Raw genomic sequence first — 288,358 nt, 5'->3', positions numbered from 1 at the left:
GCTTTCTTTCTCCAGAGCTTCGGGAACATCTTGATTCTAAACTCTGATTTACTGCTTGGATTTATAAGTTTCTGGATTGTCCCTGCTTATAATAATTTTTGGCTCTTGAGTACCTGACAGGTTCTCTTAAGTTCACTTTACTCTCAGTCCTGGCCAAGGATGAGAGTAATGGTCTTGTCTTTCCTATTTCTATCCTCACAACCTCCTAACATACCTGATTGTCACTTATCTTAATGCAGTTATCGAGCTATCCCCTATCGACCCCCTTATTGTTTCCTACAGAGCTTGCCATTGCTGGAAGATAAACAAGCTGTTTCTAAGTACCAAGCATAACCCTCCACGCCTCATCCAAAAAGGGATTACATTTTTCTTCATTATTCCATGTGTCCAAAGGAACAATTTTTCTGATCTTTTCTCTAATCATCTTCCTGTGCAAAACAACTACTGGATGGTCCTGCAAGGTCTTAACACGATTTCCCTGAACTATTCTGGGAATTGTATCATCCAACACAGTTCAATAGAAATAGCCTTTGACTCCTGGAAATCTGGGTCAATCATGGCCCAGTTATTTATCCTTGGGTAAGTGATCTAATTTCACTAAGCCTAAATTTTTAAATAGATACAAATAAAACTTTCGTGACTATCTAACAATGTCATTTATGCACTCAACAAATATTTAAATATTTGGTGAAGAGCTGTCCTAGATGCTATCCTAGGAGTTAAAAATAGAATGTAAACAAGATATTGCCCCTACCCTCATGGATCTTGCCCAGTGACAGAAGACATACACATAAACAAACAAAAAATCCATGACGTTTATATTAATAAGAGATTGTGATAAAAGCCATGAAGGGAATAGTCACTGTTCTGTAGCAATCTGTGGAGAGGAAGAGTTCTCTTTTAGATTGGTTGGGCGGAAATGCCTCTTGGGGGAAGTGTTTTTCAGGCTTACAGGTGAAGGAGAAGAGGTATCCAGGAATGTTGAGAGGGAAATAATATTTTAAGCAAAGGGTACAGAGGTCAAAAGTAGGAAGGAACTTGGAAAAAGACCAGCAAGGAGGCAGTGGCCAAGATGAAGTCTGATAGGTAGACAGGGGCCAAATCATATGGAAATTTGCAATAAGTTTTTAAATTAAAGCATTTAATCAAGGACGCAACATGATGAAATTAATATTTTAAAAATATTATACTGACAATTGCATATAAAATCAAGTGAACCAAAACATAGTAGGACCAACTGAGAAGCTGCAGGCAGTAGTCCAAGTGTAAAATCATGGTGGTTTTCTCTGGTATGGTGGCAGTAAAGGTAAGAGAGAAATATATTTTTAGATATAATTTGGTGAGTAGAATAAGGACCATCATGCGTGATTATGCAGGTTGTAAACTACACAAGGGTGCCACATCTCAAAGGACAACACTGATGTTGTAGATACAAAAGTGCTATATTTTTCCATCAATAAGAATTGCTGGTGAACTGGATAAAGAGGATACACTAACCAGTGGGATCAAAGAAGAATCACATGTTTCTGTTTGAAATCCTGTATGAAAGGTATTGCCTGTAATTATCACTGTGAACATCACAGAGAAATAATTTCAGGGGTGCGGCAGACATGAAGTAACATTTCTGATAAGTTTGGGATGCCTATTAGACATCCAAGGGAAAATATCAAGTTGGTAGTTAAATATTTGAGTCTGCAAGTCAGGTCAGAAACCAAGGTTTAAGATACAAATGTGAAAGGTATCAGTTTAGAAATTTGTATTCAAACTATGAAACTGGTTTAGTTCACTTAAGGAGAGCACAGGAAGAAAATTGGGCCCAAAAGTGGAGCGCCCAAACGTTTAGTGGTAGGGATAAGTGGAGGAGGACACAACTAAAGAGAAATGGAAAATGTTGCCAGTACGAAAAGAAGCCAAATTGGAGTGGGATGAAGAGTAAATAGGAGTAGAAGTCAGGTATACAGTTTTGCCTTGAAAAACAGCAGAGAGATAGGATGTCAGCTAAGAAAGGACCTGAGGTCAAAGGAGGGGGTTTGAAATTAAAGGAAATATTAGGGCATGAAAATACACGTGAAGGAAATGGACCTCGAATAGAGGTGAGGATATCTCTTCAATTACAAAAGGAGAAAATACAAAAGAGGATGGGTGAAGATGAAGATAAGTTTGTTGACTTGGTGATGGGAGAACAAAGCATTTGCAGTCTGCTTTTGTTTGTTTAATGAGGTATGAGGTAGGCTATCAGCTTAGAATGTGGGGAGTATATAACCTGCAGGAAGGTTAAGGGAAAAGGAAATATTTTAAAACAGTTCTTCCAAAGAATAGTAAAGCAAATTTACCAGGGAAACCTAAAGGTATTGCTAGGCATTACTAAGTGTGGTTCAGGTTTGTAGTAACGAAAGTAAAACCAGTTATTCAAGGTGGGTGATTTTTTTTCCCCAGAAGTTTCCATTGTTCTCTCATGGGCATGGAAAAGATAGATGATTGGAACAAATAAAGTTAGAGTTTTTACAAGGGCGTATGATAGGAAGAGAGAGGGGAAAAGTTGTTGTGAGTATCCATAAGGAGGTGATCATAAAAATGAAATACAGAAACTAAATTGAATATGGAAGGAAATGAGAGCAAGAGGGAGGTGATGATTCTGTGCAAATAGAATTTGCATGCAGCATCCTTTCAAGAGATGGTATTTTGAATTGGAAAAGGAATGTAGATTACACAAAGTTCAGACTGAAGGAGAAAAGAAGGAAAGTGGAGACAAAATCTTAAGCAGCAGAGCTGAAGTTCCTGGTGCTGACTTAGAAAGCAGTTTTCTGAGAGTGGGGGTAGCGACGTAGCAAGACTGCAGAGAGAAAGGGAAGCAGAGCTGACTGCAGATGGTAGGAAAGCAGTTGGGTAGCAACGAGGGCCCAACTGAGGCTGGAGGTCATCAGTCTAAGGTGGCAAAAATACTCAAAAGGGGGCATTTTCTCCAGAAGTGTTCAATGTGAGAGATATGGGAATAAATAGGTCAATTTGATAAAGTGTTGAAGATTTGTAGGGCGGGTGTGGTGAGAGAACAAACCCTAAGTAAGTATAAATGATTAGCACTATTCTTTCTCTCACTACTGTTTTTGATAACTTAATTCCTTGACAGAGCACAGGATAGTGTCTCTTGCTTCCAACTGTATGTCACAGGAAGGTATCAAGCCAAAGAGATTTTAATTAAATGTACATTCACTCAGGAAATCAAGAGGTTTTTTAATTTGTAAAATCTTGAATATATGCTGAGGCAGTGTTTCACTGCCTTTGGTATCCTACATCATTGTTCTACTTACTAGCTATATAGCCTCAGGAACATTACGTATCTTAAATAGTATATGCTTCATATGTCACATCATGTGAATTAAATCAGGTAAAACTTGTCAGGCACTTAGAACCATGCCTGACATGCGGTAAGTCCTAAATAAATATTAGGTGTAATAATTTGTGTTTATTATTACTTCCCATTATCCCATCAAAGAATCCTAGGTTATAGAAAAGTAATTTCTTCTGAGATAAATATTGTGAGTTTGAAATTATTTTCTGGCAAGACTTAAGGAAATAAAAACATGTAGTATTACTGCTAAAACATTTTATGGTAATGACACTAAGACACACACACTATATCAATTCCTTTTGTGTCACAAGTTGTACTGAAGTTACTTGCAAGACCTCACTTGAAGATCTATGAAGTTTTACCATCAGTAGCTTTACAATAAAGATACTGCTTCAGTCAGACACGCAGCATCAAATTCTCCCCGCACTAACTTGTAGTTGTGTGACATTAAACTGGGACCAGTAGGAGATGATATGTCAAGTTCCAGAAAACTGGGACAAGGGAAAGGTAATGCACAATGCATAATTCAGACCATGAGTAAACCACTGGAGAAACTGGAGTCACGGTGTGGGGGTGGGTAGGGAAGCAGAAGTGACAGGAGAAATGTTGAACATTCTTTAAACATAGCTCGCCCACTAATACATCATGCTACAAAGATCTGGAGCAAGATCAGGATTAGATTTTTACCTGCAGTCTGCATATGTGGGTGTGCATACATGCCTGTATATTAGCATTCAGTACCTACTCTTATTCCCTGCTTCTACTAACCTGAGTTTTGCATCACATACGAAAAGCATCTGTCCTGAACCTTCATCCCTAGTTTGAACTGATGGTTCTTAGTCCCTGCTGGGGTTTAGAACAACCTGGGAGGTTTTTCAGAAGTACCAAAGCCCAGGTCCCATCCAGACCTATTATATCAAAATCTCTGAATATGTGGCCCAAGCCTCAGTGTTTTTTCAAATGACTATAAATGACTGTAAGCAGGGTTTAAGAACCACTGCTTTTCTGGCTTTTCTTTCCTCCCCTATCATGTCTTACACAGGACTTGTCCCCAGATCTGCCCTAGTTTGTCCTCACAATACACATTTCCCTTGAGTGTGTCTAACATCCAATGCACTGGGCAAGGGTAAATTCTTCTAGAACCTCAAAGAGCAAGACCAACTTGCCCCATTTTAACCTTCCCAGATAACAAAGAGTATTAAAGAGAGAAAAAAAAAAACAAAAACGAAAACTAAGGAAATAAATAGCTCTAGTGGAGAGGGTTGAAGTCACACTTCACCTGACTTTACCACTCTCTGTACCATTGTTGTCTTTTGTCCCCTCCATTTGCCCATTTTTCAGCCAGATAGCTGATCTGCCCCCCATAACTGGTCTCTAAAATCACTTCATTCTGTGGTTCTGAGAGCAAATTATTTTTCTCCTTAGTTTCCACTAAGAATGGACTCATTTTTTTTCATCGTACCCTTATTAGAAAAGTGGGAGCAATGGAAAAAAGACAAAATATTAAAAATCAAAAATGTCAAAATGCAAAATATTAAAACACAAAAAGTTTAAGACTGCCTTGCAACGACAACTCTAGAATACACAGGATCCTGTTCCTTTCACCTGAACTACAACAAGAACTATAGCCACCATTCAGTGAATATCTTCTATGCGCCTGGAATCCTATCAGGAGGCCTAATCCTTATAGCATTACTGCATAGTTATCATCCCAGTTTCACAACTGAGAAAAGCGGGTCAGGGTCACATAGCTGAGAAGTGGCTGAGCCATGACAAAAACTCAGGTCTCTATTGCCAAGGCATATTCTTTTTCCAATGCAGCACTTAAATTACACTGAGCAAGCCAGCCTTGAATTTGGTTTGGATCTATTCCCAGGGTTATGAGACCCATCCAGGATATACTATCTAATCTTCTCTTGTAGAATCTCCACCCTCACTCCACCCTCCCCATCTCTACCTTTGTCTCTTCTGGTATTCTTCAGCTCTACAGCCATTCTAGTCTCTGGGGTCAGTTCTGGTCCCAAGCTTTTTCTGACTTTGAATTCTTAGTTACTGCTCTTTCTCCTCCCACAGGTCAACTGGAATTTATAATCATTACAGTTTTATAAGCTCAAAATAGCTTAACTATAATCTCACTTATCACATGATTGTAAGGGCACAGCTACTCTTACACACTACATTTGGTACATGTGAGAGTTCTCCTGTGTCACGACTCTTTTAAAATTGAGTTGCATTGGTGTGATTAGTTTTTTCAAAGTCCTTATTTTTTTCACCCAACTAGATGGAGAGCTTCCTTTTAGGCAAGAATTTGGGTCATATGCTTCAGTTCTTTAATGCTAGATGTGTATAATTAAAGGTACAATAAAATACGCCAAGTGAACTTAATCTACATTTCAGTAAATATTACAGCAAAGAGCAACCTAACTCAAAATAAAGAGACTTGAATTTACTTGCAAAAGCATAGTTTTTGAAGTCTCTTACTGAACACAAAACTACATAGCTACATGATAGGATGCAATTAGAAAACAACAACTCATCTGCCATTCAGAACTCAGTTGCCAAGAATAACACAGCTAAAATGCATGCTGTGACCACTCTTGAAAGAGAATAAAGGAAAATAAGTGTGAGGCCACCTCCTCTTTATAAGGTTGAAAATTCAATCTCAGAAATAAAACAAACCTTAACAAAAGAAGATGAAACATAAGAATAGCTACTGCAGACAAGGAAATACAGAGGGAATATGAATCAAGACTCCTTAATGTAGCACAACAACAGACACAAATTATGGGCGCTTTGAACAGAGCAAGGAAGGAAATTTAAATGTTTGGGACGTTGCAATGTTTGAATTCATTATTTTGTTTTCAAAGACAATGTCAGAACTCTAAAGAGGGTTGGCCTACCTATGGAAATTCAAGGGAGCCTTTCTCATTCCCTTTGCTTATTGATGGCCAATCAAAAAGACTCTGAAGAGAGACCAAGAAATGTGGAGTTTGGTAGCACAGTGTACTGAGTGATATATTATGATGACATGAAAATTGTCCACTTAGATGCCCAGGAAATGTGTGCCTTATATCTCTGCAGTTCCTTACTCCCATTTGGGGCTTTCAATTCCTTGAGCGTGAAAGGCAGTGCAGTATCTCCTCATTTTCTCCAGGAATTCTGACAAAGGTTAAGGCAATAGAATCCAAGTCAGCTGGAGAAGCTCGTAGGCTCTTTGCTCTGATTACAAGGCTTATATCCAACTCTAACTTCCTTTTGGCTCAGGAAGGAGCTGTTAACACAGAATTCCTTGACAGGCAAAAACTCACTATCTATAAAAATGCAGACATATAGGAATGCAAACACACACACACTGGGGCTGTTTTGTAAAGAGCAAGAGCTACCTTGTATAAACACAGGAAGAAGCCTTGAGAGACATCATGACCAAAAAAAGAAGGCAAAGAAAAATTAAAATATAGCTAGTAAAACATAAAAATATGTCAAAATAGTCCTAATGTTCATTTTTCAAAATGTAAAGTTACCAGAGATAACTTTCCAGTTGACCAGAAATGCTGTATGTGGAATCATGTAACCACAAGGACATTATGTTCTTACTTGGTGGTTGTTTCTTGTTGCATGTGAAAACATCTCACTTGAAAAAAATAAATAAATAAAAGTTGTTGAGAGCCTCAAAACAGAATTCAGGAAAGAAAAATGGTGAGATGGGGGGGAGGAAAACGTCTATCTCTAGATATGGCAGTTGCTATTAAAAGTGGGAAAATAATAGTATTTTGGCCCCTATTAGGAACTTGTATTATTATAAACAAATCAAGATTCTCTTTTTAGTAATGACTATATATGTTCGTTGATTGTCAGCATAGGAAATCCCATTAACGGGGGAAAATACTGTCCATGGTTCTCTATAAATGTACAAATTTGCAGGCTTAAATAACTATAATACCCATATACAGAATCTGCTCCTCATCTATACAGAACAAGCTCACCATGAAGACTCAGTTTACTTTCCAGAGGTAACAAATCAGTTTGATCCACATCAGGTCCTGGATGACCTATGAAACTGGACCTGGCCAAGATTTTGAGGCAAAACCTGTGCATTTATTAAACTCACAATATTTATTTTGTTCACATTTCCCAACTTATCCACCTAAGTTAACTCCCTACAGAAATAAATGCAAATATATAATGCCATAGACTACAGCTGTCTAGTTGTAAAATTGCTTAATGTGAAATAAAAAGCATGTTATCATTTATCAAAAATATAAGAGCAGAAGTAGGAAATAATTCCTATTGCTATGTGCAAAATCATAGAGCATATGTACTATCTTTAACATAAATAATGAGGAATACGTGCATATTTCTTATTACTTAGAAGTTCAAATGGTAAGATAATACAAAATAATCAATAGGCTGACACTAAGAGGTTACTATGGTGATATGAGCAAAGGCAAAACCCGCAATAATAAATTTAAATAATAAATCAATGCTTCAAATGGCTTTTTGTTCATTATACAAACTTACTATATTCAAATTAATAGAAAAGGTTAGAAATAATCACATTTAGCTCATGTCATTATGATACTAACCTGCAAATATACAAAATGGTAGAAAAAGGGACATTAGGTAATATGCCAATTTTTATTTCAATTTAAAACCATAGGCAAACTAGACCTCAAAATATTTAATGACTACTTCTGCCACATTATTACTTGATTAGGCTACATTTTCTATATTATAGATACATTGATGGAGGAATAAGTTTATGATGAATTTCCAATATACAATATACTTATAAAAACTTTTCTTAGAAGTCATGAAAAAAATCAAAGCTCCTATTTGCATTACCCTAACAGCTTCTGGAAAGTAATTAAAGGAATTTAGATTCAAATGAAATAATAAAAAATGAATTGATGTATGGAAACCTAAGAAAAATGTAATAATTCCTTATCAATCACTATATCATTTGTCTGGAGAAAAAAATATATTTTCAAAATCCTGAGAGTACTCTGAGACTTTTTTCCTAATTTGAGTTTCTTATTTATGGTAACCTAAAATAATTAAAATAAACATGTTTAAGTCATCTGGATTCTGCTGCTGGGTAATATGTGTGCCCTCATTAGTGCCTGTATTTACAATTCAAATGGCAACAAAATGCACAATTTGGGTTGAAGGACAAGAGAAAAGGATGAACTTAATAAAAAAGGAAGCATTTGAACCATGAGATGTCACAGCACAAAATGGGAGAGGCTGGTTACACGGAGTTTAACAAAACCTGCACCATGCCAGTCACTTCTACAACCACAACAGTGGTTTCAGCAGAGTGATAATTTCAGGCTTCATCATATTAAAATTATGTTGTTAATTTTTATTGGTTTGTTATTGGCATTGATACTGTTTGCATTTGGTTTTCAAAGTTCTTTTGTTTTATAGTTACGTTTAGGTTTAAGCATAATGTCATCTAGGTTTTCTCCTATCTTATCTTCTAGGAGTTTCATATTTTTGCATTTTACATTTAGGTCTATGAACCATTTTGAGTTAATTTTTTTGAAAGGTCTAAGGTCTGTGTCTTGATTCATTTATTTACATGTAGATATCCAGCTGTTCCAGCATCACCTGCTTAAATGACTATCTTTGCTCCATTAAAAAATGAATAAATGAATGCAACTCTATCTTACAAGTGATCAGGGCCAAGAAAAATTTGAGCAATTATACATTAACAAAATTAATGACACTCTCTCATCTTTACAATGATGCTCAGAGAACACAATATTTTCCCATATTATTTTGCCCTTTTGGGACAAAATTCACACTCACTTCTGGTGCTGGTAACATGGCCAACAATCTCAAAAACATTCAGCCAGTACATATAGTTAATCGAATCTTGAAAAATTTGACTCCAGTATTTGCCAAAGACTCAAAGATGACACTCTAGCTAAGGCTGGTGAAATTTCACACATAAACATGAAAAAGCTAGAATAAAGTGAAGTTTTCAACAATTTGGTAACTTGATGACAAAGCACAAAAATGGAAACAAAAAGTCTGAGAACTACACCAACAAAATTAATTATGGAAGGTATACCAGATACTACAAATGTTAATTTCAGAACATCATAGAGACAGGATATGAATAGGGAACCAGAAGTATAATTTTAATAATTTATATGTATATTCCCAATGTAAACAATGATCAAGTAGAATCATTAACAGTCGAGCTTGATCATAGGGAAAGAAAAAAATAGATGAATGATCAAGAAAATAAAGCTTTACCCACATGGAAGCAATACAGAATTCTAAACCCAATCTTGAAAGAGAAATCCACTTTTGTTTTGAGAGGTGTTATCAATATTAGTCATCATGTGATATAAAGTTAGCATTATAATAATGGTTGAGAAGAAAACATTTATTGGATGCATATTTTGTAGTAAGGTACTTTACTCACAAAACACTGTGTAGGAACTCCATAACACTAATGAGGAAACCAAGTTCAACTGGAATCATAAGAGCATGATCTAGTGCAAGCTCTTACAGTTATGAGCTCTGTGGCTCTGGGGGAAATCACAGCCTCTTAGAGCTTTAGTTTCTTCACCTGTAATATAAAGATAACACTTGCCCTGCTGGCCTTCCACAGCTGTTTTGTGATGGCAGTTAGATAACACACAGAGCCTCCGTGCTGTAGAAACCACCTCATAAATATAGGGGGTACAAAAATTTGTACATTACAGTTACAAAAATTACGCTGACAGAATTAACATGAACAACAGCAAAGTGGTTAAGAGCTCAGACCCTGGTGATATGCTAATTATACATTATGGCTATGTTATTTCCTACCTGTGTATCCTTAGGAAAGCTGCTTACTTTCTTTGGACCTTAGTTTCTATACTGGTATAATGGGAATAATGATAATGTCTATCTAATAAAACCATTGTTATTAAATGATACAACACATTAAAATTTCTTAGAACATACTGATCATATTAACTTCTATATGGAGAACCATTCTCTGGGCATCTTTGCCAAATTTCACCAATGACTAAATAATTTGTATATTTAATTCTAATTATGCCAACAAACATTTATTAAAAATCACCATTCTGAAAAATACCATGCTAGATATTTCTGGGGATGTAAAAATAAATAGGATAGAATCTCTGCACTCTGAGGACTCAGGCTGCTGAGAGACAAACACATAAATAATCATAATAAAAGTAGTGTGATATATGAAATATCAGAGAGAAATTCCTACTTTACTTCAGGTATGAAAAAATTTGTTCTTGCCTTCGTTCATTTAAGTCTGCCCAGCCCCTTAGTCCATGGTAACTGAAGGACAACATATAGGGAAGTATTTTCAAAATTAATGAGCACAATAAAAATTCATACTCATAATCTGTGTCTTGGGTTCCAATATGAGATGAAGATGTAGTTTTTATACTGAGAGTACTGGTCATTGGGCTGGGCTGTCCTCTGGAAATTGGCATAACTGGTCCATGGACTTGGAATTATTTTTCCCATAGTGCAGAAAGATATGTGCTGATCCTTTCATGTTCTCTTATTACTGTTGCAATCCACATTAAAGACAGGTGCCTATCCCCAGGAATCAGTCTTTAAGCATGGAACCAATCAAGGATAAAAAAACATGTAAAGAGACTGAAGCTGAAACCTCATTTCTCTAGGTTGCTACTATGCAATCAGTCTGTTGAATTCAGTATGCCCAGATACCAGACCAAAAACTTTGCTCTTTTTCCTTTTCCTGAGCAAGGTCAGCCAGTATTTACTCTGGATCCATGAGACTCAGATTGTATACTTCATCAGAAATTCAATTAAATCATCAATGACATCAATTCAATACAATCCCATTTACACTGCAAAGATAACATTTTCCTGGTTTTTTGTTAGAATTTTTCATTGAGAGAAACTTGAAACAAAATTTAAGCATCTCACCCAGACTTTTGCAATAACTAACCTCTTAATTGGTCCTAGTCCTACAGTTTCTCTTCTTTTGGGACAAATTTTTATAGTGCTCCTCAGCTGTCAAAGTATTTTATGTGATCATTCAATTACCCAGGGGCTGGATAGGCTCAAATGAGTGAAAATAAGAAAATGTTTGATTCATATCTGAAATATAGTGGGAATTTCTCTCTGATACTCCCAGATATCACACTGTCTTAAATTGTCATTTTGTCTGTTTTTATTTCCCTTACAAGACTATGAGTCTTTAGAGTATAGGAATTCTATCTTATTTACCTTTGAATCACCTAATGTGCAAGATTATCATAATGTGCAAGTATATTACAATCCAGATCAGGAAATTTCAGCAGTTACTTATTAATAGTTTATTGAAAAAATAGTTTATTGAAAAAAATTATTAATAGTTTATTGAGACAATACCATATGTCTCCCATCTACCTAAATTCCAATCTTATCTCCTGATATTCTCTCATATGTAACCTACACTCAAGTTGATTTCAAACCAGAAGAGTTGAAGGTGAGAGAGACTGTTTTGTTTCATCTTCAGACATTCTATATTAGTAAGTTGTAGGTAGAGTTCAGAAACATATATAAACATGTCATATCCCAACTCTAGAACAAGTAAACTATTTCTTATTCTCCAAGACCACTCTGCAATGTCCTACACCCAGGTCTTCTATTATTATCAGACTAGAATAGTAAGTTTCTTCTCAGATTACTGCTTCTCAATGCCCATTTTAAATAACACCCTCCTACATGAAGCTTTTCCTGATTCATTGCTTTTCTGAGAGATTCTATGACATTTTGCTTACATCTCTCTTTATACTTATTATAGTCTGCCTTGTAATATGGGCATCTGCTTATCTGATATTCCCATTAACAAATATAATCTCTTTAAAAGCAGGAATTGTCTTACACATTTTTAATTCTCTCTGATAGACTCTGTATAATGCTTTATATAGAAGCTCATTTTTAAAAAGTATGTGTTACATTATCTTATACTATTTAGTTCCTAGAGTTGGGCCTGTAATTTCCAAGTTGGAGTTACCCTCTACACAGTTAACACATCACGTAAGAACCTTAACAGTCAAACCTGTAAGCAAGCACCCAAACTCAATTTAAATGTCCCTTTCTTCTAAAACAAATGCATTACACCACTAAAGCCAGCAGGCTTACTTTGTTCCACTGGGCCACATAAAGTTGGAAGTTTCCAGTTATCAGCACAGCAGCATACAGCTTTTACATAATAACTCAGTGTTATGCAGCATCATTGCTCTGAACAAGGGAGAAATGTTAATAGGCAGAGTGAAATGAACTATGCAGACGGATATGACAGGAAGTGGGCCCTTTCAGCACTACAGTTGTTTGAGTTGTGCAGGGTCCTATGCACAAGGCCCAGAAATAAAGTTCCTGGGCCACCCCATGCAGTGATGCTTTAGTGCTAGAGGAAAGGGGCAGCTTGCTTAACTAAGTTCGATTTCGACACCCATTCCTCATTCAATGCAGCAGGAGAAATGAGGCTTAAGGCTAAAGGGAGGCTATCCATGAACCTCTACTCCAGTCCCTTTATAAACCAATCTCCCTGACACCCTGAACTCCTTATGGCAATGGCTTCATCCTTCCTCCGTATACCAACCTGCTCCCTTATACCATTATAGCCTTACACCATTTCTGAAATGTGAATCTTTTATATTCCTTTTTCTTTCTTTCCTTCTTCCTTTTTTTTTTTTAAATGGAATAATTCTAGCAATTCTGTAATTTGCATAAGGAATTGCACCAGAACTTCATCTACCTGGACCTGATCTGGAGGATGAGATTCTGGAATTTTGAGCTATTTCTTTAGTGAGATGAGAATTTGAGGGACCTTGGGAGGAGATGAGAGTACTTTGCCTATGAAAGTGTTATGAATTTTAGGTGTCAGAACGTGAATTGCAGCAAATAGCCGCTAATGTGTCCTCCAATTATTCTGCCTCTTGGTATTCATACTTTTGTGTAAACCCTTCCATTTAAGTGTGTACTGCATTTAATGACTAAGTTCTGAGGCATAAAATATGGCAGAGTGATGGGAGCCTTTTTGTGTTCCTTTTTCTTCATTCTTTATTCTTCAGCACCCCATTCCTTCATCTTCCTAAATGTGTCTCCTGTGACAAATGATTTTTGTACAGCTAATAGAGACCCCTCCAGTGTCACACAAGCTATCATGTAATATCACTGATGGCTTGAGGCATTCTGTAATCCTGGAAACATGCAATAAAATTTTCCAAACCTAGTTCCAAAAGGAATATATTTTTCCAAGGTTGATAAACACCTAAACGCCCCTTCCCCAAAACGTCTTTCTTAATGCCCCTGATGCTTTTCTCTCTGAGCTCCCACAGGTGGCAATTTATACCTTAAAATATGGTAATTACATAATTCTTATTTCCACTATAAGATTATAAGTTTCTTGAGAGGATGGTTTCCTACCTTATTCTTTTCATGCCTTTCGCTGGACCTAGAACTTTATCTTGGGTATATCAGGTGTTCAAGAAATGATTTGCCAATTACTAATTAATACATCCCCATAAATGCTTCTTAGCTAATAGGATAAAAGAGGTATTTATTTTCTGTTTCTTTCTGTCCCTATTGCCCTAAATCTCCTCTGATAATGCATGTTTACCAACCAACTTGACAACACATAAAAGTCCCAGTGTGTGCAGTTCCTTCTACATCTGCCTCCCTGGCCAGGGCAGCCGGGAAATGTGACAGAACCAGGCAGCTCAATCAGATCTCTGACAGGTGCTGCCCCACACTGCACAGCCTGAGACCCAAAAGGGAAACGTACATCAAGGACAGGGGGTGTCAGGGAAACTCCAGGGCGCCATGACAGAGCAACGGGAGCCACGTCTGACCAATGCTAATGGGAGACCAGTCCTCAGCGGTCAGCAAACCTCGCTTTCAAACATCAGGAAAAAGACAACAGAAAACCTGTTATTGAGAGCAGGGAGACAAATGGTAGTCAAACTCACTGAAATGGAATTAGAAATTAACTCAGGTGTTACCTTTAAATGTTTACAAACTCATCATTGATTTTTTTTTTTAACAGAATCAGTGAGGCATGTTTTTTTTTTTCCATCTCTTCCTCATCAACACAGGCAAAGAACTGCTTGCAATTTATCAACGAGAACACACAGGAAAGGCACAGAAGGAAGCCATACATAGTCATGGTGTGCTTGCTCACCCAAGCAAAGCTACTTGTTTTGCTGCCTGCTTTTTCCTCTTCGCTGTCACAAAAGCTTTAAATATCTAACAGCACCTCGTAAACATTCTTTCTCTTTATAACGCCTAAATTTCTGAAATGTAAAGAAAACATAACTATTTTTTTTCTGGGAAACAAAAAATACGTTTGGGTAAATGGACAGTCTGACAAATGATAATATATTGGAAAAAAACTTAGTGAGTGCATACTATGCGGCTCTTCACACACGTACACACACGGCTGTTTTCAAAACACTCTCCTATCTTCAAGATTTCACTCTAGTTGCGTCACAGGCAAAGTCCATTAACAATTCCCAGGAAATAAAAACAGAATCTCGGTAATAAAATAAAGTCTAACCTTTTTTCATTTTCCTTTGTTCCCAGTCCAGCTTCGCAGAGGGATTGGCCTGGCCCTTCAGACCTGAGCTCCTTGGGCGGAAACGCCGCGCTGACTCAGCTTGGCGAGCCGTGCGCAGAAGCGCTGCGCACACCACTATTCAAGATGGCGGCGGCGGGCCGTGTGCAGACGCTGCGCCCGGACCGCGATCTAGAGGCGTGAGCAGCACAGCTGCGCCAGATTTGTGAGAACGCCGCGGCCGCCCCCGTGCTGTTGAGAACCATATAAAGCAGCCCCGCCCACAGCCCTGCGGGAAGACGAAGCACTCTGAAGCGCCGGTTTGCACCGCTTCACACTCTGATGGAAGAAGACTAAAGCTTTCTTTTGCTTCTAAACTAAACTCGGTCTCGTTCTATTGGCTCAAATAACACCGGGCAGAAGGACCCTTGTTGGGAACTGACTAGGGAGGGGTGGTAGCAGCTGTAATGATCCTCCCTGAAATAAGGGGACTCATAGCTTGACATCTTTCATTTCCCCACTTCACCTTTCACACTCTCAAAACACATAATATTTAAAATCACAAATTAAAACAAAGTAGTAATTTTGTCCCTACATTTATAATGGATAGAGGGCCCTAAAGGTAGAATTCTCTTTTGCCTTGAAGATCATAAGGCAGGAAACCATCTGCCTCAAGATGGTCTCTCTCTGAACTTATTTTTCTAGTAACGTCCTTCTAGTACTTTTAAGGGAGATCTTAATTAATAGACATATACCCTGGATTGAATATAATTGATGTCAATGGAAAATCTGGTCAGCGTTTGCCCATGTAACACATTTCTAACTGAATGAATGTAAGCCCAATGCTATCTTTAAAAATGAAGGCTAATTTACTCTACTAAAGAAATTTGAAATACATTAAGAGGTCTTAGTGCAGACAGCCCTATGTTTTTCTAGGTCGCACTGAGGTAAATTAATCTTCACCAACTGTCTAGATTGGTTAAAAATTCACAGATACTTCTTTTAAATGCTAATCTTTGAATTTGTCCTTACAAATCCACAACATACTCAAGCAGCTTGCTTATGAACACAATTGCCTGTTGCTCCATAGAGAAAAGAGGCAAACAAAGGTCAGAAAGGTGTTTTTTGACTAGTAGAGATATCCTCCAAAAGTCACTACAATAAGGAAAGAAAATCAAATTATAGAATAGATTAAAGAAAATGAGATTTTTAAATATTCAAAACTTCTAAGAAAGAAAGAAAAAGAAAGGGAGGGAGGGAGGGGGAGAGAGAGAGAGGGAGGGAGGGAGGAAGGAAGGAAGAAAGAAAGAAAGAAAGAGAAAGAAAGAAAGAAAAAGAATTCCTATTTTCCTGTTTCTGGTTCCACATATAAGGAGCATAGAAGCTGCCATTCCATCCTAACAACAAGTGAAAAGCTGAACAGACTGAAAAGGCAACAAACTCTTGTTGGATCCGTAAGAAAGGAAAAGACACAGGAAAAATCACTACCCTCAAGTTTGGAGAGAGACAGGTGAATACAAGGAGTCGCAGATTACTAAAACAAAGACACATGAGTGGAAACTATTGCAGGAACAAGTGCCAGAGTGGAAATCCTAAATTGTAATTGATGAGTTGCTGGAGGTTCAGTGTGGACAGCTCTGAGAGTTAGAAACTCCGGGAGCCCAGTCATTGGGAAGTAGAGGGTTACAATTTTGTGAGATTTACCTGCAGGGACTCAAGGAGGTTCTCACAATAAATATGAAGAAAAATCTCCTTGTACTTCTAGCAGAAGGAAGGAAAAGGAACCATTTTGAAATAAACCAGATTGCTGTGATCTTCATAGCAAGGAATGCCTTCAGGAGAAACTAGTTAACTAGAGCCTAACCTGCTGGGGTATTATCAGAGTTTAACTGACCTGGGAGAAGGGAAATATCCAACTCCAGTCCACTCCAGCCTTACACATGGAAGAAGGGAAAACCCAACACCAGCCTATTCTGCTTATGATGTCTCACCTAATGGGGGAGAAAAACACTGAGAAACGTTTGTGAAGTTCACAGTCCAGAGGCATAGACTCATTAAAAGACTGAGACATAATCACAGGACAACAGAGCTCTTCCTCTTCCCCCATACCTTACCATCACATTACCAAGTGCTATTTATAGCAGTTCCTTTTACCTGGTCCATCATGCCTAGATATCAGGAAACATTGAAAGGCATACTAAAAGACAAAAACACAATCGGAAGAGACAGAGCAAGCATCAGACCCAGACGTGGGATGTTGGAATTAGCAGACCAGGAATTTAAAACAACTATGATTAATTTGTTAAGGGCTCTAATGGATGAAGTAGACAGCATGCAAGAACAGATGGGTGATGTAAACAGAGAGATGGAAGTTATAAGAAAGGACCAAAAAGAAATGCTAGAGATCAAAAAGACTGCAACATAAATGAAGAATACCTTTGATGGGCTTATTATTAGACTGGACACAGCTGAGGAAAGAATCTCTGACTTAAAGGATATACCAATGGAACCCTCCAAAACTGAAAAGCAAAGAGAACAAAGGCTAAAAAAAAGAGACAGAATATCCAAGGACTCTGGAACAACTACAAAAGCGTAACATAAATGTTATGAGAATTCTAGGAGAACAAAGAAAGGAATAAAAATATTTGAACCAATAGTGACTGAGAATTTCCCCCCAAACACCAAACCATAGATCCAGAAAGCTCATAAAACACCAAGCAGGATAAATACCAGAAAAACTAAACCATGGCATATCATTTCAAACTACAGAAAATCAAAGATAAAGAAAAAATCCTGAAGGAAGCCAGAGGAAATAAATACCTTACCTAGAGAAGAACAAAGATAAGAATAACATCCAATTTCTCTTCAACAACCATGCAGGCAAGAAGAAAGCAGAGTGCATATTTAAAGTGTTGGGGGAAAAAGCAGCAAGCTAGAATTCTGCACCCTGCAACATTATTCTTCAAAAGAGAAAGAGAAATAAAGACTTTCTCAGACTAACAAAATTGAGAGAACTTGTTGCCAGTAGACTTGCCTTGTACGAAATGTTAAAAGAAGTTCTTTAGAAAAAAAGAAAAATAACATACATCAGAAACTTGGATCTACATAAAGAAAAGAGCAGGGCTTCCCTGGTGGCGCAGTGGTTGAGAGTCCGCCTGCCGGTGCAGGGGACACGGGTTCGTGCCCCGGTCTAGGAAGATCCCACATGCCGCAGAGCGGCTGGGCCCGTGAGCCATGGCTGCTGAGCCTGCGCATCCGGAGCCTGTGCTCTGCAGCGGGAGAGGCCACGACAGTGAGAGGACCACGTACTGCAAAAAAAAAAAAAAAAAAAGAAAAGAGCACTGAGGAAGGAATAAGGAATACTGACAGTAAAATAAAGACTTTTATTTTTAATTTTCTTATTCTTAATTGATCCAACAGACACTAATTTGTTCAAAATGATAATAGAAACAATGTTTTTGATATATATAAACATACATAATTAGCACAAATTCATATGTTTATGTATGCTTATATATAAGTGAAATAAATGGTAAAAATAATATAAGGGATGGGAGGGAGGAATTAAGATTCTGTTATTATAAGTACTTACACTACCTATGAAGAGCTATACTGTTATTTAAAAGTAAATTTGGATTAGTTGTAACTGTATATTGAAAACTCTAGGGCAACCACTTAAAGAAGTAAAAAGAGAAGTATAACTTATATCCTAAGAAAGGAAAAAAACGTGTCAGTGTAGGTTCATCAGTTTTAACAAAGGTACCACTCTGATGGGTGATGTTGACAAGAGGGGGAGGCTATGCGTGTGTAGGTTTAGGGGGTTAAATGAGAAATCTGTGTACCTTCCTCTCAATTTTGCTGTGAACCTAAAACTGCTATAAAAAAAAAAAAGTCTTGGGCTTCCCTGGTGGCACAGTGGTTGCGAGTCCGCCTGCCGATGCAGGGGACACGGGTTCGTGCCCCAATCCGGGAAGATCCCACGTGCCGCGGAACGGCTGGGCCCGTGAGCCATGGCCGCTGAGCCTGCGCGTTTGGAGCCAGTGCTCCGCAACGGGAGAGGCCACAACAGTGAGAGGCCCACGTACCGCAAAATAAATAGTCTTTTTTTTTAAAGAGCGTTTTAGTCAAAACCTTAAAGTCTTTATTTGTCTCTATTGGTGTTCCTTGATACTATGCTGTGACACGAAGTTTCTATGACTTCCAGTGTTCCTTTAGCTGGAAATGGAGATGTCTGTCTCATCGCTCATCTGGTGCTCAGGTCATCCTGACAAGGATGTCCTCTTTGAAGCCGACTCCAAGACCCTTGAGTAAAAAGATGAAAATGCCAGAAAGGTGGGAGTGGACTTCTAAATTTAGGGGTAACACTGTAATTGGACACCTTCTTAATATGATAATGTAATGTAGCTTTGGAAAAAGAAAGGTCATGTCAGCAGTATGGGTAGGAGGGAGACGTGAGCGGGAGGGGATATGGAGATATATGTGTACTTGTAGCTGATTCACTTTGTTATACAGCAGAAACTAACAACAATGTAAAGCAATTATACTCCAATAAAGATGTTAAAAAAATTAACAGTCAAGTAATAAATTCTCAATAAAGGAATTCTATCAACACTGTTAAAAAAATAAATAAAAGAGTTGAATTCAAAATATCAATTCAAACTTACATTTATTTTTTTTAAAAAAGGTTATATTGTGGCCAGACAAAAATGAATCTAGTTGCTTCTGTGTCATCCTGTCCTATCTCACATGCTCCTGTAAAGAAATGCATCCAGTATTCAATTAGTCGCATCCAGATTCAATCCTATGGCTACTCTTCACTAAAAGGAGCCACGTCTTCTTGGAGGATAATTGATTCAATCTATGTAGACAGGTTGACTCCCAAGGCACCTTGTTGTCAAAGCAAGTACACTTTCAGAGTAATGGAGAGGCAGTGTTAGAGGGAAAAAGAGGTGAAGTCTGAAAAAGAGAGCTACTAGCATCCAAGTTGTATCAATAATCTCTTCAAGACAATATATTTTCCACTGTCCCCTTGGACAGTATCCTGAAGAATCTTAGAAGCCCTATTGTTTAATTAGGAGGATCTGTGCAGCATGCCCTCAAGCTACTTAGAGGTCATTGTGTCTGTCTGAAGGTTTCTAATGTAGCTCTATCTTAAATCAATTCTAAGGTCTTAACAGAAGTTTGTATAATTCCACCCTGGATTTGATCTTTGTGTCGAGGTCCTTTCTTACCTTGAACACACTTGGTTGTCTGAAAAACACCCACTGGAATCTACATTTCTTCTGAATTCCACTTTACAACTGAATAATTTTTTCTTCAGTCCATCTCTCACCTCTCTCATTTTATTATTGGTAGCTAGAAGAAGGCAGGTGGCACTTTCAGGACTATGCCTGGAAACACTCTTAGCTACGTCATAAAGTGGTAAATATATATACAATGGGATATTACCTAGCACTAAAAAAGAATGAAATCTTGCCATTTGCACTGTGTTTTTTTGATGTAGCCTCGGAAGTCATGCACTGTCATTTCTACTGCATTCCTTCGGTTGCAAGCAAATCGCAAATACACTTAGATTCCAGATTCCAGTCTTAGAATTAGACTCTAGTTATAGTGGAAAGGTTCTAGAAATCCATATGGAGTAATAGATACCTCTTGCAACCACCGTTGGAAGATAAAATCGGAGACAGTGTCTGACTGTGGAGACCTGTGACCCATTTGCTGGGCCAACAAGTTCAAAAACATTTTTGTTTAGACAAGTTCTAAATTTCAGTGTTCGGACTAGTTAAGAAATATGTTATAAGTAATTTATTCAAATAATAGTTTAAACTATCAAAACTGAAATACATTTTTTACAAAAATAAAATAGAGCTCGTATAAGGTTATCCCTTTATAATACCCCACTCATTCACTTAGATACTTAGGAGAAAGGAGTGGATTTACAGCTAACTAATAGGCAACTTTACAATTCTAAAGCCAGTTTTGTCTATGCCAAAGCCTAATAAGGTAATATTTAAGATGTGGATATTGCCCCTCCTATATTTCAGGTTAGGAAAATATTGAAGGCTGCTGTTGCAACCAGTGAGGATCCATTGAAAACATGAATGTCAATATCAATTCCTGTTTTTCCAACCTTGGCTGTGACCTCATGGAGGCTAAATATGATTCTTATTCATCCTTTTTGCTACCATTTCTTTTACTATTCCAAACCTTTGCCACTTTCCTCAACCCCTTAATTCACTCTAACCCACTTCATTTTCTAACATTTGGTTTCAGCTCAGTCATTTTTTCCTACCCAAGTTACCAGTATTAGCATTAACCAGTCACCCAAGCTAGGCACTTCAGAGTTTTCCTCATCATCTCCAACTCCTCAACCCCTAACAATCTGTTCTCAAGTCTTACACGTTCTAAATCTAAAATGCTTCTTCAATTCTCGTTGCCCTAGGTCAGTCCTTCAACATCCTTTACTTGAATTACTTCAGTGAACATCTAACTTGTCCTCTTAACTCAAGTCTCTGTTCCTCAATCAATTCTCCTTGCTTCCCTGCAAACAATTTACATCGGTACCTCGAATTTTTTTCTAATCATGGACTGGATAAAGAAGATTTCCCTTTACATGATACCAATAAGATTTAAAAACCACTCACTTCATCTCAGACTTCTCAAATTATAAAATTCAGCAGTCCAACTATTGAGTACAAATGAGTACAGGTTCTGTTCCAAGGACCAAAGACAGTTTGTTTGTTGTGGAGGAGGGGAATAGGAATCGAAATCATCACATTACATCTAAATCAAAAATATTCATCTTAAGTATGGCAGAAAGCACAGAGGGGCTAAATGTAACTATTTTATGAGGCTGTTGACATGTCTAAAATTTCCCCACTACCAGTAAACTCTACTACCAGTCTTTTTATAAATATATTTTTAAGAAATTTTATGTTCAAATGTATAGTGACTAGTTCTCCCATTTTAATACTCCATCATAATTTTGCTAATATTTGTGTTTATATATCAAAAACTCATCTTTGTTGGTTAGCACAGTTAATAAACAAAACAAAATATCATCATAATATTAAGCTTTCAAAATCAAAGCAAGCAGATATCTCCCAGATAATTTGTTTTCCCTCAACACAGAAGGAACGCTATGCGCTTATTGCAATGGACTTTTCACCATTTCCTACATCAAAAACTCCATAGAAAATTCTAGTCTCTGTATATTTGCTTATACTATTCTCTCTTCTTAGAATTTACTTTTACTCCAGCTGTGACTGACATAATCCTACATACCTAGTAAGGCTAGCTATAATTTGGAGCCCTTGCTGATGGACCAGACATAATTAATTTTATCTTCCTGGGGCTGCCAAGATATTTTAGTCATTCCACCAGTATGACATTTAGACCTAGAACACAAGATATTAATCCAGTGTTCAGAGACTGTCCTTGGGATATTTTAAATTTGAAGTGAAAACCTCCTAGGTCTGGGGAACCTACTGCTCCTGAGGATTGGTACACATAGCATGGATAAGTTCTCTAAGGCCAACTGGTAACTCAGGGTCAGTGACAATTCAAACAAGGGAGGGTTAAGGTCCTTGCCTATGTTTTGATAGCAAAAAAAAAGAATGATTCCCAAGACTAAAAAAGACAAAGGGGTGAATACACTGACTCATGTGGGATAAATCACATCAACTTTGAAATGAAACTAAGAGGAGAAACAAAATATATATAACAAAATAATATATCACACACAAAATATGTACAACACTTAATATGTATTGTGTAATATGTAATATCTAATTCATAACACGTAATTAAAATTATATTTATATATAATTGTATATAACTGTATATTATATATAACATACAACATATATGATATAAACATCCTTAAAATTATTGTTTTAATAAACTGCACTTTATCATTGAAGCTGCTGAAGCACAGAGAGGATCAGCAACATGCCCAATATCAAATGTCTAATAATTGGCAGAGCCACCACGGAAGTCAGACTTTCTGACACTAAAGTTTTAATGTTCCCTTCATCATACTACGCTGTCACCAACACACAGTTTATGCCCATGAATTAGGCACAGACAGATGTGGATATGTTTTCAAGAGTAATCAAAGTAAGATGATGGACAGTTGCAGCAACTCACTGCAAAGCAAGAAACAATTTGGGCATTACATGACACTAAGATTAAAGCACATGACTGATCCCTGATCAGGGAAATGTGCAAGACTGAGATAATTGGTTTTCCCAGCCCTTCATCCAAAACCAAGTAAAATTCACCAGTGGGCACTAAGTGGTAAAGAGGTAGATGCTTGTCAGAAGAAGTCACTGAAGTAAATAGCAGCCTATACGGCATGGAGGTTACCTCTAATATACAAAGCACTAGAGTTTTGAGGTAAAAAACAATTTACATTGACATCTATGCTACCAACTTGATCAAAAAAGAGGTTTGGAAGGCAGCTACTGTCAAAGAGAAAAATATGCTTTTTTTTTTGTTTCCTAAAGAAAACATTAGATGTTATTATGGCATAAAAAATAGTCAATTTAAAACAGCACAAAAGCTGAAATTGTTATGCAAGACATGGCTGATTTTGATCCTACTCTAGTTCTGCATCTATGCACAATTTGACACAGCAAACAAGATAACAAGAAGCTCAGAATGATAATAATAATAATAGTGAATATTATGACCTTTTGGGTTTAACCCAAACTTTAAGGCACACTAATCATAATTAAACTGTCAACACATCATACAACTAATTTGTAAACTACAATAGTAAAAATAAGAGAGGGAAGGCAAGATGCATGCAATTTAGGGAGATGCAATAGTTCAGAGTAAACATATAGCAAAATACATAAATCAGGTGAAAAAAATCAAAAGAAGAGAAGAATCTCCGTGAATGTCAAATCTGCTAGAGTATTCCTAGATTGTAAAATCAGAAATGTCATATAAGTTTGGGATACCTATTGAGGTATTCTAAAATAAAGAGCTAAATCCCTGCTTGACAATGGCTAGAAACAAATTAAAAATAAAGAATTCTGATATTTACTTTCCCAAACTATTCTGTGAGGAAGATGACATTATTCTATATTCATTTACATAGCAGCTCTAAATATTTTAGCCTACAAGAAATAGTTTTACCTATAAGAAATGATGAAAGATATATACACGCTGTCTGACAAACATAGTCCTTAGCTTCTGGAAGTCCTATAATCCCTCTGCTGAAGAAGAGTACATGAGAGAATAGCAGGATAGGTCAGTCACACAAATGGAAAATCTACTCCCTGCTCCAGGCAGACAACAGGGTGAGCTTCTGCGGCACCTTGAAATAAGCGCCATGAGAAACCATTTTTAGAATAGAATCTCCATGCTCTCTACTAGGCTGCTAAGAACTAGTCACACTCAGTTTTAGAAAGAGGAGAGAAAGTCTGTGAAAGAGAATGAGTCTAAGCATATAAATTTATACGTTTTAATATTGTGCATGTCACTTAGGTTATGGCTAAGTGGAATCATCTGCCCTCTCATACCACTTGTCACTTCTTAGTATACTCCATTCATTTCTGTGGTCAGAAAATGGCTTTTGAAAATGGCATGAAACATTTAGGAAGCAACTTACCTACTACATAGATATTTTGTTAGGGCACATTGCCAGCTACCAGACACAGACACAATTTTCAGGGTCATTTCCATGGTCAAAAGAGTTAGCAACTACATGGAGACCCAAGAGGAAGTTGGCTAATTAAACTGGTATCTAACAAGCCATCTTCTGTAAAATGAAGACATCCAGCTGTCACGGCAAAATGTCCAACCAATGTGTATTTTCTTTGATTGTCTTTCTTGAAGTCAGGCCTTTCCTTAAATTACCTTTTTGATGGCTATTACCACAACTTTGGAACATCATGTGGCAAGGCAGAAGAGCGCACTTGTTGGTTAAGAGTGAGCTCTGGAGTTAAGAATGCCTCGGTTCAAATCAGAGCTCAAGCATTCCAATTTAGAGCTGCAATATCATTCAATACCTCTAACTCTCAGCTTCTTTTTTTATTTTTATTTTTGCTTTAATCTCTGGAAGAGGGATAATAATATCTGTCTCTTAAGGTTGGTCTAACAATGAATTTTTAAAAATCTATGTGGAATGCTTAGCATCTTGCCTGAAATAAGTGCTTAATAAAGGTTCATTGGTTTTATTACTCTTGTTCACAAAAAGACTCCAGCTCTCAAAATATACTTGGCCTAAAATCCATCATCATTACCAAATATTAACTCAACTTCTATCATATGCTAAGCACTCTATCAGGCTCAGGGTCTTCTCATGCATTTCCACATGGAACAAATAAAAAACTGCCTTTAGAGATATTTAGAGTCTAGTGCACTACCTGTCCAGTGTCTCCTCAATGACCTTAGAAACAAAGCAGAACAAAACAGAGTTCCAAAAATATCAGCTGACCCATTTCTGTGCATGAATATCAACATTAATATATTCACCTGTTTTTTTTTTTAAAAAAGAAAACTGCTTAAAATAAAACATCAGTTGATTCAAACATACCACAAGTCTTCATTTCCCTTCTTGCTGATCTTCTGGTGACTGAAAGCTTGTACACAGTGCTCCCAGGATGTGAGATATGTCCTAAGCCATAGAATTTTTTTTAATTTTTATTTTATATTGGAGTACAGCTGATTAACAGTGTTGTGTTAGGTTCAAGTGTACAGCAAAGTGATTCAGTTGTACATATACAAAGCCATAGAATTTTGATGTTTGCTGCTCTTGCTGAGTTGACCATTGAGTTATCTGAAAAAATTATTTAGAAGATATTTAATATTTAACATGTCTTAACAAGTCTGCTAGTCTAAGGATTTCATGGGTTACTGAGCTACAAGTCTTTCACTGTCTTTCTCCTTTCACCATACATATCAAATACATGGCAACATCTGATAATTTTAAGTTATCATTACTAAACAGTCACTTGGTACTCTATGCATCCAACCACAATATAAAGTTTCATCATACAATTTTACCTTGGTGGAAATTAGTTGAAATAACTGGTCTCTCTCAGACTTTATTACGTAGATTATAACATTCATTTCTCTGACCAGAGAAAAATAGGTCTAGCAATTCAACCCCAGAGTCATCACTTAGTTTTTATTGTCTGATAATCATATGGAGAAAGAACACAAATATACAAGAAAGATTAGGATGAATGGAAATATAATGAAAATTCCAAATGAGAAGTAAGGCAATAAATCCTATAGAGATTTCAGGACAGCAAGATCTCAAGTAATGTTTGAAAAGGAAAAAAATCTTATGTTTGCTAGGAGGCAAACTCAATCTCTTCTTAGCTTGTTTGGTCAGCAAGTTTAATCAAGTATCATAGACACTCTATGAGTTAGTATGATTTAAGAAAACCCATAGAAATGTTATCTGGCATCTAAAGCTACAACAGATGGCACACCTAACTATATGAGCATTAATGTGAGCTGATATATGCTTGCAGGAAATCAGTGTTATAAAGTGGTTTACCCACAGGAGGCCTTCCAACATTGTAATGCTTCATGTAGGCTTATTTCTTTTGTAAGTAAAACATGATTTTTCTATACTTTCTATGAAGCAGCAACACCCTTTCCTTAAAAATTAAGGACTTAGTTTTTGACTATATATATATATATATATATATATACATATATACATATATACATATATATATATATATATTTACTGAGCAAAAAGTACAAATATTATATCTTGGATCTTTATTTTCCACCTCAAATATCCCCTTAAACCTAGCTCTTCATTCTACCACTCTTCAACTGACCGTTCACAAAAGGAAAAGTCTCCTTTCCCAAGCAGTTTGACATTTATGTTCATATCTTTTCATCTCCTTTAAGGACCCAGATCTGTTTACAGGCATCTCATTTAAGAAGCATTCTGATATGATGTGGAAGGAATTAAGAATGAAGGAAATTGATCCGATCTAATCTGATGCAACATAAGCCAAGTGGTTTATTATAGACAAATTCCCTCAACTGTGAGTTGTTGCCCACTAAAGGAAGTTTCATATAAATGATTACATGGATGGGGAGACATAAAAGTCTGGCAGACACAGCCACCACAACATTAATTTTCTTTTTCCATAAACAGTATTTCATACCCCTCCAACCACGTTCATCCAGAAGTCATTCAAACGCAAATTATAAAAATATCCTAATATGTATGTGATGAAGTTAACTACCCGCATTTGGAGATTTGTGGGAGGTTAAGAAGTCAGACTTTAAAGATATCAACCACAGGGACTCATCAATCTCCAACCCTTTACTCCTCAGATGGAAATAGCTTCAACCATAAATATTGAGCCATAGTCTCTAAAATGTCTCAGTTAAATGGTACAAGAGATGAAAAAAGTGAAGACATTTCCAGCCAAAGACATGGTTTCTCTAGTTTTTACCTATTTGAATATGGATTAATGAGTTGTCATTGTGAATTCTTTGCAAGTCACATTATATATTGATTTATTTCAATAGCAAATTATGGGAACATGGCAGTCAGGAGTCCTGAGTAAATGGGAGAGCTCCAGACATTAGGTTAGACCAGAACTACTTAAAGTGGGAGCTGTGGACCTGTGTGGTCCATGTAAAGAAAGTTTAGGAAGTGAGAGTTAATGCCTATAACTTTTTTTTTTTTTTGCGGTATGCGGGCCTCTCACTGTTGTGGCCTCTCCCTTTGCGGAGCACAGGCTCCGGACGCGCAGGCTCAGCGGCCATGGCTCACGGGCCCAGCCGCTCCGCGGCATGTGGGATCTTCCCGGACCGGGGCACGAACCCGTGTCCCCTGCATCGGCAGGAGGACTCTCAACCACTGTGCCACCAGGGAAGCCCAATGCCTATAACTTTTTATAGAAATTTGATATTGCTGGGACATTTTTACTGTATTTCACAAAAGTGTCCATCCTCAACATATTGTAACTTTAAAGTAATAATGATAATGATGATGATGAAAATTTGGTTAGACTACACAGATCCTACTAATGTCCTGACCAGGGTAGAAGACAAAATAAAAACGCAGTAAATGTGATTTGTACTTTCTCTAAAGTTTGATCTAACTCCAGCTTGTGAATGACATTCTTCTGTGTAAAGATCATGGGTGCAGGAGGCAGAAAGACTTGGATTATGCTAATCCTTACTGGGTAACTTTGGGCAATGTCACCCTTGAACCCAGGAAGCAGGAAACCTGCCCTGGGCCCATGTGTAGGAGGCCCTACATTTTGCAGTACTGCCCTTAAAATTGTCTAAGACCCCTGCAGAGTGCCTGGAACTAGAGTCTTCCAGAAAGGGTGCCTACATGGGTCCTATTCACTGGGACCTCCTACCTCAAAGTTCCCCACCACTCATGCACCTCTAACCTGTTTTTCTCCTTCAAGGAGCTTTCCAATTCTCTACCTACACCTGCATCCCATCTCCCCCATGCTGGGTGAACCAGAGGCCCTAAGAAGCTCCAGTACTCATGCCTATTGTTTCCTCCTGGGGCTGCATGGCCGGCCTGGTTGTAGAAGACCAGTGGGTTGATTCCAAGTGATTTGAGATATCTCGAATTGTTTATATAGACAGGGGCCCAGCAAATAATGTTTGCCCCTAGACACACACACATATACACTCTGTGAGGGTAGCCCTGACTTTGAGCACATCACTTCACCTTTCTAAACCTCCATTTCCCTGTTGGCTAAATGGGGAAAAATAATACTTACATCACTATGTTTTTTCTGAGAATTAAATTGAATAAAATATGTAAGGCACCCATTGCAGTGCCAGATCCAGTGTAAGTAACCAGTTAAAAATGCTGTGAATATTCTAATACTGTAATTCAGATGCACTGAACAGATTAGTTTTATATGTATTTTCTTTGCTCAAAGAGAAAGATGAAACAAAATTTTTACTTTACAGTATTTTGCACTCTGGTTACAACCTATAACTCTATAGTTTAAAATATGGACCAAATTAAGTGTTAATTTAATATTTATATTAGGCGCTATGTCAGTTTTCATCAACATATACATATTCATTCAGTCTTCAGCAAACATTTAATGATCATCTACCATGTGCCAGACATCGTGTCAAAGTCCTCATCCGTCAAGTTATTTTACAGTGTGAAATATTAACAATGAAAAAGGGCATTATGATTTATGTAGTAGTAGATTATTATTATTCCCATTTTGTAGATGAGGAAACTAATTCTTCAAGAGGACCGTGTGAGGTCACTCAGGTAGGAATTAGTGGAGTACGGATTAAAATCCAAGTCCTAACAGAAAACAAGCAGATCTCACAGTTTAGAAACTAGCCTGTGTGCAATTAAGCCTCCCCCACCCCCATAGAAGTGATATTCCTCAATACATGCTGGCTTTTCAAGTTAGAGAGAGCAGAATAAAACTTATTGTTGCAATATAAGGTTCAGGTGAGCATGGCTGCAAACTTCTCAGCACATAGTCTGCAGAGCAGCAACATGGACATTACCTGGGAGCTTGTTAGAAATGCAGAGTCTCAGGCTTCAACCCAGGTGCTCTGCATCGGTATTTGTTTTACCATGATCCCCAGGGGATTCAGAGGCATATTAAGTCTTAAGAGGCATTGGCCTGCAACCCTGACAGCACCTCATTTTCAATCTGTTTGGATTCTCAAGTCTCAGTTTACCAATTCTCTCATCTACTTTAGAGATTTGAAGTTAGAGTTGCATAGGCCTGAGTTCTCTATAAACCTGCACAAGGAGACTCAGTTTGTCCATGTATAAATGAGGACAGTAACTCTTACTTTCAAGGGTTATTATGAAAATTAACAAAAAGTGTGTATACATTTATACACATAGTAGGTGCCCAGTAAGTATGAATTCGCTCATGTCACCACCAGCCACAATCCTCACACCCTCCGTCATAACACACCTCAGCGCAGTCCTCATTTCCATCTTTGCTCTAGCCCTGGTTCGAGCTCTCCCTTGCTGATACTTCCTGCCTCCTTTCCCATCTTCAGTGGAGTTCCCTATGTGTCTTGGTGTGGTCCACCGTTCTTAATCCTCTTCAGGTGACATCCTAGGGTCACAGATTTGCAGCACGTGTGCAAAGGTGCTGCAAGATGATTAGCTAGCAAAGCTCACTTCGTTTATTTGATGAATTTTCCTGCCTCCTGGTGAAGCACTGGACGCTCAATTTGACCACAAACCTTTAAAACACCCTTTGTCTTAACACTGGTCACATTCTCAGAAGTATATTTCTTGTCATACCCCTGCATGCTTTTGAGTTTGTGAGTTTTTACACCCTAACTCCTTTAGCTTTTATCCTTATTTACTGCTGAGGAACAGAAGGGCAAACAGTTTAACCTATTAGCTAGTGACAGACAGAGGCCCCTTTACTTAGACAGACACATACCCTATTCCCCAACCCATGACTCTCTTGGTATGTGGTCCTCTGCTGCCCCCTAAGGGCCTCTGCTCACTTTACCCACTGGCCTTGATTCACAGCCAGTCAAAACCATGAAGAATACCTGTTGTGATTTTAGTACATGGAGTGCATTGTATGGAGTGTACACAAGTATAATTATAAAGTTTCACATTGTAAAGGATGTATTTGAAGTATAAAATATACTCAACTGAAAGTGCTCCTTTTATGAGATCCTTCCCATAGCACTAATCCTACTCTTGAAACATCATTACCTATCCATTTATGGTCCCCATTGAATGGACAACACAGTCAGAGTAACATAATTCAGCCTGGGAATGAGCTAAGGCCTCCAAGAAGAATGGTACCGCAATAAGATAACACTACATGCCCATTACAATGGTAAATTTTTAAAAGAAACTGACAATGCCAAGTCTTGGAGAGGGTAAAGAACAACTGGAAATCTCATATATTGCTAAAAGAAATAGTGCAGTTTCTTTGGGAAATAGTTTGGCACCTTCTAATAAAGCTAAATATGCAGTTATCATATTCCACTTCTAGGTGTTAACCCAAGAGAAATGAAAACATATGCCGACACAAAGATCTGTAAACAAATGTTCAAACAGCTTTATTCAGAACTTGCCAAACCAACTCGGTATCCTACAATAGGTAATTTGTGGCATATGCAGGCAATGAAATACTAGTCATCAAGAGAAAGGAGTGAACTATTGAAACAGATAAGTTAAATGCATGTGAAAAGCACTTAGCTAAGCCAAGGGAGCCAAAACAAAAGCGTACGTGCTGTTTGAGTCCATTTAATATGAGATCCTAAAAATGGCAAATCTAATATATAGGAAACAGATCAGTGGTTACGTGGTCCAAGGTGGAATGGATTGAGTGGGAAGGAACATAAGAGACTTTTGGAAGGTGATAGATAGGTCCTATATCCTGACTGTGATGGTGTTTACACAGGGGGTTAAATGTGTTAAAATTCCATTAATGTACACTTAAAAGAGGTGCATTTTATTAAGTCAATAAAATTGACTTAAAACAAGCAAACAGGGTCATGTAGACAGCGCGTCCCACTCTGCACCCCTAAGATCCCGCATGAGTATAATTTCCGTCCTTTGGTTCTCGGAGCAGCGCCATGGCGGTCGGAAAAAACAAGCGCCTTACGAAAGGAGGTAAAAAGGGAGCCAAGAAGAAAGTGGTTGACCCATTTTCTAAGAAAGATTGGTATGGTGTGAAAGCACCAGCTATGTTCAATATAAGAAATATTGGGAAAACACTAGTCACGAGAACTCAAGGAACCAAAATCGCATCTGATGGCCTCAAGGGTCGTGTGTTTGAAGTGAGCCTTGCTGATCTGCAGAATGATGAAGTTGCATTTAGAAAATTCAAGCTTATTACTGAGGACGTTCAGGGCAAAAACTGCCTGACTAATTTCCATGGCATGGATCTTACCTGTGACAAAATGTGCTCCATGGTCAAAAAATGGCAGACCATGATTGAAGCTCACGTTGATGTCAAGACTACCGATGGTTATTTGCTTCATCTCTTCTGTGTGGGTTTTACTAAAAAATGCAACAATCAGATTCGGAAGACCTCTTATGCCCAGCACCAGCAGGTCCGCCAGATCCGCAAGAGATGATGGAAATCATGACCCGAGAGGTGCAGACAAATGACTTGAAAGAGGTGGTCAATAAATTGATTCCAGACAGCATTGGAAAAGACATAGAAAAGGGCTGCCAGTCTATTTATCCACTCCATGATGTCTTTGTTAGAAAAGTAAAAATGCTGAAGAAGCCCAAGTTTGAATTGGGGAAACTCATGGAGCTACATGGTGAAGGTAGTAGTTCTGGAAAAGCTACTGGGGACGAGATAGGTGCTAAAGTTGAACGAGCTGATGGATATGAGCCACCAGACCAGGAATCTGTTTAAAAATCAGACTTTTTTTTTTTTTTTTTTTTTGCGGTATGTGGGCCTCGCGCTGTTGTGGCCTCTCCCGTTGCGGAGCACAGGCTCTGGACGCGCAGGCTCCACGGCCATGGCTCACGGGCCCAGCCGCTCCGCGGCATGTGGGATCTTCCCGGACCGGGGCACGAACCCGTGTCCCCTGCATTGGCAGGCGGGCTCTCAACCACTGCGCCACCAGGGAAGCCGTAAAAATCAGACTTTTAATGGTGACAAATAAAAGACCTCATTTGTGGAAAAAAAAAAGAAGCAAACAAATATGTAGCTAAGTACTTAGTGATTTAAAATGTCATAATCGACAATGCATGAGCTACATACACATGATGAAGTTTCTTTGGCTTGCTTACCTCTCTGGAGCCCCTTTTAATTGAATTCTAATAGCAAAACACATTGACATGTCCCAACAGCATTACGAAGGACTAAAAATCAATTTTCAAATTTTTTTCACTAATGTGTGATAGAGAGCATTAGTGTCCTATCTAAAAAATATTTATTTTAGTTCAGTCTAATTATTTCATAATATTTTCAGTGAACCTTTTTGCAGATATCACTCCATCTAATAAAGAGCCTAGTTGAGCCATCACAAAAGTGAAAACAATAACAAATTAATGTGACAGAATGAAAAAGAGGCTGTACTAATGATCAGTGTTAACACAACCACTAAACAGCTGCTCAGCTCTTCCCAGAATCAGCCTTACCCTTGACTACATCTTCTTGAGCCTTTCTCTTCTGGCTTTGGACCATCTGTCATTTGGCAGATAAGCCATATTCTGAGACATCTATATTGAACCACCATTCTCAAACTCTGTGAATACACACTAATTCTAGGCAAGACCATGCTGGTCTATTTTAACAGTTTTGTTTTCCTTAGTTTCATGTAAAACCCTGTCACACAAGGGAGAAACTTAGAAAATTTCAATGGCAAAATGCAGCATAATTGCCTCTGGGAAGTTCCCCTTACCTTCTGCAAGCTTTTGGTAGCAATTCAATAAATTGTCAAGCCTTGCAAAGAAGGAAAATACTCTACAATTTCCTCAAGGCAATAATGAAGATTCACTGGGGATTCAGCTAATTCTGAAGTCTCACAGATTTTGAGCATCTGTAGGATTTTTCTCCTTAGCTGCCTTTCAATCTCAGTCCTGAATATAATATTTTAATTAGTTCTGACCATATTCAGTTATCATTCTCTTACTTTCCAGACTTTATGTATCACTTATGAGAAATGAAAACAAAAATTGTCTTTCTTGGTCTTTGAAATAGCCCAGAGCACCTAGTTAATTTCTAAATCTATTTTCTCAGCTGAGTAGGGGGAGAAAACAAAATGGAACCAGCTTGCTGAGCTAAATAGAAAAAGTTCAGAACTGAGATGAAGAGCTAAATTATCATTTCCAGTACATCACATCAACGAGTTCATAGACAGCCCAGGAAATTCTACACTCTAAACCCTTCTGAACACCCACTGAATACATCATCTAAGGTGAGGTAAGAAATACGGAGGCAATGTTATCTTCATATCTTGACAAGCTATCTGGTTTGTACTTACATCAGTCAAAATACTTGATTTAAAATGTAAAATGAAAAGTGCTCTTATATGGCATAAAACCAGTTTAGTTTTAATTTAGAAATAAAAATAGACCCTAGTGCAACCCACTGTTTATTCTTCTACTTGAACATGTTTTTATATTTCAGGAGAGAAAGATTACTTTACTCTCTGTACAAAAGCAAACATTTGAAACGACCACAGGGTAGTATGTATGCAGGAGGTTCTCAAAACAGGAAAATTCCTTTCTTTCCTCTGCTGTTTCATCCCTTCCCGTTTTCAGTTTGGAGCATTGACTGGTGACTTATCCTTATGCCTAAGAATCAGTAGATATAACTAAACTAAGGGATAAGAGTTGTGCTGTAAAAATGAACACTTAGGCAGAGCGCTGGTGCTCCCATCACTGGAGATCAGTCACAGCTTTGATTTATTTGCAGCTCCTGGCACACTAACCACCTGCACAGCTAGTAAACAGGACAGCTAGCCAAAGATCAGGCAGTTCACGTGTTAGAATGCTTTGCTTACCAAGAAAGCACCTACTATATTTGCAAGAAACTTTACACGAAAACAAACACAGTGCAACCGAAGGCAGTGCATTGTTTTTGTTTTTTTGTTTTTTTTTGTTTTTTTTTTTTTGCTGTACGCGGGCCTCTCACTGTTGTGGCCTCTCCCGTTGCAGAGCACAGGCTCCAGACGCGCAGGCTCAGCGGCCATGGCTCACGGGCCCAGCCGCTCCGCGGCATGTGGGATCTTCCCGGACCGGGGCACGAACCCGTGTCCCCTGCATCGGCAGGCGGACTGCGCCACCAGGGAAGCCCGGCAGTGCATATTTTAACTACAGTTCCTCTGAAGAAGAACACTGTTTCCACTAAACATCCAAACAGATTCATATTGCTGCAGGCAAGCACTTGGCAGAACTGTAATGGTAGGCACTGGTGGCCTCACCATCAGAAAAATATAAAGGCTAACATAGCCTAACCCTGTTGCTTACTGCTAGTCCTCCTCTTGCTCCTTTCTTTTCTAAAGACCAAGTAAGGAAAAGTCAAAATAAGAGTAATATTTTTCTTTACTGATGGAAATAGAGGTTTATGAATACACAGCTTCACACCATGCTCCCCAAATCTGTATTTGGGATCCTCTTATAAATAAAACAAGTCTCCATTTCAGTTTTCAACATTGCCACAATTAAACACACACGTGCACACTCATAAACACACACACTGAAAATGTACACACAATTTTCAGGGAACCTTAGATATCCACAGCGTATACTTAGATCAATTCAAATCCACGTGCAACCATGTATTTGGCCTGTCAAGGTATGTTCACATTTGGAAACAGTTATGATAAGCAAAGATTATATTTACCTTTGAGCTTTTGACCCTGTGTCATCACAAACGTGACAGATGAGGCACAGAGGACTCCCCCCTTCCTTACTGCCTACAGTGAGTACTGAATATTTAGAATGAAACTAAAGAATCCCCAGCCCTAAGTTAGCAAGCAAACAAACCAATTAAAAACAAAAATCAAGAAACCTCAGCTGACTCTAATCCTACAGTTCAGAGATGACTTCTGGTGCCGTTTTCAACCCACAGGGGAGCAATATCACACTAAAGTGAGTGCTGCTAATTCTCTTTAGTAAAGCTATTTCCTTATTTCTTATGAGAATAAGTTTTAGGGATCAAAATTTGATAAAGAGCCCAAAACTAGTCAGAGTCAAATGATAAGTTTCACCTACAAAGTTACAGGGTATATCTTTCTGTGGTGGTATATATGTGTGTGTGTGTGTGTGTGTGTGTGTACATGCAGTTCTGTATGTTTTTCTAACCTATGACTAAAAGAACAATAACTAAATATGCTTTTCAAGGAGTAATTACAAATGATAACTCCATTTCCTTCACTGAGTAGAAATGGGACAAAATTCTGAAGCCATTGTTGATACTATAATTGTTCGATTTTGCTTCCTGTTAAGGTTTCCATTATTGTATAATGTTATTAAGTATGAAGAAAAGGATTAAGAAATGACAGAAGATGAAAATCTCAATCCCTCAGTCCGTGTGCAGTTACCGTTTGCAACAGAGTTATGTCCATGTGCCTGGATGCACCTGAACTGACATGGATTCAAAAGTGCCTTGGCAGTAGCATTGTTGCACAGAGACGACGATTATATGTCTATTCCCTCTCAGGCACACAAAGAGAGGAGACCACATGCCCCAAACCAGTGCCAGCAGCTAGCTGTCCCTCAGCTTCTTTTCAGACCGCACACAGCTGTTCCAGTGCTGAGAGGGAAAGCACAGCTGCCTCAGTTTGACCCACACCTACAGGCTTTTCTTCATTCCCGCTGTCATTTCCATGAGCCCCAACTGCTTGCATCTCTCCTCCGCTTCTATCTGTATTAGAGGAAGTACAAGGCTGTGGGCAGAGTCCCCATTGTCTTCCTGTTTAGATCAGACATGTAAATAAACACATCTGTTTGGCTAGGACACAAGCAAAGCCTTAAATAGTAGCATTGCCTAAAAGATATCACTATGTTCTGTGAAAGAATTATTACAATCATTCTCACGACAAGGCAGCTCTCATACAGCTAAACAAGACACCATTTCACAAACCCACTTGCCTCATTTTTTGCGTATATGAAAAATGCCGGTACTAGAGAACCACAGAAGGCAAGCAATTGCATATAACAGCCAAGTAAATCCATGTTCTCAAAATGGGGCACCATGGAGAAAATCACAGTCTTATGAAATAACAACTCTCTCTAAAGCAGATAAAATCCTTTTTAAACATCTGCCTTAGAAAATTCAAGTTGTTTTCATGAATCTCTCTCCTCCCAATCTACTCTGAATTTGTTCATAAAAATTGATGTCAATACTAGATGTATAATTTGTTTCTGAAAAAATATCTCTTGAGGATTGTCTACTATTTTTAGTAGACAGATTATTAACCATTTTCTTAACTACCTCCTTAAAGGGAAAATTAATGGCCCGTTTATTTCTCATGTTTAAAATAAACCCTAATCTACACTGATAAAATACCAGCATAATCTACATTTATGTAACAGAATTTGTTCATTTAGGTACTTCCCAAATATTGTGAAAAGGTTTTAGCTCTACTTCTCTGTTTTCATGTCCAGGACCAAGTGCTGTGCTGTCTAGAATAACAAAGTCCATTCTCTCTCCTGTAACTGTGCCCATTTTTCAGCCAGCAAGGCAAACAGGCAAGTGCTAATGGCTGGTCTGCAGCGATGGCACTTTGTCATGCCAGAAGTTAGCCACAGGCAGCTCTGGAGCCAGATCAGCCCAGAACATTGCCTTGTACCCTTTCTCAAGTATTAATCACCTTTCTAAAGGTCACGGTGCCTGATATGTGGACAGAAAGGCAGGACTCCACCAGCCAAGCTCCCTAGACCAGTTCACACTACTGGTGCACTTTGCTTGAGGCTTACATCACTTGCTTACTTTCTCGTATGATGTTACAATCTTCAAATGTTGTACAAGCTGAATCCTACCCCCTTATCCATGTGGAAAATCCACACTCCTGAAGCCCAAGTATCTCCTCCAGGGCAAGCCTTTATTGATGCCACAAGGCTCTGTTTATCTTCCCTTTTTCAATGCAACCAGCAGATTCTGTACTCACTTCCTTACTTCTGCTAAAGCCCTGACTGATTACACTGCCCTATGGTGATCTATATGCACATCTGGCCCTGCCTTTGCCCTTAGATGTCTTCTTGGGGTCTAATCTTAATGTGACTCCTCAGGCTGACCTTCCCTGAAGGCTCAAAGTTGGTTTTCTCTGTTATACGCTCCCATTCTGTTGTGTTCTCTTCCTTTATATAAAATCACATGTCAGCACTGTACTGTTTCTATTTCCCGGAACCTTAAATTCTGTGACTGTGGGGACCTTAACAATCCTGTTCACAACTGCATCCCTAATGCCTGGGACAGTGCCTGAAATCTATTAGTTCTCAACTGTCTGAAAATATCAGGTGAATAAATAAATGCATAGTAGCTTCTTGAAAGTTGGAACCATATCTTATTCAAATTACTATGCCCAGTCTATCCGAGTCAGTGAGCAGCAATTTTTTGACTCAATGATGAACTCAGTAAATTATGTGTTATTCATTTATAACTCTACAAATATAGTCAAGTTATAACAAACTTGATTGTCAAGGCAAGTGTATAACCTAATTTCCCAAAATTTATAAGGATCAGAGACATGGAAGAGTAGAAGAAAACATTGAGAATTTAGATTTTTTAATACAATTTATTTTTGACTAGTGGTATCTTGAAAATGTTGTACCATGCCATAAAAAAATTGCTTTGGGGCTTCCCTGGTGGCACAGTGGTTGAGAGTCCACCTGCCAATGCAGGGGACACGGGTCCATGCCTCGGTCCGGGAAGATCCCACATGCCGCGGAGCGGCTGGGGCCGTGAGCCACGGCCACTGAGCCTGCGCATCCAGGAAAGGCAACAACAGTGAGAGGCCTGCGTACAGGAAAAAAAAAAAAAAAAGCTTTGATGTATGTCCAGCAGCTAAACAAAAGTCAATACATATTTATCTATGCTTATTATCAAACATGGAAAAATTAAATCACAGGTAATTCAGAGTAATCCAAACCTTCACTTTAGTTTTGCCTTCTATATTACTTTCTACTCATATTTGCACATTTTAAAAAATAATCAATTAGTCATAGTCAACCTTTATGTGCAGAGACCATATTAGGCAATATGTAGAAATGCAAAAGTAACAGGAGGGAGACAGATGGCTCCATGTAATATACATAATAAAATGTCCTGCTTTGCTCTGCCTTACTTAGATATTATGCATTCAATCTGTAATGCTTTATATTCTTTTGCATAGGTGTGGGTTTTTTCCTCTGATTAGACCTGAATTTCCTTGGCTACAAACACCTTGACTTTTGGTTAACTCCTTTTTATCATCATTTGTCCTTCTTTCTTACTGTATCAACTCATACATTCACTCATCAAATATTTATTGAATGTCTGCTATGTGTCAGTTACTCTGCTAGACCCATGATATAGAGAACAAGATAAAGTCCCCACTCCCGTGAAGCTATATTGAATGTGTATGTGGGAGGTGGGGTGGAGCAAAGATGAAACAAGTAAACAAACAAATATGAAATACGTTAGCTAGAAAATGTGCCATAAAAACTTATATAACAGGATAAAGGGTTAGGAACTGCTAAGTATGAGGGTTATTTAAGATGAAATGGCCAAGGAACAATTACCTTAATGTATTGAGGAAAGCATTGAAAGATCTGGGTAGAAGAATGTTTCAGGCAGAGAGAACAAAAAGTACAAAAGCTCTGAGGCGGTAATGAGCCCTGTGTGTTCCAAGAACATCAGAAAGATGGTGTGGCTGGAGTTGAGTGAGAGAGGGGCAGAGGGGCGTAAGATAGGGGTAGAATGGGCCAGATCATGGAAGGCCAGCATAGGCTGTGGTGAGTAGTTTAGATTTTATATTCATGCAGTGAGAGGCTTATGGAAGGTTTTGAGCAAAGGACTGACATAATCTGATGTGTCTTTTAAGATTACTCTAGCTGCTCTGTGGCAAATAGGCTATCGGGCTGCAAAAATGGAAGCTAGACAAGTTGGGGGGTATTGCAAGGGGCCAGGCAAGATGTAGTAGTGCCTTGGATTGGCACTACCTGGAGGTAATAAGAAGTGATCACATTTTGAACATATTTTGAAAGTAGAGATGGAAGACAAGACTTTCTAACGGTTTTCATGTTAATTGTGAGGAAATAAGAGTTGAGGATGCCTTCTAGGTTATGAGTCTGAAAAGTGGTGAATAGTGTTGCAGTTATGAGATGTGGAAGACTAGGGGAGAAGCCTAGAATAGGGCTCTCAAGAGCAGATGCTCCACAAATGCTAATTCGGTAATTAAAAAACAAAAAAGTATAAATTAATACCACTGCAAACTGTTTATGTAAGTGATAATAAGTACATAACTTCAAATTCCAAATCTGTAGCATTTTTAAAAGTAGCAATAGTAATCAGAGCAGGAACAAGGAGAAAATAACATCCCAAGAAAAATCATCTTTAGAACGCATAATTGAAAATCATTTCAGACTACTGCAGGACTTTAGCTTCAAATTTCACAAATTCTAAGAGCTCTAACATTAATTAAAATTGGTTTAAAGTTATTTGTTGAATGATTAACAATGATTCAATTCATTTATCTCTCACTTATTTAGCAGAAGACATTACTGTTTAGCATAAAAGACTCTCCTACCTCTAGATACTCGTTTTCAAAGAAGTTAGAACAGACAAGCTACATCATCTTTATTCATTGTCACGACAGTAATCAGCTGAGAACTTTCAACTTGACCTCTATGTAGCACTCAGAATAAAGATTGGTTGCTATGATATCTTAATAACATAAATATCCATTCCATCAAGCCAGGCTCTTGAAATTCATCTTAGAGTTTAATAGTGAAGTACCCGCTCCTTAATTGGTAAGGTTTGATTAATATGTCCTTTCTTACATCCACATGGCCCATTTACAGTAGGTTAAATTTGTTTCATTTTTCAAGTTTAGGCATTTCTGCTTCCCTTTTATCTCTGATGTAAAGTATTGCACATAAGGAACATGCACTAAATCTGTTTTTACTAATATTCTAGCTGCTTAAATTCAAGGCTCTAGACATGTAATAAAGAGTTATTTCTTGATGGTTTTATAAAGATCCAAAGACTAGACACTAGGGAAAGAAGCATCATTCCATTTGTATAGAATTTTTGAGGAAGGGAAATAGGGGGAGTTTTCTTTTGTTATTTATCACCTAAAATTTGAAACTTTTGCCATTACGCCACTCAGTAAACCCTAAGGACAGCTTCCAGTTGGTCTGAGTTACAATAATCTTGTGAAGATTTACTGCTGAGTTTCATGTTATTATAAATGAAGGAAATTCTACTCACAGTCCAAATATCAAATGCAGCTTCACACAGGGTCAGGCAACATCAGTGTGCCGCGGGCTTTTATCATAAATCAGACACTCTGGAACAAATTCGGAGCTTTGACTTCCCAAGTTTCCATGTAATATTCTGCACTATTTTTTCATTTGAACACATGGAGGCCAGCTGTAAATCATACACTAACCTAAAAACTAGGAGACTATTTTTTTTTTCTCCCTGGAATAAAAACTAAGTAAATTGCTGATTCAAGAAAATACTACTATTGGCAGGAAGTGGGGCACCCTTAGAGGACAGGCAGAAGCACATTCAATCCCTGGCCATTTAACAAGATCTGCCAATTCTATGTCATATCTGTTCCCACAAGACTCCTGTCCCAAATTGCGCCATGTATTTGCTTTCGTTTTATTCCAAGTGGAGAGTTCGTTTTCTTTTCTATAACTACTGACTGGCCATTCCATATATAACTTGCATAATCATCTCCACAGGTCATGGAGAAACACTGTTCGTATCAGTAAGCATCCCTATTATTTTTTTTAGTCTTTCCGTATCAAACCAGCATTCCTCTTCTGCTGGGATTGTCTCACCCTTTATAGATAGTCCTATTTAATGGATTTCAAAATGTCTCTAACTTGGTTCTCTTCTGCAATGTCTCTTTAGCACTGATAAACCCTTGGCATGTTTGCCCAATGTAGCCACGGAACACCATGCACTGTGTTCCCCACACAGTGATGTACACAAAGGGGGGACCCTCATTCTTGACCTCAAACAGTGCATCCTGGAATGGGGTTGTGTGTGCCTGTAGCAAGGAGTGTTTTTTCCTTATTCCCACAACGGGCTAGCAACAGCTCTGTTTTGCCCCATAAAAGTCACGTGCCCTTGACTCTGCCACAGCAGGCAATTCTAACCAGCTTCTATCTACTCTGTAGACTCTTTCAGGCTAAAGTCTGGTACCTGCATCTGTGCCTCCAAAACCTCCAGGGTACACAGTCAAGTTCTCCCAATATCTTTGAAACCATATCCAACTCTGAAACCATGAAAAACTGGGTCCTACCTTAATGTGAATGGTGAATATAATGCATCAAAATCTTAAATAAAATATAGTATTAACCAATCAAATCCAGCTGTATATTTCAAATTAATATTCTTTGTGTTTGTTCCAGGAATATATAGGTTACATATAGATATGTATTAATAAAGTTCATAACATAAACAGATCAACTAAGAAAAAAACAACTCAATTTATAGTACATTGAAAAAAGGCATTTGATAAAATTTACCATCCACTCTTAAAGGAAAAATCTCTTAAAAACATGAATAGAAAGATGTATATTAAAATCAATCACAGTTTTTCCAGCCAGCCTCATACTTGAGCATTGCATGCTTGCCCATTAATGCCAGATAATAGTATTAGTATGCCCAAAATAATAATCATTCTCTCTACAAATAATGCACATATGATTACTCTGAATCAGCCAGTCAATGCAATCACATAAGAAAATGAAATATAAGTGAAAAGTACTGAAATAGATGAAAACACTTAAATATATTTGTCTACCTAGAAAAAAAAATAAATGAATCAACTAAGAAGCCATTGGAAATAGAAAGTAAATTCAGTAAAATGGACAACTAAGCTAAAAAATTAATGTTTCCAAAATTTAAAAATGCAAAGAAAAAATATTTCACATAAAATAGTAACAAGAAATGCAAAGGAACTACAGAGGAAATGAACTTCACAAGACATTAGATCACTTACTTGAATAAAATTATAAAATTTTAGTCAGAAGCATAGGAGCAAAATGAATATGTGGAAAACATACAGATTATGAGATAGAAAGAAGCTTTTATAGAAAAATAGAAATTCTTCTCCAAATTAAGCTATAGATTTACTTCAGTTTCAGTCAGAATACTGAACATTTTTTCAGTGAATTGATAAAAATTATCCTAAAGTTCGCTGGATATCCAGGAAAATTATGAAAAAGAAGAATGAGAGAGGACTTGCCCTTTCAGAATCTAAAATGTAGCCTAAATTTGTCATAATTGAGTAATTGTGGTGTTTTTGAAATAATCAATAATACAAATACATAAAAATTGGTAGATAAAGATGGCTTTTCAAGTTGACACAGGAAAGATAAATAATTTAATAAATGGAATTGGGACAATGGTTGAGTAATATGGGGAAAAAAAAACAGGTAGATTCCTGCTTCATCCTTACCCTAAAATTGGCTGGAAATAAAGATTAAATTTAAAAGCAAAATCATAAAGTGCTATAAGCATATAGAGATGATATTTATATGTCTGGTATAATGCATTATATAATTTTATATTATATTACATTGTAAATGCAAAAATATAAACATGACATAAAAATTAATAATCATAAAAAATATATTTGACCTCACATAAATTTAAAATGTTTGTTTTAGACACCTATTGAAAATTACAGTGTTGATATATACGCAAGCAAAGACGATGTGCATCTATAGCATGATCTCATTTTGGAAAAAAATCAATAATTATATGTTTGAATAACATGACTATATTATACACTCACAACGTTGGATGTTTTAAAACATAACGCTTTTTTGTCTTGAAGTGAATTTATTTTCTAAATCTGGATCGCCAACTCACCGGCCTTATATCAGGCAATTTAATTGAGTTCTTGCATTCTAGTTCTGCCCCATCCAGTGATTTAATAGTCCACTTAGACTGTGTAAACCAGTTACTGTGTGGGTCTCTAGTGCCTCCTAGACATTTCTTTCTCACCTCATTGAGCTGTCAGTGTTCCAGGGTATCAAGCACCTGCCTTCCACGGGCAGCAGCTGGCTGCCTCTCTGTAGTGGGGAGAGGGTGTGAAGAAGAGTGACAAAATCTACTTTCTGTGTGGTATTCCACTGCTTCTGTCAGCGTAGTCTCTTTCCTCTGAACCACATCAGGAGGGGTGCTGGTAGGGGTCACATTTGGTTGCTGGCAGCAAACGGGAAGGGTGACATCTCAGAGATGCAGCAGCTCTGCTCTTCTCTCCTCAGCCTGCACATGAGCTGCCCCTCCCAGGTTAAGTCACGAGGTCCATCCACGTTCAACTCACTGGTGAGAGCAACTCCCTGACACATCACTCTTGGACCACGTAATACCCTGGAGACTCAGCGGAGGGCAGGGGGTGGTTGGAGGCCCCTCTCATATATAAATGAACCATGTGTCCATCTCCCTTGCGTTACCAGTGCAGGATGGTGCGGTGCACATCTGCCTGGCTGCCACATTTAAACTGCAGCCAGAAGGCAGTGCATGCATCTCCTTTTCTCAAGTTTCTGCATACTCCCTGGGGGCTTCTAATATTTGTGTCCTGCTTTTCCGTTTGATATTCAGCACACAAGGAGTCAAGGAATAAAACAGCACCAGGCCAGTTTTTCCTCTCTCTTCTTCATCTAAAACTTGATTCCTCTCTACGCTCAATGTGGTTCAAAGTACTTTATTATGTAAAGGGGAGTAAAAAGAGCTGGGGTCCCTCAGCTCTTTACTTCAGCAGATGTGTTTGGTCTCCGCAGCCCTCCCTGCTCTATAAGAACTCATGATCTAAATTGGAGATGGTCATGAGGAACAGAAGAGAGAAGTAAATGTTCTTTGATACTGCAAGTAATTATAAGGCATTATTATTATTTCATGTTCCATTTTTTACATATATATCTGTATATATACACGTATTTATAAATATTGTTGATATAGATGTAGATGTGGAGATATAGATATACAAAGAGAAAGAGACTGATAGAAATTAGCCTGCAGATAATACATACCTAAATATTAATAGAGGTTTAGAAGTGTTTCACACTTGCCCAACATTTATTATATTTATAGATAAATACTAAAAACATTTTTACAATGTGATTTTCTAAATTCACAGCTGTTCAGGCAATATTCTAATTTACCTGGGTAAGTGTTGAGAAAGCCTGAGGTTGTTGAGAAAGTGTTGAGAAATCAAAGTGTTGAGAAATCATGTAGCCTCATTTATGGGTGTGGCTTAAGCCTTGACTTGAAACTCTCTTTCTAGAAGAAAAACAAACTACATCAGAATTTGTACAATTATGTATTTCATTAGGCAAAGGAGAAAGAATCCATACAGTAAAATCCTGCTTTACTTTTCAGATATTAAAGCCACTAGCCAGTTAAACAGGGTTACCAGGTATTATCTTTCTAATTCCTACCACGTGCTGCAATCAAAAACCTCTTCAGCATGATTTTGATATATGGTAACAGAAAGTATGTATACATTATTCAGTGTTAAACTAACATTTGTTTTTTTAAATAAGTGCTTATCGATTCAGAATAGTATTAGGACTATCTTTCCTTTAAAATTGATTGTGTCTGATCAGAGCAGTCCACTGATTATAAATCTTATCTTCCCCAAGGGTGAGGAAAAAGATTATGATTGACTCATCATACTAACCATCAATCCAAAGCCACAAATGCTAAAGGCAACTACATTAAGTGAATAGTAACACTGAGATAGCTAATCATAACTCAGAAATCTTGAGACCTAGAGTGCTGATTTAGCAGGTGTAACTTTCCTGGTATGTTTCAAGAATCATCATATTTTCTAACTGAATAATTTGATTTCTTGCAGGAAACTGCATCTTGGAATAGCCAGTGATGTTAGGAATTGGCTCAATCCTTTACAATTTTAAACCTTTACCCTTAAGTTTCCCAAGGAACATTACTTATAAGAAAAAGAGGAAAACAAGAAATAGTCCAGTACTCAGACTTTCAGGAGCTTCAAATTCACAAGTGCTGCAGAAAATTCTAGTCAAAGGCAGTGGAGATCAGGAATAGAGCATGGAAGCAAGTTAATCACTCGGGACCAAGTGCTCCTGCACTGCCAGACCCCAAGTTACTCAAGAAGCATTAGGCCACCCTCCTGCACCCTCAACCCACTCAGCCCTGACCCCACTACCAAGGCGTAATCAGAAAACTTAATGTAACTTGATTACACAGTTATTCCTTTCCCTATGTGAAGAGTTACCCACTTTGATCTAATTCCTTAAAGCCTCAGGGAGCATATCATAGGGTATGTTTAAGTTAAATTCCACTAGTCAAATAATGTGGCAAATCTTCTGTGTGTGTTAATTGTAATAATTTCTACGTCTATATTTAGCGTTTTAACAAAGCACCCTAAAATACATGATTAATTCCACATGATATTCACAAGACTTTAGGCCAAGTAACAGAGTTCAATATAATAAATAGAAACACTTTAGATGTTTTAAGAGAAATGGGTTTAATTCAAGAAATAAGATGCTTACAAAATAACTAGAAGTTTGGAAGGAATGGGCTCTAGACTGGGCCTCCAGGAATAACCCCCAAACACTGCATAACCAAAACACCAGGAGGGCTGCTGATTCTGCCACAGACAGAGGTAAAGATCAAGAGGCCACTACTGGAACTATTAAGTCAAGAACATTCTGTTATGGACTAAGATATAGAGGCCAAACTAGTGGTTACCAGCGGCGGGGGTAGCAGGGTTCAGGCAATGTAGGAGTTAGAGAGTGAGAGGTACAAACTACTGGGTATAAAATAGGCTCAAGGATGTACTGTACCACACGGGGAATATAACCAATATTTTGTAATAATTGTAAATGGAAAGTAACCTTAAAAAATTGTATACAATTTTTTTTTAATTTTTAAGTAAAATAAAACATAAAAAAAAGACATTATGCTATGGCTGTGACCTGGAAATGAGAAAGTAACTGCTATTGTCACCCTAGCTACTAGGTAAAGCTGGACACTGGAACACTGCTGAAGAAAAACTCCACATCTTTGCAACCTGTTTTCTGAAAAAAAAGAAAAAAAAAAAAGCTGCAGGAAGATGGCTCCCTTATTACTCCCACCTTATAAATCTTGAATCAATACTTCTAAATGATAGAATCAAATTTGCTTACAAATCTTAGCAGCAAGGGAGCCTGGGAAATATGGATATTTAGCTTTCCAGCTTCTACAGGCCAAGAAGGCTAAGCAGAAGGAGTTAGAAATGGATGCTGGGACTTCCCTGGTAGCGCGGTGATTAAGAATCCGCCTGCCAATTCAGGGGACACGGGTTCGTGCCCTGGTCCGGGAAGATCCCACATGTCGCGGAGCAACTAAGCCCATGCACCACAACTACTGAGCTTGCGTTCTAGAGCCCGCGAGCCACAAGTACTGAGCCTGTGTGCTGCAACTACTGAAGCCCACGTGCCTAGAGCCTGTGCTCCACAACAAGAGAAGCCACCACAATGAGAAGCCCACGCACTGCAACAAAGAGTAGCCCTCACTCACCAGAACTAGAGAAAGCCCGTGTGTGGCAACAAAGACCTGACACAGCCAAAAAATAAATACAATTTTAAAAAAAGAAATGGATGCTGAGAACAGACCAATCAGCCATACCACCACAGGGAGCTTGTTGGAACTTCCATTTCACAGATGAGGAAACTGAGATTCAAAAAATTTAAGTGACTTGCACAAGACTTCAGTGTTAAATAAATTGAATTACCAGGAATAAAACACAGGAATTTCTATGCCATGACCAGAATACTTTCCAATTTGCCATTCTGTATTAATTGATTATGAGGGATTATTAAACCAGAAGAAGAAACAATTTATTACACCTGTAAGAGGGCCTAACATTTCCTGACAAGTATTTGCTCATCTATCAGGCTATTATTATGTTTCAAAGAGATCAACTTAGAAAAACCTGTAGATATACAGCACTCCTTCTCAATGGATATTAAGCAGTTGATAGAGTTTAGGGTATAGATGAAGCAAACTTGTAAACTTCAAGCTCTTCTCTTCCTTCAAACATTGAAAAATTACTCAAAGCCTAAAGACAGAAAAAGGCAGCTGAACAGGCAAAATTCATGTTCTTGATTTTTATCCCCATTCCCTCCCCAAATTAAAAGATTATTTGCAAAAATTTATAAAAAGTCAAAGAGTAAAAGAAAAACTTACTTATGTTATCTGAATTAAATTCAGAAATGCTATTCGAGACAAATGTAATATATAAATGTAAGTTAACTAAATACTGGTGAAGTTATCTCTTAAAGAGATACCGGCCTTAAAGATGTAACTATAAAGCTATTGAATTTAATCTGGCTTGCTTATCAGCTTTCTAATACATATCTCTTTTTAGTAATTGGTTCATTTTTAAAAACTGAATTATTATCCATGTCTTCATATGTGGATCATAATTTAATCAAATGTGAAATTTTAGATTAATTTTTAGCATATTCAAACTCATCCCAAATCCACTAATAGACATTCAGAAAATGGTTTTGCTGTCGCTCTACAAATCTCCATGGCAATGTTCAGTGCTCATTTTTGTGACTACCTCTTTAAAGGGAAGCATTTTGGAAGAGGTCTCCTGAGGGCGTTTATAATAAATCTTTCCTGAGTTTCTTTTAGGCAGAAAAGAAAAATCCACTTAAGACAATGTTTTAAGGCAAAGTGTTACCTGACTTCAGATTCAGACATTTCATTTATTAGGGAAGAAGTTAAAATCTCCAGGGGGTGCTGAATCAGTCTATTCTGAGCGGTAGAAATGGAGAAGCTACTTCAGGTAAATGGTGTCTAACTCTGGTAACAGAGACAAGTCCCAGCCCTGCCAACATTCTCTCTCCTGGAAATACCACCACTCTACTCCACAGGGAACGTATATTAATTGCTTAATTGAGAAATGAGAAGACAACAATGAAGAATTACAGCAGCTTTTATTTACTGAATCCCCACTATATACCAGCCATGTTAGATGCTTCACAACATTACTATGAGCATTAATCCCACATTGCAGAAAAGAAAACTGAGGCTCATAGGAGCTAAAAATGTGCCTAATGTCACACAGCTAGTAAGCAGAAGAAGCAAGACTCAAACCGTGACCGACGGACCTCAAAGTTTGCATGCTCTCCCCTACAGCATAGTGATGAGAAACCCAATATCTCGAGTAACGGCCACTTTCTACTCAAATAGAGATGGTATGAGGCAAGCAATGTAAATTGACCCAATGAGGAAAAACCTACACCGTGTAAAACTGCATCGCCACAGAAGCTTCGCAATCTTACCTGAATGTCTCTAGCAATCAATGTAAAGGTTATTCAAGTTCAGCAAACCTGCCTCTAGCAAAATACAGCTAAATTTGTTCTACTTATGGGAATGGAAGGAGAGTATAAAGATTCCTGTTTCCTCATTTGCAGATCTATCCCCAGTGTGAATTTTCACCTTCACGAGTTAAAAGATGCATCATAGAAAGGGATGCATAGTTCTGAATAAACAAGGTATACTTGAAATGACAATCAACACCCCTGACACACTTCTATGTATGTCTGATTTTTTTTTCTCAAGAAAAGATTATGTTTCTGATACAGGAGTGATCATTTCTAGCCATGTCTCTCATGCCCAAGGTATATATTCCCTATAGTGTCTATGTAATATACCTTCAACATATTATACTTTTTATGGTTATTAAGGTAAAACTTCATTTTCCAGCTATAGAGTCAAGCCAATTAATCTATTTCACTTTGGGTTTTTGGTGGGGAGGAGGATATTTTTGACTAGTAAGGGTTTTTTCCTTTATTTAATTGTACATTTTCCCTTTCTACCACCATTTCTTCCACCAAATATCTGCAACTGATTGTAACTCCAACATTCCAAACCAGATGTGATGTCGGAAGCACTGTAACTGAATTGTGCAGGAAGAAACACTCAGGACTGTGGTTATTCTTCACATAGTTCTTCAAAACACATTCAGCTTTTCTGCTGCCACATCACCTTATAAACTAAGTTTGTTTCCAAGTAATGCTCACCTGAACTTTCTTTTACTTCACTACTCTAACAGGTTATCTTGGCTCAGGCTAAGATGAGCTACGCAACAATCCCTCTGGAGGCTTTCACGTGCCACGACTGCATAAAATCACCTTAAATGGGAATTCTTAAGGACACTTAAAGAGTTTCTAGCCATATTCCTGATTTTCCTGGGGACCATTAGGCCTGTAGGAGAGAATTTCTGACATACTGGGGGGGGGATGTGGTATGAAAAGTGATTGCTATGTTGGCACAATGAGCCTGAAAAAATATTATACATCTTCTACCAGGAGCAATACAAAAAAGGGAATAGTATTTCTGAAGACAGTAGGAGACGTTCCTTGAATTCACCACGACAGCGCAGACAGCTCCCACTGCCACCACCACGCAGTGATTATTCTCCATTCAGCCATTCTCCAGTCTCCTGCTACCCAGATCTATGTTCTGTAGTGTTCTGTGTATGGCAAAAAGGCTGATGCCTGCAAAACTGCATCACCTGGGCTAATGGTAGCCCAGCAGGAAATCAGAAGGTGGGAAAAGAAAGAGGGCAGGGTTCTTCTTGGCTTGCTCATGCCTGGATTCAATGCTAGGATTCTAACAGTGGAGGTGGCTCCCTCTGACCACAGCTCTGGACAGGCGGTCTCTCCTCAGGGCTCTGTCTCTCACAGGGCTTTAATGTGTGTTCCTCTCCTCGGGTTTAGGGATTGTAACACCTTCCAAATGTTGCTAGTCAGGGGTGCCTCAACTTCTCTTGTTTGTTATCTTCCCCAACCTCACACTTCTCTAACAAGTACTTTCATTAAATTCTCCTCACAGTTCCATCAGTGTGTATTCTGTCTGTCTCTCGCTGGACCCCTGGCTGATGCAGTAATTGGTTCCAGGAACAGACCCTCAGGTTGGGATTCCAGTATTGATTCCACACATATTATTTTATAACATACAGATGACTTACCTACTCAAGTGGGAGGAGGAGTGGAGGGTAAAGAGCAGAGGGCAAGATTTTGGGAGATTAAGTATCTGTTTCATTTGAGCTTTGTGGTGATAAAGAGTATAGGTGGCCTCTCACTGTGCTGGAGAGATTATAAGAATAAAAATATAAGCTTAGTGCCTGAACTTTCAACTCAAGGCATGGTGGAGAAGCGGAAAGTTTCTAGTTAGCTTTAAATGTATCTCTTATCTTGCGTATTGTACAACAAACATGGTTGATGATCAGAATCATGACATGATGATATGAGCTGCAGAGCTGCAACACCAACTAAATATATTCATTCAGTGGGCTTTGAAAGTCCAAGTTAAAATTAAGGTTAGCAGCCCTTCTCAAGTCTCAGGATCCCACTTCTTTGTAACCAGGGTTCTAACTGTAATCTAAGAGACTTGTTGTAATAAAGCACTGGTTGAAAAAAGGGGAACCCTGACACCTGAGATGAGGTCCTTAACTTGAATTCTCAAATCTCCCTGCATCGTCGTTGCTAGGTGATACAGTCTCTCCAGACTAAAAAAAAATACTTTCAGTGGCTTCATCTGGAACGCTTACCTAGCCAGGACGTTCCCATTATTCTCAAGGTTAACCCACACCATCATCCATAGCTTCCATGGCCACAAGGAGAATTGCAAAGTACCCTCAAATATAAGATAGGTTCAATATCAAAGGGGTGATAGGAAGTTGCCAATTTTTATAGTCAAGAAATGGAAGTAGGGAAGCATGTTTACAAATAGATTCTGACAGAATTAAATCAAGGAGCTAAAAATATGAGGTTGGTTCAAGAAGAATTTATCAATATGGGAAAGCTTATCTAAGATTCTAGATATATTATGTCAGCTGAAGCTCTAATTAGTTTGCTTGAAGCCTGAACTCCATGGTGACCTACAGTAATGAGGTTGAGATGCTGGGACTTCTCTGCAACAAAGAGGAAAGAAATTAAAGGCATAGAGAGGTGGGAATGCTGGAGTGGACCTATTATCTGTAACCTACTCAGCCACTCTTACCATACCTCTAGGAAGGACCAAAGGACATTTCATTCCCCAAGCAAAAAGAATACCTTGGTAGTGAGCACCAGTATCCACCAAAAGTTCTGTCATGGCTGCCCTCTGTAGGCTAGAGATGCTACTGAAGAATCAGGCTCCCTAATCTCAATGAGAATGATGGGGTCTTGGAGTGGTAGAGGCCAGGCGGCAGTGCCCAGTTTCAGGGGTGAGGGTGGCACAACTACTGCAATAGACCACAAAGACAGAACAGCAATACAAGTGTGTTGACCTACATGGATATATGATTGTGGTTAATTTTGTGTGTGTGAGAATTTTAGGAATGAAACAGATTATCAACCTTCTAAAATACTATTTATTCTACATTATCACACCAATTCTTCCCCTGGTAGGCAATATCCAAATAAAAATACTACAGTGGGAATTCATGACCTCTTACCCAGTTCACAAACCCAGAGCCTTTTCAGATAGAGGCTAGTTTTGTTTTGTTTTGTTTTTAAAGTAATCATTCTGAAAGGTAGACACAAAGATACACTGCAAATCTTCCTCCAAACCTTCCCTCACAAGATCCATGGCCGTTTGACAGAGTGACAGTGAATTGGGAAAGAGAAATAACCATACTACCTAGGAGTTATTACCTCAATTTAGCACTAATCAATGTAGGCACAAAGTCAGGAAATAAATGGAATCTTGGCCCAAATCTACCTTAGAGTGGTCAGTGGGCTATATCCCTTCTGATTGTTATTTCCCATGCTTCTTATTGTATACTTGGAATAATCATAAATTAACAACTGGAAACATCCTTACATTGGTTCTCTGACCTATGAAGTAAATGCTATTATGGTGGGAAGAGCCAAGTAGAGTTTCTGGAATTTCCCCTGTCAAGTAGTAAACAGAAAGCAATACCCTGAAAAAACTGCAGAAATTTGTACTACTATCAAAGATTAAAAGCAGCATGGGTGGTAATTCCGGTCCCTTCCTCATTTTATACTGGCCTTTTCAGTTTGGAGGTCACAAAAGCCAAATGGATGCTTAAGAATGACCCTGAGTTACTGTGATCAGCCACAGCTGCTGATCCAGATGTAGTACCCTAACTGGAGCAAATCAACACAGCTGCTGGCTCCTGGAATGTAGTTATTGATCTAAGAAGTGGTTTGTTTTCTTGTGGGTTTTTTTTCCCCTATTTGCATTAGTAAAGACAATCAGAAACTGTTCATCTTTATCTAAATAGTAGGAACATAATTATACCTTCAATGTCTCAACTCAGGACTATGTCAACTCTCCTGAAAAAATCTTGACCATTTTGAAATCCCAGAAAACATCACCCTGATCTAGTATATTGAAGACATTATGCTAACTGGACCTGATGACCAGGAGGTCACAAGTTCCAAGATGCCTTAACAAAACCATGTGTGCTAGTGAGTAGAAGACAAACCACACAAAGCTTTGGGATACTGTCAAACTGCAAAATTTCTAGTAATCCTTTACTGTAGAGCATGTGTGGATATTCCCTCTAAAGCAAGCTACAATTAATTGCACCTTGAATTTACTACTATGAAGAAAGAGGCAGCATGTTTAGCTTAAGTCTTTGGGTTTTGGAGGAAGACTACACTACATTTGGCAACACTGTTGTAACCCATTTCCTGAATAATCCACAATGTTACCAATTTTATTATTGCCCACAGCAAAAAAGGCTTAGCAATAGGACCAGGTTATGGTGCAAGCTTCCCCACCTTTTGGATTTCATAGACTAGAATATTTAAATGGTACTTGAACTCTCTGGTACAACCTGAAAGGCTCCCTTTGAGGCCTCTACTGTGCCACAATAGGAGAAACACAGTATAGACCCTAATATTATAGAGCAATCCAAACTCTCTCCTGCAAAAAACTATCCCATTTGTAAAACTATTTCTGGTTTGCTACTGGCCCTGGTACAACAAAACAACACCTGAGCACGACAACCAGGAGACCATATGACCTGAGCTGCTCATCATGAATTGGGTATTATTTGGTCTAAAAGTAGATGTGTGCATTGAATGATTAAATTTGGAATGGAATATATCCAACATGCCCAAGGAAGTCCAGAAAACTCAAATAACCCAACTGAGAAGAATCAGGCTTCAAAGTACATACTCCTAGGACCTAGAGATTGTCATACTGAGTGAAGTAAGTCAGACAGAGAAAGACAAACATCATATGATATCGCTTATATGTGGAATCTAAAACAATGGTACAAATGAACTTATCTACAAAACAGAAATAGAGTCACAGATGTAGAAAACAAACTTATGGTTACCAGAGGAGAAGGGGGGACGGATAAAGTGGGAGATTGGGATTGACATATATACACTACTATATATAAAATAGATTTAATAAGGACCTACTGTATAGCATAGGAAACTCTACTCAATACTCTGTAATGACCTATATGGGAAAAGAATCTTAAAAAGATTGGATATATGTATATGTATAACTGATTCACTTTGCTGTACACCTGAAACTAACACAACATTTTAAATTAACTATACTCCAGTAAAATTTAAAAAAAATTTTTTTTAATTTTTAAAAATAAATCAATTAAGAAGAAGGCAAAAGATTTCTTTCAGCTCAAATAAAATCAATTCCATAACAAAAAAAATTGCACAAAGCAAGATTGATTTTTCATATTCCTAGGTATTATGTGGACAGGATTCTTAGCTCAAAAACACCTCTTTCTGTCAGTACTGTGCAGTTTTAAAATGGATGTTGGTAGTGGGGTGGGAGAAGAAATAGGGGTTGGCACATCTCGTTTCTCTTTAGTTTCTATAAGATCCTTAATTTCCCCTCTGTATAAGTTTGCTCAGGCTGCCTTAACAAAGTACAGGCAGACCTCAGAGATATTGTGTGTTTAGTTCCAGACCACTGCAATAAAGCAAATATTGCAATAAATCAAGTCACACACACACACACACAAGTACATACTCCTATTGCTGTCATCAGTTCCTCAAACCACACTTGTGGCCTCCTGGGAAGTTAGCTATGACTGTTAGCCAAGAAGGAAAAATTACCTGTCTTTTTGATGGATGTTGACCACATCCAGAAATTGACAGCTGCTACACTCCAGCCCCATCTATGACAGTCTGAAGCTCCTAAAGGGAAATATTTCTAGTTGGCAGAATTTTGTGTTGTACATCTGTACACTTTGTGTGGAGGGAGAGATGGTCCACTGTATGGATCCACAATGACTCCTGGGAGGAGCTAATGGGATGCCTTTCCCACCAGGGATTTGAAAAACAAGATTAGAGTATTGGTGACAAGTTCTGGGGAAAAGTTATGTGAATAGATGTCTTGGTATAGTCATGGACTGTTAGGCTATTTATGTCCTATATAAAAGTCCACCAGAGGGTATCTATTGCTGAGGAATCTCTTAATGATCAGAAAGATTCCTATTACAGATGCCATTCAGCCTCTTTACCCAGCCAATCCAGCATGTGTGTTCAAAATGGCCATGGTGGCAAGGTGGAAGGATATACATGGAACTCAGCAACATGGACTTGCTCTTCTCAAGGCTAATCTATTACAATGCCTATGTACCCAGCCTTTCAGTCATAGAGACCAATGATGTGCTCTGATATGACATCATTCTCCAAAAGGACTAGCAAGCTCCCTGATGGAAAGTTGATTATCCTTTCTACTTGTGAGTGGGGTAGATATTTGTCCTCAGGAACCCAAATACCTGTCCCAGATATGCATTTGGCATCCCAGTCTACAGTGCTTCTTCTAACACCCTACTATAAGCTGAATTGTGTCCTTAGTTGAAGTCCTAACCCCCAGTACCTCAGAATGTAAACTTATTTGGAAATAGAGCCATTGAAGATGTAATTAGTTAAGATGAGGTCATACTGGAGCAAGGTGGGCCCTTATTCCAACATGACTGATGTCCTTATAAGAAGATGATGTGAAGACACAGGGGAAAAGCGTAACATGATGTTGGAGGCAGAGATTATAGTTATGGAACTCTAAGTCGAGGAACGTCAGCAACACCAGAAGCTCATAGCATGGAACTGATTCTCCCCTAGTCCCTTGAGAGATCACAGCTATACTGACACCTGGATTTCAGACTTCTAGCCTCCATCCAGAACTGTACAAGAATAAAATTCTGTTGTTTTAGGCCACTCCATTTGTAGTATTTTGTCATAGTAGTCCCAGGTATCTAATACACATCCTTATTCATATCTTATTCAGTTAAAAGTTATATCACAAAGCATCAACCTCAATCAAGCCACTCACTTTATAATGAAACAAAGACAGTGATGGGCTCACGCTTATGGAATTCATGGGTTTTACCACATGTCCCATCATCTAGAAGTGGACAGCTATGGTACCAGCTGAGGAGGGTGGGGTTAGGGTACTTTAAACCAGTGACCAATGTACAGTAATGTCCCCCTACTTACCCCATAGCCAAGTCCCAGAACAAACTGGTAGCGGTCCCTCAATATTAAACCTGAAATCTCTATGTTAAAAATTTTGCTTCTTGTTCCTGCACCCTTGGGTTCCACAAATTTGGAAATATGAGTTCCTAAGAGAATAACGCCTTCAAATGGGAGTGAAGTCACGATTTCAGTATATTGGAGACTAATTCTACCTCCTGTTAATTTAGGGCTCTTAAGCCACTGAATTGAAAGCAGACAAAGAGTGTGTAACATTGTTGGAGTCATCCATTCCATTTGTCAAGGGGTGATTTTACTGCTGCTACAGAAAGGGAATAAGGAGGGAGATGGGGGGAGTCTGTAGATTCACTGGAGTGCCTCATTATTCTCACAATAATTTTTAAGAGAATCTGTAGAAACGCAATAAAGGTAAAGCCACAAAGGGTTCAAATCCTCTGGTGATAGAGGTTAGGGCCACCGCACTGGGTAAAGAACCCAACCAGCTAAAGCACTGGCAGAGGTAAGAGAACTCAGAATGGGTGGTGGGGAAAGGAGTTTTCAAAGATCAAGGATTCATCAGCACCACTGGAAGGGCAGCCTGAGCAGATGGTCTAGAATTTCATTAAAGCACCAGATGTTTGAAGACAGCTGCAGTATGGAGGCTGAGAGTCACCGAGATGAGAAGAACAGCTTGGTACAGCAGTTCAACTAAATGTGAATCAGATCTTCCCCCTCTTGGGGATTCTGAGGACATTTTACAGGAGAAAAGCTGAGATCCTACCAGTCTGCATGTGTAAGATTCTGATCAGATTTGGAGACTATGATGGTCAGTTTTTTATGTCAACTTGGCTATGCCAAGGGATTCAGGTACCCAAACAAACACTAATTTAGGTGTTCCTGTAGAGGCACTTTTTAGATCTGGCTAAGATCTACTATCAGTTGACTTTAAGTAAAGAAGATTATCCCTGATTATGTGGGTGGACCTCATTCAATCAGTGGAAAGGACTTAAGAGCAAAACAAATTTCCCTGTAGGAGAAATTCTTCCTCAAGACTGCAGCATCAGATGTTGTGGCCTGCGATACAAATTTTAGACTTGCTGGTACACAGTCACATAGCCAGTTCCTTGAAATATATATATAGATAGATACATATCTTTATATATATAGATATATATATATCTGTATGATGATCTCTCATTTTATTTGTGCTACTTGCACCAGTTTTCTGTAAGTCACAGTGGCATGCTGAACTGCAGCTTTGGGTCCAATAATATGAGTTGTTTTACCTGTAGCTGAGATGGATTATTTGTACCTGGTGCTCCTATGAATCATAGTGCAACATGTCCAGGAGGGGGGGCCAGCTGCCGTGGGCAGCAAGTAACCACAAATGGAAACCACTTAGCTTCCTATCTTCACCCCATAAACTTGGCCTCACTGATACAGTGTCCAAACCAGAAGAACTGATCAACTGCCTCTTGGTTTTCAGACAAAAGATTGAAATTACTGAAGAAAATGCAGAGAGAGAGTGAGAAATTCCACATAACTGTTCAAAACAAACTTATGTGACCCTTAAGAAAGACCACTACAGGGTACGTACATATTGAGTGCACATGGATAAATTTAGGAATTTTACCTTAAAAAATTGAAAAAGTAAAGTGAATCAAGAAAAACTTTCATTTAGAAAACAACTACTTAATTCAAAATTTCTTAAATTTGAATAATGCATGGAACTTCTTTGAAGGGAAAAATATTAGACAACCCACTATTACATAAATTATTTTCCTAATATTATATGTATATGTACAAACATAAAAGTAGGTATAAAGTCCTTATGCTTATGCTCTTACAGAGCTAAAATAAAGAATTTTATGTTAAATGATAGCAAAATTACAAAGCCAATGAAATTGTAATTTAAAACATTAAATCAGTATGACAGGGCTTCCCTGGTGGCGCAGTGGTTGAGAGTCTGCGGGGCACGGGTTCATGCCCCAGTCCAGGAAGATCCCACATGCCATGGAGTGGGAGCGACTGGGCCCGTGAGCCATGGCGGCTGAGCTTGCGCGTCCGGGGCCTGTGCTCCGCAACGGGAGAGGCCACAACAGTGAGAGGCCCGCATACCACAAAAAAAATTAGTATGACAATATGACAAATAATTATTTGCTTACTTGGTTTAATTAAATTTAAAACAAATCACTGTTTAGTTTCATGGAAAAAGTACATGGTTTACATAGATGCTTTAGAACATGATGGACCACCATTTGGGTTTTTGTCATTGTTAATGTTACTTATTTTTAGATAATTCTTTTTAAACATTGATTAATTATTTTGATCAACCAATGAATTTAATAAAGAACACAAAATTACAAAAATTGGCAATAATGTTTCAATATCATTCAGCAAAAAAATCCTCATTGTGGATTTACTAGGATAATGACTGCTAATGAGCTTTAGCAACTTATTAAATACCAAGACAGAACTCATGAACCTTAATTCACAGCAGGAACACGCAACTGTTCCGACACAAGTTGTTCTGAGTTAGAGGTGTGTAGATTAAAGGAAGGCTCTATCTTGTGTTAGAATCTTTTGGATACATGGAATAGAACCAATTCAACCTGGCTTCAGCACAAGGGTTCTGCCTCTGTCCTCAGCAGGGAGGGGGAGTTGGGGGGGTGCTGTGGAATCAGGAACTGGTGAGTCGTTGGGATCTGAGGCTATTCCATGTGTGTGTCTCTCCTTCCCTCTAACCCTCCTTCTCTCTCTCTTTCCCTCCCTCCCTCCCTCTTTCTCTCTCCCCCTACTGGCTGACGGGTCTCCCTCTATCTCTGTATTTCTGTATATGTGTGTCTGTCCCTCACGCCATGAGGTCTTATCTCTACTTCTGTTTTTCATGTCTCTATTATCTTCCTTCTGTGTTGTCCAGATTTATCTACCCATTTACATGTGAGGCAAAGACTACTACTCCCAGTTCTGGCTTAACATCCTTTACAAATGTAAATGCTGATTAGGGAGAAGACCTGTGTCCCAACTCCATATTTCTAGGAGAGGGAACAGTTTAACAGACCACCGATGTTAAGCTGTGGCTAGTTTGGAGTGAGTGTCACATGGGTGGCTGTCCACTCAACAGTGGCTGTTAGAACATACTTTCTGAGAAGGACATGGGTATTATAGGAAACATGTCTATTTACATGTCTATTAAGGACCCAAAACATCAGTTTCTCCTAGCAACTATTCATTAAAGTACTTGAAATATCCAGTTGATTCTGACATTAAAGATAGTGTCCAAAAACCAATCCAGGAAATTATACCAGAGGACAAAAACAAAAGCCTTTTAAAAACATGAAAAGAGCCCCTGACATCACCTAGAAAGAGGTGAATGGCCCAAACCACAAGGGCTATTGGACTGTTCCACCAACAGACTGCTCCTGAAGGCACTCACTTGAAGCATGTGAAAGGACTTGACTTCAAGACTTTGGATGGAGACCCTGGCCAGCAAAGAATGTATTTTTTACCAGCACTTTTTCTGGTAAAGGAGCATGGGTAAGAATATTTAATCCTTAAAAATTAAACATAATATTATAAAATCCTACCAAGATAACTGCCTTCTATAAGTACTTTTACTTATACACATCAGTAGAAACACTAAGATTGCTTTAATCACAAAAAATTTTTAAGTGAAATTATATCCTCATCAAAAGTGAAATTATATCCTTTAATATTTATTAGATATAGGCAGGATGGGTGCAAAGTGTATGCACAGAGCTTACAATTTGAGAAAAAAGGGAAGATGGGATTAAAATTAATATGTAGGAAAAGCATAATGATAAGTTTTTAGAAGGGTGTTGAAGATTTGGGGATTATGGGTGGTGCTGCTTAAATGCAACAAATCCTCCTAAAAAAAGTTGGCCTGAGGGCTTCCCTGGTGGCGCAGTGGTTGAGAGTCCACCTGCCGATGCAGGGGACACGGGTTCGTGCCCTGGTCCTGGAAGATCCCACATGCCGCGGAGCGGCTGGGCCCGTGAGCCATGGCCGCTGAGCCTGCGCGTCCGGAGCCTGTGCTCCGCAACGGGAGAGGCCACAACAGTGAGACGCCCGCGTACCGCAAAAAAAAAAAAAAAAAAAGTTGGCCTGAGTCTCTCAAAAAATGAGAAGGACACTTTGAGAGATAAGGTCAAATAAATATATGCAAAGAGCATAAGTGAAAGAAGGAAGAAAATTTGGTGTGGGGAGTGCAGAGGGAAGACACGGCTTCCATGTGGTGTGGTGGCATGAAAGGTGCTAAAGAGTAGAGGCTTGCACAAAGCAGTAACTGGAGTTTCTGAACCAGGATCAAGAGAGGGGAGATTAAAGCAGCAAAATTGGTGAATTCTTTTGGGAATGATATGTGGCATAAATTGAATGATGGAGCAGACAGGGATTATCACTTTTGCTGTTACAGTCAGCATGATGCCCTTCAGCACTGAAACACACCTAGTCAGCCCAGGACCTGCAGATCTGTAGGGTGCAATAGCTGTCGCCTCACCTACCACAGCTGGCCTCACACATCACCCTGGTCCCTGCAACCAAAATTCACTTTTCCAGAACACTGACTGATTCCTGATACTGGCAAGAAGCCAGATCTCAGCTAAGCCAGACACTAGAGACACTCACTGCACCTCATGTCCCCTGCTCTAAATAAAACTCTCTTCTGCTGCTAATACCAGACAAATCTGAATGAGCCTTGTCTCAGTGTACACACGGATGAAAGTGTCAAATTGGCTCCATGGGGATCAAAAGAAAGAGAGGTGATGGAACAGAAAAGAAACAATAATGTGTGGTGGGGGACTACTAGGCACTGCTGTGAGAAGATGATGAGAAAACAGGACCTGGAGGGTGATGTCGGGAAAAAAGAATCACGGTGCTAAAGAGAAATGAGGAAGTAAGAAAGGACACAAGAGAAACACTTGAGAAAATAAAAAGAAAAGGAGTGGAGGGGTCTAAGGAGAACAAAATTAATCAAAGACAGAGGGGGATAAAAGGAGATAGAAAGAAAGCAACAGAAAAGCAAAGCCAGTGAGCTAAGGAAGAGAACAAGAGGAGAATCTGTATGGACTGTGCATCCTTTTGGTCATCTCTGACCAGGGTTACTGGTGCAAATCCACATTCCATCTGGCTAATCAGCAAAAAACAAACAAAAATAAAAAGAGAATGTGAGGGATAGAAATGTCTGCATAAAGTCAAGCCTAAGACAAGGTTTTAAATCATATTGGATTTTTAGTTCCCCTTTGATAATCAATAAAAAGCCATCAAAGTATCTGGTTTTTAAAATTATGTATTCATATAATTTGTTTGCATATGGAAACTACCTACCTTTTGGAATATGTGGCTTTAAGTGTACAGACTGTCCTTTCACTTATGACCAGTAATTAGCCTACTAGCCCTAAGGCTTCATACCAGTGTAGCATAAAAAATTCATTAATTTCCTAAGTGCAACAAATCACAAAAACCTTAAATGAATTAACAATCTGACAGTGATATAAACCCAAGAGCCTTCCTCTACCTCCTCATCATTAAATAGAAACACAATGACCAACAGCAGGGTGCTCTGTAGGAGTTACAGGAAAGTAACTTTTAGCCTATGGTTTTGTTCTCTCTGACAAAGGAGAGCTTGAATAAAGGAGAATGATCGAAGTTTCTTAAGAACTATATACATTACTGGTTATGTCATTTCTCTCTTACCTGGAGTTAAGTGCTATCTCAGATGAGTTATATTCATGGGTTATGCTCTCAGGACTGTCTTACTCAGGTGATATTTGATGAGTCCTTCTTGGTAACTTTCAAGATATATCTGTAAGAGATGGTATGTTGAGAAATTTTTATATCTCTATTATGTCACTGAGAGCACCATATCAATACCTACTGAATAATCATTAAAAGTTTAGAGCCACATTTGCCTGAAGAGCTCAGTGGAAAGACAGTCTACAAAACTGTTTACAGTTTTCACAATGTCCTTTCTTCCTCGCTCTCTATTTTTTTTAATTTATTTTGCCCAACTGTTTAATATAGGAGCTGGAAACTTCTTGAAGTGTCCTATGGGGATGTTAAGATTAAGAGGTTTCAGAGTTCTGTTGATGTATATGTTTTCTTCTCGTAGAAAATTCATTCAGGTAAGAACTTGATTGATTGGAGGTGTAACAGCCTATCATCTCCGCTGAGACTGTAAGCAGGTAGGCACTCAGGGAGGCAGGTAGGCAGAGGGCCAGAGAGACACAGAGGTGACTAAAGGACATATCCTCGCACTCCTGAGTGACTATCATGTAAAGGCTACCATTTGTTCTGCTCAATTCTTTTGGTCAGTACTATGGTCTGAATATTTGTGTCCCCCCCAAATTCACGTGTTGAAATCCTAACGCCTAATGTGATGATATGAGGAGGGGGGTCCTTTCGCAGGTGAGTAGGTCATGAGGGAGGAGCCCTCCTTAATGAGATTAGCATTCTTACGAAACAGACCCTGCAGAGATCCTCCCCCCCTTCCACCTTGTGAGGACACAGCAAGAAGGCACTGTCTAAGAACCAGAAAGTGGGCCCTCAAAGATTCCAAATCTGCTAGTACCTTGACCTTGGTCTCCCTGGCCTCTAGAACTGCGAGAAATACATTTCTCTTGTTTATATGCTACCTATTCTCTGGTATACTGTTATAGCAATCCAAATGGACTAAGATAAAATATCAGAGTGAATATTTTATTTTTGGTTATGTTGGTATGAAATATTCCACATTGGTATGAATTATAGAAAAATTGGAACATAAAGATAAGCAAATACAATAAAATAAAAACTCACCATAAACTCACTACCCAGACACTAATTTTTCGGCCAATTTTTTTTCTACCAGATTTATATTCTTTGCATACATATTTTTAAACAAATATATTTTTACATTATTTGATAGCCTGATTTTTATACACTCAATATCACAAAAATATTTCATATGAATATGATTCCTATACTTTCACTGTTAATTTTATACACGTTATATATTGTATTATATATTGTACTATATATGTATATATATAAAATTTACATAAACAATCAGACATGTTTGACAGCAATTTTTTTAAAAAACATCCATCTAGGATTTTCAGGGAAAGAGTAGCTCCAAACAAATAATTACCAGTCAACTAATACTGAAAAAAAATTTTAAGCAGAAATTTAGAGATCTCAGTATGTCCTGACCTCAGAACAAGAACCAGATGTTCAAATATGGATAACAGAGATCCTCATCTAAAGGAGCTACATTATGGTATTTTTCCTAAAATATTATACCCTACCTTTTTTAATTGGAGGACTCCTATCATCATTTAACCATTTCTTGATGAACTGTAAAAACTGGCTATTACGCCATGTATCCATATAGTCAGTCTGCTTTTCAGTTTGGGGATTGCTGGTCTTATTGCCACTGCTCCATAACAGCCTCAGTAGCTTTCTAGTAAATTTTCCTAATTCTAATTTATCATGGGCTAAGACACTGGAGACCTAAGTTCATTAAATGTGCATAAGGCCCAATGTGTGTTAAATAAGGCCCCCAAAAATCTATAAGGGAAGTATTTGAGTCAGTAAATATCATCCATTGGTTTTACATATTATTTTCACTTACATTGTTACATAATATTTACAAAAACCTGTACATAAGTATTAGGTATTTTATGCTTTTAAAGAAAAGGAAACTGAGATTTGGAGAAATGAAATAACTTACTCAATGTTACCTAGCTGTAAAATTACAGCATAAAGTCTCAAACCCAATTCTTCTCATTCCAAATCAACTCTAAGGACTTTGTTAAAAGCAATTTCAGGTTTTTTCGTGCTTATGGCTGAGGAATTGTAATCCAGAGTAAAGCTTCCTAAAACATGTTTCATCAAACAAATAATACAAGGTATATGTATTATGCAATAAAAGAGGCAAACACTGGCTCAAACAACTTGCTTTACTGGACTTCTCAGAGATTTTAATGTGCTGACATGCTTCATAAATCTCCAAAAGCAGTATTTCCATAACTACTTGGACCTCCAAGGTGACCCTCTGTAATAGCATACTCCCAGACTTCCAAGGAGCAACCTGCAGAAAATAATGTCCCAGTGGGGCAGGAAGTGGGGGAGAGTGTTCAGCAGACCAGGTAAGTGAGGTCTGATAATCTTAGTGTTTGCATTCACTTCCCAATTACAATCTGTTAATATAACTAAGATTAAGCAATAAATTCTGGAAAAGCTTTACATTTATGTGACCTTTTATCTCTTGATAATATAGAAAATCACTTCTAGTAAAAGGAAGAGATAACTCTTTCAAGAATAGCTACAGAATGCACCATGATAAAACATAACATAATATTAATAATATTTAATCAGATTTAAAAAGTTTAAGTTCCCGGAACACATGGATACAAAATGGAAACTCTTTGGCTGAATTTGGAGTTAAACCACGCACCATGACAGACCACAGCATTTTGTACCATAACCTTCCCCTGAGATGTGATGCACTGTCCTCAGATCTTCATGATCTCTGTAACAGAAAGAGAATTCTCAACGAAATTCAATAATTTCCACCTTCACAAATTGCACATAATAAAAAGTTTTGAGCAATTCTTCAAAACTCAACAAATAACCTTTGAAGTGGCTAAATCTATTTGCAGTTAATTTAAATATTTTCATGGAATAACACCATTTTAGTATAATACAGAAGGTCGTTGTAAGGCCCATGAAATAAAAGATTCTCTGAAGGGAAACAGTTCCCCAACTTGTCTCCTCGATAAGGTTTTGCATCATGGAAACCCTCTTGGCAACATGTTGTCATCAATATCTGTGAGTGGAAATTTTGCTATGCACTCTGTATTTATTATCTTATTTAATAATTAAAACAATCCAATAAAGTAGCTACATTGTAAATAATCTCCAATTTTACAAATAATAAAATTGAGGTTAAGAGAAACTAAGTTTACTGAGGAGGCAGAGCTAGGATTGGCAATCACGCTGCTGATTGCAAAGCACTTTACTTAACCCACCTCTCTCTGCAATGCTCATATTCAGTTACCTGTTTCATGTATTAAAAATATGTAACACCCTGATTTCCCTATTTAAATCTTACAGGAGCCATGGAAGTTTTAAAAGTAAAAGTGTATTCTCAGTAAGAGTCCCCTATTTTACCTTAGCAAGCTTCTGAAGACCACAAAATAACCCTTCATTTACTTTGACCTATAACTAACCTCCACTCTTCAACTGGAAATCAAAAGACCATGGCATCTCATGATTTCCTCTTCTCTTTCGACATGTCTGCTGTCTCATCAGGGCCTTTACAAATGGAACTTAAGTATGATTAACTGCAGTACGAGCTAAACCCCATATAGGAATGGCAAAGCAAGCTAGTTCTAAAACCAAAGATAGCTTTATGAGAAAACTAGTAGATGTTCAACCTGTAATTTTGGATTTTATATAAATTAATTTGAAATCAAAAGTCAATAAAAAGGAGAAGAAGGGATCATAAGACTAATTTGCCTGTCAGTGCAGGAGAAGTTGGAATTGGTATGATTGAAAGAGGCTAGAAGGGAACCCTATCAATCAGTCCACAATTACTTATTGAATATCCACCACCACTAGCTACCATTATGCCACAGTTCTTAGAATCCCAGCCCTTTAACCCCATTGGGGTTAAAGAATTCCAAGAGAATGAGCATGTGTTAATGTAAATATGTATTACTGGAAGATGGGATAGCAGTAACTCCTTGGCCACTATTACTGCAGTAGCGTAATATAATGCAGAGCTCCAAGGGGACAGAATAAAAGACAGATAAGTTATGACTGATTCTGGAGAAGTCACATCAATGGAGTAAAGGACCAAAAATGCACCAGAGCTTTGGGCTTTATTTCCAGAAGGTAGAATCATTGTACTAGGTACTGGGTACTAGGAAAGTGAAATAAAGGACAGAGCTGAGATAGAATATTGGGGCCAACACCAGAAGTTTCCCTACAACTAACGATAGCTTTTTGGTCCTCCATTTGTCTGTGTAAGTTGGTTACTTTTTATGATGTAAAATGCATTCTGGAATTTGAAGTTGAGATGCTACAAATAGAAAAGAGGCCCTCCCCATACAATACAGGAAAAGGTCACAGAGGTCTATTACATAAAACTGGGATCATTATTTAGACTTAGAGCTCGTGTTGAAGGAAAACTACAAAGGGACAAGAATGGATTTCTCTTGCATTCTCGTCTGCAAAGAGCACTCATCTTTCCAACAAACCATGCCCTCTATCCATGGTGTGCCGACAAGGATTCAACAACTGACTCTCCAACAAGAAAAATTATTATAAATTTCACTGCTTTAAAAACATATAGCAACATGATTTACAAATAATGATAAAATATATAATAATCATCGTAAATTCCATTCCAATGACTTCAGTGTGGCTTGCTGTTTCCTATAAAATCCACCATCGGTTTCATTTTCATTCTGTTCCCAACAATAAGGCCACAAAATTGGGCTATGGATAAATGTTTGATTACAATCTGATTCAAAAAAGAAGCCCTCATGTCAATGTCCACTCATTGACAAATGAGTGTAGTTCTGACATAGATGTTGGTTGATATATATATTTTTTATATTATAGGGTGAGTCTGAAGTAAAACAACAGGGATGTCTGTCAGACTTCATTCAGTTTTCAATGACATGAGTAATTTCTTGCTAAATCGGATAGCAGTTTTCAAACACTAAAAGAATATTTTCTCAATTTTATGTGCTATTTACAATGTAACAGCTGCAGATACAAAACAATTTAAAATTTAATCTGCATTGCTAATATGAAAAATATTAATATTTTTAAGTCTAGACAATGAACAAATCAATAATTTTATAGCACTTGTGATTGTCATGGTATAAATATTTCCACCATAGTTGATTCCAAACTACCAGTGCAGGACTGGGAAGAGCAGATGGCATTACACAGCATTTCCACCATATAGATACCAGACATGTAAATAACATCAACAACATAGGGCTTCCCTGGTGGCGCAGTGGTTGAGAGTCCGCCTGCCGATGCAGGGGACACGGGTTAGTGCCCCGGTCCAGGAAGATCCCCCATGCCGCGGAGCGGCTGGGCCCGTGAGCCATGGCCGCTGAGCCTGTGCGTCCGGAGCCTGTGCTCTGCAACGGGAGAGGCCACGACAGTGAGAGGCCCACGTACCGCCAAAAACAACCCCCAAAAAACATAGATAATAGTAAAATAATTAAGAAGTGACAAGTCTTTCATATTTACTATATTTGTTTCTAACATAATGTTCAGTTATAAGTTTCTGCAATTTCATTTTTAATAAAGGCTATTTAACAAACAGCAAAATCACTGTAAATTTAACAATTGGCTCTTGAGAGCCAGTAGGAGGTGGCTGGAGCATGCCAGCTGCCGCTACCCATCCCAACGTCCAGCAGAACAGCATGCTGCCCTTCTAACTAGTCTTTCTAGGTGTATTTCCTCAGCTGTAACATTACTTTGGAAATTCCCTACTACAACCTCTTTGGTTTTAAAAAATGCTCATTATTATTTCCTGAACTGGAATGAAATTTGAGAGATAATGAATGCAGGTGAAGAAGAGTGGGTCTATTATCCACTGAGGAACAAACTAGGAGGTAGTGACAAGAGCGCTGGGATTTGCTGCCAGAAGACCTGGACCTACTACCCAATCCTGCTGTCTCAGATGTACCTCTTCAATTTTGAGCTTCAGGATTCTTATCTGCAAAATGCAGTTAATAGTCAATCACCTCACAGGTTTTTTTAACAAAGGATACATAAAACATCTGTGAAAGTGTTTTATAATTAAAATTTATGATATATAATAAATCCTTGTATAACATGCTATTCTTTCAAATGAGTTTAACCTTTTAGAACTTCTTTTTTGATCGAGGAAATTAGTCATATTTTAGATTTTTTTGCTACTTTATTACAATGACAATTTACGATTAAAGACATTTTTCTGGTTTGGAAAAAATCTTGTATTTCAAAATAGGTAGATTTGGTTATGACTACTTATATTACAGGAGATACCAAGCATATTTAAGAGAGCTCCAGAAATGACATTCAAGAGACCAGGATTTCACAGCTAGCTCATTCAACAATATTTACGACACATTTTTAATTTCTCTGAGCCTCATTTTGTTTATCTTTCAACTGCCATGATGGAATGAAATAATCTGATGTTCTTTCTAAATTTCTTTCTAAATTCCAAATTTGCCTATAATTTCCTTATAATTTTCCTAAAGTGTCCCCTTAAATATTGATTCAGTTAAGTGGTTATTTACAAAATATTAGCTACTATTTCTGGCTTTTAGATTCCTAAATTCACAATTAGACCTTACATAGGAACATACTTTGAAATAGGTCATCTTCTTATAGAGGAACAGTCCACAGTCCCTCTATAGCTACGAAATGGTGAGGATTCTGCTTTTTAGTCACTGGGGTGTATAGCAAAGGGACAGAAAAATTTAAAACCAAAATATAAGAAGCTACCTTCTCAGGATAAAAAAAAGAAACATCTCTGAAAATATAAGGCAAATGAAACACAAAATCTGATTTATTCTGTTTGGTGTTTTACCCTTAAGAACACATCAATTCCATGAAGATGTACAGAATGTTTAGAAACACTTCCCTTTTTTTTTCTTTTTTAATACCTAACTTCAAGTCTTTCTATTTTGAAGGGATGATTCCTCACCCTGAACTGGTCCTCCAACCTGCCTCTTCCTCCTTAGAGGTCTGTCCCCTGGCCACAGAGCTCCCAAACACACTCCTTAGCCCATCTTAGAACATGTGCTTCCAATTCAAGCAAAAAGAAAACTAAAGCAAAACAACAACAACCTCCAATACAAGTAAGAATCATTCTACACATAAGAGAATGTGGTAACTGACTGACTCATACAGGCTTAGGTACAGAAGTGAAAATGCCACCTGAGTGATTCTTTAGATAATATGAATCTTTCCTGGAACTTTTTTATTACACAATGAAGAAGAAAAGGATGTTCTTTATGAAATATTTTTCTTGGGAACTAAAAATGTAAGCTTCTACCACTGACAAGGTGGCATTTTTAGATTAAGGCGTGGGAAATCTAGCATGATTTACAAGTACAACAGTCCAAGAATAACAGCCTTCCTGCCAATCGTGATTGGCATCATTATTACAGACTCTATTATAATCTTATCTCACTGTCCAACAAAGCAATTCATTCGGCAACTAAGCTCACGTCAAAGGCAAGGCAGAGACTACTTATTTGCAGAAAAATGCTTTTGAAAAACATAAGTCTCGTTGTTCAGACAGAACCATGACATGGTGCAAGGTGCTTATGATAGAAGGTGGCAGGAAATGAAGTCGAAACAGAAATACCAGCTGAGAAGGTGTTTAATCTTCAAGGTGTGAGGTATTACATTCTAGCACCCTCTGACTGATATTAGGCATGAAGGGAAAAACTATCTAAAACATATGGGGAAAAGTACACTTAGGACCCTTTGATGTCTGTGTTGGCAAAGCACTTCAGCTTTTACACCCAGTCTTTAATAAAACAGCTGAAGCTTTTGGTTTGAAAGTAAAAGGAAGCTAAGAGATTGCTGAGTAGGGTCTGTCGCACACACAAAAATGCAGCTTCACTTCAATGGATGCCTGAAACTATTCATCTCAATATTCACAGACACACAGACACACACAGACACATACACACACACCTTAGAGCTTTCTTATAAGCTACTCCATATCTGCTTTTAACAAGGCTTATAATCTTCAAATAATTTTTCCCATGGAAAACTAACGAATTTCTACAACTGCATATAATCAAAATGTGGAGGGAAGTTGGATAGTCCCTCTTTTCCCAAAAGGCAGAAGCTGAAGACCATAAACACAGTGGGGATGAGGCCAATATAGGTCTCTCTGCACAAGGAATGATCAATGAAACACAGAACTGACTTTTTCTTTTCAGCTGGAGTGAGGGGTAAACACAATAGCAGCAAACAAAAAAAGGGAGATTTTGTCAATGATTCAGGTATTACCCAAACTGTCCTTGGCCTCCAAATCCACAAAAACAGCAGGGTCCTGCCAGAGACCATATGTGAGGCAGATAAATCTTAACCCCAGAGAATCTAGGCCCTGCCTCCCATTGGTTTTCCCTGTAGATCCCGCTGATGATCCACACAGCCCAGGTTAGTAGAGAGCAGTTCCTTCTCCATCCCTACCCTCACCAGTGATGCACATGTGTTCTTCCACACTCCTCTGGAACTACTAACTCACACCATCTCTTGCTAAATGCTAATGGAGAAACCTAGAAAGCATTCAAAGAAATGTGTGCTTTTTAAGTGGGTCTATTCCATTCACCCAAGACAGATGAATAGAATTCTAAGGAACTAACAATTGGAGCCAAAATCTGAGATCACCTAAATCCAATCCCACCCCAAAAGAATCCCCTCAATTGCCCTTCTGACTATGATGATGACCTTGCTTCAGTCTGTCCACTGCAGGCATTGAGAGCATGACTGTGATGTTGGTTCAGGTCTGGACCACTGTAAATTTTAGGGAAATTTTTCTTACTTTGATTTGACATCTGTTTCCCTTTGTTTTTTACCTGGAGATTCTGACTAGTCCTAGAGAGAGAGAGAAACAGAGAGGGAGAGAGAGAGAAGAGCATTTTTCTAAGAGATCTTTAGTAAACTATTTATAATAGTTTTTAGTTCTAGACAGTTTTTAGCATTGACATTAAGTATATCAACACCCATTTTTTAAGACTTTTTTTTTTTTTCGGTACGCGGGCCTCTCACTGTTGTGACCTCTCCCGTTGCGGAGCACAGGCTCCGGACGCGCAGGCTCAGCGGCCATGGCTCACGGGCCCAGCTGCTTCGCGGCACGTGGGATCTTCCCGGACTGGGGCACGAACCCGCGTCCCCTGCATCGGCAGGCGGACTCCCAACCACTGCGCCACCAGGGAAGCCCTTTTAAGACTTTCTGATATACTTTTTTAGAAAAGCATCAGTCTCTTCATGTGTTGTCTCCCAATTAATCATGACTGTTAAATATTGCTGATAGATATTCTGCAACTATGTTTACAAGTCCTTTCAATAGACTATAAGGTCATTTGTTGGAATTAAGATGATTTTTGTATAAAGGTGACCAGTGTCATTTATTGTTTCATCATATATTTCAGACTTTAATTCTACTTTTCCAGTTGGAAAACTGATTTTCAAGAGCAATATTGAAAATGTTGAGTAGAGAAGTATCTACCATCTTGAGTAACACACCACCTAGGAAAACAGTGGGCTGCCTCATCTTTGTGCGTCTTGCTCCCTGCCCTCTGTAGCAGTCTTTTATAATTCTCTACTATTCTAGCCTTTTGCCTGCTTTCATATTTTTTCAGACTTCTGCCACTCTTTAACATGCATGTGGCATTCCATCTTCGGGGTCCCTTAGAATCTGAATCATCACAGCATTTTCTGTGAAGTGTCATTGATTTCTTTGGTTGTCTCCCCTTTATTTTTCTTCTAAGGATAATTGGCAATTTTACTATCAGATTTTCACATTGTTCTTTTCCAGAGGAACTCATCTCCCTTTAAGAGTATCTGGTTTTGTGATGTGCCTATCTCTTTTTTTTTCTCCCAACTCTTGGAGCCAGGCTTCCATAAATTCTAGAGGTATGCTTGTCTGGGACCAGTCATTTTTTTTTTTTTTACTTTTTTATGCATTTTTTTCCATCCAAGCAATAAAGTCTTGATAGGGCTCACTGCTATGACTATCTCTCTCAGAACAGAATTCAGATGTGAGAGGATTTCATAAAGACATGTATTAACACATGTAATTGAACTGAGAAGTGAAGTCAGACTTTTTCTGACAGTAAATCTGATTTGGCTGATTGATTTGATTTCAGGACTGGCTTTGCCAAATAAGCAACTTAAATATTTCCCATAAATTAGTTAATTCTGTAGTTCTGAGATTTTAACAATAGTATATTTAAGGTGCATGAAAAGAAAGTGTTTTATCAAAACTGTTTATTGGTAAATGTGCATCAGAATTAATAATAATAGTGATTGAATACATCTCAGTAAAGCCTTTTTGGTGTACTGCCTATAAATTGAGAAAGAAAATGACTCTAATGACAGGGTGACAAATCCTTTTGAAAGTCAGGATCAAAACGGAAGAGAACATAATTAAATTGTCAGCTGGTAGATTAATAAAAATATTTTTGATGATAGATCACTATATGAATTTTTGGCACAGAACTCAGAAAGAACTCAAAGAATTGAGTGACATTACTATACTAAAACTTCCATTTTTATCTTCTTATTTATAATGTTTTCTCAGTGCTTACATATATATATAAAATATAAAAATATAAATATAATTGATGTTGAACTTTGCCTCAATTACATTAAAACTAATATTCATCCAGAAAAAAATAAGCTATTCTTATTAAGAGATTAATTTTCAGTAATATTTTGCTTTTTGCATTTAATAAGTATTAAAATTTATAGTATGATTTTTTTGATCAATTGGGTAGTAATAATAATTTTCATGAAATTCAATCTGAAGAATTTTTTTAACACTTAGAGCCTTATGGCCAGAAAAATTAAAAATAATTAAATTTTAATTTATACAGACAAATTTGCTTGTTGCAGAGAAATATGATAGGTGACAAATAAAAGATTTTCAGAAGTATAAAAGTACATTATATTAGAGTAAAAATTTATTGGAGAAATATAATGGAAATATGAGATCAAAGAAAAAAATATACATTTTTAAACTGTTAAGAATTTGTTGGGCTTCCCTGGTGGCGCAGTGGTTGAGAATCTGCCTGCCAGTGCAGGGGACACGGGTTCGAGCCCTGGTCTGGGAAGATCCCACATGCCGCGGAGCAACTAGGCCCGTGAGCCACAATTACTGAGCCTGCGCGTCTGGAGCCTGTGCTCCGCAACAAGAGAGGCCACGATAGTGAGAGGCCGCGCACCGCGATGAGGCGTGGCCCCCACTTGCCGCAACTAGAGAAAGCCCTCGCACAGAAACGAAGACCCAACACAGCCATAAATAAATAAACAAACAAATAAATAAATAAATAAAAAGAGTTTGTTTATGTATTCTTAAATAAATGTGCCTTGAATCACAGAATTTAAAAATTGGAAGAGAAATTAAAGGTTAACTATTGAACTGATCTTCACACATTTGCCTGTGTTACCCCACATAATACTGAATAATTTCATATTCCCTCAAACATAAAACTGACTTCTAATTTTTTCTATCTGAATTTTAAATGGTTACCAAAGATGTAATTTGTCACAGTATAAATATTTACATTAAAAAAATTTTAAAAAACAGTTACTTAACTTTTTTAAACATAGCCAGAGAGAATCTGAATGTAAACACTATGGTAATTTGATCCTACTGTCATCCCTTATCTGTCATCTCATTGGTATGCTTCTGTAGTATCACTTCTCTTCTCTGCTCCTATAATCCTCCTGAATATTTCCTATTGTGTTTATGCTGTCAAGGAAAGGGTTTTCCACAAAGTCAATATTTTTCCAGCTTATTTTTTAAATTCATTTTCTTCTGAATCATAAACACGTTGCATAAACCATACACCACTTCTTTACTAGTGTTCACTTCCATCCTTTCAAATTCTGGTGATAACTATGAACGTGCATTTATTCTGTGTTATATATATTATTTACTTACAACGTACCTAGCACCCAGATGCTCAATGAATGTTAGCTTCTATGGTTATAATACTGTCTTCTTTGATAAATACTTCAAGTACACTTTGTTATCAGTCTCATACACACTGTTTTATATATATATATGTAACATTTTAAGTATTTTTCCAGTATTTTTAGGAGTACTAGTCAGTTTGCTAGCTTTAAATTTTTATTTAGAGATTTTTCTTTTTCACCTCAGATTGCTATTTAAAAGTATATGTCTAAAATTGAGATATTATTTCAATGACCATGGGTATTATATACTCCAAAATCTTTACTTTATGCTTGAAATGTTATCACAGAGTGATTTTTACCTGATCTGAATTTTGAAGTGGTTAATGACCAAGCTAGCCCCTGAACTGAGATAGAACTTAAGACAGACTCATTTAGCTCTCTACTCTACACAATGAAGAAATTATCACTGCTACATCACTCTCTAGTTGTCCCTCCCATGCTCCAACCGGCCAGCTTTTGTCATCATGTACCATTGCTTTTCCACTATCAAAGTTTGTAACATTTATATTCTTTTATACGACTATAATTAAATCTCATGGTTTTATAACTAAAATTAAGTTTCAATGCTAAAAATTGAAAACCATTAATATTATCATTATGTGAATATTATTCACTACAGAACCCAGTATAGTGACTGGGCAAATTATAAAAAGACAAGTAATTTTATTCAGGAAGCCACTGCCTCTGGAAGGAAAATACTAAAGGCTCGTGGTCAAATGAGTTATTTATTTTAAACTCTTAGTTACTCAATTTGCTTTCTATATCTAGGGTGAATTTTTTGTTAGCCCTTTGCTTGATTTCCTTTGAAAGTCTAATGTTTTTCCCCACCCACTCATTTATTTTCTTGTTTACCAAATAAATGCCTCCCTCCTTGGCCAAACAACTAAGTCATCCAGCTTCTTAATCAATTAAATATGTTGAATGAAATTTTTTTTTCTTGAAAACAACATTCTTAGAATCCTACTGCTATCTTTTCTTTTTTCACTCATGTGATGAGGCCACATGGTATTGTCCTGTGTGGTATCACTGCAGCCTCACTTCACACAGAGACCAGATTAAAAATGTTTCAGAAGGCTTACAGTAATGAAAATTCTTTATTTCTTTTCCCCATTGGGTACAGAGCCTGTTTCTCCTTATGTATTTATACATGGAAATTAAAGATATGATCAACTTTAATCCTGACAGAACCTCATCTGTCTTTTTTTTATTTTTAGACCCCCTGTACCCACTTTTCCCACCCTCACCCCCTGCCTCTGGCAATTGCCCATCTGTTCTCCATATCTATAAGCTTGGGTTTTATTTGTTTGTTTGTTTTTAGATTCCGCATGCTTGCAAGAGAGATCATATGGTATTTGTCTTTTTCTGTCTGACTTATTTTGCTTAACATAATGAATGCCCTTGAGGTCCATTCATATATTGCAAGTGGAAATTTTCATTTTTTTTCCATTTTTTATATAGACAATATACTGTATATGTATGCAATATATATATATATATAATATATATATGACACATATATAATTTCTTATCCATTCATCCATTGATGGACTCTAGGTTGTTTCCATATCTTGGCTATTGTAAATAATGCTGCAATGAACATTGGGGTGCATGTATCTTTTCAAGTTAGTCTTTTTGTTTTCTTCAGATAAATACTTAGCAGTGGAATTGCTGGATCATATAGTGGTTCTATTTTTGCAGAAACTTCACACTATTTTCCATAGTGATGGTACCAATTAACGTTCCCACCAACAGTGCACAAGAATTCCCTTTTCTCCATATCCTTGCCAGCACTGGTTATTTCTTGTCTTTTTGATAATAGCCATGCTAACAGGTGTGAGGTGATATCATTGTGGTTTTGATTTGCATTTCCCCAATGATTAATAATTTTGAGCATCTTTTCATGTACCTGTTGGCTATCTGTGTATCTTCTATGGAAAAATATCTATTCAGATCTTCTGCCCATTTTTAATTGAATTGTTTGTTTGCTAATGAGTTGTATGAGTTTTTAATATATTTTGGATATTAGCCACTTATCAGACACATGATTTGCAAATATTTTCTCTCATTCAGTAGGTCATCTTTTCATTTTGTTGATGGTTTCCTTTGTTGTGCAGAAGCTTTTTAGTATGATGTAGTCTCACTTCTTTCTTTTTACTCTGTTGCTTATTCTTTTGATATCAGATTCAAAAACTCACCACCAAGACCTATGTCAAGGAGCTTACTACCTATGTTTTCTTCTAAGAGTCTTAAATTTTCAGGTTTAAGTCTTTAATTCATTTTGAGTTAATTTTTGTGTATGGTGTAAGATAATGGTCAAGTTTCATTCTTTTGCTTGTGGCTGTCCAGTTTTCCCAGCACTATTTATTAAAGAGACTGTCCTTTCCCCATAATATATTCTTGGCTTCTTTGTTGTAAATTAATTGGCCATATACAAATGGGTTCATTTCTGGGCTCTCTATTCTGTTCCATTGGCCTACGTGTCTGTTTTTATGCAACACCATAGTGTTTTAATTACTATAGCTTTAAAATACAGTTTGAAATAATTAAGGAGTGTGATTCCTCCAGCTTTATTCTTCTTCTAAAGACTGCTTTGGCTATTCAAGTTCTTACATGGTTCCATACAAATCTGAGGATTATTTTTTCTATCTCTGTGAAAAATGTCACTGGAATTTTGATACAGATTGCATTGACTCTGTAGATTGTTTGGGTAGTATGGACATTTTAACAGTAGTATTGATTCTTCCAGCCCATGAACATGAAATATCTTTCCATTTATTTGTTCCTTTTTCAATTTCTTTCATTAATGTCTTATAGTTTTAATGTACAGGTCATTCACCTCCTTAGCTAAATTTATTCCTAGGTATTTTATTCTTTTTGATGAAATTGTTTTCTTCATTTCTCTTTCTGATAGTTTGTTATTAGTGTATCGAAATGCAACAAATTTTTAAGTATAGATTTTGTATCCTACAACCTTACTGAATTCACTTATTATTTCCAAAAGCTTTTTTTTTTTTTTTTTTTTTTTTTCTTTTTGCGGTATGCGGGCCTCTCACTGTTGTGGCCTCTCCCGTTGTGGAGCACAGGCTCCGGATGCGCAGGCCCAGCGGCCATGGCTCACGGGCCCAGCCGCTCCGCGGCATATGGGATCCTCCCAGACCGGGGCACGAACCCGTATCCCCTGCATCGGCAGGCGGACTCTCAACCACTGCGCCACCAGGGAGGCCCCCAAAAGCTTTTTGATTGAGTCATCAGTGACCATTTTACTTCTCCTTTTCCAATTTAGATTCCCTTTATTTCTTATTCTTGTCTGATTGTAGTGGCTAAGACTTCCAATACTCTGTTGAATGAAAGTGAGAAGAGTGGGTATCCTTGTCTTGTTTCTGATCTTATAGGAAAAGTTTTCAGCTTTTTGCCATTAAGTGTGATATTATCTGAGGGCTTGTCATATATGGACTTTATTATGTTGAGATATGTTCCCTCTATACCTGCTTTGTTGAGAGTTTTTATTATAAATGGATATTGGATTTTGTTAAGTGCTTTTCCTGCAACTATTGAGATGATCATAAGATTTTTATCTTTCATTCCGTTAATGTGATGTATCATACTGACTGATCTGCAGATGGTGAACCATTCTTGCATCCCTGGAATAAATCACATTTTTTCATGATGTATGATCCTTTTGCTGTATTGTTGAATTCAGTAAAATTTGCTTATAACTTGTTGAGGATTTTTTCATCTATATTCATCAGTGATATTGGCCTGTAATTCTGTTTTCTGGTGGTGTCCTTGACTGGTTTTGGTATCAGGATAACGTTGACCTGATAAAATGAGTTCAGAAGCATTTTTTCCTTTTTTATTTTTTGGAAATGTTTAAGAAGGATTGGTATTAATTTTTCTTTAATGATTGGTAAAATTCAGCAGTGAAGCTGCCTGGTCCTGAACTTTTGTTTGTTCAGAGGTTTTTGATTATTGGTTCAATCTCCTTACTAGTAATTAGTCTCTTAAGACTTTTTTATTTCATCAAGATTCAGTCTTGTTGATTCTATGTTTTCAGGTTGTCATTTCTTCTAGGTTGTCAATTTGTTGGCATATAATTGTTCAAAGAAGTCTCTTATCACTCTTTGTATTTCTGTGGTATCAACTGTAATATCTCCTCTTCCATTTCTGATTTGACTTGAGTCCTTTCTCTATTATTCTTGGTGAGTCTAGCTAAAGGCTTTTCAACTTGTTTATTTTTTCTGATAAACTAGTTATTAGTTTTCTTGATCTTCTCTATAGTCTTTTCAGTCTCTATGTCATTTATTTCTGCTCTAACCTTTGTTATTTCCTTCCTTCTTCTAAGTTTGGGCTTCGTTTGTTCTTCTTTTTCTAGTTCCTTGTAAATTGTAAGTTTAGGTTGTTTATTTGAGGCTTTTCTTGTTTCTTAAGGTAGGTATTTATCACTATCAACTTCCCTCTTGGAACTTAAAATGTAGCTTTTCCTGCATTCCACAATTTTGGTATGTTATACAGATTTCTCCTGCTATTCAAAACTAGGGCATTCCTATGAAAGCTTTCATATGCTAAAACAGTATAAAGCAAAGAAACAATTATTATTTTTTTTTGGTAAGAGCAAAAATCCTCTTCAGATTTCTTTCTGTTAGCAAAACAAAAACTAATGTAGGTCTTTCATAAAAGTGAAGTGGAATAAAGTAAACTTTTGAAAACTGGAGGAAACCTGTATTTCCATTTTCATTTGTCTCAAGGTATTTTTTAATTTCTCTTTTGGTTTCTTCTTTGACTCATTGGTTGTTCAATAGTATGCTGCTTAATCTCCACATATTTATGAATTTTCCAATTTGCTTTGTGTAATTAAGAACATGATAAATACAATACAGTAATAGCAGGGGATTTAACACCCCAATTACATCAATGGATATATTATTCTGACAGGGAATCAATAAGGAAATATTGGTCTTAAATGACATGTTAGACCAGATGAACTTAACAGATATATGCAGAACATTCCATCCAAAAGCAGCAGAGTACACATGCTTCTCAAGTGCATGTGGAACATTTTCCAGGAGAGATCATAGGTTAGGTTACAAAACAAGTCTTAATAAATTTAAGATGATTAAAATCATATCAAGTATATTTTCCAACCACAATTGTATGAACTTAGAAATTAATTACACAAAGAAGACTGTTGCTATATTTTCTAAAGTTGATGCACATTTTTCATTCTGACATTTCTTTTTATAGTATTCCAAGTTCAATCCCATTTTTTTTTATTTCCCTGCTGTCTGCTTGCTTCATTTCTGTTTATGTTTTGTTGGCATATGTTCTTAACTCTATTTTTAAAGTTGATAGTAAGTAATATACTTTCATGTTTTAATATGTTTTCCTTTTGCCCTCACACTCAACTGACAGACTAGCTGGGGTAAGATTTCTAGGTTCAAAATAACTTTGTTCAGAATTTCAAAATTTTACTTCTTGGCCTCTAATATATATTGCTGGTGAGAAGTCTGACAACAATCAGATTCACATCCCTCTGTTTGTAAATTGTTTCATATTCCCTGGAAGCTTTGAACGTCTTCTTTATATGCTAAATTGTAAGCCTTCATTAAGTTAGGTCTAGAATGTATATAGCTTCATTCATTCCATTTGGTCATTAATCACCTCTTTTAAGAGTTCTTCATCTCTGACAACTTCCTGCAGTCTTTCTGTATTATTCCCTCCCACCCATTGTCTCTGTTCTCGTCTTAATGTAAATCCTATTAGATAAATATTAGACCACCAAGATTGCCCTCTATACCTCTCCCTTTTTCTCTTTGCCTTTATTCTTCTACCTTTTCAACAATTTACCAACTTTATCCTTTAACCCTTCTATTTGATTTTTATTTTACTGATCATACATTTAATTTAGAATAAATACTTGTCCTCTGGTTGATTATTTTACATACCAGCCACTTTTAATTCTATGAAGGGGCTATTTTATGGAATACTTCAAATGTACAAATTAAAACTTTTTTAAGTTCTCTTTTTTCACTTGAAAAAGATTAAGCATTAGTTTTTTCTCTGTATTGATCCATGTCTTTTTCTTTTGTGCTTTTTATTTTACTCAAATATATGTGCATTCTTGATTTCCCACTTGTATTTATAAATCAAATATTATGCTTACAGGCATTAAACATTGGCTCCCCTAACTTTTTCATTGTTCTGCCATTCCAAGAGGCTTCTCTGTGAACTTAAAGACTGGCTTCTTTTAAATTCTCAGACATGAAAACCCTGAATAATTATGCAATGGGCATTAATCTTGATAGTCCTAACATTCAAAGGGTAATAATGCTGGAACTAGATTAGATGCCCTTACACAATGGCCTGTAAGTGGAAATGTAAACAAGCCAATCTCTGGGTGTAGAGCTAGAAATAAAGATAGCCACATATAGGATGGAACCAATAAGATAATTTAAGTTACTGTCTTAGTGACTGTAGTAAAGTAACAACATTAGATTGGAAATCTCAATGCCTGTGCTCTAGGCCTACTTCTGCCACTAACAACTAGCTATAAACCTGTAAGAGAGCCATATACTCCTTGGATTGTAACATGATAATGCTTGAGGCCCTACCTATCCTAAAATTCTATAATAGTAGGAATTTAAGTGTTCATAAATGGTCTTTCTGCTCCTAGGATGTATAACAAAATCAAACATTAAGACCATAGAAACGACATATCAACATATGTAACATATCTATATACACATTTATTAAACAGGCACTGTATTTAGTGCTAACACCAATTTTTTCCTCTCCAGGATACTCTGATTGGTCTGCAAAGAAACTTTTTTTATCCCACACAACCTACTGATGGTCTTTAATCACACAGAACTCAGGGGAATACTTGAATTACAGTGTATAATATATTTAATCAACAATATGAAACAAAAATAGGGTTTTCAACTGAAACATCCATTTTCATATACAGCTTTTGTTTTTTCTTCCTAACTAAATCTCACATTATCCAACTCAGCAAACTCACCTTGAACATCTTATTGGTTCAGCTACAGTTGTGATCTTAGAGATCTCTGCCAGCATTCATTGTTTTGCTACTTTTAGCCATGGTGTCACATAGGTCATCTTTCTTACTTTAGATCCAATCACTTCTCTTCTTCATAAAATTGCAAAATGTCTTTCACATTTTCATCAATCAAGAAAACAGATTTAATCTTTATAACTGACAAATATTACATACACAAATGGGAAAAGTCATCATTCTTCCTATTTTCCACACAATCTAGTTTTATATCCTATAAATAACCAAGAATATAGAGTATATATTTCCTGATTATTTAATAAGAACGCTTTTTAATTTAATAACTCTGATATATGGTTTACAAGCCTTCTTTAAATACATTACCTCATTTGAGTCTTTGAATTTGTCTGGGACGTAAAAAGGCGAATATAATTCTCACTTTACAGATTGAGAAGGTGAGGCAAGAAGGTGCAGAAGGACGGACTATAATTATATCCCAGGATTCCAGGAGCCAATTCCGATAATATTTGCTGCATACGCCCACTACCAAATTTTGCATTCCATTTTTCATCTTTTTCTAATGTCCGCTCAACTTCAGTACCTATTTTCTACAAATCTTTTTATTCCAAACTTCTTTCATTCACTAAGTAAACATTAATCAGCTCCTACCATGTGTCAGACTGTGCTAGATACTAAAGCAGAGCTTGGACTAGTGAAGAAAAAGCATTAATCAAATAATGGCAAAAGAAAAATGAATATTGCAACTGTGACAAATGCTGTAAAGTAGAAGCACCCTGTGTCATCAGACCCTGTACTTAGGAGATTTGATATAGTCAGAAGGGTCAGGAACGTCCATCCTGAAAGAGTTTAACATTTGAGCTTTGGTTAAACAATGAGGCAGAATTTACTAGATAAGAAGAGAAAGAGAAAACAACACATGCAAAAACCATTAGCAGTAGGAAGCAAGCATGGTAAGTGGAGAGTAAAGAAAGAAGCCCAATGTGATGGATTCAAGAGATGGAGGAGAACACAGTTTGAGATGAGACATAAGAAGAAATGGAGATCAGGCTCTGCAGGGTTTTAAAGCCAAGGTTTATGAGTTTTGTCTTTATCCAAAAAGCAATGGGATTGTATAATTTAATTTAATGAAATATACAAAGTAGGCAAATCTGTAGAGACAGAAGGTAGATTAGTAGTTGTCAGGGGCTGAGGGAAGAGGAGAATGGAGTGTGGCTGCCAATAAATACAAGTTTCCTTTTTGAGAAGAAAAAGATATTTTAAAATTAGATAGTGACGATAATTGCACAACTCTGTGAATATACTAAAACCTACCGAATTACATACTTTAAAAAGGGTGAATGTTATGGTATGTAAATTATATCATGATAAGGTTATTATTAAAAAAATAACAGTGGAAAGTATTAAAGATTTTAAAAGGGAATTCTCTGATAAGATTAGAGTTTTAAAAGGATCACTCTGGCTTTAGTGTGAAAAAATAGATCTGCGAGTAGAGAAAGGAGGCTATTATAATCATACAAGTGAGAGAAATTTAGAAAGGAAAACCAATAGAGCTTAATTATAGATTTAGTATTGGAGACAAATAAAAAGAGATATCAAAGCATAGTCCCTAGTTTTCTAGGTTGAACAAGGAAATGGATGTTGGTACCATTCACTGAAATTGTGATACTGGAGGGTGATCAGATTTTGAGGGGGAGAGGATTGGATGTTGAGTTCAGTCTTTTATTATATTGAGTTTGAGGTTCCCTGGAGAGGTGTCAAATACAAAAATTAAGATATATCGGTCTGAAACTCAGAGTAGAGTTTTTAGTAAAGGGAAAAATTATGAGTCTTATGCATATAAATTAAAATAAAAGACTTGGATACAGAGAAACAACTTGGGAAGACAATACATAGGGTAAGAAGAGAAGAGGGCTACGACCAACCTTAGAGGTACTCCAAATTGTTGGTCATAGAGTACAAGTTTTCAGCGGAAAAAATAAAAATAAACAGAAGCCAGAGAAATAGGGAGAAAACCAAGAGAGTGTTCTGTCAAAGAGGACAAGGAGAGCATTCAATCACCTCTATGATAGCCCTCACACTATTTGATTCTTTCCTAGCTTCTCTGCTAGATTATGAGTTTTTTGAAGGCAGACATATTTTCTTCTTGCATTTTACTTAGTATTGGGCTCATAGCAAGCAGTCAATGAATATGTGTGGTTTGCAATTAAATGTTTGAATTTGCTGTTTGGTGAAAAATGTGTTACACTGATAGCTCATCATTTTATGCCAGAAAAATTTTAGTGGAACAGACAGAAGTTCCCATTTTTCCTGACTAAACAAAGATATCTCTAACTCCATAGTATAACACAAGTAAATGGCATAAACAGAGCTCAGCCAACTCAGTGAGCAGAAACAAAATGCACGGAGGCTGAGGAAGACATAAATTTGTGAACCATGGCTGCAATTTGGCTCCAACCCACCCAGGATTCTGAAAGATGTGACCAGTCTCTACTGAGAGAATTGTTAATAAACAAGCTTACCTGTATAAAAAGTACATAAAAATCAGCAGTATATTCATAATTACATATATATATACACATACCAAGGTTAACTACTTAGTTACTTTATAAGCTATTTACATTGTTCTTTTAATTTGATTCCTTTGTTTCCTAATATCCAGGAGCTTGTGGAAAGCCTACTGACCATAACCTTGATGCCCAAGCAGGGATTTCCCCAGAATGGATGAATTCATCTTCTTCACAGCTGCCATGAGGAACTTTGGGCATGCCAGCTAATACTACTTGGAGAATAATACTGAATGCTAGGGAGATCTTCAGGGGATTGCTGTGGCAGAGATTACTGCTGTACATTTGCATAACACAATGAATATTTTGGGGGGACAGATGCTACTCTACAAAAGTTTGTCCTGATTTATACTTCTACTGATGTATATGGGAATTCTACACACCTATTTATAGCTGGACTGAAAATCTTATGCTACCCAAACTTTGTTGGGCAGCCCTTATCAGTTGGGACTTGGCAAGTTAAAAACAAAAATCTATGATCTCCATTTAGAAAATCCATCATGTTCTTTTCCCTCATTCTAACCTTGTCTCAAAGTTTCACAAATCACAACAAGGAGTTTGAAATCGCCCATAAGCCTAATCTTGTTATCTTCTCTTGCTCTTATTTCACATATTTCTTTGCTTTATCTCTTGTCCTAGAGGTCTGTAGTATACCTACTTCTAGTAGCTTTTTTTAAAACCTTTTAGAGAAGCACTAACTTATTCTCTTAATCTAATTCTTCTTATATGAAAATTAGTCAATAATGCTCCCATTTATACCCCATCATTAACCTTTCCATTTGCAAGCACATTGCATAATAACATGTTCTAGACTTTTCTGCTATCCTGCAGCAGTAAGACTGCTTTTTTTAAAATATAAAATCTTTGTATCTCTTAATTTCCTTCTGTCACCCATACTGTGAATGTTTTATTTCTAATACTACTCGCCTACAGGCACAGACACTCAATAATTTTCATTTCCTTTTCTTGTCTGACTTTGTCCAAATTTATCTGGATAATCATTACTTCTCCTATTTTTCCCAAAACAGAAATATAAAAGTAAATAAAGGTACAGCATTTTCAGTTTACTTTCCATTTATGTGGAAAGCCTAGAAGCTTAACCCACAAAAGCAAGCATTCTTAAGTTTTTGTTCAGATCAGTTCTCTTGGCTATCAGCACCATCACTGTAACTTGAAAACTAGTTTTGTGGCAGAACTGTGGTGATCAGTCTTTCCTTCACTTGCCAGAGGGCTGAGTGCTAGTCAGATGTGGGAACCATTAATTTTGGTCACGATGGGTCAGACAGAGCAGCTACTGGGCTGCTCCCCTCTACTGCCTCCGGTGGAAGAGTCAGCAGGAGAGGGGCTATGAATTAGTACTTCCGCAGCAGTAAAGGGCTCCACAAAAACAGGTCAATCAGCAAGCAGTCTGGGGAAGTTATGCATGTTATTTACTCCATAGAAATCCAAATAAGGAAATCTAAGACTCTGAGAAGTACTGCAATAAAGAATGTTATTCCCCTTGGTTTAACTTTGAATTTCCTACTCTTCTTATTTTGAGATCATTTTTTGCGTTGTGCACATGTGTAAAAACTATTAACGTTTAGTGAATCAAGCTTCAAGAGACAATCCTCTGGAAATCTTTAGATTAAGAACCAAGGCCAATTCTTATGCATCTAAGATTAATAGCCTTTAGACCAGGGGACAAATCTTTCCAGGACAAGATTTTCTCATGTTGCTTTTCTCCTCAGACTTCTACAAGAAATTTCATTTATTACATAAACCTACATTTTTCAAGGTGCTCCCACTATAAACTGCCTCCACTCTACCCAAAATTTGATATTCTAAAGTCAGCAGATCAGTGTTCAAATCCCAGCTCTGTTATTTACCAGCCATTGGGCAATTAATTTAATCCCTTTTAGCCTCAGTTTGCTCCTCTGTAGAAGTGAGAACAGGTCTTCCCTAATATTAGCACAGCCTAAGGCAAAAGGACAAATGAGGGCCAACACAGCATATGTCTAAATACCTAAAAGTTACCAGATAGACTATGCCCCCTACCTGCCTGTTTTCCACTCAGCCTCCCCCTCCCCCTCCTCCTCAAGTCTGCTGCTCTAGAATGTGTTCACCATCCAGAGGCTAGAGAGGCACTTTGCTCTCCCTGAGCCTGGCCCTGCCTCCCTGAAAGCCTGGGTGGGACTACAGATCTGCTGGGGCCAGAAAGGTAGAAACTTCCCAGGCCTAGCGGATGATTGGAGTGCCAGAGGGATATCCTTCTGACTCAGGATTTACAGAAGACTATAAGCATCTACCAAAACTAGACCATCCAAGGAGAGGGGGTGAAATAGGGAGGAAGAGAATGCAGCTATGTGGGGATCTTAGTCTGCCTAGACACCCACTTTGGTGTCTGGATAGCTGGATGTAAGCAAGAGCACTAATTCTTTCTCTAGTTTCCCAGGGCAGAAAATGTGACAACGCACGCACACACACACACACACACACACTCAGCCTAGCATCCTCTGGCCTGGGACAGCCATTTTGGCTAATGCATTTATTTCCCATAATTCTTGTGTAGTCAAATTAATTTCAAACATAAAAGAGAAAAAAAATAAAAGAAAATCTTAGCTTGAAACGGAAAAACTTTCTTTGTGTTTAAATATCTGTGATTTGCAGCGTTTGCTAAGGCTCAGAGCATTGACTGGGTACACCTCTTACTCATATCTAAGGGCAGGAATGATTGTGATAATTGTAACTATCTCGTAGAATTACGTGGGAATTAAATATGATAATGCATATGAACTATGATTTATACCATTATCAAAATCAGGAGTAACTCTTCTCTAAGCTTGGCTTCTAATTCTTCTTGGAAAAAAAGGCAATGAAGGGGGCTTCCCTGGTGGCGCAGGGGTTGAGAGCGCACCTGCCAATGCAGGGGACACAGGTTCGGGAAGATCCCACATGCCGCGGAGCGGCTGGGCCCGTGAGCCATGGCCGCTGAGCCTGCGCGTCCAGAGCCTGTGCTCCACAATGGGAGAGGCCACAACAGTGAGAGGCCCGCATACCGAAAAAAAAAAAAAGCCAATGAAGCTGTATCTTTAGAAAATGAAAATGAACAAACCTGGAGGCCAGTCAGTGTTATTCCATTGTTCAACCATTTCAAGACATTTAGGGATTATAGCACTGTATTCATCTCTGCGCTTTAAAGATGATCAATCTTCTCATACTACTGAATAATAACTAGATACTCCAACTCTTTGAGAGTAAGCACTAGGCTTGCCTTCAATTGACTGTCTGCTTTATTGGAGTGGGGGAAACAAACTCCTTATAATCTCTCTTAGAAATGATAAGCAGAGATGACATTCAAGCAAACATGATGATCTCATCTGGAATATTTTTAAGCAGCAGTTCCCTCCTTGATCTTTCACATTAATTAAACAAGTAGGTTGGTTCAATTTTTCGACACAGAGTTTGCATGAAACTTTATAAATATTATACATCCCAGTTGTGACAATGATACAAAATTTACCTTTCTAAAAAACAAGCACACAGATGGGACTGACTTGAGGTACAACTTGCTAATCTCATACCAGGGAAGAAAAACTTATTAACTATATTGTGAGTACTGCAGGGCTTCAGGCCTCTGAAACGGAATTTGACCAAGGATATTCTGAGCAAATGGATAATACTTTATATGATATATATGCTATATGTTCACCTTACCTATAAGATTCTTACACACAGCCTTCAATCAGGCCAGCTATCCACCGAAGACCCCATGTCCACTGCCACCACTAAATAAACCCTCTCAATTTTTATCCATGCTTCATGATGTCCTCCCGCCCAAACGTCTTTTAGGAAAACTTTGCTCTGATAGTCTCCTCTGGACCTCTTTCTCACACCTTTGCTCTCTAAATTTTTTAATGTCACATGTGTATATTTTGCCTTGCTATTGACGTTTTAAATTACTTAAGAAGGGCTTCCCTGGTGGCGCAGTGGTTGAGAGTCCGCCTGCCAATGCAGGGGACACGGGTTCGAGCCCTGATCCTGGAGGATCCCACATGCCGCGGAGCAGCTGAGCCCGTGTGCCACAACTACTGAGCCTGCGCTCTAGAGCCCGCGAGCCACAACTACTGAAGCCCACGCACCTAGAGCCTGTGCTCTGCAACAAGAGAAGCCACCACAATGAGAAGCCTGCGCCCCGCAACAAAGAGTATCCCCCGCTCACTGCAACTAGAGAAAGCCTGCATGCAGCAGCGAAGACCCAATGCGGCCAAAAATTAAATAAATGAATAAATTTATAAAAAAAAAAAAAATAAAAAATAAAAATAAATTACTTAAGAATAGAGAACAGGGGGGGTTCCATGGTGGCAAAGTGGTTGGGAATCCACCTGACAATGCAGGGAACATGGGTTCGAACCCTGGTCCGGAAAGATCCCACATGCCGCAGAGCAACTAAGCCCGAGTGCCACAACTACTGAGCCCACGTGACAAAACTACTGAGACCAACGCACCTAGAGTCTGCGCTCCGCAACAAGAGAAGCCACCGCAATGAGAAGCCCGTGCACCACAACGAAGAGTAGCCCCTGCTCGCCACAACTAGAGAAAGCCCGCACGCAGCAACGAAGACCCAATGCAGACATAAATAAATAAATAAATAAATAAATAAATATTCAACTCAAGGGCTACTTTAAAAAAAAAAAAGAATAGAGAACAGAAATCAAATGACTTTGTACCCTCCCAGAGTGCCTAGCATAGTGCTAATGGCTTCACTCCAACACAAAAGAACTAGTTAGTACACCTCAAAGGTCTGCATAATTAATTGGTGCCTAACCTTTTTTTTTTTAATTTCCAGAAGTAAGGTTAGACAACGTAGCAGGCTATTGGAGCTCTGCTTTGTCCAACATGCTGTCAGACACCTGACAAATAACAGAGATATGAACTAGGTACCATGAACCCTCAAATAATTAAGGGGTTTAGTGTGTATGTGTTCCTATAATGAATAATTAACAGAAGCAATTTGAGAGACTCACCACACTAATGCAGTAGGAGATGCAGTTGGATTTGATTTCCCTTTATGTTTCCTTTAAAGCATTCACACACCAGCCACCATCTTTTATACCACGTTTATAGGTATGTCATGTCTGGAGCCTCTGAGGTAGAAATTATGACAGTTGTTCTAGAAGCAGTGATAGAAAGATAATTAAAAAATAATTAACAAGAATAATTAATTAGCATGGGGCCAAAGGAGGAGAGTTTTTATTTTATCAGCTAGATTGATGTGATTAAAGGTATACAGAACACAGCTAGAAAAGTAACTTTACATGGCAATATGGAAGAAACAACAATTTTTCATTTTTATTTTATTTTCTTGCTATTCCTTCCCCACCGAAAGTCAGCAAGAAGTAGTTGCTGTGATCCTCACTGCCTTTAGAAAAATTCCATTCAGCATTTCTCACAACATATCTCCATTTGACTGAACAGCTCAAATGAAAACACAGAAATGGAACATCAGGATCTGTGAACATAATGCTTCTGGGGGTTGTGTATTAGGTGATTACTTTGGCACTAGCTAAGCAGAAAAGAAGGAAGAAGGCAAAGGCAGTAAGCAGCAATAGAATTTTTACTTGTTTTTGTTTATCATGTTTTACTTTCCTGAGACCAAGACTAAACTATGACAGTAAAAGAACAGAGGCATTAACACTCACTTTTAGCCAGTAAGGTGTTCCCAGCACTGATTGTCTTATAATTGGACAAGACAGCGTACAATTTTATCAGTAATTTCCTGTTAGAGGGAAGAAGCTGTATCTGCTCACGAATGGTCCCCTGTTGAGAGAAAAGCCCTGAGTTAAACAAGCCAGTCAGCCAGGAGAACACGCTATGCAGTCAGACAGACCAAGCTGAAACACTAGCTTCTGTCACACACTAGTACAGTTGAGTGGCCTTAGGCAAAGTACTTTCTCTCCCTGAATTTAAACTGTCTTTAAAATGGTGATGACAATACCTACCTGGCCTAGAGTCTGCATTATCATATATTTGAATGTTACTCTTTTGTCACAATACTTGTTTTTATTATCAAGTTCCTTAACCTCTCAGAACCTGCTCTCCCACCTGCAAAATGTAGGTAATAATAATCTCATAGGTTTAGGATGAAAATTAAATAAGGTCTCTAAGAAAATTACCTCCCCAAGCTATATCATTTATCAAAACCCACTGAGTAAAAAACTATAGAATGTTAGAAGGTAACTTCTTTTTTTTTTAAGAGTTTTCCCATTGGTACCAGTAGATTTTAATTTTGTAGATTTAATTTCAGTAGATTCAAATTTTGTAGCATTTCGATAAATGCTCCCTATCCTTAATAACACCTTTCTATGGATATTTTATTTTATTTTTTTGTCCGCACCACCTAGCATGGGGGATCTTAGTTCCCCAACCAGGGATTGAACCCGTGCCTCCTCCACTGGGAGCGCAAGTCTTAACCACTGGACCACCAGGAAAGTCCCAGCAGGTAACAATTCTTGACTTACATTTATTGAGAGGAAAAATAAAAAAGAAAGGTACGATATAGCTATAGACATAGACAGCAGAACAATGGCTTTTGTGTATTCCAAAGATCTGAATATAGTAGCGCTTGGTAATTTTTATTTGTTTACTTGCTTTTTGTTTTGTTCATTTGCTTATTTTTAACATATGCAGGAAACCAAGCTGTGTCCTAAGCACTAGATATTTAAGGCATAAAAATATAATTAACACATCATCACACAATTCTGTTTCCCCCAGAACTTGATAGCACTGGGGAATGAGGAAACAGAGTAAAAGAAGTAGGCAAAGCCTTTAACAGTGATTGTAATGGTAGGCAGGAAATAAGTTGTAATGATATGGATTCTTCAGATGACTTTCTCAGATGCAATTTACCTAGAGGACATTTGAGATGGAAAGTGGAGAAAGAACAGGGAGCCAATCATATTAGAGGGTGTGAGAATGGCTGACCTGTCTGAAGTTACACCACAGAGAGTTTCTGGTAATTTGTGTTAATCATCTCAGGAACCTCACTCCCCAGGAGCCGTGGTTCCCCCGGGTGTGTGGGGTGGGGGGTGGTCACTGGATTTCAACAGAACCCAGTCTTGGCTTGCAGAGCCTTAGAACACTTTACTAGACTCATGATATCTGTTAGCATGATTCATCAATTCATTTAACAAGTATTTTTGAGCAGGACCCTGTGCCACTCATTGTCCTCCTGGACTTGTAGTCTGGAGGGAGAAGAGGCGGGAAGGGGCTCCCTCAAGTCTAGCTCAGATAAATAAACATTAAGAAAGTTTTATATAGATTAAAACCCCCATCACCACAGCCACCAAATCTAATAATACACAGTAGAGAGATTATGAGAGAGGAAGAGATTAAAAGTGCATATGAGTCTTTTCCCTCCAAGTAGGAGATGTGCGCCCTTAGTGGTGTCATATAGTTATCTTACTTCTCCTTGTGAGTGTTTGACACCTTGTTATACTGCATGACCCATTAGCTCTGAAAAAGCCCCAGGTATAACTGGTTGCTCCCAACGTGTTAGAACCAAGAATAATTCTCAAATTCTTCCACGTCCCAAAATACTAAGACTAAACATTACAGCTCAGGTGATTGAACTTTAATGACTGTGCCTGGAACACATCACTCAAATATTCATTGACTAGGTAAATGAACAACAAAAGGTTCTGAGGTAGAAGAGAAAGGAGGAAGTTTGTGGACGATAAGGAAATATTTTCAGAAGAAAAAAAGAAGGAACACAGTGTTAGGCAGGCTGGCTGCCTCCATAAACTATGGTGTTCCTCATAGTTCATTCCAATTCTGCCTGAGAGGCTCCCTTCCAAAACATCCACAACTGTTAGACAAAAGAGAGCTAACAGTTGGAGGACATTAAAGCTGATTACCAATAGATTGTATTAACATGCAAAGCAATTAGGAACCACTGAAGAGTATTAACATGATGGGCTGATGCTTTGTGTACCAATCATAATTCTGAATCTGTGAAGGTTAACTCCATCTGCAGCCAGCCTTAGGAACTGTGATTCAGGGCTTCAAAAATGATACTTGTTGGAGGAGCTTCAAGATGGCGGAAGAGTAAGACATGGAGATCACCTTCCTCCCTACATATACATCAGAAATACATCTACATGGGGAACAACTCGTACAGAACACCTATGAATGCCGGCAGAAGAACTCAGACTTCCCAAAAGGCAAGAAACTCCCCACATACCTGGGTAGGGCAAAAGAAAAAAGAAAAAACAGAGACAAAAGAATAGGGACGAGACCTGCACCTCTGCGAGGGAGCTGTGAAGGAGGAAAAGTTTCCACACACTAGGAAGCCCCTTCACTAGTGGAGACAGGGGGTGGCAGGGGGGAGCTTCGGAGCCACAGAGGAGAGTGCAGCAACAGGGGTGTGGAGGGCAAAGTGCAGAGATTCCTGCACAGAGGATCAGTGCCAACCAGCACTCACCAGCCCAAGAGGATTGTCTGCTCACCCGCCAGGGTGGGTGGGGGCTGGGAGCTGAGGCTCAGACTTCAGAGGTCGGATCCCAGGGAGAGGACTGGGGTTGGCTGTGTGAACACAGCCTGAAGGGGACTAGTGCACCACAGCTAGCTGGGAGGGAGTGCAGGAAAAAGTCTGCAGCTGCTGAAGAGGGAAGAGACCATTGTTTTGGGGTGCGTGAGGAGAGGGGATTCAGAGCACTGCCTAAACGAACTCCAGAGACAGGCGTGAGTCGCGGCTATCAGCGCGGACCCCAGAGACGGACATGAGACACTAAGGCTGCTGCTGCTGCCACCAAGAAGCCTGTGTGCGAGCACAGGTCACTATCCACACCCCGCTTCCGGGGAGGCTGTGCAGCCCACCACTGCCAGGGTCCCATGATCCAGGGGCAGCTACCCCGGGAGAACACATGGCATGCCTCAAGCTGGTGCAACGTCACACAGGCCTCGGCGGCCACAGGCTCACCCCACACCCGTGCCCCTCCCTCTCCCCAGCCTGAGTGAGCCAGAGCCCCCGAATCAGCTGCTCCTTTAACACCGTCCTGTCTGAGCGAAGAACAGACGCCCTCAGGTGACCTACACGCAGAGGCGGGGCCAAATCCAAAGCTGAACACCAGGACCTGTGCGAACAAAGAAGAGAAAGGGAAATCTCTCCCAGCAGCCTCAGGAGCAGCGGATTAAATCTCCACAATCAGCTTGATGTACCCTGCATCTGTGGAATACCTGAATAGAAAACAAATCATGCCAAAATTGAGGCGGTGGACTTTGGGAGCAACTGTAGACTTGGGGTTTGCTGTATGCAACCGACTGGTTTCTGCTTTTATGTTTAACTTAGTTTAGTATTTAGAGTTTATTATCATTGGTAGATTTGTTTATTGATTTGGTTGCTCTCTTACTTTTTTTTTAATATACAGATTTTTTTTCCTTTTTCTTTTTGTGAGTGTGTATGTGTATGCTTCTATGTATGATTTTGTCTGTATAACTTTGCTTTTACCATTTCTTCTATGGTTCCATCTGTCCGCTTTTTTGTTTTTTTGGGGTTTTGTTTTGTTTTGTTTTTTTTCACTATAGTTTTTAGTGCTTGTTATCATTGGTGTATTTGTTTTTTGGTTTGGTTGCTCTCTTCTTTATTTCTTTCTTTTTATTTTATTTTATTTTTAATAATTATTTTTTATTTTAATTACTTTATTTTATTTTATTTTTTCTTTCTTTCTTTCCTCCCTTTTATTCTTAGCCCTGTGAATGACAGGGTCTTTGTGCTCCAGCGGGGCGTCAGGCCTGTGCCTCTGAGGTGGGACAGCGAAGTTCAGGACATTGGTCCACCAAGGACCTCCCAGCTCCACGTAATAACAAACAGCAAAAATCTCCCAGAGATCTCCATCTCAACGCCAAGACCCAGCTCCACTCAACAACCAGTGAGCTACAGTGCTGGACACCCTATGTCAAACAACTAGCAAGACAGGAACACAACCCCACCCATTAGCAGAGAGGCTGCCTAAAATCATAATAAGGCCACAAACACCCCAGAACACACCACCAGATGTGGACTTGCCCACCAGAAAACAAGATCCAGCCTCATCCACCAGAATACAGGCACTAGTCCCCTCCACCAGGAAGCCTATACCAAACAATGAACCAACCTTAGCCACTGGGGGCAGACACCAAAAACAATGGGAACTATGAACCTGCAGGCTGTGAAAAGGAGATCCCAAACACAGTAAGTTAAGCAAAATGAGAAGACAGAGAAACACATAGCAGATGAAGGAGCAAGGTAAAAACCCATCAGACCAAACAAATGAAGAGGAAATAGGCAGTCTACCTGAAAAAGAATTCAGAATAATGATAGTAAAGATGATCCAAAATTTTGGAAACAGAATGGAGAAAATAAAAGAAACGTTTAACAAGGACCTAGAAGAACTAAAGAGCAAACAAACAATGATGAACAACACAATAAATGAAATTTAAAATTCGCTAGAAGGAATCAATAGCAGAATAACTGAGGCAGAAGAACAGATAAGTGACCTGGAAGATAAAATAGTGTAAATAACTACCACAGAGCAGAAAAAAGAATGAAAAGAATTGAGGACAGTCTCAGAGACCTCTGGGACAACATTAAATGCTGTTTGAATTATAGGGGTCCCAGAAGAAGAAGAGAAAACGAAAGGGACTGATAAAATAGTTGCAGACATTATAGTTGAAAACTTCCCTAATATGGGAAAGGAAAGAGTCAGTCAAGTCCAGGAAGCGCAGAGAGTCCCATACAGGATGAATCCAAAGAGAAACATGCCAAGACATATTAATCAAACTATCGAAAATTAAACACAAATAAAAAATATTAAAAGCAGCAAGGGAAAAACAACAAATAACATAAAAGGGAATCCCCATAAGGTTAACAGCTGATCTTTCAGCAGAAACTCTGAAAGCCAGAAGGGAGTGGCAGGACATATGTAAATTGATGAAAGGGAATAACCTACAACCCAGATTACTCTACCAGCAAGGATCTCATTCAGATTCAACAGAGAAATTAAAACCTTTACAGACAAGCAAAAGCTAAGAGAATTCAGCACCACCAAACCAGCATTACAATAAATGCTAAAGGAACTTCTCTAGGCAGGAAACACAAGAGAAGGAAAAGACCTACAATAACAAACCCAAAACAATTAAGAAAATGGTAATAGGAACATACATATCGATAATTACTTTAAATGTAAACGGATTAAATCCTCCAACCAAAAGACGCAGACTGGCTGAATGTATACAAAAACAAGACCTGTATATATGCTGTCTACAAAAAACCCACTTCAGACCTAGGGACACATACAGACTGAAAGTGAGGGGATGGAAAAAGATATTCCATGCAAATGGAAATCAAAAGAAAGCTGGAGTGGCAATTCTCATATCAGACAACATCATTTTTAAATTAAATACTATTACAAGAGACAAAGAAGGACACTACATAATGATCAAGGGATCAATCCAAGAAGAAGATATAGCAATTGTAAATATCTATGCACCCAACACAGGAGCACCTCAATACATAAGGCAAATATTAACAGCCATAAAACAGGAAATCGACAGTAACACAATCATAATGGTGATCTTTAACACCCCGCTTTCACCAATGGACACATCATCCAAAATGAAAATAAATAAGGAAACACAAGCTTTAAGTGATACATTAAACAAAATGGACTTAATTGACATGTATAGGACAGTCCATCCAAAAACAACAGAATACACTTTCTTCTCAAGTGCTCATGTAACATTCTCCAGGATAGATCATATCTTCGGTCACAAATCAAGCCTTGGTAAATTTAAGAAAATTAAAATCGTATCAAGTATCTTTTTTGACCACAAATCATATCAAGTATCTTCTCTGATTTCTTCTTTTAGATAAAGAAGAATTTAAAAACCCCAAACTTGGGGCTTCCCTGGTGGCGCAGTGGTTGGGAGTCGCCTACCGATGTGGGCGGTGTGGGTTCGTGCCCCAGTCCAGGAGGATCCCACATGCCATGGAGTGGCTGGGCCCGTGGGCCATGGCCGCTGGGCCTGCGTGTCCGGAGCCTGTGCTCCATGATGGGAGAGGCCACGGCAGTGAGAGGCCCGTGTACCACAAAAAAACAAAAAACAAAAAACAAAAAAACCCAAAGTTAGCAGAAGAAAAGAAATCATAAAGATCAGAGCAGAAATAAATGAAAAAGAAATGAAGGAAACAATAACAAAGATCAAAAAAACTAAAAGCTGGTTATTTGAGAAGATAAATAAAAATGATAAACTGTTAGCCAGACTCATCAAGAAAAAAAGGGAGAAGACTCAAATCAATAGAATTAGAAATGAAAAAGGAGAAGTAACAACTGACACTGCAGAAATACAAAGGATCATGAGAGATTACTACAAGCAACTCTATGCCAATAAAATGGACAACCTGGAAGAAATGGACAAATTCTTAGAAAAGCACAACCTTCTGAGACTGAACCAGGAAGAAATAGAAAATATAAACAGACCAATCTCAAGCACTGAAATTGAAACTTTGATTAAAAATCTTCCAACAAACAAAAGCCCAGGACCAGATGGCTTCACAGGTGAATTCTATCAAACATTTAGAGAAGAGCGAATGCCCATCCTTCTCACACTCTTCCAAAATATAGCAGAGGGAGGAACACTCCCAAACTCATTCTACGAGGCCACCATCACCTTGATACCAAAACCAGACAAAGATGTCACACACAAAGAAAGAAAACTACAGGCCAATATCACTGATGAACATAGATGCAAGAATCCTCAACGAAATACTAGCAAACAGAATCCAACAGCACATTAAAAGGATCATACACCATGATCAAGTGGGATTTATCCCAGGAATACAAGGATTCTTCAATATTCGCAAATCAATCAATGTGATACACCATATTAACAAGTTGAAGAATAAAAACCTTATGATCATCTCAATAGATGAAGAAAAAGCTTTCAATAAAATTCAACACCCATTTATGATAAAAACCCTATAGAAAGCAGACATAGAGGGAACCTACCTCAACATAATTAAGGCCATATATGACAAACCCACAGCCAACATCATCCTCAATGGTGAAAAACTGAAACCATTTCCACTAAGATCAGGAACAAGGCAAGGTTGCCCACTCTCACCACTATTATTCAACATTGTTTTGGAAGTTTTAGTCACAGCAATCAGAGAAGAAAAAGAAATAAAAGGAATCCAAATAGGAAAAGAAGAAGTAAAGCTGTCACTGTTTGCAGATGACATGACACTATACATAGAGAATCCTAAAGATGCTACCAGAAAACTACTAGAGCTAATCAGTGAATTTGGTAAAGTAGCAGGATACAAAATTAATCCACAGAAATCTCTTGCATTCCTATACACCTAAGATGAAAAATCTGAAAGAGAAATTAAGGAAACACTCCCACTTACCACTGCAACAAAAAGAATAAAATACCTAGGAATAAACCTACCTAAGGAGACAAAAGACCTGTATGCAGAAAACTGTAAGACACTGATGAAAGAAGTTAAAGATGATACAAATAGATGGAGAGATATACCATGTTCTTGGATTGGAAGAATCAACATTGTGAAAATGACTATACTATCCAAAGCAATCTATAGATTCAATGCAATCCCTATCAAACTACCACTGGCATTTTTCACAGAACTAGAACAAAAAATTTCACAATTTGTATGGAAACACAAAAGACCTTGAATAGCAAAAGCAATCTTGAGAACGAAAAATGGAGCTGGAGGAATCAGGCTCCCTGACTTCAGTCTATACTATAAAGCTACAGTAATCAAGACAGTATGGGGGCCTCCCTGGTGGCGCAGTGGTTGAGAGTCCGCCTGCCAATGCAGGGGATACGGGTTCGTGCCCTGGTCCGGGAGGATCCCACATGCCGCGGAGCGGCTGGGCCCGTGAGCCATGGCCGCTGAGCCTGCGTGTCCAGAGCCTGTGCTCCGCAACAGGAGAGGCCACAACAGTGAGAGGCCCGTGTACCACAAAAAAAAAAAAAAAAAAAGACAGTATGGTACTGGCACAAAAACAGAAATATAGGTTAATGGAACAGGATAGAAAGCCCAGAGATAAACTGACACACATATGGTCACCTTATTTTTGATAAGGGAGGCAGGAGTGTACAGCTACACGTGGAAGAATGGAATTAGAGCACTCCCTGGCTCCATACACGTAAATGAACTCGGGATGGATTGGGGGCCTAGATGTAGGGCCAGATACTGTGGAACTGTTGGAGGAAAACTTAGGCAGAACACTCTATGACATAAATCACAGCAAGATCTTTTTTGGCCCATCTCCTGAAGAAATGGAAATAGGGACAAGGATGGGCAAGTGGGACCTGATGAAACTTGGGAGCTTTTGCACGGCAAGGGAAACCATAGACAGGGCGGGAGGACAACCCTCAGAATGGGAGAGAATATTTGCGGGTGAAGCAACTGACAAAGGATGAATCTCCAGAGTTTACAGGCAGCTCATGCAGCTCAGTGTCAAGAAAGCAGACGACCCGGTCCAGGGATAGGCAGAGGACCTAAACAGACATTTCTCCAGGGAGGATATGCAGATTGCCAACAAACACATGAAAGAGTGCTCAACATCATTACTTACCGGAGAAATGCAAATCAAAGCTGCGATGAGGTGTCATCTCACACCGGTCAGGGTGGCCATCATCAAAAAGTCTACAGACAGTGAATGCTGGAGAGGGTGTGGAGGGCGGGGGGCCCTCTTGCACTGTTGGTGGGAATGTAAATTGATGCAGCCACTATGGAGAACAGTATGGAGGTTCCTTAAGGGACTGGAAATGGAACTGCCATACGACCCAGTGGTCCCGCTACTGGGCATATGCCCTGAGAAGACCATAGTTCAAAGGGAGTCATGTACCACAATGTTCACTGCAGCTCTGTTTGCAGTGGCAAGGACATGGAAGCAACCTGGTTGTCCATTGACAGATGGAGGGATGGAGAAGATGTGGCACATACATACAATGGAATATTACTTGGCCATAAAAAGAAGCGAAATTGAGTTATTTGTAGTGAGGTGGATGGAACTGGAGTCTGTCATACAGAGTGAAGTAAGTAGGAAAGAGAGGGACCAATATCGTATGCTAACACATGTATATGGAATAAAAAAAAATGTTCATGAAGAACCTAGGGGCAGGGCAGGAATAGACATGTAGACCTACTAGAGAATGGACTTGAGGACACGGGGAGGGGGAAGGGTAAGCTGGGACAAAGTGAGAGATTGCCATGGACATATATACACTACCAAATGTAAAACCGATGGCTAGTGGGAAGCAGCCGCATAGCACAGGGAGATCAGCTCAGTGCTTTGTGCCCCCCTAGAGGGGTGGGATAGGGAGGGTGGGAGGGAGGGAGACGCAAGAGGGAAGAGATATGGGGATATATGTATATGTATAGCTGATTCACTTTGTTGTAAGGCGGAAACTGGCACACCATTGTAAAGCAATTATACTCCAATAAAGATGTTAAAAAAAAAAAGATACTTGTCAATACCCTTTACCTGTGGCCTCTTCACATGATGAAATTCCAGGCCTGTACCAACCAAATGGCCACCTCCCACTTTCCTTAGTCTGAGTGTCATCAGCAGAAGAGTTTTCTATTGAAGTCACTAGAAATTGACGACATACCATCTCAGGTGATCTTTAACACTGCCAAATAATCCTTCTGTTTCTGTCTTTCCACATTTATCTCTAGCTCCCATTTTCCTCAGCTGTTACTCCAAAATCTCATTTAAGCACCATCTGCCATTACTTCCCTCATCATTCTCAGATGACCATATTGCTTCCTAGTTCACAAGTAAAGCCCATGAGAATTCCTTCAACTTCCTTTGCCCATCTTGATATCACAGACATTCCCACTATTCTCCCTTCCTTTCTTCCTGCCTAGTATTGAGGTGCTCCTTGTTCTACATATACTAATCCTTTAACTGGCATCCTATCCCCCTGGTAAGTCATTCCATCAATTATCCCATCTCTCTCCTGTAATTCAGCCTTTTCATGTTTAGTAGTTTACATAAGTATGTTCAAATCTCTCCTACTTAAAGTAACAAGGGCTCAGCCCTGTAATTCCTTAATTATCTTAATACATATTATAAAATTTGTTTTCCAGATATATTATGCAATTTTAAGAATGGATTTTCTTTACTTTAAAACTGACAATACTCTTTGACTTAAAATTAGTGGCTCCTACTGAATAAAACATAAGTTCTCTAACATAGCACACCAGGTTCCTCATTGCCTCTCCCTACTCAGCTTCCCTCCTCATCTCCTACCCATCTTCCTTAGGAACCCTGTGAAATACTGAACTACTGCACCCAACATTCTCTATCACCACTCTATGTTTACAATGTGTTTTGCTCTTACTGGGATATAACCCAGGTTATAAAACAGTGGTCTTGGGCAATTCTCAGACGGAAACATTGGGTAAGGCAGCAATTTGACTTGTTCGTTGTAGCTGTAGGCAATGGGAATTTCTAAGGTTTTGTAAACAGGCAAGTGGTGATACTGGGTTTCAATATGGATCACTCTATATGAGAAAAGATTTAAAGAGGACAGTGATGCAGAAGGGTAAAACCAGTTAGAAGTTTGCTGAGGTTGTCCAAGTGACAGCTAATGGGGGCCTGAAATAGAGTCATAGCATTTAACATGTAGCCTCAAAGAGGCCCAAGGAGCAATACCACAGAGGTCTGAGTTAAAAAAGGAGACTATATCATCACAGAAACCTAGAGTGTAGAGAGTCCAGCATGAGGACCACTGACCCCAGAATCAACTGTCATAGAAAAGGACCCAAAATGTGGCCATTTGATTCAGTAATTAAGGAAACTTTTTTAGTCTAAACAGCAGCAACTGCAATAGAGTAGGAGCAGAAACAAGAATGCAGAATTGAGGAGTGAATGGGAAATAGGGAGTGTCTGGCTAGTCCTGTGAGTGGCTAGTATTTTCCAAGAAGTATGAATAGAAGGGAAGTGAAATCAACTAGAAAGGTCTAGAAGCTCTATAGAGTCAAAGCGCTAGTGAGGTAGAAAGAGATTTGCATGTTCTTGGCTGAAAAAGAGCTTGGAAATTTTTTTCTTAAAAGATCAGATAGCAAATATTTTCAGCTCAGAAGTCACAAGGTCTCTGTTGCAACTATGCAACTCTGTTATGGGAGCACAAAGCAGCCAGAAACAGTACATAAGCTAATGGATATAGCTGTGTTTCTATAAAACTTTATTTACCAAAAAGAGTGGAAGCAGGCCTTCTGGCCATAGTTTGCTGGTCCCTAAGTGACCTCAGGCAGACAGAAGGGGTGGGATCCATAGCAAATCTTGGCCTTAAACAAGAAGAAAAAGGACAGGAATTCCATGGCTGTCCAGTGGTTTGGACTCTGTGCTCCCACTGCCAAGGGCCTGGGTTCAATCCCCGGTCGGGGAACTAAGATACTACAAGCAATGCGGCACTGCCAAAAGAAAAAAAAAAAAGAAGAAGAAGAAGAAAAAGGCGTAGTGATATACACCTGTCAGTAGAGGCTAGATTAGCATTAACTAAAACCTTGAACACTTAGTTAAAATAAAAATTAAATTTTTAAAATTATATAGAAATATCTCTTAAAAGTGAACCCAGGTGTTTCTAAAATGGCTCTTTGTAAGACCCTAACGAAAGAAATATTTAGTTGTATTGAAGTAATTTGGATATTTGACATTCTCTACCATGATTCATCTAGTATCATCTCTCAGAAATTGTGAAATAGCATTAATGATAGCAGCAAGGACCTCCCCCTTACATCCTGAACTTGGTGCAACAAAAATTCATCACCGCCTGCTCTAAAAGGAAGGTCTGATTTAAAAGGAAGGATGGCATTATTCTCTTTCAACCCCTGATCTACAGATATCTTATTTGTAAAGCTGATTGTTGAATCCTGGCTTATTTCCATAACTAAAGCAATGTGATTAAGTTCCTATAGGCTTTGGATAATCACCAAAGCTTTTTGATTCTTAGAATCAGGTCAGAGCTTCAATCAGTGAAGCTCTGTTAACACTATTAACTGTTTTAAGAATCTGGACAGGATAGCACCTAAAAACTGCTGTCGTGCTGAGCAAAAGCTTTTTAATACAGTTTCCTTGGTAGAGCGTATACAGTATGACAACGAAGGGCTAGTATACCGTGGATGTTCACAGCCTAAAGCATCACGGGCAGGGGCATATTTGTAGGGCCAAGTGGCGGTGATTCTATATGTTATTGGTTTTCTAATAATTGCAATGGTCTTTCACTGAGACAGATACACTAATCACCCTTGTCATAATTAAGCTGGCTGGGCTTCAGTAGCTTTTCCGACCCAGCCAAAATTTGCCAGGTGAGTTATTTTGCCAAATTAAATCATGTGAATAGTATTATTAATTCCTCCTAAAAACGTGTCTAGCAAGGCAACTTTCTCCTCTGTAAAAACATGAAAACTGTCTGGCTAATACTGCTCTTTGCCATCCACATACCATCAGTAAGAATGTCTTATTTTAGGCAGAGGAGCAGGCTATTTGGTGTCAAAAATCAGTGATGCTAGAGTTAAAGAAAAAATGTTCTAGTGCCTGTCAGGGGAGACACTGAAGACTTTAACTCCTAAGACTGTTCTGCTGAATTGCTCTGGGGAAAAGCTTCAGGCAGCCCTTCTGCTGTGGATGGAAGAAAAATAGAAATGGAAGGAAACGTATTAGGAAGCGAAGTGGTGGGCCTGTGGGGAAGAACAGCAATCAACAAATAAACCTCTTGATAGAGTTTTGGATTGATAGATAGCACTTCATCCTGAAGCATTTCTCAAAATCCCACACATGCATTTTCACAAAAGAAATGTAAACCCTTCAGGAATAGAAGAAAATCAGAAGAAAAAAAAAAAAAGCAAAGAGCCTAATGGTGAAAAAGGAAAGGGAATATTTTGGACCAATTTCATTTGGTCAAAACACATTACAGAAAAGACCATGAGCTCTTAAATCCCCACAAGGTCCAGGTAAAGCCTCATTTTCTATGGTCTCATCCTTCTGGTATTCCATTTGATTGGCTGAAAGGTTGAGTCACAGCCCTGCTGGGAATAGACTCTGTCCCAGAAAACCAGGCATTAACAAATGTTATGGCCAGTCCACTAAATCACACCCTAAGAAAACCTTGACTTACTCTAAAGCTGTATTTCCTCATTTCTCAGAATCTGAAACATCATTTTGATAGTGAGTTATCTCCCTAAAATCCTCTGCAGAAGCAGGAAGTCCTAAAGCCCTTGGAGCATTTTAAAAGTTCAAATTCCACTGGGATAAGATACCAAAATCACAGCTCAGAACTAAAATCTCCACTGCAACCAAAATAACTTGTTCACGCCCACCTAAAAAACTTCATATGGTATCTCTGGATGCCACTCCATAATTTTTGTATAACTAATAGCTTGCATTTTTAAGCCATTTATATTCTACCTGTGTGCTTTTACACATTATCACAGGCATACACTTTATCTCTCTCAAGAGTTGCTATACTTATGTGTGATCTATATTTTGCAGGCTATTCAAGCACATAAACACAAAACAAAAATGTTTCTAATCCTCTCCTACTTGTTCTTTGAGAACTCAAGCATCATACAAATTCCTGGGAAAATGTCTAGGAATCAACATAGGATTTTTTCTGATGTAAACAAAGAATTAGTTAATTCTCTTGGCCACCACCATCTTCCTGTCCTCCTGCTTTAGGTCTTTATTGCTTATGTGTTGTATAGCCAACATCAAAAGTGGTAGCTACATGGCTTCAGCTTTTCAAAGGCATGACCACCATCATTGTTGAACATGACCACCACAGCTGCAGATGTCAGTCACAGGCATTGCTCTTTCGGTTGCTCTTCTCAGCATCAGAAATGATGCTGAAGTCCATGCCATGTATGATGACTAATATTAGAGCCCCATCCACGAACTCCATTGCTATAACCCTATACTAATCACTACTGCCCCCAGTGCTACAGATGCCCATGTGAACTGCCATAAAGGCAGCAAGCATTGCAGCCATTACTGCTGCCAATGCTGGGATTACAACAACCACTCTTCTGAGGTCCAGTGTTGATTTTATCATGGCTCTGATGATGGCTCCTATGAGTCTTTTACTGTATCCATCTTATGGTAGAACCAAGACAAGTCTCCTCAGTGGTGGACTGACAGATGGCTGAAACACCAACCTAGTTGCTCCAGTAAATATTCTAGGACACATCCTTGAGAAGGCTTTCCCTTATCCCACATCCAGAACATCACTAAGGTAACTACTTTCAAAACATATCCAGAATCCAACTACTTCTTTCCATATGTATCCCTACGACTCTTATTCAAGTCATAATCATATTTAGCCTAAACTTTGAAACCATCTCTGAATTGGTCTTCCTTCTTCAATTCTTGCCCTCCTACAACCTATTCTTCATATGTCAGCTAGAGAGATAATTTTATAAATATAACTCAGACAATGTCACTCCCTTGCTTGGAGCCCTCCAATCTTTCCCTGCCTTACTCTAGCTTAAAAAGCTCCATGTGATGTGCCCCAGCTAACCCCTCCAACTTCACACCACTCTCGACTTCAAGAATTTATCTTCTGCCACTTTGGCCTTCTCTCTGTTCCCCAAGTACACCAGCTCATTCCATCCTGAAAGTCTTTGCACTAGCTATTTCTTTTGCTTGAAATGCAAAAATGCCACACAGTATTTGTGTGGCTCCTTTCCCTCAGAGAACTGTTTCTAATCCAAAAAAGCTTCCAAGTCATTGTATTTCAGTTCAGTGAAAAGCACTTACTCTGTTTTTCTTGTTTATCTGATTATTTGATTGATGTTTACATAAATTGATGCCACAGAAATATACTGATATGAAATAAAATCTTCAACTACAAAGTCTATAGGATTACATAAACAATCTGCTTCAGAGAAGAATTGTACCCTGATTCCCCCAAAAGTCACAAATCAGTAACTGACACATCCAGTCCCAGAGAATATAAAAACTCAGAAATTCAACTGACATTAGAATATCTCTGCCCAGTTAGGCCTGCTGCAGGCAGGAATTCTACAGTAGGAAAGGAAGGCATGGGCAGGTTCTTTCTATGTTCATTAGTTCCCCATCCTCCACTGACCATTCCACTCTCTCCTCCTTGCTGCAGCTTCCAGCCCTTTCCATTGTTGAGGAGGAGAGAAGAGAAAAAAATGAGGAAAAACCTTCCAATATCGGTGCCAGTATTGTCAAGATTTGGTTTCCTCTGGTCCTGGCAGTTATTTTAAATTCTCTCTTCTCCTTTCTTTCCTGGGCACACCTATGGATTCTTCAAAACCACAATCTCCCCGGCAGTTCCCTGACGTAAATATTCACCCTCCCTCTGAACACCAAGGAGTCCCCCTTGGCCCCCAGTCTAGGCAGTAGGCCTCCAATCAGATTCTTGCTATTGGAGTGTCCCAATTCCCCAGAGGTCCCTTAACACTCCCGTAGATGGGTCAGGCTCCAGGTGGCTATCTTAGTTGTTAAGTAGTTCTATACCACTGCGTTCTCTCTCCTTTTCACACTGGATGAGGGTAGTTATGGCTCTTACTGTCTTCTTTACAATCCTACTTAGGGGGTCTAGCGCCTCTCTTTGAAACTTCTTATCATGGGCTCAGCCAAAAGTAATTTTACATATTTTTGCATTCTTATCAAAATATACAGATTTTATTAGTCAGCCCCTCTTCTATGAAACATTTTCCACACAGGATGTCACTGTTTATAGTATCAGCTTAGGCAGTGAGAAGAATAAATATATATTAAGTCTAATATATGCAGTTCAGAATATGTAGTCCAGCCTTATGAATAGTTACCCACATGACAAGTCTAAATTACTGAACTTGCAGAAAAAAAAACATTGATTTGGTTCATTTGGCAATGAATATTTGTCCACGAGTCCATGAAGAAGAGTACATTTTTATAAACAGTTCAACACTCTTGTTTTTAAGGTTTATTATACACCCAATGGAGCGGAGTTGATCTCAGCATCTAGATAATAATAAAGAATGAACTGTTAAAGACACTCAACCCCCCATGACCACAGGCCCTGACTTGCTGGTTGTTGATGCCATTTGTATTAATACACAGACCTCATAAAGCTCACTTGTAGGAGGACTCTCCAAATTCCCAAATACTTACCTCCAGAGGAACTCAGTGTCCCCCAGTTAAAATCCCTTATTAACCCCCAATACTTCTGAGGGTTGGCCAGGGAAGCATTAAAATTTTAGTGCCAGAATTAATACCAGATTACAGTCACACGGGTATTATCCTTGCTGAGTTATGATGCCATGTAGCACAGTAAATGAGCTGTTCCTTCCCCTTGGGCCAGTTGAAAACTTCTAATTCTTTGTTTCTCATGACACATCTTTCTGGGATGGGGCAAGCAGTGAAAGCAAAGAGGAAAAAAAAGTATCTGACAATGTCTGATATAAATCCCAGGTATTCTCTTTCTTCCCCAAAGCAGCCTAGATTACCATTATGAAGAAAAGTCAGAATTGAACATAAAACAAAAATCATAACAAAGAGAAACATCTCATATCCTCTGACAAACTAGAACAAAGTCATGAAGGTCACTCACCCAAAACAAGGAAGAGAAAATCTGAAAGGAATTGTGTCTAGTATTTTAAAAACACCCTGATAGAACTCAATAAATGTTTAAAAACAATCATTCATTATAGATAGAATGGCTTCCTTACTCACTAGCTATGTGGTCTTGAACCTATGTCTCCTCAAATGTGAAGTAGGATAGCACTGTTTACTATTTATGGTTGATTTAAAATTGGAGTGATTCAAGATATAATGATTTGAGATTAGATTTTAAAATGCACATAGATTTAATAGGCCAGAAAAATGTATTCTTTTGGTCAGAAGATTTTTTTAAACTTGTTTCCAAAGCAAGGTTTATTCATCCTTCTAGTCCAGAGACCCTACATGAACGTGTCTTATTTAGAATAGTGACACAAAAGAGGTTCTATAGCCTCACTTCACAATTCCTGTAGTTATTTTATGTCAGAGACTTGACCTCTTTGTGAACAACTATATAGACATCTATGTAATAGATATTAGAGGTTGTAAGATCCTATTTACTTGGTTGATTCAGTCTCACAACTAAGGAAAATGTCCCAAGAATACTAACACGCTTAGTTCTTCTTGCTTCCGGCAACAAAAATGACCACCTTATTTATATGATTATTTTTATATAAAACACCAGTATTGTCCCACATGGGTAAAATGAAAAACATTTGTTTTTTTGTGTCTAATACCTTTTTTAGAATAGGGGAAAAAAGAAAATCAATACTTCACATTACTTTGCAGAATAACATTCAGCTGTCTAAGAGAAACATCCTGGGGGGCGGGGTGCCAACCTCTTCACCGGGCATGTTCACAATCTCATTGCAAACTACTGTACCTGTGAGTCAGAATTTGGCTGCCAAGCATGTCCCAGGCTGCAGGCTGTGGAGTTCTAAAGAGACTGGCCACAGGCATTGATTAGGAAGAAGCTCCTGGAGGACAGTGAAGCTTTCACCTTGTTGTTAATAAGGATTTTCGTATGGAGTGACCGGAGAGCATGCAACAGTGACTGCAAGCCCCAGGAAGTTGTCAAACACTGAGCCCGCATGGGTGAATTCACCCTGTTTACCTTGCTTGATATAAAACCAGAGGAGGGCCAGGCAACAGCCATAAATTCAAATAAGTTTGTAAAGCCTTCTCAATTGATCACTACATAAAAAGACAGAGCAATTGTATAATCACCTCACACACAGGTAACTAAATATGTCACCCTTTCGAAATTCACTGATGTAAAACAGGGAGCTTTTTCTCCCCAGCTAATGCTTGAGAGCAGCTTTATATTGCTTTCTTGTGAACTTAATACCCAACAAATAAATGACTGTCCTGGAAGGAGTTCTTTGGGTCAGACAGTAACATACATACAATGATATCTGCTTGTGGTAAAATAACTATTACAAGTGAAGCAGGATTAAAGGCTTGGTTACACTTGTTTCTTACAAATATATTAAATTTTTATCTGAAGGTCAAAGAAAACAAAATTTTCTCCTAAATTGCTTGTCCTCTTATGTCATATTAAAATATATAAGCTTGACTCATGAGATGATGCAAACTGGAGCAATAAATGACACATAGAATATTTGTGAATTCACAAACCATTAATTAACTCCTGAATCTACATTCAAACAAGGGGCAATGTGGCAATGGGAAACAGAAATCATAATCATACCTAAATGGGAAAGTAAGTAGATGGTAAGTACCGACAACAATTTCCTAGTGTAAACATTTTATGTGATAACCTGGGCCAGTATAAAGTTGAAGTCAGAATTTAAACTCTGGATTTTACCCTTGACTCCTCAGTCCATGAGCACAACTTCTATAACCACAAGAACAATATTATTATTCTGTCTTTCACTGAGGTAATTTAAAAGGAGAAAAAAAAATGATTCCCGTCTCAATGACATTTCCAAATGATTACATTTCCTCATATGACTATCAACACAGAAATAGGCATCCTCAGAAATCTCATAACCTTTTACAGGTTTCTTTTGTTTCAGGGTCTCCATCTTTTCAGTGAGTGTGGGCTTCACCATCAAACAAGATGCTAAAAGCTTTTTGAAACATAGAAAACCTGTGTGTATGTGCACATGTATATATAAAATGGTATCATTGCTAATACATGCAATCTAAATGAGATCTAAAGCTCTACTTAACCATACTCCACAATTTATCTATAGGACTGCTTATCACAGTGTCTGACATATAGCAGAACAGCAGGCTCTCAGTAATCTTTATTGTATGATTTTGATTATGATTATGATTGTTAACATTGAAGGCTGAACTCAGAGACTTCCACTAAAGAGATTCATTTTCATGTTTGCTGTGAATTTTTCTTGAACCAAGATGTTAACTCCTGGCCACGAAAATATCAAAGGTTTTGTTGTTTCTTCACATCAAAATTAATTGTGATAAACATAAAACTGCGGGCTCACCAGAAAGATTAATACCAGATTCAAGAAAGAGCTGGCAGCCAAATTTGTCCATATGTGGGGAGTAATGCACAATTGAAATTCTCCCCCAAGGAGAAATCAGATACAGCTTGTAAGCCATTAAAGAAAATTGCTGCCATAGCTTCTCCAATTACAGATTAAGTATCAATCATACCAAGCCAGAAATGACGCCAAACTTATACTAATATCATATCAAATGATGTAAATTCTAATTTAGGTATATTTAGACATTTTAGCTTGATTCTCTAATCCTTGTCCAAGAAAAAGAATATTCCACCTTCCAAAATTAATATAAATAAATCCATTCCCAATACATACATATACTATCTCCATTAACCATTATTTGGATGCGATTACATTCTCATGGTCTACAACCCTAAGGAACAAAGTCAAATTGCAAGAAAACAAGTTGATATCATGCAGTTTGAGAAAATCATTTCCGCAGAGTCCAAAAGTCAGAAGAAATTTAGTTTGGTTTCCTAAACAACACAGGAAACTCTGATGTTCTGAATGATCACCATGAATCATTTATTGTTAAGTGTCATAATCAAAAAAAGGAAATTCAATTATGTTCAGTATATTCTACTAAGTCAGTCAAGTGGATGCAATTTTTTTTATTCCCATCAACATAAAAAGATTATAAGCTTGAGCAGAAATTAATCAGAAAATTCAGTGAACCCCAAACACCTGTCCTCTAAGAATTTTATTAAGCTTTTATAAAAAGTCAGAAATAACACAAAAAAGAAAATTAAAATAGCTCAATAACTTTGCAATAATTACACTATACCATACTAGTAAAGGTTTTTTTTTAACTAAATTATCAAAATCTATTTTAAGAACTTAGCTTTCAGTGCCCAAAATCAGAATGATTTTGACCTTCCAAAAATCAATCTGCATATTCTGAAGGACACTGAGTCACTTCTGCTTTACTTTGATATATTAAAGGGAGAATGCTGAGATATTTCTAGATAAAGTTGCACATGTTTACAAATAGTCTAATGTGGTTGGTTTCCAAAGTTGATTAGGATTGAGTTCCTCATACAATTTTTAGCTCACAATCTCATTTCTTCAAGATGTTTTTGCTACCCCATATTCCAACTGTTTTTCTGTGAAAGCTGTGGTAAGATTTCAAAACTTAAGTGAGGAAAACACATTCTCTTTACTAATTAAAATGAAATACACTTGGCCCTTGACATTTATATCAGGTAGTTCCTGGAACTTACACAATCCTGAAATTTTAAAATATCACCGTAGAGAATCAAAACTGCATAGAGAGCAGTATAGCTGAGTGCCGGATTGTCAGTAGGGCTCAATCACTGGCTAACAGCTGATTTTCCCAATCACCACACCAGCCTCGAAGAGTTCATAAGTCAAGATCTTGCCTCAGCAAAATCACAAATTAGTTTCTGTCATCAATCTTCAGTTTAATTATGAAGAAATGAAACCAAAAATTTTAAGTGCAAATGTCAAAGTTATAGTATAAACAGGATGCTCTCCAAAAATAATACAATAATGGTAAGCTCAGGGACCAACGAGTCTCTCCAGAACCACTGGGTAGGCATTAAAAGGATGTCAACAAATCTGTCTCAAGTTTTTAATATAATACCCTAAAAAAAGGAGTCCAAAACTACAGCTGTAGGTAGCTTAAAAGTACTATTATCAGGGTAAACAGTGAAGTTTATTTCAGATTTGGGCAGCAAAAGCAATTATCACCTCAAGGAGAATGTTTTTCTAGGGAAAAGCAATTCAAAAACTTTCACTCAAGAGGGGACTAATGTGATACTCAATTCAAAAAGATCTATCAACAGAAATACACTCTTCTGTTCATATAAAGTTTTTGTCATGAGCACTCATTTTAATAAGGTAGAAACTGTAAAGTAAGGATTGTGAAGACATCTATTTCTGGTAATGGTAGGTAATTTAAGCCAACTCTCCAGTTGAGGACAGCTAAAAAAGCTGGACAGAATATACATTTTTAAAGCTGCCTAAAGGTATTAAAAGCAAATTTCTAAAACACCATCGAAAGAAACAGAGAGACCTAGGAAGATGAGTTCACTTTGAGGGCTAATTTTTCCCTCAGAGCATTGACTGATTGTGGAGGGAGTGGTTGAGAGACTAAAAGATTGAGCAGAGCTTTGGATGGTCTCATGAAGATAGGGGGACAGTGACTGAAGTTCCAGATTCACCGTGTAGGAGGTTCTTGGTGAATCCACCTCACTGTGGATTGGGACTTAAAAGGGCTAGAACCTACAAATAAAGGTGAACTGGAAATGGAAATGGATCTCACAGAAACTGTAATCCAACTTTGAATCTTGTCAATCCCTGAAATTGTATTAAGGTGATCTGAGAGCAAGTGGCTCTAGCATCCAGAGTGGTAGATCTCCAGGGAGAAATAAATATAAGTTCTCTCAAAAGGAAGATGACATCACTCTAAGCATTGAATTATTTCTTCACACAATATTAAAAATATAATGTCAGGCTCAAAATAAAAAGTTGTCTTGTACATATGTGAACAAGAGGATATGATTTAAAAGCAACAGCAATAAAAGACAAGAGAAACACAGTTTTAGGGTATACAAATTAAGGCTATTGTCCACAGGCTTTAGAGTGGGTGTTCTTACTTTATATAAAGAGATAAAAGAAAAGACTGGAAATTTCAGCAGAGAACTGGAAACCATAAAAATTAACCAAGTGGAAGTTCTAGACAATAAAGTAATATAATAAAATAGCCAAAATTAAGAACTCAGTGGATCATTGTACCAGTAGATTAAACACAGCTAAAGAAAGAATCATTGAACTACAATATTGAAATAAGCCAAAAAATAATATATCCTAAATGATGCACAAAGAAAAAAAACAGAAAAATACAAAAAAGGGGATAAAAGACATAAAAGATGATGAAAGGATCTACAGTGCAATTAGTTTTCTATTGCTGCATAACTAATTACCACAAACTTGCAGCATTAAACAACACAACTGTATTAGCTCACAGCTCTTTTCATCAGAAGTCTGGCATGGCACGCTAGGTTCTCTGCTTTGGGCTCACAAGATTGCAATCAAGGTGTCAGTTGGGCTGAGTATTTGTCTGGAGGTTGTGAGGGAAATTCTATTGCTTTCTCATTGGCAGAACTTAATTCCAAGTCTTTTGTGTGACTGAGCTCCCCATTTCCTTGCTGGCTATTAGTGGCGGCCACCTTCAGCTGCTAGAGGCTGCCCACATTTCTTGTCATGTAGCCTCTTCCATCTTCAAATCAGTAATGGAGCATCAAATCCTTCTCATGCTTTGAATCTCAGACTTCCCCTTCTGCCAATAGCCAGGAAAACTCTCAGCTTTTAAATGGCTCATGTGTTAGGTTGGGTCATTAGATAAATCTTATTTTAAGATCAACTGCGCCATATAACAACATAACCATGGGAGAAAATCCATCAAATTTACCATCCCAAGGATTATGCAAGGCCTGAGCACTAGAGGAGCAGGAAATCTTGGGGACCATATTAGGATCTTGCCTACCACAGGTGTTCTCATCCATGAGCAGGTCACACTAACTAAAGAAGCCATGGAAGACAGAGTAATCTGAATACAAATCCTGGTGTGTTTATGTGTTTGTACAAAAAAAGAAAAGGTACTGATTTTCTCTACATCCATTGGAAAAGGGTCATGGTGGTCAACGTCTAGCTTCAATCTTTAGTTGAAGATTCAACTAAAACCTTAAAACTAAGCATAATGTACTACTACAGTCAATAAGTTGAAACCCATTTAACACTGGGTCAGCACCATAACTGGAATTACAATACAGATTTGTCCAACCCTAATTTATTCCACTCACTGAATCAGGGCCACAAGTTAGGGTTTTGCTACACAGTAAGTCAAAGAAAAATAAAAGACTGCTAGGAGAGTTTTCTTCCCCACAGAGCAGTTTGCCTAACGTGTTCACACATCCACCCATTGAAATTTAATCATTAATATAGCACATTGCCAGAGAGATGAAAGGTAGCAAAGTGACATAGGTTAGTTAGATCTCAGGAGAAAAACCAACATATCAAAGTCCTGACAGAATAAGAGATAGGGACCCAAAGGACAATAAGAATTTTGTTTTGCACAGAAGAAACATTTCTATTTATCAACTTCTACTTATTTGTTAAATATATCATCTTTTTCCACCACCATCCACCCCATCAATATGACTGATGCAGTAAATTTTTAAAAATAAAGGATGGTCAAAATAGCAAAGTCTAACAAAATTGCTGGTAAGGATGATAAGGATTGATTTTCCAAGGCTGTTCTAATATTTTGGTTTTTAAATATTTAGGAAAATAATGTTATTGGCAAGGTAAGTTAAAAGGCCTGAAGGAGACAATTTGAAGAAGGATCAGGCTAGACTATCAAAATCCAAGTCACAAATTCAAAAACTTACAAGGCCACTCGGGTAAAGTAAGTAACGAGGCTGGTCTAACATAAAATCATAGGGAGTGGTGCCATATCAGAAAACACCTGCTCTGCTTGGATATGCAGTACTATTCTACTCTATTAAGGCAATGCCATGAGGGAAGTGGAAAAAGGGGTCCCAGATCTTTTAATTTCTCTTCAAGAGAATCTGAAGATCTGGATGCTTGTGTTAATGTTCTCAATTTTTATCAAACTGAAAGCAAACAAAAATTATGTATAAGCCATTTTGAACTCCAATTCTGCTATATGTGGCCTCTATTCTAGAAAGAAATAACTACATGATATAAGGAAAGGTTTGCTCTGTAATTCAGCTAATATTAACAAAAATATAACAAAACTTTGGAAACTATTTTTTATCATTACCTCTGGGATAGGATTCAATTTACCTTATACTTTTGGTTAATGTTGGGAAAAAGATACACAAAATCACCCTAAGAGGACACTGTCTGTAATCAGAGAGGACCTGAAAGTTATCAGGACCTGGGGTCAACTTGGATATTGGTCTCAATGCCCAACAAGCCACTGGAGCAAAACCAGGCATTATAAATTAGAAACTCCTTAGAAAAGGCCAGTTGTTTAATTCCCTAACCTTGGTGCATAGCCTTAAGAGTGGGGGAAATATGATTTTAATATTTTTCTCCAATATAAATGTCACTCAAATGCATCAGCATATTTGAAGGGTATATTTGTTTTCCTTCCAGTCCCTTATGGCCTGAAATGTCAACACGCAGTCAATACCTCATTTCCTGTTGATCTTTCGGAACTAATTTTTTTTTAATGAAACCAAAGATTTATTTTTAAAACTCTCGGTTCCCCATTAGGATTAACACTGCTTTGGGTTCTGCATGCACCTCCCAATCAATTGGATGTCTTTCCTGATCACCCTCTCATCTTCACATCAGTGTGATCTGAGTTGTTTCTCAGTCTTCAAAGGTGCTGCTAGCTGGGACTGAGCTCTCCTTAGCAGAGATCCTCCCTTACACAGAGTCCCCCCTCTTCAGTCCATCACAGAACAATTTACTCAACATCCTCCCAACACAGCTGATTTTCAGTGAACCCTGCCTCGGGCTTTTTCTTTTTTTTTTTTTTTTTTTTTTTTTTTTTTTTTTTTTTTTGCGGTATGCGGGCCTCTCACTGTTGTGGCCTCTCCCGCTGCGGAGCACAGGCTCCGGATGCGCAGGCTCAGCGGCCATGGCTCACGGGCCCAGCCGCTCCGCGGCATATGGGATCCTCCCGGACCGGGGCACGAACCCGTATCCCCTGCATCGGCAGGCGGACTCTCAACCACTGCGCCACCAGGGAGGCCCCCGGGCTTTTTCTTTTAATTAATTAATTATTCAATTTATTTTTGGCTGCTTTCAGTCTTCGTTTTTTTTTTTTTTTTTTTTTTTTTCTTTTTGCGGTATGCGGGCCTCTCACTGTTGTGGCCTCTCCCGTTGCGGAGCACAGGCTCCGGACGCGCAGGCCCAGAGGCCATGGCTCACGGGCCCAGCCGCTCCGCGGCATATGGGATCCTCCCAGACCGGGGCACGAACCCGTATCCCCTGCATCGGCAGGCGGACTCTCAACCACTGCGCCACCAGGGAGGCCCCAGTCTTCGTTTTTCACACCAGCTTTCTCCAGTTGCGGTGAGCAGGAGCTACTCTTCGTTGTGGTTCATGGCCTCCTCATTGCGGTGGCTCCCCTTGTTGCGGAGCACTTGGGCTCTAGGGCACGCAGGCTTCAGTAGTTGTGGCGCCTGGGCTCAGTAGTTGTGGCTCGAGGGCTCTAGAGCGCAGGCTCAGTAGTTGTGGCGCATGGGCTTAGTTGCTCCGTGGCATGTGGGATCTTCCCGGACCAGGGCTCGAACCCCTGTCCCCTGCACTGGCAGGCGGATTCTTAACCACTGCGGCACAAGGGAAGTACCCTGCCTCAGTCTTTAAGTAACTTTAGCCTTCATCCATGAATCCATGTAATTCTAGTGTCATAGATAAAACTTGCTAAGTAGTTTAATTTGGCTTCAATAGCTGACCTGAATTTCAAGCCCTTATGGATAAGATTCTTGCAACACTAGTTAAATGTGGCCTAGCCTTGGCATCTTGGAAAAATTTCCTAAGTTCATATTACTCCATACCGTTTTGTCAAATGAGGCACTGATCATTTTCTAATATTTTAAAAATCACTCCTTGGGCTTCCCTGGTGGCGCAGTGGTTGAGAGTCCGCCTGCCGATGCAGGGGACATGGCTTCGTGCCCCGGTCCGGGAAGATCCCACATGCCGCGGAGCGGCTAGGCCCGTGAGCCATGGCCGCTGGGCCTGCGCGTCCGGAGCCTGTGCTCCGCAACGGGAGAGGCCACAACAGTGAGAGGCCCGCGTACCGCGAAAAAAAAAAAAAATCGCTCCTCTTCTAACAATATGGCTCCAAAAAAAGGAAATTTCAATTGTTTCTTTTCACTGTGTTCCAAGTGAAGATTTGTAGGATATGAAATATTGAAAGTTGTAATCAGAACAAAGAAAGTGCAATAGATTTTTTTAAATGACTCTTCACTGAAGCTCCCTTAATACTCAGTAGCACATATTTCCTTCTCAAGAAAATCAAATTTGCAAATGCACCTCAATATCAATCACTGTATCTAGCTCAGCAGATTGCAGTGGTCACTCGATATACATATTGACTTCCTTCTTCAAGGAAGAAGGAACCCCCTTCTTCGAGGGTTGTAAGTGAAGTCAGGTAGATTTTTCTCACACTGTCAGTTCCAGTAACTCCTCTTTGGTGAGTTTGGAGAGCAATATCAGATATATAGATACCATAAGTGGCAAAGTAGAGGAGAATTAGTCACTAAACATCAATCTTCATTTTTCTACAGTACAAAATGTAAGGATTACATACAGTATACAGAAATATATATATGTAAGTTACATGTGCGTGTGGGGGACTGAGGGGAAGGAATATTGCAGGAATTATGTGAAAAAGAGAGACTCCAAGGAGTACGGAATTTTAGGGGAAGAAGAGAAAACATGGACATAAAAATAAATAAAAATTGAAATATGAGCTTCTTTTCAGAGGGAGGCTTACAGGTGTGAGATAGCCAGGATTCCATGGAATACTGGATGTGCAAAGTTGATGGATTGCTGAGAGAGAGAAAGCAAGAGAGAGAAAGCCCAGTACCAACAACCAGAAGGTGGGAAGAGGAGGATCTCATTGTACAAAACCAAGAAGGAGAAATCCCTTGTTTAAAACTGGCCTGGGGGGGGCTTCCCTGGTGGCGCAGTGGTTGAGAGTCCGCCTGCCGATGCAGGGGACACGGGTTCATGCCCCGGTCCGGGAAGATCCCACATGCCACGGAGCGGCTGGGCCTATGAGCCATGGCCGCTGAGCCTGAGGGTCCATAGCCTGTGCTCTGCAACAGGAGAGGCCACAACAGTGAGAGGCCCGCGTACCGCAAAAAAAAATAATAAATAAAAAATAACTTTAGGAAATTACATCTACCTTGGGACAATTAAATTTCTTAATTATCACTAATTCTTCCAGAAACCATGAATTTTAGAATTCAGTTCAAGGAGAATCATCATTTTACGGTTTGGGTCATAACAGCAAACAATGCCCATCTGATCTGGTAAAAAAAAAAACACAAAAAACCAACACACTGATAGGAGAATTGTGCCCTGACTTTTCCCTAATAAATTCACCAAGTTGTGATTTTTAAGACCATAAGGAGTCAACTTTGAGCCAGAGAAAGAGCAGTGATTGGTCACAAAGTCCTTTATTCAAGCCTTAAAACTGTCACTCTCTTGCACTATGGCACTGGATATACCTGGATAATTTTTTTCGTCTCTAAAGCATGGGAGCTGAACAAAGTAATTTTCTGAGGGCTCTTTCAGTTCTAAAGTTTCATACTCTACTTCTAATGTTGTTAAATTACTTCTAGCGTTATTAAATATTCTCAATATTTGAACCAAGTTGAGACCATGTAGAAATATCTTCATATTTGCTTCTCTATTTCTCAGTATTTTCCCAGACTGCTACACGAGATCCCATACTAGATATATATATCTAGCACTAGACACTATATCCTGTAGGCGAATAGCAACACAGATGAGCAATTTCTTGGGTAATGTCTCTTAACAGGTGTTTCCCAATGGTGAGTACTTAACCTTTCTTGAACATATACTTATGAAAAACCATACTCTTCTTTAACAATGGTCCTATTTACACAGCAGGGAATGTCAATGCTGAATACGTGCATCAAAATAAATATAGGCCTCAGTCAAGCCATTGTATAAGAAAGCACTCAAGTGAGTGATCAATAGAAATCTGTTGCCATCACAAAAGCTGACTGTTAAAACTAAATAAGCACTTAGAACTAGGTATTGAATAAATATGAACAAGAACATTAAATTATCCTTGTTACAGTGCAGGAAGTTTTGACAATAAGGATTTACCTTCTCCAAATATTTGGAAAGCATAAACTGATTAAAATGAAAATAAAGTGAATGTTAAATAAACAGCAAAACAAGAAAGTAAGTAAGCAATACATAATATTAGAAGTTTGGGAACCACAACATTTGGAAAATTCCATGAGCTTTATTAGCATTTCTATTGCCATTATCCAGAAAACATAGACACAGACTTCTCAAATAACATACTGTTGATGCTAGAACTAGTTTTTCTCTTTTCCTAAAGGAAGTCACCTCTTTTCAGATATTCTCATTGCAGGACTTCGTAGCCTGACCCCAGAATACTTAGCTTTCTCTCTACCAAGATTTCTCCAACTTGGGCTATTATCAGTGATCACATTATACTCAATAGTCCTGTTGAATCATGCTGTTTTGATTTTCTTTTATCCACATGATATGATCTTAAGGAAATATTCATACTTCACATCTATAAAATTAAGATTTTCTACTAGGACAGTATTTTATATTCACTTAATAAAAACTTAACAGAGCGTTTATAGGATAAAAAAAATAGTCTTGTTAATTAGCCTGGGCTCTCATGACCACAAATTATTATGGGTCTTAATGTAGGCAGACAGAACATCCTCACAATTACAGCACATCCTATTAGTATCCCACTTGGCTAAGCTGCTGCTGTTCACTGACTTCAGACAGCTCCATGTAGAGATGCTGGTAAGTATGAGAAGAGCTGATCAAGTATTCGCTGCCTGGAAGATCAATTGACTCTATCTGCAGTGCTGAGTAAGCCTATTTTATCTCCCTCCTTCAACACTATGCTCAGCACCAGAAACTGGATGGAGAAGCTTACTAATGAGGGCCCAGTCCCTTCAAGTGATTGAAAGCAAGGTGGTGACTAAAGGAGTTTTAGTTGGTACAACTTTGAAAAGAATACTGATGATCATGGAACACTTGGGTGACCCTTTCCCTTATAACATAAAAATTCTCTCTTTACTCTTAGTGCTACTCAGAATGTGGACTCTATAGTAAGTGAAATGATATAAATACAAAGAACAGTTATTCTAATCAGCTAATTAGTACACTTCAGCAATTAATACTGTATGCAATGGTGTAAATTTCCAAAAATGTAATACTTTTTAAAATAGTTTAATAGGCCTTTAATGAAGACCAGATAAGCTAGAGATCTCACACTGGAGCATCAACTGAATTTAAATTAGGAAAAAGCAGAATTGGCCTCTTAATAGGTTTGGCCAGTTCATAGAAAATGTTGCTGAAATCATCCTAAATTTATTATAATGAAATGGGACTGGATGAGTCAGCAAGTTTGTCATCCTGGAAATAGAAATAGTGCACTATACCCCTATCATGATATGGAAAAGGAGCTAGAGTCATGGAACACTCCTTAGGAGATTTTCCAGAATCTCTACTCTTCATTTTGAGACTCACCAAGCTTGTGTTAAGAACAGCTTAGTGGATCTTATAATACTAACAATGAAGTAAAATAAATGATTCAATTCTTCTTTGGGCTGCTTTTCAATATGAAAATGTGCCCTTCTATAGTTCGGCCTTAACCTCAAGATTCTAGCAAATTAAATAAAATAGCATGTTTAATCCTTTGGTCAATTTGGAGAAACTTGGAACTTACATACTAAGTGTAACATTAATTCCCCATATATACGTAGGATGCTATCAGTTAGCTTAGGCTGGGTTATATGTGATAACAAACAATCTCAAACGCTCAATGGCTCATAGCAACAAAAGTTTTGTTTTATTGTACTTTTCCTCTTATTCATACCACATGGTTCTGCTCAATGTTACCTTCTCAACAGTGTTTAGACTGATAAAGTAGCTTTCATCTAAGGTGTTGTCCACCTCATAGCGAGCACACTCTGTCTTAACATTTCCACTAAAAGTGACAAACATTATTTTTGTTCACATTTTCTTGGCCAAACAAAACAAGTCATATTGCCAAGTCTAACATCAGTGGGATTCAAATATATAATCCTTCCACAGGGAGATACATGACAAGAAGGGGCATTGCAAGGAGGGCAGGAAAAAAAAAGTTAAACCATAGTATAAAGTATAACAGTCTGCTCTCTTATTCACAAATATTTAATATCCTCTTTTCCATATTTAAAATATAATTCCCATACTATCTCCAAAAGGAAGCAATCTGAAAGTCCCATCATCTCATCAAGGCACGAGGTTCACACTCACATGAGGGTTTCAACACTAGGTTCATATGTGGATCCTCTTGATCCAAAGACCCAGACAGAACTAAAAAAACAATTTATCAGCCCTCCCTACCCCACCCCGCTTCATAATAATCACACCCATTCAGAAACAGGAAGAATGATAGACACAAGTGGCCACTGATCCATAGTAATTCAAAATCCTGCTAACAGGCATCGTAAGGACCTCACCGTGAAGGTAGGTATTAACAGACTTAATGTTTGTGTACTGTCAAAATTCATATGTTGAAGCTCTAACCTTCCAGTGTGGCTGTATTTGGAGATAGGACCTCTAAGGAAGTGAATAAGGCTAAATGATGCATTAGGTTAGGACCCTGATCTGATATGATTAGCATCCTTACAAGAAGAGACACCAGTGAGCTTAGTCTCTCTTTCCAAACCAAAGAAAGACCATGGGATTACGTGGTAAAAAGGCAGTTGTCTGCAAGTCCTCACCCAAAACTGACCATGCTGACACCCTGATCTCAGACTTCCAGCCTCCAGACTGTGAGAAAAGAAATTTCTATTGTTTAAACCATCAGTCTGCAGTATTTTGTTGCAGCAGCCCTTGCAGAGCAATACAGTAGAGCATGTTTCTTGATTAAGCCATGTTTCTGCCTGGAGGAAGAGCTTTCTATTCCATTGTTATCAATAGCCTTTGGCTTAACCCTCTGGAAAGTCTTTTTCCATCATCTCCCTCGACTTCTTTAGGAAGACATTAGAGCAAATGATCTTTTTGGAATCTGAGAAAATTTCACATCCTGTTTTCTACCCGTAAAAGATTGGAAGCCTAAGGTTCATATTAAGTTTGAAAATTGAGCCTAGTGGATTTTTGGGTCACACTAGTCTATAAAAACATAGTTTCTCATCTGTTTGACTGAAACCAGAACCATGTGTCCAGAACGACAATATAGCAATTCTTTTTGGAACATGCCTCCACTCTAGTTTAAGCTTGTCAGGCTTCTATAAGAGAACCATGATCTTGGTCTCATCTTCCTGGGAAATTTTAACCAGTTGAAGGAATTTGGCTATCACCTTAGTCAATCTGAAGATCTTAAGCAATGGGATTTATAGCCACACTCTTGCTTTTATTCAAGCCATTTTTTCAGTTTTAATTAGCCTAAGTTGCTACCAGATGTTCACAGTTTTATCTTCTAACAGTTGGAACCTGTTTAATACTATGTTTGGGCTACTCTTGGTTATGTTCAACAACTTATTATAAAAAAAGAGATGAACTCTAAAAAAAAAGTGGCTTGTTTGCAAGCACAGATGAAAGAGAATAGAGTCAGGGAAAAGAAATAAAAAACTTCCACTTAAAACATATCAGTTCTGCTCATATTTCATTGACCAAAGCAAAACACATGCCCAATCTGATATCAGCAGGAAAAGGAGTATAAATCCTTCCATAGGGAGGGACAGTGAAAATTTTGAACAGTAATAGAGTTTATCACAAAGCTTTACAGTATCTACATAAATTTTTCATTATGCACATATATCATTCTTGTGAAGAGGGGAGGAAGAAGTAGATGGTATTACTAGCCTCATTCTCCAGGGTATGAAACGGAAGTTCAGGGGACATTTAAATTATAACTCAAGACCAGAGAGCTAATGAGTTGAAAAAGTCGATCTAGAACCCCAGATTACAGACTTTTAATAGCAACATTCTTTCTACTACTCAGCTGGTACTCATGAAATACAAATTTACACAATATTGGTATACAAAGACAAGTGCTCCCTGAGACAAGGAACACTGAGGTTAGGAACAATGTTTAGGTACCAAAGAACTCTGGGTTCCAGGCCCAGCTCACTTACTTACTAACTGTATGAGCTCCAGCAAGTCACTTAACTTCTCTGTGAATCTGTTTCCTCATCTGTAAAATGGAAACTGTTTTTATTTAAAAGTGTCTAATGCAGAGTCTCAGATACTAGTTAATATATATGTTTGACACTGCATTAAAAATCAGATCCAGAATATGGAAAAGAAGAATGCAAAGTGAAATGAAAGTACAATGGAGGCATATTTGCCTCGATTTTCTCCCCTCAATTATGTCCCTATTTCTCTCTATAGAAAGTGATCCTTTTTTTTAAGATGAGCCCATAAACTATGCACTTGAATAATTTATGCAATTAATATGAAGCGTCTAAAACAGCCATTTAAAATTCCTGACCTTTTACACTAGCAGCAAAAACGTAGGATTTAGGTAATAATAAAGATTAGAAAAAGACAACACTAGATGCATATTTGATTTCATTTCAAATACAGATCTGTTTTATTATAAATACATTGTTTTATATGTGGGACAGGAATAATATTATTATCCTAATTTTCCAGATTAAGTAACCTTTGTTCCAAGAGGTTAAACTGCTTACAGGTTAAGATCTTGGACTTAGAAACCAATGTGTGACAATAACTCAAAAATTCTTATTCTAGGTAATCATATTCTCATGGTCTTAGGCATAACTGATATGAAAAATTTTACTCACAGTTCCTTTTCTCATCAATTCTTCCCATGCACATATATACTGTAGTATCAATCTCACACAAAGCCAGAGCAAGTGCCTTTTTTACCACCTCAATACATACTATTATATCATTGAAATATTAATACACTAGGTTCTAAATCTCAAGCACATTCCTTTTACAAGATTCATAAAGTTCAATGTATTTCTTAAATAAAACAAGCAAAAACGTATTCTATAATTACTGTGAAATCCAAGTTTGAACATACAGAGAAATAATGTGTCTGGTGGAAATTTAAATAGCTATCAATATCTAATGACTACTGAGTTTGGACATTTATGCTTTGATCCATACTAAAATTCTGATCCATTGCTATAATATATACAACCAGAAATCATATACACTGTTATACACAGGAAATTGTTCAAGAAAAAATAAACCCCTAAGTAACAGGCAAATCTTAAATAGAAGCTATTTTCAAAGCTGCGAAAATCACCATTAAGTTAGAAAGAAACAGGATCCACTTAGTGAGTCGTGTCAGGATCAGCATCAATCTCATCAAAGAACAGAGAACCTTCCCTCTCAGTTAATACTGCAGAGAGAAATGCACTCTTCCAGAAAGAGAGGAGTCCACACAAATTATAATAAGGATCAGTAACTCCAGTCACAACATTACAGGAAGAGCACTGGCAAACACAAAGGCTTCCTAAAGCTTCCATAATGAGGAAAATGAGTGTATTCTGGGAAAAAAAATTACCCTTTTTTTTTTTTTGGTTAGTTGGATTTTAAACTTTTCTTTTTTTTTTTTTTTTTGAGCTGCTGCACAAGGCTGAAGCAAAGGGTCAATGACCCCAAAGCCTTATTTATTTATTTATTTATTTAAATTGGTTTTTAACATAATTTTTGTGTACAACATTATATTTCAACTTCTGCATACACTACAGAATGCTCACCATCAAAGGTTTAATTTCCAGCTGTCATCATACAGTTGACTCCTTTTACCTATTTTGCAGTCTCCCCACACCCCTTCCTCTCTGTGTTTGTTTTTGTTTGATTTGATTTGTTCACTTATTTTGTTTTATATGCTTGTTTGTTTTGTTTTTTTAGATTCCAAGTATGAGTGAAATCATATAGAATTTGTCTTTCTCTGTCTGACTTCTCTCACTTGTATAATACCCTCAAGATTCATCCATGCTGTTACAAAAGGCATTAAACTTCTAAAAATTTTACTCAACCTTTCAACTAGTAGAAATGTAACAATTGAAACAATAAAATACCACTTTCTACCTATCATTCCTGCAAAAATTAAAAAGTGCTAGAGATTCCAATGCAGAATGTGCGAGGAAATAGAGTTTTTACACTCAGAATATAAACTGCGCAAGCTTCTGGATGGCAATGTTGCAATGCACCCACCCCAGCAATCTAACTGTTTATTGTCACAACAATTCCACATTTTGGATTTATCCTACAGGAACAAGAAAAGCAAAAATGCAAAGATACATGTTACTGTGAAGTTCACTGGGGGATTGGGAGCATTTGTTTCATTAGTAAAATTTGAAATAATGTAAACGTTGTCTAATAAAGTTTTTAAAATAGAGTATATCCATAAGCCGAATACTATGCAGCCATTAGGAAGGATCAGGTAGTTGCTAGGTATTGGCTTACCATACATTAAATGCAAATCACAATTCAGTATGCATAATATAGAAAATATACACATTTAAATGTGCACTGCAGAAGGCTGGAAAGATAAACATTTTACTAATAACAGAGTTTATCTCTGGAGAGTGGGATTAATGGGCCACTGAGAATCTCTCACAAGTATGCAGATCTGAGGATTGGACCAAAAACAGCCAAAAGAACATGCTGGACAAGGAAAGATGCCCATGCAGGCACACACATGCTCTTGCTCATTTTATTAGTGCACTTTGCATAAGATATCTTTAGATGCTTTTTGCACTTTCATGATATAATAACTTCGTTTGCAGGGAAATAACATAAAAGCTCAAGATTACCTCACATCTTATACTAGCACCAGAGGGTTAGCATTTGGGGCAAATCAGGGGGAAATTACCCAAATTTGAGTTATACTCTATGTTAACAAATTTATCAGTCATAAATTTGATATCTGGCAACACTATCTCCCCTAAGCATTACTTTCCTCAATGTGAGAAGGCCACTCAGCCAGACTTGGAAATACTCTTTAATACACAAGAAAGTAAAAGGGTAAAACAGGCAAATACACACTGTACCTGGCTAATTAAAAGTGCTTTTGAAGTTTTAGGTCACAACTTATACTAATAAATCTTCTCCCTAAGTCTCTCTGTCTCTCCTTCTCTCTCTCTCTCTCTCTCTCTAAGCAATAATTTTACTGCTGAAATTGGTGCTTAGGCTAAACTGTAGTTTATCTTTATTATTAAAGGTTAAAAATGGATTAGGAACCAAGATGGCAGAGTGCTCTCACTCCCTCTTGTGAGAACACCAGAAGCACAACTAGCTGGTGGACAATCATCAACAGGAAGACACTGGAACTCACCAAGAAAGATACCCCACATCCAAAGACAAAGGAGAAGCCACAGTGAGATGGTAGGAGGGGTGCAATCACAGTAAGATCAAATCCCATAACTAGTGGATGGGTGACTCACAGACTGGAGAACACTTATACCACAGAAGTCCACCCACTGGAGTGAAGGTTCGGAGCCCCACATGAGGCTTCCCAACCTCGGGGTCCGGCAACAGGAGGAGGAATTCCTAGAGAATCAGACTTTGAAGGCTAGTGAGATTTGATTTCAGGACTTCGACAGGACTGGGGGAAACAGAGACTCCACTCTTGGAGGGCACACACAAAGTAATGTGCACACCGGGACCCAGAGGAAGGAGCAGTGACCCCAGCAGAGACTGAACCAGACTTACCTGCTAGTGTTGAAGGGTCTCCTGCAGAGGCAGGGAGTGGCTGTGGCTCACCGTGGGGACAAGGACACTGGCAGCAGAAGTTCTGGGAAATACTCCTTGGCATGAGCCCTCCCAGAGTCAGCCATTAGCCCCACAAAAGAGCCCAGGTACGCTTCAGTGTTGGGTTGCCTCAGGCCAAACAACCAACAGGGAGGGAACCCAGCCCCACCCATCAGCAGTCAAGCGGATTAAAGTTTTACTGAGCTCTGCCCACCAGACCAACAGTCAGCTATACCCAACACAAATCCCTCCCATCAGGAAACTTGCCCAAGCCTCTTAGATAGCCTCATCCACCAGAGGGCAGACAGCTGAAGCAAGAACTACAATCCTGCAGCCTGTGGAACAAAAACCACATTCACAGAAAGACAGACAAGATGAAAAAGCAGAGGGCTATGTACCAGGTGAAGAACAAGATAAAACCACAGAAAAACAACTAAATGAAGTGGAGATAGGCTACCTTCCAGAAAAACAATTCAGAATAATGATAGTGAGGATGATCCAGGACCTTGGAAAAACAATGGAGGAAAAGATCAAGAAGATGCAAGAAATGTTTAACAAAGACCTAGAAGAATTAAAGAACAAACAGAGATGAACAATACAATAACTGAAATGAAAACTAAACTAGAAGGAATCAGTAGCAGAATAACTGAGACAGAAGAACGGATAAGTGACCTGGAAGACAGAATGGTGGAATTCACTGCTGTGGAACAGAATAAAGACAAAAGAATGAAAAGAAATGAACACAGCCTAAGAGACCCCTGGGACAACATTAAACGCAACAACATTCACATTATAGGGGTCCCAGAAGGAGAAGAGAGAGAGAAAGGACCCCAGAAATTATTTGAAGAGATTATAGTCAAAAACTTCCCTAACATGGGAAAGGAAATAGCCACCAAAGTCCAGGAAGTGCAGCGAGTCCCATACAGGATAAACCCAAGGAGAAACACGCCAAGACACATAGTAATCAAATTGGCAAAAATTAAAGACAAAGAAACATTATTGAAAGCAGCAAGGGAAAAATGACAAAATAACATACAAGGGAACTCCCATAAGGTTAACAGCTGATTTCTCAGCAGAAACTCTACAAGCCAGAAGGGAGTGGCATGATATACTTAAAGTGGTGAAAGGTAAAAACCTACAACCAAGATTACTCTATCTGGCAAGGATCTCATTCAGTTTTGATGGAGAAATCAAAACCTTTACAGACAAGCAAAAGCTAAGAGAATTCAGCACCACCAAACCAGCTCTACAACAAATGCTAAAGGAACTTCTCTAAGTGGGAAACACAAGAGAAGAAAAGGACCTACAAAAACAAACCCAAAACAATTAAGAAAATGGTAATAGGAACATACATATCGATAATTACCTTAAACGTGAATGGATTAAATGCTCCAACCAAAAGACACAGGCTTGATGAATGGATACAAAAACAAGACCCATCTATATGCTGTCTACAAGAGACCCACTTCAGATCTAGGGACACATACAGACTGAAAATGAGGGGATGGAAAAAGATATTCCACGCAGATGGAAATCAAAAGAAAGCTGGAGTAGCAATAATATTCATATCAGATAAAACAGACTTTAAAATAAAGAATGTTACAAGAGACAAGGAAGGACACTACATAATGATCAAGGGATCAATCCAAGAAGAAGATATAACAATTATAAATATATATGCACCCAACATAGGAGCACCTCAATACATAAGGCAACTGCTAACAGCTATAAAAGAGGAAATCGACAGTGACACAATAATAGTGGGGGACTTTAACACCTCACTTATACCAATGGACAGATCATCCAAAATGAAAATAAATAAGGAAACAGAAGCTTTAAATGACACAATAGACCAGATAGATCTAACTGATATTTATAGGACATTCCATCCAAAAACAGCAGATTACTCTTTCTTCTCAAGTGCGCATGGAACATTCTCTAGGGTAGACCACATCTTCGGTCACAAATCAAGCCACAGTAAATTTAAGGAAATTGAAATCATATCAAGCATCTTTTCTGACCACAATACTATGAGATTAGAAATGAATTACAGGGAAAAAAACATAAAACACACAAACACATGGAGGCTAAACAATACATTACTAAATAACCAAGAGATCACTGAAGAAATCAAAGAGGAAATCAAAAAATACCTGGAGACAAATGACAATGAAAGCATGACGATCCAAAACCTATGGGATGCAGCAAAAGCAGTTCTAAGAGGGAAGTTAATAGCTATACACAAGCCTACCTCCAGAAACAAGAAAAATCTCAAATAAACAATCTAATGTTACACCTAAAGGAACTAGAGAAAGAAAAACAAACAAAACCCAAAGTTAGCAGAAGGAAAGAAATCATAAAGATCAGAGCAGAAATAAATGAAATAGAAACAAAGAAAACCATAGCAATGATCAGTAAAACTGAAATCTGGTTCTTTGAGAAGATAAACAGAATTGATAAACCATTAGCCAGACTCATCAAGAAAAACAGGGAGAGGACTCAAATCAATAAAATTAGACATGAAAACGGAGAAGTTACAACAGACACTGAATAAATACAAAGCATCCTAAGAGACTACTACAAGCAACACTATGCCAATAAAATAGACAAGCTGGAAGAAATGAACAAATTCTTAGAAAGGTATAACCTTCCAAGACTGAACCAGGAAGAAATAGAAAATATGAACAGACCAATCACAAGTAATGAAATTGAAACTGTGATTAAAAATCTTCCAACAAACAAAAGGCCAGGATCAGATGGCTTCACAGGCGAATTCTACCAAACATTTAGAGAAAAGCTAACACCCATCCTTCTCAAACTCTTCCAAAAAATTGCGGAGGAAGGAATCACTCCCAAACGCATTCTATGAGGCCACCATCACCCTGATACCAAAACCAGACAGAGATACTACAAAAAAAGAAAATTACAGACCAATATCACTGATGAATATAGATTCAAAAATCCTCAACGAAATACTAGCAAACAGAATCCAACAACACATTAAAAGGATCACTCACCATGATCAAGTAGGATTTATCCCAGGGATGCAAGGATTCTTCAATATACACAAATCAATCAATGTGATACACCATATTAACAAACTGAAGAATAAAAACCATATGATCATCTCAATAGATGCAGAAAAAGCTTTTGATAAAATTCAATACCTATTTATGATAAAAACTCTCCAGAAAGTGGGTATAGAGGGAACCTACCTCAACATAATAAAGGCCACATACGACAAACCCACAGCAAAACATCATTCTCAATGGTGAAAAACTGAAACCATTTCCATTAAGATCAGGAACAAGACAAGGATGTCCACTCTTGCCACTATTATTCAACATAGTTTTGGAAGTCCTAGCCACAGCAATCAGAGAAGAAAAAGAAATAAAAGGAATACAAATTGGAAAAGAAGAAGTAAAACTGTCACTGTTTGCAGATGACAAGATACTATACATAGAGAATCCTAAATATGCCACCAGAAAACTATTAGAGCTAATCAATGAATTTGGTTGAAGGATACAAGATTAATGCAGGATAATAATAATGCAAGATTAATGCACAGAAATTTCTTGCATTCCTATACACTAATGATGAAAAATCTGAAAGAGAAATTAAGGAACCACGCCCATTTACCATTGCAACAAAAAGGATAAAATACCTAGGAATAAACCTACCTAGGGAGACAAAAGACCTGCATGCAGAAAACTGTAAGACACTGATGAAAGAAATTAAAGATGATACCAACAGATGGAGAGATATACCATGTTCCTGGATTGGAAGAATCAATATTGTGAAAATGACTCTACTACCCAAAGCAATCTACAGATTCAATGCAATCCCTATCAAATTGCCAATGGTATTTTTTATGGAACCAGAACAAAAAATCTTAAAATTTGTATGGAGACACAAAAGACCCCGAATAGTCAACACAGTCTTGAGGCAGAAAAACGGAGCTAGAGGAATCAGACTCCCTGACTTCAGACTTTACTACAAAGCTACAGTCATCAAGACAATATGGTACTGGCACAAAAACAGAAACATAGATCAATGGAACAAGATAGAAAGCCCAGAGGTAAACTCACGCACTTATGGTCAACTAATCTATGACAAAGGAGGCAAGGATATACAATGGAGAAAAGACAGTCTCTTCAATAAGTAGTGTTGGGAAAACTGGACAGCTACATGTAAAAGACTGAAATTAGGACACTCCCTAACACCATACACAAAAATAAACTCAAAATGGATTAGAGACCTAAATGTAAGACCGGACACTATAAAACTCTCAGAGGAAAACATAGGCAGAACACTCTCTGACATAAATCACAGCAATACCTTTTTTCATCCACCTTCTGGAGTAATGGAAATAAAAACAAAAATAAACAAATGGGACCTAATGAAACTTCAAAGCTTTTGCACAGCAAAGGAAACCATAAACAAGACGAAAAGACAATCCTCAGAATGGGAGAAAATATTTGCAAACGAATCAACGGACAAAGGATTAATCTCCAAAATATATAAACAGCTCATGCAGCTCAATATTAAAAAAACAAACAACCCAGTCCAAAAATGGGCAGAAGACCTAAATAGACATTTCTCCAAAGAAGACATACAGATGGCCAAGAAGCACATGAAGTATTAAAGTATTAAAGAGGAAATGCAAATCAAATCTACAATGAGGTATCACCTCACACCAGTTAGAATGGGCATCATTAGAAAATCTACAAACAACAAATGCTGGAGAGGGTGTGGAGAAAAGGGAACGAACCCTCTTGCACTGTTGGTGGGAATGTAAATTGATACAGCCACTATGGAGAACAGTATGGAGGTTCCTTAAAAAACTAAAAATAGAATTACCATATGATCCAGCAATCCCACTACTGGGCATATACCCATAGAAAACCATAATTCAAAAAGACACATGCACCCCAATGTTCATAGCAGCACTGTTTACAATATCCAGGTCATGGAAGTAACATAGATGACCACTGACAGACGAACGGATAAAGAAGATGTGGTAGATACATACAATGGAATATTACTCAGCCATAAAAAGGAACGAAATTGGGTCCTTTGTTGAGATGTGAATGGATCTAGAGACTGTCATACAGAGTGAAGTAAGTCAGAAAGAGAAAAACAAATATCGTATATTAAGGCATATATGTGGAACCTAGAACAATGGTACAGATGAACTGGTTTGCAGGGCAGAAATAGAGACACAGATGTAGAGAACAAACGTATGGACACCAAGCGGGGAAAGAAGCAGGGGGGTGTGGGGGGGTGATAATTGGGCGATTGGGATTGACATGTATACAATGATGTGTATCAAATTGATGACTAATAAGGACCTGCTGTATAAAAAAATAAATAAAATTAAATTTTAAAAAAAGTTATAAATGACACAATATCCGTTCCAAGTTTTCTTCATCTAGCTCTAAATAGAAGGGAAGAACAGTGAACACATTTCAAGCACACAAGGGATAGGATCAGGCAAAAGAAGAGCAACAGACACAAGGTAGAGTTGCAACAGATGCCTTCATTTTTGACAAATATGCTTTTGCAGAGGGTCTCTCTTCTCCACCTCTGTTAACTTAACAAATGTCTTAATTATGGCATCCACATAACGACACTGGAAGAAAGGTTCTGGCAGACCCACTCTGAAATGTTAATAGTGTACCTCAGAAAATAAATATTATTTTGGCTTATCTCATTCATCTTGGCCATTCCTTCCTTCCCTTCAGGCAACCTGCTTCGGAAAGGCAAGTACTTTATCCATGTGACAGAGCTATAGGAAAATTGCCACTCAGACTTAGAAAATGAGTCTTTCCCATTTTCTGACAACCATTTATCTCTCTGCCATCAGGCAATATCTAAAATTTTTATGTGGGCTGTATCTTAAAGATGAATTCCTATTGAGTCTCAGGGTCTGTCAATATATTTTTAACCTTTGAAGGAAATGCTATCTTTCCAAAACAGCCATATGTTATTTTCCAAGGTTAATACTACCACTTAAAACAATTATCCAAAAACTCTGGCAGGCTACCATATTCTGAATTTTATAACATGACCTCACTCCTAAGTAATTCACAAAAATGTGTTTCAAACGAATTAAACATCATTGAAAATGCAACACTCAATAAAGCAGACAGGAAAATTGCAAAATTATTCAGTTTAGCTTTAAATAAGCACTAATAACAAAACTGTAATTTTTAACTTCAAATCCCATTTTCAAACTTTCACTTTTATACTTTTTTCCGCAAAGAAATATACCAAAATGTATGCAATGTATATAAACCTCTCCTACATTCCAATTTTTTTAATTATCATCATTTTCTTCTCATTAGTTTCTGTATTCTCTTTACTCTAATTTGTCCCAGCCTTCTTAGCTCTTTCCCTGATCCCCACTCACATACTTGTGAACTATAGCATTTTCCTATTCCAGGGGATTTTTATCCCTAAATTGATGATTCTTTGTTGTTCAGCTTTTATTTTAATGAGACTCCATATACTGCTTTTTTGTTTCTATAGGTTATTTTCTTTCTCCTATAATATTAGCTGTGTCCAAAAATCCTTTTGCTACTTGTGACATGGCCAAACCTTGATCAACCAGGTGTCTCCTTCATTTGGAAGATTTTGTATCAAACAATCCTCCAATTTATATTGACTTGAACCAACAATTCATTATGTAAAGAATTTCTTATGAGATCTGACAAGCTCTGGGTTGTTTTTTATTTTCTGGAGGATTTTTTTCCAATAGCATCTGTGCTGTATTTTCTATTTATCCTCCAGATCCAGTCTCCTCCTTACACCTTGCTCTGTGCAGTGAGAAGCTGTTCTTCATCAACAGGCTCCCTTGCTCTCTGGCTTCTAGTTGAGAGGTTACCCAAGGGGGAGCATAGGCCGGAGCTTGGAGGACAAGAGGGCAGTAAAGCTGAAGTCATTGTCTCCCCGATCTATATCCTGATGTCCCTGTATTGGCGGCCTCTGCCAGAGACCCTTTTCCATATGGCTACCATTTCCCAGGGCTGGAAACCACTGTCTTGTTTCCACTTCAGATCTAGAGGTAGAAACAGCTCCTCATTTTGCTAACCCTGGGATTCTGAACTATCTTTTGTTAGTTTCGTTTAGCACTTTGTACAATCTAGTAAGTGATCCCTTTATCAGACTTCCCTCAAACTACCCAATTGAATGTGCTTCTAAATGCTATAGCTTCTTAAAGACCTTTAAAAACATTCTGATGTTCAAATTCATGAATTTATTTTGTATGTGTATGTGCTTTATCATCTTACTTTTCCAGTTTTTCATTCAAGTTATCAGTCTTTTTAAAATCTGTGATTTTGCTTATGATTTTCTGTTTGGAAATCTGTGCATGATTATTGTAGAAATTCTGAAAATTACAAAGAAAAAACTCATTTATAATGCTAGCACCAGGAATAAGTACAGTAAACCTTTCGACAAATTTTTCTCTATATAAAATTTTACACAGGTATGTATCATATGCTTTTGTTCAACATCATATAAGCAATTCCTCACATCATTTAAAACTCTATAAAAATTTTTAGTAGCTGCATAATATTTTTCACTAAATATATTATATTTTACTGAACCATTCCCCTCATGCTAGATATCTAAGTTGTTTCTAATTTTCACCATTTTTAGTGACATTTCTACAAACATCATTGTGCCTAAAACTTTGTCTATATTATACACCATTTCTTTTGGATTGATTTCTAGCAGTGGAATTAATGAGCTAAGAGTGATAAATATTTTAGTCTTTTGATACATATTATTAAATTGACTTCTAGAAAGTTTCCACTCCCGTAAGTATAAATGCATGACTCACTGACCTACATTACACTCAGTATTATCGATTGTTAAATCTTTAATATTATCTGATAGGTCAAAAATTGTATCTCATTGTTTTTTGAACTTGCATTTCTTTAACTGCTAATGAGATTGAACATTTTATTTTCCCTTTTATCAGTTTTCAGTTCAGGTACTACTGTAGTCTTATTGTCCATCTAAGTTATGTAAGCTCTATATTTAGAGGATGTAAATTCTGTTTTTGTCATATTTCTTGCAAATATTTCCCCCAAATTAATGCTTGTCTTTATGTTTATACTGCTTTGAAGAATCAAAGTTGTTTGAACTTGTTTTTCAAGTCAATTACATTTGTCAAAAATTTCTTCCAGTGCTTTTAAGGTTATCTTGTTCCAAATCTAGACACAAGATAAATATTAATCTTTTCCAGTGTTTTATGGCTTGATTTTTTTTAATGTTTAGCTCTGCCTTTTTTTTTTTTTTTTTTGCAGTACACGGGCCTCTCACTGTTGTGGCCTCTCCCGTTGCGGAACACAGGCTCCGGATGCACAGGCTCAGTGGCGTGGCCGTGGCTCACGGGCCTAGCCGCTCCGTGGCATGTGGGATCTTCCTGGACCGAGGCATGAACCCGTGTCCCCTGAATCGGCAGGCGGACTCTCAACCACTGTGCCACCAGGGAAGCCCCATTTATTTTGATAGAGTATAAGGTAAGCTCTAAACCACTCTAAACCAACATTGTTTTTTTACAAATAGCAAACTGAGTGTCCTAGCATCATTGATTTATGAAAATTTGTTACTTATATCACCTGTATTTACTAAGAACTGTTTGGCTACCAAAATTTCCCTTCCTCCCACTTTCCCATTCCTTATAATACTACTCTGCTAATTTAATTATCACTTTTAATATGTTTTACGATCTAATAATGGCAAAAAGACGTATTCTTTTCATTCTTCAGTTCTCTTCAATTTAATTGAACATCTATTTATTTATCTTTCTATCAATTTATCTGTTCATTCATTTATCCCATTCTAAGACCAGAGATTTTGATTTGTCCTAGGAGGTGTACAAAAAGTAAATTTGACAAGATCTCAGGAAGTTTACAAATAGTGGGAGAGAACAGACAGGAACACAAACAACTACAGTACAAGTAGAAAGAAAGTGGCATCAAAGTTATTAGGTTCTATGAAAGAACTGAGAGAGAATCTGATACACAAGAGTCATCTGGAAATCCTTTATGTGAAGATGGCATTTGATGTAGGCCTTCAAAAAGAGCTAGAATTCAGCAGGCAAAAAAGTGGCCAAGAAGATCGTGTTCACCAGAGGGAGCGAGATAAGTAAAGGCATTAAAGTGAGAGAATGGAAGATTAATTTGGGAGACAATAAATAATTCAGCATGCATGGTGTTCAAGGCAGGAGACAGAGGGAGCCCTGCAGTTTTAGGCAGGAGTCGGGGCAGATCAGCTCTTTACGTGAGGTAAATTACCACATCAGGCTTCCACACCACAGATATCTACCCTTTAATACATTAACTCCTATTTGCAACAACAATTTCTCTTCAGGAAAACTTTCCCTTGTCACTAGTTTTTAAACATTAGGAAGGAGAATTTGATCCTACACTCAACCAGCACTAACAGCGTCAGCAATTCCCATTGTATTCTGCCTCAGTGTTGACATCTCCAAAACGTACATGTCATATCTGACTTTCCCTCTTTTCCTCTAGCCTTACAAGGCTTGCTTGAATTCATCTGGGCAGGATCATTCACTGAGCGCTTTGTTGTTGTTCCTTGTTTAGAATTCTGTACCCTTGAAATGATTCCAGCAATATCTGCTGTCCTTTTAATCTGCTTTTCAACAGACGGCATTTCTGTATGCCACTCTAATGACATTGGCTAACCAAACTTAACATTCAGATGTTTTCCTGAGCCCTACCTGCAGCAAGCCATTGACTGTGGCTTGGTACTTGTGGAATCTCTACTGATCAGTATAAGCCACACTCTGGTAAAATAACAAATAAACCACCAAATATCATCGGGTTAGCTCAATTACAGTTTACTTCTCACCAGGCATAGCATTGTAGCTATTCCCACTGCAGCATTTTGTAGCTATTCCCACTGTAGCATTTGGCCTCCAAGGTCACTGCCACAAAAGAAAAAGCTGGAAGGTCAAGAGAAATGTTTTATGGTCCAGGCCTGAAAGTGGCTTGTATGATTTCTGCCTTCATCTCACTGGCTGAAACCTAACTGCAAGGTGTGCCCAGAAAAAGGGAATGGTGTGATGAAACACAGCACATATTGGCCCCAGATAGTTAATCCCATCTAGACCCTTGCTTTAGTTCCATCCAATATTTACATTTTCTAATCTAAAACCACACCAGAATGTTCCTTTTACTATGACATTTAATGCAGAACAATTAGTCCTACATCCCAAACCATATATTTTCCTAGAGGGAATGAACAAAACTTGTACAACTGTTCTGTTAAGTGGTCTAAAACATTTTCTTCTAATAGAGTCATTGAAATAACAGCAATTCTCTGCATTCTCATCAAACTCCAGAAATCCAAATGAGTAAGAATGTTTTCCTTGGGTTCATCTTAAGTGATTCTAATCAGGGTTCCATGACACAGTTCTCTTCCTGGAGAGTTACCTTTATGCAATGTAAAACATAATTTCTGGACAACTACTTCTTTCAATCGAATTTTAGGTTACCTGCTCCACTCCCATAGGCTGCCTTTTTTTCCCTTTTCCATTCCATCTTTTCTTAACCATTTTATCATGCGGAATAGAAAAGATTACGTAACAATTTCTGCTTTCTTTCCATGTTCTTGCCCTTCTTCTCACTGTCTTTTTTACTTTCTTTCTCCATCTATGCTTAGCCTCTAGCGTTCTTCTTTCATTTTTTTTCTTCAAGGTTCTCGTGCACAGCTGGCTTACAGAAGTTATGTAAGGAAGGGTTTCTGATGCTACCACTTTTACTGTTCTTGTACTTTTCTCTTTATCAGTCTAATTGCCTGAGACGTATATATATTCACTGGCATTCACCTCCACTTCTTAAATTTCTACCACATCTCAGAATACTGCTCCCTCAGACCCCCAAATCATTTTGAAATTATTTAATGTCACTGCTAAAGCTAACAAACATCCCTGTGAGCTTGGTGGGCAGAAATTAGCCACTTTCTTACAGATAATAAAATAGAAACACGCAGCAAATAAGAATACACCTCTGAAATTAGATCTTTTATATCCTAGAGCAGGAGGAATAGACAAACTAGGGCCAATTTTTTTTACAACTTGCAAGTTAAATATGGTTTTTACATTTTTTAAAGGTTGCAAGAAAAAGCAAAGAATTGTGTGGCAGAGGCTATATGCAGCCCACTGACTCTAAAATATTTACAATTTGACCCTTTACAGAAAGTTTACTGACCTCTATTCTGGACTATAGTTCTATTATTAGACTTCAATCATCATAAAGATGTTTGTAAGTTTGGGACTTCCAGGAAATGGATATCAAGAAAAAATTCAAGGGCAAGAGATTTATTTGGGGGGGGGGTGGATAGGGAGGATTCATTAGGAAGAGTCTCAGACAGCAGGGCAAGCTTGAGAAAGTCTTGGCCAGCCCACCAGGCACTTCAATGCAAAGATCAATCATAGAGGAGTCCCGCATTGGGCAGAAGTCTCCAGTCCCTGTCACCTCCCCACCAATGCTTGGGCATCAGCAGGAAGCATCTCATGGCCTCAGTGTGTTGCATCCCAAGAGCGTGGCTGATGGAGACTATCAGCTCTCTACTCTCCTCGTAACAGATCCCCCACCTAAGTCAGTTTCATCTCTCTGCTCCCTCCTACTCCACTACTTTCATATGCCAGAATTCAAATGTCTTTACCACTAGCAATTGATTTAGATTTTCATACAAGTATACTAGAGACCACTCTAATGAATACTTATGGAAAAGCAATGTAGGTTGACGCAGACTTCTTCAGCATTTGTAAAATTTTGCACGTAACAGAATATTGTTGTTTGTGTTAAAAAAAAAACTTTAAATATACACCACTTGTATATTTATATAGTCTGCTGTGGACTATTTTTGCTCTTCATATTTAAAGATGAAGCTGCTAACAAGATTATTCTCAGCCAGGGGCACTCGCATGACTGATGCATGAGCTGCATTCACTCAGGGCTATATAACAACCTTCTCCAGGGTCTGTCATTATTCAGTAGTCTACAGGAGATGGCACTGGGTCCCTCACTTCTGACTGGTACATGCCATCTCACTGCCTGATGGCATCTCTTGTCTGCCACAATTATTCTTTAACCACCACATGAACACACACACACGTACTATTGTATACCTCCTCACTAAGCCGTAAACACCCTTGTGCATTCCCATGTGGCTGTGCCTGGGACCCTCCCCTTACCTGCACTGCCTCTTCTCTCCCCAGAAGCCCTGCCCATCTTTCAAGGTCCTATTCAGGCTCTGCTCCATCCAGGCACCTTCCCTGATTATTCTAGCTCTCAGATATTTCTCTAATTCTGACCTCCTACAACTCTTAAACACTTCACTGTTCACTTCGCATGTATGTGTCTAGCACCTTCAGGTAGCATTTCAGTTCCTTGTGATGAGAGACTATTCTCTGAACTGCCTCTGTACCTCTCACAGAACCTAGCTGGCTCTCATATACACTGACCTCGATGGAATACCCTGCCTTCAAATCCCCTACCCTTCCTTCAAGGCTAATTTCAAACTCCACATTCTCTAAGTATTCTTTCCAACTCCAACTTAAGACTGTATCTTACTCTGCACTATCATATACTTTGCTTGTACTTTTAGTATATAATTGTTTCTGCTTTCAAACATAATCAGATGCATATGTATTTTTCTTCTCTACCCTCATGAGGTTATAAGATCTCAGAACACATATTCATCTTTGTATCCTTCACTGTACTTTTGCTCTGTTTAAGCTTGATCTTCAGTTTTGCACTGAATGAAATAATGTCTGAAGAAAAGAATGGTAATAGTTAAAACCTTGTATAAAAAGGAAACTGACATGAAAGAAAATGTAACCAGTAATGGGAAGAAGGCTCAACAAAAAGCCTCAACTCTGTCACTGACAAGCTGTAGGGTCTGGAAAGCCAGGTAGTTTCTCTAAACAAGAATTCATCATTTGTAGAAATCTGTGGATATAATAAACATTACTAAATAACTGAACATTTAAGAACATGAATTCTGCACACAGTATTTGAATCTCAACTTTGCCAATTACCACCTGGGCAAGTTACCAAACTATAACAAGTTTATTTTCTCACTTGTAAAATATCATAGTACAAAATGATAGCCTATCTCATAGTGTAATTCTGAGGTTTAATGAAATAACATATATAATGATCTTAGTAAAAGATCTAGGATATAGAAAGCTTGGTGCACCTGGTAGTTGTTAGTTTATTACTAATATTATTGTTATCTAAGATCGCTTTTAGTTTTAAAAATCAATATTCTATGACAGCATATTCAATAGCTCCATCAATCTCTGAACACATACTCTTGCTTCAAGACTCAGCACTGAACTGATCATTTATCTGCCTGCCTGTTAACATAAGTAGGGTTCCTGAGGATGATTTCTAACTTTTAAACTGTTGGTTCACTACAATGAGAAATCTACAGGGAAATTACAATGTACTTAAATATCAATATCTAATGTTGACTATTCTATCAAAGCCTTATAAAAGAGATTGCCCAAAGTGGACACCATCATAATACTCTTAGAATTAGTGCTGATGGCAGCATAGCACACTACATTGAATCAAATTGATGAGTTCAAATCTCAGCTCTATATTTACTGCTATGAGAACTGGGACCTTGTACAAATTGCTAAGCTCTTTGTATTTCAGTTTCCTCATCTGCAAAATGCCATAATAATTATCACAATTTCAAAAATTATGGGGCATTAAATAAGTACATGCAATGAGTGTCTGGCATATAGCAAACACTCAATATATACTGACTATTATCATTATCCATGCAAGTACATGCCTGAGAAGCCTTACAAATAAAGTATTGCCACCAACACAACCCACGTGAAACTTATGTGGAAATATTCATCAGAGAAGGAAATATATATTAGTGCAAGAAGGAGAGAGCATCAAGTTAGATTACAGAAATAGAAGCTAAATTAGCAAATTCAGGGAAAGTTTTGAAAATTATGTAATCTTTGAGGTGGACTGGGAAAGGAAAAGAGAGATCTCCAGACAGGCCTTGAGGAGGTATTGAGACTGAACAAGGGGAGGAAAAGGAGAGAACAGTGAAATGACTTAAATATTTTAAATCACAGATTGAGGGAAGAAAACATCATGATGAGAATAGGATCTAGAAGAGATAAAGGCTCAGGACAAAAACTGCTCTCTGCATGTGCCATTGCTGGTCCTGCTATAGCACCCACACCTATGATACCCACACTAGAATAATAAAATATAAATGCATGTGAAGTGTAATCATGGGTGGTGTCTTCAAAGACCATCTGAGAAGAGCTCTTGAAAGAATTTGTATCTCTGACAAAGAATGGTGTCATGAAAAAGAAGAGTATGACATTATAAAAGGTTAGTTAACTTCAGCCTATTGCTAGCATCCTGAGACTACTCATCTCTAGCTCCTTCCAATTACTTTGGTTGGCTTCCTGGCATCAGCATTAAGCAATAAATCCCAGAGATATATTTCCGTGCTTTCTCAGCTGGCCCTCTTGCCAAGGCTGATGCCGGGAGGGAAACCACAGAAGTCACGGATCCACGGCTGGAGGAAGGTGCATGTTCACTCTCTGTTGCTTGCCTGCCTTCTTATCACCCTTACCATGACCCACCACCATCACCTGTCCAGGGTTGGGTGTACCAGGGAATAGTAGAAAGAGGAACAACATAAGACTACTTATATCTGGTCCTCTGAAAGGAAAAAGGAAAGCTTAACAAAAAGATCAAGACCATTGATAATGTACTCATCCAATTTCCCAAGCTAGGTCACAGAAAAAATTCACATGATAAATTGTGGGTAAATAACTTCAACTGAGAAAAATCAAAAGCATTATAAAAAGTGGGTGCTATTTACATTTTTTTTTAAAGATCAAACAAGATTTCAAGAAACTTTCCCACTTGCATAGGACCATTATAGTCTATACCCTCTGCCTCTGCCAAGCCTCCTCTCTCCCTCTATTTTCTCACCTCTAATTCCCAGGTAAACTTGTGATTTCATCCACTATTAAGGCACTTTGGTAGAACAGTTTAAGAATCACAGGATTTTGTTTCCTTCAAATCACAAAGACAAATACCGTTAGATGAATGTGTTGGTGCAGAATGAAAAGTTTCTCACTTCCCACACAGTATTTTAATAAGCAACAGCTAAAAAGCCTTCCTCTACCCTGTGGTTCTTCAGTCTTCCTCTACCCTGTGGTTCTTCAGTTCTGCATCTGTCACTACCTTTGTGTTACTACATTTGTAAATCTCCCTCTTTTGAAAGTCACAGTCTGTCCTTCACCAAACACACCACCCAACAGCTTCCCTGATGAGAATATATGTTTTACTATTTTGGTTTCCTGATTAGACACAGGAGAATGTAATACCCTGTTCCTCCCCTCAATGAGAGGGAAAATTGCTAGTTTCCTCTGTGTATCAGGAACCATTAGTGTGGAGATGGGTGCCCTGCTTCTATCCTGCTGCTTGGCTGTAATCTTTAACAAGCGTATCTCCATTTTCCTTAACAATTTCCTAGGATTTGGCTTGCAGAAAAATCAGCCCATCAAGCTGCAGTCCATTTCATAAACATATAGTCTTTTTGGATTTTCCTACAAATATAGTGTTAAGGACAGTTTTCCCTTTTTACTAAATATTTAGATTATATGAATTTGGTGTTAACTGGCATTAAAGAGCATGAACTAAATCATTATTATTAATAAACAATACAAATACATACTCAATATTTCCATAGATATTCATATGACTTTCATCCCACCATTGAAAGCCACTGCTTCTCTGTTCAACACATATTAGGTGATGTAAGAATGTATTCTTCCTCATTAAAAGCAGAATAGGTAAGGCACAGCAAGATGAAGTGATTTGGACAGGAATAAGTGGGCACTTGATTGAGATAGCTCTTTAAAATAAGAAGTTTGGCGTTAGTTGGGATTGGACCAATATTGAAAACAAGTTTTATCTGATTGGCTCTCAGTAGATTTTAGAGTGGCCGTGAATGAAGTAAAGCTGGAAAAAGAAATGGCATTACACGATAGAGGCTGAAGTGAGGAGACAGGTGTGGACAGATAGTCAGATGGACAAGCTCCCACAATGCCTACCTCGTAACGTTGTGATGATTAAACTACACAATACATATAAAGCCCTTAGCACAGTACTAAGTGTGGTCTCTAAACATGAGACAGGACTACAGATGGAAATGAGGATTGGATAGACAAAGAAACAAATGTAGGTCTAGAGCTTGTTCTAGACACATACAAGAAACTAGCAATTTTTAAAAATTTATATATAGTAAAATACACTGGATTTTCAGTGTACAAAATACTAGTTTTGATAAACGTATACAGCTATTTAACCACCACCCAAATCAGGAATATAAAGCATTTCCTTCACATCATAAAATTCACATGTGCCTTCCAGTCAATCCCCTCCTCCATAATTTCTATTACTGCATCTCAGTTTTGCTACTTCTTGAAATGCATATAAATGAAATTACACCCTATGTACCCTTTGCAATCATATTGACTTTTTCACTTAACATAATGCTTTTTGAAATGCTGTTTGCATGTATAATTGTTTATTATTTTTTATTGCTGTGTGGTATTCCATTATATACAGGATAATTTGTTTATTCACACTCAAATGGACATTTGGGTTGTTTCTGGTGGGCTATTATGAATAAATCTGCTGTAAATTTTCTTGTACAATTCTTTTTGTGAACTTACGGTTTTATTTATCTTGGGCAAATACCTAGGATTGGAATTGCTGGATTAGATGATTTAATGACAGTTTCCCAAAGGGGCTGTACTATTTTAAACTCCCACCAGCAAAGTATGAGTGCTCAAGTTGTTTTATATCCTTAACAACATTTAAATCATCACTCCTTTTTATTGTAACTATTCTAGTGAGCGTGAAATCATACCTCATGTTGGATTAATTTGCATCTCTCTGTCACCTAATATTGTTGAGTATCTTTACATAGATTCATTTTATTCGTACATCTTCGTTTGTTAATTGCCCAATTTTCTTACCCATTTTTCTTCTCTCTATATTATTGATTTGTGAGAGTTCTTTACATATTCTGGATACAGTCCTTTGGTGGATATGTGTTGAGAATATTTCTCCAAATTGATGGCTTGACTTTTCACTTTCTTAGTGTATTTTGATGAGCAAACATATTAAAATTTGATGAAATTTAATTTGTCAATTTTAGTTTCATGGTTAGTACTTTTTTTTTTTTGCGGTACACGGGCCTCTCACTATCGTGGCCTCTCCCGTTGCGGAGCACAGGCTCCGGACGTGCAGGCTCAGCGGTCATGGCTCACGGGCCCAGCCGCTCCACAGCACGTGGGATCTTCCCAGACCGGGGCACGAACCCGTGTCCCCTGCATCGGCAGGCGGACTCTCAACCACTGCACCACCAGGGAAGCCCCATGGTTAGTACTTTTTATTTTGTGTCTATAAAACCTTTGTTTAGCCCCAGGTCTTAAAGATATTTGCCAATGTATTTTCTAGAATCATTATACCTTTAGTTTTACATTTAAATCCCACTCCAATTTGAATCAATTATTATGTGGGATGTGAGGTAGAAATCAGTGTTCATTTGTTTTCATACATACACCCAGCTGTTCTAGTTCTATTGGAAGAAAGACTTTTCCTTCCTCATTCAACTGTATTGGTACATTTTTTTGAAAATCACTTTACTGCATAATTGTGGATCTCTTTCTAGACTCTCTATTCTATTACACTGATCTATTTGCCTATCTTTATTCCAGTACCACATTGTCTTAAATACAATAGCTTACAGTAAGAGTTAATATCAGGTATTCTTAAGTTTTCCAACTTTGTTCTTTCTCACTATTGTTTTGGCTATTGTCAGTTTTTCGTTTCCATATAAATTTTAAATCAGCTTGTCCATTTCTATAAAAAATTGGATGAGATTTTGATAGGGATTACATTGAATCTAGTGTTCCAATCCATGAATATAGTTAAGTCTTTCCATTTATTTAGAATGTCTTTAATTTCACTCAGCAAAGTTTCACGGTTTTCAGTGTAGAAAGGTCTTGCATGTATTTGTTACATTTTCCTAAGATGTTTTATATTTATTGATTCTATATTAAATAAACCTTTTTAAATTTAATTTTAAAATTGTTTGCAGTTAGTGTGTAGAAATGTAGCTCATTATCTTTATTGACCTAATATCCTGAGAAATCGCTAAATCCATTTATAACTTAGTTAGTTTTTTGTTGTTTTTGTTTGTTTGGGTGTTTTTGGTAGATGACTTGATAGGATTTTCTGTGGACAATCAGTGAATAGATTTGGTTTTACATCTTCCTTTCAAATCTATATACCATTTCTTTCTTTTTTCTTTACTTATTGCACTGGCTATACCTATCTAGTACAATGTTGGACAGAAGTGGTAAAAGCAGAAAAACTGTATTTATTCCCACTCTTAAGGATAAATATTTCAGGTTTTTCCCATTAAGTATGTAGTTAGCTGTAATGTTTTGTAGATGTCCTTTACCAAATTAAGGAAGCTTCCTTCTACTCCTCGTTCACGAATGGATGTTGAATTTAGTCAGATGTAACTTTCTACTTGAGGTCTAGCCTCCCTGCAGGCCATACTAAATAGTATGCTCTCAGGAGAAGGAGCCCCATAAATATAGACTTCAAAGTACTTACCTTTTTTGGCCAAAACCTCTCGTTTACGCCTGTTTATGATTGCTCTACATGACTTTAAATAATTGTGCACATACGTGTGTGTAATTTTGTTCATAACTTATAATTATTATCTGCAAGACAGTTATCCCAACAATCTACTCCTACTCCTTCACTGTTGACCATCAATTTTCTTTTAATATTTTTCATTTTATGACAGCAAATTGATGAAACAAATAAATAGTATTGCATTCTCTTGTATCTAACATATAGTAACGTTTATATTCTCATAAAAGCTTGGAGTGAGATCAAGAGGTACTAGTGAAGAACATATTTTGACTTTCAAAGTAAGGAGATATACAGATGTGGTAACACAAGTGGGGTATAGTTTGTTCTTCTGGCTTGTTTTTCAAACAAGAATATTTAAACATTAACATGTTCAAATATCTTCTCCTGCCAAGTTAATATAATCAAACAAATAGATTAAGAAGGTGAAAGAGCACTCGGGGGTATCCTAAGGCAAACTGAATAACAGTCCTATGCATGAAGACTGTGAAAGAAATGAAAATTATCTCTCAGGGAAATAGTGCTGTTCCCCAACATCTATCTAGCCTCCTCTGCCTGAAAATAAGGTTATTTCCTTCTCTTTAAGGTATTCAAATTCTTGTTCCCACTGCTCCTTTGGTAATATTTTCTTCTTGTCAGAGCTGGGGCTGAGGCAGCAATGGGACAGGAGAAATAAAGAAAGACATGGGTTTAAATTTAAAAGCAAGGTCTCAGGTTAATTACTCAATTGAAAGGAGTTGTAGAACGTTGAGTCATATGTACAACCATCATCAATGAGCCATCATCCCATGGTACAGGTAGGGTCGAAGACAGAAACATGGTGACAAAATGTGCACTCTGTTCAAGATTAAGAGATGGTTTCAAACACAAAGAGCTAATGAAGATTTTTTGGTGGTGGCAAAGGGCATGAACAAAAGTGTTATCAGAGGGGGAATCTGATATCAAAAATAGAGATTGTATAATGTGGACACAAATCACAAAGGTATTTTCAATAGTAAAAGTAATATTGTTTTAGAACTCCTGTTTTTCAGTCCCAGATCCATCATCTTCTAGCCATATGATCTCAGGAATTTTGCTTAATCTCCTTGTGTTTCATTGTGACATCTGGGAACAGGGGTGTAGTGACTGAGGACTAGACTGCAGTCTCCAGATGTCTCAATTCACCGATGGATGCCTGAGTCTCCCCACAATTTGGTCTTTTCAGTTCCAGTCTGGCCATTTCAAACTCTCCTTTCTATACTCCTATTTCCTATTATTTCAATCTCTCCAACTTCAGCTCTTATTCTCTCCAGAATTAAACTTAAATATTTCCAATTCCTTAAAAAATTTATCTTAGATCAACTTTCAAGCCAGCTTATATACTTTCACTTCAAAGGCTGCTCTTGGGAAACCATTGGTCCAGTTGAAACTTCCTATACCCCAACAGATGTTTCATATCTATTTATGTAAGTAACCACATACTACTGCTATACGCACTTTAACAGCACTCTATCTAAGCATTCCATATTCCTCCTTTGCTAAAGGCGATATCAAAAAATGGCACTAAAAACACAAATAAAGGGAAATAAACACAAAAGTATCCTTTAAAAGCTTACAAAACCTGTTCAGAAGAGCAGGCACTTTTAATTAGAAATGCTGCAAGACTGCAAGGAGCAGCAAAATGTGATTCCTTGAAACATACATAATAGGATGTGCTGATTCACAGGCAGGAGGGATAAAACCCAGAAGCTTCCTGTCTGCTACAGCAATTCTGGCCCTTCCAACTCCATTTCTGAAAGATCAGCCTTAATGGGAACCTTTACACACAAGCTTGGACTCTTCCAGAGGAAAAATAGGCATAGCATTTCAGTAGGCAAGATAACTGTGTGATTCTCATTTAGCAGCAAAAAAACATAGTGTCCCCTATCCCTGAAAGCTCTTCTTTTCCTTTTAGGATCATGGAGATTTGTGTAGGTTGTACCTTTGCTTAAAATCCCTCAGGCCTGAAACAAATAATTTGAAATGCTTAAAACCGTCATGGAAAATATATGGTTGGGTTTATTTTTCACACGAGAAAATGAAAGGGGAGTGACTATCATCAAATAAAGTCAAGGAAAATGCCTTTTCCCACTTGCTTAAGTTTAAATTGTTTGAGTGTTCTATGCCTTACATGAGGTTTTTTCTGAGAAATACCATCCAGCACAGATACATAGAGTCACTGCCTGTGTGATGTCAGGTGTAGAACCCACAGTACAGCTTTCCCAAGGCAAGTCATCCGTAAGTGGAAGTGGCATAAACAGGCATCTTAAATTTTAATGTTACATTGCACAGTTTTCATCTGAGCCACCACATGAAAAATGTGAAGGGCTACTCTGCACCTATGACCTAAAACACTATAAATAGTGAAATGTATCATTTGAATGTTTCCCCCCAAAAAACAAAAGCAATTTCCTACGAGGCAAACCTTTGCTGCTGCCTCTGAGACCTGCCTCTATGGATCCCAGGAGAAATATCGGACTTTACAACATACTTCAATTTTAGTAGTTTCTAAGAGTAGTTTAAGAGTATTCCTGGATACAATCAAAACAACAAGCAAAATGTCTTATCCTAAATGACTCCTCTTCCTCTGCCATATAAACCCATTATGATGGTGAATTTTATGTGTCAGCTTGACTGAACTAAGGGATACCCAAATAACTGGTTACATATTATTTCTGGGTATGTCCGTGAGGGTGTTTGTAGGTAAGACTAGCATTTGAATTAGTGGACTAAGTAAATCAGATGGCCCTTTTCAATGTGGCTGGGCATCACCCCATCCAATGAGGACCTGAATGAAAATAAAAGGTGGAGGAAGTTGAATTCATTCTCTGTCTGAATGCTGAGCTGAGACACCCACCTTCACCTGTCTTTGGTGCTCCTGGTTCTCAAGCCTTCAGAACCAGATTGGGTCTCCAGCTTGCAGACAACTCAGCCTCCATAATCACCTGAGCCAATATCTTATAATAAATAAATATTTCTATATATCCTATTGCTTCTGATTCTCTGGAAAACCCTAACTAATACACCTATTAAAAGTAAGAATTTCACAAAATTCTCACTTACATTTATTATGGTAAAAAAATAATAAATCAAATTTTAAAAAAATTATTTATTGACTGTCCATTAAGTAAAAGATACTAGGATAGGCACCGTGAGATATAAAATAAGGAAAATAAACAGTTTTCTCTTAAGAGGTTTACTGACATTTTACCAATTCCAAAATATCCATCTTCAAAAGATGAGAATTCATTCAAGGCTGACACATTTGAAAAAAAAAATGTGTTACTGGATTTAGATATAATTTTCTAACATTATTCTAATCATCAATGAAGCAAGTAATCCTAATTCAACAGAGGCAATAATATCTATTTGGATGCCCAAACTATATAAATGTTGATTTGAAATTAAACATTTATTTTACACTTATCTCATTATATTGTGTCTTTGATTCATATTGAACCCACCTCCCTATTTTCTGCAATTCCTAGTCTTCAGAGCAAATTCATGAGAATTTCTAGATATTTCTGGTCTGCCTTTAGTTTATAGAATGAGTGGGATCAGTATTTCCCATTTCAAAATCCCAAATTCAACAGAGTCCTTGGGATATACCCACTGATGTAGTGGAAACACATAAACTCTGTAGTCAGAGAGTCCTGGGTTCTTATCCCAATCTGATACTGCAACTCTGATAATGTGACCACAGGCCAGTTACCTAACTTCTCCAAGCCATTGTTTTCTCTGAAAGTAGGTATGCAATTTCCCTAGTTCACAATACACTACAACTATTGTGAACAACAATAGCAACAACAAAATAGCTCATTTTAGTTGAAGATCTGGCAGTGCCTCAGGACAATCATTCTAATGATTCAGTGATTACCAGATTAAAAATAATTTTAGTGCTTGAAGGGGACAGATCCAACCTCCTCATTCCACACATGAAGACACTGAGATATAAAGGACAGAAGGTACTTGTCCAGGGCCACACACTTAGATAGTGGCAGACCTTGGATCAGGTCTTGACACCTAATCTAGTCCCCTTTTTGCAGTACAGTAGGTATGTCTATGAAAACTACAGAAAAGTAGACTGACTTTATAATGATCTTTGATATCTGCAAATTAGGGGGTTTCCTATTCTCAACACATCTCTTTTAAAAGATGGTTGTTAGAGCTCCAAATTTAGGCAGAAAAATAGGCACTAATCTTTAGGCCATGGGCCGCATTTTCCTCAATATAATAAAAAAAGGTTTTGACCCACCTCCTAGAGTAATGGAAATAAAAACAAAAATAAACAAATGGGACCTAATGAAACTTCAAAGCTTTTGCACAGCAAAGGAAACCATAAACAACATGAAAAACAACCCTCAGAATGGGAGAAAATATTTGCAAATGAATCAACGGACAAAGAACTAATCTCCAAAATATATAAACAGCTCATGCAGCTCAATATTAAAAAGACAAACAACCCAATCCAAAAATGGGCAGAAGACCTAAATAAACATTTCTCCAAAGAAGACATACAGATAGCCAAGAAGCACATGAAAAGCTGCTCAACATCACTAATTATTAGAGAAATACAAATCAAAACTACAGTGAGGTATCACCTCACACCAGTTAGAATGGGCATCATAAGAAAATCTACAAACAACAAATGCTGGAGAGGATGTGGAGAAAAGGGAACTCTCTTGCACTGTTGGTGGGAATGTAAATTGATACAGCCACTATAGAGAACATTATGGAGGTTCCTTAAAAAACTAAAAATAAAATTACCATATGACCCAGCAATCCCACTACTGGGCATATACCCAGAGAAAACCATAATTCAAAAAGACATATACACCCCAATGTTCATTGCAGCACTATTTACAATAGCCAGGTCATGGAAGCAACCTAAATGTCCATCAACAGACGAATGGTTAAAGATGTGGTACACATATACAATGGAAAGGAACGAAACTGAGTCATTTGTTGAGACGTGGATGGATCTAGAAACTGTCACACAGAGTGAAGTAAGTCAGAAAGAGAAAAACAAATATCATATATTAAAACATATGTGGAATCTAGAAAAATGGTACAGATGAACCGGTTTGCAAGGCAGAAATAGAGACACAGATGTAGAGAAAAAATGTATGGACACCAAGGGGGGAAAGCGGTGGGGGGTGGGGGGTGGGGGGTGATGAACTCGGAGATTGGGATTGACATGTATACACTGATGTGTATAAAATAGATAACTAATAAAAAATTAATTAATTAAAAATAAAAAAGGGATGTTTAACCTCAAAAGTTTTATCGTCATTTAGCTATTCTTCTAAAAGAGAAAATGGGACTAAAATATGGATAATTGAAAGTTCCAGTTAACTAGGTCCTAATTAATCTAGGTTTTATTATTTCTAAACCATTGCATTACAAACTCTTATTGGTATAATTACTTTGGAGGCCATTCCACATGGTGCCTTCTGTTCTCTAAGCTAAGCTGACCCCAAAATGAAGAACCCCTAGAATTCAATCTGAAAGTTATACTCAGTTCTTAGAATTAAGATGCATTTTAGTCTCCTGTTTTTGAGCTAGTGCCTTTTCCTATATTTTTACATTTAAAAATCCAATTCGAGCTTTTTGCCTCATGTCCTCCTCTCAGACACCTTAAAAAAAAAAGTGAGTAAAATAAATCTTTACCCATAGAAAACCTCACACATAATGTTGCCAACAGGCCTTTCATTTTATTGGATTCCTGGCTGGCTAGTGTATTAGAAATAAGTGAAGATGTGAAAATAACAAGGAACTAGTTTCTGCTGAGAGGAACAAGTTCTTCAAGTTATGAAGTTGTAAGGAAAAGCACAATGAAAAATAATCTTAGTATCCCAGAAGCAAGCAATTCTCAGCTGTAAAGCAGTAACAAAGAACTGAAAATCTTAGGAAACACTCAAAATAGGCAATAGGGCTTCCCTGGTGGCGCAGTGGTTGAGAGTCCGCCTGCCCATGCAGGGGACATGGGTTCGTGCCCCGGTCTGGGAGGATCCCACGTGCTGCGGAGCGGCTGGGCCCGTGAGCCATGGCCGCTGGACCTGCGAGTCCGGAGCCTGTGCTCCGCAGCGGGAGAGGCCACAACAGTGAGAGGCCCACATAACGCAAAGAAAAAAAAAATAGGCAATAATAGCACAAAGGCATTTCAATGTTTTAAACTGTAAGGTGAGTTGAATAATGGAGGAACTGTCTTGACAACTGTCAAGTGTAGTCCTCAGATGTGTTTTATTTGCTTTCCCTTTTTTTATCTGAGTGATTACCTCACCTGTTTAGGCCTTCTTTATACTACAGCAATAGGAAAAGACACTTAAGATGTTCATTAATTTAGACTCCTTTTGTAGTTCTACTGTGAAGGATAATCACTTGTTAGCTTAAGATGGGAACTTATGACTTAACATATTTATATGGCAGGCTCTCTGCTGTGAAGTTAGACTTCAAAATTCAAATTGAGGACAGGAACCAGCTAGAGCTCTTAAATGAAGCAAATATGTTCCAAATTTCAGCAGAAGAGCAAGAAAAATCCTTAATTAATTAATGGAATGGAACAAGTAGCAATTCTGCCTGACTTTATGTATTCCACATCAGTTGTTCTGTACAAAACAAAGAGAATATTGTTGTTTATGTGTGTTTCAAAGAACTATAAAGTATAGGCAACATGAATTTTTCCCATACGTACAAAAAGTCAACAGCAATGACCTCACAGTAATAGAGACTTTTAGTTAGATACAATCTGCTTTTAAGATACCAAAAATTCTCTTTCATACCACGTTAACCAAAGGTACTTTAATAACATCTTACGAGCTGAGTAGGTGTCAAGGATCATCTTTCTATTACCGATGAGACGGTTCTGTGATTTAGCCAAGATCAAATGTCAGTAAAACAAACAATCTCAAAATCAGAGTCTTTTGGGCCTCCCTGGTGGCGCAGTGGTTGAGAGTCCGCCTGCTGATGCAGGGGACGCGGGTTCGTGCCCCGGTCTGGGAGGATCCCACATGCCACGGAGCGGCTGGGCCTGTGAGCCATGGCCGCTGAGCCTGCGCGTCCGGAGCCTGTGCTCCGCAACGGGAGAGGCCACAACAGTGAGAGGCCCGTGTAATGCAAAAAAAAAAAAAATCAGAGTCTTTCAAGTCTCAATTGACAGTCCCAGCCCAGAGGGTCAATTCACTGAGTATTATGTGAGAAAATCACCTGAGAGCATCAAAGCTCAAGGTCTGTGGGCTCTGGGTTTAGTTCTATCCATTTTTTTGTCACAAAAATTTTTATTCTTCTATGCAAAAATTAGAATATTTGTATTACAATATCATCTGAAAGTCCTAATTAAAAGTTGGTTATTTCAGGGGGAAAAAACCCAAATTGTATGACTCAGTTATACTTCATGTTAGTTTTACAATTGATTTCTTATTCCACCACTAGTACATACTTGTATGTTTTAGGCAGATGTAAGGAAGGCATTTTAAAGTAAGCCTATAAAAGGAATTGCATACCGCCTGGAAAGCAACCCACATGCATCAACTCTTTCCTCTTTTGCAGATTCCACGCTCTAAAGTCCCATTCAAAGGCATCATTTGTGCTTCTGACATTAATGGTAAGACAGGCTCAAGCCTTTATAAAGGAATAAAATAGCTATGAGGATTTTGCTGTATAGTATTGTAGCTATTACAGATTTTCAATTAACCTTTGTGCCTGCTTGGCAAATACCATAATGGTCAGACTCCAGTGCCACAGACTATGTCACAGTGCACAACATACAGCTAAAGATATAACTAAGACTTGAAGGCAGTTCTGCAAAGAAAAGATATAGAAATCATTCTAATTATATACTTGTATAGAAATATTGATCAAAAAAGGAAAAGTTCTCTGCTTTTGACCAATAAATATGTATTATACTCTATTCAATATTCAATATCATTAATTTATCTAAGCATAATATCATCGTTATATTTTTTTGTTTTGGGGGGGTTTTTTTTTGCAGTATGCGGGCCTCTCACTGTTGTGGCCTCTCCCGTTGTAGAGCACAGGTTCTGGACACGCAGGCTCAGCAGCCATGGCTCATGGGCCCAGCCGCTCTGCGGCATGTGGGATCTTCCCGGACCGGGGTATGAACCCGTGTCCCCTGCATGGGCAGGCGGACTCTCAACAACTGCGCCACCAGGGAAGCCCTAAGTTATATTTTAATCCAAGTGTAAGTGGAATATTGGGTTTAGATATTGTACAAATCACATGGAAAAGACATAATCCTTTCCTTTCCAGAGCTCAAAGGAAAACACTGTTATATGCACTGGAAGACACAAATGTACAATATACAAATAAATGACACCAGGAAAGACATAAAATATTATTTGCATTATTTTCAGAGCCAGTTACCTGTGTTCTGAATATATTTATCACTAAATTTGTACATAAGAAGGGGAGAAAAGGATTTATTCTTATGTAAAATGTTAGCTCTTAAATTTACTATTTTCCAATGTCAAAAAGGTCAAAATGAAGCACAGAGGAAATACAAAGGACTGCAAGGTAAGGAATGCCTTTGGCATTTACCAGTTTTGCCTTATCAGTCAGCCAGTGAAGGATGGTCTGTTCTCTGGAAGTCATCTTCTCACAAGCCTCAGAATCTATATGATTACATTTACGGCTTATGATGCATCCACTTGAATCACTGCGCCCAAGAGCTCTTTTATTCAGGTACTCTTCCTTAATACACTAGAAAATGGCATGCCTTCTACTCCTAATTTACTTCCTAAATAACCTATCTCATCTAAATGATTGTTCAATTCAGATACTAAATCAATAGATTTGATAATAATCTCTTAACATGAGCAATTTATATATAGAATTCAAGCATTCCTAAATAGGAAGTTACAATAAGGAAAAAAGAATGAGAAACATTATCTGTCTTAACTAAACCAAGTTCATTCCAGAAGCAGAAAATCCATCAAGAATGGGTTACACTTCTCTGAAATCTGTTTAGAAAACTTCATGACAAGAAACAGTTCAAGAGCTGCAAAAATTTCCAGAAATGGTGGAATGAGACAATTACCAAACAGAAAGATTGAGGTATTCATGTTTTGGACCTGAATTCCGAGAAACCCTCTGCTAATCCACAGAAAATTGTACCCGTGACTCATGGAGAGGTCAGGCAGGAAACAAAAAGTTGGATCTGTCAAGAGCAGATGCTGAAACAAAGCTGAGGGTATTGTAAAATACAATCATCCCACAAAGCCCCATATCTTCATGGGAAATCAAGAGGCATGGAGAGTGGGGTAAGGAAGAAGGAGGGTCCTATCAATATTTTTCCATTTTTCTTCTTCCTCCCATTCTAAAGAATGGCCTCCTTTCAAGTAGATTTCACCAGAACACAAATGTGTTAGGGTGTGGGGTTGTTGAGTTGCTGTGCATTTAGAAGGACTCCTGGTCTTCCTTTTACCTCACTGATTGCTCCCCAATCCTACTTATCCTTTTCTTCAACATACATCAAAACTTTAAACTCCCAAAGCATTTGTTCCTTGGACCTCCTCTCTCCTCTACCTACACTCACTCCCTTGGTGATCTTATCCAGTCCCATCATCTATACAGCAATAACTCCCAAAGTCACATCTCTAATCCCCACCTCACTACCTGCCTATTTAACTACTCTCTTTGGATGCCTAATTGCCATCTCATATTTACCTTGCCTAAAATTAAATCATTGATCTTCACACTCACCGCTCTCCAAAATATCTGCTCTGCCTGCAGTTTCTTATCACAGATAACAGTAGTTCTTCCCTATTGCTCAAGTCAAAAACTTGAGGCCACTTTGACTCTTTTATAACATTCATCCAATCTTTCTACAAACTCTGTTTTCTCTTACTTCAAAAATATATTCAGTACCTGATCCTTTCCCACCACCTCCATTGCTTTCATACTGTTCAAGCCACTGTCATCTTGTTATATCTCATCTCTCAGGTCTTTGTTCAACACAGGGAGATACAATGTCCCCTCACAGAGACTCAACAGAACCTAAATTGTCTTGTGGTTGTACAGAGTTTTCGCTCCTTTGCCTCTAGTTTGGGAAAAAATGTGTCCACCTTGAGTTAGTGGAAACAGATTCGTATTAATAAAATATATATTCTTCCAAATCTGTTGTTAGCCAGTTCCCTTATGATCATTTCTTTTGATATTCAACAGCCTAGATTTTCAAAACCCAAAATCCCTTTCTCTGCTTTGGTATTACAATAACTCTGACCTGTGACAATGGATGCTTCACAAATTCTACCTTAAATGGAGGAAGAACAGCAAGTTGAAAAATAATTCCTGGTAATGAAAAAAAAAATTACAATAGACGCATCTCCCATATATGTAGGCAGACTGAAGGGTAGGCTGGTTTAGTTGATGTTGCTGAAAGGACTCTTCCTTGGCCAGGAAGAAGTTTAGCTATTTTAGAAATTCAGAGTCCCTAATAGCTTCAAAAATCACCTTCCATTTTTCTCCCTTTCTTCCTTTGCCAGTTCTCCTTTATCTAAGATTTCTTTTAACAGGGAAATTTAAGATATCATATAGTTCTCTTTCACACTAAAACGTTCACTGAAATCTTTAGTAACCTCTGAGTCCCTCTCACTTCTATACACCAGATCCCTCACAGGATAATGCCCATTGCCTCTAGATGATTTTGGACCAGGGTTTATAATCAATATGGTGCAGAGATGGGTGATCATGAGGATTCTTGAAAATTCTGGACAGTCCCAACTCGGAACAAGTATAAATAATCTTAGGTCAACCAACTTAGGTGTTTAAGAAAAGTAATTTTCTATTTTATGGTTGAATTTAATTTCCATTTTGAGTGCTGGATTTGCTAGGTGATAAAAAAAAATCTTAAGTCAATTCAGGTCCTCTCTCACCTTCTTTCCCCCAGATTCTACTGCACATTCTGGTCAAAGGGTACAAAGAAATTACTTGGAGAAACAACATCAACAAAATTGGGCAAATATCAATGGAGAAGTAGATTTTCCAGGTCACTGAAACCAGAGTCGGGGGTGTGTCTAGGGTTACCTGGGTACTGACAAGGATGGCCAGTTGCTGATGCCTCAATTGGTTCAAGAACTGAAAAACTCTGTTTGTAGACATTCCTTTAAATGGAAGTACCAATATTGTTCACGTAATTCTTCTAAAACAGTGCTACAAGTGCCAGTAAAAAGAGCTGTGCCTGACAAAAAACCCATCTTCATTCTTATTCTGGCAAGATCTTAGCTGAGAAGAAACTGTCACAGGCTACAGTTTGCCCCACATGGAACAAGGAGAAGGGAAAAGCTATGCAAAGATACTTGGCTTCTGCTCCTGCTGCATAAAGTAACCTCACTCTCGTTACATACTGTAGCATGGCTAAACAAACTGGGAATTTTAGCAGGCGTGTGTGTAGTTTCTTCTTGCCCATTCAAAAACCCTACCTGTAATGCTGCAGTATCAAAATATCTCTTCTGGTGACCTTGGATAACTCACCTCTAACACAAAGGCTAGAAGGCATAGTATGGTTCTTCGTTAGATAGGTAGGTAGATGACTCACTAGACAGACAGATAGATAGATAGATAGGTAGATAGGTAGATAGATAGAGAGACAGATGAATGGCGCAATTATTTGGTTATTTTGGTTTCTTACCAGCTGCAGATGTTTCCCTGGACCTGACAGAAGGCTGATTGGGCAGCAAAGGTTAACAAGACTGAGCCTCTGAGCCTTCTGGGGTGAGAGGCAAACCCCTTTTCACTGTTACATTGCTGCCACTGCCTCACCCCACCCTTAACTCTGAACTCTGGGGTTCTGACCCAAGCCCAGCACCTAACCTAGATTTTGCTTTGTTGTTGCTGACTATGAGCTGTGACTCTGATTAGCCTAGAAATAGCAAATCTGGAACAAGTGACTGCATCTATGTTTCTGCCAAAATTAGCATAGAATTTTTAGTCTTGAGGACAAGATCACTATAAAAATTGCTCTGTTTACACAACTTTACATAAATTATATTAGTTTGTCAAGTCATCATCAGTAACATGAGGCTAACCTCATTTGTATGTATTTAATAAGATTTCATTTTTCAAATCTAACTCTGGCTTAGAGCTGTACTGTCCAATACAGCAGCCTCTAGCCACATGAGGCTGCTGAACACTTGAAATATAACTAGTGTGATTTGGATTTTCTATAATTTTAATTTATTTAGATGTAAATTTTAAAACATATTCATTTCAGTTATTAGAAAATTTTGGAACAACTTAGATATGATCTTTTTCTCTTGTATGTTCTATGAATTCTAAATGCATATAAAATATTTCCATATTAGTTTGCCAATTAAGGTGTGCTGTAAGTATAAAATTTATACTGGATTCTGAAGACTCAGTATCAAAAAGAAGTAAAAACTCAATTTTTTTTCTTTATATCCTGAAACGATAATATTTTGGATAAATTGGGTAAAATAAAAAACAGCATAAAAGTTACTTTCACCTGTTTGGTTTTATCTTTTTAATGTGACTATTAGATAATTTAAAATTACGTATCTGTTTTTTTTGTTTTTGGTTTTTGGGTTTTTTTGTGGTACGCGGGCCTCTCACTGCTGTGGCCTCTCCCATTGCGGAGCACAGGCTCCGGACGCGCAGGCTCAGCGGCCATGGCTCACAGGCCCAGCCGCTCCGTGGCATGTGGGATCTTCCCGGACCGGGGCACGAACCCGTGTCCCCTGCATCGGCAGGCAGACTCTCAACCACTGCACCACCAGGGAAGCCCTACATATCTGTTTTGAAATGTATTTCTACTGGAGAGTGCTGGCTTACATAAACTGCTCATTAAATTGCCCTGGTGTACTTTGAGTTATATCATTCCCTGTAAAAGTTTACCCCAAACACTCTTCTAAGTTAACACTTTAACCTGAATCTCCCACTGCAAAAAATAAAACTCCCGGGTTCTTTTTCCCCCTACAGAAAATATTATAGGAAAACCTCTCTCTCTTTCTGATAGGAACATAGGCTCATTTATGCAAAGCAAAACAGGAAGAATTACTTAGGCTCCTCACTCTTCTCCAAAATTTGCATCCAATAATGCATTCCCAACATTATTTCTGCAGCTTCCACCATCACTGAAGCTCTTTCTGTTGAAAATCCTCCCAAATGAAATAAAGAGAGCAGATGAATGAATGAAACAGATTAGGATGTTATTTCCTTCTCCTTTTGTTAGTTGCAAAATGTACCATATGGACATATCACAATGTGCCTTGCAGAAATTTGAATCTCTGATAAAGTTTTTTTTTTAAGAATGACATAAAGTACTCATGATGAATGAACTTTGAGCATTAAGTAATGAATGAGTTTTTGAATAACCATCCTTTCAGAAGTTATATCAAGTTTCTAGTAACATAAGCATTTAAGTTCTAAGTGGCTCATACTTCAGGTTTTCGAACAAATCTAATGCCTCTATAAAATCTTACACTGAAGTAAAACTTACTCTTTCCAGTGTTTATATAGGAACAGATTTTAGAGATTTTCAAATTAAGATTTAAATCAACACTTTCAGTTTCTTGAGTGAGGAAATTAAATCAACTCTACTTTGGTCTTTAAAAATGTATCGCTAACTTATTTGAGTAAATGCTATCATTGCTTAGGAATACTGCTAAACAATACTATTAAAACCTTATGGAAGACACTACTTGGCCAAATACATATTAAATCAAAGATTCATTGGACACTTTATTTTTACTAAATAAAATGAATTAAAAAGGCAAACTAACTGCCCTGACTCTTCAGGTATTACAACGTATCCCCAGAGGTCAGAAATACACATGTAGAACATTTATGCATTAGAATTTGCAGTCTTTGAATAGACAAAGGAGAATAAAAAGAAAAATAATGGAAGGGATCACCATAAGCTAAGACACAAGACAATAAAGAAAATATTGACCAATTAAAAGAAAAATATACATGTGCTCCAAATAGGGCCAATATAATTACTATAGCTCAGATTCAAATATGGTTTTACTTCTGGTTCTAGTAACATGGCAGGCTAAGTAATTGGAACAATTTTTTACTGAAAATAACTAATAATCTTGAATATAATAAATATGTTTAAATATCCTTAACAGAAACAATAAGCTGGCAAGAATAAAACAAATTCTCAAGTGAAAAAAGTCTGAGAACTAGAATCCATAGAAGTAAGTAGAACACTGAAGCCAACTTTCACCCTGAGATCATTTGCTTAACTAGGTAAAATTAAGCTTCAATTTTCATACACTCATGAGGCTTTTTGGGGGGTTTTTTGCGGTACGCGGGCCTCTCACTGTTGGGGCCTCTCCTGTTGCGGAGCACAGGCTCCGGACGCGCAGGCTCAGCAGCCAGGGCTCACGGGCCTAGCCGCTCCGTGGCACGTGGGATCCTCCAGGACTGGGGCATGAACCCGTGTCCCCTGCATCGGCAGGCAGACTCTCAACCACTGCGCCACCAGGGAAGCCCCCACTCATGAGATTTTGGAGCCTGTAACACCAAAGAGATAAACCCTCAGTGAACAGTCAACCAAATATACTGGAGAAAACGGAACCCTCCTACACTGTTGGTGGGAATGTAAACTGGTGCAGCCACTATGGAAAAAAGTCTGCAGGTTCCTAAAAAACTAAACATAGAGCTACCATATGATCCAGCAATCCCACTCCTGGCCATATATCTGGAAGAGACAAAATCTCTCATTTGAAAAGATACAGGCCCACCAGTGTTCATAGCAGCACAATTTACAATAGCCAAGACATGGAAGCAACATAAATGTCCATCAACAGATGAATGGATAAAGAAGATATGGTACATATGTACAATGGAATATTACTCAGCCATAAAAAAGAATGAAATAATGCCATCTGCAGCAACATGGATAGACCTAGAGATTATCATACTAAGTGAAGTCAGACAGAGAAAGACAAATATTATATGATATCACTTATATGTGGAAACTAAAAAATAATAATACAAATCAACTTATTTACAAAACAAAAACAGACTCACAGACATAAAAAACAAACGTATGTTTACCAAAGGGGACAGGGAAGGGGGAAGAGATAAATTAGTGGTATGGGATTAATAGATACACACCACTATATATAAAATAGAAAAACACCAAGGATTTACTGTACAGCACACAGAACTATATTCAATATCTTTTAATAACCTATAATGGAAAAGAATCTGATGCTGTACACCTGAAACTAACACAATATTGTAAATCAACTAGAGTTAAATTTAAAAAAAGAAAAAAAAACAAATATAACCCTCTGCCCTTCACCCATAGAGACCTAAAAATAAATTTATGTATCTCAAAACTTAGGGCTGAACGAAGGGAAAAAATCATCACTGAGAATTTGGAACCACAAGCCAATCCTCACCAGTGTCCACAGGACAATATACATTGCCTCAGTCTTTGGAAAGCATTAAGGATGAAAATTAGATTATTTTGGAATGAATTTTCCCTGGTTGCCAGACAAAAGCAAATAAAAATCCTCACAAAAGGAACTCCTCTCATTTCAAAGAACATCATCAGCTCACAAACAGAAACTAAAAACAGAAAGAAAGAGGAACCATGATTGAGAATCAGCAGAAAGAAAACAGAATCTAAAAGGACTTCAGATAAGGAAGAGCATGTTCAGACAAAAACACTGAAATAATTATGTTTAATGTTTTGTTTTGTTTTTTCTTTTTTTTAAATAGATCTTTATCGGCGTATAATTGCTTCACAATACCATGTTAGTTTCTGTTGCACAACGAAGCGAATCAGCCATATGCATACACATGTCCGCATATCCCCTCCCTCTTGAGCCTCCCTCCCATCCTCCCTATCCCACCTCTCTAGGTCATCGCAAAGCACCGAGCCGATCTCCCTGTGCTATGCTGCTGCTTCCCACCAGCCAACTCTTTTACATTCGGTAGGTGTACATATGTCGACGCTACTCTCACTTCACCCCAGCTTCCCCCTCTCACCCCATGTCATCAAGTCCATTCTCTATGTCTACCTCTTTATTCCTGCCCTGCAACTAGTTCAATCAGTACCATTTTTTTTTAGATTCCATATATATGCATTAGCATATGGTATTTATTTTTCTCTTTCTGACTTACTTCACTCTGTATGACAGACTCTAGGTCCATCTACCTCACTACAAATAACTCAATTTCATTTCTTTTTATGGCTGAGTAATATTCCACTGTATATATGTGCCACATCTTCTTTATCCATTCATCTGGTGATGGACATTTAGGTTGGTTCCATGTCCTGGCTACTGTAAATAGTGTTGCAATGAACATTGTGGCACATGTCTCTTTTTGAATTATGGTTTCCTCAGGGTATATGCCCAGTAGTGGGATTGATGGGTCATATGGTAGTTCTAGTTTTAGTTTTTAAGGAACATCCATACTGTTTTCCATAGTGGTTGTATCAACTTATATTCCCACCAACAGTGTATGAGGGTACCCTTTTCAGCATTTATTGTTTCTAGCTTTTTTGATAATGGCCATTCTGACCAGCATGAAGTGATACCTCACTGTAGTTTTGATTTGCATTTCTCTAATAATTAGTGATGTTGAGCATCTTTTCATGTGCCTCCTGGCCATCTGTATGTATTCCTTGGTGAAATGTCTATTTAGGGCTTCCACCCATTTTTTAACTGGATTGTTTATTTTTTTGATATTGAGCTCCATGAGCTGCTTGTATATTTTGGAGATTAGTCCTTTGTCTGTTGTTTCATTTGCAAATATTTTCTCCCATTCTGAGAGTTGTCTTTTTGTCTTGTTTATTGTTTTCTTTGTTGTAGAAAACCTTTTAAGTTTAATTAAGTCCCATCTGTTTATTTTTGTTTTTATTTCTGTTACTCTAGAAGGTGGGTCAAAAAAGATCTTGCTGTGGTTTATGTCAAAGGGTGTTTTTCCTATGTTTTCCTCTAAGAGTTTTATAGTGTCTAGTCTTAAATTTAACTCTTTAATCCATTTGGAGTTTATTTTTGTGTATGGTGTTAGGCAGTGTTCTAATATCATTCTTTTACATGTACCTGTCCAGTTTTCCCAGCACCACTTATTGAAGAGGTAGTCTTTTCTCCATTGTATGTTCTTGCCTCCTTTGTTGTAAATTAGGTGCCCATATGTGGGTGGCTTCATCTCTGGGCATTCTATCCTGTACCATTGATCTATATTTCTGTTTTAGTGCCAGTACCATACTGTCTTAATTACTGTAGCTTTGTGGTATAGTTGAAGCCAGGGAGCCTGATTCCTCCAACTCCATTTTTCTTTCTCAAGATTGCTTTGGATATTCGGGATCTTTTGTGTTTCCCTATGAATTGTAAGATTTTTTTCTAATTCTGTGAAAAATGCCATTGGTAGTTTGACAGGGATTGCACTGAATCTGTAGATTGCTATGGGTAGTATAGTCATTTTCACAATGTTGATTCTTCCCAGCCAAGAACATGGTATAGCTCTCCATCCATTTATGTCATCTTTATTTCATCAGTGTTTTATAGTTTTCTGAGTACAAGTCTCTCGCCTCCTTAGGCAGATTTCTTCCTAGGTATTTTATTCTTTTTCTTGCAATGGTAAATGCGAGTGTTTCCTTAATTTCTCTTTGAGATTCTTCATCATTAGTGTATAGGAATGCAAGAGATTTCTGTGCATTAATTTTGTATCCTGCGACCTTACCAAATTCATTGATTAGTTCTAGTAGTTTTCTGGTGGCATCTTTAGGATAGTCCATATATAGTATCATGTCATTAGCAAATAGTGACAGTTTTACTTCTTCTTTTCCAATTTGTATTCTTTTCCTTCTCTGATTGCTGTGGCTAGGACTTCCAAAACTACGTTGAATGAGAGTGGCAAGAGTGGACATCCTTGTCTTCTTCCTGATCTTAGTGGAAATGCTTTCATTTTTTCACCATTGAGTATGATGCTTGATGTGGGTTTGTCATACAATGCCCTTTATTATGTTGAAGTAGGTTCCCTCTATGCCCATTTTCTGGAGAGTTTTTATCATAAATGGGTGTTGAATTTTGTCAAAAGCTTTTTCTGCATCTATTGAGATGATCATACGGTTTTTATTCCTTAATTTGTTAATGTGGTGTATCACACTGATTGATTTGTGTATACTGAAGAATCCTTGCATCCCTGGGATAAATCCCACTTGATCATGGTGTATGATCCTTTTAATGTGCTGTTGGATTCTGTTTGCTAGTATTTTGTTGAGGATTTTTGCATCTACGTTCATCAGTGATATTGGTCTATAATTTTCTTTTTTTGTGATATCTTTGTCTGGTTTTAGTAACAGGGTGATGGTGGCTTTGTAGAATGAATTTGGGAGTTTTTCTCCCTCTGCAATTTTTTGGAAGAGTTTGAGAAAGATCAGTGTTAGCTCTTCTCTAAATGTTTGACAGAATTCGCCTGTGAAGCCATCTGGTCCAGGACTTTTGTCTGTTAAAAGATTTTTAATTACGGTTTCAATTTCATTACTTCTGATAGATCTGTTTATATTTTCTAATTCTTCCTGGTTCAGTCTTGGAAAATTGTGCTTTTCCAAGAATTTGTCCATTTCTTCGTGGCTGTCCATTTTATTGGCATATACCTGTTTGTAGTAGTCTCTTATAATCCTTTGTATTTCTGCAGTGTCAGTTGTGATTTCTCCTTTTTCTTTTCTAATTTTATTGATTTGCCTCCTCTCCCTTTTTTTCTTGATGAGTCTGGCTAATGGTTTATCAATTATGTTTATTTTCTCAGAGAACCAGCTTTTCATTTTATTGATCATTGCTATTGTTTTCTTCATTTCTATTTCATTTATTTCTGCTCTGAACTTTATGATTTTTTTCTTCTACTGACATTGGGTTTCCTTTGTTCTTTCTCTAGTTGTTTTAAGTGCAGGGTTAGTTTGTTTATTTGAGATTTTTCTTGTTTCTTGAGGTGAGATTGAATTGCTATAAACTTCCCTCTTAGAACTGCTTTTGCTGTCGGTTTTGGGTTGTTGTGTTTTCATTGTCATTTGTTTCTATGTATTGTTCTATTTCTTCTTTGATTTCTTCAGTGATCTCTTGGTTATTTAGAGTGGACTGTTTAGCCTCCATGAATTTGTGTTTTTTACAGTATCTTACCTGTAGTTGATTTCCAATCTCATAGTGTTTTGGTCAGAAAAGATGCTTGATACGATTTCAATTTTCTTAAATTTTCCGAGGCTTGATTTGTGACCCAGAAGTGATCTATTCCTGGAGAATGTTCCGTGTGCCCTTGAGAAAAAAATGTAAACTGCCAATTTTGGGTGGAGTGTTCTATAATATCAATTAGACCTATTTGGTCTACTGTATCACTTAAAGTTTGTGTTTCCTTATCTATTTTCTGTTTGGATGATCTGTCCACTGGTGTAAGTGGGGTGTTAAAGTCCCCTACTATGATTGTGTTAATGTCGATTTCCCCTTTTATGGCTGTTAGCCTTTGCCTTATGTATTGAGGTGCTCCTATGTTGGGTGCATAAACATTTACAATTGTTATATCATCTTCTTGGATTTATCCCTTGATCATTATGCAGTGTCTTTCTTTATCTCTTGTAATAGTCTTTACTTTAAAGTCCATTTTGTCTGATATGAGAATTGCTACTCCAGCTTTCTTTTGATTTCCATTTGCATGCAGTATCTTTTTCCATTCCTCATTTTCAGTCTGTATGTAACCCTAGGTCTGAAGAGGGTTTCTTGTAGACAGCATATATATGGGTCTTTGTTTTGGATCCATTCAGCCAGTCTATGTCTTTTGGTTGCAGTATAAATCCATTTACACTTAAGGTAATTATCAATATGTATGTTCCTATTACCATTTTCTTAATTGTTTGTGGTTTCTTATTGTGGGTCTTTTCCTTCTCTTGTGTTTCCCGCCTAGAGAAGTTCCTTTAGCATTTGTTGTAAAGCTGTTTTGATGGTGATGAATTTTCTTAGCTTTGTCTTGTCGGGTAAAGGTTTTAATTTCTGCATTGAATCTGAATGAGATCCCTGCTGGGTAGAGTAATCTTGGTTGTAGGTTTTTCCCTTTCATCACTTTAAATATGTCCGGCCACACACTTCTAGCTTGCAGAGTTTCTGCTGAGAGAGCAGCTGTTAACCATATGGGGATTACCTTGTATGTTATTTGTTGCTTTTCCCTTGCTGCTTTTAATTTTTTTCCTTGTATTTAATTTTTGACAGTTTGATTAACATGTGTCTTAGCATGTTTCTCCTTGGATTTATCTTGTATGGGACTCTCTGTGCTTCCTGGACTTGACTATTTCCTTTCCCATATTAGGGAAGTTTTCAAATATAATCTCTTCAATAGCAAAGATCAATAAAACTAAAAACTGGTTCTTTCAGAAGATAAACAAAATTGATAAACCATTAGCCAGACTAATCAAGAAGAAAAGGGAGAAGACTCAAATCAATAGAATTAGAAATGAAAAAGGAGAAGTAACAACTGACATTGCAGAAATACAAAGAATCATGATACATCATTACAAGCAACTATATGCCAATAAAATGGACAACATGGAAGAAATGGACAAATTCTCAGAAAAGCACAACCTTCTGAGACTGAACAAGGAAGAAATAGAAAATATAAACAGACCAATCACAAGCACTGAAATTGAAACTGTGATTAAAAATCTTCCAAGAGGGGCCTCCCTGGTGGCGCAGTGGTTGAGAGTCCGCCTGCCGATGCAGGGGACACGGGTTCGTGCCCCGGTCCGGGAGGATCCCACGTGCCGCGGAGCAGCTGGGCCCGTGAGCTATGGCCGCTGAGCCTGCATGTCCGGAGCCTGTGCTCTGCAACGGGAGAGGCCACAACAGTGAGAGGCCCGTGTACCGAAAAAAAAAAAAAAAAAAATCTTCCAAGAAACAAAAGTCCAGGACCAGATGGCTTCACAGGCAAATTCTATCAAACATTTAGGAAAGAGCTAACACCTATCCTTCTCAAACTCTTCCAAAATATAGCAGAGGGAGGAACACTCCCAAACTCATTCTACGAGGCCACCATTTCCCTGAAAACAAAACCAGATAAAGATGTCACAAAAAATTAAAACTACAGGCCAACATCACTGATCAATACAGATGCAAAAATCCTCAACAAAATACTAGCAAACAGAATCCAACAGCACATTAAAAGGATCATAAACCATGATCAAGTGGGATTTATCCCAGGAATGTAAGGATTCTTCAATATACACAAATCAATGTGATAAACCATATTAACAAATTGAAGGAGGAAAACCATATGGTCTTCTCAATAGATGCAGAAAAAGCATTTGACAAAATTCAACACCCAATTATGATAAAAACCGTCTAGAAAGCAGGCTTAGAGGGAACTTTCCTCAACATAATAAAGGCCATATATGATAAACTCACAGCCAACATCATTCTCAGTGGTGAAAAACTGAAACCATTTCCACTAAGATCAGGAACAAGACAAGGTTGCCCACTCTCACTGCTATTATTCAACACTGTTTTGGAAGTTTTAGCCACAGCAATCAGAGAAGAAAAAGAAATAAAAGGAATCCAAACTGGAAAAGAAGAAGTAAAACTGTTTGCAGATGACATGATACTATACATAGAGAATCGCAAAGATCCTACCAGAAAACTACTAGAGGTAATCAATGAATTTGGTAAACTAGCAGGATACAAAATTAATGCACAGATATCTCTTGCATTCCTATACACTAATGATGAAAAATCTGAAAGAGAAATTAAGGAAACGCTCCAATTTACTATTGCAAGAAAAAGAATAAAATACCTATGAATAAACCTATCTAAGGAGACAAATGACCTGTATGTAGAAAACTATATGACACTGATGAAAGATATTAAAGATGATACAAACAGATGGAGAGATATACCATGTTCTTGGATTAGAAGAATCAACATTGTGAAAATGACTATACTACTCAAAACAATCTACAGTTTCAGTGCAATCCCTATCAAACTACTAATGGCATTTTTCACAGAACTGGAACAGAAAATTTCACAGTTTGTATGGAAACACAAAAGACCCCAAACAGCCAAAGCAATCTTGAGAAAGAAAAACAGAGCTGGGGAATCAGGCTCCCTGACTTTAGATGATACTAAAAAGCTACAGTAATCAAGACAGTATGGTACTGGCGTAAGAACAGAACTATAGATCAATGGAACCGGATAGAAAGCCCAGAGATAAACCCACCCACATATGGTCACCTTATCTTTGATAAAGAAGGCAAGAATATACAGTGGGGAAAAGACAGCCTCTTCAATAAGTGGTGCTGGGAAAACTGGACAGCTACGTGTAAAAGAATGAAATTAGAACACTCCCTAACACCATACACAAAAATAAACTCAAAATGGGCTAAAGACCTAAATATAAGGCCAGACACTATTAAACTCTTAGAGGAAAACATAGGCAGAACACTCTATGACATAAGTCACAGCAAGATCCTTTTTGACCCACCTCCTAGAGAAATGGAAATAACAAAAATAAACAAATGGTACCTAATGAAACTTAAAAGCTCTTGCACAGCAAAGGAAACCATAAGCAAGACAAAAAAGACAACCCTCAGAATGGGTGAAAATATTTGTGAACAAAGCAACTGACAAAGGCTTAATCTCCAAAATATACAAGCAGCTCATGCAACTCAGTATCAAAAAAACAAACAACCCAATCCAAAAATGGGCAGAAGACCTAAACAGACATTTCTCAAAAGAAGATATACAGATTGCCAACAAACACATGAAAGGATGCTCAACATCACGAATTATTAGAGAAATGCAAATCAAAACTACAATGTGTGGGGCTTCCCTGGTGGCGCAGTGGTTGAGAGTCCGCCTGCCAATGCAGGGGCACGGGTTCGTGCCCCAGTCCGGGAAGATCCCACATGCCGTGGAGCAGCTGGGCCCGTGAGCCATGGCCGCTGAGCCTGTGCGTCCGGAGCCTGGGCTCTGCAACAGGAGAGGCCACAACAGTGAGAGGCCCGCGTACCACAAAAAAAATAGATAAATAAAAATAAAAACTACAATGTGGTATCACCTCACAGCGGTCAGAATGGCCATCATCAAAAAATCTACAAACAATATATGCTGGAAAGTGTGTGGAGAAAAGGGAATCCTCTTGCACTGCTGGTGGCAATGCAAATTGATGCAGCCACTATGGAGAACAGTATGGAGGTTCCTTAAAAAAGTAAAAATAGAACTACCACATGACCCAGCAATCCCACTACTGGGCATATACCCTGAGAAAACCATAATTCAAAAAGGGTCATGTACCAAAATGTTCACTGCAGCACTATTTACAATAGCCAGGACATAGAACAAACCTAATTGTCTATCAACAGATGAATGGATAAAGAAGATGTGGCACATATATACAATGGAATATTACTCAGCCATAAAAAGAAACGAAATTGGGTCATTTGTAGAGACGTGGTTGGACCTAGAGTCTGTCATACAGAGTGAAGTAAGTCAGAAAGAGAAAAAAAAAAAATACCGTATGCTAACACATATATATGGAATCTAAAAAAAGGAAAAAAAATGGTTCTGAAGAACCTAGGGGCAGGACAGGAATAAAGATACAGACATAGAGAATGGACTTGCGGACCCGGGGAGGGGGATGGGTAAGCTGGGACGAAGTGAGAGAGTGGCATGGACATATATACACTACCAAATGTAAAATAGCTAGCGGGAAGCAGATGCATAGCACAGGGAGATCAGCTCGGTACTCTGTGGCCACTTATAAGGGTGGGTTAGGAGGGTGGGAGGTAGATGCAAGAGGGAGGGGATATGGGGATGTATGTATACATATAGCTGATTCACTTTGTTATACAGCAGAACCTAACACACCATTGTAAAGCAATTATACTCCAATAAAGATGTTTAAAAAAAAAGCCTATTTTATCTGATACGAGTATTGCTACTCCAGCTTTCTTTTGATTTCCATTTTCATGGAATATCTTTTTCCATCCCTTCACATTCAGTCTGTATGTGTCCCTAGGTCTGAAGTGAGTCTCCTGTAGACAGCATATAGATGGGTCTTGTTTTTGTATCCATTCAGCCAGTCTGTGTCTTTTGGTGGGGGCATTTAGTACATTTACATTCAAGGTTATTATCGATATGTATGTTCCTATTACCATTTTCTTAATTGTTTTGGCTTTGTTTTTGTGGGTCTTTTTCTTCTCTTGTTTCCCACTTAGAGAAGCTCCTTTAGCGTTTGTTGTAAAACTGGTTTGGTGGTGCTGAATTCTCTTAGCTTTTGCTTGTCTGAAAAGCTTTTGACTTCTCCATCGAATCTGAATGAGATCCTTGCTGGGTACAGTAATATTGGTTGTAGTTTTCTTCTTTCATCACTTTAATTAATATCCTGCTACTGCCTTCTGCCCTGCAGAGTTTCCACTGAAAAATCAGCTGATAGCCTTATGGGGATTCCTTTGTATGTTATTTTTTTTTCCCTTACCTCTTCTAATATTTTTTCTTTGAATTTAATTTTTGCTAGTTTGATTAATATGTGTCTTGGTGTGTTTTTCCTAGGGTTTATCTTGTATGGACTCTCTGTGCTTCCTGGACTTGGGTGAATATTTCCTTTCCCATGCTAGGGAAGGTTTCAACTATAATCTCTTCAAATATTTTCTCAGACCCTTTTTCTCTTCTTCTTCTGGGACCCCCTATAATTCGAATGTAGGTGCATTTAGTGTTGTCCCAGAGGTCTCTGATATTGTCTTCAATGTTTTTCATTCTTTTTTCTTTATTCTGCTCCTCAGTATTTATTTCCACCATTTTGTCTTCTAGATCACTTATTTGTTCTTCTGTCTTGGTTATTCAGCTACTGATTCCTTCCAGTGTATTTTTCATTTCAATTATTGTGTTGTTCAACTGTTTGTTTGTTCTGTAGTTCTTCTAGATCGTTTGTTAAACATTTCTTGTATTTTCTCAGTCCATGCCTCCATTCTATTTCTGAGATTCTGGATCATCTTTACTAACATTACTCTGAATTCTTTTTCAGGTAGACTGCCTATTTCCTCTTCATTTATTTGGTCTTGTAGGTTTTTATCTTGCTCCTTCATCTGTGACATTTTTTTTTTTTTTTTTATGAGTGGGATTGTGTTTCTGTTTTACTGGTAGTTTGGTGTGAGGCTTCCAACACTGGAGTTTGTAGGCTATTGGGTAGAGATGGGTCTTGGTACTGAGATGAGGACATCTGTGAGACCTTACTCTGATGAATATTCCCTGGGGTCTGAGGTTCTCTGTTAGTCCAGTGGTTCAGACTCGGAGCTCCCACTGCAGGATCTTCCACCCAACCCCGGGATCATGAAGCAAGATCCCACAAGCCATGTGGGGTGGAAAAAAAAAAAAAGAGAGAACAGTAACAAAATAAAAAATAAAATTAGACTAGGAAACTAAAAGATATGTTACAAAGAATGTAAAAATAAAAATATAGATGAATCAACAACTGGAAGGTACATCAGTACCACAGTATTAAAAAAGAGGAGGCCGGAGAAGAAAAAAAAGAAGTGGGGGGAAGGTCTTGATTGTGGAGGGCAGGGCCTAAGCAAGGGTGAGGTCTGGGTTGTGGGCGGGGCCAATGCTCAGGACCCACAGGGCTGGAAAAGGTCCTGGAGCCTGTGGGGAGTGGGGCTTAGGCTCAAGGAACAGAAGGGGCTCAGGCGTGCCCCCCACCCCTGGTCTCAGAGGGCAGGGGACCTCACCTGGGAGCCCAGCAGGCTTCCTGGGCTCCAGTCGGGGGGACAAATGCCCTCCTCCCCTCTCCTGCTCCTCCTGTCTGGAGTCTGGGAGGGCCCCTCCTGCCTGCCTCTCCTGATCTCCCCTGCCTCCCTCCTATGCCCCCAAGGACCCATGTGGCCATATGGCCTGGCGGGGTGTTTGGAGGGCAGTGGATCGGCTTGGGAGCTCAGCAGGCTCCCCGCCCCGAATGGGCAGGGCAATCTCCCTCTGCTCTTCTCCCGCTCCGCCTGGATGGCCCCGCCCCCCTGCCACTCCTGATCTCCCCAGCCTCCCTCCTATGCCCCCAGGACCCATGCGGCCTGGATGGGGCTTTGGAGTGGGGGGGGGGGGCAACTGGCTTGGGAGTTCAGCAGGCTCCCCGGCCATAGTGAGCCAGGCGATCGCCCCCTGCTCCTCTCCCTCTCTTCCCAGAGTCCCTCCCACCCGCCTCTCCTCATCTCCCCAGCCTCAGGGGCACAGATCCTGTGTGGTTTCCACTTCTCCTCCCCTCGCAGTCCCCCTACATCCTACCAGTTCACTCTGGGGTTCCTCCTGTCTCCCTGGGTGTCAGAGTCCCCCACCAACGGCCAGCAGGTGCCCTAGTTGTGGGGAGACTGTACCGTCTTCCCACACTGCCATCTTGACTCCACCTCCCGTTTAATGTTTTTAAAGAAACTTTTTAAAGCTAGGAAATATATGCGAGACAGACAAAGCATATTTAAAACAAACATTACTTCTAGATGTGAAATTTTAAAACAAAGTGGGGAGGTTTAAAAACAAATAAATGAGGAGAGAATTTGTGAAGTGGAAAATAGATATAGGAAAATGAAGAAATGATCTAGATTGTAGACAGCATAGACAAAAAGATGAAAAATAAGAAAGAAGGTTAAGAGATATAAACAAAGTGAAAAAATTACATAAGCAAAGAAATTAGACTGATTATTTAATATGTTGAAATAAAATCATCCAATTATGTACCTAGCAAAAATATCTATCAAGAACAGAGACAAAAGAGGACATTTTCAGAAAAACAGGATCTAAGAGTATTTATTTCACTAAAAGAAAGTTGGTAGGATGCATTTCAGGAAGAAGGCAAGTGATCCCAGAAGGACGGCCTGAGCTCTAAGAAGAAAAGAATAGCACATAAATTGATTAGCACAGTTAAATAAATATTAACTATTCAAACCTATAATAACAATGTATTATAAAACAAATAAGACAATTAAAATATACAACCACCAAAAAAAAAAATAAACTGAAAGAAAGGGTGAATATAGTTAAGGAGTCTAAGACCATTTATGTTATCTGAGAGAGCAAAAGGTATTTATTAGATGTAGCCTTTGATACATTAAATATGCATATTACCACTATAAAAAAATAGAAGTGGAGTATAATTTCTAAAAAGGTAGATGAAAAAACAAATGAGAAAATCTAAGAAAAAAGAAGAACGAGAAACATAAAAGGAGTAACAAGCTGAAAGCCCATAACAAGACAGTTCAGTACCTATAGTTGTATCAAGAATTATATTAAATGTAAAAGGACTGAATGCTCCATTTAGAAGACAGATATTTTTAGAATGGATTTTTGAAAAACAAAAGCTAAATGCTTTTCAGAAACACATTTAAGTGTGTTAAGAAAATTACACATTGGAGAAGGACACACTGGAGACTTCCTCTTCCAGGAATATGGAGGAAATTAACTTTTCCCTACTCCTCCCTCTAAGTACAACTAATAATTGGAACTTCATATATAAAGCAAACATAAGACGACCCTGAAAAGTAGAGGGAAGAAGGCAGACCAGCTAGGAACATTGAAACCTAAGAAACAACACAGTGGTGTGTCTCCAGGTTTTCTTTTTGTTTTACAGACCTCAGAGTTGTTGCTGAAGAAGCCGGCAACCTAGAAACACCAACAGGGAAAAACAAAAAAGCCCCAGAAAAACCCTGCTCTTTCTAGCCAAAGGACCAAAAATAAGATCGAGCAAGAAAAAAAAACTTTCAGACAAATGCCACGGAAAAAACTGGGGCCCAACCCATGGCAGCAAAATCAGAATGGGGAGCCTGGACTTGCACTCTTACCATTGTAAAATACCTAATAATACAGCCTCAAAACTTACAAACAAGCATCATTAGAACTACCAGGAGAAATGGAAAACGGGGGTTTATTTGTTACCACAGCCTACTACTCTAACTGAAATCCCTGCACAGCAGATTTCATTCAGCAAGAAGCCTTGTTTAATTCTGGAGAAAATGAGGTATTGAGTATAGAAGAAGATTTTCCGGAAAGAAATATAGTATATTGTCACACCAGCCACATGTACCTCTCATCTACTCCGTTGGCCTTCCTAGGAGGTGTTTTGAGGTCTCAAACTGATGGCAACATTTCTCCTATGGATGCAGGTGTGGGCGGATTGTGAATGAGGAGAAGTAGCATGGAAGTCAGCTGTGCCCGATGCTTACTGCAGATTTCACTGCTATGAAGTATGAGGCTTTAGTGAAAGTCAAAAAAAGCATTAGACATTTCCACAAATATGAATAACATCTGTTAAGATAATGGCATTTTCTACAGCAAACACAACAGTAATGATTATGGAATGCCCCCATTATAATACCCCATGAGTCCCTCACTCAGAAGCAAACAAACACCCAAGATTAATCTAAAGTATGATTACTGCTTCTTGGCATTATGCTTTCCTAGGGCTACCTAGACTCTCCTGTGAGCACTAACGAAAGTATCCTAGTGGGCATCATAACTTTTTCTTTCCCTGGGCGAAGTTCAAATGACAGTGTTAGAGAAAGGAAGGAAAGGTTCTCCTGACCAACCCCCAGTTACTAAGCAAAGTGCAGGGCGAACAAACAGTCTCCCATCAGCTGTTCTTAAATACTCTCAGAGGCCAAAGCTGAGCGGAACAGTCCTTTAACTAGCCAGTAGTGTAATAAGAGTATCTCTAGGAAGGAAATCAGAAAAATCCACAGATTTTTCTCTCTGCTCCCACAGCCCTCCTTGAGAATGTACCTTTCATAGGAAAGTATGAATGGACGGAACTGCATGCTGCAGCTCTCAAATGTACCACCAACAGGGGGCACCAAAGGAAAAGTCAGGACCCTAAATAAGACTCTCAGGGCTAAATTGATCTCTCAAGGGCAGTCTTCCACAATCTACCTTTTCCCAACCACCAAGACTGCAATTCATAAAGGAAACCCCAGATTATAAATGAAGAAAAAAGGGGGTCTACCCTTGGCAGGCAAAGTTGAAACCAAGCCTGCTAGATATGTTTCTCTCTCCCAGCATCAGTACCAGGAAACCACAGGAGAAACAGCTATATTGTTAAAGGATCTTAAGTCTAAATGTATCGATCGCATGGATTGTACATAGTCTTCCTTACTGGAAGAACTTTTATCCCAGCCTATAATCTAAAAGACCTGAAACTTCACTGCTGGCACTGCTGAAAGCTTTTCCATTGAACCACATGCTTTAAAAAAAACCTCTGCATTTTGGTTTTCATCTCCTCAGCAGAGCAAATTATCCCATCAGCCTGTGGTGAAGTGGGAGGTTATTGTTCATGAAACTATGAAAGAACATAATACCACAATGCAAATGAGAAGCTTGAAGTCTCTTTCACCCATTAAAGCTATTCTGGAAAATACTCATTCTCAGAGAAAAGAGGAGAAAAAAAAATACACTGTAGCCTTTATACAGAAAGTTTTGAGAAGAATATTAGGACTGCATTTAAGGGAAGCAAGAAATAGCTATTCAACTCCACGCCTCCCTCCATCATTCCAAGGCCACCTTTTAAGGAGGTTTTGTTCTTATTAAACAGAATGAATGCTTTCTGCCTGTCTGACCTAGAGAAGCATGTTAATCCACAGTTCTGTAGCTTCTGCCTAGAATGCACTGACTGAATGCTATCAAAATGGCAGAAGGACATTAGCTCTCCACTGTGCAGGCAGACACATCTCCTCCCCCAGCTTGCTCCCACACAGCATTTACTTGAGGCAGCAGAGGCCTCCCTCCTCTTAAGACGCTGGGGAGCCAGCTAGAAGCAAAGTGCCAGGAAGAGAGTGGAGGAAAATCCATTCCAGTTTCCAGGGTAACCCTTGGGTAGTCTCCCTGTTTTTCAAAAACAATGAGCAATTTATTTGGTTTTAGACCATCCACATCCTGGGGCAGGTCTTACCTGTTCTATTTCATGCTTTCTGGAGAATAATCAGTGCAAGTCACAAGATATGAGTACATGAAGGAAGAGTTTTCACCTTTTAAGACCAACTGTACTTAGAAGAGGTTTGTGTGTTTTGTCTGATTAAGGAACAGCCAGAAACCAGAAGCCCACTTGGAATGACTCTGTTGTTGCAGGACAGAAGAAAAAGTCATATAAGACACACAAAGCTACAGCAGAGCCAGAAATAATGGAGTCTTAGAATGCTTTCAAGGCTTACTTTAAATAAGCACCTGTTTGAGATCTTTCCCTACTTCCCAGATAGCTTCCTCCACTGCAGTGTTGTTCATCATATTTCTTAAATCCCAATAATATAATTTCTGCTTTTAGATGCCTCCATTGGCAGTGTACTCACAAAAGGCAGACCCTTGACTTATTCGTGCACATGCCCCAGCAGTTAGCACAGGTTCTGGTACTCAATAAATGTCTAATGAATGGATTGGGGGTATTTCCTTGTGGATCCTTAACCTGAAGGAGCTAAAACATCTGTTCTTGCTCCCAGGTCACTTGGTAAGGCAGATGAATAATCATACACATATGCTAATTAGATCTATTCTAAACACAGTTTTCAACCTCAGGGGCTTATGGTGATACCCAGCAATTCTATCACTTTTTCCACTCCCTGGCCTATCTCTATCTCTTATGCAGCTATTTCAAATTTTTAATCTTTTAATCTTCTCCTAATCCCCCTAAAACCAATTCCAGGATCTGACTGCCATCACACGTCATAATACCCCACTGAAAATAGAGACCATCATGTACAAATTTCTTCCATGTCTTTCTTCTTTACCTCCTTGTTACTTCTTTAACTCGATACTCATCCTTTTCTCTTTCCTTCCTTCCTTTCTCAGAGGAAAATGTCATATTCCATTTGATGTGAACCACGTATGAATGGATTTTCTCCTTTTCAATACACTCCAGGATTTCTTTCCATCAGTTAAGCACCTCATTCTTGTACCTTCATTTTATGTCTCAGCTGAGAGGTTTGAAGACAACAGATCTGTGTCATCAGTTTCAAGCTATGTAACCATGGACCAGCTCTCTAACCTCAGTTTTCTCATCTACAAAATGGAAGTAATAATCCACGTCTCAAAAGAGCTTGGAGGAGGATTAAATGAGATACTGCACATAAAGCACTCAGCCCAATGCTTGGTACATATGCTCACTCAGTAAATATACTTCCTTTCCTTTATTTCTTCCCCATCCGAAACAGAATCAGTTCTAAGGACTCTGTTTCCCAGTCTTAATTACAACATCTTTTCTTTCCTTCCCTTCCTTCCAGACCCTGAATTCTGTGCCCACAGTTCCTCTCCTCTCATTTACTCCTCAGCCCACTGCAATCTGGCTTCTCCCCCATCACTTCACTGAAACATCTCTCACACATGAAACCAAGATTCCTAAATGCTCTGAGTTTCAGAGATTTAAATATTTTCTGAAAAAGCCAAGGAATGAATCATGGAATAAAAGACAGGATGAATGCATGAATAGATAATATTCTCCCTAATTGATCTTATCTACTTTCATGGCTTTAACCTTTACTCATATTTCACAATTTCCAAAAGTATCTCCTGAACGCTCTCTCTCCTAAACTCAACCACTTATTTTCCCAAGTGCTTTCGAACACTTTCTACCTAGATACACCTTGAGACCACAATAAAGAATTAGGCAAGAATCCACCCAGCTACCCAAGCTGGGAATTCCAGCACAGTCAGGCCCCAGGGAAGCATCTCTTTTCCTACATGTCAGAGATAGTCAGTCACGAAATCTAGTCAATCCTACGTTCAAAATATCTCTCAATATTTTTCAAATTTCTGGAGAGTGGAAAGTTTTCTAAACGTTAACTATATATTCTAAGACTCAAGCACCTGTAGGTATAATCACACTTACTTAAATAATCCAAGTTCCTTTTCCCTTTACAACCTGTAAATGTGGGCCTCTGATATCCCCCGTCTGCAAAGCAAGAGCCTTACATGTGCTCACAAACCACCTGCAGTTTTTGTTCTCTCTGCATTAGCTTCCCTAAATAAGTACAAGGCCTGCCCAGAATGCCACCCTTAGGTGCTTCATAATTGCCACAAATGGTGCCCAAAGTTACAAAATAAATGAGGCCGCCTAGAAGGTTCTCCCACAAGTTTCCCTTTGGGACATCAGGGAGCGTCATATTTTATGTACAAATGAAAACATGGCCCTTCGCCCCACTCAGGCTGCATATTGTCTCCTGGTCTGGGAGCAGAATTACTGCTCTTACAGCATCTCTCAGAAATCCACCCCATCATTTTTCTCATGCTTCATTTCCTAGAACTACCACCCAGTTCAAAGAGTCAAGGAGGAAACCTGTGGTGTTCAGTTCTCTCTGCCAGACTAGTCAGTGAGCCAGCATCTCTGGCAAAAACGACCTTCTTATTTTTTGCCTAGCCATTTCCTTGAATTATAATAAATATCATCTCTAATAATTACATTCTCTGTAAATGAGGTGGCTCCACCCACAAGTTCCACGAACAGGCAAACTCAGAATCTTAGCTTAGGTTACCTAGGAGACCCTACTGCATTTACTTAAGACATGGATACATTAAAAAGAAGAAATAGAAAAATGAAAAAAAATTCTGAAAATCATTAGCTCCTTTGCATTTAAAAACAGAATTAAAGGAAATTATGTATGTGAGCATTAATATTTTAAATTTATAATAAATTCAAAGTGATAAGAAAAACACTAAAAACCCAATGCATAAATAGGTAAAGAATGTGAACAAATTATTTAAAAAGATGAAATATGAATGTCTAAATAAGATACGGGGAAATATTCAGACTCACTATCAATGAAAGAATTGTAATTTAAAACAGCAATGATATAATGGGGTTTTTTCCTATCAAATTACTAAGACTTTTTAAATGAAAGCCTCCAAGTGATCTTAGATGAGATAACCTCCTTCATATACTGCTTGTAGGAGTACAAATTGGTGCAACTATCCCAGAAAGCAATAAGTAGCAATACGTATCAAGAGTCTTATAATTGCTCATTTCCTTCTCACCCAGTAATTGTTCTTCTGTGAAAATATCCCAAGGAGATCATCAGAAATGCAGACACATTCTGAAAGCAAAAGAGTATTTATTTCAGTGTGTTTTTACTAATAACAACAACAACAAAAACCAACACGAAGGTCCACCATTAAGGAACTGATTAAATATGTCATGGTACATCTGCTGATAGGATACTACAATGTATTATGGAATATCAAGTTTCTGAGGTTTCCAATGACATGAGAAAGTAAATATATTGTAATATTTCCTTTCAATAGTAGAACTCAAAAACTTTTATACAATATGAACTAAACTGGAAAAAATTTGTAGGAAACTGAAAGGAAATCTTTTAAAATATTGAGAGTGACACAAAAGTGTGGGATTATGAGTGACTGGCATAGGAAAGGGGATCTTTATCTCCTGTAATACTTCAACATCTTCTACACAAGGGGCTCAATGGGAAAAGGACACAAATTATTTTTACCTATAAAATTAGCAAAGTAATGATGATCAATGCTAGACAGAATGTGGTGAGTCAGGCCCTGTCATTTACTCCTGGGAGAAGCTTTAAAAAGATTTGAAGAAAATGTACCAAAATGCTAATAGCAATTACTTCAAGGAGTTGGTATTAAGTTTCTTCTTTCCCAAAGTCTTCACAGTATTCTAGGACTGCCGTAACAAAGTACCAAAAACTGGGTGGCTTAAAACAACTGAAATTTGTCTCCATTCGGGAAAATAGAAGTCTAAGATCAAGGTGTCTGTCCTCCTTCTTTAATCGTACCTGTCATGACTTCCTGTACATAACTCTGTTTTCCCCAACCCAAGCGGCCTATAAATTAGCCTTGCTGTACTGCACGGTTTCATAAATGTGCCAATTTCACATATTGGTTTTTAGACCCCCACTCCTTTGACCTCATTTATTAATTTATCCAAGAAATACATATTAGGTACTCACCACATGGCAGGCATTGTATTGATAGTAGGAATTTGCCATTTAAAATTAAATCACACCCCCCAACTTTCAGGAGCTCAATTTAGTAGAACTCATCAGACATATGTAAATAGTATGTTCTAAAATATGGTATAAGTACTGTTATAAAATCTTACAAAGGGTACAAATGGGGCAGAAAAGTGGAAGGAGTCAATTTTACTAAAAGTAGGGAAAGATTTTGTAGCAGAGGCATCCCGGAGCCTTAAAAACATAAGTGCCTGTTCCACTGTGCTGCCCCTTCTTGCCTCCTTTAGCTGCCTGATAAAATTCTATTTATTCTATTTATTCTTCAAGGACCACTATTCCCAGACCTCAGCAAACCATTCACCTGTTATTCCATGATCAGTGAATCATTCAAAGCATGTTGCTGTTTGCGCCTCTTTACCTTTGCTCTAACCCTAACAGAGATGTCTGTTCTCCTACTGCCCCACCCCATCCTAGAGTGTCACGTGCAAGGTAACTTTCATGCTACTGTCTTACTCAAGGGTCCCTGTTGTTTATAAAAGGTTTTATAAACTTTTCAAAAGCTTTTCCTCATGTTATCTTATTTGTATTGCATACACAAGTTGAGTATATGTGATTATTCCCATTCTACAGATGGGTGAATCAACACAAATGGTGGAATGACCTGCCCCAAGTTCCACCACGGGAGAGTGAATTGCAGTGCATGGGCAAGAACAAAGATGGATATGCTCCTCTTGGAGGATACATTCTCCTGTGGCATTGCTCTTCCCAACAGCATGTGTGGTATGTCATCATTTTGCCATCTTTCTCAGGCTATGCTTCAGCTTCTAAATTCTCTTTTATTCACAGTACCTGCAGTGCAGATTCCTGTACAGGATGTAAATAAATGTCTTCACACCTCTGTGTGAAAACACTACATTTGTGTAAAAGATGTCATACAATAAGGAAGGTTCAACAGAAAAGATGAAGATGATCCCAAACCTCCACAGTGCCCCATCTGGGGTCACTATTAGCTCTTCACCTGATTGTCTTGTATGGGCTGCTGTTGATGTTTGGAGATAATCACTAATTTATTATTATAGTATCCTTAAGCTATAATGACCTTTCCAATACAAGTTTTTTGTCCCCATCAATATTTATTGCATTTTACTGCAGCTATTTTCCATTAGGAAACACAAACAGAAATCAGTGTTAAGATCATTCTCCAGGAGTACTATGTCCTCTGCACTGTCACTCCTTATAAGTGATTTTTAGTAAATCCAATATAATCTGCTATTTCCTAGGACCTCGGTGATAAACTCAGCCCTTGAAAAATGCTTAAATTTTAAAAGTAAGCCAATGTACTTCTCAGGACTGTGTTTATAGTGTGAAACCTCACTTCATGCATCCCAACCATGCCTATCGAACTTGCTAAAAAAAAAGATAGTCACCTCTCCCTTTCTGAGAGAGGCAGACGCACTGAATTATTTTCCCATGAGTTGTTTCCCTAGTGAGACCGAGGCCAAGAAAGCTGTCTGGGACAAACACAAGGCACATCTTTTCCATAGCACCTGTAATTCAGGACATATTATACCTTAAAATCTACCAAACTGTGTCAAATCTGAATATCTCACCAGGATCCCCATTTGGAAGTGACAGAGTGCACCTGTGCAGAAAGCTCTGCCCCCAGACATCCACAGAAGGTTCGGGACAGCTCCTGCGAGGCGGACCTGCGTACAGCACACGGCAGGGCTGAGTGCAGAGCGTCTGATAACACACCAGGCGAGCCCGTGCAGCTGTTACCATATCCATAGCAATAAGGTGGGGTCTGTAGTGTATTTCATAAAGCCGTGAAAACAATGAGATGGAGCCACCAGTTGTCAAAGCTTATTAACCTGCCTGGGATCTTTCAGACTCGTGACTAAGCAGCCATCAGTAGGGTGTAAAGTCCCCACAGGGTTGCTGCTTCCAGGGATTTCTCCTGGTTTAGTGTGTGGCTTCTCTCCCTTGTTCTCTGTCTTTCCATTCTCTTTTCTACCCCCTCCCCACCACCATTTTATTTTTCTTCAGTTTCAAACTAGTGTGAAATCTCTGCATTGTGGAAAGGTTTCTGTGCAAACAAACAAGGAAAATCTGTGCTCCGAGTCTTAGCTCGCCTGCGAGAAGTAAGGCTCAGAACCTGGAGGGTTGGGAAGAAGAGGGGAACAGCCTGGGTGAGAAGAGTGGAGCCGGGGCACGAGCAGGAGAGTAGCACCCAGCAGGCACAAATATTGAGACAGGTTTTCCCTCCGCACTAATTTAGGGTCACCTGCCACCCAAACATTCCCCCTGGGATCCAGTTGGCCACACAGTGTTAGCAATGGGGCAGAATGGAGCCGTCACGGTCGTCCCTCTTCCTGCTGGGCTGGAATCCACCCCATCCCTGAACATACAGTGTTAGGCTGTTGGAACTGGGCTTTCAGGCTGGAGAAAGCTTCCAGCTGACCTCACCCTACTGGCCAATGAAGCCCACATTACACAAATGTACCCACTAGCTCCCCAAACAGAGGCTGAAATGGATGCTGACGAGATGTTCCCTGACTCCTTCCCCAGGCACCCAGGCAGGCCCCTCCTGCAACAATCACAGGCATGGCATCGACTTCCCAGCTGCCGCCCTCCACCAGCCTGTTACAGGATCAGAATCTAGTCATACTGCACGAAACCATCCTATTCCTCTGACAGGAAATCAGTACATTTTAATTTTTTTTCCTGTTTTTAAATCTGTGCAATAGAATCAGAGCAAGCCTGAGGAATAATGATTCATAACCTTCCCAAGTGCCTGTCCGGAATGCAAAGCCACTCCCAAAACCCCGAAAAGCAATTTGGGATCGGAAAAAGAAAAGGATAGCCTAGAGAAATGACTATGTTGTTATTATGCTGCCTGACTTCCTGACTGAAATAGAAGCCATGCCTAATGCAGTGCTGGCAGGTGAGGTAGACGCTTCACATCCTTTGCATCTGAGAACCTGAATTTAAGCAGACTTTGGAGTCATAGTAAAAGCTATTTCCCAAACACAATTGATGCACATGGCAAGCTCCTCGCCCTCCTGAGGTCATTGTGGCTCCATGTTTATTGATGAGTGTGCTTTATCCTAATCAGTATTCAAATCAGAGTGTTTGGCTGATTTTAACCCAATTTTACATATACTGTGGTTTTAGAAGTTGTTTCAAAAATGAAACCTTTCCTAACAGCACAAAAATAACAAACATGAAGCAACAGAAGGTTTTGTAAAGACTATAGCAAAAGGAGGGGAATACCAGTGATTACTCAGGAAAAATCCTTGAAAAACATTCTGTGCAGAAACAATTTCTGCTGATGTGTCACATCTTGCAGGTTTTCCGTGAGGTATCAGTGTCTCTTTAAAGAAACATTTGTCAGGAAGGGTGAGCTCGAAATGTGTCATCTTAATTATTACATGAGTAACCTTCAGACTCAAAATGATTTTTTGATTCACCTACCGAGTAAAATACTTGAAAGCTAACCAAACTTTTTTTTAACATTACCAACAAGTTCTTTTCCTGTGACTTCCAATCCAAATAGCCTAGCAACACTAGAACAGAGATAAGTCTAATAGTTAAACTCTATTCTCTGAACCATGAAAGAAATCAATAAAAAATTGTTGCTGGTATGATGAGAGTAAGGATAAGACTGTCACTTGTGTGGGTGTCACAGATGGGCAGGTTAAGTCTCTTGCAGGTATCTGTAATCATGAAAGAGTTCTAATGCCCTTCAAGTCCTCTCTAAGCTGAGCAATCTACAGAGAGGGAAACATCCGGAGAAATACTGCAGCTTCTTCTATTGGTTTCTCCTCTGCTGTGACCCTAACTTTCCAAGTTGATCTTTAGCGTCCATGAAACAAGGATTAGGAAACAATGTGAATTGGGGGCCTGTGTTTACATTAGTTTATTTGAATTACAGAAATTAATAGGGCTGGAGGACACCAGCCATGCAGGAAATGTCTGCCTTCAGGACCTCGTAGAGCCAAAAGCGGTATGCGGACAAGCTTCAGGTGGGGAATCAGCACCACTGTGAAGAGGTCTGACAGGTGAATTTTTTTTTTTTTTTTTTTTTTGCGATATGCGGGCCTCTCACTGTTGTGGCCTCTCCCGCTGCGGAGCACAGGCTCCGGACGCCCAGGCTCAGCGGACATGGCTCACGGGCCCAGCCGCTCCGCGGCATGTGGGATCCTCCCGGATCGGGGCACAAACCCGCGTCCCCTGCATTGGCAGGCGGACTCTCAACCCCTGTGCCACCAGGAAAGCCCCTGACAGGCGAATTTTAAGGATGCTCTGTGGCTGCAGGGATTAAGTCTATACATGCCTGAGTGTCATCTGGGGAGGGCAGGCCAAGTATAAGAAAAAGGAATCCAACTGCAAACTACATTTCACCGTATCATCCTAGAAAGCAGAAATCAAGTCTCTAACCCAGTACTTTTCTAAAACTTCCATAAAACAAAACCCTAAGTGGCAGAAAAGAATGACAATGTGAACCGACCATAGTCTAGGTGGGGCTATGGAGACAGGGAGTTATGAAAGAGCCCTAAATCTATTAGCAACAAGTTCAAAATATCTTTGAACTCTCCTGGTTTAACCTAAAAATCAATACAAATAAGTAACATACCCTGGAATGAATCGTTACTGGTTGTAATATGAAGTCATTCGAAAATTGTTTTCCACAAAATAAACTTTACATGTTTATTCTGTGTGCACTAAGGGTAACCCACTGCCAATCTGAGAAGCAGGGTTCTAACCTCTGGACTCGGTCTTTAAGAAAAAGTGTGAGGTAGGTGACGTATCAGTGGTTTCATTTTCTCCTTAGTAACATGCTTTGGGGAAAAAAAAATTGACATAATGTAGAAAAAGTCTGCTCAAGTGATCTAGAGAGCACTTTTCCTTGAGTGTCAGGCTGAGATGCATGGGAACTAAATAAAATATGATCAGTCTTAGAGAAATACAACACACAGTGCAACCTCAGTTTAGAATCTAAAATACTTATAAGAAAAAGGTACTAGCCTAACTGAAGCCTGTAAAATATGATTAACTTTCAAGGAGTCCTGGCCTACAAAGAAGGCAAAACACGGTAAACTTTATATTTGCAAAATTGGATCTAGAGAGTGCTGGATAAATTAGTCAATAGCACTAATAATCTCCATAAGCTCTTCCTCCCCAAAACCACCCTAAATAAGCAAACAATCTAGGAAAAACTGTAGTGTTCTCTCAATCAGCACTAGATTTTACCTGCAGCTGTTAATAACCAGAAGCAAGCTCTACTTCATTACAATAAAGGTATCTGTTATGATGTAAGTTATCTGTTGTAATGGCTCTTTGGTATCTATGTGCCCTATGAACTGGCATTTAAGTTTATCCCAATTTTTGTCCTATTAAAACACAACTCCATTGAGTTCACGTTTGTATATAAATATCTCTTTAAAGTGAAAAAATTTTAATAAGATGGAATTGTTTAATCTAAAATCATGAATATTTTGCATTTTGAAACCCTCTGGAAGAGTTTTTCCAATTTACTCTCCCACTAATGGTCCATAAATCTGAAGTTTTTCACGTACCTTTATTGACTTAAAGTTTTGATATTATTTTTATCTTCATTAATCTGACAGAAGAAATTTTATCTCTATTTTTTCATGCAATTCAACTTTTTTTCATAAATTCGTTGGTTATTCATATTTCTACTTTTTTGAATTGCCTGTTCAGGTCTTCTATCCATTTTCTTTTGGGGTGATGGCACGTTCTGATTGATTTCTTTCTAAATCAGCAATATCAACCCTTTATCACATGAAATATAATATTTTCCCAGTTAATCATTTTTTAAATTGAAGGTACATTTAACGTATTTATGCTATAAAATGCATTGTTCTTTTCTTGCTTAGAAAAGCTGCATGTTCTCCAACATTTGGAGTAGTCATGTTTTCTTTTAAAGACTTTACATTTAAATCTTCAATCTACTTAAATTTATTTTGGTGTTAGAAGGATACAACTTTATCTTCTTACAAATGGATAATAGTTACCAAAGTCCTTCATTAAAGCCACAGTCCAAAATCAAGGTTTCTCAACATAATCATAGGAGTCAACTGAGGGATTAGTTAAAAATAAAGATGTCCAGGTCCCAACCCAGACCTGCAGAATTCGAGTCTCCAGGAAAGCAGTCTGGGCATCTATATCTCTTAAGAAACATTGCAAATGATACTTACAATCAGGAAAGTTTGGGAAATCATTAGAAGAAACATGTGCAAGTTATTTGTATCTATAAGAGACCAAATGGAGTTTTATTTTTAAATTATTATTTTTCTGCTTTTTTGCAAAACCCAGGTTATGGAAACTTCTAGACATAGGTATTTCAGGTTACCGCAATGTAGCAACTAACAGGAACCTTAAATACTATCTGGAATTTAAGGTGAACTGTGATGAGCTAGAACTGACTCCTACTGGCTCATGAGAGTTGATTGTTAAATATTTAGGAATTTTTGCAAGCTGAGTGTTAAGATAGCCATTATTAAAAATTATATTATATAAATTACAAGTAAATAAATTATCTTAGAACTAAGGTAATAATATTCAAAAGTCATCAATTCCCAGTTATTTTACAACACTTTACCATCATGTGTTTTTAAGGTTATAAATTGCATCTATTGTGTCTGTGATGGAAATCTATTATTGCACATTCCTTCCCAGCTCTGTGTTCAGTGATGTCACATTGGCATCTCGAAATCAGCCATGGTGTGAACATTTACACCAAGGAAGTCAGCAAATGTCACAAGTCTTGACCTATTGTTTGTAGATTGGCTACACCAGGGTTGGCAAATGTTTTCCGTAAAGCACCACATAAGAAATATTTTAGGCTTTGTAGGTCATGTGATCTGTCACAGCTACTCAGTTCTACCATTGTTGCCTGCAAGTAGTCATAGACAACATGTAAATGAATAGACATGGCCAGATTTCACCCACGGCCAACCAGGTTTGGCCTGAGGGTCATAATTTGCTGAACCTTGAACTAGACTTAAAGTGTATTAGTCTGGCATAAAAAAGTACCATAGCCTGGGTGACTTAAACAACAGAAATTTATTTTCCAACAATTCTGGAGGCTGGAAGGTCCAATATCAAGTCTGTCAGTGCTTAGTTTCCAGTGGGAGCTTTCCTCCTTTGCAGATAACCACCTTCTTTCCATGTCCTCACACAGTGGAAAGAGAGAACAAGCACCCTAGTGTCTCTTATTATAAGACTCTAATCCTATAAGTGTTGGGGCCCCACCCTTATGACCTCATTTAACTTTAGTTACCTCCTTATAGATACTATATCCAAATACAATCATACTGGGGACTAGGGCTTCAACGTACCAACTTTCCAGGGACACAATTCAGTCCATAGCAAAACATGATAGAGAAAACATTACTAAAGCAGATTAAACTTAAAAGTGTGTCATGTCTGTAGCCAGTATGTTGTGAGAAAATATTCTTCTACTATTTGAAAGCTATTACCTAGTTCAGCAAAGAACTCATTCATGTCACTGAAGGACAAGTGAAGTTCCAGCATATATTTTCATTGTTTCTCTTTCATCCTAGTTATTAACATAAACATTCCTGTTGGAACTATGCTTATCCAGCAATTGCAATCATAGGGTGGCTACAGATATAAAAGTGTGACAAAAATCAATGAAAACATTTTATGATGATCAACTGGCTATATGAGATTCCCAACAAAGAGTACTGTAAGTTATACTATTCGTAGAAACGTTTGTGCTACTTATTCTTTATATTATAAAATTATAGCTACTTGTGTGCGTGTATGTATGTGTATTTAGGAGGAGGGGAAGGGGAGCCAGTTATTAAACATTTGCCAGCACTCCACTCCCATAACTCTCTTACGTTATAAATGAGGAAAATGTATCAAAGAGATGTGTACTGTCAACTCCGTGATGGACATCTCTTGGTTTTGTCTGCTCAGCATCTTTCCACAATTCTACTGGTAAGACACCTTAATCTTCCTTTGGGAACTGTCCTCTTTTACATTGCAAATGGTGCTGGTGAACAAGCGTGTACTGCATTACACACTTTTAACTTTAAGACCATCACCATGACTAAAATGCAAAGATGCCAGTACCCTCTTTGGACAGACAAGGAAATTGTGGCTTATAACACACAAGTGACTTACTAGATTCCACATGGAAAGTGAATGGTGGAGCTGAGCCTTGGACTCAGGTCATCTGACCCTTTCCTTCTTACCTGCCTTAGTTGCTGTGTCCTCTTAGGTCTACTGTGACGCATCTGATTGTCCTGCCTGCCTTTGACGCACCTCTTTGTGCTTTCTGTGTCTATGCAAAATTCTCACCTTGCTCCTGCCCAACTCCCAGCTGTAGCCTTGGCCCTCTTAGCCTGCCCACTCATCTCTTTCTCCCCACTCTCCTGCTGCTCCACATGGAGAACCAAGCTGCCATATCACTTTTCCCAGGCCCTAAGCTGAGATTGGACTTCTTTTCAATGCATACACAGCAGCAGCAGCAGCAGCAGCAGCAGCAAGCCTCTCTCTTCCTGGCTCCACAGCACAGTGAAGCACATAGCAGAGTGAAGCAAATGGTCAAATAAAAAATGACCAATTTCTGATAGTATAGATCTTGCTCTAATTTTCATGTCTCCTTACAACCAAAATATGAAAAAGCCTCAGTTCTAAATTAGAGGCTTTGTTTGTGAAAGCTGTCTTTGAGTAAATAACTCATTAAGGACAAAGTAAATGGGATCCTTGCTAGACGGTGACTAGACCTGTATTAATAGAGAGGGAAGGCCAGAAACTCTTTCAGATACTCACACAATTACTTCTCTTGGGCTGGCAAACCCTCAACTTGCCCAGATTTCTCTACTGCTCTAATTCGTTGATTTACTCATTCATTCACTATGCATTCCCTCAACTAATATTTGTAGTTTAAGGGTTATACGTATGTTTCACACATACCTTTACCGAACAAGTTATTATTAAAATTTATTTATGATATTAATGATATTTCATATTTATGTGATTTATTTCCATGAGGAGAAATTGGTGAGTTGACAGATTCAAAGAAGAAAGGGAACAATGAGTGAGGGCAGGTGGGCAGAGAGCAAGTGAAGAAATGAGAAAGAAAATCAATATTTATCTAGCTAACCATGTCCCAAGAATTGCAGGAAGCAGTGACACGGGTTCAAGCCCTCGCTTAGCAGTTTAATAGCCAGATGACTTGAGACTTGCTCCAATCCTCTCTAAAACTTAGTGTCTTTAGCTGTAAAACAGATATAATGAAAATGCCTACTTTTTAGAAATGTGGTGAAAATTAAATGAGATAATGCATGTAAAAAGTGTTTTGCAAACTGTGACACAGTAAACAAAAGTTAATTGTGGTTTTTATTATCTACACTTCCTTTCTCTCCCATTAGCTGAAATTAAAAGATATGAGTCATTGCCATAATCTCCTTTGTATACACGGGACATTTGAATGTGGTTGACTGACTGATTGATCAAGGAAGAGAGAATCTCAGACTTAGCTCAATCTGAAAAAAGATAACATTAGCTAAAGAGACAGGACCAGCTTTGCATACAGACAAATACTGCTGTATCTAGAGAGTTTACAAAGTTCCCAGGAGCTTAAATAACTACCTCTATTTCCTGGTTCCTGCCTAAAATTTTGTTATGTATTTATCTCCTCAGGTAAAATCTCTGATACCTCTAAAATGGAAATATGTATGGAAGGGTATCCATTTCAATCATTTGCAAGTCAGATCTAATGAAAGATCAGGAAGACAGTCTTGGTGGATATGGGACCCTAGTACACTTGATATCCTAGGACAAAAAGGAGAGATGATCATTGGGAAGGCTGGTAACTGAGAGCACAACTTGTCTTCTTTACAATTTTGCTTGCAGTCAATTTCTATCCCTAATTTCACTGCATTTTAGTGATGTTCTCCATTATATGAGTTTGTGTATTTCTGGAAATTTCTTGAATTAAGATATATTTCTCATTTGTAAAGCTGTAACTAAAGTTTTTGAATAAAAATGGGTATTTGCAAGTCCCCCAATCAGGAGATACCCACTTAAAAAAAAAAATTTATTCAATACCAACTGAAGTGAGAAAAATGCCTGAGGTTTTTAATAGAGCTGTGGTTATAAGTTGAAAACTTCAGACATGTTACTGTTAAAAGGTTCTTAGTTGAATGCACATTTTAGAACTCCTTTCTGCCCAAACTCTATAAAAGTTAAAACTTGAATCTATGTTCTTAAGACAGACCCTACCTGTTTGTCATGTGTATATTCATTTGCTACTATTTTCAGCTACCAGAGGTTTTGCTTAAGCAAATCAATGATTCTTTAAAATTACACACTTAGCAAGAAACACAAGAAACAAAGTCCAACATGAAGTTCTCTGATTTCCAGTCTTGACAATGTTCCTTTTGAAGTTTTATATATATATTACATATATATAATTATTACATATACATATATATTTAAGGAAGAATATAAAGGGTCTTCTGATGTAGTAAAGTGATTACCTCAGACAGACTGGTTTCAAATCCCAGCTCTGTTTGTTTAAGCCAGTTAGCATTAAACAAGTTTCCTAAACTTTCAATGCCTCAGTTTACTCATTTGCAAAATGGATATAACAACACTGATTCATAGACTTATTGTGAAGTATAAGTGGGATAATTCATATAAAGCAATTTATATAGTGTCAGCACATACCTGTATTTCAACAATTGTTAGGTATTAAATTGTTAGCTATTATAATTGCTGTTATTATTATTATTATTATTTTACTACTATTATTACTAAAGGAATGGAAAAGAAATGAATGTCCTGGGTGGAATGCCTCACAAAATGGGAACAAAAATATCTTCCAAAATAGCTACTTAATTCCTTCAGTCATACGAAAAGAAGAGTAAAAGAAAAATCTCTACAATATCTTGAAATCTAAAAAACCATATTTCAAATTGACAGGCTCAATCATGCACTCCTCCAACTATTCAGAATGGAACAAAAGTAGAATGTTAAATACAAGTTAAAAACAGGAGTCTGCCAACTACAACATTTCCTCAAAAAAAAAACTTTTAAAACTGCCAAAAATTTTGTATGTTGATAATTATGGGAATCTAATAGCTCTAACTATGTCAGATCAGAATATCTAAAAATTAACCAATATATACCTCCAACCCAGAGGTAACATACACCTTTATAGTACACTGTAAAGACCATGGTGATGCCTGATAGTGATTGCTTTGATGAATCAGGCATTTTAAAAAGCGGTTTATACACTTATGAATAAGACGACCTCAACCTAGCTTAAGAGCACTAGGTAGAAGCTACCTGCGTGAGGGTCAAAACTTGTTTTTAAAAACAAGTCATCTCTGAGAAGTCTACTAGGAATATAGACCTACAAAGTATTCCAGAGATTCTCTGAAAGAAAATCTCTCATTCAAAAATTAAAATCTCACACAGGCAGGAATTTAGCAGAGGTCTAACTCTATGATTTGATGGTAGGCCCCAAAATGGAGCTTTTTCAACTAAAACTGATAGACTTTTCTGACCAATAGATTACCGGAGAGCATATAAAATAGCAAAGTTCAATGTCTATCATAGACACAGAAAACAAACTTATGGTTACCAAAGGGGAAAGTGGTGGTGGGGGAGGGATAAATTGGGAATTTGGGATTAACAGATGCACACTACTATATATAAAGTAGGTAAAAAACAAGGACCTACTATATAGCACAGGGAACTATGTTTAACATCTTGAAATAACCTATAATGAAAAAGAATCCGAAAAAGAATATATATATGTATATATAAGTATAATTTAATTGCTTTGATATACAACTGAAACATTGTAAATCAACTATACTTCAATAAAAAATAATAATAATAAAAGTTCAGTGTGTAAAATGTTACAATTCAAATGAGAAATATACAAGGAGTGCAGTAAGAGCTAGAAGACTATAGAGTCTGTCTCCCTTCCTTATCCAATCACTAGGTTAATTTTATCTCCTATGTAATTCTTTAATTTTCCCTTGCTTTCCACTGTCATTGCCACTACCCTTTTTCAGTTTCTCAGCATCGCTCACCTGGAGTGAGATATAAAGACATGTAAGGACACAAGGAGGAAGGCCACCTTTCCTTTCTGGTTCCCTTCCTCCAGTCTTGCCTTGCATCCATCTAAAATGCAAGTTAGAGCTTGTCATTCTCTGCTCAAAATCCTCCAATGGCTCTCAGAGCCTTTGGGATAAAGGACAAACTGCCTGGTATGGCAGCCAAGATCATCGTCTCCCATCATCCTATCCCCAACTCCTCCTACATACTTGTCTTGTAGGCAATATCAAATGTCTCTAATGCTCTGAACATGTCCTGTTGACTCACACCTCTCTTCTGTCTTGGCATATATAATTCCCTCTGACTGAATTGTCTGTACAAAAACTCCTACTTACTCATCCTTCAAATTTTGACTCAGATGTTATCCCTTTTTCTTACCTGCTCTTTTCTTTCTACTCTCATTTTGCTTTGAATATATTCATGAGAGCTGCTGTTCTTGCTTTGTAAAATGGCTTCTTTGGCAATCTGTGTCACTACCATAAAGTCGTCTAATCTTTGTTATCATGGGTTGTATGTATTTCCCTTATATACAATGCCTGGCCTAAAGTAGGATCTCAAGGAAGGAAAGATGGAATGAAAGAGGGAAGAGAGACAAGGAAAGAGGGAACATGGGAGAGAAGGAGGGAAAATACGCTTGTGAAATTAGAGGACTGTTTGTTTATCAAAGGCAGATTCTTGGACTAAAAAAGAAGGTAGATAAATGGATGGATGGATAGATGAGAGATAAAATAAATGATAGGTAAATAGAAAAAAAGATAATAAATAGATAATAAGCAAGTGAAAAGCCCTGATACAATCTTGATTATCAGGATCTCTGGGCAAAATGTCACTTTACTGACCTTTCAGAATTTATCAGTGAAAATCTCTAAAACATCATACTTTGATCTTTATGGAGAGACAGAAAAAGGATATAACTCAAAAAGGCAAATAGTAGGAAAAATGGCTTTGTAGCTCCAAAGGGCTTTGGAACAGCAATATAACTGATCATCTCTAGTGAATCAAATAAATAACATTTAGAATTTTAACAACAGATACAACCTGATAAAGCCATTATCTCTCTTTGATTGAAATGTATTATTTATCCTATATATCTTTAACCTCTTAGGGACAGAATTTGGGACAGAAATGAAAACTGAATCTTTCCACAAACCTACAACAGTCCTAGGAGCACTGTCCTCTGTTGAGAAACTAGCCTGGCTTTATGAAGAGAGACTATCTGTCAATAGAAAAAGGATTATGCCTTTTCTTTCTATTTCACAGAATTTCTCCTACTGTTAGGATCTGACTTGGCCAAATGGTAAGGCCATGTTATGTACCTTGATAATCCTCTTTCCTAACATTTTCTTTTCTACAAAGAAATAATCCTAAGCATTCTAATCAACTTTGAATTCTGAATTAAAGTCATTATTGTGAACTTTAGATTTTAACTTTAGATGTTTCATAGATATATGGTAGGAGAATATCGGAAAGATTTAAGTTATGTTTCTAAGCATTTAAATATTCAGTTTGAGTCTATAAATATGGTCTATGGCCTTAAGAAGTTTACAGTCTAGGAGGAGAGATAAGGCACAAACATAAATCACAGTAATGCAAGAAAAAAGTAGGATCCATATTATAATAGAGATATAAATAAATGTGGTCTAGGACCACAGAAGAGACAACAATTAATTCTACCTGGAAAGCTCACAATTATGCCTTAAAATTTATGTGGAAGAAGACTGTGATGCATTCCCTAAAATTTTACAACCTGATTTATAGGTCAGGACAACAAGCTCCTATTGTTGCTCTTTCTGTCTAGGACTCAACTGAGATGTTTCCTCCATAAATTTGGTTTGGGTGTAAGATGGCATGTTGTCTGGCTGAAATGGATGCAGACAGCTCCATACATCATTCTCCATTCCCCATCTGGGTCTGTATACTTAGATAGGCATGGGGGCTTGAGTTTGCTAACTACAGCAAGAGGGAATGTGTTTGTCTTAGGGGAGAGGGACAGAGGAGAGGAAGATGTCAATCATAGTGTATGTACAGCCTGCCTGGCCTGAGGATTGATTTTAAATTATGTTTAACAAAAAGAGTCAGAACCCTCAGAATTGTCTTCCCTAAGAGACTTACTGAGATTCTGAGCAACTATTACATAAAACCCAACAGAATCTTTCAAGAGTAGCTATGGCACAGAGATGCTTTACGCCTGAAGTTTGAAAAAAAAAAATAGCGTGGAGTCTGTAAGAATGCCATTCTGCACCTCTCAGTATATTAGGTTGGCCAAAAAGTGCCTTTGGTTTTTAAGTAAAAATAAAAGACACATTTCTCATTTTCACCAAGAACTTTATTGAACAATGTATTCATCCTTTTGTTGCACTACCTCCTGCCATTTTTCAGGTAACTTCATAATTCCAACTTCCCAAAACTTTTTAATCTTTTTGAGAAAAGAGCTGTTCCAGATGCATTTTACAGTCTTCCAGGAAATTGAAATTGTTTCTATTAAGAGAATTTTGTAAAGACCTAAATAAATGGAAATCCAAAGGTACAATGTCTGGTGAATATGGCAGATGAATCAGATCTCCCCAGACAAGCTGTAACAGTTTTTACCTGGTCATCAAAGAAACATGCCGTCTTGTGTTATCCTCATGGAAGATTATGCGTTTTCTATTGACTAATTCTGGATACTTTTCGTTGAGTGCTGCTTTCAGTTGGTCTAACTCGGAGCAGTACTTGTTGGAATAAATCGTTTGGTTTTCCAGAAGGAGCTCATAATAGAGGACTCTCTTCCAATCCCACAATATACACAACATCACCTTCTTTGGATGAAGACCGGCCTTTGGTGTGGTTGGTGGTGGTTCATTTCGCTTGCCCCACGATCTCTTCCGTTCCACATTATTGTACTGTATCCATTTTTCATCGCCTGTCACAATTTGTTTTAAAAATGGAACGTTTGCATTACGCTTAAGTATGTCACACGTGGACATACGGTCAAGAAGGTTTTTTTTTTGCTTAGTTTATGTGGAACCCAAATATCGAAGTGATTCACATAACCAAGCTGGTGCAAATGATTTTCAACGCTTGATTTGGATATTTGGAGTATGCCAGCTATCTCCCAAGTGGTATAACATTGATCGTTCTCAATTAATGTCTTGATTTGATCACTATCAACTTCAACTGGTCTACCCAATCATGGAGCATCGTCCAGCGAGAAATTTCCAGCACGAAACTTCCAAAACCACTTTTGACACGTTCGATGAGTCACAGCACCTTCTCCATACATTGCACAAGTCTTTTTTTGCGTTTCAGTTGCAATAATAAAGCATAATATGCTGAAAATGTTGTTTTTCTTCCATTTTCAATATTAAAATGGCTACAAAAATTTCACCAGTTTTGATGTCTTTTTTTAAATGCTCTCAGATAGGACAACTGTCACATACAATCTAACAAAATTGTTTCAAATGAAGTTAAAGACAACTAAGTGCTACTAGAGCCATCTTACGGAAAAAACAGAACGAACCTTTTGGCCAACCCAACAGGACCCATCCGTTGGTTCCACCCTACACAGAACAAGCTGCAGGTTCACCTTGAATATGGATAGCGGTGTTTCTAGTGAGAGAAGGAAACAGCAGCAATTCTTCACCTAGTGAATGTTACAAAGCTAGTGAAAAAGATTAGCTGCAATGGCACACTGGGATGCTAGCTGACTGAATGATGACAGCTCACTGTCAAGCCTTGCTCTGGGGATGCTGGAAATTGCTGTGATACCTTCTGGGAGTTGCTGGTTCTGATACTCAGGCCAGGGGGCTCAAGCCTTCTTTTGTAGACATATTTCCTGACACCATCCTGACCTCAGAGTCAGGTAGACCTGGGTTTAGATCTCATTTCTAGCACCAATTAGCTGCAAGCTTGAGGTCTCAGCTAATTTAAACTTTCTGAGTCTCAGTTTCCTCACCTATAAAATGGGGATAATAATACCCACCTTAAAGGATTATTGTCAAAATTAAATAAGACATAGTTAGATAATATACAGATAATTCCTGACATAGAGAAAAAGATTCATTAAGGGACAGCTAGTCTTATTGTTGGCATTATTGTTTATAAATGTATTAATAGTCATTAGTAATAAAATAATTCCATTTGCTCATGCTGACATTTTAGCTAATAAAACACAGATTTTCAGAGGCAAAAGCTAACCTTTCAATTACCTCACCTGGCCCTTTATTTTGCAAATTAAGAAAATGTGGCCCAGAACAGTTAAAAATTCCCCCAAATCCTCCAGGTAGTTGGTGGAAGAGCAGAGTAAGAACTCAAGGACTCTATTGTTCTTTCTATGCCTGGTTTTGTGCCTCCTATTCTAAAAGTTAAATCAGCTTTTAATGTACCTTTTCACACTTAGAAACCATGGAATTTTGTGAACAGAATAAATCTGGGACCCCATGTGGCTCAGGCTCAACTCAAAGTCACATTCAAAGCAGCACAACTGAGCAACTAAGAGGAATTTAAAAGGAATTACAGTCTTTACTTGCATATAATACAATTTTAGTGATTTAATTTATAAACACCAGCAATATTATAAAAGTCATTTTTTTCTTCTCTTCCATTCTTTGGCATTACAACTATTCTCTATAGTCTCACCCGTCAATCCAGAAAAACTTTTAATGCTATTACTAAAATTCTCCAGGCACTCTGCTTTTCTGTTTTACCTCTCTATTTCACTTTCTGATTTCCCCTATCTCACTTTACATTACTTCCAGAACTGGAAGAGACCAAAAGGACTTCAGCTCCCACCCATACCTGCCCACTAGCAGCTTAGGGGTGGTCAGAATTGCCCCTTATGCTGGGCTCTCCTGGTACATCCTCACTACTCGCTTCCCTTCAATATGACTGTCTTTCTCATAAGATATTCCTTATAAGGACTTTCTGGTGAATGGTTCACCTCATCACAATTTCAAATTTTAACTGTTATATAAAACTAGAAATTTCACCTTATGATCCTAAAATAAAATGCTTCAAATTTAGTAACTAGAAAACTAAACATTTTGTGCTCGTTGAGCCTCTAGCAATAGAGTGCAATTACCACAAACCACTGATGAAAGAAAAGCTCTGAAAGGGTAGTCGTCTTCATTTGAATTTACTTCTTTGGAAGGAATCCAGGGGAACTAGTGAGGGAGGAAGGCAGCCACTTAGGTAAATCGATCAAATTGTCAGTGGGTTTACCACCGCTGCAGCTATTATCATCCTTGTATCTTGGTCTTTATGTCACTTACAATAATTTAAAAATAATGCCTATAAATCATATGTATGTATGTATATATATAAATCAATAAAAAAGAGTAATACAAACTAATAGAGAAATTGAAAGAAATAGAATATTATACTCATAAGAATAAAATGATCTGAGGAAACTCTTTCTCTTTCAATTAAAATCTAACTTAAGCTTGTCCATTGCCAGGCAACTAGAGAATAAGATACAGAGAGCCAGGTGGAGGATCTAGCTAGCCTCTTTGGTGGTGCTCTTTTTATTTGGTTGCATAGATGCTCATACCACTTATTGGGTCTATAATTTTAGTTTTTGATAAGACTTTTATCTTCTGCTTACACTCTCAAAACTCATAGCTTAAAGCTCTCAGCCAGGTCCATGTGACTAGTATGCGCAATAACATCTAGCCTTCTTTTAGATCGACAAAGTTTTCAAGGTCCTATTTACATTTGTTGAAAATAGGAAATATTAGAACACTTAGTATGGAGACTGATAAAGGATTTGCTTTATAACATTTACAAACAATTAAATGCAATTAGGGACATTTCAATATTCTTCAGTTTTCAAGTGGATAAAAATACTGCCTTTGAGTATTGAACTTCATAAGTTTCAATGCACAGTCTTACATTCCTTAACTTTTCACAAGCCTAATGAAAATTACAGCAACCCTGATGGATGGGCAGTTGCTTGAAAATTTGCATTTCTTCCACCTAAAATATTTACATTTATATTATATTAGTAAATTACTTAGAAAATCCATATGTTAGTTATTAACAATGTTCCTTATACTTTATAAACATCCATTCCGCTAAATAACCATGTCTTTACTAAGTACCATACGCACGTAATGACCAATGGAGAAAAAAAAATTTATTACTTACATATTTTTATAGCTTCTAAAAGGAGAAGGAAAAATAGAGTCTAAGCAGCGGGTGGGGGGAAGCTATGAGAGGAAAAAGAATAGAGGAGAATGAAACTGATGCTAAGCCCTCTGACCTACTAATGGATTCTTAAAGAAAGACTTTGAGGAGATTAATTCAAAAGGAAAATGAAGTGGAACCCTGAGCTGTTATTTGCTGAACACTCTCACTGGAGAGTAACGGGAGTTATTTTCTCAGTAAATGTGTTGCCAAAAGTCAAGATCACTAATATATATTCAACCATTCCCCATGAACAATTTGTAATTATTCAAGTATAGACTTTCTCCTCCTCCTCCATGGCCTCTTCATTTACCTCCTCATTTGTCCACCATTGTTCTGCTTCTTTATGAACACAGCTCACTGAAGCTTGAAGACAAAAATATCCTAACCAGGAGTAGTCATGGGATTATGAAGCCAAAGCAAGAAGGAAAACAAAGTGAAAACCCCATTTCAACTATCATGCTGACATCTTCAAGTCCAGTGCTGCTTAACCACAGTGCTCAAAGAATGCATAGTGATAACTGTAAGATGTTATGTAAGTACTGCTATTGATAATCATCAAGTTACTGATATGCATTCATAGACATAGGAATTAAATGCCTGTGAGTTCTGAGACTTCTGTTTTCGATGGTTTCTTTTTAAACTCACCCATGGATAAACTTTTGGTAATAAAAAAATGGATGGATAAACTATCCATAATACATTTACACCCATTTTGCCCACAAGTAAGAATGATGCCAAAACACTTCTAGTAATAAAAGCACAATTACATTTACTAAATCAAAGCCAAAGTGATCATGAAGGAGAGGTACAGGTGAAATTGGTAATAATAAATGTTCATAATAATAATAAGATAAAAACATGCAAATTCTCTGTAGTATAATATTAACAATAAAAATGAGGTTTATTGTGTTCCAAGGGTAATGGTGGAGTAACTTGTTATCAGTGTCATTCTCCTGCCCAAACAATTACAAACTGTAAATGAAGTATAAAATGCAACTGTGGAAAGGCACTGGAGAGCCACCAAAAGCAGATTGAAACTGGAGGGGATTCAACTCTTGAGAGAAAGGAACCAAACTAGGTGAGATCACATTTTTTTGGCTTTTCCCTAAGGCCTTCCCCAACCCAAGTACGTAAATGGAGATCAAGGAGAAAGCTGCATTCTTATTTCCCTGAGAAGTCAGAGGACACATTTAGAACATATTTAGAGCCCCTGGAAATTGAGGGACCCACAGTGGAGAACACCAAAATCTGTGTAGAAACTCCCCTCAAATCCTTGGTTGACTGCAAAACAGCTCATGATGTAGCAAGACTCCAAAGACCCAAGGGGGGTTATCAACAGCCAAAAGTCTAAAAAAGCTGAGCAAAAATTTCTTCAGCTTCCCACAGCAAGAGGTATGGAGTTCAGGTCTTGCCAAGTTACAGTGACTTTCCATTCAAACAAAAATGAACCATGACTTGAGACTCAAGAGCAAAATAAAAATAAAGACCTACCTAACAAAGGCGAAAGCCAAGCCTTCAGCATCCTAAAGTAATTTCTCAGTATTTTAGCTGCCTGCTAGAACAAAACTCAACCTTGTTCAGAGAAAAATAATGGTAAAATGAGACAAAATCAATAAAATAATAAGAAAAGGAAAACAGAAATTCAACAGGGCCATAATTAGTTCTTTGAAATATACAATAAAATTAAATTATTAATTAATTTAATTCATAAATTCCTAGCTAATCTTCTAAAGAAAAAGAAAACAAAACACAAAGATTATCGATTTCAGGAATGAAAAAGAAGACATCATTGAAGACCCTGGAGATATAAAAAGATCATAAGGAAAAATTATGAAAATTAAATTCAACAACCTAGTCAAATGGACAAATTTCTTGGAAAACTTAAATTACCAAAACTAAGAACAAGAAGAAATAGTAAACCTAAATAGTCTTATGCAAACTAAAGCAATTGTATTCATACTCCAAAATCTTCCCATAAAGAAATTCCACTCCAGATAACATTCTTTTTTTTTTTTTTTTTTTTTTTTTGTGATATGCGGGCCTCTCACTGTTGTGGCCTCTCCCATTGTAGAGCACAGGCTCCGGACGCGCAGGCTCAGCGGCCATGGCTCACGGGCCCAGCCGCTCCGTGGCATGTGAGATCCTCCCGGACCAGGGCACGAACCCATGTCCCCTGCATCGGCAGGCAGACTCCCAACCACTGCACCACCAGGGAGGCCCCAGATAACATTCTTGGTGAACTGTGTTGAACTTTTAAGAAAGAAACAATAACAACCTTACATATTTTCAGGAAAGAGAAGGGGAGGGAAGAAATTTTGCCATTTGCAACAACATGGATGGATCTGGAGGGTATTATGCTTAGTGAAATAAGTCAGACGTAGAAAGACAAATATTGTATGTTATCACTTATATGTGAAATCTAAAAAATAAAGCAAATGAATGAATATAACAAACAGAAACAGACTCACAAACATAGAGAAGAAACTAGTGGTACCAGTGAAGAGAGGGAAGGGGGAAGGCACAAGATAAGGATAGGTGATTAAGACGTACAAACTACTATGTATAAAATAAAAAATCTACAAGGATATATTGTACAGCACAGGGAATATGGCCAATATTTTATAATAACTTTAAATGGAGTATAATCTATAAAAATACTGGATCACTATGTTGTGTACCTAAAACTAATATAATACTGTAAATATACTCTACTTCAATTATAAATAAGTAAATAAATAAATGGGGAGGGAAGACTTACCAAATCATTTTATGAAACTAGCACAATCCTGATACCAAAAAAAATTTTTAATTATGAAAAAAAAAGCGTGAGATTTAGTTTAAGGGTTTTTTGTTTGTGACTATGGATGTCCAGTTACTGCAGCACCGTTTGCTGAAAAGTCTGTCTTTCCTCCATTGAATTCCTTTTGCACCTTCATCAAAAATCAGTTGGGCATATTTGTGTGGATCAATTTCTGTATTCTCATTCTGTTCCAATGATCTATGTGAATATCCCCCAACCAAAACCATAAAGTCTTGATTGTGGTAGCTATATAGTAGACCTTAGTATCAGTAGAATGACTTCTTCCACCTTGTTCTTCTATTTCAAGATTGTTTTAGCTACACTAGAGACTGTGTCTTTCCATATAACTTTTAGAAAATCTTGTCTATGTCTACAAAAAACTTTGCTTGGATTTTGATAGGAATCTCATTAACCCAATGATCAATTTGGGGAAGAGTAACACCTTAACTATGTTGAGTCTTCCAATCCATGGACATAATATATCTCTCCATTTATTTAGGTTGTCTTCAATTTTTTTCATGAGCATCTTGTAAGTTTTAGCATATAGATCCTACACGTTTTATTAAGTTTATATCTAATATTACATTTTCTTTGTGGTGATTATAAATGGTATTGTATTTTAAATTCTGGTTTCCACACAGCCATTATTATTATAGTATGTAAAAATGTGATTTAGTGTAGCCTGTGAAGTTGACGAGCTAATTAATTATAGAAGATTTTATGTTGATTCATTGGGATTTTCTACATAGGCAATCATGTCATCTACAAGTATAGACAAATTTATTTCCTTCTTTCTAATCTGTATGCCTTGGATTTCTTCTTGTGTTATCACATTGGCTAGAATTACTGATACTATGTTGAATAAAAGTGATAAAGGCAGACATCTTTGCCTTCCTCCTGATCTTAGAGGAAAAACATTCAGTGTTTCTTCACTAAGCATGATGCTAGCTATAGGTTTTTTGTAGATACCTCTATCAGTTTAAGGAAGTTCTCCTCTATTCCTAGTTTGCTGAGAGTCTTTATCATAAATATTTGTTGGATATTGTCCAATATTTTTTCTGTATCAATTGACATATTCATATGATTTGTCATTTTTAGCCTGTTGATAGGGTAGATTAAATTGGTTGATTTTCAAAAGTTGAACTATCCTTGTATTCCTGGAATAAATCTCACTTGTTTATGGTATACTATTCTTTTGATGTATTGTTGGATTTCACTTGCTAATATTTTGTTAAGGATTCTTGTGTCTAAATTCATGGAAGATATTGTGTCTGTAGTATTCTTTTTTGGTACCATCTTTATCTGATTTTGTTGTCAGGGTAATAGTAGCCTCATGAAATGAGTGAAAAGATTCCTCTCTTCTTTTTTCAGGGATAAATAGTGTAAAAATTGGTGTCAAATATTTAAAACTTTTGTAGAATCCTCCCGTGAAAACATTGGGCCCAATTTCTTTTTCAAGAGATGTTAGTAACAAATTTAATTTCTTTGATGGTGATAAGACCATTTAGGTTACTCGTTTCATCTTAGTTGAAGCTTGGTAATTTATGGTTTTTGAGATTTTTTTGGTCTATTTCTTCTAAGTTTTTGAATTTATGAAAATAAAGCTATTAATAGTAATACCTTGTTATCCATTTAATGCCTGCAGAATCTGACATTATATCACATATTTTATTCCTGATATGGATTTTTGTTAGTCTTGCTAGAAAATTATCAATTTTGCTGTTTGTAATGAAGCATCTTTTTATTTCATTAATTTTTTCTATTGTTTTTCTGTTTTCAATTTCACTGATTTCTAATCTTTGTAATTTCATCTTTCTGCTTGCTTTATGTTTATTTTTCTCTTCTTTTTCTGGTTTCCAGGGGTAGAGATTTAGATTATTAATTTCAGATCTTTCTTCTTTTCTAATGTGAGCATTTAGTACTAGAAATTTCCCCCTCAGCACTGCTTTAATTGTATCTCAAATATTTTGATATGTTGTGTTTTAGTTTTATTCAGTTTTATGTCATTTTTGTTTCCTTTAAGATTTCCTCTTTGACCTATGGATTATTTAGAGTTGTGTTGTTTAATTTCCTTATGTTTGGAGAGCTTCCGTTATCTTTCTGTTATTGGTTCCTAGTTTGCTTTCATCATAATCAAAGGACAAACTCTATTATGATTTCAATTATTTTAAAATTTTTATGGCAGAGGATATGGTGTATCTTGGTGAATGTTTCAAGGGCATTTGAAAAAAAATATTTATTGTGCTGTTGGGTGGGATGTTCTATATATGTCAAACAAATCCTCTTGGTTGATTCTATTGTACAGCTTTTCTATATCCTTGCTTACTTTCTGTGTAGTAGTTCTATCAATTGCTGAGAGTTGTCTTGAAGTCCCCAACTATAACTGTGTCTTCCTCTATTTCTCCTTAAAGCTCTGTAGTCTTTCCTTCATGTTTTTCGGGGCTCTATTATTTAGTGTTAGGTGGAGTGATCCTTTTGTCACTATATATTTTCCCTCTTAATCTCTAGAAATTTTCTGTGCTCCAAAGTCTACTTTTTACATGATATTTAAATAGCCACTATTGCTTTTTATTTTTTTGGTTAACATTTGCATGGTATATTTTCCATCCTTTACTTTCAACCTACATATGTGGTTGTATTTAAAGTGAGCTTGTAGGAGACATATTGTTGGATTATGTTTAGGGGGGTGGTGTTTGTTTTTAATCCATTATGCCAATTTCTGCTTTTAAATTGGTGCATTTAGACTACCATTTAAGGTCATTGTCTTAGTTCAGGCTGCTATAACAAAAATACCATACACTGAGTGGTATAAACAACAAACATTTATTTCTCACAGTTTTGGAGGATGAGCAGTCCAAGATCAAGTTGGTGGCACATCCAGTGTCTGATGAGGATCTGCTTCCTGGTCTGCAGAAGGCTACCTTCTCACTGTATCCTCATATGGCAAAGAAAGAGAGGGTGTTCATCCTCTTTGTATAAGGATGCTAATTCCATCATGAGGCTTCCACCCTCCTTACCCTATTATTTCCCAAAGTCTCCTGATCCAAATACCATTACATAAGGGCTTCAACATATGAATTTTGGGAAGACACATTCAGTCCATAGACGTAATTATTGACTTCTTAGGGCTTAAGTCTACCATTTTATGATTTGTTTTCTGTTTGTTTCATTTGTTGTGTTTTCTTATCTTCTAGTAGGTTATTGGAACATATTTTAGGATTCCATCTTGATTTATTTATAGTTTTCAAGTATAGAATTTTGTGTAGTTTTCCTAGTGGTTGCTCTAGGTTCTACAATATACATACACAACTGATCACACTTTAGTGATATCAACAATTTACCACTTCAAGTGTAGAAACCTACTTCTATTTATGCCTCTTTATCCTAACTACTGTTTAAACATAATTGTCTTAAGTATTTCTCTCTACATATATTAAGCACCAGATCACTTGGCATTATACCTTTTGCTTCAACCATCAGATATGATTTACAAAACTCATGAGAAGTAAGTCTATTAAATTTACCTCTATTTTTATTTATTCTGATATTCTTCTTTCATTTTGAAAGTTTCAGACGTTCTTTTACCATCTTTCTATTTAAAGAATTTCTTTTAGTCATTCTTGAATGTAGGTCTACTAGCAACAAATTCTCTTAGGTTTCCTTCATCTGAAAATGTCTTTATTTCCCTCCACTTTTGAAGGATATTTTTCCAGGATATAGAATTCATGGATGACATTTATTTTCTTTCAGTACTTGAAAAATGTTATGCACTTCCTTTTGGTCTCCATAGTATCAGATGATATATCCATTGTTATCCAAATTGGTGTTTCCCTATGAGTAATATGTTGTTCTCTCAAGCTGCTTTCAAGACTTTTTAAAGTCTTTAGTTTTTAGAAGTTCAAATATGGTGCATCTTGGCATGTATTTCTTTGGGTTTATCCAATCCTGGTTTCACTCAGCTTCTTATATCCATAAGCTTATGTCTTTTCTTAAATTTGGAAAATTTCAGCCTTTATTTCTTTAACTAATTTTTCAGGTTCAATCTCTAATCTCTTTCTGGGAAAGATTTTCTTTTCTCATTCATGTTGTTATTTTCTTGGTTTTGGTATGATGAGTAATTTTCTGTTATACCCTGAACATTTTGCATATTATATTATGAGAATCTGGGTCCTATTGAATCTTTTTTCAGTAGGCAGTCCCCCTCTTTAGGTATACTGTGAGGGTCGGGTGGGTGTATATGATCAACTTCCCTCTGGGCTCTTCCAACGTCATGCCAGCAAAAGTGTAGCACTGCCTTGCACTGCCTTGTTGGCTCTGAATGAGTTTTTAAGATCACCTCCCCTCTGGACTTCACTGCCACTAGAGACAGAGAAAACAGAGGGCTGACTCATACTTCTCTGTTGCTACACGGTGGGGTCAGAAACTCAGCTCCACACAGGGCCCCATTGACACTAAGGGAGAGGATGAGAACAGAGTGCCAACTAGCACTGCCTGCCACCACATTTACCTCATAATGCCTTGTGGGGGTGGAGGCTCAGCTCCCCACCAGGTTCTGCTGACATGAGATGGCACCTCACACTACCTCATTAAATCTTGTTGCTGCTGAGTAGGGTTCAGCTCACTCACTAGACCCTGCCAACGCTAGCCAGAGAGGGGGGATCAGAGTGTCATATACTTCTACCAGGTAAGGAATGTAAGAGCCACTTCCTGCAGGCAGCCTCACTCATACTATCCGGGCAGGAGAATCAAAGGACTATCTACTTCTGCCTGATGGGGAATGGAAGATCAACTCCCCCCCCCACCCCCCAATCTTGCCAATAATACACTAGCAGGGGAATCAGATAACTGCTGCCTGCTTCTGCCAGGCAGAGATGGAAGAACAGCTTCCAGCTAGGTCCCCCCAACAGCTCACAGTGGGGGAATCAGAGCATGCTGCCTACTTCCTCAGGGCAGAGGGTAGGAAGAGACAGTGGAAGCATGAAAGGCAGGAAGGTGATTTTTCTACTGGTGTTTGGCCAGAGTAAGGTGGGTATTGCCGAAACCATTTTCTATTGTTAAAACACACTTTTTCAGTACTTTGCCTAAAGGGAAAAATTTCCTTGGAACCTTTTTTTTTTTTTTTTTTGTCTGTGTGTTTGACAGTTCTGGGTTGGAGGCCTCTGCAATACTCTGTCTGAGATATATGGGAAGCAATGAGGAAATCCAGAGAAGTCACCACTGTGTCATTCCTAAAGTTCTGAGGTCCTTAGGTTGCCGACCTTATTTTCACCTTTCAGTTTTCCTATGCTTGTTGTATTATATCCAGAGATTTTTAGTTGTAAGAAGGAAAATCTGGGAGGAATGATGGGGCTACTTCATTTCAGGTGAAACAGAAATACTGCCTCTTGGCAGAACCAGGAACATGCCCTTCAACTTATATATATTTTTTTATTGAGGATTAATTAATATACCATACAATTCACTCATTTAAAGCACATAATTAATGGTTTTTAGTATATTCACCGAGATGCGCAACTATCACCACAGTAAATTTTAGAACATTTTCATCACCCCAAAAAGAAATCCCATAGGCACTAGTAGTCACTCTTCATTTCTCCCCAACCTCCCCAGTCCCAGGGAACCACTAATCTACTTTCTCTCTAAATATTTGTCTTTTCTGGACAAATGTTTGTCTATTCCATTTTATATGAATGGAATAATATAAAGTCAGTCTTTACTGACTGACTTCTTTCACTTCACATAATGTTTACAAGGTTCATCCATGGTGTAGCATGTATCAGTACTTCATTCCCCTTTATGTCTAAATAATATTCCATTGTTTGGATATATTATATTTTGTTTATCCATTCATCAGTTGAAAGACATTTGGATTGTTTCCATTTGGGGGTTATTATTAATAATGCTGCTATGAATATATGTGTATAGGTTTTCATTTCTCTAGGGAGTATACCTCGAAGTAGATTTGCAGGGTCTTTATCATAACTCTATGTTTATTCTTTTGGGGAACTGCCAAATTGTTTTCCAGAGTAGCTGCACCATTTTACATTCCCACCAGTGTTATATGAAAGCTCCAGTTTCTCTACTTTCTCTCTTAACATTTGTCATCTGTCTTTTTTAGTATAGCCATCCTAGTATATATGGTTTTGATATTCATCTCCCTAATGACTATGCCGACTGAAAAAAATTGCACAACCTAAAACTTGAGAATTCTGTTTTATTTGGTGAACAAAACTGAGGACTTAAGCCTGGGATTCAGCCTCTCAGATAGCTCTGAGAGATTGCTACAAAGACGTAAGGGAGGAGCCCGGATATATAGGAGTTTTTGCAATAAAGACTAGGTAGTTGGAACTTCAAAACATTACTGTTAACTAAAGAAAACCAGATATCTCAAGGAATTTGGTACTCTTCTACGTATAGGAAGATGTAAGAGTTGAACTCATTCCTTTGATATGTACCTTAGCTATCTAGGACCAGTATCTTGTTCTTTTCCCATCCTGAGTCCCCTCAGGGTGTACCACTGGAGGTGGCTGCAGTGGTCGAGGGCTTGGCAGCTGGCAGCTGGTTTGTCTCAATCCTGAGTTCCCTCAGGGCTCACCATCTGGGTGGCTATAATGTGATGGCTTGATGGCTGCAACATCCTTTGTTTACTGATATGGCAGGCAACATTTTTTATTCACAGCCAATAATACTGAGAATATTTTTATGTGCTGATTGGTAATTTGTATATCTTCTTTGGAGAGACGTCTGTTCAGATCTTTTGTCCATTTTTTTTAATTGTGTTAAATTGTCTTTTTATAAATTGAATTTTAAGACCCTTTACATATTCTACAGGCAAGTTCTTTATCAGAAATATGACTTGATATATATGAAACATGATTCTATGAGTTCTCTTTTTACTTTCTTAATATTATCCTTTGAACCACAAAGGTTTTTAATTTTGATGAAGTCCAACCTTTCTTCAATTTTTAAAAATCAACTAGAATTATAATTAAATCAAGTAGAATTTTTTCCTTCAGTAGTATATACACTATATATTTGCTCGTCTATCTTTATTTGTATTATTTATTGAGTAGGCACCTAGAAAATTTTAAGACATCCTTTAAAATTTTTCTGGGCCATCTTTTAAGCTCTTTAAAGAGCACCTATTGGGGATAAAGCTTGCATGACTATTATATCAATACATGGTCTGTATGGGCTTTTTATTTTATTATTTTGTTTGCTTTTGTCTTTTCCTCCTAACAGTTTTAGGAATATCCCCAAATATCTACAAAAATTTTGGTCTACATGTATAACTGTGTCATGAATGTAAAATTCAACTGTCATATGTGGCACAGGAGAAAAAAGGTGGAGAAATGTATTAATCAGGGTTCTTCAGAGAAACAAAGCCAAAAGCATATATATTGAAATATAAGAGAGTGCCGATGTCTGAAGGGAGGAGATGATGTCTCAGCTCAAGCAAAGATAGTGAATATACCCTTCCTCTGCCTTTTTGTTCTATTCGGGCTCTCAAGGGACTTATGTGATGCCCACCCGCATTGGTGAGAGCTATCTTCTTTACTCAGTCTACTGAGTGAGAGCTATCTTCTTTACTCAGTCTACTGATTCAAATGCTAATCTCTTCCGGAGTCACCCTCACAGACATATGCACAGATAATTGTTTACCAGCCATCTGGGCATCCCCGTCAAGTTGACACAAAAAAATTCACTATTACAAAAAACTTGTGTATAGTCATCATAGTTGTTTGTATTTAGGAAAGGACCAAAATCTTGACATGAAAGTCACACTCTACCTGAGCTAGATCTGGAGTTCAGAGAAGTCTCCAAGGAATTCTCTGTAGGTGTCCTGGATGCCACCTTGTGCATGGCATGAGGCCTCTGCTACAATCTTCCCATGAATCATGGAGAGCTACCAAACCATGCAGTATTAACAGGTCTGTGTAACAACAGAGATAATAGATTCTGAAAACAGTAAAAGAAGGTGATCAATATTCTATTATGTTTCATGGTGTTTGATTTTCAAGAAAAATAAATGCCAACTAAACTGCTTTAAAATGAGATGCACTCAAGGGAAAAAAGCCTAAAGCTTGGACCCAAAAATCATTTCCTAAAACAATTTTATAGGGGCATAAAATTCCAACATTATAGCATAATGTGTAATACTATTTTATAGTGTAGAGTATTAGTTTAGACATTACACTTTGTTCAGTAATAGCTTATTGAATATATAGGATGTGAGAAGACAATAATAAAATCATGAACATTGTAAAACATAGATTTAAAGGTGCATGCAGTCCCTCACCCTGAAATTTTACAAGCACAGTATTTTAGAATGGCTTGCCTAGAGTTTTGTAATTTATTGATCAGGGATTAAACAAACTACAAAATAAACTAATTAACTGAGTTCAAAGAATGTAAATCTTGTTTGAAATGTAATGTGCCTAGTATTCTGGGATTGCAATTACTACTATATATTACAGAACAAATTATATAAAAATATTCTCCCAGTATATTCCCTAGAGATATGTTTTTCAATTTCTTAAAGCTCTCCCCACACATTGTTTGGCTGACCAATTAACCAACACTTACTATCTACTTTAGAGATGTTAAAAGAATAAGTAGGAAATGAGTAGTTTGAATATGGGCTTCTTAGAAAGGAACAGCTCATGAAATTCTAAAGGTATAAATGAGGCAGAGGATGTATATTCTTTTGCCAGTGACATTTGGAGCAAAGGAACGGAGGGCAGTAGCAGTGGCCTAAAAATTGTACATAGGACCCTGGCATCATTCTTTTATAAAAATCTTTTTTTTTTACAATTTATTTTAAAAAATCCATTATAGAAATTTTAAAATAACAGATTATTAAAAAAAATTAAAACTACTTTTTTACAGTAATAGATATATATATAGTTTATATATAAAAATAAAATCATACTCTTATGTCTGGGTATATATTACTATCAAGTGGATTTCCAAACTGTTTTCAGTGTATGTAATATTAATTATATAGAAAGTATATAATACATTTCACAGAATGGCCCCATGACATTGTCACCTTGGCCCCAAGTGGCATTCAGCTCATCTCTGAGGAGCAGCTATAGTCCCTCCCATCTTAGATACCAACACAACTTCAAGCTGTCATTCCCTGGCCTTGCAGGACTATTAGTAAAGATATCACTGTGAAAGAAGGAAGAGTTATAAATGCCAAGAAGGGCTGAGCTATAGGTCTTGAAATACCAGCATTTTCAGTTTTAATAAGTGAGATTTACAAATCCCAAGTATGCAAAGATATAACTTCCATTATATTGTGTTTTATTGAATTCAAGACACCATCATTTGTAAGATGCACTGTTATTTTACGTACCATTAGGAAAGAAAAATCACTGCAAACTAAACTGTGATATGTCATGGTTTGTGAGCTGCATCTCAATTTCAGATATGTTACAATGTGAAAAAAAATGTGTGTCTTGGAATCAGTGAACTAGGGTATTTCTATAATTGTACTTAACTCTCAACCCCCATTTTTATTGATAACAAGAACACTGATCTTTCCAGTGCAAGGTAAACTCTGTCTTTTCTGGATTTTACTCAATCTCATTTGGGCAAACATTCAGTCAATTCAGAATTCTCCTGGAGATAGTTCAGAGGGGAGGACCTGCTTATTTAATTTCAAGGGGTTATACCATCTTAGCCTCAGTCCTCCTCAGGCCATAGTAGCCTCAGCTGGGATGTAGCACAATCTGTTTTGGACATCAGTGGCCCCTCCATGGCCTTTGTTCTCCTGGGATTCTCCTGGGGTCCATGCATTCTCTGTCCAGCATGACTGAACTGCAGGATGCCTCCAAGTCCTCCAGCCCTTTTGGTTATCACTCAAGAAGCTCAGGCAGTGCTAGCTGATGTCCCCACCCTACAGTGAGATGCAGGACGCAGCTGCGTATACATCTCTCTCAACTAGGGCCATGTTTCTGCTCTGGCTCCATCCTGGACTCACAGTTTCTTGGGAAGACTTGTAATTTGTCCTGATTACAACCTGGGGGAAAAGGTTTAGATCCCTCTTCTTAATAGAGGCCTCAAACTTTTCTTAGATTCTATTACTCCCTCCAACACAGAGAATTCCAACCTGGGAATAAGCCAGGGATAAACCCCTTTCTCAGGGATTCACAACAACTACTTTTATTCTCCTCTTTTCTCAACTTCACTCCTTCCCTCAATCAACTGAGTTTATCTTTACTCCCAAGGGCAGAAAAATCTGACTAAGTATTCAGACTAAACAATTATTTGTGCCAGAATCATGGCTTTTGATGACATGTGTCAGGTGTCTTCTTAGAAGTTCAAATGGCAAGAATTTGACTTTTTCTTGTTCTGGTTAATCCCACTCCCTTAAGGCAGCTCATATGGAAAGCTAGGGAGAAAGGAGAAAGGGAGCTGAGCAGTGGGAACAAGGAGAAGAAATCTTAGGGAACATGTCAAAATACAACACCACCAACAGTGATTCTGTGATACCTGGCCATATTCCTCCTAAAACACCTGAAGGAATTAAGCCTCTGCTTTCTGAGTATGCAAAATTTAACCATATCTTGGGTTAAATTTGCTGGGCAGGTACTTTTCAAAGGAAGTTGTAGGGCTAGCAAAGCATTAGATATTACTTCAATGGTGTGCTCCAATTCCAAAGATCTGAGCTACTGGGTGTAACAATGGAGATAAACTCCAATGTATTTTAGGAGTTATTCCACTACTGCCCGTGACAGGCAATGGAACTATATGTAACAACTCTACAGTACATGCCTTAAGAACTACTGTGCTCCTTCTGAGAAAATCCAGGTTGCAGCCTATAGCCCACAGAATTGACTCCATAGAACCCCTAAGCCATCTCTATTGCACTAGGAAAACCAACTTCTCAGAGTTAGAGATTGTAGTGAATTGATGACAAAAACTGCCTCAATTCTCCACTCTTTTCTTTAGACATATCTTTGCTACATGAGTTTGAATTTTCTCACAAGAAATGAAATCTGTTTCCCCACTCCTGGTATCTAGATTGGCCTTATGATTTGATATGGCCGATAGAAAGGGCAGAATTGTCAGTGGGCCACTTCTGAGCCCAGACTTCCAAAGCTCTTACATATTTCTACTTTCTCTCTTTTAGAACTCTGTCCAGTACCATGAGAACAATCCTATGCTAGTCTGCTAGATAATGAGTTGCCCCCATCAACCAAAAGCAACCAAACATCCTATTTCAGGCAACCACAGCCATTCTGAGCGACTCACACCCTTGAGCAAACCCAGCTAAGATCAAATCTGCCAAGCTGACCCATAGGCTCAGGAAGAATAATGAAGTGCTTACAGCTTTTAGTGCTACCTTTAGGGGTGGTTTATTATTCAGCATCTCTACAGAAGTTAATACCTAGGAGGGGATGCTGCCTTAATAAAACGTAAGACATATACCATTGGCTTTGGGACTTGGTAAGAAGCAGAGCCTGAAAAAAAAGAGCAAACTATTGGCAAATTTGGAAAAATGGTGATGAAATTATACTGGTGGATGAAACTATGGTGACCTATGTTACAGAGAAGCAAGACAGTTGACAAAACAGTTGTCTGGCTTAATGGAAGATGTAAAACATATCTAATGAACATTTGGATTTGACTGAGGAAGTCTCCAGGCAAAATGTTTGAAGTGTTTTAGCTGCATGTGATATGACACTGGCAGGGAAAAAAAGATAAGATAAAGAAATAACTAACCAGTTTGAAAGCAGAATTTGGAGGAAATATCATGAACCATAACATAGTGAGTTGGAAAGTAAAACTGTTTCTCATCACCTGTTTCCTTAGCCTGAGGAGAAAAGTGAAATCAAGTGTTAAAGTCTGTGAAAGAATTAGGTGGTCCCCAAAAGATCCTCTAACTTAAAAAAAAAGAACTGATCGGAATCTTCAGAGTTGGTTCTACAGAAGTCATCCAGAAGTAGCAGCAAGTCTAGAGAAAGAGGAATGTTTGGGTTTTGTCCAATGTAGTGAAATGTTATTCAATTCATAGACATATCAGAAAGTTGTGAAAACACCACGAGCCTGGAGTAAAAGGAACAGACTGTTCAAACTGTAAAGAGGTCTTGGCCTTCAGCTTGCTGTAGAAGGAAGCAGGCTACAAAAGTGAGTCTGCTAGTCAAAATGAGCTGTTTCTTCAGAGGTAATCAAGGGGGTGATGGGTAAGGAGGGATGAGCAAGTAGAGCAAAAAGTGATGAAAAAGGGTGGACTGCAGTGCTACTCATAAGAAGCAGCAGAGACAAAAGGGCTGAGAAGACACTCCCAGGGAGAAGAACTCAGGTCTAATCAAGCAACATCCCCACCTCCAGGGGAGGAAGACCTGGCAGCATGTTTCCAGCTGGAATTCAGAACTTCTGCAAACCACTGACAGCTATGTACTTCCCATCCTTCTCTTATTTAACAGGAGTGTTGTCTGCAGTTATCTTGTTGCTATCTCTGTGTTGGGTATGTAGGAGGTAGTTAACTTGTCATTTCAGTTCATAGGTTTCTGTATCAAAAGGAGCTACATCTAATGAACCATATTTGAATCCGATTTAGATCTTTAAACTGTGGAATTCAGGTTTGATGGCATGATTGATTAAAGCTTTTGGGGACCTGGGGATGAGGAGGCAGAAGGGTGTTTTACTAGAATGGCCCCAATTCTCTCCCCAACCTCTTTTATCCACACCTTTTGCAATGTGACTTTGCAGCTCCTCCCATCAAGAAGTGGATTCTATTTTCCCTGTTGAGTTGATCCTGCCAAAGAATTGTGGCAGAAGTGATGGCATGCCAACCTTGAACCTTGACCTCAAGACATCATACAAATCTCTCTCTCTCTCTCTTTCCCCCTGTCCCTCCCTAGCTACTATAACAACCTAAGCCAGTCCACTGGAGGGACAGGTGGCCTAGTTATCGTTCCCACTGTAGACAGTAGCCAACTAGCTCCCAAACATTTCAGGGAGGAACAGATGCACCAACTGACAGCAGACTCATGAGTGAGCTTAGCTAAGATCAATCAAGTCTGGCCCAGCTCGGAAAAATCATCCAACCAACTTACAAACTTCATGACGAATAACAAAATGCCCATTGTTTAAATCATTAAGTTTCCGAGGGATTGTTGCACAGCAACAGTTAACTGATACAGCATGATGCTCCACCAGGAGGATCATAAGGAAAATGTTGTCAATATTTTTCTATCAATTCTGAGACGTACCTTGTGTCTTTCTAAAAAAATTACTTTTCTATTATCCATAGTCAGTTTCTGTTGCTTACATCTAAACCTCTAATTTATAAACGAATCATTCATAGATTATAGACAATGAATATTTTATAAAGCTGAAATATATACTTTAAAAATTATGACATTAACATTATATATACATAAAAAGAGAGAGAAAGAAATGTTTGGAAGGATCTTTGGAGAGGTGGTATGTCTTCTAAAAAAAGATTTATGTGTAATTTAATAATTCCATCACTTAGTTTTTCTTCAGTAAAATTCAATTTTCAAAATTATATCTTCAACTTTTAACTTTAAAATCATATGCATAACCAGTTCTTTCTTTCTAAAATTATATCTATCATTCCATATATATTGACAGAGAGATCTGAGAGCTATGTGTGTGTGTATCAGGATTTGTGGTTATTGTGCTTACAATATGTTAAACGAACAAGTGATTCCAGTCAGTCTATTCAAAGATCAATCAGTTTGGGTAAGACAAAGATTCTCAAACTTTCTCTGTGACCAAATACACTGATTGATCTATTGAATTAAATCAACATAATAAAACCTATAACTCTATGAAACTCAGGATTAATCATATCAAAAATATTCACTGATGGAAAAACTCTAATAAAACTAAAAGACATATGCCCTCATATTTTCCAAATCTTGGGGAGGAGAAACAAAGCACAGCATAATGTGATCCTTTTTTCACTTCCTGTAGGACCAACATTTTTAATCCACTCATTCTTCATGAGCATCATCTTATGATAATCCCAAAGAAGATACAGAGCAACACTAATTGTGGGAGATCAGATTTTCATTGAACAATTCTCAGTAAGAATTTTCTAACTGATTCCAGGGAACAAAATCAGAAATTCAGAGAAAATCCCTAAAATATCAGTCTTTGTTTTTTTCTAAAACAATTTAGTTTAGGGTAGATAATCAGTCATTTTCTTAGGATATGTAGGAATCATAGAACTCTGGATTACTATCAAATCAAGATCATCTTCTGAGTTTTTTTTAAGTTACAATTTACATTTACTTATTTCCTCTTCAGGTAGGTCATGCTTCGCAGTTTACAGGCAAAAATAAGGTCACCCTACCAATCTCAAAACTCTGTTTTATCTGTATTTACTTAAAATAGTGTAGGAACTCTTCTTTTTCCCAAAATTTCATACTAATCTATCTAGGAGTCCCTTAGGTACTATCTCTGTACATCTGACCTAGTGTTCTCTGTTATTATGTGGCTGGCAATCAACATTTCCATCTTTTGTTGTGCTATCTCACTGCTATATAGTCATGCTTCACAGTTTACAGGCAGAAATAAGGTCACCCTACCAATCTCAAAACTCTGTTCTATCTGTATTTACTTACAATAGTGTAGGAACTCTTCTTTTCCCCCAAATATCATACTAATCTATCTAGGAGTCCCTTAGGTACTATCTGTGTACATTTGACCTAGTGTTCTCTGTTATTATGTGGCTGGCAATCAACATTTCCATCTTTTTTTTTTTTTTTTTTTGTGGTACGTGGGCCTCTCACTCATAATATCATGAGTTTATCATGTTCCAAACACTACAAAGTGCTTTATAAAGAGCATCCCATTTATCACCTTTTCAAATGAGAAATATTTCTCTAAGAAGGTTTAGAGAAATATTTAGTAACTTGACCAAAGTCAAGAGTTAATCCAGGCCTGCTTGATGCCAAAACTCTTTGTTCTTAATCACTGTGATCTAAAGCAGCAAGGGACATCTCCTACAGAAAGAATGGGATTTTGAACATGAAAACCACTGATTTTCTTTCTTTTAATGAGTAATTATTACATTCTTTTTTATCCTTTAATCTATGCTAGACACTTGGAAGGCAACAAGCAAGATGGCCTACACCTTCATGAAGCTTACATTCAATTTTTTTTTCCCATCCTTCTTTTTTTTTTTTTTTTTTTGCTGTATGCGGGCCTCTCACTGCTGTGGCCTCTCCCATTGCGGACCACAGGCTCCGGACACGCAGGCTCAGCAGCCATGGCTCACGGGCCCAGCCGCTCCACGGCATGTGGGATCCTCCCGGACCAGGGCACGAACCCGTGTCCCCTGCATCGGCAGGTGGACTCTCAACCACTGCGCCACCAGGGAAGCCCTCTCCCATCCTTCTTGACAGATAATCCAAGACCAGCAAATGCAACTTCAGTAGAAGGGAAGTACAAGAATTCAGACTATCCTCGAAGGGTAATGAAGCATTTGAGAAATATATACTTCTTAAACTTTCCTGGAAGCTACAGAATAAACCAAGGATCAGCATCATCACGCATGAGCTTTGTTTGGTGCAGGGTGCAACACGGAAATGCATCTGAGTTACAATTTAGCATAGTCCTGAAGAAACTGAGTCCTTTTGTTAGTAAAAATGTCTAACTTAGATCAATTAATATACAGAGCCATCTACGGAATGATGAGTTCACAGTGCAATTCCAAAATGAATCCATTTCTGCAATATCTTCTCTGCCAGCTAATGAATTTAGAATATACTATTTGCAAAAACAAAAATAATATCTTTAAAATAAATCAGGCCTCAGGGAATCTCTGGTTTATAGTTGATATATTTCCCAAATACTAAAATTTCTTAAACTTGCATTTGAAAGAACTAAAAGAAAAAGTCAATGCTCTTTCTCCCCTCCAGAAATACTGGATATCCCCTTCAATTACTGACAATCTATATAATATCTTAAAGAGTAACTATATGTTCCAACTGGGACTTGGAGGGAGTGAGGGGAATTCATTTATGTGATCTGCAAAATAAAGTGAAAAACTTTAACCACACTGATTCAGTAAGATTTTCAAAAACAATAACAAAAAGGAGAGTTTCCTTGACTTGTTTTGTACTTCAAGAGAACCATTCACCACATTAGAAATAGGAGGGAATTCCTTGCTGGCCCAAAAGACACAGAACCTGTATTTCATCTTCTTACAGTTCTGTTCTGCTATAATATTATGTCTAAAGTTAGAATGAATGAAAGAGTAGAGAATTGAATTAATTTATATGGAGGAGTAAAGTCTGTCATGCAATCAAGTGAGATTGGCTAAGTGACTTACCATGAGTAAAAAAGAGAGCAAGCAGCGATGCAGAAAAGACCCCATAGATTATTCTACATTTTTATAGCTTAAGTATGAGTCCCTTCTTCTGAAGAAAGGACTTTAGTTTCATGTAAGGAAAGAATGTCAAGATTGATTTCCTTCCTACCAGTTCAGTGTATAGCAGGCATTTAGCCTCCACAGTACACTCTGAAGGACTGATCAGATCTCACCATCACACCCATCCCCCATGTGCCTGAAATTCCACTATTAGCAGTTCAGTCCTTTGGATCTGGTAGGATTTTGATTTTGAATGCAGCGTGGTCTTTTGTGGCCTAACCTGTATAATTGCTTTTGGCATTTGTGAATTTCTCTGTAATTTCTCTTCTGTATAGAACTTTCCATGTGTTTGGATTAGCACTTAAATGATCAATTAAGGTAGAGTACAAACATGATTTTGAAAATTAGTTATGAAAGTACAGGGAAAGGTCTTAGATTTTGAATAGAAAATAAGCTAACATGCAAGCTCATGATATCTATCCCTCCCATTTCAAAGATATGAAACTATTCCATTTTTAATTACATAACCTTCAGGAAATAATCTAGACATCCTATTTTGATACCTAAACCAATGATTAACAGCCATCATAGACAGGCAATTTCTCATCTAAAGGGTAACAAGTTTTCATGTGGAAGCCTAAGTCTACATCTCTTCAGTACAATTTAAACATTGTGAGCATTCACTAAGGACCAGCCACTATGCTAGGCACATCAGAGAATATAAGATCAGACATGGTCCCTGCCCTCAAGGGAACCCCCATCTTTGGAAGGAGAGAGATACAAATTCAAGCAGTTCTAGAGCCGGGCAGACTGTGACAAACGCATCAGGAGAAGTACAAACAAGATATTAGTAATTAGTAGAGAAGGTTAGAGATACATATCACCTTAAAATTGAGGCAGTGGAAAGATCTTTTAGAAAAGGTGAAATCTGCTGAAAAATCTAGTTTGTGTCAAAACAAGACAGGAATAAAGAAGACACTGCCTGCATTTATGAAAACTCTGAGGCTATCAGGAGAACAGGCCTTGAAAGTACTACAGCAGACCAACATGGGAGAGTGATGGTGTGAACAAATTAGAGTTCCATGGAAGAGAAGAATGTGGAAGGTTTGTCCTTCTACAAGGGTTGGGGAGGGGTCTGCGTTGAAATGGAAGTAAGTTGCACTGGCTAATGAAGGGGAATGAAGGACATTCCAGGCAGCAGAGTATCACATAGTTGAGGAACGGCTCTAAAATAAGGGTGTAAGTTTCACAAGGGTAGATGAGAATGGGGATTTCAAAGACAAGGGGATAAACAGCAGTTCATTATTGTCTACAAAAGAACTCTTTGTAATTGGAAGGCAACTGTTGACTCAAATTTGAATTTTGTTCTTCCTGGATTTTATTTCCTAACTCTTTCATTGTTGCTGTGGCTCAGCTCTTTCATGTTCCATAAATTCATCTCGAGGTTGAAATTCACATTTCCCTCTGTACTAAGAGCCTGGCCACTCATGGCCTCCCAAATTCAATACACAATATATTTATCAGTATATTTCAAGTCTACTCTTTACTTGACAAAGGCAGAGGGACTTCTCTGTCTACAAAGGTCATACAGTTTTGCCTTGCACAAGTAGGTAATTAGTCTATCTCTTCTATTTTTAACGCATGCTTACCGTTGTTCTAAATAGCCCAGACTGGAGCACATCCCCACAGGCCACCACCAGTTTGTGTTATCAGGCCAAGTTGTAGAATAATCCCCAGAGCACTTCTGGCTTGAAACTTTTCTCCTTCCTCCCCACAGTTCCTCAGAATGGGTACCCACTGTTTCTTTCAGGTTTTGTTTTGTTATTTGAAGTGCTTGTGTTTTGCCCTTGCTCAAGAAAGCATCTGCTCCGTGAGCTATTCATCAGAAACCTGTGGTTCAAGAAGCTGCAAAGACCTTCCCCGGATTACTATCATCTCCCTTCCACATGAGGGTCGGTTTCCCCCAGGAGGCACCAAGTTACCGTTTCTGGCCTCTGGCCCACCAGATAGTAACACCTCTGCTTGGAGGCCAGGAAGAGCGGGCAGGACCTAGGATTAGGCAATCAGTAGTTTCCACATCCGGCACTCTGAAAGCAATGCAATTACTTGCTATTTATCCTTGCCTTTACCGTAATGCTGTTTTAACGGTACATGGTTCTAGCTTATGGCTACTTTCCAAGAAAGTCACTGTCTTGCTTGTCCATTTATTTATTCACTTAACAAATCTTGAGATCACAAAAAAGAAACAGATATAAAGAAAATAGATATAACACCATTTAGTGGGGGAACCATGCAATATCAACACATATATAAATATATAATATAATGATATGTAATACTATATATCGTGTTAGGCGGCAAATGCAACAATGGAAAAATAAGCAGGATAAACAGACAGAGAATAATGGGAAGTGTTATTTTAGATAGCGTGACCAAGGAAGTCCTCTTTAATGTGGTGATATGTGGGCAGAAACCTGAATGAAGTGAACAGGATGGATATCCAGGCAAAGAGCACCACAGGCAGAGAGAACTCCATGCGCAAGGGCCATGAGGTGGAGCATGAACGTGTGATCCAAGAACAGCAGAGAGTCAATGGAATTGGAGTATGAAGAGCAAGTGGAAGGACATGAAGTCAGAGACTGGCCAGGAGCCAAATCCTGAAGGGCCTGTAGGCTTTAGGAACAAATTTGTGTTTTACGCTGTGTGATGAGAAAGTAGTGCCCACCCCACATCCCCCCGGGTCTGAGGGAGATACAGGAATCACAATGACTGCAAAGTCTAGACGTGCCATTTACTACTACAGGGAAAAGCAGGTAGGGCCTGAGGTGGGGAAGGAAATCAAGAATCGGGGAGTGCCTATTCCACATTACAGGGTGATTACTGGCTCTTTATACACTTGAATCTTCAGAGTTTTTTTCCCAAATCTGCACGTACAATCTATGTCCAATTATTTTGGTCAAGGGAGGCAAGTAACAAGAAGGACAATGGAAAACTTATTTACATTTTATGCAGAGCTGATTTCAGGCACCATTTTGAAGTAGTTAAAGTTTATGAAGTTTCCCAGCCTTTGAGTTCATCTCTTCCACACCCCACTCCAAATTTCCTTCTCCATATTGCCCCAGATTTCTTCTACTAAAGATATGTAGTATCCTCATTTTCTGGTGAGTGAGTGAGTGAGTGTGTGTGTGTGTGTGTGTGTGTGTTTCTGTCTCTTTCCGCCTCTCTTTCTTTCTGCCCGAAAGGATCAGGTATCAGTCATTTACATCTTAGGATGAATTGAACCCCACATATAATATCTCCCTGCAGTATTTGCCCTTTACACCTTGTCTCTAATTATGTGCTGAATATTCCCCTTAAGAGAATGTCTATTTAATTCTCCTCTTAAAAAGCACTGATATGTTTAGACACCTACAGATTTCACCTACATATAACACAGGATATAAAAATAAGAGTGATCCAACACAGTATATACCAGGGATGCTTCTTAAATGCCCTCTACTTCCCCAAGAAAGAAGGCAACATCCAGAAAAAGGTTTAAAAATAAAGCAGTCTACTGGGTAAAGAATAGTTATCTCTTAGCTACTGCTATGATGAATGTAATGTGTAAATAACAAAATATTGTCTGAGGTGTTGGGATGAAGGTTAATTGTCCAAACTGATCATCAGAACAAATGCCCCTAAGGCAAGTACCTGGAACAGATCAGTAAAGCCAGGAGTTACCAGGGATCCAGGAACATGACTCCAGGGAGCAACAGATCTGGAAAGAGTGCAGAAATATAAGACAGAATTTCTAAGGAGAAGCCACTAACACCACAGCTGTGGTTAGTTTTTCAGAGCTTCATGTTCATATATGTGGGCACAGTGTCTTAAATGCCCCAGGGCCAAGGGAAGATCAATACCCATTGCTAAATCATATCTACCTTAAGTTAAATGCTTCTAAAAGAGTAAGTTCCTTGAATTCTAACTTTATGGCTGATTTTTCATCAAATTATTCATAAATATAATAAAAAATGAAAGAACTATAGGTAGAATACTATTAATTTTTTGTTTTATTGAAGTATAGTCAATTTACAATGTTGTGTTAGTTTCAGGTGTACATCACAGTGATTCAGATATATATATATATATTTTTTTTTCAGTTTCTTTTCCCTTATAGGTTATTATAAAATATTGAGTATAGTACCCTGTGCTATACAGCAGGTCCTTGTTTTTCATCTATTTTATATATAGTAGTGTGTTTATGTTAATCCCAACCTCCTAGTTTATCCCTCCCCACAGAATACTATTAATTTTTATCTGTACCTATTAGTTGATACTCCTTTCAATATTACTATCCTGTTACCTTTTAGGTGAAAGTAAATGGGCCTGGGCCAAGCAGGCGGAGACAGGAGGCCTGCTGGCTGGGGAGGTGCAAGCCAGGCTGCAGCGTTCCTGCCTGGCCATGGCAGCATCACCCCTGAAAGTGTGCATCGTGGGTTCGGGGAACTGGGGTTCAGCTGTTGCAAAAATAATTGGTAATAATGTCAAGAAACTTGAGAAGTTTGCCTCCGTGGTCAAGATGTGGGTCTTTGAAGAAACAGTTAATGGGAGAAAACTGACAGACATCATAAATAATGACCATGAAAATGTAAAATATCTCCCTGGACACGAGCTGCCAGAAAATGTGGTTGCTATCCGGAACCCAGTGAGACTGTGTGGGATGCAGACCTGCTGGTGTTTGTCATCCCCCACCAGTTCATTCACAGGATCTGTGACGAGATGTGCGAAAGTGCCCAAGGGCACACTGGGCATCAGCCTCATCAAGGGCACAGACGAGGGTCCCGAGGGGCTGAAGCTCATTTCCGACATCATCCAAGAGAAGATGGGCATTGACATCAGTGTGCTTATGGGAGCCAACACTGCCAGTGAGGTGGCTGCTGGGAAGTTCTGTGAGACCACCATCGGCAGCAAGGTAATGGAGAATGGCCTTCTCTTCAAAGAACTTCTGCAGACTCCAAATTTTCGAATTACAGTGGTTGATGATGCAGACACTGTTGAACTTTGTGGTGCCCTGAAGAACATTGTGGCTGTGGGAACTGGGTTCTGCGACGGCCTCCGCTGTGGTGACAACACCAAAGCTGCCGTCATCCACCTGGGGTTCATGGAAATGATCGCCTTCACCAGGATCTTCTGCAAGGGCCAGGTATCCACAGCCACCTTTCTGGAGAGCTGCGGCGTAGCCGACCTGATCACCACCTGCTATGGGGGTCGGAACCGCAAGGTAGCAGAGGCCTTTGCCGGGGCCAGAAGGACCACTGAAGAATTGGAGAGGGAGATGCTGAATGGGCAGAAGCTGCAAGGACCTCAGACTTCCGCTGAGGTGTACCACATCCTCAAACAGAAGGGGCTGCTGGACAAGTTTCCACTGTTCACTGCAGTGTACCAGACCTGCTATGAAAGTAGGCCTGTTCAGGAGATGTTGTCTTGTCTCCAGAGCCATCCAGAGCATATATAAAGTGAATTATGCAACATGTCAGGCAAAGGCCTGCCTTTCCGATCATTCATTTGGATTCAGTGGAAACTGGGACTTGCCAACAAGATGTCTGCAGCATCATAACCCCATCATGGATACTATGAATTTTTACAGGTTCATTTTTGAATTGTGAGATGAAGTTCATTGGCTAAGATGTTACTGGGCAACAACTAGATGCACATATGTGAACGTGTGAGTGTGTGTTCCTTTCTCATTTTGTGGATGTTTCTATCAACCAAAATTAAAGGCTCTTTTTAAAAATTACCTTTGAAATTTTCCCACTGTGGTAGCTTATCAGGTTGGAACTATCGCAGCTAAAAGTTTTGGATCTAATTCATATGTATCTCAGTGAAGGTATTTTTGTTCTCATTCTCTTGAGGTTAAAATTTAACCAGCATTAACATGGTAGAGTGGCAGAGTGAGTGGGTTCAAAGATCAACATACTGTAACTTCTAAATACTATCTCAGAGCCAGCATAATTAACTACTTCAATTGTGTGTTGATTTATTATTTTAAACAATTACATATTTTTAATTAGGTAATCCACTTATATATATTCCTCTCACTACAGTTTTCTGCATTTTTAGCCTCTTTTCTCTTCATTAGCTACCAGAATGTGCTTTCATAGAGGCTCAGCAGTAGCAGAAGACAGAAAACTCATCTGGGATTTTCCTGCTGTGACTGACACATTCTTCTGATTAATGACACTTGTATGACGCTTTTTTGTCAGGAAGTACTTTTGTGCAAACATTTCCTTTGAGCCTCACAGATCCCCTGAAAAGGGGCTGCTATTATTCATCATTTAAGATGCAGTCACTGTGCCTGGTTGCCTGGTGAGTACGGGCAGAGCCAGAGTCAAGCCCAGTGGTCCTCCCCCTACCAAGGTGCCAGGACCTGCTCAGACATCACTGGGCTGGTTTGACCTCCTGCTAATTGGCTGTAAGATACACAGCCTTTACTGAGGCCACAGTGGGGCTTCCTGCAGCTGAGGTTTGTGTGGGTCCTTATCTAGAAGGATACCATTCAAAGTGTGGACCTCTCTCCATCAGCTTCACCTGGAGTCTCTTAGAAATGCAGGTTCCCACGTCCCAATCCAGACCTCTGAAGTGGGATCTTGTATCTATGCTTTGACATGTCTTCTGTGCGTTTCAACGTTCATTACAATTTGAGAACCACTACGTTAGAAAATTTACTTTAGATTGACATTGGCATTTCTCAAACCATGTTCCATAGGAAATGAGTGTTCCAGGACCCAGTGGTGGTTCCGGTGTTCCCTCCGAAGGTCCACTGAGTTTGGGAAAAGCTGCATCTACCCCTCTTGAAGGGGTAGAATGTATGTTAGTTTGTTAGTGGAACCTGTTTATTTAACCCAGCAAGTCCCAGACATATAAGATTATGGAGATTTCTTTTGGCAAGAAAACTTACCAAAGTTTCCAAGGAACACTGTTCCTGGCTGAGGTGACCTTAGGACAGCTCAAGTATACCCTTCACTCTCTGCAAGAAATGAGGATGAATGACTACCTGTGGTATTATTCGTTCTGAACCTTTACAGTTCAGGTCTGCCATGGACCCTTGATGAAGCTTTAAGATGACACTCTCAGGTACAAGTAAGTGGATGTCAACTTCGCCGAAACACATGTTGTGTGGACTAAGTGCTTTTAATTCTAGAATTAAAATGGGAATTACTGTATCTCTTAAATGAGATTGGCTTCAGGATAACATTACAGTTACCCTAAATAGCACTTGATAAATATTAAGGGAACCTATGAATATCACTTATATATTCATGGATTTTCAGTCACTTTGAGATTTTGATCCTTTTTTATTTTCCAGCTTGGGACTTTCTTCTTCTGTACTTGAAATGATTTTTGAATAGATTTTGCAGGAATTGTTTCAAACTCCTATATACAGAAGTATGTGAAAGCACACAAAATCATACAAGTTTCATTGATTTTACTGCCACTGTTAAGTCAATTTTTGCTTGTCTCATAATTAATCTTTTAAAAAGTTTGCACATAGGTAAAAAGTGTTACTTTTTAAGATACATAACAGGCTGTAAATTAATTGTGGTGTCTATTAAGTAGGATAATCAGATATGAGGAATTAGGATTTTGTCTTTTGTACATTCTCATCTGCATTCAGCTTCCTACTCTGGGTTTTGTACTTGAGCGTTTTTTCTTTATAAATGCCTTATTACCACTCTGAAGTCTCTGGCTGTACCACTTGAACATACTTATAATATTCCGCACATATGGAAAAAGGTAAATTTTATGTTTGTGCTTTGCTAACTGTAGATGTTTATTACTCTACAAGTTATCTATTTTTATACCCACCTGTGGTCCACCATTTATTTTAATTCATCTTTCTTACTAATTATGGTAATAGGGAAGAGAGAGAAATCTAGAAAAGAAGCTTAATTTATACTTCTTCAGCCAATCTGTGAATGTAAAAACTACGCTGTTGCCTTGCCATAATCCAACCTACTATAATGTGAAACAAATATCTGCCTTGAAATCCATCATAGCAGGTGGAATTGAGCTAAACTCCTTCTGGTTTTTCATTTTACTCTTAGCTAGAACATGGCCCCATGGCATTGGCCCAAGGAGCAGTGAGGTGCCCCTGTACGAAGGAATCTTCAGTTTTTCCACTAGTTCTAATCTAAGAGACTTCTACCTACACATGTACTATATTTGTTTACAGATTATAGGTCGATATGATTTAAAAGTTTCATTTAATAAACATTTAATCCCCCAAACCTATGCTACTGATCCTATTTTTTAATCAGCTTATTTAACAATTTTATTTGTTTAGGTAAGCTTTTTTTTTTTTTTCTCCCTGAACTGGGTTGCATTGACAACAATAAAAAGGCAATTAAAAAAAAAGTGAATGGGTCTTTCCCCCGTTTTCTTCATTTTCATGTACCCCTGGACTCTAGTAAATGAATTAGTAAATGGGTATTTTTTTTATTTTTCTAAGAGGAATATATGTGTGCACAGATTAAAATGTGTTCTAACAGAAAATCAATCCCACTAATGACATCTGACTTAGTATTGGAAGAATAAAAGAACTATAAACAAAGAAATCCCCAATGAGGTATTTACATCTTCTAAAAAAAAACAAGCAGAAAATACTTTTAAAGTTGCTGAAATTAACTTGTTACCCTCAACCCAAAGAAAATCTGTTTGGTTAGGTCACCAAACCTGAACAGAAAATATTATCAACATAACTGCATTACAGCAGCCAATATGGCTGCCAGGGCCAGGCTGAAGTACAAAGTCAACACTGAATAAATAATATCAAAACCATGACAACTACTAAGAATGGTCTATTCCTACCTAACTCTCAAAGCCAAGGTGACTTCACCAAAGGATAATCTTATGACCTGCATTTTTTGTACAGTTTCAGAAATAGGTATGTCCTAAAATGCCTAAAAACTCTGACTAGAGAATGGCATCATGGGAATGTGCTATATATATATATATATATATATATATATATATATATACACACATATATGCATATGTACACACACACTAAATACATATATATATTCTATAAATATATTCCACAAACATCTAGAAATATATATATAGTGTGTGTATAATATAATGTATGTATATATACAATGTGTGTGTATACATATATTTACTTTTTAACATTTTATCTCTCATTTTAAAAGGGTATGTTTCTTTTGATCTAGGACAAAATGAGGTTATAAACCTGATCATGTTGTAGTTTTGGCCTTGCATATCAGATAACTTAGAGAAAAAATTAATTCTTTTTTTTTGAAAAAATTAATTCTTAATTACATCTAGTGTTCTTAACCTATGTTTTTAATTAAATTTTCTCTCCCTCAAATTTCCCCATCCTCATTATTTAGATCTTGGTTTATTAACCTAATTCTACTGATTGTTTTGCTAATGTGCCTCCTATTTTTAAAAAGTCCGTATCTTTTGTGTTTGTAAGTATAGTATATATAAAGAGAGAGATAATATGAGATATATGAGATAATGTAAGTATACTTATATGTATATATAATAAAAATAGGATAATAGCTATTATTGACTTACACTTTGTACTGAAAGTACTCTGCTCTTTCTCAAGTGAAATCTGAGTGGGCTTTGATATGGAAGAAAGGATTTGATGTACAGGGAACAAAAGAGCCAGCACCTAGATGGAGGTAGCAGGTGCTGAAAGCACTCTTCTTTGTCATGTTAATCACCAGTCAACTTTGTCCAGGGAAGAACTCTGGTTCTGAGGAGGCTCAGGGGGGTAGAGAAGAAGCTAAAGGAGAGTAGTAGGTCCTTAGTAGTCAGGAGATTGCCAAATGGGAGCTGAAAATTCAATTGCCCCTAATTGTTCTAGAGCAGGTTCTGGAGCAAATTCTAACTCAAGAGCCACTGAAGAAAGAACAGAAGCCCTGCACTGGCTCTAGAACTTCTTTGTCTCTTGGAGCTACAACAGTGGAAAGGATAATGGATCAGTCTCTGTGGCTAAAAGAAAAGCAGTCACACTGAGTTTTACTCCACAGTGGGGTAGAGTTAGATAGAAAATTCCTCACCGAATGGTACTTTCCACTCTTTATCATCTCAAAAGAATTTTCTTGCCAATAGATAAAATATATTTCACATTGTTTAATAGAGGAGAGCAACTCACCTATAACCACTCAACTCAGACCACATCCAAAACACCTTGCTAAGCCACTGCAATTAATGACTGATCTAGACCAATTTCCTGGTTCTAATTATAGTTGGCCAAGCCTTGGTGACACTCAGGATCTTCAAGACCGTGAGCTGAGAAAAATCTAACAGTAAGGCAAGGCCACTCTGGGAAGAGATCAGTAGTCCCATTGGAGCACAGTAAACTTAAAAGTAGTCTAGGCATGTTGCCACATCCCCCAAATCTCATTTCAAGGAGCAAGGGAGGGCACACAGAACAATGTCTAATCAATGAAAGAGTTGTCCAGCCTAGTAGGAGGCAGAGTAAGATTAGGAAGGTCTATTTAAGTCTCTTTAAAGGATGCTGGAAGCAGGATCCAGGCCCAGAGAGAAAAGCCTGGCAGGAGCTTAGAAATAAGGTTCAGTCCCAGCCAATTCCATGATCCAGAATTCAGTCCCAGGAAAAAACTAGAATGAGAACCAAAAGCCAAGAGCCCATTGACAGAAGATCTGTACAACAGACTGGCCATACTTACAGTGGGATGGCAAGGTAAACAGAGGTGAAGATGCTGATCTCTGCTTTGCCAGACACTGAATCACTGTCACATATCAGACAATGAGTGCAAAGTGACAGACTATTTACACATCATTCTCCCTGGTAGGAAGAAGACTCTCAATGTATTGCCAGTCAGGCTTCTTCTGGTTCAGGAACCAAGCAAGGAACAAGCCTGTGGCTGGCAGGTCTGAACATCCAGAGTCGCAGTTCCTGCCAGCATCTGATATTGTGCCTTCCCTGTCCCTGACACAGAGGCATCTGCCCAGGGAGAGTGTGAGCCAGCCCTACAGAGAGACCAGCCAGAGTCACAGGAAGCACCACAGTGGGAAAAAGAACACGTAAAGGAGACTGATCCGTTCAGGAGCTCAGTCTTAAAAAAGGGAATGACCTTCTTCCCAGCATAATCATACTGAATTTCAGGGTATATTGATGCTACAAAGGATAATTTTATCATAATTTTTTTATGAATAAATCAGGAACCTTTATTTTCTCTTTAGAAAATTTTCCAGCTAAATATTTTATATAAGCTCTTTTTTCTTAAAAAAATTCAACATTTTTATAATACATCAGCCTGATATATTTTATAATACATGCTGTTCGATTTAATGAAAATCCTGAGATGAAACTTATTACTTAAATTATTTTAAGGTACATTATACAGCTTGTAGGAAACTGCCACTTTCCTCTCAAGATAAACCATCTCCCTCTGGTTTTGCATAATTAAGACTTGCAATTCTTAAAGTCTGGCATTATAAATCACTGTATCCCCTTGAAACACAACCAGTCAATTGTCTTCCTCAACTAAACTGCACTGAGTTGCTATTTTGTAGGCTATTATAATCCAAGATACAAACTAAACCAAAATTAACTGTACGTAAAATCTATTTCAAAGAAGTTTATAAATTTATCACCTGAAAGTTTTAAACAATAAAACGAAAATGCAAGAAAAGGGGAGGTTTAACATGAAAACCATTATAGGGAGTACCTTTTTATAATTAACTAGTGACTACAGATTATCCAACATTGTAACTAAAGTATATCATAATTAGAGTGAGTTTTATTCTTTAAAAAAAAATTGCACACTGTGAGCTTTTTCTTTTGGCAAAATAACAGTCTGAGGAAGGACCACACCCATCTGATCTACCTCATGTATCTACTCTATGGGAAGAAAATATAGTACCCTCCATTTCCCTCATGAAATTATGAGGGAGAAAGTGAAAAGTGAACTGCCCATACTCGCACAGCCAGGGCAGGCTTCACGGATACGCAAGCTGTTCAGTCACCCAGGGGACCAGACTTCAGGGGTTCTGTACTTGATCTAATGCTCTGCTGCCACCATCTTGAAATTCTTAAGTTTTGAACAAGGGCTCCTGCAATTTCATTTTGCACTGGGCCCCACAAATATGTAGCCAATTCTGCCTACAAAGAGGCCAACTACAAATCAAGAAACATCATCCCAATTGCCACATGATGTAACATGTACCTAGTGTATAGTATACAAACAGGAAGTGTTCATTGAATGAATTAAATCAAATGTATTCACTAGTTTCCAAGATAGATTTGAATCCAAACAGTTGAGTTTCTTTAAATCGTTTTATAGTGAAAAAAATCAGAGAAAGGAAACTTCCCCACTGATAACCCTTTCCCATGTCAACTTATCCATATTATTATTATTCTCTTCTCTTTTTTAGCAACAGATACGCAAAGCTTATTCATCTGTACTGTGTGTGCCCAGGTGTCCTAATTAGCAAAAGCACAGAAGAACCCTGAGATATTCAGGCAGCCCATCAGGACTTCTTTTACATGAGGATCCATTTCTGTAGACTTCTTTAAGGAAACACAAATGGTAACTCTGTAATTTGGTGATTAGTTCTCTGAGGCCCTTGAGCTTGCACACCCTTGACTCCAGGAAAGCAGTGAGTCATTCTGTTTCAGCAAGAGCTAGGAAAGTGATTTGATTTTGGCAAGAAGGAGCGCTACATGGGTAAATGTCATTCATATGCACTTCTGTAGGCAGCTTTGGGACTCCTCCCCAGTCCATGTCATCTTATATGTTAGAGCACAGCATCTACTTTAGGGGCAGGCCTAAGTGGCTATATTTTTATCATAACACCCTGCTCCTATGGCCACAGGTGACTGAGCAACACATGGGCACTAGTCTCGAGGGAAACTCCTTCCCTGAGACTTTGATCTAAGACCTATAGAGCCAGAGTCAGATAGTGGGAGTTTACCCTGAAACGTCATGCAGAGGTGGGACCAGAGTGACCATTTCTGACCAAGTGTGCACTAATTTTTAAGTCATAGAAAGCTAAATTGCACAGATAAATAAGAGAATAGAGCAAACACACCGAGAAAGCAAAAGCCAGAAACCCAGATAGAAACAGAGAAAGTAGCTGTCTCCGTTCCTAACAGCTTTCCAGTTTCCAGCTCCATTCTCACAAGCCCCCGCTTGCTTTCATGTTTTTTATATTAAATAAAAATCCTTTCACTAAGCTAGCTTGAGTGGGTTTTGTTCCTTGCAATCAAATGTGTAGTACAGCATCCCTGAAGAATGTATTCTAAGTTATTTGACAGCACTTACTGTGAAATTGAAACACCAAACAGCTGGAGTCACCAAAAAAACACGACCATCTAGGGTTGGCCATAAGAGCTCTCATTAGATTGGAAAATTTTTCTTCTCTCAACCTCAAGAAAAACAGAGTCAATTATACAGTCCTGTACAAGCTGAAAATCTTTACCTCCTTCCTGTGTGCATTTCAACTGTTCTAAATGCGCCCACCTCCTGCTTACAGACCGCTCTGTTCCTCTCCTATTACTGAAAAGAGGGTAGGAAGCCCAGCCTTTTCTAGCGCTTCCCAGAGTCCCAGGACTTGGGTAGCCAGAGCCTGAGCACCAGCATAAGAGCCATGACAATGATACCAATTCCCCAGAAGTGCCCTGGCACCCAAGAGAAAGAAAAGAATCTCAAGAACAGGAACAAAATCAAGCAGAGGTTTATATTCAAAAGCCAATCCAATGGTCATCCACATCCTTGCTTATTTATCCTCATGACTGGTACAATCTGAGAAAGCAAGGAATCAATGCTCTTGATGGCTTTTTGTTCAGTTCATTTAAGATATTTGCTGTAAGCCTTCTCATTATCTTTTCATACTGCTTCATTATCATCTCCCCCAATATACTTTCAAAGGCAAGATAATGCGAAGAATAATCTTTTATCTTGCAAAACATTTGGCACAATGCTTGACACATAGAAGGTATTTAAAAATACCCATTCGACTTAATTAATTGAATGATTAGTTCCTCAAATGGAGTTAACTAATTTTTATTCATCATGTGGTAGAATCTAGCCCAGTATCTTGAAAGATAAAAGAGAAAAGTGTAAAGCACAAGGGGAAAATGCTTCACCTACCCTAACCTCTAAAGCTTAATTGATCTTCAAGTGTTTGCTGAATTTTCCCCCAATATTATTTGACTTTTTCACAACATGAATTCCTGCCAGGCCAAGCTTGAAACAGATTACTTCAGCCCAGATGAAGTCTCACACACACACACACACACACACACACACACACACACACACACACATGCATGAGTCATATTGTTTTTGCCTAAAACAGATTCTTTGTTGAATTTCCCTTAGCACAGCATATAGCATATCACATAGCTGTCTGCATACACTAAGCACTTAATAATGCTCTGCAGTTTTAAGTAGCTGTGTGTCCCTAGAGAGTCTTCAAAATATTGCCCAAGACTAAGTAAAAATGAAATCTCAATGATAGTTTTTTTTTTAAAAATGCCAGAAAAAGGATGCCAATAGCTATTTCTCCTTGCTACTGGCCAATGTTTTTATACATTGTTTCTAGGTAATATGAAGAAGAAGATATATAAATTTAGATTTATATTCTCTAAATTTCACTCAGGTAGATGTGGGTGACCTGGGAGGTAACTGTAGAAAAATATACCTGTGTAAATTTTAGAAGATTTTACTTATATTTAAGCCTTTTATTATTCATAGTTCATTATATTTACCATTTTCCTTTCATTTATAAAAGTATTTAATGATATCTTAAAGGTCACAATGAAAGTAATAACAAAAAATAATCCTGGCTGTTCCTGAGAGATTTTTCTATTTTTTATTGCTGCATACAAAAATTAGAGTAAAATGTCTAAACTATTACTAAAAAATACGTTTATTTTTATTGCTAATAAGATTTTTTAAATTACCACACAGGTCTTTCTTATAAAATAAATAATAAAATTATACATATAAGTAATTAAGCATGATTACTCTTATATTTAGGTAAAATTTTTCCTGCTGATTTGAGAATTCCTGTTTCTCTTCCTTATAAAAGTATCTCTATAAGAAACTAATATCAAAGCTTAAAATTCTACTATTAGAGATGAGACTTTAGATTTAACATAAAGTCTCCTTCCAAAAAGACACTTATAAGGGGGTTGTGGAATAATGACTGGAGAGATAACCTTTACCAGACAATAGCACCATAAAGAGAGTTAGTTTATCAAGTGTGTTTCACCTGATAACTAAGTTCAAGTAAGTTACTGAGAAAATAGTATTCTTAACATGGTTGGTAAAACACTAAGAAAGAAATGAGAACTGGCCTGGATAAGGTTTTAAATAGCAGGCACCAGAAAGCCAGGAGTAAACATGAGAGTATTTTGTGTCTTAGGAAAGAAGGCCCATGGGGCTTCCCTGGTGGTGCAGTGGTTGAGAGTCCGCCTGCCGATGCAGGGGACACGGGTTCGTGCCCCGGTCCGGGAAGATCCCACATGCCGCGGAGCGGCTGGGCTCGTGAGCCATGGCCGCTGAGCCCGTGCGTCCGGAGCCCGTGCGTCCGGAGCCTGTGCTCCGCCAACGGGAGAGGCCACAACAGTGAGAGGCCCGCGTACCGCAAAAAAAAAAAAAAAAGGAAAGACCCAGTATAAGGTAAGAAAAGAAATCAGAAAAGAAATGCAAAGAACATATATTCACAATTTTTTCTATGGCTGAACCCAAAATTTCCTTCTCAGAACATGCCTTAAAATAATATTATCCTCATTTAAAAAATTAAGGGGCAGCAGTGGTTCTGGAATCAGCACTGGATATAAACACTCCACAGCTCATTTCTCTAGTTCATTACAGCAAAAAAATTTGTTGTCAAATACCTGAGGGTTCTAGAGTCAACTCCTGAGGCTTCTGAAAAGTAAACCAAAGCAGGTAGATTGCAGAGAGGAGCCAAAATATAGAAAAGAAAGTGAGAGATGTTTCCCTTTTTATCCTCACAGACTTGCCCCCAAGGGGGAGGCCCAGTCATGGAGTCACTTACCAGTGGCAGCAGCCACAAAGCTTTCAGGAGAACTCCCTTTTTTCTGGTCAGAGAAATAGGGAAGAGCAGATTCTACAGGCTGGAGGGTATAAGGAAATTTCAGCGCACTGATGGCTAGACAGGGGGATTCCCTAAATCTATGACCTTACACAAGTCTCAGGCTTATCTATCATCTATGCATGTGTGGGACAGACCAGACCAACATAATAAAGGCATAGAGAGGTAAAGGGAGATTTGAACCACTGCCCATGTCTCATACTAACCTCTGAGATACATGTGTGTGTAACAGACTCAAACTAGCTTATAATGTGCTTTGAAAACTGAATTGAGATATAAACCAGAGGCAAAGAAGACAAAACAGAACACATAGTCTTAATCTACTCAAGTTCTCCAACATTTCCCAGAGGATTATAACCAGACCCAGTGTCTACAAAACATAACAATGCCCTTGTCCAGGATGAAAATCCAAAATTACACAACTTGCTGAGAACCAGGAAAATTTCACCAATTCTCAAGTGAAGACACAATGCGCAGATGCCATTCTCAAGATGATCCAAGTCTTGGAATTACAAGGCAAAGACTTTAAAGCAGCTATTTAAGCTATGCTCTGTGAATTAAAGAATAACACAGCTGAAATGACTAAAGGATAAGGGTTCTTAGAGGGATACATACTATCAATATAAAAAAATAAGGTCAACATGTGAAACAAAAAATTCACTAGATGGGTCCAGATAGAAGACTGGAGATGACACAGGAAAAATAACAGTGAATTTGAAGATAATCAACAGAAATTATCCAACCTGAAGAAAAGAGAAAAGAGTATTTTTAAAAATTAACAGATCTGCAAAAGAGTCAAAAAACAATTTTTAAAATGGGAATGGTAAGTTCTTTCCTATCAATAATTTAAAGTAAATGTAAATGGGCTAAGTTCTCCAGTCAGAAGACATACTGTAAAATGGCTTGATAGAAAATAAAATAAAAACAAGATCCAATCATATGCTGCCAATAAGAGATTCACTTTAGCTTTAAGGACATATATAGGCTGGGAGTAAAGGGATAGAAAAAGTATTTTAAGCAAATCATAATCAAAAGAAAGCAAGCATAGTTGCACTTATACCAGAGTGAATAGACTTTAAGTTCCAAATGGTCACATGAGAAGGTCATCATATAATGATAAAAAGTCAATTCATCAAGATATAACAATTGTAAGTAAATACGTACTCAACATCAGAGCACCTAAAAACATAAAGCAAATACTAACATAACTACAAGGAGAAATAAGCTGCAATACAATAACAGTTGGAGACTTTAACACTCCACCCTCAACAACGGATAGATCATCTAGGCAGAGCATCAACAAGGAAACAGCAGATTTGAACACTATAGTTGAAACAGACCCAACATATGTATACAAAACATTCCATCCAACACCATCAGAATACATGTTCTTCTCAATAGGACTCAGAACATTTTCTAGGATAGATCACATGTTAGGTCACAAAACAAGTCTCAACAAATTCAAGAAGATAGAAATTATATCAAGTATCTTTTCCAACGATAGTATGAAATTAGAAACCAATAACAAGAGGAAAATTGGAAAATTCACAATTACATGTAAATCAAACAACATACTCCTGAACAACAAATGGATCAAAGAAGAAATCAAAAGGGAAAACAACTGAAACTAAAACAAGAAAACTAGGGAGAAAAGCAACCTGATATTGGTCTTAACAATGATTTTTTGGAAATGATACCAAATGACATAAGCAACAAAAGCAAAAATAAATGAGTGGGACAACAACAAACTAAAAATCTTCTGCACAGCAGAAGAAATTATCAACAAAATAAAAATGAACTTATGGAATAGGAGAAAATATTTTCAAACCATGTATCTGATAATAGGTTAATATGCAGAAGATATAAGGAACTGATATAACTCACTAGCAAAAAAAAAAAGTCCAATTTAAAAATGGGTAAAGGACCTGAGTGGATATTTTTCCAAAGAAGATATACAAATGGCCAACAAGTATATGAAAAGGTGCTCAACATCAATAATCATTCAGGGAAATGCAAATTAAAACCACAAGGACAGATGGACAACAGGAGCATGCTAAGATGTTCAACATTGCTAATCATCAGGGAAATGCAAATCAAAACCACAATGAGCTATCACCTTACACCTGTCATCAAAAGAATACAAATAACAAGTGTCGGCAAGGATGTGGAGAAAAGGGAACTCTCCTACACTGTTGGTGGAAATGTAAATTGGTACAGACACTGTGGAAAACAGTATGGAAGTTTCTCAAAAAGCTAAAAATAGAAATACCATATGACCCAGCAATTCCACTCCTGGGTATACATCCAAAAAAAAACAAAAACACTGATTGGAAAAGGTACATGCACCCCAGTGTTCATAGCAGCACTATTTACAATTGCCAAGATATGGAAGCAACCTAAATGTCCATCAACAGGTGAACGGATAAAGAAAAAGTGGTATATATACAATGGAATACTACTTAGCTATAAAAAAGAACAAAATTTGCCACCTGCAGCAACGTGGACTTGGAGAGCATTATGCTAAGTGAAACAAGTCAGACAGAGGAAGACAAATACTGTATGATATCACTTACATGTGGAATCTAAAAAAGACAACAAGGGAAATTCCCTGGCAGCCCAGTGGTTAGGACTCAGCGCTTTCACTGCCAGGGCCTAGGTTCAATCCCTGGTCAGGGAATTAAGATCCTGCAAGCCACGCAGTGCAGACAAATTTTTAAAATTTGAATATTTTAAATAACATTTTTTTAAAATTAAAAATAGGACTTCCCTGGTGGTGCAGTGGTTAAGAATCCGCCTGCCAATGCAGGGGACACAGGTTCGAGCCCCAGTCCAGGAAGACCCCACATGCAGGGGAGCAACTAAGCCTGTGCACCACAACTACTGAGCCTGCGCTCTAGAGCCCACGAGCCACAAGTATTGAGCCTGCGTGCCACAACTACTAAAGCCCATACACCTAGAGCCCATGCTCCACAAGAGAAGCCACCGCAATAAGAAGCCCGTGCACTGCAATGAAGAGTAGCTGTCACTCACCACAACTAGAGAAAGCCCGCATGCAGCAATGAAGACCCAATGCAGCCAAAAATAAATGAATAAATAAATAAATGTATTTAAAAAATAATAAATAAAAATTTAAAAATGAAAAATAGTGAATATAACAAAAAAGCAGCAGACTCACAAATATATAGAACAAACGAGTGGTTACCAGTGGGGATAGGGAAGCGGGGAGGGACAATATAGGGATAGAGGATTAAGAGATACAAACAATTAGGCATAAAGTAAGCTACAAGGATATATTGTACAATATGGGTAATATAGCCAATATTTTATAATAACTATACCTGCAGTATAACCTTTAAAAATTGTGAATCACTTGGCTTCCCTGGTGGCACAGTGGTTGAGAATCTGCCTGCTAATGCAGGGGACACGGGTTCAAGCCCTGGTCTGGGAGGATCCCACATGCTGCGGAGCAACTAGGCCCGTGAGCCACAACTACTGAGCCTGCGCATCTGGAGCCTGTGCTCCGCAACAAGAGAGGCCGTGACAGTGAGAGGCCCGTGCACCACGATGAAGAGTGGCCCCCGCTTGCCAAAACTAGAGAAAGCCCTCACACAGAAACGAAGACCCAACACAGCAAAAATAAATATAAATTAATAAACTCCTACCCCAAACATCTTAAAAAAATTGTGAATCACTATTGTATACCTGTAACATATAATATTGTACATCAACTATACTTCAATAAAAATTTTTTTTAAAAACCCACAATGAGATACCACTTCACACCTGCTACAACAGCTGTTATCAAAGAGACAAGAAATAAGAAGTGCTGGTGAGGACATGGAGAATAGGGAATCCTGGTACATTGTTGATGGTAATGTAAATTGGTGAAGCCACTATGGAAAACAGTATGGAGGTTCCTCAAAAAATTAAAAATAGAACTACCACATGATCCAACAATCCCACTTATGAGTACATATCTAAAGGAAATGAAATCACTGGCTCAAAGAGAAATCTGCACTCCCATGTTCACTGCAGCATTATTTACAATAGCCAAGACATGGAAACAATCTAAGTGTCTGTCAACAGATGAATGGATAAAGAAACTGTGAGATATATATATATACACATATATATACACACACACACACATACACACACACAACGGAATATTATTCAGTCATAAAAAGGAAGGAAATTCTATCATTTGTAACAACATGGATGAATCTTGAGGACATTTTGCTAAGTTAAGTAAGTCAGATAGAGAAGGGCAAACACTGTATGATCTTACTTACATGTTGAATCTAAAAAAATCAAACTCACAGAAACAGGAAGTAGATTGGTGGTTGCTAGTAGATTGGTGGTTGCTGGTAGGTTGGTGGTGAAAGGGGTAAAGCTGGTCAAACTTCCATTTATAAGGTATCTTCTAGAAGAAAAAAAAAATTAACAGAACATCAGAGACCTGTGGGACATTATCAAAAGGTCTAACATACATGACATTGGAGTCCTAAAAGGAGAGGAGAAAAAGATTAGGACTGAATATTGGAAGAAGTTATAGCCAAAAACGTGGTAAAGTTTGATTGAAAACATACATTAACAGATCCAAGAATTTCAGCATGCTCCTGTTGGAAGACAATTCTCTATGGCAGTTCTGCACATTTTGTATCAGCTTTTGTTTCAGACTATCTTTTTCAAGCATGCTTGTATAGCAAATAATCTTGGATGACAGAGATAGTGTCTCCCTCTGAGATAGAGGGAAAATTTGTTTCATGACCATTATAATAATGATAATGTCACTTGTCAGGCAAAAGGTTGACTGGTTTTCAGTGTCCTTTGAAAGACTGGAGTTTCCTCAGCTGTGATTCAAACCCACTGTATGCACAGCATCCTCTCTGGCTGCTCTGTATCATACCGTAGGACCTGGGAGGCAAGGTATATCATCATGAACATGAAGTTCATGCTATCTGCAGCGCCACATGTAATAAAATCTGTCTCTTACCCAGCAGGATCATGTCTTCTACCAGCATCCACAAAACTATTAACTTGTTAGCTTACAAGTAGGGTAAAATCTCAGGACCTTCACAGTTCTTGACTATCCAAACAAGACAACTTCAAAAAGAAAATCATAACCTAACTTCTGAACACCAAACATAAGAAAAATCGTGCAAGTGGCTAGAGAAAAAACTCTGACATACAGTCAAACAGTGATTTGAATAATCATGGATTTCTCACCAGAAGTAATAGAGGACAGAAGACAGTGAAGCAACACGTTTAAACTACTGAAAGAACTGTCAACTCAGAATTCTACTTCCAACAGAAATGTATCATTTTCCTTCAAAAATAAAGAAAAAATGGAGATATTCCCAGATGAACGAAAACTAATAAAATTCATCAGCAGCAGACATGTTCTACAAGCTGTGGTAAAGTAGATTCTTCAAACTGAAAGGAAATAACACCACAGAAAAATGTAAATCTCCAGAAATAAAGGAAGAACAGAAATGATAAATATCTGGATAAATAAAGATTATATTTTTCTGGTAAGTTCTGCTGAAAGTAAAAATTATAACACTCTGTGTTGGGATTTTCAATGTAAGCACAAGTTATACTTATGATATGTATAATATAAAGGACCAAAAGAGAGTTACATGGATGCAAGTTTTCTACATTTGATATGAAGTGGTACAAAATTAATCGTAGTAGATGATGAAAGGTTAGGACAAAATTAATCGTAGTAGGTGATGAAAGGTTAGGTATGTATATTGTAATCACTAAAACAACCACTGAAAAATAATACAAAGATATATAGTCAAAAATTTAATAGAGGGCTTCCCTTGTGGCACAGTGGTTGGGAGTCCGCCTGCCGATTCAGGGGACACGGGTTTGTGTCCCAGTCTTGGAGGATCCCACATGCCGCGTAGCGGCTGGGCCCATGAGCCATGGCTGCTGGGCCTGTGCGTCCGGAGCCTGTGCTCCGCAACGGGAGAGGCCACAACAGTGAGAGGCCCGCGTACCGCAAAAAAAAAAAAAAAAAAAAAAAAAAATTAATAGACAAATGTAAACTGAATACTAAAATAATGTTCAAGTAAACTAAAAGAAGGCAGGAAAGGAGGTGGGGGAGAGGTGGTAATAGCTGAGTTAGAAAACAGAGAGGATAGAGGAAAACAATAATAAAATAGTAGACTTAAATCTAACCATTTCAATACTTATATTAAAATTAATGGTCTATTTCCAAAAAAAAAAGGAAAAGGAGGGAATACTTCTCAACTCATTCTATGAGGGCAGTATTACACTGATACCAAAACCAAAGATATCCACAAGATAAAAAAAGAAAACTATAAACCAGCACCCTTTGTAAATATAGTGGAAAAAATCCTCAACATAATGGTAACAAACTGATTCTAGAAATATATAAAAAAGGACTATACACCATGACCAATAGTTGCTTCAACATATGAAAATCAATCAGTGTAATACTATATTAAAGGAATATTAATAGAATAAAGGAAAGAAAATACATGCTCATCTCAATAGATACATAAAAAGAACATGATTCAATCCAGCACCCTTTCACACAAACTAAGAATAGAAAAGAATTTCCCCAAATGGATAAAAGGTATCTATGAAAATCCATAACTAAAATCATAATTAATGATGAAAGATTGAAAGCTTCCCCACTAAGATCAGGAACAAGACAAGAATGGCTGCTTTCACCACTCTTTTTTTTTTTTTTTTTGCAGTACGCGGGCCTCTCACTGTTGTGGCCTCTCCCGTTGCGGAGCACAGGCTCCGGACGCACAGGCCCAGCAGCCATGGCTCACGGGCCCAGCCGCTCTGCGGCATGTGGGATCTTCCCAGACCGGGGCACAAACCCGTGTCCCCTGCATCGGCAGGCGGACTCTCAACCACTGCGTCGCTGGGAAGCCCCTCACCACTCTTAATCAACATTTTACTGAAGGTTATAGCAAGCGAGACAGGCAAGAAAAAGAAAAGAATAAGCAGCATCAAGATTGTAAAGGAAGAAATAAAACTATCTCACTTCTCAGGTTACATGGTCTTGTATACACAAAATTCTAAGAGAGCCACTAAAAAAAATTAGAATAAATTAAGTCAGCATGGTTTCAGGATACAAGATCAATATGTATAAACCAACTGTATTTCTATACACTAAAGTGGACAATCCAAAAATGGAACTAAGAAAAAATTCCAGTTACAATAGCATCAAAAAGAATAAAATACCTCAGAATAAAGTTAACAAAAGGAAGGTAATACTTATACACTGAAAACTACAAAAATTGTTGAAAGGAAATGTATCCATGTTTATGAATCAGAAGACTTAATTTTGTTAAGATGGCAATATTCCCAAACTATTCTACAGATTCAGTGCTATACCTGTAAAAATTCCAGCTGATGTTTATGCATAAATTTACAAGCCGATTCTAAAATTCATATGGAAATGAAAGGGACCCAGAATAGCTAAAACAATCTTGAAAAAAGAAGAACAAAGAGGACTCACACTTCCTAAATTCAAATCTTACCACAAATCTACACTAATGAAGATGACATGAAGCTGGCATAAGGATACACATATAGATCAGTGGAATCGAGTTGAGTCTGAAAATAAACCCTCACATTTATGCTCAATTGATTTTTTTTTTTTTTTTTTTTTTGCGGTACGCAGGCCTCTCAGTGTTGTGGTCTCTCCCGTTGCGGAGCACAGGCTCCGGACGCGCAGGCTCAGCGGCCATGTGGGCCAAGCCGCTCCGTGGCATGTGGGATCTTCCTGGACCAGGGCACAAACCCGTGTCCCCTGCATCGGCACGCAGACTCTCAACCACTGCGCCACCAGGGAAGCCCCCCTCAATTGATTTTTGACAAGGGTGCCAAACAATCCACTAAGGAAGGAATGGTGCTAGAGCACCTGGTTAGCCACAGGCAAAAGAATGAAGTTGGACCCTTATCTCACACAGTATGCAAAAATTAACTCAAAATGGATCATAGGCTTAAATGTAAGGGTTAAAACTATAAAAATCTTAGAGAAAAACATAATATAAAAGCTTAGTTCATGAATTAGGAAATAATTTCTTAGATAAGACACCAAAAGCACAAACAGAAGAAGAAAAAATACGTAAACTGGACTTCAACAAAATTAAAAACTTTTGTTCTTCAAAGGACACCATCAAGAAAGCGTAAAGACAACTCACAGAATGGGCTAAAATAATAGCAAATCATATATCTGATAAGGAACTGGTATCCAGAATATATAAAGAACACTTACAACTCAAGAATAAGAGGACAAACAACACAATTGAAAAATGGAAAAGAGATCTGAATAGACATTTCTCCAAAGAAAATATAAAAATGTGCAATAAGCATATGAAAAGATGCTCAATGTCATTAATCATAAGGGAAAAGCAAGTCAGAAACAGCAATGAGATACCACTTCACACTCACTAGCACGGATATAACAAAAATGATGAACAATAAACAAGTGTTGATGAGGATGTGGAGATATTTAAATCCTCAAATATGGAGGAACTGTAAAATTGTGCAGTCACTTTGAAAAACAATTCGGAGTTCCTCAAAATGTTAAACATAGTGTTACCATGTGACCCAGACCCAGCCTGAATATACATATTCAACTTCCATATGTATAACCAAGAGAGCTGAAAACTTGTGTCTACAAAAGACCCATACACAAATGTAGCAGCATTATTCATAATAACAGAAATGGAAATTACCCAAACATCTATGAACTGATAAATGGATTAATACAATGTCTTTATCCATACAATGGAATATTATTTGGCCATAAAAAGGAATGGAGTATTGATGCATGCTACAGCATGGATATAATATTAAAAACATTATGTTATGTGAAAGAAGCCAGTCACCAAAGGCCACATATTGGATGATCCCATTCATATGAAATGTCTAGCAGAGGCAAATCTATAGAAACAGAAAGTATGTTAGTGGTTGTGAGGGGTTGGAGAGAGAGGGAATGGGGAGTGATAACTAATGGTTACAGGGTTTCCTTTGTGGGTAATGAAAATGTTCCAAAATAAGATAGTGGTGATGGATGCACAACTTTGCAAACATTCTAAAAACCACAAAATTACACTCTTTTAAATGGTAAATTTTAAATTATATGAATTATAGATCAATAAAGCTATTATTTTTAAAAAAGTTAATAATCTAAACATTTCATCTTTGTCAGTCTCTCTAAAGACAGAGAATGAGAGTGAATATAAAAGCATGACTCTACTATATGTTGCCTAAAGGAGACATACTTTAAATAGAAAGGCACAGATAAAGTGCAAGCAAATGAATGGAAAAAGAACTACCATGCAGTGAGCTGGAGTGGGTATTTTAATATCAGATAAAAGAGACTCCAAGACCAAGTGTATTACCGTGCATTAAAAGGTACATTTCCTAATGATAAAAGAGGGAATTTCTAAGGAACATTTAATAAATATTTCTATCTCAGAATTCGCATTTAGATGTGAGGTGATTACCCCTTGGTCATGCAATTACAAGTTATCCATCTCAAAGCAAGTCTGATTATGTTGATTGTTTCCACAATGAGAGCTAGTTTTTCCAAGTTATATGGTAGACATTTTCCATAAAATGGATGAACTAAATTTGTATCTTCTAGGTTTTGTTGAAAATATATTTAAAGCTCATAATAGAAATACTTTAGTAAAAACAGTTTTTAAATGTATTAAAATTAACATTATTTTAGTTTCCTCATTTTCAATATATGCAGTTTTACAAGCTTTCATAAGAGAAATGGTATGAATAGTGGTCAACTGACAAGTCTACCTTCTGGTACAACTTCCAGAAATTGAGAAATTGAATGACTCTAGTAGCTGAGTACCAAATATATTTTTAAGTAGATAATTTCCAATTTTTTACTTCCATCAAAGTAAAAATATGGCCCAAGTGTGATATTCAAAAGAGTTAACAAGTAAGACAAGGCATGGGCAGCAGCCTATCTTTTCACTGAGATTTTCAGCATATAGCTCCTCAGGAGTTCAAGTGCTTGGGTGACTTTGCTATAAATAAAACTCCTATTTCTATCTACCTGTGTATGTGAACAAGTTCCTTCACCATCTCTATTAAAATAAAAAATTAGAATAGCATGTGTGCTTGAATTTCATATTTATCCTAAAATTTTGAACACTGGGGGGCAAAATCCCATTCATGAACTTGCAAAAACCAATTTTCTCTTATGTATTTTAATTAATTTATAATCTTTATGTTGTTTCAATCAATTGTGTACTAATAACCCTCATAACGATAACTCAAACCAGAAAAAATGTTTTAACATTTAGAGACTTAGAACCATAGGAAATAAAATACATTTCAATTAATATATTTGATTAGAAATGAGAAAATTATACATAACAATATATGCTTAAATACTATAATAATATATATTAATAATAGTATCATACAGGATTAGGATAATAATATAATAATAGGATTATTATCTGGAACGATTTCACTAATTCCAGAGAATTACTCTAATTTAGGTAGATCTTTTAATTTAGATTCTATTAGATACATTGAAAACAGTGGTGACAGTTTCCTTTTAAAATATCAATAATAATAACCTGCCAGAAAGTACATCCTTTGCAACAGTATAAAATTATGATTTAAAAATTTTAGACATTAACTTACATAGATTCCTCCTCATGATAGGGAATTGGAAGACAGAATAAGAACGTACTCTTTTCTCAGCTGCAACCCTAGTATCTAAGAACTTTTCAGGGGAAAAAAAGCATGTGGAAATTATATAAAATGAGAAACTGACTACCTGCATCAAAAGCACCCCTCCCTTAGTGACTCTGGATTCCATGGCCTGGGTCAGAACACACTTCCTCTGGGCAGTTAGCTCCAATAGAGCCAGGAGGAATACAGCATTTGGGAGAGAGGGCTAATCTTTTTAAAGGAAAAATATAAGCTTTGCCATCCACTTTCTACAACTCTCCCTCAAAGTAACAAATATCACACTCTCTCCTTCCAAGAAAGGAGGAAAAATGATCATTTGGCTACATAAATTGTAAAAGAAAATTTAGTTTTTTGTTGTTTGATAATGTGTACATGAAAAGTTTTCCATTAAGAAAAAAAAAAAATTGATAGATAAGGAACATTGTCTCAGGTAGCTATCTGGCCCACAACAGAAGTTGCCTCTCCAAACACACGAAGCTTCTGCTACACTTCTCTGAAGTCAGAACACATTTCTTCGACTCCATTGCAGCTAGAGCTCCAGACATGTTTAAGTTCCACCAACACTTCTGTAATAATTAAAAGGGGGTATTAAGAATGAGGCTGTACCTCTGTGGCTCTCTCGTTTCTATTGGCAAGCACTGTCATGGTTTTTGTGTAGTATGTTCCAAACTGCACTCTCTTCCAGATCCTGACGCTGGTCATGGCAACTTTATTGACCATAAGAGAGACAAAAGCTCACCTCTGTGTCACGAGCCCAAAGTTGTCCCTGAAAGCGTAACTTTCTGTTTCTTCTATTTTCTACCTATTCTATAATCAATTTAGAAATTGTAATTACTATAGTTAATCGTTTGTCTTAAACGAGCTGGAGCTGGAGTAGTTTCTGACTGATATGCCTCTGTTGGGCCTGGCACAACAGTAACAAGCTGCCATTCACAAATTACCTTCCAGATTCCATTCTGTAGGGCATTCTCTTGAGGACTGATTAAAATTAGGCTGCATCTGAAATCTGCATATTCAGCTCAATTCTTCTCATCAGCACTCCCAGGAGCTCATCTCTCTCTTCTCATGGGCAGCAAGGTAACTGCCTTTCCCATTTATAACTGGTGCTTAATCAGAGGTCCCTAATGGTCTTATCTCTGCCTAGCTAGTTTTAAGCCTCCAGACAGGAGTCACCTTTGGTCTCTGTTGTCTTACATTTCTACATCATTTGTCTGAATCACCTTACTATGAACATCCCAGTGAAATGTCTCTTTCCTTCCTGGAAACTGGACTATATGGAAATTACCAGATTATTTAATTAATTCATCACATTCCTGTTTTGTTCATTTAGATTAAAGCACTATCTCATATCTCTCAAGAAAAGTTTTTACATAGCTTATTCCCTTTCTGAACTTCAGACAAGAATTCTGTGCAGATGTCACAGCTTACCAATTTTCTGTCTCTAATTTCCTCCCCTTCTGAAAAACTGAAGTCCTCTGTTTGCTTTAAATGGTAATTTTATCAACACACACAAGCCAAAGTAATTCCTTTAATTTAGGCTATTTGAGGCAGTGCACAAGGCTCCCAAGAGGAAAGAAAATACATTTTACTTCCCAAAGACTCACTTCCAACCACAGGCAATCAAGGCAAAATTATTTTAAAGCTGCATGTGCTTGAAACTACATCCATCAGAGGACATTAGGTCAACAATCAGGTCCTTAAGACATGTCTATAATATTCCTAGATCTGCCTATTCACCTGGTAGCATCTGGACTTCTTTCCAACCTACTAGACTCTTTCATTTTATTCTTTCCAGACTGATTCACTTTCAAACACACTCATCACATGTTTTCACCTCTTTGTTGGATAACAGTCACTATAAATAGAGCCTACTGTGTAAGTCTACTTCACATCTTCTATTTTCTGGCCACACAATAGCTACCTTCTGTGAGTTCTTCACCACACTCCTTTCCTGTACACTCACCTTTAAATAGTATGCCCTGTTTTTCTGTGAGTCTATGGGGATGAGGTCACGGACACCGGAGTTGAGCAGACCTAGTGTCAACTCCCCATTTGAGTTGAGTGACACTGGGCAACTTATTTAACTTTTTAAGCCTTCGTTCCTCATCTATAAAGTGGGATTGATATAATACCTACCTTAGTGCTGTATGTTGTCAGAGAAAACAAATAACATGTAAAACACCTGGCTCAGCGCCTGGTGAAATTAAAGGGAAAAAGATGAGTCTTTTGAAATGTAATTCTCCAGATGTGATTTTATAACTCAGTCTATTGCCCATGACTAATAGAGGATTTGTTTAAAACCCCTAGAGGCACTTTCCCAGATGCTATGTGATTTGTTTCTGGAAACAGTCTACAAATAATCAAAAATAATTTTTTTTTAAATTTTAGGTGATATGCTATGGACTTACTGAAATTTAATGCCATAATTATACAGGTAGTAGAGGTGCCATTGAACCTCGCTCAGCCCTGCCCCTCTCAATCCTGCCTTTTCTCCGTCATTTCATCTGCTCTCTCACACAGCACTCCTCCAGCAATATTCCTCCCCAGGTTAATTCAGGACAGGAATTACATCTTCTAAGTCTTTGTGTAATGAAAGTACGTATAAAAGCTTTTCTTCCCTATTCCAACCTGAAAGTGCCCAATGCTCTTAACACAGTATTTTCTACAGTACTATTCTCTAAACAAATCTCGTTTGTCCTAAATTCTTAAATGTAAGTGACCTGCTCAAAATCTAAAACAAAAATAAGTGTGTAACCAGAAATTGTCACTCCAATCAGTTTTGGAATTGGGGATGTTTCCCTATAATTTAGGTCTGTGATTCAGACTGAGGGTGTAGGACAAGGGGCTGGCAATGTCTCTAACTCACTCAGGAATCTGCAAGTTGCTTGCCTGCTTTTATCCATCACTAGGGTTTGTGAAGCAAGACTCATCATCTTTAAGGTGAAGCAAATTTAGATGGAGAATTGATACAGGGTAGAATTCAACTTATTTTGTCTCTAAACAAAAGAGGCTACACTTTCTATTTGGTCAGCTGTAGATTAAATGTTATTAAGGTGCAGGGGTCACATACCAAATTTAATTTGCTTCCACAAGAAGATCCACACACAAAGAACTGTACTTAACTACTAAAAATACTGTAACAAGCAAATTTAAATGACTTTTTATATTTCAGTGTACTTACTAAGAGTATTCTGATAGTAAATATTTTAAAACTTGTTGTAAAGAACTGCAGTTTGTGAAAACTTTATACTGAAGAGAAATAAGCAAACTCAACATTGACCTTTACATTAAGTCAAATTTTCTAATGACATGGAGAATTCAGAAGAAAATTTAAATTGTCCATTATCAAACCATCCAAAAAATTTTCATTTTTATTAACATGTTGATGTGATTTCTCCCATTCTTTTTCTCTGCTCACTTTTGAAAATATTCTTAAAGATGTAACTTTTATATCTTGTTTTTCTACTAATGTATCATTATAAAACAAACACTCTCCATATCATTAAAAACTCTTTGTAAACATAGTTTTAATAATTCCATAATATTATATCTATGTACATAATTCATTTAACCATGACCAGTTAGGCTACTTGCAATAGTTTACTTTTTATACAAATATTTTATGTATTCAAATTTGTTAAAATTTCTGATTATTCCCTCAGTATAGCATTAGAAAAGTAATACATTTTACCATTCTTTTTATTTTGAATTTTTGAATGTTATTTATTTATTTTTTATACAGCAGGTAGGTGATTATCAGCTGGTATCCCCTCTCCCCAATACCTTACTCCTCCCTTCTCACCCACCCTTCAATCAGCCATGCAAGCAGTTGCAACCTGTGTATCACTGCCTCAGAGAAATGATCTAAGAGCAGAAAGAAAAAAGTAGTCGTTTGCTGGCTTCTGTGTTTCCATAACTGAGACCCTCACAGTATATACCAGAGATTTGAGAGAAAATATGATGAATAAAGGCAAGGCTTCCTTCTCCCATGTCCCCTTCAGCTAGAGAAAACGTTTCCTGGTCTTGAGCAAGGGGATACAGTCAGAGGGAAAACAAGGAGAGTGTAGGAATGGTGTTTTCCAGAGAGAGGGCACCAGACCTGCTTTCTAGGCAGGTCCTAATAAAGGCTTTTGAGGTCCAAGAGCAGAGAGAAAAAAGAGAACAAACTGAGGGAATACAAAGGGGCATAAAGGAATTTTGGGAACGATGGATATGTTTATCATCTGGATTGTGGCAATGGTTTTGTAAGTGTATACATAGAGCAGAAAATATCAAATTGTATACTTTAAACATATGTACTTTATTGTTTGTCAGTTATACTTTAATACACTGATGAGAGACAGAGAGAGAAAGAGACCTGTGCATCAATTCCAAATAGATCCTCAGGGAGGACACAGAACCCAGAGAATAAATGGCTGCCTGGTGGTATGTCTAGATGAATAGGATCTTAAGCAGCCTGTCAGTTTCCAGTCTCTCTGGGTGGTAAGGGAGACAGAAAATGAACATTCTGTACCCAGAAGTGGCAGAGAAGCAGCAAAGAGAGCTGCCTAGAGTCATGTGGGTAAGGACAAAAGACATTTCCAGGCCAGCATGTGGACCACCGACCAAGCAGCTAATTGGGCAAAGGCCATTTCAGCAGATGCCTGTGTGGCCAGATTACAGCAGGGACCCGCTGCACACCCCCTCCCAACCCTACTCTCAAGTCTTGGCTCAGGTTAAACTCTCTGGAACTCTAACACAACCCTGGGGTCCTTCTCTCGGAGAAGGAGAAATCTCTGAATTCACTGACATTTAGTTTCTGCCACTCTGGCAGAAAAAGCCTTAAAATAGAAATTGGGTAGTTATAGATGAATAGATACTGTTGTCCCTCAGTCTCTGAGAGGGATTGGTTCAAAAACCCCCTGAGGACACCAAAATCTGTGGATATTCAAATCCCTTATACAAATAGTGTATTATGTGCATATAACCTAGCACATCCTTCCCAACACTTAAAATCGTTGCTAGATTACTTACATAATATCTAATAGAATGTAAGTGCTATGTAAATAGTTGCCTGTGATCACCCAATTCAAGTTTTGCTTTTGAAACTTTTTAGAATTTTTTTTTTTAATATTTTTGATCCACATAGTTGGTTGAATCCACCGATGCAGAACCTGGGAACACAGAGGGTCAACTGTATACATTTCTTGTATATCTCAGTTCCAAATTCCACGACTCCAGGTTGAGACATAGTCCTTCCCTTCCTACAGCAATACTGGAAATCAGAAGAGTATGAATGAGAATGTAAGAGCAAGGGTAGGTGCTATGACAACACTGCACAACTATCATCTAGTCTGATATCTAGTACGTAACTGTACTTAACACCTATCTGTGGAATATTCCGATGGATGGATGGGCAAACTCAAGTATACAATAAATCGTTGCTAACCATCCAGAGGAGCACATGGTAAGTGCAAAATGAGTGGTTTTAGAAGTAAATGCAATAAAGAGAGACTGCTAAGGGCTGGAGTTACCACTGATTTCTTCATAGGAGGAGAAAGAATTGGAGATGGTACTTGAAGATTGAATAGAATTGGTTCAATAAAGAGATAGGATGAGTAGAGAATGTGGGTGGGTAAGCCAGGGTGCAGGGAGGCTAAAGGGGTCACAACTCAAACTAAAGTAAATTTGATGCCAATCCGAGGTACTTTCCTCTATAGTCTGTTCTAAACATAGTATGTAGCAGGGATATGATGACAATATTTGATGAATGAAGGATGGATGGATGGAGTGGAAGAATGTTAGGAATATGTTTTTTCCTAATAAAAAGAATTGGGTTTGAAATCATGAGACAATTTAGTCTCTACCTAAAGTTTAGTTTTTATTTTTTTAAAATGCTCTTAACTTTTATTCTAATAGCAGAGTAGATACTTATGGAAGATTTCACAATATTTGAAATTATGTTTAATCAGCCTTAGACAGTGTTTGTTTTTTTTAAAACCTGGAATCCAAGCCGTTCAAGGACTTATTGGGTAAATTCTTTCTAACTCTGCCCACCTAAAAAGAGCTCTAAGTCCATACCATTACTTCAATAGCAGTTCTGCAATAATAGTTAATGTTGTGTTACAATTTACTAACCTCTCTCGCATATGTTGTCTCATTTATTCCTCACAATACCACCTCTGAAGTAAATCTCCATTTTTAGACATGTAGAAACAGAGACCCAGCAGGCTCACATCCTTCCTTCCTTCACCAGCCACTAAATGGTGTCAAACAATAATCAGTACCAAGGCTGCCAATAACAAAAGAGTTTTACTTGTGGTCTTAAGAACTGCAATTCAGGAGACACAGATTCCAGTAAGACACAGATTTCAGTAAGACTGAAAGTGTTCTGGGGAAGAGGAAGAGTCAGGGGCTTACAAAGGCAAAAAAAGTCCCAAGGTTATTAGAGTTGCCCAGTGAAAATGGTGACTGACTCTGACACAAGTCAGGAAGCATTTATCCTTAAGGAATGATGAGTTATTTGGGGGAGGGATACAATAAGCAGATAGGCTATCTTGAGTTATTTTAGGGTTAGGGTCCAATCCATACCTTGAGTTTCTGGCAGACCTTCAGGATGACTTTGTTAGGACAATCAGTGGTCAAAAGGTCAGATTCCTTCCAGGTTGAGCCATGCATAGGTCACACTTCCTCAGCGGCCTCCTGGCTCCATTTTAGAGAGCTCTCTTAGCGATACTGACCCCTTTTTTATTTTCCTTCCACAATGGTAACACCTAGACCCACACCCACGGCTCTCCTCAGCACTATCTTGCTTTGCTACCGTCACCTGAACTCCGTAAAGAATGAGAAAAAAAAATGCCAAACTGTTGAACTGTGTACCGAAGGAGAGGATATAATGGTGAGCTAACGTATTGAAGGATTTTTTTCTTCATGGGGGGTTTTCCAGTGTGGACCGGAAAATCTGCTAGACAAATTCTAAAAGAGCTGTAACACTAACCTATTGAAGGATTTTAACCCTGACAAAACATTAGTTGTCATGTGAATAAAAAGAAAATCTTTACTCTTTAACGGGAAGGGAAAAGAGTGTTCTTAGCTCAGCTAGTCCATATTCATTATGTATATCTGGGGGAGCTTCTATATAATCTCCCACAAAGTCTCTCTCCTGTTTTACGTTCTCTCCCTGGAGCTAGAATGCTAGAGAAAAACTGTTATGGAAAAAATATAATTCAGCTTTCTCGCAGAGCAAATCCCACAAAGTAATGTATCATAAAGAAAAACTCTAGGGCTTCCCCGGAGGCGCAGTGGTTGAGAGTCCGCCTGCCGATGTAGGGGACGCCGGCTCGTGCCCCGGTCCGGGAGGATCCCACATGCCGCGGGGCGGCTGGGCCCGTGAGCCTGCGCGTCCGGAGCCTGTGCTCCGCAACGGGAGGGGCCACAACAGTGAGAGGCCCGCGTACCGCAAAAAAAAAAAAAAGAAAAAGAAAAACTCTAACCCAATGTTCTTCCTACCTGAGAGTGTTAGGGAACTGTTGACAGAAACGGCCTGCCCTGGTCAGGCACGATGATAATAACCGTTTGCGCGAGTTGTCCCACCAGAGGAGGCCCGGAATAGGAACATGGCGCTGCGACTGAAAACTAACCGGGAGAATTCGGGAGGGGCCAAGGGAGGGAGGAGACGCCAGCCCAGGATATAGGCCAGCCTCCCAGGAACCCTCACCCTGGAATCCATCTTGGCCGAGAGATGCGCGCGCCACCAGGAAACTCGGACCAGATATGGGCACAAGCAAGATGATTGGCCAGAGACAACCCGGAAAGCTAATGCCATTAGCACAAAACCTGAGACTGCGAGCCCGTGGCAGGGTAGTCCTCCTGGGTTCCCTCGCACTGCTGCTCTCCACACGAGCACCCCTTCCCAATAGAGTCTTTTGCTTTGTCAGTACATGTGTCTCCTTGGACAGTTCATTTCCGAGTGTTAGACAAGAGCCTACTCTCGGGCCCTAGAGGGGATCCCCCTTCCAGTAACAAAAGTACTAATTTAATTTTACAACAGAACAGCTTTAGGGAGAGCAGGATCAGGAGGGAGATGAGGGCCCACCTAGTTGATCCTCTTACCCCCTATTGATACAGGTTTGTTTCATAGTAAGAATTATTTTGCACTTTGTGGAGTCTGGTTTTAAATGTTTCAAATAATAAAGCTTAGGCCACTTAGAATGGAAGAGGCTGTTTTGCGAATACTAATTAGTTTTAGTCCTCTTTCTCCTTTCATGGGAAATGAAAGTTGGGGTAATTTTTCAGGGTAAAATGAAATGTTAGGTGTCACAAGGCAGTCACAAATGGCTGGCATTTGGTACTTTTCAAACTCAAGTATTTATAAACTGCAAATGCTTTAGCCTTCCCACTTCTTCCCCTTCTTTCTCTCTCCTCTAGTCACACTGACATGGTAACCATGTTCACCCAAAAGAGATGACATATGAAAATGTTAATTTGAGAGATTGCATTGACAACACTGTGGAATAAAAATGTTTGAAAAGTTACTGATACATGGTGCCAGGCATTCTGATGCCTTTTGCCACGAAGCAGAACTGCATATTCGCAAATATATGCAATCTGTTTCAAAGGTTTATTAATTCATCTGATACCTGGTTGTTAAAGGAGAATCACAGTTGAACAGTAGACTCACACTCTGATAGGCCAGGCTACTACTCCCACACTCCCACAGCAAGCTCCTGAAGTGAGAACTTTGACATTTCTATGTTGATACCGTCACGTCCATGCAGCCTCATTGACACAATATGTCAAAACGTACATTCACTGTTTTGTACTGCCAAGTAATTCCTGTGACCCATCTCTCTGACTCTCGCTCAATATTTAACCCTTCCCCTGATTATGGGGCATATTCACCTTCTAGCTGATCCATGTGTTCATTGTTTACGTTTGTAAAAATTCTTATATTTATTTCATTCTTAGAAGAAACCAAAAGTTGCTTTAATTTTAATCTTTGAGAAGCAGTTTAGCCCCTGAAGTTTGCTTGTTGTCTATCCCCCAAACAATCATTTTAAAAAAGCATATACTTTACCAAATCGTGAGAGGACTGTTAGAGAGTTCATTGAGATTTCCTGGGCACTTTGGAATGGAGATTAAGAGAATATATTTTGGAAGTCTGCCAAAAGAAAAAATAAAAGCGGTCCATGCTCTAGATTTTCAAATAAAAAACAAAGAACCATTATCAAGCAGGCAAATCAAATGATTAATTGAAAGTAAATGAAACAATATTATTTGCAAAATATTCAAGATTCACGAGTTCTCGGAGATTAAGTGACTAGTTAATACCTTGCTTAGCATGGTTAAGTCATCCTTTATGAGATGAGCCAGTTCCACAGACACAGAAGTCCGATTTTATGCAATTTGCCTATGTAGCAGGTTTGAATTTTACTTAGTCACATAACTCAGGTGTGCATGAAGAGCTGATTTCTTTACATCTTTACAGTTAAACTTTTCTTTAACTCACAGTCCCTATTTTTGCTAAACCTTGTGAAGTCATCATCTCTGTCATTTCTCTCCTCCTCCCAATTGTGTGTCCGCCTTCCATCCACCAGCCCTCTCACTCACACCTACATTCGCCTCAGTGCTCTGGAGATGCCTGCTTGCTCTCCACACACCTGTAGGGCTGTGTAGACCACTCCAGGTACAAACCAATATTATGAATGTGGACAAAAAATGTTGCCTGCCATATCAGTAAACAAAGGATGTTGCAGCCATAAAGTCATGAGCCACTGCAAACCCCCCACCCCAGTGCACCTTGAGGGAATTAAGGATTGAGAAAACAGGATACTGGTCCTTGATAGCTAAGGTGCATATCAAAGGAATGATTTTAATGAATCCAGACTCGTGAATCTTCCCATACATAGAAAAGCGCTAAATTCATTGACTTGAGATGTCTGTCTTTTCTTTAATTAACAGTAATCGTTTGATGTTCTGACTACCTGGTCTTTGTTGCAAAAACTCCTATGTATCCCAGCTCCTCCCTTCCCTCTTCAGAACAGTCCCTCAGAGCTGTCTGAGAGGCTGTCTCCTGGCTTAATTCCTCAGTATGGCCACCAAATAAAACATAACTCTCAACTTTTAGGTTTTCCTTTTTTGTTTCAGTTGACATGCAGATACAAAAATAAGAGGGAGAAAAAACAAAAGAACATGGGGTTAGGCAATCAAGTAGTAAAAAGAAAAGCAGGTTTTTGGAGAGTGGCTGAGTCAGGTTAAAGGGCAGAGACTAGAGCAATTATTCCTGAACCCTGTGGCTGAAGCCTCCAGAGTCTCCTCCAGGACCTGACCTTTTGTGCCTCCTGAGGCCAGACTGTTGGATTTTCCCTTCCATCCGTGCCCACACTACTTAACTCTCAACTGTTATTACTGGGGACAATTTGAATCTCTATTGTTTGCAACCATAAAACCAAAAAGAAAAAAGAGACACAAAACAGTTAGGATATCTACCTTGAAAGAAAAACAGCTTCTGAAAAACAGCAAGCCATTTCTTCCATGTAACCACCCAAAATTGTCCTCATAGAATAGTCCGCAAGTTCACCAAGACAAAGGTGTGCATGTGTTGTATAGCCTACGCTACATATTAGAGAAATTTCAAATAGCTGTCCTATCCATAAAACACCTTTTACCCAATTCAGACAAAATTCCCCTAATAATGTATCTTTTGGGGTATTTTTAAAGCCAGTTTGCCATTATTCAGCCTCACTAAAGCCATCAAAGTGTTTGATAATGAAAAGAAAAAAAAAACATGCAATTGGGCAACTAACTATATCATATTCGTTATTTTCAGTCCATCTCAATCCTGTTTTTCGGAAACACACACAAATCTTAATTCCTAAGGTTATTCTACAATCAGGAAAGAAGATAAAAATTTTAAGTCTGGCAAAACTTGGGCAAAATTGCAAAACATGTTTCAAAATGTTGAAAAAACTATCAGAAAAATATATACTTAAACTTATTAATTCCTGTTAACAAATAAAAATGAGTACAATAAAGATCTCAATAAAATATGGCATATGCCATAGTAATTTTGATTTTATTTTAATAAAAATTGTTAACATGTTACAACACTGCTTAGGATAAGTTCAAAGTGTTTTCATTAGTTTTTTCTATGCATTTTTGAAAATGGCATGTTACATATAACAGTAATATATATATATGCGCTACCAGATTTTCTTCTAGTGTAGTTCCAATTAAAAAATTATATGTATGTGTATATATATATAAAACCTATTCTTTGGATACCTTAGACTAATTATATAACTATATTAATATTTCAGTGACATTTCTACACTCCCTTTATATATTTTAAAATATCCTACTCTTCCTTACTTTTAAGCTTTTACTTGTATACCAAGTTGAGAATTAACATCCACTGGATATTAACTATAAGGCTCTGTATAAATGTCATCATTATTGTTACTAAAATGTGGTTCCTGTCCCACAATTTTATTTACAATAATACAAATTAACATATTCCTTTATTATAAATATCTTAATGATTTTCAAGTTGAGAGGTATTTCCAACAGCCTCTGGACAAGAGATAAATGCATAATAGGTGAGAAAATAATTAGAATTCTTGTATCATCCTTGTTACTTGAATGTCTGGTTTAAGCATTTCTACACCTGACACACTAATTTAGCTACAATGCAGCAAAACCAGCATTGTGGTAATAGAATATTGATTGTACAGTGTTCAAAGACAAAGAACTTATGTTGTTGTACTTTTTATACATGCATGACATTGCAGCCCAATATCCATGGGTTGGATAATTTTCACAAATGAACCCACAACCACTGTGCTCAATGGCGATTTAATTATGAAATAGTCAATCTTTTGATTAAACACTTTATCTCACATAAACCTAAAATATAAGTAAACATGCTGGGCTTGGAAGAGTTTAATACAAAAGCACAGTGAAAATATACTTACCAAGTTCAAGTATATTATTTTCCTAATTTTTATTACTAAGATTTTTATTCTCATTGTGAACATTAGAAAGAATTTTCTCATAGAGATTCTAATCTCACAGGGATCAAGTATTAACTCCATGTAGTCCTTTTCCCAGCACACAAAAAAATTAGGAGTAATTTTATCAAGGTGCCAAAATATAATTTTAAACAGAATCCCTCCGATGGAACCATTCTTATGGATATAATGCTGATGCTCTTTTTAGAAATAAGTTAATCATGAAGAAAATAATGAAGAGATGTTGTTCTATTTACTTGGAAATGCAAACATAAAACCGAACAAGAATTGTAAATAGAAACCAGAAGGTAATCTTGGCATCAAGATCAACAAGTCTTTATTAAAATGTTGCTTTGAGAGAATTAAGTAGTGAGGAATGAGGAACAGGAAATAGTACCTTTACAAATTTAAGAGTTGAAAAGGTCATTAAAATTTATTAAAACTGCCATTCTACATAAATCCCCTTTCTAGCATCCCCAACAGATGTTTATTCACCATCTACTTGAGTATCTCCAGGACAGCTGTTTTGTTAAGATGTTATATCTTACATTGAGACAAAATCTACTTGTTTGTCTTAAGCTGGTCTCCTATACCACAGGTGAGAGTCTAAAAGTGTACAATTTTTCTGATGTTTATTCTGGCAAAACAAATCACAAAATTCTAAAATGTGTCTATACCTTGACCCTGTAGTTCTAGTTCTAGGGCTTTAGCCTAAGGCAATAATCAGTTATATATAAGGAATATATATATTCCATATATAAATTTCATATAGACATACATGAAATTTCTAATAAGGAAGTTACATATATAGAAATTAAGTTGTTACTTAGAAAAGTAAAATTTGGAAACAAACTAGTGTTCAAGAATGGAGAATTAGGGCCTCCCTGGTGGCGCAGTGGTTGAGAGTCTGCCTGCCGATGCAGGGGATACGGGTTCGTGCCCCGGTCTGGGAGGATCCCATATGCCGCGGAGCGGCTGGGCCCGTGGGCCATGGCCTCTGGGCCTGCGCGTCCGGAGCCTGTGCTCCGCAACGGGAGAGGCCACAGGAGTGAGAGGCCCGCATACCGCAAAAAGAAAAAAAAAAAAAAAGAATGGAGAATTATTGGGCTTCCCTGGTGGCGCAGTGGTTAAGAGTCCGCCTGCTGATGCAGGGGACACGGGTTCGTGCCCCGGTCTGGGAAGATCCCACATGCCGCGGAGCGGCTGGGCCCATGAGCCATGGCCGCTGAGCCTGTGCCTCCAGAGCCTGTGGTCCGCAACGGGAGAGGTCACAGCAGTGAGAGGCCCACGTATCGCAAAAAAAAAAAAAAAAAAAAAAAGAATGGAGAATTATTAAACTATGATTAATCCATATAAGAGAATGCCATGCAGTCACCACAAATCATATTGTAGATAAATACAGTCACAATATGTTTTAACAAAATAATGTATATAAAGTGCTTAGTAAAACTTTCTGACACAGAAGAAACAAAAAAAAATTAATTTGTATATTAGTATTGTTTTTAAATTTGGCAATAAATAAGCATATTCAGTATACCATTTACTTAAAAATACATATATGTATATATTTATATGTATGAACAATTATAAAAATATACCAAAATATTAATAAAAGTTGTTTTTAAGTGGTGAGATTAGAAGAGATTATAATTTTTCTTTCCCTTCTTGTTTTTCTATATTTTCAAGTTTTTTGCATTAAGTATGCCTTCCTCTTACAATTTAAAAACTAAATGTTATTTTAAATAGATTTATTTCACTAACACTTGATAAATACCTACTCTATGCCAAATACCAATGAACAAGGCTTACTTTTCATTACAAAACAACACTATATACAGATTATGAGTGTATATATAAATATATTTATATATTTTATAAGTTCCAAAAAAAATAAACAAGAAGAATACAATTTCATGAAAGTAGAAGCTTCTGGAAAGGAAGAGAAGGCAGTAAGGCTGCGGAAGATTAGAAAGAAATGTAAATTGTGCCCATAAAATTTTATTTCTTTTAAAAAGAAAGGAAAATATCTAAAACAAATGATAGGGTGATATCATTTTTCAGTTATGGGTAGTAAGTATGATCATTCTGGGTTCCTTTATTTTTTAAAGATTAATAGTATAATAAAATGTAAAATTTTCAACAATAAATAAAACAAATACTATACTACAATAAGTATTATAAAAAGAAATGAACATAAAAATTATGTGTTCTATGACTGAACAATTCCACTCCAACTTAAATGAGTCCATATGTTCACCAAAAGACACATTTAAGAAAGTTTATTGAAACTTTACTCATAATAGTTCAAAACTGGAACCAACGCATGTGTTCATTAACTGTAGAATGGATAAATAAATGTTTAACTTAAGTAAGATATTATTTAAATACCGTAACATTCACCCAACTTAAAATGTGCAATTCAGTGATTCTGAGTAAATTTACAAAGTTGCACAACTATCACCATAGTCTAGTTTTAGAACATTTTCACTACCCCAATAAGATTCCTCATGTTCCTTTACAGCTAATCCCTGTTCTCAACCACAGGAGGAAGCAACCGCTGACCTAATACTTTCTTTCTTTATAGATTTGCTTAATTGTGGTAATTTTTTACCACAAAAAGCTAAAGCAAATTGTGGCATATTCTTATAAAGAAAAAATATAGCTACACTCAACAACAATAATGAACTCACAGAAAAACATTAAATATAAGTCGCCACACAAACAAAACAAATAGTTTATGCTATACAGTTTCCATTTACAGAAATTCAAGAACAGCAAACAAACACAGTTCTGTGGTGACAAAGGTCAGAATAATGGTTATCATTAAGACGGGTATTGACTTGGGATGGAAAGCAGGGAGGCTTCTGAAGTCCTGGAAATATTCTGCTCGCTGATCTGGGAGATGGGTACATGAGTATATACAGATGTGAAAATTAAGAATCATTTCATTTAAAAGTTAAAATCATTTCATTTTTATTTTATGCCCTAATAAAAAATTTTAAGGAAACAAAATAATGCCATGCCCATACCAATTCTTCTTTCTTAAACCCTCGCTTATCTCATCATTTTTCCCCTCCTTTCACTTATGTTTCTAACATGTCATTGCCAAGTTCCAAGGTGGATTTTCTGAGAAATGTTACTAAAACCATTCAGTTATTTATTTAAAGGACCTGAGAAAAGACAAAGCAAATGTCATAAACTCATCTTCTCTCTTCTCCACTAGTCTACATTTCTGAAGTGATGTGTTATGATAATGGATATCTGATGAGAAGAGGAAATGAGTTTACAAGATAATAAAGCAACAGTGAAAACAGAATAACACACTCATTTCAGCTGAAACTAATACAACCAGCACCACAGCCAAATTGTTATGGCTTTCTTAAAAAAAAAAAAGGAAGCAAAGGAGGAAGGAATAAAGGACTTGCCATCTAAAGCTTTTCAATTACTTAAATTTTTACATGCCTTCTTTTTTAAATACTCTTTTTTATATATAAATTTATTTACTTATTTATTTATTTTTGGCTGCATTGGGTCTGCGCGCGGGCTTTCTCTAGTTGTGGCAAGCGGGGGCTACTCTTTGTTGCAGTGCGAGGGCTTCTCACTGCGGTGGCTTCTCTTATTGTGGAGCTTGGGCTCTAGAGCGCAGGCTCAGTAGTTGTGGCGCATGGGCTTAGTTGCTTTGTGGCATGTGGGATCTTCCCGGACCAGGGCTCAAACCTGTGTCCCCTGCACTGGCAGGCGGATTCTTAACCACTGCGCCACCAGGGAAGCCCTACATGCCTTTTTTTAATGTGTGAAATGTACCATGTAAAAAGATAACAAAATTGAAGGATTTTTCCTTTTGAAAGCCACATTTAACATCTTAAAGTGGTAACACACATTCTACTTAGATTTTAAAAGACTAGTGTTTGAATATTACTAAGTATCTGGTATTCAAAAATCAGCAGTGTAATGAGGAGTAACACCCCTGTGGTTTCTGTGCCCTGGATACTGTGCTTCAATAGTAAGTCAATCATGGTAAATCAGCACCACAAACCCACCTCTAACTACACTGCTTAACCACAGGGCAATGACACCATCTACTGCATGACCACATACTCTAGGGAATTCCAGCCATTTGAAACCGTTTAATCAATCCCCATCACAACACCTGTGCTTGAGAGTATGCATCTGAAAGAGCTACTGTTCATTGGAGGAGATATGGAGACCCACTGTTTAGCGACCCACCAAACTCTTCTTAGCATCACATCGATATCATTCTTTAATAATGCAGCCATTTTCAGAAGAGACTTATGCAATCAATCAGTAGCAAACCTGAAAATAATTCTCAGGCCCTTTTATTAGAAAACCAGAGTACTGTGTCATAGTTTCAAAGCCATGTTTTTTCTCATTCTATACCTATTTTCAGATATCAAAGTATAAAAAAATCTAGCCATCAGTGTCTACTCAACAATAATAATCTTGAGCATTTGAAAGGCTGTGACTTTATTGAGGTATTAATCAACAATCTTTCAGCTACAAGTGACAAAACAAAAAAAGCAGTAAGAATTCAACCTCATTTTTTAAAAAGAGGAGGAGCCAATTTATTAGATAAATAGCTAAGAGTTGAGGGTTTGGTACTGATTACAGACTTAGCCAGATCCAGGTCCCCACTCCACCACCTCATCTCTTTCTCTGCTTCTTTGCATGTTGACCTTAATTTCTTTTACAGAAGAAGCAAAGAACATGACTTTAATAAACTCTAACTGATATTTTCAATACAGTTTATCATCCAAAAGAAAATGTAACCCTCCCCTCCCCACCCTCCCCAAAGGCTGACATATCAGATCTTAAGAAAAACTTATCCTACTTTTGGATCACGATTATCACTGAACAAATCACGAAGACCAAGAGGAAGGAACATGTAGTCTAATTGGCTGTTCTGGTCATAAACCCATTCCTAATGCATAGAAGAGAGAGCGCCCATAGGACTATACGGAGTTGAGGAGAGGATATTTCCCAAAGGAAAACTGGAGTGCTGGTACTGAAGGAAAAAGAAATGGAGAGCAAGCCAAAACAACAGATGCCTACTGTTGTCATCACACTTAACTAGCTAATTCTTTCCATGTATTCAGCAGAGGTTTTCTGGAAAACAGAATGTGTATTTCTGGTTTTCTTCAGTATAGCATTGCAAACCATTACCGTAGTGAGCCTTCAAAAAACTTTAAAGTCATTTGAGAGATTTAAATGTAGGGGGAAAAAATTACTATCATTGCTTCATAAACTTGATAATAAAAATTATAAAAATCCCCATAGGAAAAATTTATTCCTGTATCCATCCTGAATACATTTTAGCAATTGAATTGACCTACCCACTTACACATGGATATTTTGATTTGGCTGCACCAAAATGATAACCAAGATATGTAAAAATATTGTTATTTGTTTTTGTTTTAATGATGTGTTAAGTCAAACTGATGCCTCTAAGCCTTATCCCATCTGCTAACTTTGCTACATCTGATGAAGCTAGGAGTCGGGTGAAGCTGAAGGATGGGCTGACAGTATCTGTTCTACAACACTGATGGTCAAAAAAAACAGAAACAAAAAATCTACAAGGAAATCTAGGTAAATGTTTCTATAACTATAAACTTGGGATGTCAACATATTTCTAAAGCAAAGTATCAAGGCCAAAAATCATAAAATAAAGATGGATATATTCAACCACAACAGTGAACATAATCATTAACAAAATTACAAGGAAATGGAAAATTAGTAAAACTATTTGGAACATATATGATGGACAGAGGATTGATATTTTTAATATAATAAAATTTTTATTATGTTAAAGTACTAAAGTATTTTAAAAATCAATAAAAGGCAAATGCTGCAATAGAAAAATGGTCAAGAAATATGTACAAGTAATTCCAAAAGAAGTAAATGAAAAAATATAGTCCATTGACATGTGAAGCAATGTTCAGATTCATTATTGATTCATTGTTACTCAAAGAAATAAAAATTAAACAAATATGATTTTACTTATAATGGCAAATATTAAAGCACTTAATAACACACACTGCTGTTAGAAGTTGAGATTGGTATAGCCTTTCAGGAAAGCCATTTAGCATTATATATCATTTTAAGTTTTAACTGTATATTCCCCTTGATCCAGCATTCCAGCTTCTGAAACTTATACCAAGGGGGAAAACTACAGAACCATGTGAAAGTATCATTAGTGTGTTTATGTGTGCATTTGAGTGTATATGTTTGAATGTATGTGTGTAAAAGGATTTGGGGGTTGTAATATACATAATAACAAACAACCATAACTCCCTAAATGCCCAATAACAAGGAATTAATTAAATAAGCTGAAATTAGTCTCTAAGATGGATCCTCTAAAAATTTTAATTGATGTTGTTGATCTCTATGTGGAGAGTTAAAATGATACTTCTCTGTTTTACATAACGTTAGGCTTTTCTTTGCCAACCTCAACTATTTTTTAAATATGCATATAAGATCAAGATTCAGACCACAGGGGCTTCCCTGGTGGCGCAGTGGTTAAGAATCCGCCTGCCAATGCAGGGGACACAGGTTTGGGCCCTCGTCCGGGAAGACCCCACATGCTGGAGAGCAACTAAGCCCGTGCGCCACAACTACTGAGCCTGCGCTCTAGAGCCCACGAGCCACAACTACTGAAGCTCATGCGTCTAGAGCCCATGTTCTGCAACAAGAGAAGCCACCGCAATGAGAAGCCTGCGCACCTCAAAGAAGAGTAGCCCCTGCTTGCTGCAACTAGAGAAAGCCCATGTACAGCAACGAAGACCCAATGCAGAATTACTTGTACATATTTCTTGACCATTTTTCTATTGCAACAAAGACCCAATGCAGCCAAAAATAAAAATAAATAAATAAATAAATTTATTTTTAAAAAAATTCAGACCACAAATTTCCATGCATGTTTCTCACCCCTCTTTTGGGGCAATTATTTTTTATTAAAATTCTTAGCCAGGAGAGCACATTTCTCGCCACCAGCAGAGTTTCCCGCATGATCAAACTCCATGGACATCCACGTCACTGCTATTCTCTAAACAAAATGTTACAAAATGGCAAGCATGCACAATTTTCCTGGCCAGAGGACAAGAGATGTAGGATTTTGCAGAATATTTTATGCAACTGAACCCATCCTAGCTGTGAAGCATGTGAATTATCTCATGAGATAAAATAGTAATTAACGCCCAAGCTCTAGAAACAATAAATGAGTTTATCAATCATATCTTTCCAGAGGGCTTCCCTGGTGGTGCAGTGGTTGAGAGTCTGCCTGCCGATGCAGGGGATGCTGGTTCGTGCCCCGGTCTGGGAAGATCCCACATGCCACGGAGCGGCTGGGCCCGTGAGCCATGGCCGCTGGGCCTGCGCTCTGCAACGGGAGAGGCCACAACAGTGAGAGGCCCACGTACCAGAAAAAAAAAAAAAAAAAATCTTTCCAGAAAAAGAGAAAATCTTCATGTGACTTATGACCAGGAAGCTCCCAACAGGCAATACTAAGGGTCTCTTGGCACATAGGGCATAGGGGCTGGGGAGGATCTAGATTACCAAGCAATATAAACGATGTGTTCTCATTTTTGTTTTTTTAAGTGTACATATGTGAAATGTGTTAACAATGATCACAGCTGAGTGGTAAGATTACACTTGATTTTTATTTTCTCTTTATATAACTCATAACTTTGAATCTTTTATGGTTACAAATAACACCATTCTTTTTTAAGTTTTTTTTTTTTTCGTTGGAGGTGGGGGAATCACTATACTGGTTAATTTGTAGATCTTGTTAAAATGTACCCTTATCAAAAAAACTATAGCTAGAAGCCTTTATCATTATTTCATATATTCCTTAAGACAATTCTGATCACCTTTTTGCATCCGTTGCTTCATTCTGCTAGCCCAGAATTTCCTAAATTTCCATGACATTTGTAGTTATTACATGAATATATATTACATGAATATATATACATATATATAGATACATATTTTATATACATATATACCTATATGTGTATATATGTATATTTGGGAAACACTGGGATAAGCAAAATTAGGCAGGTTTCATTGCTTCAGAACTTTTCAGAATATTAAATATTAAACTTTTCAGAATTTTAAATACACTAACATAATATGTAGTATTTCCCAAATTTATTTTGCTCCAGGTTTTTTTTTTTTAAGGAAATGTCTCACTGTATTAATGCTCCAAGGAACAGAGTTAAGCAAGTATTGTGGCCTATTCGGATCTTCCTAAACTCCTCACAATTCTATTTACAAGTGGGTCCCACCTGTGGTACAGTTCCCCTCCTAGAAATACAGTTCACCTCATTTTCTCAGCCAGTGCTCATTAAACCAAGATCATCAAAGACCTTTGTTATAAAGCAAGAAATGGAACCCCTTTTTCCAGTCCTCATTTTACTCCACCTGTCTTCAACTTCTGACAAAGTGGACTTCTACATCTTCGAAGGAGTCTTCTTCCTGAGTTTTTTTCTATTGTCTTAGGCATTCTCGTTTAGTTTCCTTTGCAGCTATTGTTGCATTGTTAGCTTCCTTTGCCCATTTTGCTTTTTAAATGTTGATTTTTCCCTGGAGATTGTCTGGCAAATAAGCTTTTGAGTCCAAACACTCCCTGGGTGATCTCATTTTCACCTATTATTTTAACAAGCAGCTCTAATAAGTTCATGATCCACAGGTCATAATGTTCAGCGAACCTCTCTTTTTAGTTTACAAAGCTGCCCTCCTTAACACCTCTCCTTGGAAGTCCTACAGGCACATCAAAGTGAATACATACAAAACTGAAAAGGACTTTTTTTTCCCCTCACCATGGGAAATTGTTTCCTACATCAGCAAATGATGTCACTCACCCATCCAGCTTCCAGCAGCTTCACTTACCTCTCTCCCTCACATACCAAGCCCTGTTAATAATCAATTACTGTTGATTTACCTCCTTAATATCTCCCCAAAGATCTACTTCTCCCCATCCCTATGGTCATTATCTTAGTTCTCAACACCTTCATTTGCCACTTAAATTACTGGTCTCCCAATTTGTACCTAGTTCAGTGTTAACACTCAATAAAAATATGTTGAATAAATGAATAATTTTCCTTAAGTCTTGCCCTTCCAATCCACTCTCTCAATTGCGACATGGTGATCATACTAAAACTCAAATTGGATTATTTTGTCTCCCCTTGAAGGGTAAATGCTGCCCCAAGGAAAAAGAAAAATTGCATTAGGCACATCAATTAATGAGTTGACTCTTACACACCTCTCTAGCCTCACCCTGTCACCACTTCCCAACTCAAAGCATATCCTCCAGCAAGTCATACTGAACATATGCAGCTCCTTAAGTGATACCAGAATAATGTTTCTCCTCTTTCTTTCTTCCTTCCCCAACGTCACGTGGACCTAATTCTTACTCAGCATTCAGGGTTCAAAATGGATGTCACCACCTTAGGAAACCTTCCAATTTGCCAATATTGGGGTAGATGCCCTTTTATAAGACTCCATAGTACTATATTCATTCCCCTATTATTACATACATCACACTGATGTGTTGTCTCCTGGTGACTTGACTCTAGTATCCTTAAGGCAGGATCTATGAATTATGCATCGTGTCATGCTCAAGAATAGCTTGGGATCTGACACACAGAAGGCCACTCAAAGGTTCTCATCTGTATAATGGGGGACACTGTTCTCCCAACTTTACAGAGTTATCAGAAGTCCAAATATAGAGTTGCCAAATAAAATACAGGTTAAATTTGAATTTCAGGCACTCAAGGAATAATTTTTAGTATAAGCATGTCTCATGCAATATTTGAAACATACTTACACTAAAAACGTGTTTGTTGTGTATCTGGAATTCAAATTTAACTGGATATTCTTTTGTTGTTGTTGTTGTTGTTAAATCTGGCAACCTTAACCAAACAAGATTATATATAGATGAAAGCTTTATAGTCTATAAAAGTTTCTATAAGAATGTAAGCAAATATAAGCTCTGTTCCTCTCAAAATCCATTACGGCTTTGAAATGAATAATGAGAGACATTTCCACGTCAAGCTTCTGTGATTTTCATCCATAATTGACAAATCTTGCTATGTGAATTTATTTGTTCTTCCCAAATTAAACAATATTCTTCTTGAAAACAAAATTACATTTCTTGGAGAAATATGTTTAATTCCAGGCAACCAGATACCAGGCTGCATCCTGACCACCTAAAATGATCATTACATAGAGGAAGAGTGGGGACAAGAGAAGAGAGGGAGGGAGGAAAGAAGAGAAGGAGAGAAAAGTAGAACTGTGTTTGTATCAGGTAATTTCAAGAGAGGAACCCTGGGGCTAACTCTTCTTTTAACACTATTTCTACATTTACTACCGTAAACTTAGAACCCACTGATCTACTCTTTTCCATATTGATTAACTTCAATAAATTACTGAAAGATAAGTTTTCTAATTACCCACTTGATTTAAAATGTAAGAAGCTTAAATATAAACCAGAAAAAGCTCTGGCCTGGAGAGAACTAAGATGCCTACTTCTTCAACTAACTCTTATGTTTCACCAGTCCAGGCATTTGTTTTCTCATCTTTAAAAAAGACAGTAGATTCAGGTGATTTCTAAATTTCCTCATAGTTCCAACACTGAAATTTTATGAACCATTCACCAATATCGTCATGCTATAGGCATTAGTAGAAATGAAATGTAAAAAATGTCTTATTTGTGTCTTAATTTATCAAATGAAGCCTTATCCAGTGAAATTCATAACTCCCTTCTTCAGTCTGTTATAATTATACAAGTCTAGTCCACCCATAGGCAGCAAGTAATCCTAGCAAAGTTTTAGTGGTGGCAGAATCATAATGCTTGAGATTTCAACAAAATTACAGGAGATCCACATTGGCAATGTTCACCTAGAAGACCATCTCTCCTCCCCCTTCTCCTCTTCCATCCTCCAGAAGGGGAGAGAAGAGAGAAGAGACTAATTTGGAACTGAGGTTGACTGTCACAAGTGCTGGAACATCAGGAACAAGAACAATTACCAGAATCACTGGACTGGAAGAGATTTAGGAAATCATCCCAGACAGGCACAAGTCACCCCTGGGAAACTGATTCCCTTGCAAGTAGCAAAGTTAAAGGACAGATGTGCCTGTTTTGCATACACCAATACCACAGAGGAGGCTCCCCGAAACGTAACTGGCCTTAAGTGCGTGAGTGAAGTAAACATAGTTTGCTCTGCTCATCCTTCTCATGTCCTTTCTCTGGCCCTGACTCACTGAGTCCCCACAACCTCTCAGAATATTTGGGCTGAGGATAGGGACAATCTGGGGAAAGCTTCTAGGGCCCCTGAGCTGAGACCTGGGAAGGAGATGGAGTTAGCTAGTAAAGAAGGAGGCCATTTGAGGGAGATGATGTTTATGATTTGAGAGATTGTTCACCTCCTTTGCTTTGGATGAGCACTGCACTCTCCCTCTTATAGAGCATGGCCCTTCTCCCTAACTCTCCTGCGGGTGCTCTAACGGGGAAATGCCATCTTCTTAAATGGTCCTGCTCTTGGGGCCATTGTGATTCGTCCAGGTGGGAAGTGATGTAAGATGGGCCAATCATCATCTTCCTTCATGATTTTCTAAATTAGAAGGAAAAGAATAGAGTCTTCAGCTCTCTGATGGTGAAGCGAGGAAAATGTCAGGCAACAAGCTGTTAAGGCCACATGTAAGATGCGGAGCTGCAGGAAAAGGAACGGAGCCAACAAGCAGACAGAAGCAGAGATCCCAGGTGGCTGGAGAGAGTCCTCACTCTATTCAAGTCCGGGTTCCACTTGTATTGCTGCTCTTCCCTGCTTTGCTCAATTTATGTGAGCCAGTAATTCCCCTCCCTTTCTTGAGTCTCTGCCAAGAACCTTGAATTGTAACATTAAAGACTGAGGGTATTTGCAAAGGCTAGGAGCAGTGGCATAACGGCTAAAATGTCTAATCAGGGCCCCCAATCTCTGCATCTCTCCAAAATACTGGTAAAATATGCCACATTATCATAATCCAAGCAGCGTGTGCTCTTCTCTAAGGATTTGTGGCATCATTAATTTGGGAGAGGCCTTTATATGAGCAGAATAGAAAAGTCTGAATTACGGCAGAAAACCATTGATAAGTATAGTAATGTATTTGGTATTGAGTATACTCTCATGGATATTTGACCTGGAATTTGGAATTTGGCTATTCGACAGTTCAGGAGGGTATGGCTTAAATTGTACTGTACCGTAGACAGAATTATGAACTACCCACGGGCCACTTGGCAGAGCTGATTTCACGGACTGTGTTCTGAGAAGAAATATGCCTGCTCACACAGGCCCAGGAAACACTGCCTGATGAAGACATCCTCTTGGAGATTCACAATGCATATTAACACGTAAGAATAGTATCAGTAAATAAATCTGCTTAATTTTGTATAACGGTTAAACAAACTTATTTGTTACAAGGAAAGATTTGTTTTATTTTTCTCACACTTAACAAACCCCAAAGCAGTTTACCCTTAATAGCAGTTTGCATGTAATACCAGTAAGAGAAGCATACAATATAGATATGTACTAATATTTTAAGACGTTTCACCTCCTCTCTTGTCTTAGAGGCTCAATGGAAAATTAAATTATGAAAGCAATTATACACCAATAAAGATGTTTAAAAAAATTAAATTATGTGTTCCAGTACCATAAAATCACAGGCAGATTTTAAAGAGGTTCAGGTAAATTTCCTTTCTATTCAAGTACATTTTTTTCGTTGACATGCTAATGGTATTATAGCTTACTGGTAGTGATCAATTGGGAATTTTATCTCCAATTCTTACCAGACCCTTTAAAGCCCAGATGGGCAGATGGAATGCCTGAGCTACAGTGGTGTTAGCTTTGGTCCTGGAAGAGAAGTAGGGAACAATATGAATTATTCAGGGAAGTCGCAGGTAACTGTATTTGACAAGAGTAGGTGCAAAGCCAGGTAAGGCAGGTTAGGGAAGACGTGGGTCCCAGATGTGGTAGTTAAGATGAAGACAAGGGCATAGATACAAAAGATTAAGTAAATGCTGACTGGCCAGTGTAGGCGGGGGTGAAAGAGTCATCGGTTTGATGGAGTTTCTGGCTGGGCCACTTGCTGTGTGGTGGACTGAAAACCAAACAAGCAATTTCTCATTCCTGTCAGAACCAGAAATGCAGGCCCAGTAAAGAGTTAGAGAAAGGAGAAATTCTCTCCTTCTTGCTAGGCCAGCTCCTTTTTCTGAAGTCCTCTCACTGTCATATGATTCTAGAACACCAAGGGCACTTAAATCAGCACAAGGTGACAGAAACAAAAGCACACAAGAAACCTGCTCATTCACAGATAAGCACACCTACCCAAGTGCTGAGAATCATTTAGAACCATCTGAAACCAAATGAACTGTCAATACACACTGGATGATAGCTAGTAGAGATAAAAATTGTAAAGTGAGTCCTGCCTCATCTGGGCAGAATAAATACAAAGTGAAATCCACTAGAAGACACTTCAGATGCCTCAAAATGACAAGCCTTGCTTTAATGATGTGAAGGATGAAGGACTAATTTTCTTCTGAAAAAGAGTTTGTCACATAACAGCCAGCAGTACTAAAGCATTAGAAATAATTACAAATGGTACATAAATAGATTCAAACAACCACATTAAATAAGGATTTTAAAAATTCATGAGATGCCATCCTTTACTAAACTGTATATAATTTTGCAATATTTTAATAACTTGACAGTACTATAATACAATCAGCGTTTCTAGAATAAATCATTTCTGTTTTTTACTATTGAAAACATAACCCAAAACTTCATGAGGGCTTCCCTGGTGGCGCAGTGGTTGAGAGTCCGCCTGCCGATGCAGGGGACACGGGTTCGTGCCCTGGTCCGGGAAGATCCCACATGCCACGGAGCGGCTGGGCCCGTGAGCCATGGCCGCTGAGCCTGCGCGTCCGGAGCCTGTGCTCCACAATGGGAGAGGCCACAGCAGTGAGAGGCCCGTGTACCGCAAAAAAAAAATAAAAAAAAAAAAACTTTTCATGAAACCCACTCGACTATATTCAAAAGGAAATGCTGTATTCAACCACATCCAGAATATAATAAAATAATTCTAGGATAAACTCTAAAAATGTTTTCTTTGTTCTTTTCTAAATAAATCTTATGAATATGTGTGGCAAATAATTCTCTCTTTTTTTAAATTTTTTTTATTTTTTATTTTTTTGCGGTACGTGGGCCTCTCACTGTTGTGGCCTCTCCCGTTGCGGAGCACAGGCTCCGGACGCACAGGCTCAGCGGCCATGGCTCACGGGCCCAGCCTCTCCGCGGCATGTGGGATCTTCCCGGCTCGGGGCACGAATCCGTGTCCCCTGCATCGGCAGGCGGACTCTCAACCACTGTGCCACCAGGGAAGCCCAATTCTCTCTTCTTAAAAAGAAATATATCGCCGTCCTTACTTATTTCATGCTATCCTCAAAACTGCTTATAATACTATCATGTTTCATCTCCTCAGCATTATCTTGAACTCCTAGGGAATGAATGACTGAAGTAAAAATGTATGCTGTTTTATTAATGCTTTCCTATGAATTAGATATATGTGCATGTATCTCTTCTTGGAATTTCAGTTGCTTTTGATCTGCCATTATTCACAGATTATCAGAATAATAAATTCTTTGTAAAATAATTTCACTTACTTTGCTAGTAATGCAGATGTAGGAATAATCTATTCTTTACCAGCTCCCAATAAGATAAAACATATAATGGCATTAAAAAGTAATTTGGATATTTTACTGACTTTCTATTTTGGTAATGTTTCATGCCTCATCTGCCTGAAAACTCATTAGATTAGTGCAATACCATGTTTTAATGCAAGAGGTTCAGACTTACTTTTCTAAATAAGTTGAACCCTGCTTATTTTCTGTACTTTCATGCATGAGTTAATAAATTGCAAAGTTTCCCTCTTCTGTTTGCTCTGTTTTGCTTTATATACCATTTGTTGGAGGTTCTCTATTTTAAGAAAGAGAGAGGAGATGAAAAGTAAATTATCCCCTTGGGCTTGTGAAATAAAGTTTGCCTATGTACAATCTGCAATCTCAATCACTTCTTGTGTTTCACTGAGGCTTTAACTTGCAACAAGTATATATGCACTAAAACTAGCAGATCCACGAGGAAGAAATCAGAAAACACTGATTGGAAGGGTGCCTGGTGAGGACAGCAATGGAGATCACATCCTGACAGCAAGTGTCATCACTAAGCAGTGACGCTTTGAAGACTAGTAAGGCAGGGGACTTCCCCCTGCCCCAGCACGGGCCCAGGAGACCTGTGTCTTCCTTTCTCAACCCTACGGAAGGCATATTTTTTAAAAATTGAGATGTATCTTGAACTTCCTCCTGGTCATTTAGCTTCATCTTCCTTATAATTACACTTGAATGTAACTAAAATATACTTTCTTATGGAGAAATTACTGAACAAGCATAAATCAAAGTTTCATCTAAATGGGTCCTGTCATCTGGCCAATGGTCTCACTCTGCTACATTTAGGAGGCATCTGAGGTTATCTTAATTATGAAGGCTCTACCACGCTCTAATCATGACATATAAAAGTCAACTGCATACCTTCTTAAGTATCTGAACTACTTTCTCTTCTCCTTGTCAACTTTCCAAACTCTACACCATCTCTCTGGCCCTCATCTGCCCCAGCTCTGGCTGGAGGTCCTGCCATCACACTCCCAGACCAGGGCTCTCAGCTTATCCTGACCATAGTAGGAAGTACTGCCTGACCCCTATTTAATCAGTAATCATATCCACCTCTCTTAGTCCTCTTCACATTACCTGCCTTTTTATGTAGTGTGGTTTTAGCTCCCCAATGAGATGGCATGTGCCTGTGAGATCTCTGTCGTATTTGTATACTGATGAGTGCCCTAAAAAGAGTGCATGCTCAATAAAGTGTTGTGAATTTGTTAATTCTCCTCATTTTGCAGAAACCATTTAGATAAAAATAGAACATGAAGCTTTGTACTTTTCCTCCCAACTCTATCTTCAACTCACATATATCATCCACACCCATATTGTTTTTCCAAATGAGATTTTTTTCCCATGGACATTTCAAGAACCTACCCAATTTCACCACAGCACTAAAAACTGATGTTTGACTGCTGTAAGTTTACTAGTCCCCAAGAAAAACTTAGAAAAACCCTCTCCATTCACGTCACAAGTATTTTCTTTCTTTCCCCAGGGGGTTGTCTTCACTAAACTTGTGAAAATCTCCAGTCCTTCTTATGGGATTTTGGTCATTCTTGGTTATCCACTGTCCCTCTCTAGTTATCCTACAAGTTGGAAAACTACTAAAGTATGGTAAAATAAAATATTACTCAAAGTGTATCATCAGTTTAATGCTATGATGCCCAGCCTGCTGTGGTCAAGTACAGCCACAAGAGGGGACACAGGAGAGGCACAAGGAAACAAAGTTTATTACACTCACAGGTCCTAGAGAGGGGTGTCACTACATGTCACACAGGGTCACAGGGGTAGCACCAGGTTTTGGTCAGGTGGCAGAAGATAGGAACAAGTGGAGTGCTTAGGCCACGGCCTTTATGGGTGTTTCTGCAGGAGATGCAAGGCAGGCCAGGGTGAACAGCTTAGGTTTGGCTGGTTTGAATGATTTCAGTGGGCTCTAAGCCATAGGTGTGGTCTCTAGTTCCTAGTGTCTGGCCCTGGGATGATTAAGGCAAAAGAATAATGCTTCCTGGGTGTATGGGCCAGATGGAGGAGCTATGGCTCTAGATTGGTCCACTGCATATCAAAGGCATTCTCAGATGAGTTCTTTGCCATCTCAAAGAATTGGCTAGCCATAGGAGGGGCACTCTCTCCCCAGCCAGAAAGATTTTTTTAAGATGTCAAAAAATCATAATATACAGAATGTAAAAACTATATACAGGGGCTTCCCTGGTGGCGCAGTGGTTGAGAGTCCGCCTGCCGATGCAGGGGACACGGGTTCGTGCCCCCGTCCGAGAAGAGCCCACATGCCGCGGAGCAGCTGGGCCCGTGAGCCATGGCCGCTGAGCCTGCGCATCTGGAGCCTGTGCTCTGCAACAGGAGAGGCCACAACAGTAAGAGGCCCGCGTACCACAAAAAAATAAAACAACTATATACGGCACATTCGGGAGCACTGAGATGGGCAGCAGTGCTGCCTAGCGCAGAAGTAACTGGACTCTGAATTCACGTGGCCTAACTTAAACGGCAGTGTCCTGTCTGTGGGGTGCTGGGCAAGTTACTTAGTCTCTCTGTAAATCATCCTCATCCATAAAATGAAGCAAAACCTGTAGAGTGTTCTTGGGAATTAAATGAAATGATGTATACAAAACACTTAGCCCAACACCTGTACCAAGGAGACAATAAATTTTTTAAATAAACTAAGTGTTTGGAAGGGGAATGGGAATTGATCCAAAAGTTTAAAGGAGGAGTTGAGCCAGGAAGCAGAGGTAGAAAGCAGCCTCATACCAAAGAATGATGTGGGATCAAGCATGGAGCCACGGGTCAAGTTTCCCCAAAGAATTACATTTTGTCTCAAGTAAGTTTAGCCCCCAAAAAGTACCTTTTATTACTTAGCTCTTTACAGTTTTTTTTAAGTGTTTTTATATGCCTACCTACACACAGTACTATGGCAGACAGACTTTACTATTTCTCCTTTCTGCATAAGGAAATTAAATCTCAGCAAAGTTAGCCTGAATTGTCCCTGTCACTAATTTGCTAGTGACCCTCTGAAACCAGAGTTGTCTGAACACTTGTCCCAGGATTCTTTCTACCACATCAATCTGATTCAGATAAATCACTTTCTTTCCATTTGGATCATACATATTACAAAAAATAAAGAGCTAAAACTGTCCATCAAAGGTAAAATATGAGAACTTCCCTGGCAGTCCAGTGGTTAAGCCTCTGTGCTTCCAATGCAGGGGGTGAGGGTTCGATCCCTGGTCAGTGAACCGGCATGCTGTGTGGCAGCGCCAAACACCAAAACAAAACAAAAAACAAACCACACCTTCTCTAGTTGACTTGTTAAAGCCTATGCAACAGACTTGAGAAAAAAATGAGAAAACTAAAAATATCTGCATGGAACAGGAAATTATAAACAAAAAATTTATAATATTTCCTCCATGGACATAAGATTTGGGTTAGAAAGGAGGCTTTGCCCTGTCAGGAACTGAAATAACCTGAAGATTGAGAGATTGGCCAGAGCTGGGCTGGCCAGTATGGTAACTACTGGCCTCAGGTGGCTATTGAGCCCTGGAAATGTGTCTAGCACCTCATGTTGAAATGACAATATTTTGGGTCATATAAAATATATTATTAAAATGAATTTCCCATTTCTAATTTTCATGTGCCCGTTAGAAATTGTTTGTTTGTTTGCTTTTGCCACACTGTGCAGCTTGCAGGATCTTAGTTCCCTGACCCGGGCCCGTGGCAGTGAAAGTGCCAAGTCCTAACCACTGGACAGCTAGGGAATTCCCTAGAAATTTTTTAAATGTGCCAAGTGTTGTTCCTCTTGGGTTGGGCTCAAAGGGTCATCACAATCTGAAAGCCACGGTCCCTCTCCACACCTTTGTGCCCAGCGCTCTTCACCACCCTCGTGCTGGTACAAGGAGACTTAACTCTCTGAGACCCAGTAATGAGTATAGTGCCTTCATAAGAAGCAATTGCCTCTGTCCATATACCACTTCAGTAAAGCAGGTTGGTACCTACTACAGCTTGGTGGTTATTCTAGCCCCAGGGAGTAGCATTTGCTCAATATGTGAGAGACCAAAGCAAGTCTATTGCTAAAATACTTTCTTTCCATTTAACGCAAGGAATAATAAGAAGATGAATGTTAAATTTTTTTCAAACTACCATCAGGAAGGATAATATCTGAAAAAATTGACTGTTTTATAGAAAGGTCAAATACTGTTACCAAAGTTAATTGTACTTAGTATCTGCATGTCACAGTCTTCTTTCTGACTCAAGAACCGATGGCTAGGAGCCCTTTGAAGTTCTGTGGGTAGATATAATAGAAATGGATTGTGACATTTTTACCTACTAACTTAGCATAGAAATGTTCACAATGTCAAATAGGAAATTAATAATTACATGACTTTTTATCACTGAATGTCTGTCAAAGAGAACAAAACCCTGTCAAGCAGAAACAAAGTACAAAGATGGAAGCATTTGTGACACCAGCTCTCATCCCTGTGTGAAACAGCAAATCAAAGGCAAGATCAATATGTTTGCCCAAAAGTTAATAGCCACATAGTACTAGTATAATAGGCCAAATTAAATTAATTTAGTATTCAGCCTGCCTTTATGTATCAAGAAATAAATTCTGTCACATTAAAATATAGAGAGATTTAAAGAAAAAAATCTCAGGTCGGAAATCAAACCTCTGTAACATAGGTATATTCTTACCTGTATAATATCCAAACTCACACTAATAAAAATAAGTCAAGTCAAATTTCCTACTAGTTACACTAATAAAGGAACTCAAAACATTGATCACTTCAGATTATCCACACCACAGTCTTGGGGCCACTTGTGGTTTGGCTGAAAGGTGAATCAAGCCAGTCACCAACTTAAGGTGTTTAACTGTAAAAAATTATATCCTCCAGGGTTTTGTGAAAATACAAACCAATTTATTCATAAAGTAAGTATCCCCTCTGTGATCTGATTTGCAAGCTACCAGAAAGGTCCCTTCAGTGAAAAATATTTTACCAATGGATTCTGAAAGTTCCTCATTAATAAAAGTCATCCATAAAAACCTTGACCCTATTAGCAGTATTTTGGGTATCAAACTACATCACTTTATCAGAGTGGGTTTATCAGGCAGCCTCATTCTTACTCTGGAGTAGAGAAGGGAGGGAGGTAAAGGTTAAAATCTAAAGGGAATGGGGTACCATTTCGGAGGGACTAGAAATAGGAGGCAGAGAATGCTAAAAACTAACAGCATACTTCAACATTTTCCTCAGAAAAAGAATAGTCTTGAAAAGATGGCTAGGGTCTCAGGCTCACCATGTATGAATCATGTTAAAGACAAATGTATACTTTACATTCATCGTGGGCTTAAACTCCAATAGATCATCCCCTTAAGTCTCAGATGCTAAATAATTTTTTTAAAGAATACTGAAGAGCTTAGTGTTGTAAAGGAAATTCACCTGGGTAACAACTTCAAGATGCGAAGAGTATCAGAGCCCTGCTTTTATCACCAGCTGAAAAGCCAATAAGTCTTAATTGTCTCTGAACAATCTCCAGCTGTGTAACCTTCTTTGCAGGATCCTTTTAAAAGAGAGGCCTATAAAATAGTTTTCTAAGTGCTGTATTTATGCTGGGATTTAAATTTCAATTACAAATCTCCCATTTGATGCGAATGCATTTGAACACATTATTACTATAAAAGTAAAACCTGCTTAATCCTCTCATAAACTTAGTAATTTTATAAAACTCACATTGTTTCATACACATAAAATGTGAATGACAATCAGCATTCTAAACAGTAGCCTGTCAGAAACACAAGACTTCATATTATTCTCAGTGTGTTCTTGCATTTACTCTGTATGACAAGCACAGTGAAATATGCCTCCCATATTTTAAAAGTGAAAATAGGGGTGTATTATTCTATGATTTCTGGATCTCATGAATTTAACATCCTACACAAAAAGCATTCAGAACTACTTTTTTTTTTTTTTTTTTTTTTTTTTTTTTTTTTTTTGCTGTACGCGGGCCTCTCACTGCTGTGGCCTCTCCCGTTGCGGAGCACAGGCTCCGGACACACAGGCTCCGCGGCCATGGCTCGCGGGCCCAGCCGCTCCGCGGCATGTGGGATCTTCCGGGATAGGGGCACGAACCCGTGTCCCCTGCATCGGCAGGCGGACTCTCAACCACTGCGCCACCAGGGAAGCCCCAGAACTACTTTTTAGCACACTAATATTTCCCTGAGTCTAACCTATTGTACAATATAAATCTGAACGTTTTAAAAACTAAAAAGCACTTCCTTCACTACTTAAAACACTCAAATTGTCATGGAAATCTAATAGCTCCTCCATTCACCCTCTAATCACAAACCAAAGTGGGAATCTGGAGCACTTTTTTTGGAAATACTTTGTCACTACCCCTAGGTCCTACAGGTCAATAAACAGTCTCTAAGTAGTACAGAGGAAAGACCAAAATTCCAGGGAAAATGGGAAGAATTTGCATCACAAGGTGGTTGGCGATGCTACTTTTCTCCAGAGGGACTGAGATTGCCAGGGGAAAGGATTTAACAAGTCCCTTTGTCCATGTTCATAACTCAAAGCAAGTCCTGTATTAGAGACACACTTTCTGTCTTCAGCCCTCTTCCCTCCCCAGTTTCAGGAAGCTTTAGGAACCTCCCAAAACATGAGACTTCCCAGTCATATCCACTTCTTCATCTTCCTGCTTCCACAGGCAACAGGCATTATGACATTATAGATTTGAAAAAGTTGGGTGAGGAGCGAAGAAGATTAAGAATAAAGGCAAAAGAACTTTTGGCTAAACCTCGTTTTCTTTTTTTTTAACCACACATTTTTCTAGAAATATTAAGGTTGGTGATAAAGAATTACAGTATTTATTCATGTTCATGTTTTAGAATGGCTTTCAGAATAATATGTGTATGGCATATAATAAAACAGGAGATTAACAAGCAATCTAAAAATAGTATCTGTTTTACTGCCTTGCTCACTATTTCTAAGAACACAGGCTCACATCCTTAGAATTTGTGGAGTTATCTTTGCCTAAAAATTGGAATGCACGAGGGAAAATTTGCCATTCACTAACTACAAAACAAAGGAAATTCTGCACATCGTGCCAAGACATTATGCAGTAGGTGGTGTCAATAGGGGAAGCTTTTATCATGAGAAATTAGAAACCCGATTACCTCCTAAGTTAATAACTGCAACCTATAATATGAAGTTCTATCTTAGTAGAGCTTTGTATATTTTTAAAGAATAAGAAAAGATCATTTGTCTCCTGTTCTATGAACCGGGCCACACCATCGGTTGCCAATGCCTTTTCTTTTTTATTCTATTCCCTCAAAAAACAGAAGGCAATAATAGTCCTACAAGGTCGACTCCACATGAATGGACTAAACTCACAAGAATGAAATTCTTTTCATGAGGAAAAGAGCATCCTGGCACTCTAGGCAGAGATTAATATCTGAGAGTAAGTAGACCACAGACCATTTGACAACTTTTGTTGCAAATATTGTCTCTAAAGAATGATTTCAACAAGCCAGAACAAAATCCATCTTTTTAATCTGTAGTCACACCATGTAAATCAGGTTTTTTACGGAAATGCACGAGTCTCTCAGGAATGACCGGGGATTGATGATACACACGTTTCTGACAGTGCTGCTGAGAGCCAGGCAGGAAGGAGACCTGCGCTCACACTAGCCCACCGGCTGGGGCCAAGTGAGAGAGGAAGCAATCATTGAAGCAAGCTTTTGGCAGGAGCAGGACACTGATGCTGCAGGCCCCAAGCCACACATTGGTCTCTTCATCTTCCAATATTCTTGCTCAGAGAAAACAGTAAAGGTCTCAATAGATATTTATTGACCAGCCCAACTTAGGCAGTTCTACAAACCCTCTAATACCCTTAGTGGAACATCATGTGTCCCATGGGACATGGCGTGACAGGACATTACTGTGATGCAACGGTACTTCGTTGTGTTCTGAAGGGCATAGGGCACCCTTGTGACCCTGCATGGGCACCCCCAGAGTCTCATCCCTAAAGGAGTCTCATCCCTGCAGCTGTTGAAACACTTCTCTGTAACAAGACTGAAGAGTCTTTACTTTGAAGCTCTGTGAGCCCAAGAACAGGATGGGCTGAAAGGAATTTCACCCTTGTAATGCAATAAACCTATACATTTACAATGGATAACTTAACCATAACTTCACACAGCACAATACAAGTAATGCCCACAGTAGTTACACTTCGGGCCTACTGTTTAGCTGCCACTCATTTTTCAATAAGATGCTGGTAAAATCCTAGCCACAGAAGGCTAGGATAATGTTTCTGCCTTAGTTGTGAACAAGATCTTTTTTTCTCCCTTTCACTATTTTTTTAATTTAAATTAATCTGACCATTAAATACCACCCCCAAAACTGTTCTAAGCACTAGAGAATACATAGTGATGTAAAAGTTACATATACATATACAGAGTGCTTTAGACTAGAGTAAAATGGATCGATTTGCCTACCCACTCTGGCTAGCTCCTGTTAAAATGTGCTGAGAATATTAAAAAGAGAAGAAGAAAGGGAGGGAGGGAGGGAGAAGAGAAGGAACTGAACTGCAGGCCTGCATTTCACCCAGCCTGCCTCCCATGTCCCTGCTGCCCTAATTTTCCGGGGTCTTAAAACCCTTTCTTTCACCCTGTGCCCCTGCTACTGTTGCTCTGATGGCCCCCCTTGATAGGTACCTAGGTTTGGATTCACTCTCTGTGCTTTGACTTCAGCACTATTCATCCAGGACCTGACTTGTCACCGCTCACTGACCTCCTACTTGTGACATGAGGATAGAGGCTCCCAAGACCTTACCCCACTGCATCCCTGTGGGACCCACTAGAAGAGGAGTGTCTCCTCCCAGCTCCCACATGGGGAAAGGACTGGGCAGGAGACTACAGAGTGAGAAGCTCAGTGAGACCGACAAGGCCAGAAGGTGCTGGTCCTGCCTTTCCTAGCCCCATCCGGCTGCGTGAATCAGAAGTTTAGACTATACTACACCTAGCCTGATACAGTCCCTGGGTCCAGCCTACAAGCCCAAAAGCACCTGTCTAGCACCTGGGATCTAAAATAATCTTGCTACCTAAAGTCTAGCCTCCATATTCACCTCAGTCACATCCTTCTCCTAACTCCCTCTACAATTGCCTTGTTCTGTGCTCCAATTCCTGATTCCTAGCAGGTTTCCAATGGAATTGGAGTTCTACCTTGATGCCAAATGACTACCTGTAGCACTAACAACATACCTAATTCCTGGCAGCCCTCTGTCACCCAACATAATTGCTGTCACCTGCTGGCTTGGGATCCAGACTCAATCCAGACTGACCCTTGGTGCCAAAACACAGCCACCTCGCTGATTCCAGTATCATGGAAGCCAAAACTCCAGCCTCAACCATGAGTAGGAATTCTTAGGTATCAGCACCAGGCCTTGCCTCCTTGAACACTGGGAATGACCTACTGACCTAAGCCCTCCAACCCTCCTGCAAAGTCAGTCCTTACATCCCTGGCTCTGCCCATTGCTAGCTTCCTCCCCTTTCCCTCACACTATGTCTCCTAGTGAAGTCAACATGGGTTATAACAAAAACATTAAGAGAACGTTGTTGTCCAAGGTGGAAAACAGGTCTTAAACTTCATATGTATAGTATTTCTGAATGATAATAATAAGGTCTGATGCTGAGTATCATTTGAGCAGAGTCAAAGAATTTGAAGGTAAATGTGTGACAAAGGTCTCTACACAAATACTAAGCCCCTATGTGACACTAGGGACATGACAGGGAGGAAGATAATGATTCTGATGCTCAAGTGGTCAGTGGGTAGAGAAACATGGCCTGGAGATTGGTGGGTGGGGTAAGCAGAATTCTCAGATAGCCTCATGATCTCCAATTCCTGGTGTTATTCCAATAATTGTGTTACATTATATAGCATATGAGATTTGAAGATGTATTTAAGTGCACTAACCAACTGGGGCTTCCCTGGTGGCGCAGTGGTTGAGAATCCGCCTGCCGATGCAGGGCACACGGGTTCCTGCCCCGGTCCAGGAGGATCCCACATGCCGCGGAGCGGCTGGGCCCGTGAGCCATGGCCGCTGAGCCTGCGCGTCGGGAGCCTGTGCTCCGCAACTGGAGAGGCCACAACAGTGAGAGGCCCGCGTACCGCAAAAAAAAAAAAAAAAAAAAATTAAGGAGCTTTCAGCATTTTATCAGTATTTCCTTCTCATCAAAGAGATTTCTATCTGTTTCATGAATGGTATATTGGTAAAGCAATTTATCATTTGATGAACTTATTTCTATAACAAATCTAAATTAATTTGGAGAAAATATCACTTCATACATGAATTGATTGATTAAATCAATTATAAATTTTTTTCATGCAAAATTATGATTACAAGTTGTATGCAAAGATTATATTTTGTACTTTTTAGTGGGAGTGGAGAGGTTTTCCTTATGATTGTGATATAAGGGAGCATCTGTAATGAACAAAATTTTTGTATCGATTTATGGTTCTAAATGAACCAAATAAAACTATGATCTCGATGACTTGTAATTTACAGGACCTTTAAATTTCCACAATTAGGCAATGTCAAGGTGCCCTTAGAAATAGCCTGGCACTTCTGAGTAATAAATAGTCACTCTGAATTTACTTGCAATTCACTTATTCAGGTAATTTTTCACTAAATTCCCTGTATTAAGAATTCACTACCTAATTAGAATTTTGTTATTTCCTGACTATGAGATATAACCCTTCCAAAAAATGTGTACTTTAATTTCTCCTATTAGTCATAGAAGAAAGGGCACCTCATTGAGCTTCATCAACATGAATACTTGAAAATGCTAATTGATTGTAAATGAGAATTGACCAACCTACAAAAAGAAATGGGGATGTGGACATTTTAAAAATGAAGAAAGTTTTAGAGCTATAACAAGAACTTGGATAAAGTAACATGGATATGGGAACAAGAAAGGCGAAAGGAAGGGCTGAGTAAAAAGAGAACAGAAAAAAAGACCTGAAGAACATATAACAAAATATTACCCTTTGTGCAGTAAAGCAAATGAAAGAAACAAAAGGCATAAAGATTGAAAGGGGCTCTGTAAACTGTCATTTTCAGATAAAAAGACTGTCTTACAGAAAATCCTAAAGAATGTACAAAGCAACTAGAACAAGTAAGTGAATTTAGGGAAGTCATAAGATACAAGGTCAACGTGAAAAATTCAGTGGTATTTCTATACGTTGGCAGCAAACAATTGGTCAGAGAAATTTAAGTAACAATTCCATTTACAATACTATCAGAAACAACCTGTATACTGACAACAATGAAAAAAATTGCTCAGAAAAATGTTTAAAGATCTAAATAAATGAAGAGATATACTGTGGTAGTAGATTAGAAGAATCATTATTGTTAAAATGTCATTTCTCCCTAAATTAACTCACGATTCGAAAGACTATCTTATAGAACTTTACAAGCAAATTCTAAAACTTACTTGGAATACAATGTTCCTCAATAGCCAAAACAATCTTGAAAAAGAAAAACAAAGCTGGAGGACTTAGACTAGGTAACCTCAAGACAATCAAAAGCTACAGTAATCAAGACAAGGTGGTATTGGCATAAGGACAGACAAGTAGATCAATGTAACAGAACAGAGAATTCAGAAACAGAATATGCTTAAACAGTTGACTGATTTTCAACAAAGGAACGAAGACAACTTAATGGGATAAAAAAATCTTCTTAATAAGTGGTTCTGTGGTAACTAGATACTCATATGAGAGAAAGAGTGAGAGAGAGAGAGAGAGAGAAAGGAACCCTGACTTCCTCTCTGAAACCATACACAAAAACTAATTCAAGGTGAATTATAGACCTAAAAGCAAAAACTAAAAGTTTCTAAATGAAAACATCAAAGAGTATCCTTACAAATCAAGATAGGCAAAAAATGAAAAGGGAAGTCGCAGACTGGGAAAACATATTTTCAATATATATCTGACAGAGGATTTGTACCCAGAATATAAAGAACTCCTACAACTCAGGTAAAAACACAATCACCAAACAAAAGTAAACAAACAGAAGGGGGGAAAAAAACAGAAAGAAACAAAAGACTTGAACTGGCAAGAGAAGATATACATGTATTCAACAAGTACATGAAAAAGTATTCAACATCTTTAGTCATCAGGAAAATACAAAATAAAACCACTAGAATGGTTAAAATTGAAAAGACTGACAGTACTTAATGTTGAGGAGGCTGTGAATCAACTCCTGCACATTGCTGGTGGGAGTGTAAAATGCTATAGCCACTTTGGAAAGCAATTTGGCATTTTCCTGTCAAGTTAAACATACACCTACCCTCTGACTCATCAATCCTACTCCTAAGTAATTACCCCCTCCAAGAAGAAAGATGAAAACTTATGTGCATAAGAAGATTTGTACAGAATCTTCACAACAGCCTTAACTGGAAACAATCTAAATGTCACACATCAACAGGGAGAATGAACAAATACAATGAAATAGTATTTGTCAATGAGAAGGAACGAATCACTGCAATAGGTACCAACACAGATGAATTTAGAAAACATTTTCCTGAGTGAAGGAAGCCAGACACAAAGGAATGTATACTGTGTGATTTAATCTATGTGAAGTTCGAAAACAAGCAAAACTGATCTGTGGTGATAGAAAATCAGAAAGAAGATCAGAAAGATTGTCCCTTGAGCCGTGAGAGATGGACGGGAAAATGGCTTGAGGGAACTTTTTAGACTTTTTAGACTCTTGAGAGGTATATCTTGTTTTGGGTGGTTGTAAAATGGGCGTATACAATTGTCAAAATTTCTCACACTTAAGAGGTATGCATCTTACTGTATACAAATTACACCTTAACACTTTGCCATGCCAACAAAAAGACTGTAAGAAAATATGACAGAATGTCACCCTTTGTTAATGTTGGTTAGTGGATGTATGGTAAAGAATTATTCTCTGAATTTTCTTGTGTTTACAAAAAGCTTTAAAATATTTTAAAGTTACATTTTAAAAAAATCTAAGCCAAATAAATACTTTTTGCTCTTGGGGAGCTTCCAAAATAATGCAGAGTCAGACAAGTGAATAAACTTTTGCAATTCATAAGGGTCATTACGGCAGCAAGGACTTTATTTCTCCTGTTCCTGAGGTACAGTGTGTCTGGGACACAAGAGGTTGGATCTGAAATGGGAGACATTCCCAAAGCCCTAATGAACTTTCTGCTCTAATGTGACTATAGTGAACTAGAGTGCCTGGACCTTTGTCTTGAGCCACTAAAATTTATAGGAAGCAAATAATAATAATAATAAATATTTTTAAATTTATTTCTTTGAAAATGTGTGGCTTTTACGTGTTTACAGTATACGCCCCCTTTCAGTAATTCAGAAACACGTGAGTTCAATACCTAGCTGCAAAAATAACTAGTAAAAATAGGCAGCGACCAGATGGCATCTGCTGATAATAGCACTATTTGAAAGTCATATCACAAAGGACAGAGGTAACAAATTTGTTTTTCATTCTGCTTCTCCTGGGCTCCAGGACTGCTCTGCTCTGAACTCTAAGGTCACATAGCAAATGTTTTTCACTCTAAAATAATTGTGTCAACAACTGGGTTCCAGCTAATGAGGGAGAGGAACCTCTAAACACCAAAATTATGACTGGGTGTGCTTCTGTTGGATGTATTTCCCAACCTTCATTCAATTACAGATGGGAATGTTGGGTTGAGCTAAATGCCAACTTCCCTATGGTTCCTGGTTGAAGCCATACCAGGAGAGTACTCCAGACCTGAGAAACATTGCTTTGACACCTTAAGACATCACTTTTCATGAACTGTACTTGATGGTATTCGACTGGTTTTAGGGATAGCGTTGAGGACATTGCCCACATCATGAAGTCCCACGTATGAAGATCTACTGGAGACCCCTCTCTAAGGCCCCAGTGTTGGGGAAGCTATGCTACCTATGAACAGTGTTGTGATGACACATGAATCCGTCAGCAGACTGTGATCTCCTTTTGGCTTGGGCCAGTAAAAAACTCAGAATGAAATTTGCAACCCAGTTCTAGCAATTTTCCATAAACTTATTGTATGATTTATTTTTATCTATTTATTTTATCATGATATATTACTGCATTCATTTCTTTTAGCTTCCTGAAATCCTTTCTGGAGAAAATAAGATTATAAATAATTAAATTGACAAATTCATCAATCATATGGCTAATTTTTTTTAAGGCTACTTAGTCCTTTTTTAAAATAAATTTATTTATTTTTGGCTGCGTTAGGTCTTTGTTGCTGCGTGCGGGTTTTCCCTAGTTGCGGTGAGCGGGGTCTACTCTTCATTGCCATGCACAGGCTTCTCATTGCAGTGGCTTCTCTTGTTGCGGAGCATGGGCTCTAGGCACGAGCTCAGTTGTTGTGGTTTGCCAGCTCTAGAGCACACGCTCTGTAGTTATGGCACACGGGCTTAGTTGCTCCACGGCATGTGGGATCTTCCCGGACCAGGACTTGAACCCTTGTCCCCTGCATTGGCAGGTGGATTCTTAACCACTGCACCACCAGGGAAGTCCTCATATGGCTATTTTTATTTATTTACATCCATACCTACTTCCAAAAAGCATTTTAAATGTCTCCATCAGGTATAATCTAAAGATAAATTGAAACTCAGATTGTATTTACCTTAGTTTCATTTTGTTTCATTTTGTTCCATGGAGATATTGCATATGCACAGACCATTTGGATGAATACTTAATGAGATAGCTAAAAGAATGAACTGCAGTAAAAACGATTCTTTAATTCATTGGGATAATTTAAAATGTAAATTGGGTATTTTTCTTAGGATAATTCAGGACAGGAATAAGGGATATTTTGTTCTGATACCTCTATGGATGGACAGATAGCATTGAGTACTAGACAAGCTACCTTCCCACATCTTGACAGAGTGGAGATCCCCCAGACCTTACTCATGACAATGGGGGATATGGGAAGAACCTCCCAGATTGATAAGATTAAATTCCCACCATCCCATAAAAATAAGAGGTTGAAATGGAAATTACAGTTTTAGAAAAACAATGTTCTGTGTCCTGTACAACTTAATTTGTGTACATACTGAGGCTCGTAATATGAACTAGAATGATGTTTTCTCTATATACATGCATATGCCCATCTGCTCAAATTCATATATGTACAGCATTCCTCTGAGCAAATATTGGTAGGGAATATAGAAACCAGCTGGTGTTTAAAACCTATATTTTACCAAAAAAAGAAACTTCCTGTACATTTTTCTGTGAAATTAAAACTGTCATTTTTGTTTGTTTTTATCAAAAAAGGCAAAGTGGTTCATTTCACGTAACACAGTTATTTTTAAATAAATAGTAGGAATATTAGTTGGAACATTTAATTGATATGGTGTATTCCTCCAAGGAGAAAAATCTTTTACTATAACTTCAAAGCATTTTTTTTTTTTTTTTCTTTTTGCGGTATGCGGGCCTCTCACTGTTGTGGCCTCTCCCGTTGCGGAGCACAGGCTCCGGACGCGCAGGCCCAGAGGCCATGGCTCACGGGCCCAGCCGCTCCGCGGCATATGGGATCCTCCCAGACCGGGGCACGAACCCGTATCCCCTGCATCGGCAGGCGGACTCTCAACCACTGCGCCACCAGGGAGGCCCACTTCAAAGCATTTTAAAGAGATTTTTCTCAATCTTGACCACATACAATAAACAGAGGACAGATATTTTTGTTTTCAGGTGAAAAAGTTGTACCCTAAAATGGTTAAATGACTATTTAAGTTGATATAGTGGGTCTGTGATAATGGAATGATCAAAATATTCTGCATATTGTTTGATCTTAAACATTACAATTTATTAATATATAGCTTCATTTTACCATAATGAGCCATTTTTTCTGTGCCCTTTTTTTCATTGTCACTTCCTCTTCTATAAATAGGACCCACTTTTGAATCTCATCTATGGAATAGATAAATTCCTTATTGTGGCAATTGTATATAAACGCTCCTTTCTCTCCTGAAATCACGAATCTGATAAATTATCCAAAACCGTAGGAACTGATTGCTGTGTGTGTTGTTCTCAAGACCCAGAAGCACACATATCACAATTAGAACTACAACCTAAATCCATCAACGAGTCAATCCTTCACCAGGTCAGTCATGGCTTTGTGTGCTTCCTGAAGCTAGGTTTGGATCTCTGCCATAAGACTTTCCCATCTTAATTTATATTATACATTTCTGTTCACATGGATATCTCTTTCCTTGGCTGTAAGCTCCTCAAGGGCAGTAACAGTCATGTCATCTTTGTATCCCTGCTCAGTACCCAGCACAGCTTTATGTAGGACTGACCTCTAACGAGCGTGCACTGAACCAAAACAATATGCAATATGACCCACAGGGAGAGTCTGTCTACACAAGGTCTCATTTGCAGTGATTCATTTAGGCATACAACCAGCGGTCCAGCCAAGAATTGGCACCATTCAGGAGCTATGGAAAGCATCCTACTACCTATTCACATTTTCTTCTCTGCTGCCTGTCACGCGTCTTAAATGACTGCAGTGCCAAGGCACTGATGGAGTGCCACAGAGCTTATGGCCATCTGTCATACCAGGCTGTGGATGGCAGCAGGTCGAGGGATCCAGGCAAGGAGCCAGAACCAGGAAACCAGGATACAGACAAAACATGAGGGTCACACAGTAACAGGGTTGGTCAAAAGTCATTAAACAAATAAATGTCCAAAGGACACTGACAGCAGAGGACAGAGAGTGATAAAAAAAAAAGGCCCAACAATAAGCAAATGAGAAATCAGCAAAAGTTGAAGGTCAGTTCAAAGTAGAGGGTTATGATGCCCGAATGAGGTTACACGCACACAGATGCAAGAGATACACTGTCAGGATTGAGAGAGGGCACTTGTCATAGAAATTTAAATAACAGTGCCAAGACCAGACCTACTAGTGCACTTGGAACTGAACTATTTTTTAGTAAATCTTGTAATATCTTATAAGAAGCATTGTGTTATTGTCGGATAAAACATTAATTTATTAAATTTAAATACTTTAAACACAACAATTTTTGAAAACCTATTTTGGATTTTCTTCTGTTCTGCAGCATATCAGGAGCTTCAAAATAAGAGATACTTGACTTAGAGGATACTTGAGAGGGCCCATACATCGCTTTTATCACGCTGACAAGCATCCGAGCAAACAACATTTTAACCCTCTCCTAGCTCACTAAGACCATATCTAATCTCCCTACCCTGGTTTTTCAGGCCTTCTACAACATGGCTCCAACCTAGTTTTCCAACCTTAACTCCTACTATTTGTAAAGAATAAAGCTATCTCCCCATGGCAGATGTAAAGAAGAAGCCAAGAGCTCCATGAGCTCTGGGTAGCTAAGCCTTGCCCATCCTCCCTCTTGCCATCTGCAGGAATAAAGAGGGGCGCCTCGATTCCTGCGTGCTCCTGGCAAGACCTCCACCCTTTCCTCCCCTGCCACACTCACAGTCTTCCCACCATCATCTGCCTTGAATCCTTTGAGGCCAATCTCCTTGCCCTGTATCCCTATGCACACATGTCAGAGAAGGCATTTCAGGCCTCCAGATCTAGACTCGTGCCTAAAATCGCAACATCCTCCCTCCTCATACTGCCCCCCCTTTCCTGATTTTCCTCTATGATATTCGACACAAGATATATTTTTCTTATTATATGGTTATCTTCCTCCACTTGAACACAGCCTCTAGGAGGACAGGAATTTTTGTCTGTTTGGTTTTCTGCAGTATCCCCTCTGCTGAAAACAGAGCCTGGGACATCATAGGCACACAAAAAATATTTATCTAATGATTGAGTGGAAAAAATCAGTTTGGACAGTCTGCTCTACATCCTGAATACAAAGAAATATCACACCGTTCCGCCATTCTGTTCAAATAGTTCCTCATGCTGCAGCTGAGGGCCCTCCCTCGATCCCGTCTGCCTCTGCAAACCCTATCTGCCAAGACCCATCTATAATCCCTCCTCTTCTGGAAAGCTTCCTCAGCCCATTCCAGCCTGCAGGTATCTTGTCCTCCCCTGAACCGCCATGGCACTTACTGTCATTTAACCATTAATCATCATCTTGCCTGTGCCAGCTCTGCACAGTTATGTAGAACCACTGTTTATAACTTCTGCAGTTATTTAACTTATCACTTTTAATTTGTCTTCTAAACTAGATTGTAAAGCGATAAGAGCAGGAATCTTAATTTTATTCTTCCTTATTTGCCCTTCAAAGCCTTCCAACAGAATAGGAGTTCAGCAGATTATTCTTGAATAAATGATTGAAGTAATTTAGAACTGAGCCTGAAGGAGGAACAAGTACAATTTTCATCATCTATTCTAAAGGGTGGAAGCTTCTTTTGTTGTTGTTAACGTTTTAGTAAAAATGGAATAACAGAAGCAAAAGTATTTCAGACAGTGTGTCATAAGTTAGGAACAGTAGAACCAGTACGAAAGTAGCATGGAACAGACTTAAGGACTGTAGTGGTCCCTGTCTCCCCAACATCCGTTTACTCTCCCTCCTGGCAAACCCTGGCTTTGTTCAGGTGTCCATTCTTTTCTGCACAGTCATGTGCTTGAGGGGAAATGATACAAGCCTCATCCCCAGGGACTGAATTCTGAATGCTCTAAGCTAACTAAGGGAGTCCTACTGTCCTTGCCATTAGTTGCTTTAGTCATTTGATGCAATTCTGGGCATTTGATGCAATTCTAACCAATGAAAACTAAGGCAAAGTCTATTGAGGGACTTCTGGGCAAGACTCTGATATTCAGAAAAAAACATGAGGAAAAGACAGCTCCATCTACTACCTACAAACCCTGTTCTATCTGGGTAGAATGGTTGGTGCTTTCAGAACTATCTTGTGACCAGGAGTGAGGCTAGCTTGAGGAAAAAACCCATACACAGAAGAATAGAGGCTTAGGAAAGAGAGGGAAAGCCTGGGTCTTTGATAATGTTGTTCATCAGCTGAATTAACCACCCTAAGAGCCATTCTTCTTTCGGACTTTTGTTAATAAGGTCATAAATTCCTCTCTATATAAGTTTTTTTATTGACGTATAGTTGACTAACAATATTATAGTAGTTTCAGGTGCACAACATCGTGATTCAATATTTTTAAATATTAGGAAATGATCACCACTATAAGTCTAGCTGCCATCTGTCACCATACAGAGTTATTATAATGTTATGACTATATTCCCTATGTTATACATCACATCCCTATGACTTATGCATTTTATAACTGAAAGTTTGTACCTCAGTCCCTTTCATCTAGCTTACCCATCCCCCACCCCTCTGACAACCACTTGTTTGTTTTCAGTATCTATGATTCTTTTTGTTTTGTTATGTTTGTTCATTTGTTTTCTTTTTTAGATTCCACATGTAAGGGAAATCACACAGTATGTGTCTTTCTCTGTCTAACTTATTTCACTTAGCATAATGCCCTCTAGGTCCATCCATGTTGTCACAAATGGAAAGATTTCTATATTTTTGATTTTTGATTTCTATATTTTAAGTTGATTTGAGGCAATTTTCTGTAACTTGTGCCATGAGCATTCTGCATGATACAATGGTTTAAATCTTTTCTCAAAATGAACTAGGAACAAAGACCTGTAAGTGAATGTTTATAGCAGCTTTAATAATAATAGCAAAAACCTGGAAATAATCCAAATGTCCATCAACTGGTGTATGGTTAAGAAAATTACAGTGTATATTAACACAATGGAATACTACTCAGTAA

The 288,358-nt window shown here is 38.0% G+C and overlaps 2 pseudogenes across 2 annotated transcripts; both read left to right on the top strand.

Annotated features, from left to right (window-relative positions):
- Positions 1-31,430: 31,430 nt before the first annotated feature.
- Positions 31,431-32,269, top strand: LOC308626449 (small ribosomal subunit protein eS1-like; annotated as a pseudogene). Its single transcript has one exon. The product of its transcript is annotated as a small ribosomal subunit protein eS1-like (transcript).
- Positions 32,270-219,435: 187,166 nt separating this feature from the next.
- Positions 219,436-220,501, top strand: LOC308626335 (glycerol-3-phosphate dehydrogenase 1-like protein; annotated as a pseudogene). The gene has a single exon. The product of its transcript is annotated as a glycerol-3-phosphate dehydrogenase 1-like protein (transcript).
- Positions 220,502-288,358: the final 67,857 nt, after the last annotated feature.

Source organism: Mesoplodon bidens, assembly GCF_964165515.1.
Source record: "Mesoplodon bidens genome assembly, chromosome: 12".
NCBI classification, from domain to species: domain Eukaryota; kingdom Metazoa; phylum Chordata; class Mammalia; order Artiodactyla; family Ziphiidae; genus Mesoplodon; species Mesoplodon bidens.
This window is presented reverse-complemented; position numbering and strand designations above follow the sequence as displayed.